Source organism: Pararge aegeria, chromosome 12 (assembly GCF_905163445.1).
Source record: "Pararge aegeria chromosome 12, ilParAegt1.1, whole genome shotgun sequence".
Lineage (NCBI taxonomy): Eukaryota > Metazoa > Arthropoda > Insecta > Lepidoptera > Nymphalidae > Pararge > Pararge aegeria.
The window spans coordinates 8,139,671-8,383,463 of record NC_053191.1 but is presented as its reverse complement, the minus strand read 5'-3'; the positions used below and the strand labels follow the sequence as shown (position 1 = coordinate 8,383,463).

Genomic DNA, 243,793 nt, shown 5'->3' with positions numbered 1-243,793 from the left:
TTGGCACCTCTGTAGAATATGTACCTTTAAACCCGCCATACTTCATAAACATTGACAAAAAATTATCCTTCCTACCCATAAACTTATAAACTTAAAAAAACGACGGGGTGTGATAACTTGTGCGTGTGCGTGTGCGTCTGCTGCTGTCCTTTTGTCTGTCTGTCTGTCTGGCCCTGTCTTCCTCGACGATAATTTTTGGCATGAAAATTTTAAAAAAGATTGCTTCTCGTTTTCACTTTCTTTCCTTTAATATTTTTTTTATTTCAAATTTGTCTCGGAGCGGTAAAAAAGGTGAATTATTGGTCATTTAGAGGGTGAGATTTTCTTAAATATGCTTTTCAAGAAAAATAAATGATAGCGAGATGTCCACACTAGACTTTAACTTAACGCAAGAGACCTTACCTTTAACCAAGGAGAAGATGGGAGAATACATTTATATGTAGAATCCCACCTATACTTTCTTCTTCAGTTCTAAAAAAAATAGATCCGCCGTATCGGTACGCTTCTAATCGTCGATGCATCGGATCGGTTATACTATTATGAATAACATTAGTTGCACATTTGCATTGGGAATACCCCAGTATCAAATAATAAACATGGTAGGATGAACATTAGCTTTATTAATAGTATTAGGTATTAGGCCGCGAATGACGTTGATACTAGGAGAGCATATAAAAGGAGCAGCACACAAGACTTTACGTTTTTGGCACCGCAAGGGAGATAGATACCAACGACCAGTGAGCATTAACGTCCGATATCTACATTCAATCCATCTGTAATCATTTTCGTTGCCATGGAAACTCTCTTACTTGAACTCTCACTCTTGCACTACCTTAAAACTGTACCTGTCCTGTCCTTGATAATAACTTAGATTTGAAAGTACTTTATTAGGTACTTAGCTTATGTACTTAGCTTAGTCGAAGAAGCGTGAAGATTTGCTTGTCGATTTTATATAATTTTGCTGATGACTTGTTATGCCAGATGATGCCGTAGTAACGGATGTTTCCAAACTCAGCAAGTTGAATTTGAATTTGTTATATTGTTATAACCATGAAAACTTTACAGTTCATACGTCATTGCAGATTATTTAAACACGTTAAGGCGTTCTTAAAAAATGTGGAATAACTTCGTTAACAATATTTATGCAGTATTTTATCATACTCTGCAATTTAAAAATAGTGCCACCAAAATCTGCATAACCCGGCCACAAGAGTAAATAAATGCAATGCTCGTAGTAACTGTAAATTTTTCATGTCTATAATTAACAAATTCAATTATTTATAATAATTATATTTATAATTAACAAATTTATTTTATCAGTCAGTTTACTTTATGAGCTTTTTTATAAACAAATACCAGTTGTCAGTTTGTTAATCACACAGGTGTAGAAAGTCCTCTACGTCCTAATAAAATCTTTGTCTATAGAGCCAAAGCTAAGATAGCAAAAAACAAAAACATTATATGAAGTCGAGGTATACAGGCCGAATCAGGGGTGGGCGTTTCTTCAGGACTGTCATTATCTGTAGTTTCACCATCAGTGCTAAATTCTCTGCCCCACAGTCCAAAGCTGTATAATTCAGCTTTCAAGTTCCTCAGTACAAAAAGATAAACGGTGTAAGAATCTAAGATTTGACGTACTTCTTCGAACAAGTAATCGGCAGGTTTAAGTGGCATGATCGATGTGTCTAAAGTAACGGGGAAATATACTGCGTTCTTCGCTGACAGATCTTCGTCTGTCTCTGGAATAGGAACGGCTGCGGTTATTTCCAAAATTTCAAAGACGGCTGTAGAATTTGGCGAATATTGCGGGAATCTGTAAACAAATAAGACTGCTATAAGTTCCTTGAACTTATATCACACCAACTACTCCTATATACCTAAATATGTATTATCCAATAAAAAATATTTCGTAGAAGTCCGAAGATAATGTTGCAAGTCAAATCAATTTAAATTTGGAGGAAAAAACTCTAAACTAGCATAAGCCTGATTTCGAATTAATTTCGAATAAAAGACAGCTTTTATTAAAAAAAAAAAAAGAATTTCTTTGTTATGCTTTAGTAATAAAACCCGACCAAGAAGGTTTGAGCTATTTAATACAATAAAGTTTGTATTAAAAAGCTTTTGGAACTTTTATATTATTTAGCTAGGTATTATCCTAGCAATTCTAATTGGTTGATGAAAATTAGTGGAATGTAAACTGTAAACAGTCGGGAGTCAACTAAAGCCACGTTCAGTTAAAATTTTAGAACAATTGAAGGCTTTTGGGACGATCGTCGGTGCTACAAGCTATACGTACCACCCATTGCTACTTCAGCTTCGCGACTCATTGAACTGACAGTAGGTAACTTTGGCTCGGATCTCCTCATTCATGATTTGATCACGTAGAGCTTCTCCTAAGTCCTAGGATTGCTCTCTCCATCGCTCGCTGAGTGTCTTTAAGCCTTCTAATAATGCCCATTTTGGCGCGAGCACGCTTTAAAGCCATTCATCATAACTAGCGACACGCAATATTCGAAGACTTTTGTCTTCCGACACTGAGGCATTATGGATGAAAATATATCAGTTTCCCGAACGCTGCGTATCCAAGCCCCCTATAAGCTAACATCTTACGTTACAGTAATGCTATGTTTGTACATAGTACAGTGATTTATTGATATATTTCGTGTCAAAATGCTTAGTCATAAAAATAAATAGTGAAATTGTGGTCTGTTTCGACCTAACTGTCCGAAAGAATATTTATAGAATACTACCTTTATTTAGTAATTTACAATAATATCATAAGGTCTTAGGTGCTATAACCTTGATAAAAGTATTAGTAAACTATGGATCTTACGAAACATTAGCATTACGTAACAATACCAAAATATACCTAAATTTGTTATCTGATATACATTCGTGCGCAAAATGCTGGAAGTCAGTCATAATAGTGATAAATTGCTAGTCATGATTTTACGTCACTTAGGCAAAAGTAATAAGAGGTTCTCAATTTGAATGTACAATACATTCAAATTGAGTGATTTTGATTAATGTATTGTGAGTGATTTTTGTCTTTTCGAAGTTATGTGCGTTTTAATTTCAGTTATTTAATATCACTTGCTTTAACGGTGAAGGAAACCATTAAAGGGAAACCTGCAAACCTGAGAGTTCTCCATAATGTCCTAAAGGGCGTGTGTAGTCTACCAATCCACACTTAGCCAGCGTGCTGTACTACATCCCTTCTAATTCTGGGAGGAGACCTTTAGTGGGCCGGTTATGGGTTGATGATGATGGTGATGATCTAAATGATTATTTTTGAGAAGGGTAGGCTGGTATACTTTAAGGGTAGTCACATACCCATATACATTAACCCCACAATATATTGGTGGGAAAATATTTCTTCAAATTTTTTTTTTTAAATAATCAACTGAGCTTTTTATCGGCTTCTAACGCCCAACTCGCCTTCAAATAATCACTTTAAGTGATAAGGCCGCCTTTGCACCCTAACACTACATACCATTTGTGTTTTCCGTACCATTTATATTGTTTCTTGGTGTTTTGTTGCAATTAAATTTTTCTATTCTGTTCTATTCTATAAGCTTAATGAGACGCAGTTATTTCGAAATCAAAGCCACACATTAATTTACATGGATTGCATTATTTACAATGAATATGTTTTATATTTATAATTCTATTCTCGCTACCTTACCTTTTACCGCAAGATTCGATAGTATCGTCGGTGCAGGCGATTACGGCGCAAAGCCTTGAGCCAACGGCCTCTATCTGGTTGTAGGTTCGGACGCCACTGAAAGCTGTAGCTCTATATCTATACTTCTAAAAAATAAAAAATATAAATATAGGTGAATTGATAACCCATGTTCTATAATACTTAGTAATATTAATACAATAAAAAACTAATTGATTCCTTGTTTGTTTGTTTGTAACTATTTTTGCCATAGCTCGAGCACCGCACAAAATTGTATCAAGATATGCAATTTTTCTTGATCTGATGTTGATAAATTGAAAATTTAAGCCAAATTGTTTATAGATCATTAGAAGATATTAATATACAAAAAGACGTTGATATATAACTAGGTTGCATCCTGGAAATGGACAGAGGATACTTTTGATCCCGAATACAATCAGTGTAATTTCTCGGGGCTTTTGAAAAAAGCAATTGTTACCTCTGCACAACCGAGTTTGGCGAAATTATGGATTTAACAGCTGGAGACGCATAGAGGATAGTTAAGGTCTACAATTTTTGAAAAAAAATAACCGTATTTTTTTTTATTCCCTTCCTATCGCTTCCCGTTCACGAGATACAGCCTGCTGGAAGACAGAACGGCAGCGAAGACTTGTCAGGGTCTGTTAGCACCCTTCAGGTACGGGGGTTAATAATCGTGGGGTAAATGATTTGCCTGTACTTAAATATTTATAGAAGGCACTTACAGTAGCCTCGAAATCAAAACAAAACAAAAAGTCAATATAAACAATCGACTTACTAGAAACTGACATTAATTAGTGCTATTTGCACATCGTCTGAGAAAAATACAGAAATCCTTGTGGGGATGGGTATATGATCTTATAACATGATACCAAAGGTCTAAAGGTTACATACAACTTTACCTAAATTAGCCTAAGTAAGCAATATACTTTTAAAAGACATTTAATCAAGCTTGGTTGGTAGTTACTAAACGATTGATCCCTAACGACAAGGCTGCTAGCAAGCAGGCCACTCCGCAATCATCTCTCACGAGACAGATCAATTCTAAACATCGTTAAAATATTTTATAGTTGATGTTGGAAAAAAGCTGCTGAGGGTCTTGCCGGCTCTTCTCGGTGGAACTTTCTAACTGGTTGTAGAGTCACTACAAACAGACTGACTTGTCGGTATAAAAGTGCTTATAAACTAGGCCTACTTGTAATAGTGTATTTTGAATTTTTAATTATAAAACCTTACTTGCTCTGCGTTGCTGTCATTAAACTTTAGATAGAAGCTGCATAGGATATCCGTGTCGGAGAGCATAAACTGATATTCAATTTTCGGTTCCAATAATCTAGTCGTATGTAATGGCAAGGACAAGTCAGTTGTGAGTTGTAGATTATCTTGGTGGTTGTTGTAAATGGGCCCCTGGACTGAAAAAAATGCCTGAAACGCAATATGTACTTATGACTTCCTGAATAATTCTACAGATCTAATGCATACAATTAAATGAAATTCTATGTAGGTGTGTTCAATAATGTTTAAACATTTCATTCTTTAGTTTGCATGTTTTTACATACCTACCTACTTAAATATCCTTTATTTATTTTGTTTGCTATATTATGTAAACAATTTTTAATTATTTTAAAGTGTCAATAATTATGTTATAAAACTAAAAACTTATTAGTTATTTTTGTGAACGTATGTTAGTTAACGGTAACGAGATAGTTGTTCACCTAATAGAACAATAGTAAGGAAAATTCGACTATATGTCATGTTTTTTATTCATATTTTATGTAGTTCTATCTAGTTAGTGTAAGTGGCCCTGCCGTACTAACAAGATTTAAAATAAATAAATAAATACTACACCACTAACGCGGGTATTGCTATTTTAATATTTTATAAAATAAACAACTGCAGCTGACAGCAATCTCTGCTAAAATATGGTATCTAAATGCTTTAAAGAAGAAAAATAACCTTTTTCCATAGGCTAAGGAAGCAGATAAGGTGGAGGTGTGTACGAATGAAACAATTATGTTTTTCAAATATGATGTGATTATGACAACATTATCACATCATATTGTCGCTCCAAGCTGCTAAAGTGATAACTGTAGCCTTAGTACAGAATTTTCTCACTCGCAATCGAGTCGTCGATTTCGAGTATGGAAATACAAGAACATCGGAGTGAAATGTATCATTCCACATCATCATCATTATGTATTTCCAAAATAGCACGGTCTTGTGCCACTTGGGCTCTTCGTGTTGCCAGTGAAAACGAAACGTGTTCGTAACTATGAGTTGCATAAGAAGCACGGTAAACATATAAGCTAAAGTATATCTGACACTGTACACTCTGGGTACTATAATTGATAGAATTTAAATCTTAAGATTAATTAAATCTACGACTTTGCGAGGGTACTAAGCTGCTGTATTTCCTGAATGATAAGATTATATTATTAAAATAAAATTTATGATTTCACCCGTCCAGGTGTCTTAGGTACTCTGGAAACAAGTAGTCGTGTAGTAGGTATGCCAGTCATCACGCTTACTAGCGACCCAGTTCTGCCAGAGTAAATTCCAGAACCTGAAGATAACAACGTTAATTAGTTATAAGCAGGTACGACCCAAAATGCTGTAAATAATCTGTTATTTGTAGTGACTGATTTTCGCGGCGTTTGCGTTAGAGACTCTTGGCCCAAGGCCTTATAACAACTACAACAAACTGTTTCGTGTGCCAGAAATTGGTCCACACCATAGAAATCTTAATAACAAGACACTAGAACTACTGTGTAGAGCCGTCGTCGTTCGGCGACAAGTGTTTTCTATACTCAAAGCACTCTAAGTATAGCTATGTTATAGTAATTGGCGTGCATTGCATATATGCAAATAAGCAGTGCATACCCTTATCTCAGGGTCTTAAAGAGCCTTCAGATAGGACCATTAAAGTTTTGTAATTAAAAGACACTAAGTAAAAAATATATGAAAGCGCCATCTAGTAATGAGCGGCCAAACTTCTAGGTCAATTGTCACTAGACAGGCGACAGCGCAACCAGCGCGCGCCAGGCGCATAGCGTACAAAATAAAATCTTCTACTTCGTATTTTAATTTTTAACCGTAAACGCTAAACATTTACCTTTTAAAACACGTAAAAATACCTATATTATTATTTAAATATCATGTTATCGATTGCAGAGTAAATCAATTATTATGAATCACTCGACATATGGCGCCCTCTACTGTTGCATAGAAATATCAAATAAAATAAGCACGCCCAAAGAAAGAATCGTTCTGCTAGATGTGTGCGTGCAAGTTAGTAGTGTGTGTCGTGTAATGTTATAATCTTGCGCTTGTACTTACAAGATTAGCCTCGGTCTTGTGTGAACAGTTGCATTCATAAATTCTTTAAGTATGGGTGTCTATAAGCACTGCTTACGGAAGTAGATAATCAATTACGTGTTTGATTTTTTTATGAATAAAATGATTTGCTTGGTTTGTTATTGTTGTTAACGGTCATTATTCTTTTTTTAGAATTAAAAAAATTATTCACAAATGTAAATACCTTTTAGTGTCTTTTAAGAAAATTAAGGAACTAATATTATCGAATTAGTCTTTCATTTTGAAAATAATCTATGAAACCAAACGCTGTCTAAATTTTGAAAAATGAATAATTTAGATTTTCCAGGAATCATTGGAAAGTGAGAGAGTTAACAATAAATATGGTTTCTATTTATTGTTTACATATCAAAATAAAATAGCGTTCGTACCTATACTTACAAAAATTTAAAGACTATTTTGACTAATTTCGATTGCAATATTATCATAAGCATATTCAATCGCCATTATTGTTTTCCTTCGAACAATGCTGTATGGCGTTGGTGATAAATAAACGGTTCAAGTGCATAAATTCAGTAACTTATAAAAGTTTGAGTAGTGATAGTTTAATGTGTTAAGGTTAGTTTATTCATTCATTTTAGCATATTCGTGCGGTCTTTGTTTGGGTTCAGTGTGCCTTGAAAAAGTACTTAGAGAAAACTTTAATTTCTATCCCTATATCGTAAAATTAGAAATCATTCGCGAAGGAAGGAGTGTACCAATGTTACAAATATCCCAAAAAAAGGTGATAAAGTAACACGTATGTTTAATAATAATAAACATTACGAAAACTTTTCTTGGCTAAGCGGCTTTGTACATACCAATCGATTACTTTGCTTTCCTTTTGTTTTATTGTCCAATATACGTAAAGTGTGGAATGATAAAGGATATTGTGATCTTAAAAATTTTCATAAAGACGCTAAAAACATGATATGTTGGAAAAATATTATCATCATCAGTGTGCTTAGAAAATGCTGCCGAATGGTGTGTCATAATTTTGTGACGTAAATCAGGGTATGTACTTTTATTCAATTAGCAGTAGATAGACGATAGTATTAAATCAATCAACAATATAACTTTCGTAAAGTAATTTGATTATAAACCGACATACCTATCTAAAAATCTAAATTTTAATTTTACTTTATGTTTGTGCTGAACACCTTGTGCATACCCTGGGTCCAAGGGCTATGCACGCCACTGGTTATAGTATACTTTAGCACTAAAGGGCTGGTGAAATTTTTTGTTTCAGCTTATTTATATTTCTATGGGCCACAGAATAACTATACAAAAATATTGCTCGTGGTTTTATAAGTATAATTACCCGTCTTTCCCATTCCAACGTCATTAGCTCCGGCTGCTAATAAATTCACGTTCATAGCAACGGCGTATGCCTGTTGAATCGATACGGCTAGGAAAAATTAAGACAGATATTTTAAATTTTAATTACTGGTAACACAAGAACAGTAGCTAAATGAGCAATTATTTAAAAAAATTAAGCTTTGTTTTCACAATAGCAAAGTCAAGTTGAGGCAGTAATCACAAACTAAATAGGCACATTAATATAAATTTATCCAATTTGCTCACCAGTCAAAAACGGCATTTCCGATGCCCACCTCACAGGGAAAATAATATTAGTAATATTGTGCTTTTGAACCATTTGGATTGCTGGTACTTGGAACAATAGATCTAAACTGGTTAAGTGGCCAAAGGTAACGCCAAAATCAGTTTCAAAGATTCCTAATTCAGGTGAAAGTGCTGGAGTACGAGTTAATTCCCCGAATAGATTAATTTTACGATATCTGAAAACATCAGAAGCTATCTTTAAATACAAACTTAACACTCATGGGCGCACCCAGGGGGTGAGCAGCGGAGGGTAGCTAAACTTCACAAAACAGACGTGGAGACCTAAAAAAAATCAAAAATACCTCTCCCCTAGACAAGAAGCTAGGTACGCCCATAATCACACTTATTTATAAGGCATTTTAAAATTAATGTTGCAGGGAATTTCACCTGTCTATAACTGCACCACTTCTATCAAATACTACATTGGTGCTGAAAATGTAAACCTTTTGTTCAGGACAGCTCTCTCCAGTGACATAGCCGCTAGTGCAATTCAACAACTCTTCCAAGTTTATGACCACATATATGTCATTCTCTATTGCTGCTGACGATATGGCCACCAAAAACTAAAATCCAAATAAATTTTATATCGGTTACTGTTACAAAATAACTTTTTTAAGTTTTTCCCTTTTTTAATTAAGTACTGTGGCGTGCATACAGGGTATGCACTAAGCGGGTAGATAATAAAAAAAGGAAAAAGCTCCAGTACAAGTTATAAGAAACTTAAGCATAGGCATTGTAGGAGTAGATACTATTGGAATCTGCAGCTCTGGAATTTTTATCACGGTGGTGTCGCCTGGATTGGGGATCTAGCTTTAGATCAGTGCTGCGTGCTTATATGCTTACAAGGGCACTTTTTTAGAGTAGGTAATAATTGAAGGATCATCTGTGTATATAATAGTTTAGACAGCCGGATGGAGCAGTGGGCAGCGACCCTGCCGTGGGTTCCACCGCCACAAGTGGAAAAAAATTTTGGTGTGTCTATCTGTATATTATAAGTATTTATGTGTATTAATAAAAAAATATTCTTTAGCTATCTTAGTACTCATAACACAAGCTACGCTTACATTGTTGCTAGATGCCGATGTGTGTATTGTCGTAGTATATTTATTTATTTAAAAAAATAGCATTTATATTCATAAAAAAAATCATCATCTTAGTACCCATAACACAAGCTACGCTTACATTGTGGCTAGATGGCGATGTGTGTATTGTTGTAGTATATTTATTTGATTTTAATTACAATTATTTACTGAAAAATTATATATTATAGCTTATTATTAAGCTTAGGTATAGCTTATTATTGAGTATGCAAAAATTTTCTCTAAGAACTGGGTTAAAAAATCATTAATGTACGCCATTTTTATAACAATAGTTTTGTTATCGAATAAAAAAGAGTCATACAAATCGATCCAGATACTTTGGAATAATCCTCCGTCTAGACAAACCTCATCATAAAGTTCAGGTTGCAGTGCTGGAATCGGGTAATCTTTTAGCAAGCCGTTGAGAGGAATTTCAACTTGGCTTGGCGATGTCAGCGCTAGCTCAGGAAAGACGATGATGTCAGCATTCTGGAATACATATCTTAAGCTGAACTGAATTTAATTTTTATCTGGTGGGAGGCTTAGAGCCACTACTACCGACAAAGACGTGCCGCTACGCGATTTAGCGTTCCGGTACGATGTCGCTTAGGAAATGAATTTGAGTATGGGCTTAATATAACTGACATACTCCCTTACAGGTCAGCCCGCTACGATCTTAGACTGCATCATCACTTGCCTTAAGGTGAAAGTGCAGTCAAAGGCTAGCTAGCTAGTAGTGGAAAAAAAAAAATATATATTTTTTTTTAAATATACTTATATAATGTCGAAAAAAGAATACGTATGCTTGTGAGATACGTTTATAAATATAAATTACCTGAAGAGCAGCATCTTGTAGTAAATGGATATAATTTTGCAAATTAACTGTTGAGTTTGCATTTACCATATATTCGACTACGGCTCCAACATAGTTTCTATCATCAGGCGTAGATTTCTGTTAAAATTATGAGCTTGTGTTAAATCAATCATAAGTTTTGTTCAGTGGAAAAATCTTTAAACATAAAAGCAAACTAACTTTGTACTTCCCTGAACTCTTCACGCTAACACGCTAAACCTACCATCGCCATTTATTTATCGTTTTTATTCCCTAACTTGTTCACTTGCGCTATCAAAAATCCATGTTCTAGCTATTATACTACATCTTCCATATAGATCATGTAATAAAACTTACCGCATATTGCCATATAATGCTGTTTTTAACTGTGTATAGATAAAGCAATTTATCTTTAATGCTGAATTATTGAGCATTTACTGCTGTATTATTACTAGCCATAAATATTTAGATAATATATTTTGAAACGCCTATTTCCTCAATTCAAGTTCTCAACTGCATATTTTATAATGCTGAATTATATAACATCTAACTTTCCAGCTAATTAAGCTTCTAAACTGCGTAGTACTCAAACGCTAGTATCGCAGAATAAAAAAAAACTTTTGATGAAAGATGCACGGTTACACAGCTAAACCGATTTTTACTTAATTACCATCGTTAGAGTTTACATCTAACGTCTCCAGGAAGCTGTATCATGTAGCCTACCTATCCAGGACGATCCTGGAGAAAAACTTATTATTCCGGGAGTATTTCAATACTTACCATCCACCATACATGGAAAACCAACATTTAATATGGGATTTAAAACATCACTAACAAACGCGCTTAAGGAAATAAGGCACACTGACTCTTAGTATCATATCCTATAATATTTTATGTTAAAATATTATAATTTTTCTTCGAAAAATATTATGTTAAAATAACATAAAATTAAATAAAAAAAATAACCTACTGCTTAAAATGCATTTTTTATTCAATAATGTAAAGCAGAGAAAAGAAAACATTACACAAACGAAAGTTATTCTTTATTCTAGAAATAAATAAATACAACACCTGTGCAGAAAATCCAAATAATATACTGAAAAATAAAAACAAACAAATAACCGTCATCACACTTGATCAAGCAAATATAAAATAAGAACGTATTGTTTTTCACTAGCATCGACAATAACTAGTAGGTACTATCTAATAATATAATATTTATATTTCTATCAATTTTATTATGGATAATTCTTTATTATTTATTGCACTTTTAGATAACAGTAAACATGTATGTGTAGCTGACTTGAAAATTTGGAATATCGTCGCAAGTTCGCCTGCCTGTCGGTATTTTAAATAGGTAGATATTGTTTGGTTAGCGTTTAGAAAATAGTAGATTTGTTTCCAAATCTAGCTTATCTACCACAGGCATCGAAAGGACCTGTAACGTTATGTTTTTAATATCCCAACGACAGTATACAGACAGTATGTACGCAGCGCATTGCTTTCTTATTTCACTGAGCTGTACAGAGCCTGCTTTCTAACTTTAGTTATTCCCATATATATACAAATTTTATAAAACTGTAGGTTGTTTGGTTAAACGCACTAATCTCAGAAACTCTTGGTTATAATTGGAAAAATGTTTTTGTGTTAGATAGATAGTTCATTATCGAGGAAAGCTCTAGGCTATATCATAACATCACACGACCAAAAGGAGCGGAGCATCAACGAAAAATGTTGCGATAACGGGAAATATTATTTCTCTTGGGAGCTTCCGATAGTTGTGATGCTGAATCGGTTAAAGTTACGCCAAAATAATGTACGACCAAACTGTTTCACTTTAAAAGTTCTCTAAAAGAGTCCACGACATGTCTATTTTATGCTTTATATCTCTTTGGAGGTTGTCAGGTCGCGGGAGAGCGATAGTTATATATTAAAGTTTTATTTTGATCAAGAGTGCATCTTCTATAGGCAAAAATATTCTAGGTAGTGCTGAATGCTAATGCTACTTCCCAAAAAATATATAATCCACGAATTCATTTATTAAAATTTGCATTTTCCGTGGATTTCATTTTAGTCCCAGTTAACAGTCCACCGCACATACAAATTGGACTAAATATCTTGAAGAGAGTTGACACATACATTTGGGTACCTTGGGTCTCAGATTCATGGAATGTGGTGCGGACGAATAAACTCCCTATTAGACTTCTGCAATACCCTGACTTTATACCCATTTATAGCCAGGTAATGCAGTAATGAGTTCCTTGTGAGACCTTCATAGCGAAACGGTGCGTGCTGTAGTTTTAAGTGGGAGGTCCTGAGTTCCATTCCCGACAGGGGAAATATTATCATATCTGATTTTTCTCTGTTCTGGTCTTACTTAACACTTTACTGACAAATAAGAGTCGATAACGCGTAGAAACCGATTAGGGCTTAACATAACTACCGAACCCGTAACAGGTTACTCTCTGCATCATCACTTACCAGCAGGTAAGATTGCAGTCAAAGGCTGACTTGTTGTGGATAAAAAAAAAAGAATTATTTGTGGTGAATGCAGATCAGAATACAGCTGTCATAGCCCTTTGTCTTCTCGCGGTTGTCGTACGAGGCGAATACGGTAAAATAAAGGAGAACGGGCAGCAGTGTCCTATGTGCTACTCTTACCATCTACTGCGATCACCAACGCAGCCTTCTTCCCAACGTAGTGAGTACGGGCAAACCTTTCCGTTGGGAGAGGCCCTTTAGTCCAACAGTTGACTGTTATAATCTATTGATGAGGATGATAATGATACCAATATACATGACTGACTTTTATGCACGTAAGAAACTCGCAGCCCGAAGACACTCGAAGATTTAGATATCGCAAAGTTAAATAAATATACAAATAAATATACTACGACAACACACACATCGCTATCTAGCCCCAAAGTAAGCGTAGCTTGTGTTATGGGTATAGCTGATGAATATTTTTATGAATATAATACACATAAATACTTATAATATACAGATAAACACCCAGACACTGAAAAACATTCATGTTCATCACACAAACATTTTTCCAGTTCCCTTGGACGCGGAAAGCAGGGTCACTACCCACTGCGCCGACCGGCTGTCCGTAAATTAGAAAACTTAAACATCGCTAAGAATGCGCTCGGAAAACGAAATAAAGAACAAAGAACTAAAAGAAAAACTCTTGTCAGTTTAAACTTTTTTTTTAAATGTATTTTCTCAGTTATAACCATTTGCTTGGTCCGTCAAGTACTTATGTATGTGGTACCAAGGAAATGGCTCGCTTAATAATAAGAGGACAGAAGTGAAAACAATGGCCTATAATCCTTAATAACTAAATGGTTTACAAGGAACACGTCCTGAATTTATCTTTTATTTAAATTTAATTTATTTTTATCAAAAATGTACTAGCATATTTTTTCGTCCAGCCAAACTGGTTAGGCAGTTTGTTGGCGAGTTTCCGTTCATACTTATACACATTATACAAAAATGGACTGAAGCTTAAATTTAATAGGGCTATAGCCTATACAGTGGCGTGCATAGAGGGTATGCACAAAGTATGCAGACTATATAAAATGAAGAAAATCCCCAGTACGAGTTATAAATACTTAAGGGTAGGTTTTTCATAACTCTAACAATGTCTATCCTTAAGTTATTAATAACTCTTATTGGAGATTTTCTTCATTTTATATCATCTGCATACCCAGTGCATACCCTCTATGCACGCCACTGAGCCTATATCTGTATCTTAATCTTTCTTCATAATATTTTAATAAATTACATTTTATTGTGCACCAAATACAAATTTATATGTAAACTTCAATAACAATAATAGAAAAGCAGAACAGATTAGCTCGTCAAAAAGCCCAAAAGGTAGCGATCCAAAAATGGGGCATATTTTTAATTTTTTTTTTTTTGGTTGCGGCTAACTCTGCTTCTGCGCCGGCCTCCCTCGCGGTCCGGCCGATATGGCTGGGTGTGAACGTACTGACGCACGTCGCTTCCCATAACAAGCATTTTCCGTTTCGCCAAGGGACGAGTGTCAGGCCATCTGGGTGCTTTCCGTGTGTGCGGCATAGACCCGGCGGCTCAAGTACGCAGGGCACGTTTACTTTAGAGATAACGCCCCTGATATTCTAATTTTAAGCCTCATGTGTATATGTAATTACACCGGCAACCGCTTCACAATATTCATTAGGCACCTATTGATCGGTTATCGGAAAAATCAAACAAGCTTTTCTTATAATCACAAGTATTTATCTCGCAACTGTAACTAGTAATATATAAAATTTACTCTTAATTTACAATCTTAAAAGAACTAGAGGACCGAAGAATAATAACATTAAATAAATTCGATGTGCAATAGATGAACCGGGTTCAGAGTCGTCCGGATTTTCGGGGACCGGTGTAGTTGTAGTTTCAGTACTATTGTTATTTGTAGCTTCCTCACCATCAGTCGTGTATTCTCTGCCCCACACCGCAAAACTGTATAACTCAGTATCAAGGTTCTCAAGATTAAAGGTGAAAGTAGTAGCGTTGAACATTGATATCTCTTCAAAAGTATAGTATTCAGGTATTAAAGGCATTAGGGCCGTGTCTAAAGTGATGGGGAAATAAACTGCCTTCTTTGCTGAAAGAGAGGCGTCTGTCTCTGGATAAGGCACCAATGCGAATATGTTTAAAGCTTGAAAGGCAGCTGTAGAGTTCTCCGAATATCGGGGGAATCTGTAAATAACAAGCCAAAGTTTTAACGCTTTTACATTTTACAGAGGAGTTCTATGACCCGCAGTGGTGAGCCCTGTGGATAAGTCGATTTAGGAATTTATAATTTCTGAATTTTCTCTGATCTGGTCTGGTGGGATGCCCCAGCCGTGGCTAGTTACTGAAAAAGAAATGCCGCGAAATGATTTCGCGTTCCGGTACGATATCTCGTATAAATGTTTCATGGGTACGGGTTCAACATAACTGGCATACCCGTAACATAACCCGCTATTATCTAAGTCTGCATAATCACTTACCAACTGGTGAGATTGCAGTCAAACGCTAACTTGTAGAGAAGTAAAAAAATCATTGAGTAACACTATTAACGACGCTTACCTTTTGCCACAAGATTCAGGAGTATCGTCAGTACAGGCAATTATAGAGCAAATTCTCAAGCCACCTGTCGTAACCCCACTATAGGTTCGCACACCACTAAACGCTCCAGCTCTGTATCTGTAAACCTTAAATAAACAAAATTAATCCTATGGCATCAGGTGTTCATTTGATAATAAATATGCATAATGGTTTAAAAGGAATTGCACTATTTGTTAGACATTTCAATTAAGTTTTGTTTAAAGTTTTGAATTCAACTGAATTGAACCCATTGTCAATCAATTGAAGCCTATAGAAAACTCTATAGAAGTTTAAATTATGGATACCTTGATGAATATAGAGAGGATACGAATTATGGACACTAAATTATTATTATACTTCACTTTATTTACAGTTTAGCTGATAACACCAAATCAATTCCGAAACATAAAAACAGTCTCAATAAAGAATAATATAAAAGTTCATGACACAAAATATGTATAATTAAGATTATTTTAAAAAACTTGTTTATAATTCATCATCGATAAGTGAACTCCTGTCCTTATGTGGGTGGTATATAGCATTTTCAATTTCAATATATTTCTGAATATCTTCTTCGGAGAAGTTTGTCAATATTGTTCCATCTCTATCGAATACTCTACCCCAAATTCCAAACGAAATAAGTGCAGTTTGGGGTGAATTTATCTTGTTTGTTATCTGTACACGTTCCTCGTTTGGCTTTATTTCATTCAAATTATCTTCATATTCCTCATTTTCTATTTGATCTTCTTTGTACGAGAAATTCGAGGGATCTAGTGGAAATAAGTTTTTTCTTATTGATATAGGAAAATATTCGACATCATTGCATTTTAGTGTACTGTTATAGTGTTTTCGATAAATCATTTTTATATCAAGCTCCTGAACTTCAACGGTATCTATATTGGACCTGTAATCATAAAATATAATAGTTAAAAATGTAGCAGGTACTTCTATTTTAGCATGATGTATCAAGAAACAGTTACGGTTTTAATTTACAAACAAAGCTGTATTTTGACTTTAAAAAGAATTAATTAACACAACTTATAATACATGTTTCCTTAAATAAGATATCTTGTGACTGTAATCCCTTAAGGTATGTATGTATTCAATACATAGGTTAACAAATCTAGTAGGTATATTGCTGATCGCTCAAGAAGAGTTTGATAATTATTTTATACTAGCTGTTGCCCGCGACTTCGTCTGCGTTTGATTTTGTTTTTAAAGTATTCAGTATCGCTAAGCCTTAAATGAGGGGTTTGCTGCTGACCGCTCATGAGTGATGTCCTCTATCTCCAACCACATTCATCAGTTCTACACAAAGTTTAGGCAAAATTAAACACATATTATAACCATAATTTGTCGGAGTTATGGTGTAAAATCGTCAAACACTTTCATCCCCTCTACCAAAAGAACCGTGCTTAATGTCGTGATAAAAATTCTCCTATATTCCTATCCATCCTATAGATCCTATATTACTTCTAACACTTTTAAGAATATGTGTACAAAGTTTCATGAGGATCGGTTAAGTAGTTTTTGCGTGAAAGCGTAACAAACAAACTTACATTGGCATTTATAATATTAGTAGGGATAGAGATGTTCAGCGAGTTTTAGATTTGCGTCGATCGATTCATTGATATGTTTAGGTATATCGTATTACTTTTGAAGAACCATTAAAAAAATATTACGAATATGAGTTAGTAAATTATATTTTAACACGAGCGAAGCTATTACAAATGCCAGTTACCTATAAACACAGCTCTTAACGTCTTCTGTTTTACAAGCAGCCACCGCACAGCCTACTGTGCCCACGTCACGTTTAGCGTAGACGTTAACACCATCGTGGATGAAAGCTCTAAAAAAAGGTGCCTGAAAAACAAAAAGTACATTACTGGTCTCGTAAAGAATAGCTTCATAACATTTAGTCCTAGGCCCTGATTCTGTACCTATGCCAAGTTAAATCGTGATTATGTTTTTTCAGTGTGATGTCATTGATAGCTATATCGATTTCTTGCCTTTCTCACTTTACAAACTATTTTACGTTGACTCTAGATTATCGATCTTTGATATTACGCAATTACTTTAGGTATATTTTATTCCTCAACATAAATCATAATTAACCTTCGTTCATTCGGTCAATTAGTACCTTTGAAAGCGACCGTCGGCTCTTGGCGAGCGTCGGCTACTTCAAAGACTCGACTGGTTGTACAACCTCAGTGATATTATTGGTGCGCGAGGTATTTTTTTTTAATTCACTGCATGTTATCCTTTGACTGCAATCTCACCTGGCCGTAAGTGCTGAGGCAGTCTAAGATTGTAGCGGCCTTAGTTGAAGTAGTGATCGTATTTTTTTACGAGCTATGTTAATTAATATTTATGTATTAATATATACATATAAAACTCTCACTTACCTCCACTCGGAGACGTACTTATTGTTTGCATATTATATAATAGGTACACTATATCTGCAATCTGCATGCACTATGTTTAAAATATTAATAAGCAGTGTTAGAAAAAAACCCAATTAAAAGTAAAAACTCTGTAATAAAATGAAGCATAAGCTACAATTTCAACAATAATTTTAATGCCATGAGGATGAGTTTTCCACGCTCGCTCGGAACCCTAATAGATTTATTAACCTACTAGCGAACGTAATAAATGCTCTTTGTTTTTTACCTATTGAGTATTCTCTTTGTGAATGCTCCCGGTTTGCATCAAACGACCAAAATCTGTTCGTCAATAAATCCGATAAAAAACAGAAGAACTTAAGTTCGTAAAGGTAAGTTTTTAATTTGATTTAAAAAATGGTAGGCTCATTGCGTCGCGTTTATAAGTACAAATGGCTTTTATAACAAAATTCATGGCCAATTTGCTTTTATTGTTTTAATATTTAGGGGATACTTTCGAATTCCACCCGGCTAAGTTTGTTGTGGGCTTCTTCTTAGACCGGGACGCGTTTGGAACCCTCGTAGCTTTAGTTTTAAGTTTACGAATGTGGTTATCGCCATCATCTCACTACCGTGTAATTCTTATGTACGCATCAAAAGTGCCACCTGTGGGCCTACTTGAATAAAGATATTTTTGACTTTGACTTTGACTTTGAATAGGTAACACGAAAATTTATTTAAGTTTCGTAGACTACTTTTAAAATTTCCTTAACAGGTATAAATATTATGCCTAAGTTTGTAACAAAATATGGGCTTAGAATTACAGGTTTTTTTGTGCAAATATTTTGAAGTCGTAAGATCGTAAATATTGTCAAAAACGACATAATTAGCGAGCCTGAAAAACTTTTACTAGGGACACCTAACGGTGTCAAAAGATGATATCCCTAAATATGGTTAGTGGAAATGTATCCCCAGCAGTAAACAATATCTTTGTACACTTTTAGCATAGGCAGGTGACAAAAAATTTATCCCCCGATGTTCTTGTCTACCTGCCAAAGCACGGCAACAGGGAAAATGAGTTTACCTCCGTTTAAAATTGCACCTATATTATTCGCGCCCTAATATTATTTGCAGACGTGCGCCCATGCTTGGATAAAAATGTGGAAAAGATAAATATTTTGCCCTTTCCCTGTGGAGTAAAAAGGTCTCGTAGCCATACCGATAACCGTAAAGCCACCAACAACGCCTAAAGCAGCCAACTTTTAAAATCATCACATATTAGATTATAAATGCGAAAGTGTGTTTGTTGATTTGACTTAGAATCAAGTACCGACACACAGAATTAAGAACATACAGAAATAATATTGGAGCATCAAAAACACTCCACTTTAGAATCGGTATACGTTGTTTTGTTATACTTTTCTTTTTTATGGACTTTTTGTTGTGCAATAAAAGTATATTCATTCCTTCATTCATTCAATGGTTTCTTGAACAAACGGTTAGTCGCTTCATACCATTTAGCAGTTGACAGTAATTTTCTAAACGTTACGTTCACTATAAAATGGGAAAAAGTTTTTGAGCTAGCAACATTCCGCGGGTTTAAAGTTCCTAATTTCTGAGTTTAAGTTATTTTTGTTCTTTTCGGAGTTCCTAATTCAATATACCAACATAGGCAGCGGATAGACTTGAACGGAATGTTTAATTTATTAAGTGGGCCGATCCCGGCGGCACTGCAATGCCGGGCCGACCCGTGACGGGAGTGGAGCGAGCCCCGAACATCCCGTCGGTATACAAAAATCAGTTTAATATACTGGTCCCACATTGTGGGAACTTTCAGATATTAAGCTGAAAAGAACAGATACTACACTTTGATCTTAGCCAAAAGGCCGAGAAGCGATAACTGATATGAATTAGTCTCAGCTAGTGATTCTAAGGCAGAAAATCTTCGAAGCGCGATGTATGTATTTGAAGAAAATAAACAGCGACATCTATCGATACATAGGAAAACTATGTAAAAGCAAATGACATCTAGCGGAACAGACTTACAACACAAGTGCATTTCAAAATTTCGACGATCATTTCAGATGGTTTTAATGCAATCATCAATAAGTAACAAAAGTAAATAAAAAAAAGAACTCAGAACTTTGTTACTAACCGATAGCTAGATAGGTATTTTTAAAGTAACTTATGCATTTGATGATGTAAGTAAGTTTAAGTATACCTGTACTTTGTATACCGTTCGCTTTTAAATATAGTACCTACCTAGCCAGAGAAGTACCTAGTAATTTTAACATTTTACGAGTAACTACATAGTTATTTTAACAAACGACTTATCGTTAAAATTTTAAGAAACTTACATAATTTTTATTTGGTGTTTACACTTAAAACCAAAGTTTTTTGTTTTTTATATTATGATTGCTTTGGGCCGAAAAGTTGCATAGGTTTTTTCCTCGCGTCAAAATGCATACTTCCTATGGGACAGAGCTCCGGTGCAATTTCTATTAAATATAACCTATTCATGCGACTCTCTTAAATATAACATTATATATGCAGTATACAGTACATATATACAGCATATACAGTACATGCGGCACTTCTAGTATACCATAAACACAAAGTGGAAATAAGGACATTATAAAAAATCTTACATTTTCTCCGTTCCTCTCACCCAACTGTACTCGGAAGTAGCATGTTACGTCCTTGTCTATTAGCATAAACTGCTGGCTTCCGGAGGTCAATAATCTGGTTGTATGAGAAGGCAGTGAAGAGTCGGTCAGAAGGTATAGACTATCTTGATCCGATGGATTGTTATAAATAGGACCTGGGGTGGAGCCTGTAACCTAAAATATAATTTTATTGTATTGTATGCTATAAGTACAATAAATCTAGTTACAACTAAAGAAGGGTGTAACATTATATAAATTTAACTATTTCGTATTTATTTATCGATACGATTTCTCCACATATTTTTACATTTAATTCCTACTCTAATACAGTGTACGGGTAAATATTCCCCTGGCACCAACTGAAGAGACACAAAAAGAAATTATTAATATTTTTGGTTTTCTACAATAAATTTATAAGCTACATGAAGTATTGCAGAAAGTTCTAATGATTTTATTTTGGTTTTCATTTGCCATTGCAGAAGGACACTGATAGAGTTTCTTGTTTATTATTTGTCACTCAATCAATAAATAAATATTTCATTATATAAGAAGCGATATTGCAGCTTTTGTAACCCACTTAATTCTTGAAACAGCATACAAAAGCTACAAATAAAGAGTACAAATAAATAAATAAATATAAAACTGTTGATTTAAATGTTAAAAATTGAAATTAAAAATTTAAAATAAATTTAAGAAATTAAAAATTGAATAATTATTTTACCTGCCCAGGTACTTTTGGCACCCTCGCAACAAGTAGTTTAGTTGTAGGAACTCCGGGCATTATGCTTACTAATGCCCCAGCCTTACCAGAATAAATACCTGAACCTGAAATAAATAAAATAATTAGGCTGGGCTGCACACATTTCAGTTCAAACCCACAGACTCGAGTATACAAAACAAAATGTACGTTTTTTTATTCACACAAGTTAGCCCTTGACTGAAATGTCACCTGGTGGTAAGTGATGATGCAGTCTAAGATGGTAGCGGGCTAACCTGTTGGTATGGTTGGTTGGTTGGTATGGTAGTTATACCCCTAATCGGTTTCTACGCGACAGCGCATAGAGGAACCGCTATGCGCTCTCGCGTACCTCGAGGAATCGCTTAGCGGCGCGTCTTTGTCGGTAACCCTGGTAACTAGCCACGGCTAGAGCCTCTCACCAGACTAAAACACGTAAAAACGCACATTGCCGGATTTGAATATAATGTTGTTTTATGTAATACTAGCTGCCCGCGACCTTGGCTGTTTTTGATTTTGTTTTTTGATGCGGCGATAAATTTAGTTGTAGATCTAAAAAAAATAAAGTATTCAGTGTCGTTAAGCCTTAAATGAGGGATTTGCTGCTGTCCGCTGAGGAGTTCTGTTCTCTATCTCCAACCACAGCTTGGGCAAAATTAAACACATATTATAACCTCTATAGTACAAAAATATTTATTTAAATCGGTTATAATTCGTCGGAGTTATTGTGCCAGATCGTCAAACACTCATCCCCTCTCCCAAATGAACCGAGCTTAATGTCCGGATAAAAAGTACCTATATTACTTCTGACACTTCCAAGAATATGTGTACAAAGTTTCATGAGGACCGGTTAAGCAGTTTTTGCGTGAAAGCGTAACAAACAAACTTACATTGACATTTAAAATATAAGGTAGGGATAGGGATAGAAGAACGGTATCGAACGTTAATAATGTCGTGGTTTTTTTCATGTACACATCTGACGTCTGATGGACAACAGCTACTCGCATGCGATGCGTGAATTGCTTATTCTGATTTTCCCTACCATACATCTTTCTTCTCTCATAAATAACGGAACATCCTTGAAGTTTCGGTCTCAATTTCCGTCCAAAAAAGATATCGTATCGCGGCCTAAGAACTTTCAAAGAAATTTTCCTAAAACGTTACATACCTGCACTTCCCACTCGAACATTGTTAGCCCCGGCGCCTAAGAAGTTCACGTTCATGGAATATGCATATGCCTCCTGAATCTGAACAGCTGGTGGAAAAAAATAATTATAAGTACATACTATGCGAATTTTCTTTAAATAACACCCACCGAGGAAACAGTCAGTATAGTTGCCTTCGCTTACCATATCTACTCGAGAGCTACACTCATATTTAAAGCTTTGACATTTGAGCATTATGGTATGTGACAAAAGTTGAAGTCTACGGGCACCAAAATATTAAAAGTCCACTTTATATCACACAACATAAAGCTCACATTCAAATGCATTAGTAATTTCAGCCGAATCGATGTTACGTCGAAGATCTTTGAGTTATCGATAGCACAGACAGCAGCGAAAATTCGAGTCTAAAAAATGAAATTTAAATTGAAATGTATTGTAGCGGTGATAGCCCAGTAGGTAGGACTTGGACTTCACTTTCGGGGGAACGAGTTCAAATCACAGCATGCACCTCTAACTTTTCATAGTTATGTGCGAGTTCTCCACAATGCTCTCAAAAGCGTGTCGAGTCAACCAATAGGCACTGAGCCAGCGTGGTGTACTACGATCTTTTTTTGAATTTGAATTTTGAATTTGAATTTGACGCGATTTCGCCTTCTTAACCTTATTTCTATCGAACATCGCCTCTAAAGCTTTTACTGCACTGAAGTCTGCTTGAGTGCTTATAAGATAGGCCTACTTGAAATCAATGGATATTTAATTTAAATTTACTCACCGGTCAAATAAGGCAATTCTGAGAACCACATAGTCGAGAAAACAATATCAGTAATATTATACATCTGAACTATTTGAATTGCTGGCACTTGGAACATCAGGTCGAAGCAGATAAAGTGGCCAAAGGTAACGCCAAAGTCCGTCTTAAAGATTCCTAACTCCGATGACAAGGCAGGATTCCGCGTGTATTCACCAAACAAATTGATTTTACGGTACCTGAAAAATATAATAAAAAATAAATACTTACATCCTATATCGAGATCAGAGTGGAGTTGACTGCTTCGATAGATAATAGTGCGTAATTTTGCAATGTATTTATAATAATTTAATCTTTGTTAAAAAAACATTACCTTGACGGTCGATTGGCGCAGTGGGCAGCGACCCTGCTATCTGGGCCAAGGCCGTGGGTTCGATTCCCACAACTGGACAATGTTTGTGTGATAAACATGTATGTATTGTCGAAGTATATTTATTTATTAGTCTTTATACGAAGAAGTGGATACATAAACAGAAGTAGGCATAAATTGGTGATCAGTCAGAATGGGGTGTCTTAGAAAAATGCAGAACACTTTTGTGGGGCTGTTTGTTTGAATAAAATAATATCGAAGGTAATATAAGATTAACCTATGCATAAGTTTTAAGGATGTATAATAATATATGAAATATATCGGGGTTACCATATTACTGATGAATCTCTTAGTGACAGTGCTTCTAAGCAAGCCGCTCCGCTTTCATCTCACACAAGATAGCAAGAAATGATCGAAAAGAGCAACTGCTGAGTTTAGACCTACTTGAAATAAATGAGCATTAGAATTTAGAATTTTAATAAATGATCATTAATAAATGACCGAAGCAAAGTATTTCTTCTTACCTATCAATAACCGTGCCATTCCTATCAAATACTACATTTGTGTTGAAGAGATAGACCTTCTGTTCCGGGCAAGTCTCCCCAGTTACGTCTCCGCTGGTGCAATTCACTATCTCTTCAACATTAACCACCACATAGATTTCGTTCAATTTCGCTGCTGATGATATAGATACTAGAATCTGTAAGTGATATAAAAAGCTGAAGAGTATGTTTGTTCGATTGTTCGTTTAATTGAACGCGATGATCTCAGGCACTACTGGTCCTGGAAAACAAATCTTTCAGTGTTGGATAGCCCATGTATCGAGGAAGGCTATAGTCTGTATTACGCTAAGAGCATTAGGAGCATAGCACCAATGAGAGCTTCCGCTACGTTCTCTATGTAAACGGTTAAATTTAAGACAAAATCATGTATGACAAAGTTGTTTCTCTTTAAAAAATCTAAAAAAAAAGTCAGGGACAGCATATCTTTTAAGGTTGACTTATGAGCGGACGAAGTCGCAAGTAATTCATCCTTCACGACCCTGACGATCAGATTACTACTGACAATGCTCCCTATCAGAACACACAATCAACCTATGCACAGCGTCTTCGCCGGCGAAGACGAGGTCCCCGACTTCTAACGTCAACCGGACGTGGGCTCGCACCACGTTCTCGGAAGCGTGCGGATTAATCACCGTCCGTAACCCTTTCACTCCAATCGTCGCCTGAGCCGAGGTTCGGCCTCATATGAGGCCTCCTCAGGCCGACGACCCCTTCGCTTCTTTGAGCCCTAGGGTTCAAACTCTTCCTGGCAGAGCCCCATTCCGAGGCTCGCCAACAAGCCCGCGTTACACTATTGAAATCATTAGGGTTAATCAGCTACACACAATCCGAAAAAAAAAAGTGTAAAGGTATATTTACACGAACACACCATGAGAAATATCTGCCGCGTGCTTATGAGGCTCTGTCTTTGATTCCCTATTGATAAGATAAGGAATTCACAGAATCTTAGAGTTAGGAAACTGTCGCTATCCAATCTCTTGCCTCCAAGAGCACGCCAAATTTACGAACTGCTGACATGTGATAAAAAGTTGTTAAACTCTAACTATTTTTGCACTTTCTAAATATATTAGGAAATGGCCTATATCCTTTAGCATAATCGGTTTTTGGTGTATTCCTGGGGGGGAAATTACCTCGTCATAGAGTTGTGGTTGTAGTGCTGGCACGGGGTAGTCCTTTAGCAAGCTGTTGATGGGGATTACGACGTGGCTGTGAACTGTTAATGTCATCTCAGGAAACACGACGATATCTGCGTTCTGAAATAATAAAAAAAGGCTTTTTTTTCCCCCATTCTACCACAGAACATTGAGACACCGTGAGCGATGACATCCTTATGTGATTGATATTCCATCAACATGCACGAAATGTTGTTTATCCACGTATAATTTGTGTACCTTTAAGGGTAGAGTGAATAGGCTTTTTCTAGGCAAGCGTGTTCCAATCTAGACCTCATCATTGCTTTCTAACGGGCATGATTGCCGTAAGCGCTGGCCTCTCGTTAATTAAAAAAAAAAGGTTAACGTAAAAGATTCGCCATCCTGCGTCTACACTGCCATGCGCCAAACAAAGAGATACATTCGACTCTATTGCTTTGTCAAGGAGACTTCATCTGACCATCCTTTCTTTTGTCTTTTACTTGTGTCTACAGTGGATTCCTTACTTAAATGTAATACAATTTGCGATTTTAAGTTTTGATATAGCATTTCTTTCTGTATTTTATTTTCTTTGCAAATTTAATTAAACTTATTAAATTATCACTGTGTCACATTATGTAAGTTTTCATGATAATTAACATCGTATTTGTGTTAGCCTTCACGTTATTTCATATGGACCGATGGTCATGATTTGAAATTTACCGTTAATTTTGTAATTAAAACTTCTATGCGAATTACCTGGTCAGCAGCGTCTTTTATCAATTGAACATAGTTTTCCAAATTGAGACTCGAGTTTGCTTGCACTTCGTATTCGACTACGGCTGCCACATAACTTGTGTCGTCAAGTGTAGATTTCTGTTAAAATACAATTTTAAGTAGTTCCTCGGTAATAGTCACGCAGTTGTTCTGAAGTTCTGAGTTATTCTGCTTATTTAAACAAAGGCTAACGAAAAGAGATAACCACTAAAATTCCAAAATAGCAAATAATATGTGTGTTTTTCTCTTGAAAACGGCCACTACTAACTAGGTATCCATAATCCACCCAGAAAACCTATAAAGATTCATGATCAAACCTAAGGTATAGGTAGACTATTAGGTTAGTAGGTAGCAACGAGACATTAGGTTTACCTACCGCTTTGGATTTTGTGGTCGCTAGTTCGGTTTAAAATTCGCCCAATCAGTACTTTTATTCCCCCGATTTGTTAATTTTTCGCAAACACTATATATATATATAATAATAATATAATTATAATATAGATAACTTGGTTAAGTAATCCTTGGAAACATTTATCCCCGGACCATTGAGTTGGAAACGTTTCATTTTCCTTACTTACGACATCATACTAAATCCGATATACCAGATTAGCAATTATTCAAATATAAAATTGTTTGGAAGAGGATATTGTAATTACATATTTTTTCACAACAAAGCAACGTGAAAAAAACACAAGAGAAATCAATATGATGTCATTGTGGCCTCTAGGGGCCACAAACATCCAAACATACAAACTTTCACAATATAGATAACATTTTAAAGTTTAATTGTTTTACTAATCGTTATGCCAAGAAGCGATAAACATTCAATAAAAGTTTATTGTTATAAAGCCAAAGAGTTGGATTGTATGCTTAAACAAGCTGATATCAGAAAGTTCCAGTGCTATTTGAATAATTGTTTAATCGATATCGAAGTGTATAATATATACCTACATATTATAATTAAATAAATAAATATATTACGACAATACACGCATCATCTAGCCGCAAAGTAAGCGCTGCTTGTGTTATGAGTACTAAGATGACTGATGAATATTTTTATGAATACATAAATACTTATAATACAGACACTGAAAACCATTCATGTTCATCAGACACACATTTCCCAGTGGTGGGAATCGAAATCACGGCCTTGGACTCAGAGAGCAGGGTTGCTATCCACTGCGCCAATTGGCTTTCAAATTTAATTCTTACTATTAACGTGAGGAAAACCGCAGAGAACATAACACTAGTATTTAATAGGTTGATTGATTATTATACTCAAATGTGTGTTTACTTGTTACCCATTTTTGGATCAACCTTATCTTGATAAAATTTGGCATAGTTTGCAACTTTGAGATGAGCATTCGAAATTTTTTAGTCCAGCTACAAGCAAAACCTATCTTGACGAAATCTTGCACCCTTGAGTATGATATAGAAACTTTTATTTGAGGAAAACAAACGGTTCCCGCGTGATTTAAAAGAAAACAGAAAAACGCGAACGAAGCCACGGGCAACAGGTAGCTATAAATAACAAACTATGTTGACGAAATCGTAAGATAAGATAACTGAAATATAGACTGAAATAAATACTAAACCTGTGCCGAAAGTCCAAATAAACACAACAATATAAACAAACTGTGACCCGCCATTGCACTAAAAACACGTATTGCTACACACTGTTCTCTACATTAACTGGCACCGCACTACAGGAATATATTTGCATTAATAATGTTTGTTTCCATTTCCTACAAGATAACGGGAGTGTGAGTCACACGGCACGGCAATCTGCAGCTTTTTATTTATAGATATCGCTTCCAAATGGCACGGTGAAACACCTCTGACAATTATCGACCTGCGCAGTAGACAGTTTTTACATTTGTATGCGAGAAAGTGTCTTGTATTAGTATGAGAATGTATTAAAGTGTAATAAACATGTAATAAAACAAGACTTAACTGTAATTCATATGTAATTTACATTTACCACCCTCTGTGCAGTTAAGCCGTCATAGCTCTTTTTATACTAGGCGCGCTTTGTTTTTAGAGACTATATATGTCCGTGCCTTGGCCCGCATGTACTATTCAAATTAAACCATCATGATAGCTATCAACCCATTAGTACCCACCTACTATAGGGTACGAATCTCCTCTCAGAATGAGAAGGGTTTAGGCCGTAATCCATGCAGGCCAAGTGCCTTTATTCGGTATTAGCCAGGTTCTGGATTCGGCAGATTCGGGCTTAGACACATTCGCTTTACGGCAGAAGTAAAATCACAGACAAGGACAAGATTTCACAAGAATTTGAAATCACATAACTCCGAAAAGTTCCGGAGATCGAACATCAACTCCCAGAAAGAAAGGGTTAAGTCGTAACATAAGGCTAGCACCACTTTTGCTTTATTTCCCTTTTTCAGGTAGTTTATCTATATTTCATTTCTATCTAATATTAAAAATGCGATAGTTGTTGCGTACAAGAAAGCGAAGAACCTCACTTTTACATAATATTTATAAGTTTTACGGTATAAAAAGTAGGTATGTATCTTGTTAATAAAATTACTTGTCTGAACATGATCCTTGAATTTTTATGAGATAAATAGAAGCTTATGTCACTTTCCGATCTATAAACTCTCTGTTTACTGTATCAGGTCAGGCCGTTGCTGTGGTCCTTCTTGATCGATTTTTTCTCTGGTCTGGTCTTGCGAGAGACTTCCGCTTGGCTAGGTACCACCCTACCGACAAAGACATGCCGCTAAGCGATATAGCGTTCCAGCACAATATCGCGTAGAAACCGATTCGGGGTATGGGTTAAACGTAACTACCATATCCCTAAAAGGTTAGCAAGTTACCATCTTAGCTTACCAGCAGGTGAGATTTAAGTCAAACGCTAACTCGTAGAGCAATTTAAAAAAATCGGGTTGGCTTAACTATTATTATCTCACATTAGTGCTAATAACCGCGAAAAAAGCGGTTATAAACACTAACATTTTCTGTCTAAAAATTTTTGGAACCTGGTACCAAAAATTTTTAGAAATAAAAAACTAAATTATTTGTGACCGGTCCCGGAATTCGAACCAATCAAACATGCTTCCTTAAGTAGCTTATAATATTATCATGTTTGCATCATTTGGCGAAGGCGTCGTCTTTTATCAGTCCTCCTTAGATAGGTAATCTTACCATTGTTTTATAGCATTTGTTATTGCGATTACTTAAACATTTGTTAGTCCTAGTGTTCTAAGAACTACTATTTGTATAATTATATTTATAAAATTAAGCATCTGATGATAAAGGACGTTATTTCAGCTTATGTATTGGTTGGTTTAAAAAAAACACTGACGTCCGTCATATAAGTATTGCCATGGAAACAAACAATACGGTAACTTGTCACTTTGGACGTTCATGGAAAAAGGGGGATCCCTTTGCTGGGGTTACAATAAAGCCAGACAACCATATTTTTTTTTTATTATATTTAAACAGCCTGCTAAAATGTTAATTATCATTATTATCTATAATTATGCTGGATATTGACTTCCTTTCTCATAGGAGAGAAAAGCATAAGCATTAACAAATTATATCATTGACACACGTTAGTGATAAAGGTGCTCTAAGGGATACAAATCTCCATTTTCCTAACTCTGGTACTACAGTATTTTTTTACAGTAAACCCCAAATACGTTTCAGATTGTTAATTTCAGATCGTGTTGATCTGATGATTTTAGCTTGAATGATGATTATGATGATGATTTTCCTTCCACTGTTCTTTTTTAAGTATTGATAAGAATAGGTTCTAGATAATATAAATCTCGGGCGTTAGTAACAAAGATCATAGCTGGAGTTCAGTTTTAGGTTTACATTTGTGAGACAATAATTTTAATTATGCCGTTCAGCTTCTATTGGAAAGCTGTCCTAAAACTTTATTTTATTGACGTGCATATTGTTCGCAAATGAATGATAATTCAATTTGATATGAAACTCAAGAACCCTTAGCTTATCCATTATAAAGATCACAATTGCTTGCTTGCACATTAAAAGTTATTCAGAACATTGTTAAAAATAGATCTGCACAAAGGAACTTGTAGTTGTTGTACCGTGTAGGTATTTTATTTATAGGTATAAGAACAGTTCAGTGATCTGAATTCCATGACAAAACTTCTGATGCTGACGTTTTCAAAATGAGGTTCGAACAAAATTGTTTGAATATTTAAAGTAAAAAATATAAATGACTTGACCATATTTCTGATTAAATGATAATGTATGTTTAGCAATGATTATCGCTGTAAACGATTAAGTTAAATGTTCGCGACCACTGTTCAACAGTTCTTACTTCTAAAGCAAAGTGGCAGTAAGATTTGCTAAATTCATCATCTATTTAACATAATAAATGTGAAAACATGTCTGTTTGTTTGTTACCTTCGCGATCATAAGCAACTGGAAGAAATAGCTCGCAGCCACGCATCGTATATAGGATGCTATGAAAAACATAAATGAAAATTTTCAAAAAATGAGAAAAATGCTTAAGAAGTCAACAACAACAACAGCAACAGCAACAGCTACCGACCATAATTTACTATCTACTCTTGGCCGCGCAATGCTCTTGCTGAAAACATAATGAGGAAAGCTGCATGCGATTACGAGTTTTCCATAATGTTCTCAAAAGGTATTCTCTACAAATCCGCACTTTTTTATCGTGGCGTGGTGTATCTATTACGGCCTATGCCCTTCTCCTCCTAAGCAGATACCCGAACCCTGAAGCGGATCGGTCATGGGTTGATTACACAGGAAATAAAACCTTATAATAAGAAGACTTAAGCATTCTCCTCTCACGAGCTTTCTGTGATACAACGTCCCATTGCAAAGATGCGACGTACCATTGCAAAAATGCGATCCCCCAATCAGAACAGCAGTCCTGCAGTTCTGATTGGTGGTGTTTTTTAATGCGATAGATCACCCGAGAAGATCCGTCTGCACAAAAGAGGAGGCCTGTGCCCTGTAGTTCGAAATTATGATGATGATCATCATTAATTAACTCATAATATCATCATATTGATGGTCTGGTGATAGGAATAGTATTGTGATACAAATAAATACAAAGATAGATTTTCTGACGTTCTGACATGCTTAACAACTGTTATCTCAACATGATTCATATATTATCTTTATAATATACTTATGTATTATCTTTCTTAATAAATATATTAAACTCAATAATATTTGCATCAAACGCAGATGGTTAACTTATTTAAAACTAAAACATTCTTAATGCAAATCCATTTCACAATAGTTCATTACATAAACAATTTGATAGTCTTATAACTATCTTATTAAAAATATACTTAACAACAACAAAAGTACGTTAATTTTATGAATAACAGAAGAGTCTTTATCATCAAGAGGCGGTGTAGCTTCTTCTCCGTCAGTAGTATATTCTCTACCCCAAATACCAAAGGCGTATAGCTCGGAAGTAACATTCTTTAAATCCAATACATAGGCATTCGTGCCGTTAGCTAAAACGGTTACTTCGTACATCTGGTTTTTGGGTTGAAGAGGCATGATGGCAATATCCAATGATACAGGGAAGTACACGGTACTGTCAGCATTGTTTTCATCATCTCTTACTGGTGAAGGTACTCTGGCAATTACGGTTAGCTCTTCGAAAAGCCCAGTAGAATTCAATGAAAATTTTGGCAACCTGTAAATGTTTGGATATTTATTTAGGTACTCCATTTATTCTTATTATGGTAACAATATATTAATTATTTTAATATATTGTTACTAGGCGTAGGAAATCTACCAATCTGCACTGTGAGAGTGCGGTGGACTACCGCCAAAACCCTGTTCATTCTGCGAGGAGATTCGTCAAGTGCGTTGAAATCAAGTTAAAATAAATAAAGACAAATTTTATATTTGTTTCTTATGTTCAAAAGATACTGTACACTGCAAAGTCATGAAATAATTTGTTTAAATGTCGACCTGCATAGTCCCTAGTATTGGTGAACAACTGATGTAAAAGGTCTCCCGAGGAGGGTTTTTAAAATTTTTCTTTTGTAGACCACAGGTAGGACGCGTCGGCCGTGTTTAGTTACCCTACCGCGACATAGAAGCGGTATAGATAGCGGCGCAAGCAGAAGTTAGAGTAAATGTACTTTATATCCCGGAAAAATGCATAGTTGTTATTGGACAGAGTTACAGCTTGATTCTGCTAGAGGAACAAAAAAAATCAGTAGCCACTGTGTTCGTCGATCGATCGATTCTTGTGGGGAGATATGGTTCGGTATGTTTGGTTACTGTGTATGTATATTCGGTACGTTTCTTAATTTTCTGTCTCTTTTCCGAACTTTAGGATTAAAAGATTACGATTAATAATAAACGCTCGCGCCAACGAAGTTATTAAATAACCGACTTATTTACTTAAATTTTATCTTTGCGATAATCCCTCACTAATATTAGCTACAATTTAAACAACGATACAAGATAACGATCCTTGCTATGCCAGCGGATATAACAATCGTTACAGCCCGCTAATCTATATTGGAGCAGCGTTAAGGGTCTAAGCCCTAAATCCTTATTTGTAAGAGAGAAGTAGGTCTATTCCTTTCTATGGTATATAACGGGTGCTTTTCTACAAGATCTTTGTGATTTATCTAAGCATTAAGCGAGGACAAAGCTTGACATGAATGCACAAGTTTATTGACCGTATCAACGAATGCTAAGTTTAGCATTCGTTGATACATTCGGTGATACGATCACATTGTGTTCTGGGGCACATCGATCTACAGATTAAAGAACAAATAAAAGGTGGTACAAAACCGAAGCAAAACGAGCAAAGTAGAGCAACACGCTGTGGTTTATAAAATTACCTGTAAATTAGCTCTTACAAGCCCTGAAACACCTCAAAACAGATTCGGCGGTAGAACAATAACTATGATATGTAAAACTAGGATGTCTACCCCCACAGTCCAATGAGTGCCTCAACACCTCATGAGGATGGACCATTGCAATGTATCGACAAAAAAAGCTTATACAACAAATTTGCTTATAAGTACTTAGTCTTGTGACCCGACATCTACAAAATCTACCTTTGTCCGACCTCCCTAGCGCAGTGGTGAGCCTATGTGGTCTTGTAAATGTTCATAATATAGTACTTAGTAGTGTAATGGCTAGAAATCGATTGGGGGTATGAACCCCTAATAGATTTCTAGCCATTACACTACTAAGTGCTAGGCGGCGTAATATCATACTCATGTATGATAAAACGCCGCTTTATTGTTAGGCCGCTATCATCTTAGACTGCATCATAAATCACCAAGAGGTGAGATTGCAGGCAACGCGTAACCTATAGTGATATGTAAAAAAAACTTCTACTTAGATTACCTTTTACCGCAAGTGTGGATTGCCTCCCCTGTGCAAGCGAGCACGGAACAAACCTTGGCCCCGCCGGTGGCTACGCCGTCGAAAGTGCGCACACCACTGAACGCAAGGGCCCTGTACCTATAGTTCTGTAACAAGAATTCAAGAAGGCTGGTCCATATTTATATAGATTAACCTTAGCATACCATATCGACCATAGAAATCTTATTAACAAGGCAATAGAAATGCTCGCACTTAAGGTATAGATAACACTTGTCGCCGAACACATATATAAATTCATGAATAGCGGAGCAAAATTAAGCCATAATGCAGGGATTTGTTTAAAGTTGCAATTTAATCGCTCTTTTGTCTTGTTATTAACATTTCTTTGACATTGACTCAAAACTGAAATTAAACCATGAGGATGTTATTTAGCGGTGATAGCCTAGTCGGTAAGGCTTCTGTATCACTTTCAGTACGACAGAGAACTCTTAATTTTCGTAGATATGTGTGTTTTCAGCAATTCAATAGTAACTTGCTGCAACGGTGGAGGAAAACGTCGTGCGGACACTTGCATGCCAAGGAATTGCATAATGTTCTCGAGCGTGAGTAAAGTCCAGCAGCTGCAAAGTGCTGGACTTCGGCCTTAACCCTTCTCATTCTGAGAGGAGATCCGTGTCCAGTAGTAGACCCTAAATGCATTGATGAAAATAACAATAATAATATTAATGTTTATTCCCAAAATATCTGAAGTCTAAACAATATAGAAAAAGCTTTCTTATCTTATAGGATGGGGCATCCAGGACACCTTAATGAATTATTTTACTACAAGCTGACATTACTGTTTATTCGTGGTCGTGGGCCTGCAGTGGCGCCGGCAGCTGGCCCGATATTTAGTAAATTGTCTGACGGTTGATACAAGATTATAACTGTCATCTCCATTTAAAAATTGCTATTAGTTCACATCCAGCAGAATTTAATATTTAGAATTTAATTTAATACTTACACGCTGCGGCGTTAAAGCATACGTAGTACATAATGTTTCAAGAAAATGAAGTGGTAGAAAGGTAAAAATTCCCGGAAAATTAAAAGTATAATTCCTGGAAAATAATTTAATATTACTTTATTGATGGTAAAAGTTCAATGACAATGACATACAATTCTTAATTTTTAATAATATGACTGACAAAACAATGATAGTTCACTTCTTACCAAATTTTACCTTACATATTACAAAACTCATCAGTGATACAGTGTGCTCGATTTCTTACGTCACCCGAACGTGGGCTCAATCCAAGGCCACGGGGACGTACGGTATAATCACCGTCCGATCAGTCTACCAAACTCCGATGACCGCCTAAGCCGAGGTCCAAATCTTGCAGGAGACGCCCCTAGGTAGACGTCACCCCAATATTCCTCGAGCCCTGGGCTCAAACCCTTGTATCAGGCGGCGCTTCGCGCTCACCCGACGCGACCCACCGGTGACGCTGTTAAAATCCATAAGATTCACAGCTTCTAACATGTCGAATCCATACAGTGTGCTATTTAACCCTAATACTTCTCTGTATCTGAAAGAGTGGTTTGAGATCTGACGTCAACCTAATCTTAAAATCCAGCCATATTTTCCATAAAACTTCCTTCTATTCTAAATCCTTTTCTGTTAAACTGTACGGCTGTGGAACTCCTTGCCTCTCCAAATTAGGCGTGCTAAAACTGCATTTAAGCGACTAGTGCTCTCCTTAAGCTTTAATTTGTCGCACCTCTATTCCACTTCTTCGCTTCTGTCTTTTTTAAACTTTTCCTTATCTTTTTTCCTTGGCATCTGTTAGCTTTTACCTGTCTTTTTCTTTAATTTATCCTCTTTGTTTTGCGTGTTTATATTTATAATAATGTATTTATATAATTACGTATATATATATATGTTTATTAACGATATTACTGTAACACCCATAACCCAATGGTCATTTAGCATGTCCTCTGCAGTTTGGTTTCCTGTTAGAGATCTCTTCTTACAACTTAATTGAATTTGTTGTGTTATGTCGTTGTTGTGTGAGTTTCTCAGTAAAGTATTCTTTCTTTTTTTTATTCTTAAAGTATAATAAGCGGCCATTGCCTACTAGTTACAGCTTCGGCTCCCTATCTGGGGATTTGACTTGGATCCTCGGCACGCACCTCTAACTTTCCAGCGTTTTTTTTAGTTAAAATATGTTACACTATCATTCTTTAACGGCGAAGGGAAACATCTTGAGGAAACCAGCATGCCGGAGAGTTCTAACGTTCTCAAAAGCGTGTAGGTGAAATCTACCAATCCGCATTTGGCCAGTGTGGTAGACTCCGGCCTTAATCCTTTGCATTCTGAGAAGAGACCTGTGGCCGTAGTGGGCCGGTCATGGGTTGATTAAATGACGAAATTATACGTTTACTATTTTTACTTTGTTAATCAATATGTATAGTTCTTAGTTCCAAAACTTGAAAATAAATATATATTATATATAATATATTAGCAATAAGTAAAGAAATGAATATTGAGTGAAACAAAAGCAATATACATCAATCTTTGTCAATTTTGTGTACTCCAAATAAAGAATTTTGTATTTCTGCGTGTATCTCATCGTTGTCGTTGATTACGTCTCTATCCCCTTTTCCATCTTTTCTATAAATTCTGCCCCAAATTCCAACAGAAAGTAGTTCAGTTTGCGGTAAATTCATTTTATACCGCACATATTGTTTATCTGTTTGTGTAATTTCATTATCAATCAATGTATAAAAAATGCGCTTTTCATCATTTTTAAACGTATAATTTTTAGGATTCAAAGGAAATTTGTTGCTTGTAAACGAAACCGGGTAATATACGATATCGTCGCATTTTAAAGTACTGTTATAATGGTAGTGATATGACGTCATTTCGATTTTCAGCTCCTCAATTTCTACATTCTCTCCAGTTTTGTTGAACCTGGGAAATATATTTAAATCATTTGATATATGAAGTAAACAATTAAAAACAAATATCATTTGATTATAGGCGGTCAATGTGCATTTTTGATGTTTGTGGGTGGTTCGGTAAAATTGAATAAGATAAGAAATCCTACTAAGAACATAAATGCGAAAGTTTGTAAGGATGAATATATGTTACTCTTTCATCCAAAAACTATGAATTTTGATAAAACTTTGCAGAAATGAAGTATAAACTTCATTTGAATATCACATAGGCATACCTACATATCCTTACTATAAATGTTTGTCCTCTCAACTAACTCTGTGTTAAAAGTAAAAAGTGGGCGGAGAGTAACATAGGCTACTTATTATACGGAAAACCAACGGTTCCCACGGGATTTATTAACGCGGAATAAGACCGCACGCAACAGTTGGTAAGAAATCCTCTAATACAAAACAAAGTCCCTCTCCGCGTCTGTCTGTCTGTCTGGGCGAGAAAAACTGAAAAACTACCGAACTGATTTTCATACAGTTTTTACTAATGGACAGAGTAAATCATAAAGGAAGGTTTTCGTATATTATTCATTATGGTTTTCATTTTCTGTAAATTGACTGATGATAATTAAAGATGTCGTATAAAATCATACCGGCTGGGAGCTTTATTGGCGTGCGCCACGAAAATTATTAACGATACAAAAAATAATGTCCTACATATTTAAAGTAATCATCATTTCTGACAAAAAAGTTCGCAAGGCTATATATCTATCTAACTATTACAGTTATGTCACAATAGCCGCTTTTTGTTCAAATTCTTCAATCTGAACACTGCTATAATCGAAAGATGTTGACATTCCTGTCATGTCATATAATATTAATCATTATCTAAATAATTAGTTTTATAAATAAAGTTGATAATCTCCTTCTACAAGACATCGGCGAAGTACCTTGTGACCAGTTTGCACAGACAAAAGCCATAAACAAGAATTGAATTGAAGTTTGATGATCTCAAAGGATCAAAGAATCATCTTACCTGTAATAACAGCTTCTCATTTCTGCATTCTGGCATGAAACTAAACTGCAACCTGCAGTGCCAAGATATCGTTTCGCATAAACATTAAAACCATCATGAACAAAGGTGCCTGAAATGTAAAAGTTTTAAATTAAAGGACATAAATATTATTGTTTCCTTCAAACAATTGGTGAATAATCCGCTTAATAATATGAATAAACAATATTAAGAGAATAAGATCAATAAACAATATTTATTAGCTTACCTTTTAAAGCGAAACATCATGCAATATCAGAATACATACCTTGGTTCATGCACAACAATACGGTTAATATGTTATCATGAAAATCATGCAAATTTAGTTTTTTGCCTTGTCGAAGGAATTTCGTATACACTTTCTTAATTTTATTATGTTAAAATGTTATTTAAATTATTTTATAAGATCAAATGTTTAAAATTCCATGCCAGCTACGTGTATAGTAACATGCATAGCAAAGAATGATAATACAAATAAAATAAAAATTATAGTGTAGATGGGTCATAGATACCTAATAAATAAATAAAATTGCGTAAATTTGCTTTAATTTCATTGCACGCTTGTGCATTTAAATAAAAGTGCGTAAATCAATTTAAGTCAATGCTCTACCCAAACCATAGACGAGGGATTTAAAAATCATCGATAATTTAATTAAATCAATTTCCACGCTATTCATGCGGATGATTTCAAGACATTTGCAATTTATTTTATTTCATACTATGTTTTAGGAATCCGGCCCTCAATAAATATTAATTGCGATATTTTATGTCAATCATCCGAACGTAATAAAGTACCTATGTAGGTATGATAAAGCATAAAATAATTTTATTCATGTATCGCAAGTTAATAAATAATACAAATAGAACGCGTGATATATTTTTTTGTAAATATACCCACTTATTTTATGTTAAAATCCATAGTATTAAGAACATACAGAACCCTCATTCGGCTATTATTGCATGCGTGAATATAGGCTTAAAACAGTGAAAACGTCCGCACACGTCTCACTTCACACCGCGGAATGTCTCACAAAGTTTTTGCATTTTCCTCATTTTATGGTAAACGTATATAAATGTTTATATCAATAGACTTAAAACAATCTCTGTCAACTTCTATATGGAATGAAGTGACTAACCACTTGTTCGAGAAACACCACTAAAGTGGAGTGGTTTTGATGTACACGACTCATATTGTATAACTGTATGTTTTTAAAAGCATCATAAACTGTGTGTTGGTTTCTTTATGATCTTCATTCTGTGGTTAAAATTAAATTACGAAACAAAATATTTATATATTTTAGATAAATTTTTGTTAAATATTGTTTAGCGAAAGATTAGTACTCGGAAAATTCTGCATGATGTTTTTTCATTATATAATGCAGAATTGACTGAATAATTTCCTGAAATTGTGTATTAAACCCCACCGTTTGCAGTCTACTTCTGTCATAACAATACTCCTTTTCAATTATGAAGGAAGAAAAGCTACCGAACGAGCAAAAGTATAGAAAATATAAATTAAGTTTCGTGGTGAAGGAAAACAAAAGCGGTCCCAATGCCTGATACGTACCGTATCTCCATTACGTTCACTTAACCGTACTCGAAAGTGACAATTTACATCTTTATCCTCGAGTGTAAATTCTTCGAAGCCTGATTTCAACAATCTGCTAACATGAGAAAGCAAAGAGGGATCAGTTTTTAGCAGTAGGTTATCTTGATCTGCAGGATCATCATAAATAGGACCCGGATATGTTCCCTGCACCTGCAAATACGTATTAAAAATATTCACCTTATTGAATTAGAATAATAACAAACTGCGATAATAAGACCTTTATGGCGTAAGGTCTTAATATCACTTACCCTACAAATAAATATAAATAAATAAATGAAACCTTTATTAACCGCAACACTTTTTTTGGAAACAATAACATAGTAATGAGGAAACAAATTAAATTTAAATAAATATACTACGATAATACACATATGGCGATATGATCATACGAGTATGTGCATTGTCTTAGTAGATGGCGATCTAGCCCCAAAGTAAGCGTAGCTTGTGTTATGGGTACTCAGATCACTGATGAATATTTTTGTGAATAATATACATAAATACTTATAAAATACAGACAAACACCCAGACACTGAAAAACATTCATGTTCATCACACAAACATTTTTCAGTTGTGTGAATCGAACCCACGGCTTTGTACACTGAAAGCAGGGTCGCTGCCCACTGCGCCAATCGGCTGTCAAATATAAAGTAAACAAAATAAAAGTCTACCTGTCCAGGCTCTTTTGGTACTTCAGCGACCAGCAACTTCGTTGTTGGCACACCAGTCATCAGGCTTATTAAAGCACCGGCTTTTCCTGAGAATATGCCTGAACCTATTGAAAATACAATCGTGATTATAATCTATACATATAACTACATAAGAAAATGTCTTGTTTTTTGTTTTGTTTGCCTAATATAAGGCTATTTAAAAAAAAAGATAAAACCCCAAAGGAACAGTTTTGTAGAAAATACGTAAACTACTACTTCTAATTTTGTATCTATTTAGGTGGTACGAAGTTCACCGAGTGGCGAATTTTAAGATTCAGCGACCTGGGACAGTAAGATAGCCCCAAAAAGTTATATCCAACAGTTTGTTGATTTGAATGGAAAGTAATTAGGAAACTAAACATGCATACTATAAAGAAAGAAACTGAATCATTTATTCAATACGTACTACAAGTGCATGCGGCTTCGTCCACTATACTATTCGCATTAAATGTACCCCTATTTCCTCACTTGTGTTGTAAACGCAAGCGTTTAAACGTGAAGAAGTTATATATATAATAGAATCTCGCTTTAACTCTATACCAAAGGAACTAAGCCTTTTCCGGGGTAAAAAGTACCATTCACTCTAACCTTACCTACCGCCCCGGGCGATCGCCCATTTGTCCCTAGGATAAATACGGCCATGGGGTCACCTAGTGATAATATAAACTTACATTAATATAAGCGTTCAGAAACTAACCTGTACTTCCTACTCTAACATTGTTAGCTCCAGCAGCAAGGAAATTCACATTCATTGTGTGAGCATACGCCTGTTGAATCTCCACAGCTGCATAAATATCAAAGTTTAAGTTGTTAAAAATGTTTTAATATTTTCTTTTTTATCTACCAATAACTGACGACTTAAAATTCTTATTCTTGGAGAATTTGAATACTAAAAAAATATACAAATAAATAGGAATTAACTATGTAGCGAACAAAAACTTTTAAAAAAGGTTCAGTAAGAAGCAGTTTACAAGCACAGACAAAAATACTTTAATTTTATTTACTTATTTGTTAAATACACATAAGTCACTTACTCATTTAACAAATAAGTAAGTGATAGCTTAAAGAATAACCTACCAGTTAGATACGGCATTTCAGAGAACCACATAGTTGGGAATATGACGTCAGTGATGTTGTTCTTCTGGACTATCTGAATAGCTGGAACTTGAAACATTAAGTCGAAGCAGATAAAATGGCCAAAGGTAACCCCAAAGTCCGTAGTAAACACTCCCAGATCTGGAGCCAAAGCTGCAGTTCGAGATAACTCTCCGAAAAGATTGATTTTACGATACCTGAAAGTAAAGCATATAAAAGTAAAGCAGCAAAAAGAGAGTCGTTTTCGGAACTGATGGCATGTTAGTTAATGGCATGCTGCAACGGCATTCTAGAGACTCGAAGGAATGCTAAAGAAAAGAGAACGCCTTTAAAAATGTATTTTCAAAGCGTATCAATAAAAACTCAAAATTGTCACTTAGTAATAAATCTACCTGTTAATAACTGCTCCGTTTCTGTCGAAAACGACATTGGTATTAAAACGGTATTGTTTTTGCTCCGGGCATTTTTCACCAGATAATTCCCCATTACTGCAGTTCATCAACTCTTGCACATTAATTACAACGTAGATTTGATTCTGTTTTGCGGCTGCCGAAATTGAGACCAGAATCTGCAACAAAAAAGTCCTTAGTTACGTTTTTAATTTCATTATTATAACTTAATTGGCAATTCCGACGGATTCTGATCATGTTATTAGTGGCCAATGTTTAGACAGTAAGAGATTCCGAAAAAGGTAAACTACTGTCCGTTTCCCGGATGCAAGCGGTCACAGTTCCCAATATTTGTCAAGACCATTGCAGTAGTTGAACAGGACATAAGGTCACGAACAGAAAAACAGACACTTTCGCATGTATAATATCAACTGGTTTCTATTTATCAACTTTTTAACTTTACACACTTTTTACACCAGTGAGACGTTACACCGCAGTTGATTGCCGCGTCTGGGGAAGGGGACAGAAGGGCTGGCTCATATTTGCAGGTTTCCTCACGATGTTTTCCTTCACAGTTGAAGCAAGTGATATTTTAATTGCTTAAAACGCAATATACTTACATAACTTAGAGAAGTTAAGAGGTGCTTACTGGGATTCGAACTCGACCACCCGAAAGTGAAGTCGAAGTTCTCCCCACTGGCCAATCACCGCTTCGTCTCCCCACTGGGCTCTGAGCACTACTGGAAATTGTAACATTACCAATAAAAGAATTAAGCTGTGATAAGCACCTCGTCGTATAATGTTGGATATGAAGCTGGGACGGGGTATTCTTTCAGTAACCCATAGATCGGTACGACAACACTTTGCCCTCTAGTTAAGGTCATCTCCGGGAACACAACAATGTCGGCGTTCTGAAATTGAAAAAATATTTATACTTACTGACTTAAGACTATTTAAGACTGATGTTATTTTTTGAATTTAAGAATGTATTAAGACTATTTCCCGCTTATAAATAAAAGTGGCGTCACGTCAGAATAGTAGCAGTGTTTTTCCAAACTTCAACGTATTTATAAAAGGCATATGAAAAACGGATATTGTATAATCTCTCTGGTATTTCCTCTGGGCTAGCACGGGCATGATACATAAATGATATCCCCCGGTTATATCCCTTGACAAGGGATATAATGAACGTGACTACCTGCTTAATCACGACAGCATTGAATAGGAGAAGTTAACCGCCGTTTATTATTACACATATAGGTATTATTTGGATATTATTTCCACTTATTCGCCAGTGCTCTGGAAGTTAATAAAGCTATGGGAGAAGATAAATTTTTATCCTTTCCCCGGGGATATTCTTCTATTCCCCGTCCCCTGCCCATGCTAGCCGTGCTGAAAGTCCTGGGAGGTTTGTATAGCTGGACCATGACAGAAGCTTATGAACGGAATACAATTTATTGCATTCATTAGTTTCCTCAAATTTTAAAACACCAACTCTGAATAAGCTTTATCAAAAGCCTTACTTTGTACGAACAGGAACTAAGCCAGCAAACGCGCAGTAAAGCAGCCTGAGGGCGCGTTTGGAACCCTCGTAGCTTTACTTTTAAGTTGACAAACTTAGTTAACGCCATCAACTCACTTCTATATCATATTTTACATGTAATGTACGCATCAAAAGTGCCATCTTTGTGGCTATTTTAATAAAGAAATATTTGATTTGACTTTGAATTTGATGGGTCTATGTTCTAGGACCTATGTGTTATAACTAAGGAAATTTAAAGAGCGCGTAGATTTTATTCGTGCAAATTCAACGAAATCAAAAAGAGACGAGCAATGAGCTTAGGATGGCTAAGACATCGTCGACTCTCACTCACTGGTGACGCCATGGTTTCAAATTATGCAAATTATTTTGTTGCACTACAAACTAGCATTTAATTGCAAATCTCATCTGCTGGTAAATAAAGATGCAGTGATAGTAGCGGGCTAAACTGTACAGCATGCAGCAGTTATATTAAACTACTGAATCGATTGACGTCTCGCCTTTGTCGGTAGCGTTGTAACTAGCTACGGTCGAAGCTTCCGACCAGAAGAACCGGCTTACGTGGCTTAAGCTAAGAACTTAAGCTTAAGTGGTCTAAATGGATGCACTGCTAGTCCGCTGCAAACTTGACAGTAAACTAGATCGTGTGTGACCATCTTAATGAGTTCGTTTGCCAATAAGATCATTTCCGACACTTTGGACACACATGAGGGCAGTGGCGTGCATAGAGGGTATGAACAGGGTATGAACAGGGTATGCAGATGATATAAAATGAAGAAAATCTTGAGTACGAGTTATAAATAAAAGCTTAATTGTAGGCTTTTTATAACTCTTACAATGCCTACACTTAAGTTTTTTTTATAACTTTCAACTGGAGGTTTTTTTTTTAAATTCATCTGTCCGCTTAGTACATACCCTGTGCATACCCTGTATGCACGCCAACGCATGAAGGACCCGTCGGATGTATAGTAAGAATAATCATGTACACATATCTTATTGAAACTTGATGAAATAAAATTATTGATTCAATTAAAGCCCGGGATTTCCCGCTTGGAGCTTGTAGGTTTTGACCTCATTATCACTCAGTATAATAGGTATTATGTCCGCAATAACTTTGTTCTCATTTTGATGATTCATAGATACCTGGTTTCCAGCATCTTCTATTAGTTGCAAATAGGTTTGCAGGTTTGTTGCTGCATCAGATTGTACTTGGTACTCGACAACTGCCGCGACGTAGCTATGATCTGCCGGTGTCGACTTCTTTTAAATGACATAAATTACTTCGTGAAAAATTGTATGCAGCAAAATCAGTTATTTGGGTACGTGTAATAACTAAGACTGTTACTGTTACACTGTATTATAATAAGATGAATGTCTAGGTTACAGGTTTATTACAAACCATATTTGGATTCATTTCATACAACATCTCTTCAGGCTTCGGCCCAATAGTTTAAACCTCAGGGTGATATATTGCTATATTCTACCTGACTGGTTCCGACTTGGTATATTCTGCGATTAACCAATTTCACAAATAATTTTCATGCAAAAAATAATAAGAAGGGAATGCGTTTAATATAACCCTTTATTCATTATTTAACCCTTGCAAACACATTGGCAAGCAAAAGGAATGCACTAAGGTCCATTTGTAACCATTTGTAGGCAATATTTAGATGTAGGTCTAACTTCACCAGTAAACTCTAACCAATTGCCCTCGATTGGAGGACAATACAATATTACTTGTCCTATTAAACAATACTTTTTTTACTATTAGATACCTAACTTTATTTCAAAATTATTAAAAATAAATAAAAAGAAAAGTACCTAGGTACCTATAATCATTTGTTTTATTTACTTTAACTCACTCGTTTTTCATCAATATTATAAAAAAACTTTTTTGATAAAAAGATTGCTCTTATTAAAGTAGGTACGCAGTACGAAGAAATTAACTTATTGAATAGTTTGTTTATTAATAGGACAATTAAGAAAAGTAGAGTACAAATTGATACTAAACCTGTGCAGAAAATCCTAATAGACACAAAAACATAAATATATTTATAAACGGCATAATGTATTTTTGTGAAAAACAACGCGTATTGCCTGCTGCTATCACCGGCACATACTGCCAATAACAGATGAAAACATCTTTATATAATACTATGAGAAAGATAGACTGCTTACATTGTCATATAATTGCGATTAGGTACTATCAAATACAGAATAAAGAACACACAGAAACCCTGTACACGACTAATATGAAGCATCAAAAGTCATATAGGTTAGCCACTTCATAAGTTGGTACCATTTAGCAGTTGACAGTAATTATTTTACCGCTAATATCAATGTTCTAAACTTTTACCATAAAATGGGAGAAATTTAAAAATAAATAAATAAATATACTACGACAATACACACAAACCATCTATCCCCAAAGTAAGCGTAGCTTGTATTATGGGTACCTACTAAGATGACTGATGAATATTTTTATGAATAATATACATAAAATACAGATAAACACCCAGACACCAAAGAATATTCATGTTCATCACACAAACATTTTCCAGTTGTGGGAATCGAACCCATGGCCTTAGACTCAGAAAGCAGGGTCGCTGCAAACTGCGCCAATCGGCCGTCAAGTTTGTAAGCTAGCAACATTCCGCGAGTGTGAAGTGAGACTTGCCCGGAGTGTTTTCGCTGTTTTTTGACACAATGCACTGCATACAATAATGGATGGGATCCTGTTAGTTCTTCGTTCTGTGCTATCAAAAATGTTCCCGTCATCTTTCTCATTAAGATTTGATTTTTGGATAAAAAAAAAAAGTCCGTAGGTCCCTAGTCCCTAACTTCTATCTTAGATACTAATTCTTGACTAATACCAAAGAAGAAGAATTATTTTTTCACGCTTAATTCTGGAACTAAGTAAGTAGGTACCTGTCGTATTTTTGCAAGTCTTTTTTTGCATTTGATAGCATGATTCTCGATGATACCCTTAGGATAATTCCCCTTAACTTTCTAGCATCAGACATTTTCTTTTCTTTCTTTAAAATATTATTAGCACCCACGTAAAATACATGAACTCGTAAGTACTAGGTATGAATCAATAGTTGGTATTAACGTTTCACAATCTTCGTCTTCTACAATTCTTGTTTCAAAAATTCAAAAAAAATCAACAATTCAAAATTAATTTATGTCAAGTAGTCCTAATATAAGCACTTTTGAAACGTCAAGTCGGTCTATTTGTAGTGACTCTACCACCGGTTCTGAAGGCAGATTCTACCGAGAAGAAGCCGGCAGGAAACTCAGCAGTTGCTCTTTTCCAACATCACCTATTTACATTTTAACATTCATATTTCTATCTTGTGACAAATGAAAGCGGAGCCGAACGCTTTCAAGCAAACTTGTCATTAAGAAATTCATCAATACCTACTCAATCCCTCAAATAACTTCTGTACCTTTCGCAGACGATATGCAGATGACACTAATTTAAGACCATTTTGAATATTTCAATATTTCATGAATGTTTTTCAGTGTCTGGGTTTTTATATGTATATTGTAAGTATTTGTGTATATTATTCATTAAAATATTCGTTAGTCTCATCTTAGTACTCATAACACAAACTACGCTTACTTTGGGGCTAGATGGCGATGTGTATTGTCGTAGTACATTTATTTATTTATTATTTATTTATTTCCATCGTTTGTCACTCAAGATGTGTACGAACGAAAATTGCACACATCTGGTGTTTCAAAAAATTATTGTGTAAGACGAATCTTATAGTGATTGGTTTTCGAAATATCAACCCTTAAATTTGGTAACGTCATCAGTACTTTAATGATTAAAACTTAAATTGAACATAAAAGACAATACGCCTTTCATTCTTTCAATATTTATCTAAATAATCTTCAGGCGATCGAGAAATCATTGCTAAAAGAATTAAATCTACCAATCTTGTTAGCTTAGGGACACGAGGTTACTAAATAATAATTATCTATGTTGGCACACATAACAACTATCATCTCACCTGATATTGATAAGACGTCAGATTACCTACATCATTAAAATCATTGCAATTTCTACGATTTTATCAAATAATCCTAACTTTTGTTCCGCGACATTTTTGCAAATAAATCCTAAATGCACTATGAACCAAAACAAAATGTAGTATCGATAAACTCGTTAAAAAATTGTCTTCAACCTCATATATTCCAGGAACGAAATAGATTTAGAATATTTATTTATTAGGATTAGAATTTCCTTAACACCGACCTTTGGAATATCGTATTACTGTATTAGATACGATAACGATGTAATAGGTACTTTTAAAATTCGATAGAAGACCTTTTTATCATCAACAAAGATTGTAGTATACTTACTATATAACTTATCTTAAATCTTAATCTGCTTTTTCCTAAAAACACATATAAAACGAACTTGTTACGCTGTTCTAGATCCGAATATAATACACGAGTTAAATAAATGAAAATATCAATGCTCTTAATTATCTTAGTCCTACTTTGTATTTTGAAAATGCCCCTAGAAACTCCGTAGTAAGTTAATCTTCTCCAAAATTCCCATTTTACAATTTATTAATATATTCAGTAGGTAGGTATTGTGTGTTAAATAATTTAAAGAAAAGATTTACACTATTATTTAATAGTGTAAATCTTTTCTTTAAATTTACACTATTATTTAATAGTGTAAATCTTTTCTTTAAATTATTTAAACATCCTCTGGTAGATAGGTTGCTAGCTAGGTTACCTTAAACTATCAAAAAATGTACTGTACTCTGTTTTAAAAATACAAACATAGTTTCGTTGAGTCCCTGACTTATAAAATTAAAGGGACTGTAACTTATTGTCTTAACTAAAAATAATATCACAAACTATCTAATTAGTAAGTTTTTTAGATAATGAAATTGTCAGTATGATTTTCGAGCCCCATTAGAAAATATATTATAGTCGTAAAAATGTAATAGGCCCGTTTTGACATTTGTGCAAGACCATAGAATGTAACTTGGAACGAAACTGAAAGAAACAAAAAAATAAAAATCAATTACATACAGTGTTTTAAAAAATACGTAAATTTTTTTGGGAAGTTAAATAATACGAAATAATATATCGCGAGTATTCTTTTTGCGCTTACTTCATAGTAGCATGCAATTTATAATTGTTGCGAAACGTTCCGAAAACAGTTACGTTCTCAGTCTTTTTTTTTTGTATACTAGAGCTGTAACCATTTTTTTACTGAATATCGAAATGATATATTGTGTAGTTATTTTTACTGCAACGAATGAGCTTGGTTCTCAAAATGGGTTCTAAATAATGAGTCTGAGTTGATGTATCTGACCAAGCGGCACATGACTGAAGCGTCCCCGCGCGCACTGCGCAGTTTTTCGTTCCTCATCTTGTAAAGTTGACTGTGCGCTCGTTTAAGTAAACAATATTGATATATATTGTTTACTTTTACGTTAACTATGGCTCTTCTATTTTGGACATTAATTTAAACATAGTGATTTGACTCGATTTTTGTGTTTGTTTTTATATAGTACTAACTCTGTTTCAACATGTTGAAAAGTGGACGTATAATCAACAGCCAGTTACGCGTATTGGTTGTGAAGTTAAAGGAATACTTTGAACGAACGAACACTTTACAATACATAATAATATCAATCCAGTACTGATACAAACTTGAATTGATTTATCGTGAGTATCGAGTACAGAGTCTTATGGTTCCATAACTAGTTACGTCGCGATGACAAATGTCAAAACGGGCCTATTATATTTTTACGACTATAGTTTATTAACTATCGTTCTACCAACCGTAAAAAAGCCTATCGAAACTTCACGACTTAGTATGTACAACTGCAAAACTGCTCTATATTAAATTCAGGCGCAAATACAACAAAAACTGCACGGCTACTGAAGTTCAGCGCGTAAGATGTTGATGAACACACCTTTGTCACTACGAGGCCGTTGCTGGATATATCGTCGAGCTCAGGCTACAAGAGAATTTCCTCACAGGTATCAGCTTGACCGACCAAAACTCCACATGCGAGGAAATAGACCTCCAAACCAACCAAACCCTCGCATTCAAGCCGAGAAGACCCTTCAGAAGTCTAGTGGTCGCCTTTTGTTTGCCACTGTTCCGTACGGAAACGGTGGCGCCACGTGACCACTATAGCGAAGTTTTACGAATGCCACCGAAGCGCCATCATGAAAAACAAGGATTTGAGTCGTGAGGGTCGTGAGGTTAAATACTTTTTGCGGAACGGACGTCTGGCAGGCAAGAAATATGCTTGTCAGGCGAAAAAGAGTGACGGAGCATTATTATTAGCCAAGCCATATGCTTGCCGCCTGCTTGATGTCCTCAACCCAGCGCTTTCTTTATTTACCCCTTTTTCTTTAACTTCCAATTCAAGTTTAACATATTATGTTAGTGTGAAACAAATATTTCCCGCGCTGTAGACCAACATACGCTTAAATTCAGACCTACATTTTTCAATAGGCTCGCGCTTTCATTTGATGGTAGACGGTAGTAGTGGCACAAAGGACGTTGTTGCCCATTCCGTTACATTCCCTTAGTCGACACCCGCGGGAAGAGAACGGGTGATGACAATTATTGTATTCTAATCTTCTGCCACCACACGACAAGACACACAACATGGCGGCATGTCAAACCTAACTTTTACATAACGTTTTGGATAGGCTTCTGCTGACTGGTCGCTGCTGCTCTGGTCTCGTCTGCTGAGGTCGAGGAGGTTCCGGACTTCCGGTTTACAAGTGCAAACCACTTGGAAAAAAGAAAAGGCGATTGTACTAGAATTGTTGATCCTGAATTATTATTGCGTATGGAATCCTTAAGAATATGGGGACAGATTTCAATAAAACTTCATTAACCATCAAAATATTATATAATTATTTCACTCGTTGTTCGTAGCTGAGTGCCTAGAATGTTGTATGTGGCTCCTTAGACCTTGGCTGTTCAGTTTATCTCTGCGGAGAGCTTGGGAACGCACTCGTCTGCTCAATACTAATGAACTCGTACGACTAGATCGACGACCATCAGCAAGGCCTGAAATACAAATTGATGATGTCAACGTTTACCCTAGTCACAATATTTATAGTTAGTTTTCATCACTTGTGTATTTGTATACAGATTTTTCATCATTTGAGTATTTGAGTCATCATCATCATCAACAACACATATTTGTAATGAGTAGGATTTAGGCCGTGGTCTAGCCAAGTGCGGATCGGTGGAACACACGCGCCCTGGAGAACATTATGGTGAATTCTCAGGAGTCTCAGGCATGCCATTTCTTCACGATGTTTTCCTTGTTTGTTACAGCAAGTGATATTTAATTGGCTTAATTGAAAACGCATTTAGCTCCGAAAACTTAAAGAGCGTGCCAAGGTTCTAATTCGGTCGCCGGGGACACTGAAGGCGAAACTGAGGGGAGCCGAAGCCTTACCCACTAGGCTATCACCACTTGATTATTGAATATACCAACCCTTTTATATTACACCAAGTACGGAAAAATAAAATAAAATATAAAGCAACACAATATATACAATTTGACCTCACAATGCATACCTCAGGACTTATGAAGACAAAAACAAAAATGGCGAACATTAAGCTCAGATTCCATACTAAAATATTCAAATCCTCTTATTTTCTAAATTGACCATAAAAGAGTCTTGGTTCATTTCTAAGACCAAAAACTTTTGAGGGAAAACGGGGAATTTGGTAAGCACCCATATTAATATCTAGTCTTTTGTCATTTAAACAAGAATATGTTAGCAATTTTTACTGGGCGCATAAATGCGGCTAGAGCATTATTGGTACTTACGAGTACTTATATCGTTAATGCGCTCTGATAATATTAATAAAATAAAAACATGCTTTACCTCCATAGCGTATTTTTGATACATCCTTAGCATATGTAATGCCCTAGAATAAACGTACTTTACAAATAATTTTGTAGGAATAGCAGGGATTGTGTCAATGAGAGATAAGTATTTTGCGTTTTAAATATGTTTGTCAATTTGGTTATGTAAGTGCATAATAGGAATTGGTAAATCCGGGAAAGACGAAAAAAAGCGCCAAAGGATTGCGTATGACCTTGGCGCAAAATGAAAGGTTTGTTAAATATATTCGATGAATATGATCTGTTCTGCATCTAACTGGTGTAGATTTCAATCATATGTAAATTATTGATAGTATGATCAATCATTTTTCAACACTTCCAATTTTCCCTTTATCTTACGATCGACGATTACGGGTAACTATGCGATCAACAATAGTTTGAATGAAATAACGCACCCTTAAGCCTGGCCATGTCAGTCCCAGAGTCAAATGCTTCGGCAATTTCTAACTTTCCGACAGCATCTTGACTAGCCTTCAGCATCTCTTTATACAGTGCAATCTGTTCTCCTCCCATGCGTGCATCGTCTAAAGTCTCCATCATTCGTGGCTTTTCTTCGGTTGACATGACCATCTGCAATAATTTTCAATATCAAATTATTAATTAGGTATTCTCCACCGTGGCACCAGCCCGGAGTTAAGGAATTGGCGTTGGCCACAATGTCTGCCCTTGTGCCTCGGAGTTCCCGGAGACCACTTTAAGCCATTGGTCCAGTTCCCCTGTTCAGTATATTTTTTATAGTCGCATGCCATTTCCATAGAAAGTTTGTTATGAGTATATTCCATCCTATACTTGTACTTCGTCATCAAATTAGGCGTTTCGTGCGAAGACGACCTTGGTCTTACTTACCATAAAATCTGAATAAACCAGAACTATATTTTAATGGTAATAAAGTTTTTAATTTTTAAAGATAAACGTCCATAATACACTGCTTTATGCGATGGTGTAGTAAGCAGCCTGGTAGGAAAATTACTGGAACGGACTTAAGTGAGAATAATGGACGTAGATATTTCGTTTAAACACATACCAAGAGGATTACAAAAGATCAAAGTTAAATTTTAAGTTGAAAACACATGTATTAAAACGCCAAGTACACCACATTGGAAACGTTAGTGTTATGTTATACGAATGTACCTCTATCACTGTTAATATTAAAACATACGCAACAATCGACCACAAGGCCATTGCTCCGAATAATTAAAGCACATTCGAACACTGTGCGATGCACGTAATATGTCTTGACATCTACTCTTGAGTCCAGGGCTGTGATCAATTTAAAAGATTTCTTTGTAATGCTTTTTCTTTGTATTGTTTGCAAAACAATGGTCTACACAATTGGAGAGACAAAACAAACAGCATTCTTTTCAAAGAATTAGCATGCAGTCAGTGCTGTAACTAAAACGGAGAAGTTACCATATTAGTACCAAGTTTTTTAAAGAGTCATGTTGAACTGGCAGTTGCTTTTAGACGATAGTTTTGTTAAAAGCAATCATAATCATCGTCATAATCCCACCACTCCTGGCATGTTGTAGAAAGATCTAAACACCACGGTCCTATGCCGCGTAGATCCAGCGGCTCCCTGCGACTCGTTTGTTTTATCTGTCCACTTTGTTAGAGATCTACCAACGCTGCGTTATCCGGTGCAAGGTCGAGATTGCGAGGAAGAATGGCAGGGTAATATTGAAACATTTTACAAGGTTGTAGTTGTAGAAGCTGGAACTGAGGGCATATAGAATGCTTGTTACAGCACTGCGTACAGATCTAGACTATTATACCTAATGATTTCTTGTGACATTAATACAAACCTGAAAACGGCTACTTACAGGCGACCGTTGCATGTCTTGTGGACGCTTTGCCATTTCACCTGTACTAATAATTTTACACTTACGAATGATATCATCAATTTGACGTCACCAAACTTTCAACGTGCCAGTGCTGGCCAAATATTTCTCTTAGGAGAAGGATTTAAAGCTTAGACTATCCAACGCAGGGTTTTTAAAATTATCTGAATGTTAGTAGAAACCATAACCGTGACAGTTGGCTTAACGTAGTGGCTGAAGTACGTGAGAGAACGATGCCACTTATAACATCTACACAAAAAACCAATAGGTAAATTTGACCCGTCCTAGTTATTGAACCTCGAACCCGAACGTGATCCGCAGTAGAAATCTTCATTGTGTTGATCTAAATAACATTATTATGATGCACGCCTCAATGGATGATGCAAACTACACGGTCGTCATCTAGACGACTAAAATAGTGCTTCCTGTGTTGAACTCTGCTCGTGGGATCTGAAATTTTCTCATGTAAAAGTGTAATAAGGCCCGTACCAACTTTTGCTTCATTGCTGTTATCTAAGATATTTTAAATAATACCGGACCCGGCCCGGTAGTGGTCCGTTAATAGGTTGTAGATGATAATGATGATTACCTAATATCATGATGGTATTATATAATCCCAACTGATATCTTCCGCTGTATAGGTAGGTTCACAGTGGAGGACATGAGTTGGGATCATGCAATCTCGGTAAATGAATTTAAACATAGCAGCTGCAACTCTGCAGAAAATTAGAAATGAGGTTCCTGAATAGATCGTAAGTAATACAACATAAATCATAAATCATATTTATTGTTGTGGTTGTTAAGGGAGTTGAAAGGCAAAAAAACTCAGATCTGAGCCATAAAACTGTATCGAAAAGAATACCTGCAAATCGTATAAGCGTTTTTAGTGCGTCCATGGCCAGATACATTTGTGATAGCATAAATAAAAGTTTAAAAATAAAACCAGCCGAGACCTAATAGGTGTTTTTTAAAATCGTTTTCGGAATTTTTTGCCACATAGGTATTAACTTAACTACACTTCACAGTCCATATTCCATGTCATGCCATTTCTCCATATTTTATTCTACATGGATGTAAAGTGTCAATATCAACCCATTACCTGCCCACCACATAGCACGGATCTCCTCCCACAATGGGTTCAGGCAGTAGTCCGCTGGACTGGTCCATTGAGGATTGAATTCTCATTCATGCATGCCCCACGATGTTTTTCCTTCACCGTTCGAGCAAGTCCTATTCAAATTACTTAGATGTCGTTAGATGATGGTAGAGAGTCGTCGATTTGTCTTAATTGTTTCAAAAAAAAGTTTGTGACAGTGACTGAGTCCTGGGTCATCACAAAAGATTATATGAAGGACACAAAACAATAATTGATACTTTAGAACGGCGAGCGAAAAGTCGAATTGTAGGAACCAACCCACTTCTCCGTACACCTATCACAGAAAAGTTGGTAGGGACGCGGTTTACTATACTCAATTACTTTCAACAGCTTCTGAGCCACAAGTATGACGTAACATTTGCGTCCAATTTACTTGCATTAGAAACGTGTTTGCCCTGAAGCTTGCATTTTACATGCAAGTTTTCGCCGAAGCTTTTATTTTGAGGATGCACAGATTGTCAGTTGTCATTTGCTTACAAGTTTAAACTACTTATCCAACCTGGGGTTGCCTTAACAAGATCACTATTAGTAATAAGGCCGCCTTTGCACTCTAGCACTAAGTACTATTACTGTTCTCTTGTGTATTTCCCTTCAGTGTTTTGTAGCAATAGTTTTTTTCTTTTATATTCTGAAGCTTACAATATGCAGATTTAATTTTCTGCATTTGGAAAAAAGATTGAACAAAACTACCGTATTTTGCATTGACAGTTACTTTGGTAACTTTATTTCACTGTCAATCAATTTAAATAGGATTTAATGAGTGTTTATCGAAAACTAAAGTTCTCTTTTTATCATTTTTTTGTTCTTAAGTTTTCAGGTAGATTAACAGGACAATTAAAATATTTATAATCAAAAATATCTCTGTGTATAGCAAAATAATTTTATGGGATTTTAGTTTTATTGGTTCATATTGACAAATAAGTGTAAAAAATGCATGTACATGCAGTATATAGAAACTTACAGTTAGTCTTAATGTATCAACCTACCATCAAGAAGCTGGCAGCCTTACCCAATTCTTTGGCTCTATAATCCCAGGTTATAGACGTGGCCAATTAATAGGTATAAAGAAAAAAAGTGCAATGCCTGAAAAAGCCAGTTTCATGATTTTTTTCGTTATCTGTCACAGTTATATTGTGAAGCAAAGTTACTCGACTGTACTTACTTCGGGGTGAATAGCACTGAAGCTTCTCTCCAATTTCCAGTGAAATAAGACCCGATTATTCCACTTATATTTGTACCGCTCAGTAATGGTAACAAAACAGATAACGATGACCTGCAGTAGAACAAATATTTCATATTTATCACGGGTCAAGTGGTTGGCTGACGAGCACGCACAAAACTGGCTAGAACTGGTTATATTTCAATAATATTAATCGTTATTGGCAAACATGTGATTGTTTTGAAAACAACATATGATATATTAGCATTCACTTTTCTCAATGACTTTAGCAAAATGGTTGACGTTAATCGTAGGTATATCTTTTATAAAGCTGAACAGTTTGTTTACTTGGACGCAATGATTACAGGAGCTACTACTGGTCCGATTTGAAATATTCTTTAAGCGTTGGATAACCCATTTATCGAGGAAGTATATAACATCTTATCATGTAATATATATCATCACGCTTAGAGCAATAGGAGCAAAGTACCAATGACGAATGTTTTAAATTTTTTTTTTTACTTTTGAGATCCTCCGCTGTGCGCGTTGCGTAAACGGTTAGTTTCGATAAAATCATGTATGACAAAGTTGTTGCTCTAAAAAAGTTCTAAAAAAATGTCCTCGACCGCATAGATGATAGATCTATATTTTAAGGTTGTTAACTTATACGCGGACGAAGTCGCGATGGACCGCTAGTTACTTATAAATGTATTTAAGATTAATTTATTACGAGCTCGATACCCTTATTCGGAACTGAATTCTGGATATATTACTATCGAGATCTTTACGGACTTCTGTGCTTTATTCGCTTAATTTATTCTCGAAAAAGAATTCTTAGTACTTACATTTCATCATCATCATCATCATCCGCAGCCTATTGACGTCCCACCGCTGGGCACAGACCTCGTCTCTCACAGGAGAGACGGTTATAGAGCATAGGGTCTATGCTGCACCACGCTGGCGGGATCGACTCCGAGGCACGGGAGCTGAAACAGCAAACTGCCTAACTTTCATTTAACTTACTACTAGTTTAATTGTGGTAGGGAATTAGGTAGGCGGGATAGAAGAATTAATTACACGAGCTGAGAAAGAGAAGTAAGAACTCGTTGAAATCTATTTTCTTTTTTTTATGCTACTACAAGTTACCCCATGATTGCAATCTCTCAATTGGAAGTGGGCAGTTATTTTAAATCCATACCCCTAATCAGTTTGGTGCAGCATCATACCGGAGCGCTAAATAGCTTAGAAGCACACCTTTGTCGGTAGGATGGTGGACGGTGGTAGATAACTACGGTCGAAGCCACCTGACCAGAAAGAATTATAAATCCTGAATATTCGGACACACCTGAGACTCGAACACCTGAACAACTTCGTTGTCACACGTTGGAACTACAACACTTCAAAGCAGTGGCTTGCATACAGGGTATGCACATGGTATGCACAAAGCTGGCAGATGATAAAAAAGAAAAAAAAAATCCAGTACGAGTTATAAAACATTTAACGATAGGCATTGTAAGAGTTATAAAAAGCCTACCCTTAAGTTCTCATAACTCGTACTCGAGATTTTCTTCATTTTATATAATCTGCATACCTTGTACATACCCTCTTTGCACGCCACTGCTTTAAACATAGTATATGTTAGTAAAAGTAGATCTAGGTTTCCGCGCTAAATTTTTCTGCATCGTTATAGCAGGTGATGTTTGTTTGCTTAAAACACACAAAATTCCGAATAAATAAGAGGTGCGTGCCGGAGATCGAGGAAGAAATCTTAACCAATCGGTCTTATATTCTGCTTCGTATTACACATATTCGTTAATAAATGCCGTACGTACAGTTTATGGCTTATCTTCCTTTCCTCGATGCTTTGCTCTTATTTTGTTGAATAATTTGTCTCGATTTTGCTATTTATAAAAATCTTTATAGACTTTTAAAATTATCACTTTCCATCATAGTTCTTTCAAAGCAACACCCAATGATTTACAAAAATTCTTGATATAAGATCAGAAGTGTGTACACAATCAGGACAATTAATTACACATTTAAAACGTATAACCGAATTACGAAATACTGTTGATGTGTCCTTAAGGAATCACAAATCATGTATAAATATTAAATCAAAAGAAGCACATTTATTTTTCCATTTTAAAACATTCGTGTTTACGTAACGTTAGTGTTTACCTGTTTACCGATTCGGTTTCACAGATAAATCTCAGAGACGGTAAATAACCTCTTGAGCCTCTGAAGTATTATTTTGGTTTTCATTTACACGTTGTATATTAATCTAGAAAAAAAAATGTCATGTAATGTATAGAAAAATGCAATTACATTAATATTATCACAATTTTCTTATAACTATTAATGACAACAGTATTATGTGAGCAGCCAAACTCATTATCTGCACGTAATACCTGCCTACCTCGTACGACTAAACATTACACTATGTTTTATTAAGCAAAACCCGTTTAAAATTACTTACCGCCGACAAATCGACAGGTAATTAGCCTTTCTTGCATGTCTCCATCCGCTCGTTTCGACATGTAACCGCTTTTAACCAGTTACTGAATACTGGTCGGTCATTATCAGCTAATATTTACTTCGCACAGCTGAACTCTGTGCGATAGGGTGGAAAAAATACGAATGGTCCATATTATGCTGCCTATAATACATACATATACGAATTATGCGTATATCCTAATTTAAGAGAATAAAAATAAAATTGTGTGATACTGGTTTGAACCAGTATCTTTTGCTCCTTGAGGCTATTGATCAAATAAAGAATCCACGTTTCGCCAGATATAAAAAACTATTTTTAGTATGTGTGTGTAAATTAAGAAGAATTAAGTGGAACAATTTATGTTCTATTCCGTGTTATTTGAATGTAGTTACAACAGCTGTCTTATTTCAATTTGTATTTTGAAGGTTCTTAGTATTTTTACAAACATTTTGTTTTAATAGTAGTCTTAAGATTATAGTAGGATATGTACCTACCTTCCAAATACATAATTATGATCTAAAAAAAATTGGTCGTGAATTTCTGTTACTTCCTGGGTATTCCATGCATCTTCTGTGTTTTGGATTGAGTCCTATATGTTTTGTAACATCGCGTAAAACCATATCGCGTATACTAGCGCCTTTATTAATAGTCATAACGTAACGTCGGAAAATAAAAAATTCTGCTAACAGCGAACCATGCCAGAGCGTGAAAAAACACTGCCGTACTATTTCGGCGTCATGTGAATTTCTAGCTTACGCAATATATTAATAAGCCACAGAGTTAATTCCGGAATCTCCTGAGATTCAGGTCTGTAACTTTTACTTATTCATGATGACCAATATCAACCATATTATTATTTTTTATCTTAAGGCAAACTTTTACGGTAATTTTTGAGGTAGTTTTTGTAAATCTAGTTATTTACCATAAAAGTTTTAAGATAAAATTTAAAAATTAATAATTTTGATAACTTTTACAAATAAGCAAAGAAATGTAGGTATTAGGTGCTGACATGTTATCAGACGTCATAATTATGCAGTTTTGGCGGGTTGTGTTGATCAATGTATTGTTTTATTTAATCAGGGTGAAAGATAACCAGTGCCAAGGTTGAGGTGAAGAAGAAACTTCTCTATATAGGAACAAGCGGCGAGTCGCTAAGTTAGTTGGCTGGCGTATCGTCGCTTGACCAGGCGGTTTAGCGATATCGAATCGTATAGTCTTACATTAGTTAGAAAGTTTCTTGATTACTATCATGCCACCAGTAGCAGTGCCTGATGAGGTATTTATTATTTTATTTTTTAGCAATTTCTCTCATATCAAAGCCCTCAACTTTTTTTTCGTTATTAATTAGTACTACTATTAATTACACTACAGTTTTAAATATTTAATTTGGAGCGGGTTACAATCATAATTAAATAACCCTTCTTACGGTAAACAAATTATTTTGTAATGTTTTCGTAAATTATACAAAAATAAATCTAGTATGTGTGTTTCTTAATCGATTGTAGATATCGTGTGTGGGTGAATTGTGACAGAAATTAATTAAAAAATGCATAACTTAACTAACGATAAAAATATTTAAGGCTCCAAAGAAAAAGCTTCGTGTGGCGATAATAGGACAGAGCACGTTTGGAGCGGAAGTGTTTAAGCTTCTGCAGAGAGATGGACACGAAGTGGTTGGAGTTTTCACAGTCCTGGATAAAGGAAACAGAGAGGACCCTCTGGGTTCGTACTTTTTATAATTTTTATTCTAAGTGTACTTTAAATAAGAATAAGTGTAATACCAGCAAGATATTTAAGTGTTTGTCGTCACCGTTGTGAAAGTTCTAAGCTTAGGTACATTGTTGGTACGTTATACATAAACTAATAACTTTTATAAATGCTAATTTGTGTTTGTTTGTTAGTTACCTATGTTCGGCAAAACCAATACACCGGTTTCGGCGAATTTTTCATAGTTGACTTGAATCCTGGAGAAATAAAATATACCTACAACATGCGATAATGATTCCATACTTTTATCCCGCGAAAGCTTTCGGTTCTCGCAGAATTTTAGTAAAACAGCATACAACAGATATAGCTATAAAGCTACATAAGTAATCTATAAATATGAGAATCGTTTGGAGTGGTTATGTAAAATATCATCATCAAAATATCATATGCCAATGTTTAACTTTCTTTTCGATATATTAATTAATTAAGCTGTTTTCTACAATCATTGATGCCGAATGTCGAAACATTGGTCATTTCGTCTATTAAGGGCATGGTATTAACGTTAAATGTATCTAATGTTTTTGAAATACTTTTCCATTTATACTTATAAGGTCGTTATTCCATTTTAATTTTTATCATAAATAGCCTTTAACCTGCCTCAAGAATTAAGTTATCAAATACAAAAAGATCTTTGCAATCTAATAAAAAAACATCAAAGCATAGCCCGTTCAAAAAATAAAAAGACAAACTTTTCAGCTTTATTATTATCTATTAGAATTACCTATACACGCTTCTAACATAAAAACAGTAAATAATTATATATTAAATTATTTGTAGCTACAATTGCGGCACAGAACGGAAAACCAGTGTTCAAATACAAAACATGGAGAATTAAAGGAAAAGTTATCCCGGAGGTGCTAGAGGACTATAAATCGGTAGGTGCTGCTTTTTAGGAATTCACCTTAAAAATATATATTTACTTATTATCTATCTAATTTTATACATAATATATTAGACATTATGTCATCTAATGCTACTATATAATATCATATACCCTCTGACCTTTAATATACTAGGCTATAATAGAGGTCAGTGCATATACCATAGTGTTAATAAAAAAAAAATTTTTAGTTCTTTGCTCCCTCTTGACTTTTCACTAAAGGTTGAGTTCTGTCATAAAGATTCTGGGCATAGTAATCGTTCCGTTTTTGGCTTTTGTTTTGGATAGAGGTATACATTTTATACCTTAATGAACTGCACCAATTTTATTCTAATTTTTCGATTTGCAAACTGCGGAGATTTCGAGGACTTTTTTTATATATTTGTTATAATTCAAAAATTGTGCCGGTTTAATACAATCGAATGAATAAATCTATATATAGGGAAGTACAAATGAAGTTCTTTCATATGATGGCCCACATGACCTTGAATTTTTGAAATGGCTTAGAAGCAGAGTTCTTAATGGCTTCTTGATCTCAGCTTCATTATAAATTTATTTCTTCCAAATTTGATTGGGCAGTCTGATGAAGCTGCCTTTTTCTACCTACTCATATGATAAATTACAGTTTTAGCACGTCTGTCTACCATGCACAAGTTATCAAATTTGGAGCAGTGTTCCTATTTCACTTTTGACCTTTTATATCTTATCCTTCCCAGTAGTAAGTAGTTTAAGTTACACAAATACAAATATGTACCTACCTACTAAATAGGTACAAAAATTGTTAATAAACAACTAAAATACTTTTGCTTTCATTAAAAAAAAAACTAAATTTTCTCCAAAATATTTACAGTTGTTATCATAATGAGGTTGGTGTTTTGATTCAGCTTTAGATCTATTCGATGGCGTAAATACGTCTGCTCAAAGAATTCTTGGACATCTTTATCTTTTACTACTTATTACCTACATGACAACCACACGTATTGGAGATTTTGCTTCATTTCATATCATCTGCATACCCTGTGCATACCCTCTAAGTACGCCACTGACTGTCACTTTATTCTGCAGATTTGATTATTTTTATTTTTAAGGCAATTTGATAAATTCGATGTACTTAATACCTAACATTCACATAACTTTTTTTTCGAGAAAGCTTCCACATGATGTTTCTTATGATTGTAGGTAAACGCAGACATCAATGTGTTGCCCTTTTGCACACAGTTCATTCCAATGGAGGTGATCCTGTACCCAAAGTATCAGAGTATTTGTTATCATCCTAGCATTTTACCGAGGCATAGAGGGGCATCGTCTATTAACTGGTAGGTAACATTTTCGATCGTTATTTATATCTAATAACGTTCTAAGTCTTAAAGCTGATCCATATCTAATTATTGTTACATAAGCACAACCTAGAATTAATACTACAGTGGAGAATCGTGAGTTTTTAACCACCCATCAATGAATAGACAGACATATAACTCAATCTATAAGAGGTGGATGTACTGGCCAGAGCATAGTCGAGTTTCGAGAAGGATTCGGCAGCTTGGCTATCTTTCCAAAAAAAATCCAAGTGGTCTCCTTCATACAAAACGCATAATTTTGCAGAAATAGTTGTTAATTCATCGCAAATTATGTATTTAAATGACAGCGCACCATCAACTAGCAACTGTAAGAAAAGTTACTGAATATGGCGGCTGGTCCCCTTCCACATAGCCACTGTTTATCTACTCTACATTACGTAAAATTACATTAACATCCCTATAATCCAAACCCCAAGATTCAGAACCAAAACCAAACTGAAGCACCGTAGCAATTCTTACGTTACTCGAATATAACTCTTCATAAAGTCCAAATGCGAATCGGATAAGACTGCTATTACTGCTAAAAACATATTTTTCATGCTGCCATATATCAATATATAAAAAACAAGACGCTAAAACTGTTGCACCTGATCAAAAATATAACCAAACCTTTACTTTTAGTAGTAGTAGGTATTCTGTAGTTCTGTGCTTATATTTTAGGGCTGGAAGGCTTAGTAATAGTTGGGCTCGTCACCTTTTAGGTATGGAACTCTAAAAAGATATTTTCCCATCAGTAGAACAACGACTATTATTTAATCGTCAACTCCCTCATTAAATACCTCATCAATTACACATAACGTATGATATTAACTGTGACCGACAACGATTCTACGTGCTCTCCACGGCTGGGCTAAATCCTGGGCTGGTTTAGGATATTCGAACTCGACAAAAAACAGAAAACCAAATACAAATCGTGATCTCTAGTTAAACATAATAGCAACAACATCAACGAGGAAGTTCCGGTACATTATACAGGCCTATTTAACAATGAAATATTGTACAGGACACTAATAGAAGGCGACACAACGTGCGGCCTGACAATATTCTGGGCTGACGACGGCTTAGACACCGGGCCAATTTTGCTGCAGAGAAGCTTCCCATGTACCATCGATGACACCGTAGATAGCTTGTACAACAAATATCTTTATCCAGAAGGTCAGTAGAGCATAATCTTCTCAGTTTCACTGACAATTAATAATTAAATTATCTGTAATATCTTCACATATTAAAGTTTGAACCTTGAAATAACATAAATATGATTGGTCGAAGTATGTAACCAAGTTTATTTTATATTAATCTAAAACTAAGAAAAAGAATAACGTAAATTGCCTAGGCCTTGTTCAACAATATAAAAAATATTTTATCTAAATAGATGTGTTCTGTGATAAACACAAGAAATCGAAATTATTAATCCTCTTATATTTCCTTAATACATTATTGGGGCAGGTTTTCAAATATTGGCAATGAACGTTCTCATTAGTTTCTGAATATAAAATTATTATACGTACTTTTATCAGTTACATCTTTCATTATAGAACGTATTAGTTTCACGGTCCAAAACTTCTGCCTAAAACTAATATAATAATTTATAATATTGCTACTAAACTATAATGATTACTATCCTTAGGCATTAAATCGTTAGCGGAATCAGTTAATTTAGTAGCAAATGGAACAGCACCAAGAATAGCTCAAACTGAAGAAGGCGCTACTTATGATCCAGCTTTGTTCAAGGCCGAAACTCATCAAGTAAGATTTAGAGTTTTATATAATACAAATTACATAAAACGATAGCGGTAAAGTTTTCAAACTGGAATACCTTATGTCATGCAATCGCTAAAATGTATGCATTTAAAAGAACCTTATTAACCTACATCTATAGAATATTTAATCAATTTGTTTAGCTCAAACTAAACAAAACTATGTTAAACGTGTTCGAAGACTCGAATTATTTAAACAAATATTTTTAAGACGGCTAAGTTTGAGAAGGAAATTATAAAGTTGACGTTAACTAGACAAGTATCGCTAATCACATGTGTCTCTCAATTAGCACTATCATATTTTATTATACATTCACTCTTGTGTTCTAGAATTCTAGATTGAACGCAATAAGGTCATTACATAATGCAATACAAATGATTATTCTAGATTGACTGGTCAAAGGGCGGCATGGCATTACACAATTTCATCCGAGGTCTTGACTCCTCACCTGGAGCCACCACGTTTATAAAGCCACAAACGAAAGATGGAGTGTATGAAAACAATGACTCAACAATTGAAGTTAAATTCTTCGGGTCTTCACTTTGGGAAGCTGAATATGAAGCAGAAGGTGACAAACTGATTTTGCCTGGCTTGAATAAACCTGCCGTAATACATGAAGCTGGTTTGTTAATAACTGCTAATGATGGAGTTAGGGTAAGCACTATTTTTGGATAGAACATTTATTTATTTATTAATTAAACAGTTTATTTGTACACCACTACACAATTAGGAGAATAAAGGACGTATAGAGCGAAACACAAAGACTGGACTAGAATACTAAAGGCGGCCTTATTACTTTGAAGCGATCTCTACCAGGCAACCTTAGGATTAGGACAAAAAAGCGAGAGCAAATAGGTGGTGTAAAATTATTATAAACCTACATTCAAAGAACTACATAGGAATACAATACACGAAAAAAAAAATCTATAATACATATAAAAATAATAAACTAATATATATTATGATAAGCTAATATATATTAATAAATAGATGGAAAAAAAAAGATAATAAGATGTAACTGCGTTTTTAGAAATAACAAGCGATTTTGCCTGTCTTATGTTCGTACGGAGAGCATTCCACAATTCGATAGCCTGCACTCTGAAGGATAGCTTATAAAACTTCTTCTTGTGGAATGGCATGCTCAGTGTCAGCATAAGACCATCTAAATGACGACCTTAAGTCAGACGGCGTTCCGAAGTTGAACTTTTCCTTCAAGTAAGAAGGTGTTTTGGTCATTGAACATTGTTGTGCGTTATAAAAATGCTATTAGTATTTGTAACTAGTATAAATAAAATTTCTGTTACAGCTTAACATTCAACGGTTAAAAGTTAATGGAAAGATGATCAACGCACAAAACTTTTTTAAAACAAATGAAAACAAAGTTTGCCTGGATTTGAGCGCAGAAGAAAAGAGATTTGTTGAAAGCGTTCGCGATGTTTGGAAAGCAATATTAAGAGTAGATATAGAAAGTGATACAGATTTTTTCAGTTCAGGAGCGGGCTCCATGGACGTTGTTAGATTAGTTGAAGAAATAAAAGACTTAGCAAATATAGAACTACAGAATGAGGATATTTATATGAATACAACCTTTGAAGAATTCTACACAATAGCTATTCTTAAAGCAAGAGGTGCTGTCGGCACTAAAGAAGTTGTATACGAAGGTGTAGAATTAGAAGTAAATAAAATGAAAGTTAAATTTCCAACTCAACTGTTTATCAATGGTGAATTTATTAATTCGGATAGTGGGAAAACGTTAACGTTAATAAATCCTACCGATGAATCTGTGATATGTAAAGTTCAGAGTGCTTCAAAATCTGATGTAGACAGGGCAGTGAAAGCTGCTCAAAAGGCTTTCGAGGTTGGAGAATGGTCCAAGATTAGTGCTAGAGAAAGAGGAAACCTTTTATTTAAGTATGTCTTTGAATAATTCCTTTCTTTATTATTTAATCCACAATATGATTGTAACTGTTTCTTTATTTAATGTTTAATTAAATAAAGAAAACAGTAAAAAAATAGCACGTAACTAAAAAGCGAATGGATTTTTATTAAGTTATAATTTTTCAGGTTAGCAGATCTAATGGAACAACATAAAGAAGAACTGGCAACAATAGAAAGTATTGACTCGGGAGCAGTTTACACGTTAGCCTTGAAAACCCACGTTGGAATGTCCATCGAAACGTGGAGATATTTTGCGGGATGGTGCGATAAGATCCAGGGTGCCACGATACCAATAAATCATGCTAGACCTAACAGAAATCTGACTTTAACGAAGAAAGAACCAATTGGAGTGTGTGCATTGATAACACCATGGAATTATCCTCTTATGATGCTTTCTTGGAAGATGGCTGCCTGCTTAGCTGCTGGGAACACAGTCGTTATGAAACCAGCTGCTGTAAGTGATTCTGTCCATTTATATCTATTATAATTTTACTATTAACATATCATAATATGGTTACGTGTTAGATGACTTTATTGAATACTGATAACCTTCCATTAACCCATACTAGGAGATTAATCTGTAATCTGCATAGTTTTCTAACATCTTTGCATTTAATTCATATAATCTAATTATCTTTGCATGAGATTCATAGAGCTTATATTTTTATAATTTTTATTAGTGTTTAGTGTAGATCGAAACTGCAACGTTTCCTACTAGATGACGCTACAGTCGCTATAAGACTGATGTGAAAGGCATATACTAATTTCAGCATCGACGGTAGGAGAGCCGTAGCTTAATTGGTGAAAGCGCTCAGGCCGCGATTGCCCGAGAGCTCAAATTCAATTGCCGCGGTTCAAATCCTGTCGGTTCCGAAAATTTTTATAGGCATTTTAAATTTATAAAATTAATAGAGCTTAGAAGGAAAAATCCTGCAATTCCGTAATCAATTTGCTAATGGAGACGTGTTTAACAATTCAACGCGTATGTTTTTTATATAAAATTTACGATATATTTTTTCATTTAAAATTTACGCACATAATATGAAGGAAGGTTCCACATTAAAATTTTTACTTTTTTTCAGGTATGTCCATTAACAGCCCTCAAATTCTCAGAATTGTGTGTACGTGCTGGTATTCCTCCGGGCGTAATCAACATTCTACCAGGAAGTGGAACGGTGTGTGGACAAGCATTAGCCGATCACCCGCTTGTCAGGAAACTGGGCTTCACGGGCAGTACAGAAATTGGTAATACATACAGCGATATTGAGTCTCCAAATTGAAAAATAAAGGAGACAAAAACTTTACATAAAACTAATACCAAACTCCCTTTGTTTTTAGGACAAACTATAATGAAATCGTGTGCAGTATCAAACATGAAGAAAGTCTCACTGGAATTAGGTGGGAAATCTCCGTTGGTAATCTTTGAGGACTGTGATCTTGAAAAAGCTGTTCGAAACGTAAGCAACAATGCAGTTGCCAATTGCTATAGCTATAGAATTTAATAACGAATAAACAAACAAGTGACAACATTTAAATGGCTTTTAGGGTATGGCGTCAGTATTCTTCAACAAAGGGGAGAATTGCATAGCTGCCGGTCGACTTTTCGTCGAGGAGAGGATACACGATGAATTCATTAGGCGTGTTGTGGAAGAGACCAAGAAAATAACCATAGGCGATCCTCTGCACAGAGGAACAGCTCATGGACCGCAAAACCATAAAGCGCATATGGACAAACTTCTAGAGGTAAATTATTTAACATCATCATCATCATCATATCAACCTATTACCGGCCCACTACAGGGCCCGAGTCCTTTCATAATGGGAAGGGGATAAGGCCGTAGTCAACCATGTTGGTCCAGCGGATTGGTGGACTTCACACACCTTTGAGAACATTATGGAGAACTCTCAGGAGCAAAATTCCTCACGATGTTTTCCTTCACCGTTGAGACAAGTGATATTTTAATTGCTTAAAACGCACATAACTTAGAAAAGTTAAAGGTGACTGGTGAGTGCTGGGATTCAAAGTCAGCCTCCCGAAAGGGAAGTCGAAGTCCTACCCACTGGGCAATCACCGCTTCCCAATTTTGAGGTCTTTTTTATCAGCCTTATGCCTAGATAAAGGGATAATTTTTCAGTGTTTGAATTGTTACAGTTTTGCGAACGCGGTATAAAGGAAGGTGCCAGGCTAGTCTTTGGTGGTAAACGCGTAGATAGACCAGGATTCTTCTTCCAACCTACCATCTTCACCGACGTCACTGATGAAATGTTTCTTGCAAAAGAGGAATCTTTTGGACCTATTATGATTATTAGCAAATTCAGTAGCAAGTAAGTAATCTTAAAATACTATTATAATTTCAACAAAATATTTTTTTTAAATATGCTTGCTTTTACAGTATTTTTATTGATTCTGGCGTTAAATTTATTTCGGAATAACTTTATGAAGTTACTTTATTATCTTAGCAGACCAATTTAATAAAATAGTATAATTTATTAATCGGATTCATTTCATTTTATCATTTTATCTGGTGCCTATAAAGTCGTCGTCCACCCTACCGACAAATACATGCCAAGCAATTAAGAGTTCCGGTACGATAAGGAGTAAGGAATAAAACTGCCATACCCCATCTTAGATTCTTTCATCCAATACCATCAGGCATCAGGTGAGATTGCAGTCAAGGGCTAACTTGTAGTGGAATAATAAAATCTTGTGTTGTATTCAATAATTGTATCTCTTGTTTGGCAAGTAGCTTCATCAACATCGATTATTTTTATTAAAGACAATTAAAGTACGTATGTTATATGTATGTCGGTCAATCTTTTTTGTTCTCTTTTCCAGAAACTTGGACGAAGTCATCCGACGAGCAAACAATACAGAGTATGGCTTAGCTAGCGGCGTCTTTACACGCGACATTTCCCGCGCTCTTCAATTTGCTGAACGCATCGATGCGGGCACTGTTTTCGTCAACACTTACAACAAGACAGATGTAGCTGCACCTTTTGGAGGCTTTAAGCAATCTGGATTCGGAAAAGATTTAGGTAATCCTTAAGTTTTTCAATTAACGCCCGTATTATTTCAATGTACCAAATCTCAAAACCTTTTTACATGGCAGATTTAATTTAGTAGTGCTATCCTTCTCTTACTCTTCCCTACAGGTAAGTATAGCCAATATATCCTAACCCAGGACTACCAAACCTTTGCCCTGCGGCGCCCTGGGGCACCGTAAAAGTAAAGAGGTGCTCCGCAAGGCGCTCTCTCTGTACTTCAAAAGAAAAAATACTTTTTGTGCAGCGCTAAATCTGTTTGAATTCTTTCTCCGTCTTGTTTTTCCATTATAACCTTTTTTTCTTTGTTACAGGGCAAGAAGCACTCAATGAATATCTTAAAACAAAATGTGTGACTATAGAATATTGAAATGTATATTAATAGATTAGATTTATAGCCTAGATTAATTACTGTTAGTTTTATGTGACAGGTAGGTGCTAATTATTGTGATATAAGTCTCTACACTTAACTAAAATTAGAGGGCTGCAAGTAGTTATTTCCTTTTCACAATGTTTTCCATGTAAAAGGATAACACTATCTCATACCTTCCCATTTAGTTTAGTATAGAATTGATATAGGTTATGTAAGACTATATTTCAGAATAAATTTGGCATTATAAACAAGGGTAGGTTAAATTGTGTATGAAATTTGTACCTACCATTAAATATGTACCTACTAGGATTATGTTTTTTTAAATGTAAATATTTAAATAAGTAAGTCAATAATTTAGTTCGTAACCTTGCTTATTACCTACTAATATAACTATGATTTTGAATACAAGCTCAAGCTTTTTATTTTGGTTTTATTTCATCGAAAAACTCAACTTAAGTCAACTAAAACTCATTTATTTCCCTTACATAAGACATATGAGACATAAGAAGTCAGTATAATAGACACATTGAAAATAATAAATTATCATAAATCTTGTCGATTTTTTTAATCTCTTACTTATTGACTTTCTACTTAATAATCATTATGAATATTTTCTGATTGATGAGTATAATTTCCAAAAAAAATTACACTAAAGCTAGGGTCAAAGTTATCAAATTCTAAAATCGCCAAATTTACTTAGCTTAATTAACACACTGCACGCAATCTCCCCCTTAAAAACGTTAAAAACGTTTATATTACGTTTATAAACGTTTATATACGTTGATAAACATAAGATAAACGTTTTATACGAAAAGTAAAGAAAAATATGAAATAATACGATATTTTTCTTATTTCACCGTTTTGCGGAATAATACAGACTCACGTCTGTAGGCATACGGCATATTGTTATCTTTGAAGACTATCTACCTACCTTCAATTCAATTCAATTCTTGTTTATGGCTTTTGTCTGTGCCAACTGGGCACAAGGTACTTCGCCAATGTCTTGTAGATGAAGAAGGCACGAAGGAGATTGATCGGTGAAACTAATGAAAAGTTAATTTTGAATTTGTACCAAGAAATAGTTGTTATTAGCTAGTTAGCTCTTTAACCTAAGGCAGCACAGACAACACATACATATATATCTACCACGGATATTTTTTGTACATTACACTTTAATTTTATTACTTACTATATATTTACATAAAAATCTACAATAAGGACTAAAAACAAACATTAAAAAACATTTAACACTCAAAGGACGGGGGACTTTGGGAGGAAGAACGTCATAGAGGGGATAGGTAAGTTTGGGACAGTTAAAAATAATATGAGTTATAGTGCCCTCATCCAAGCCACACTCACAGATGGAGTTGTCCCTTATCCGGAGTTTGGCCAGATGTACAGGTGTGCTAGCATGACCAAGACGCAATCGGGAAATTGTGGATGAAGTCCAGCGATTTGTACTCCGAGAGTGACAAAACCAGGGTTGTCTTGGTATGTTTTGTTGGATGGTAGCGTAAAACTTACCCTTAACCAATTTGGAATCATTCCAAAAAATTTTCCAGGCTGTTTCCATATATGTTTTGGCAAGAGTACATAGGTCATGCGATGAATTTTTAAAATGATCTAGAGAACCTGACTCAACAGCTGTTTTGGCACAAGAGTCAGCAGTCTCGTTTCCTGGAATACCTGAGTGGCTTGGAATCCAAACCAGTAAGATGAATAGTCCTTTTTGATTGCAAGAGAGCAGAGCCTTCCGGATTTTTAAGATAATGGGAAATCGTGATTTGCTGCGAAAGGGGTTTTCTTTAATAGACATTAAACAGCTTAAAGAGTCAGTCAGAATAACCGTCTGTTGTACGTTATGGGACAGTGCAAACAGGATTGCTTCCAAAAGAGCAATGGCCTCTCCGGTAAACACAGAAGACTCGGGAGGGCATTTAAATTTTAAAACAATTCTGTAAACAGGAACCCAACATGCAGCACCAACACAACCTTCTGGAGACAGCTTTGAAGCATCAGTATATATAATAAGATGATTTGACCAATTTTGACTAATATGCTTTTGTAGTTTGATATTGGTATCTGGGGATCCTTTACTCAGACCTAGATCTGTGATGATGGAAGGGTTGTATATTAATGCTTTAAATGGGGTTGAATATAGTGGGTTGATTGTGAAAGATGTCAGGGGATTAGGAAGGCTGGTATACTTTAGGAAACTATCTAGCAAGTAGGAAGACGAGTTACGGGAGCAAGGTGCGTGTGATAGTTGGCTTAGTCGGTGCCAAAGAGGATGGGATGACAGCTGTAACATCTTGCTGATAAAGCGGTCACATAGATATTGTCGACGGATGGATAGAGGAGGGTCAACGCATTCTACCTGCAAAGCATTAGTGGGGGAGGATTTCATTGCACCTAGAATAATTCTAAGGCATCTATACTGAATTTTATTTAACTTTTCAGCAGCTGATTTATTAAAAGGCTCTAAAACAAACATACAGTAATCCATGTGGCTACGTACTAAGGCATTATATAATAATTTTAAAGTATAGGGGTGAGCACCCCACCAAACTCCCGCTATTGCTCGTAGTACATTGATGCCTTTTTCACATTTTTTGATAATGTGTTCAGAATGAGCAATTCCATTCAGTCGTGTGTCTAAATAAACACCTAAAAATTTAGCTTTAACTGCAAGGTTGATTGCTTGACCTTCAAATGAGATGTTGAGGTTCGGGAGGTATCTCTTCCTTGTAAATACCACTGCCTGACATTTGCCCACTGATAGGGACAAGCCATGGTCAGACAGCCACTGGCCTAGATAATACAAAGCAGAATTGATACGACAGGATACTTCCTCTATACTGCCTGAGCTGTGATAGAGGACAATATCATCAGCATATTGTAAAATGGTACAAAAACTAGAAACAGACAATTCGAGGTCGTGGGTATATATGCTATAGAGCAGAGGACTGAGAACAGAGCCTTGAGGGAGGCCTTTCCAGATTAATCTGGGGGGAAGAGAATTATTCTGATGCTTTACCAGAACATATCTGCAAAACAGCAGATTACATATGAAATGAACCATCCTCGAGGGAACACTCAGCTTAAGTAGTTTCTGCCTGAGCACCGGAAGTAGGACATTATCATATGCAGAAGCAATATCAAGAAAAGCACCCACAAGGTACTCTCCTTTTGTAAAGGCTAATCTAATATCTGTTGTTAATACACTGAGACTGTCTGTTGTACTCATACCCTTCCGAAACCCAAATTGGGAGGAGGGGAGAATATTTCTACTTTCCATTAACCATTCCAGTCGGTTTTTAAGGAGATGTTCTGTAACTTTAGCTAAAGTAGATGACAAAGCTATGGGTCTATATGAATTTGAATTAAGGGGATTTTTATAAGGTTTAAGGATAGGAATAACAATTTGAGATTTCCAGGAGTTTGGGATAGAACCAGTTTCCAAACATTTATTGATTATTTTAAGGTAATAAATTTTAGCTTTGTCATTTAAGTTAGCCAGGAAAGAATATGGAACGCCATCTTCCCCTGGAGCTGTATCTTTTAGACCATTGAGAGCAATTTGAAGCTCAGAAAAGGAAAAGGGGGCATCCATTTCATCCGTAGCTGGAGCTGGCGTAGTAGTTAGAAATGAGTCCACATAGGGAACATAAGGTGGAGCTAATTTGTCTGCAAAGTTGTTAAGCCAGTCAGAAGGATTATTTGAGGAAGGATCAACGTGGCTCAGGGAGCGACGGAATCTCCTCATATTTTCCCACACAATGGTGGAGGGTGAACGAGGGCTAAGCGATTCACAGAACTGCGTCCAACTTGCTCTTTTCTTTTTGAAGACTAATCTTTTAATTTTAGCATCTAGTTTTTGGTAACTATTAAAGTTATCCTGAGTCATGCAGGCTGAGTATAATTCTTCTGCAGCAGATCTTTTACCAAATAAATCGCTGCATTCATCATCCCACCAAGGAGAGGAAAGCAGCGGATTTTTCACAGGGTGTTTTTTTGGAATATGGGAATCGGCCGAAGATATAAGAGATTTTAAAAAGAGATCATAGCATACCAGAATGTTTCCATCACTTTCCAAATCGGGCAGAGTGTCTACAATGCAATCAACGGATAGGGCATAATCTTCCCAATTTGCTTTTTTAAGTTTATACTTTAAAAGGGGATCATAGTTAGGGGTAGGTAAGGATTTATTATTTAATGTAACAATTATAGGAAAATGATCACTGCCACAGGTTGACTGTAGCACGTTCCAAGTCAGGCGCGATGCTAGGTTAGCCGAACATAGGGTGAGATCAACCGTTGATTTCGGGTTCTGATTGGGGTATACCCTTCGAGTAGGAGAACCGTCATTGAGGATGCAAAGACTGACATCATCAAGTAAATCAATCAGCAATGGAGAAAACCCGTCACTAGCATGGCACCCCCACATCGTGTGGTGGGTGTTAAAATCACCCATGGCTATGATAGGGCTGGGAAGGGACGACAAGATTGCTTGTAATTCGGGAATAATAGAAGATGAGGGATGAGGAATATACAGAGATACAAAAGATATGTCTAGGGTACGGACAGCAACAGCATTGATCTGTTGACTGTGGGAAGGAAGAGCGATTTGGGTGTAGGGGAGGGAGTGCCGTAGAAATACAGCACTGCCTGCATACCCATCACTCCTGTCATCCCTCAAACAGGAGAAGCCCGGCACCCGTAATCGTGAACCAGGCCTCAACCATGTCTCCGAGATGGCAAGAATGGTGGGATTATGAAGGTTAATCAGAGAGATTAACTCATGTTTCTTGGGACGTAAACTTTTACAGTTCCACTGTAGCAGGGTTATTGGGCCCATTTTGTAGTAGTTTAAAAAGTTGGCTTAAGTTTTTGGCAACGTTGGGCGGTAAGGGAATTTCACTACATGGAGCGACAATACTAAGTAGAAATTCGGAGATAAACTCAAGCATTTTACCTTGGGAGGGAGGGTTCTCAACATTGTTGTTGAGAGCGCATCCATTAGGAAGGGATGAGGAGTAATCACCGACAATAGTCTGAACAGCTTTTTTATCGTAGCCCTTTGCTAGAGGAGCTCGGGGACGAGGAGAGCGGAAAACTGTTTGCCGGTAGGAGGTTTTGGTGGAAGTTACATTAGTAGGAGTAAACATTTCTTTTGTTATCTCAGCATAGGACCTGCGGACAGGAGGAAACTGAGATGATGCTTCAATGTAAGATTTATTATTCTGAGACATGACCATTTTAATAGATTGCTGCCTGGAGAATTCTGGGCAGTCTTTATCAGTAGCAAAATGACTACCAGAGCAGTGTAAACATGTAGATAATTCCTTGATGACCAAACATGAGTCACCTGTATGGGGCTGAGCACATCTGTAGCATCTGGGCTTAGATCTGCAGATTGTTTTAATGTGGCCAAAACGGCAGCAGTTCTGGCACTGTATTGTTGGAAGTTTATATGTTTCAACTGGCAGTGAGGTGTGGTATGAATATACCTTAGCAGGAAGCATTTGCCCCCTGAAGGTTAGGACAACAGATTGGGTAGGCACCCAAGTGATGACACCCTCTGTGACAGATTTTCTATTCAGTCGCCTTGATTTCAGAACCTCACCACAGCCAGGCGGGAGCTCTAGCGAATCAACAAGCTCGTCCATCGACCAGTCCACGGGAACTCCTTTCACCAGCCCCATTCTGGTTATGTTGTATGTGGGAATTATAGCTCTATATTTGCATAACTTCAAAACTGGACTAACCAGAAAGTTGTTGGCAGCTTGGGCAGAAGTAAACTCTACAGTAATTTTGTTGCGGCCTATATTTTTGACGCCGTCGTGGATAATTGAACCAATTTTGTGTTTGTGCAAGAATTGACCGAAATTTATAGCCCGTAATGACGCTCCAGAGGATGGGTCCTCCACTTCCCGTGAGACTTGGACGATAAAAGGCCCATTATCATCGTCAGAGTATGACTTGGCGCCTTCGGTGAAGGAAGGATGTATGTAAAGGCTTTGAACGGATGGGTTTACCTGAGTAGGATTAGTTATAGTTTTTTTGGCCGCATATACGTTGGTATCCTCTCCTTGTCGTTTGCGAGACGAGGCTGATGCCCCCGGGTCGGGCGGCTCAGGAGGTGTATCTAGATCCATTTTACTGGAAACACTATAACTACAGACACATAATAAATATTTAACCAACACCAAATACGGTTAGATTTATACGAATATCACCAATGACAACTATTTCTGCTGCTGTGTAAATTCACATAAAACACCGAAATTACACCGGAATCTCACTAACACGTGTGCACAAATTGACAGGCCAAGTTACAGTTCAATATAAACAACACCAAATCCTTTTCAAGACGAGTTTACAATAAAATCAAAGAAAAATTTGAAAAAACCGCGTCCGCCATGTACGAAGTTTCCCGCCGAACCCCCTATCTACCTACCTTACTTCTCTGTTGTGATTACTGACAAATGTCAACTGTCAAATTGACTTTGATACTTACTTATTGTCAAGAATTGTCGATCGAAAAATCAAAATACCAAAATCATTTCGCCTTAGGAACTGCAAATAGCTTAAAAAAAAAATGAGTAAAGTTCCTTTGAGAGATATTTCGCCTATTATGCAGGCCTTTAGAAAGTTCCTTCTTGGCGTAAGTATTGACCCTAGGTTTTGTTTTCGTTATGTAACAGTCAACACACTGGAGTACCACAATTCGCACTCAAATTTCGTTTAATTTTTGTAGAGAGAACATACGACTGCCTTGAGATCTCAGCATCTTATATCCGCTAGGACTCAGCCCCCTCCGCAAATTCCCGATGGACCGTCCCACAGGTATGTTTCACTAGTTCTCCATATTAGTTATTGTTACAACTTGGTTGTATAGTGACATAGTTTTCTTAGCTACTGGTTGAGGATGCGCCGGTGTAGGAGCGAAACGTGCGTAAAGAGTACATTGCCAAAGGTCTCTTTGGTGTGGGATATAAATATTGACGGAGTTAAGAATTAAGTAAAGAATAAAGTTACTCCTGCTGTTCGCAGAGTATAGCAAATTAAGCTTGATTTTCATTGAAGATAAAGATGTTAATTCACGCAGAATAGATTTTATAGCACTTTATTTCATCAAATTACTACTACTTCATCAAATTAGTACTATTTCATCAAATTAGTACTTAATACAGCCTCAGCTTCCACTGTACAGTCAGTTAGTCATTAGTATACTTGCCCCCATGCATAATCTTATATTGGCCACACAAGATACTTTATTCATAGATTTTAGTATGCCCCATAGAATAAATTTTAATCCTTGACAGGTGAACCAATCTGTACAAAATTATGCATTGATACATGGATAAATATTTTTATCCTTGGAATACTGACTATTCTGGCTGAACTGGCTATAAAAATCTATTATGTAGTTCAATGTAGTAACAGATGATATCTTAGTGGTTTCAGTTTTCACAGCCTGTAAGCAAGGTCTGTTTGTTCTAAAAGTTAATACTTTTAGAGGGTACACTGTATCAACGCAACACCAACTTTATTTAATTAACACATTGGAATGTTAGTTTAATCCCATAAATCCCAAGTAATTCATGTTCCAATGTATTTTATGTCATTATATTCATTGCATCATCATCTGACATGATAATATATGATTAATCACACCATCAAATGGCACTTGCCAGACTGGTTAGATATTGTGAATATGATAGAAAAATGTTTAAGAGGGTGATGATAATGTTAAATTTTATTTTCTAGGCATGCCCACAACTACTACTACACTCGTGATGCTCGGAGGGAAGTCACACCACCTCTAATTGTGACTCAAAAATTGCTTGCTGACAGTAGTGCTGATAAAGGGTAATAAACATACCTTATATTATTATTATAACATATTTTATTAAAGGGGACCACATGCATATTAAACAGCACAGAGCTATAGAGATTTTAACCTGATTTGATTCCAATATCCAGCATATGTTGGCTCAGACAGTATAGATGATTCAACTATGGTGTCTAGGCCTACATTATTTTTTTTCATTTTTCAGACATAATGTTGGGTTTCTATAAAGAACCAAAAATTTATACATAAAATACTTAAATACCTCATTGTTTGTACTCATATAAATATACTTATGGAAAATATTCTTTTCAGAACACCAAAAGCTGCAATTAACGTTAGGCCTACTCCAGGAAAACTGTACCACTGGGATAAGCATTATGAATAAATAATATTTAGATCAAATTAAAATTTTGTTGTAATTAATTTTGTTGTAAAAATATAGATATTGCCTACACTTATTTTGTTATTTGTTATAGTCCATCTCTTTTAATAACACTGGTGTAAATCCCTACTTTTTATTAATTAAATGGTTACTCTTCATTTGCACACCACGCAGAAAAAAAAAGAACAAACACATGAAGAATGAAGCAGGATACAAAAGGCGCCCTTATCGCTAAGTAGCGATCTGTGCCAGGCAACCTTAGGATTAGGAAAACTAAAAATAAAAACGAATACGTGGGGTACACTATTTAGACATACATACAAATAACTACATACTAATACATACACCAGAAAACACAAGTACAACAATACTATTGATAAATAAAAAAATAAATATACAAATACATATTTTAACGAATCATAAATACTTAAATATGAGTTAGAGTAGATAAATAAATAATAATAGTAGTCTTTATTGAACGAGATAATGAGCCTTAACAGCATTTTTTAAATATGCCCATAGCTAATATGCTGTTAATAGTATACCTAGTTTTTCTTTTTGAGTGGCGATAACAGAACAGTGAAATGAATAAACATTTTCTATTTTATACCTTATTATCTAAACAATTAACATTTTCTACAGTGGATCTAAAAGTAATCAGATTTTGTTCCACTGTAGAAAATGTTAATTGTTTAGATAATCACCAAAATTATGTATCTCTATTTGAGGTCAACTAACACACGGCCTTAAAACGCCAAACGTAAACGTAGTGTCTGTACAATTGTGGGTTAAAGTATGGGGTAGTGTAGTAGTAGTCATGAAATCATAATTTATAACATATCATGAATTCATGACAACATGACGATGTGAGCTCCCATAATAGTGACGTCAAAAGACAAAATTGGTATCTTCGTTTTTCAAAATTGTTCATTGTCCCAATCCAATTTGTATTCAAGTCGCCGGTATAAAACTAATTGCTAACAATTAATATAGTTTGTATTGCAGTACGAGAATAAAAAAATTGAACAATCTATGTCCTAATTTTAATCCAGGAAAATCTTAGTTAGATAGTAAAAACGGGTTAAGTATTTTTCAAATATTTAATTTACACCAATAACACAAAAGTTAACACTTACAAAATACTAACAATGTAACATCTGTGGCTATGTAAGGCTCACGATTACCATGCTTACTTACTTACAATGTAGTTGATTTCACAGTTACTGTATTCACGATCAACATTTAGTCTTATTATTTATAATAAATAAACCATACAAAAACCATTAATTCTATTGAGAAAATAAATATGGATCATCCTCATCATAATAGCAATTCAATGTTATTAAATTCTAATTCCAATGCCTATACCTGTTTACTCTCTTAAATTCGTAAATTATGCTTTACCAGTATCTATGCTATATTTTGAGATTACGTATATTATGAAATTTCATAATGGTATTGATAACAATACAATAACGTCTGCTTTCTTTAACATGCCTTATTTCTATACATATTAAACAATATTATTATAACATGAATAGTGAATTACAAATCCAAAGCTTTATTTGAAAATAATAAATTTAAGCTGCACAAGCTGCACAATAAAGTTAGTTTTACCTATTTTAAATATTACATGGTGGGCATATTATATCTTTTTTACTACATAGTATTATTTTATACAGGGTGAAAACAATATGTTGTCCACCAATTAAATTAAATTTCTTAAATATTTACTATTGTTATCTTCACCAGACCTTGTACCAAAACTTACTATAAAAAAATTACCTGCGGTCATTCAGTATTTGCACGTTGGGTTAGGTATTTAATCACTGGAATCAGTAGTCTCAGGGGTCCGAATATGCATCATTGAGAAGGTACCAAAGCTGAAAGCTCTATTCCTAGCCGGTCTTCTAGAACGATACCTAAACCTGTGTCATTTATCCCCGTCAACCTGCTTTCTAAACTGCATAGCGTCGCCATAGGCCTTCTTGACTGCCTTCCTATCAGTGGGTTTTCTTGACTCCACAAGCTTTGCTTGATCCACAGATTTATCCAAGCCCAGTGGTTCTAATTTATTTGGTGGAAGCCATTGCCATGTACGCTTCACGTCGAAAAATAGTACTAGGTACAGAACGGGTTCGTGAGAGTAGTTTTTCTTGAGATTAAGAACATCTTGCGGTGGTACAGGCAGAGGTACTCCGTTGTAAATATAGCCTTTTGGCATCTTTGGATCGATAATTAGGGCTGGGTACCAGGGATAGCCCCTGTGGGATTAAAAGCAACTTTATACATAATGTTACAAACTAGAATATTTTAACAATGCTTTGTCTAATTTAGAAAGATAATGTTGACAGCTCACAAGTTGAGATGAGTTATTGTACTATCGTTAATTAACCTATTCGATTGTAGATTATTTTCATAGAACTTTTTATAGATGGTTATATAATGGCAATTCTGTATGGTATGATTGTAATACCAAACAAATAATTTCTTTTTTATTTATATGATTATTTCATTCATGAATTTTATATCATACACGACGGGGAATAATGTATGTAATGATTTCCAATTTTAAAACTAAAATGATTTATTAGATTAAGCTCTAATCGCTATCTAATATGAGAGACATCTGTGCCTAACATTGGAATACTTATATCATTATTGTTGATACTTTGACAAATCGAATTTCACCTATTTAAGTGACATGCCATGGAGCTGTGATAGCTTTCGGGGGGCAGAGTTTGAATCCCAGCACGCACCCTTAACTTTAGTAAAATATGTGCGTTTTAAACAATTAAAATATCACTTGCTTCAACAGTGAAAGAAAACATTGTGAGGAAACCTGTTTGCCTGAGGGTTCTCCATAATGTTCTCAAAGGTGTGTGGAGTCCACCAGTCTGCACTAGGCCTGCGTGGTGGACTACGGCCTTAGTCCCTTCTCACTATGGGAGGAGATCCGTGTAGTGAGTTGATATGATGAACAGTTGACAGGCCACCTTCCCAACCCGGTAATAGATATATGAGTAAGTGAATATAATCTGCTAAGGGTTTAAATCTACAGTAGAAAGTACGCACAACTATGGAATTTGTAGAATATTTACACTTTGTATGAGGTGCTTTTACCTGCACTTGGCCCATACAAGTTGCAATGGGTCCAGTTGAATATCCGGTTGCGTGGATTTTACCGGGGTTTTTGACGTAGACGACCTTGTACCGCGACTCTAAAACCAATAAAGAATACATTTAATAAAATGATTATACTATAAAAATCCAATAATATGTCATTTGAACATTATGCAAAACACGTGATATTAAAATCAAAACATGTAGCCAAAACTACCTTCGATCAATTGTCACTTGACTGATTGTGGATTCAAATGAGATGTAAAGTTTAACGATAATAACAAATTTTATTGAAATCATAAATATCAGTATCGTAAAGAATTTAGATCCTGTTATATTTACTACGATTTTACTTTTTAAGAGTAAAATAGTGACTCCACAATACATTAAGCAGAAATGAGTAATCTAACGCCGGTTAAAAATAATTAGAAACACCTATGGAATACAAGCTTTGTTGTTTTGTATTTAAATTTAAATACAACAAAAAAAAAAGACTCGCGTACGTTGTTATAGATTAGTTATATAGTGGTAGAACCGTTCTGACCTTGACTGGTGTGGTAGGAGGTTCAGCGTCGGACACGTCGGCTCGAGTGGCGCGCCGCCCGCGTCTACGTGGCTCGGGACCACTGCCGCCTTCTACCGTCGAGTCCATTGTTTCGTTATAACTAGACCTAGGTTAGAGAAAGGACAAGTAATGAAACTCATAAATACCATGAAAATCAAGCTTAATTTGCTATCTATGCTCCGCGAAAAGCAGGTGAATCTGTATGGTGTAATTTATAATTACATACAATTACAGAACATGATTGTTTTTCAGTGTCTGGGTGTTTATCTGTATATTATAAGTATTTATATGTATTATATTCATTAAAATCTTTAACACCTATCTTAGTACCCATAACACCAGCTACGCTACTACACTACTACAGATTCACCTGCTTTTCGCGGAGTATAGATAGCAAATTAAGCTTGATTTTCATAGTATTTATGAAAATCAACATAAATAACATGAAAATCAAGCAGTAAACATTTTAACATCGTCAACTATATCATCAGCACGGCTAGCATTGGCAGGAGACAATTATATCCCCGGGGAAAGGATAAAAATTTATCTTCTCTTACAGCTTTATCAAATCTCAGAGCACTGGAGCACAAGTCGAAATAATATCCAAATAATATATGTGTAATAATAATAAACGAAGGTAAACTAATCCTTGTTCCAGTGATTTAGCTGGTCGGCAGGGATAATTATATCCCTTGTCACTGACTAAAAAAATATTATATATAGGGATGGGATATAATTTTTGTCCCCTACCCATGCTGGCCCTGCTGTTAAGAATGCAGTGAAGGGCTAATTTGTAGTGGAATAAAAATAATAATAAAAACCAACCCATCACTAGAGCTCAATGAGCACGAGTGCTCGGATGCATTCTCTTCATCATAGTGCGTGCACGACGAGCAAGACTGCGACCACACTGAGCTGCTACTTGACGACCTAGGAAATTAAAAATAAACTATAGAATCAAAATCAGATAAATTCCAACATTCTTGATTCATGTATGATCTCAGGCACTTATGCAGCGTGTGTACATATATGTTTCCATTACTTTGAGGTGTTAGTTATTTTGTTCACTTAAAGCTAAAGGTTCCAAACGCACTCTGTCGCTTGCAATCGAAGAGTGCAAAATAAATCGCGAAAGTAGTATATAAGGCCTAGTCACTAGTTTTAGTGTCGCAAATCCTGTAATTCAGATTTTTGTTTACGAACATTTATTTATTTATATATTAATTTTTTTGCTCATTAAAAAAAACGGTTTACAAAAAGCGGATTTAATGCTGAAGCATTTTCTACCAGCTCACCTTCAGACGTGCGAGAAAAGCGAGTGCCCAAAAACTTAAGGAAGTAAAATATATATATATATTAAAAAAAAAAAAACGTTCTGTCAAAAGCTGTTCGTTCTGTAAACAACTGTAGATAAATTTGAGCTTTAATGCAATGTGAAAAGATTTATTAGAGTTTAAAGGTCCATTTATACTCGATTATACTCGATGATACTCGAAAACGACTCCTCGATTGCGAATGAGCATATCTTGTGCTAAGGCTAATGGTCTAAGAAGATCCCAGATAATCCTACACCAGTCACAATATAAAATTGTCATAATTGTTTGAAAATAGGCGTACAGACAAATGTAAGATGTGTAACAAAAATCCTAAATAAATATTATTTCGAAGAACTGTAAAAAGCTACCACAGAGTGCTTAATGTGACATTTTGTCGCTACTATTTCCCAGTATTATAAGTAGATGGCGCTGTGTTAATTCCATATAAAACGTAGTTAGCTTTCGACGCGTTCGAATGTGTAGACGTAGTTAGAAAGTGTCACACTAAGCAGTCAGAGTAGCAGATAAGTTTTGTTTTGTATGCGTTTTTTAAAGATTGGACAAGTATAACAACTGAATGTAATCAAACGGAATATATAAATCGACAGCGGGCAGGTGGTGGGGATGATATTTCTTTTGTGCATGGTGGTTACCTGGAAAGTGCTAGATCGCTGTCAGATCCTACTTCTCCAGGCGGTCCTCGGTATTGCAGGAATGACGCACCACTCGGCACCCCCGCCCCGCTGCCTTCTGCCCCTTCGGCACCTCTCATGCCCCTTTGAAAAAGAAAACATATATTAACCGAAGAAAGGGATACAAGAACATGAATTATGCCCTTTTTCACTAAACCTAAGGAAAATTTATGAAAGCTTAAATCGGATGGGTGATGCGTTCACATTAACGTTTCACCAAGTCTTAGATGATGACTAATGTCGTTAGGCGCCATCTAAAGCCATACCATGTTTAGACAACTCGTAAACTGACACTTGACAGATTAAAATAAATATGAATCCGGTATTTTTTTTTAATAATTTTAAATCCATAAGAAAAATGAAAAATTATTAGGTACAGGCATTAGGTACATTTAGGATTCTTTTACATGGGCGGTAAATCGCCAACGGTAGAGGCCACTGTAGCCTTCGCCTGCCGACGGCTGCAGTCACCTTTGCCGTTGGAATGTGCCGCCCGTGTAAAATTATGGAAAAGTTTGTGAGCTAGCAACATTACGAGGGTGTGAAGTGAGAAGTGCGCGGGGCATTTTCACTGTTTTTCACTACATAAAATAATGGCTGAATGAGGTACGTTCTGTACGTACTTAAATCTGCGGTTGAACTCATACCTGAATAGGTCAGGCGACGAGGCAGATTTGTCCTTGTGCTGTTTCCGAGGTCTACCACGACCTTTCTTTCGAGGTGACGCTTCAATTTGGGTGGTGGTACGTCCCAAGCTGGCTGATAAGGTAGGCAACGTTGCTATAACATTGATTGTACACAATTTTAATAAGATAAGTAATCACTGATCAGCAGAGGTAGTCATATTTTGGGCTAGATTTAGCTAGGCTTACTAGGCAGTCGACTAACTAAAAATGGTCATAAATTAGTATCATCTGCATATCGTCTGCGAAAGGTTTAGAAGTCATTTGTGGGATTGTGTATACGCTTTTATAATATGATTCCTAAGGTAATTTTGGACCTACCAATGCATAAGTATAAATAATGTGTTAAAACACATTAATTACAGCAGGGTTATTATACAATTGATGAATTTCTTAATGACAAGGTTGCTTGGACGCATCCGGCTCCGCTTTCATCTCTCACAAGATAGAAAAATGAATTTTAAAATGTGAAATGTAAATTGTTGATTTTGGAAAAGAGCAACTGCTGAGTTTCTTGCCGAATCTGCCTTCCGAACCGGTGGTAGAGTCACTACACACAGACAGACTTGACGTTTCAAAAGTGCTTATATTAGGCCTACATGAAATAAATGAATTTTGATTTTTTGATTTAATAAAATGAACACAAAGCTAGATTTGCTATAATCCGTGAAAAGCAGTAGTGAAAAGTGTATGGTGTAATTTATAGCTTCTTCAATCTTTTTACTCCACACAAAACAGATCTTCCGCTCTCTACGCACTAATATTAAATGATTTACAACTTTATTCAAGTCAAAATTTCTTTTAGAATGCTCCGGTGTCGGAGCGGTACAGAGCACATTGCAGAAGACCTTTTTGTTGTAGAGTAAGTAGAGTGAGTAGTAATGATTGAATAAATTATAAATTAAACCATATATACAATATCTGTATTGTATATATGGTCTCCTGCTTTTTGCGAACTATAGCAAATTAAGCTTAACTTTTACTGTACGTTATGGAGTTCCGCAAAGTAACGCCCGCTTTTCTGTCCGTTGCATGCACTATATAAATGTGGATAAGGAACATTGGCTTAGCAAAGTTTCATTGCCAGGGCAGTTTAAATATGAAATACATAAGGTTATAGACAAAAACGAACTCTATCGCGATATATAACGGGGCTCTGTGTTTCAATATAACAAATCAAATAATGTATTTATCATAAAAATAAATTATCTCTTAAAACTAGCTGGATAGACTTAATTTTTTTTGGTAAAAAGAGATTATATAAAAAGATATGCAACTACATTTTTCTTATACAATCTTCGTAAACAATCTTTCAATACATTTTTAGTGTAAGAATCGTTTTGAAAATATTTCAGATTATTTCTAATAGATGGCGTTCGTGGTATAAAGGAACTGCATATGAAGGCATGACATCTTAAAGTTTAAAAAATCTTACCATCGGCGCCGAAACTCTTTGAAGGTGTTGCCAGCGTAGAAGGGCTTACTAACAAAGTAGGTTTTCTAAGACCACCCAAAAGTCCTAAACCTATGAGAACATTGGTATTATTTTAAAACAGAACAGTGATAGCTAAATTTCTTATATATAGCGATATTTGATTTAAAACATAACAACGTCAACTCAAAGAAAAGGCAAACTGAGAGATAAACTAAACTCAAGATACTAATACTATAAATGAGAAAGTGTGTCTGTTTGTTTGTTACGTATGTTCAGCTCAACCATTAAACCAATCTTGAAGACTATTCTACGACATCATACATACAAGGTAGAAGCAGTGATAGCCCAGTCGGTCCAGTCGGCCCAGTCGGTTTCCGGAGGCCGAGTTCGAATCCCAGCACGCAACTCTTCACGCAACTTTTCTAAGCTATGTGTGTTTCAAGTAATTAAAACGGTGAAGGAAAACATCGGGCGGATGCAGGTTTCCTTTCGATTTGAAGCAAGCCGTTGAAGCAAGTGTTATTTTAATTGCTTATAACACACATAACTTGGAAAAGTTAAAGGTGCGTGCTGGGATTTGTGCGTGAAGTCGAAGTCCTACCCACTGAGCTATCACCGCCTTTATGTATTTAAATAAATTTAATTAACAGAATACAATACCTGTAGACTCGGTTTGTTTCGACGGTGATCTCTCTGGCGTTGCCAGCTTTTGAGTACGTTCTACACTTTTCCGCGCAGTTGTCGCTGGTGCTTCCGAGTCTGTTGTAGGCGTTTCTGAGAATTGATTGTATATTAATAATGAGGCAAGTTATCTACAGCCTCAACAGATCGAGATGTTATTGACGACTAAAGTAAACGTGTTCGTTTCTTCAGTTCTTCAACATTAGAATAAATAACAAAATGAATGCATGTATGACGGAGATTGTTAGATTATAAAACAATTTCAATAATACGCGTCGAAATCAGAATGTTATAAAAAGAAGCATTGTAATATTGTTAATAATTAAATTAAAAATTGAAAAATGTTGATGTTGAAAAAATGCAACTGAGTTTTTTGCGGACACTGCAAGAAAGACAGATTCTCGGTAGCCTTCTGAACCTCTTTAGATTTTATATGGCTAGTCACTACTATGATACTAAATGGACTAAAAGTGTTCATTAAGTAGGCCTACTTGGAAAAAATTATCTCCATCAAATGCTCCAATTTATATAATATATAAACCGAATGACATCCGCTGCTAAATATAGGTGTTTCGTGTGGAGTTTCTAAATCCACGGTCCTGGGCCGCTTGTTTCCAGCAGTTCTTAGATATTCGTTCGATGTCGCCTGTCCACCTCGATGGGAGACGGGACGACCGACGATGCGTTATCCGATTTTTGGTCGCCTTCGGGACCCTAACGTCCACCGAATATCCGAGCTATGTGCCCCGCCATATCAGCTTCGCAGCTCGCTGGCCTATGTCACTAACTGGTTCTGCATCGGAGCTTGTCATTTTTAAATTGATCTTATGATCCTCCTTATATCCTTGCTCTCCATCCCATCGCCACTTAGGCGTTGTGACAATTAAAATAATACATAATAATAAATATACCACGACGATCACAACGCTATCTAGACCCAAAGTAAGCGTAGCTTGTGTTATGGGTACTAAGATGACTGATAATTATTTTATGAATATTACACCTAGATACTTATAGCATACAGATAAACACCCCGACACTGAAAAAAAACATTGATGTTTATTGACAAATTTACCGATTTCTCTTGGTTCCCGTGGTAGTCTGGACCCAGATTGTGCAGCGCGACCTCGGCCCCTACGCCCTCTCCGACCTCGACCTCTGCCGCGACCTCTCCACCAATTTCTGTTCACTTTGCTTTTTGAAACAACTGGGGAATCGTCAAGCTGCAAATAATTGCGTACTGTCAATTTGATCATTTAAATTTTCGTGACTGTTTGCGCTTATACATTTTCATTTATGTAATACTATGAAATATGAAAAAAAAACATTGCACTTCATGTAATTTATGCGGTTTCATAACTTAGAAATACTTTAATCTATATATATAAAAGAGGATGTTTGTATATATGTCATCGATAAACTCAGAAACTATTTGACCGATCATTATGAAAATTGGTATGCTTATGTATTTTTTCACGGAGAAGGTTTATATGCTATGCCCATTTATGTAACTCCCCACCAGGCGGCGCTGTCAAGTATTGACTTCCGCCCCGTTCAACCGATTGTCATAAAAATTGGTATGACCATGTATTTTTCCACGGAGAAAACGAACATGCTATGTCCATTGATGTAACTCCCCACCAGGCGGCGCTGTCAAGTATCGACTTCCGCCCCGTTCAACCGATTGTCATAAAAATTGGTATGACCATGTATTTTTCCACGGAGAAAACGAACATGCTATGTCCATTGATGTAACTCCCCACCAGGCGGCGCTGTCAAGTATCGACTTCCGCCCCGTTCAACCGATTGTCATAAAAATTGGTATGACCATGTATTTTTCCTCGGAGAAAACGAACATGCTATGTCCATTGATGTAACTCCCCACCAGGCGGCGCTGTCAAGTATCGACTTCCGCCCCGTTCAACCGATTGTCATAAAAATTGGTATGACCATGTATTTTTCCACGGAGAATGTAAATATGATATATATAGATTCTTGGAAGTGTTAGAAGTAATATAGGATACTTTTTATCCCGTCATTAAGCTCGGTTCCTTTGGGAGAGGGGATGAGTGTTTGACGATTTAACATCATAACTCCGACAAATTAGAACCGATTTAAATAATTATTTTTGTACTATACAGGTATATGTGTTTAATTGTGTGCCCAAACTGTGGTTGGAGATAGACGACAGAACTCCTCAGCGGACAGCAGCAATTTAATGCCACATCAAAAAACAAACGCAGACGAAGTCGCGGGCAACAGCTAGTATAGTATATTTTAATTGGGCCATTCAAAGGGTTGTTGCTGCCAGTATCTTAGGCACTATGCCTCGCTGCGTTGGCTTCGAAGACGTTTAAGATTTTATTTCGTTTTATTTTGGTACATAGGCTATTTTAGGTTATTCTTGTTTATTTATAGAACAAAATAATAATATTTCTTTTAATTGACTCTTTCACTTTTAACAAATTATGATTGAAGCTTCTGTGTTTTAGAAAAATTACAATCTCTGCGACCGACATGCATTCCTTGCTCGCGATTTTATGTTTTGAGGTTGACTTCATAAATAATACTTCTTTTAATCAAATCTTTCACAAAATATAGACTCACATTTAAAGATTTTTTTTTACTAATTAGTTAACAAATTTTGTTTTGTATGGTTAGCTAAACAAAAATTATAATTTTTGCGAACGACGCATTCTCTGCAGCATGTTTTAGATTCGGTTTATGGTGGCCATCCTGTTCCATCCAGTGAGGAAGTTTCTAGCTAGTTTAATTTTTTTACTTGTGGGGAAAAAAATCTTAAACACTTAAGTAACATAAGTGTAATTACTAGTAAAAAAAAAATATTTGAAAAACAAAACAAGAGAAAGGTAGTACAAGAAATTGCAAGCTTATTTTGTAATCTATACCTGCAGCATGTACTAGAAACTTCGTCACACGCTACTGAGAAGAAGCTAAGCTAGTAGTCAATTATTTGTCCTATCCTGTATCACTTTGCTCTCTGACGGTTTCATCTCGCTTTTAAATCAATGCAGAAAGAATCATTTATCATAAAGTTAGAATATTCATACAGAGTCAAACGAAGTCTTCCAGACCAATTGAGAAAAGGACCTTAGCAAGTTCAGGACCGAGCTCATTAGTAAGTTACTTACATAGCGTCGAAACACAGTAGCAGCATTACCACGAGATCGAAGACATAGTCAAAGTCAAAAATATCTCTATTCAAGTAGGCCCATAGGTGTCACTCTTAATGCGTACATTACATGAGAATTACACGATAGTGAAATGATGGCGATAACCACATTCGTAAACTTAAAACTAAAGCTACGAGGGTTCTAAGAAGAACCCCACAACAAACTTAGCATACTATGGCCTTATTAAGATTAATAGTTAAATATCACTTAAAAAAACTGTTAAATTTACCGTATTATTGTCATCATCTGTATGCAGATCTCTGCGTACGCTTGTGTGACGTCTTTCACTGCGGGCCAATGACACGCCTCGTTCGCTACGTGTATCTAAAACAAAGTATGTAACCATAGTAAATTGTAACCTTCAGAGTGATGTTGAACTTCTGTCGACCCATGTGGAAAACCCCTTTAACTAAACCTTGGTAGAATAAGATTCGTTGTTTATTATCAACTAGTACACTGATATACTAATACATAAGATGTTTATAAAAAGAGATAAGAAAAGTTAAATTTATAAAATAGATAAGAAAAGACTTAATAATATACAAATGAGTAAGTGAAGTTAAGACCATCACGTTAAATATGCGGTGGGTCTCCGGAGGGTGCTATGTCGCAGGATGAGCCGGTGCTTTTGTTAAGAATAAACGTTTTGATTATCCTTATCATTTTTTATTATGAGCTGTGATAACTGATAACACTGAAATCTCTGGAGTAGCGGCGGTCACGATGATGACACAGTTCCGTTATCGATAGGTATTGTTATGTTTCGGCAGAGAGCAATTTTGGGAATTCATAGTTAATCAATTTAAATTAAGGCTATGGTCTGTTTTACTGCCGACAAAGCCATAAACTTTGCAGTATGGGGTATATGTCACATACAATTTTGCTACTTCTTCTCCTATAAAAATAGAGAAAATAAAAAAAATACACTATCGCAAAAGTTTGATTGACATTACTCCTTATTAATATTATAAACTTCACAACCTAACTAAGCAATCAATAAACTTCATTTTCGGAATAGAGTTCAAAGGCTGGAGAATAAGATAGAGTTCTTTTCATCCCAGGAAAAACGGTTCCCACGGGATTTGCAAATAACCATAATAAACAGCTAGTTCTATGATATAAATATTTACCCGCAGTCCGATCGCTATCGCTGCTGGAACGTCGTACGCTGCGCCTTCGCCTCGTACTTGGCTCGCGTTCCCGAGGCCGTTCTGCCTCGTCCGCCTCGCCCTCGCCCGCTATGGCCCGCATTCCCACCTCGATTACATCGCGACGGGCTTGACGGAATATTGGTGTGCACTGCTCTCGCATTTTTACACCCGCCCTAATATTCAAAAAAATTCAATATAAATTTACCACCGGTTCGGAAGGTAGATTCTACCGAGAAGAAGCCGGCAAGAAAGTCAGATAAAAAGCAATATGAATATAACATATATATATTTCACGTGGCCCTATTATCTTTGAAGGGTTTATTTGTATAGATATACTGTGGCGTTATGGAACTTTTACGGCACCATTTGCCATTCCTAGGAACATTTTATTTTAATATCATAATTTATAAAGGACATGATCAGTTTTTCTATGGACTTTTTGCCTTGGGGTCAAAATCAAATTCCAGCAATATTTGTTTTATTTTTATATTTATTATACTTTTAAGCTTGCAGAAAAAATGTTTCAGGTACCTGAAGGCCCAGAGAAAAAGGAAAGTTTAATTAAGAAAGACTGGTTTCAGATACAAGGATCTAAAAGTAGTTATTTTATTTGCAAAGAAATCAACATACAAAGACATAAATAAAATAAACGTAAACGCAATAAACGATAAAGTGGAACAATGATGGCATAAAAATAAAGCGGAATCAAAAAATATATTTTATTTTTTTTACCAATTTAACCTCTCGAAAAAAGAATAAGTTTTAGTTTTTAAATCATGCAATTAAAGCTACAATCTTGCGCATTTTCGGAAGACGGGAATTGGTCATTGCCTTTATAAATACCTAATATAATATTATACAGAATTATATCTTACTTGTAAAACACGGTGTCCTTATTATTGTAAGTAAGACAGTTGTCGATCATGAGTTGAAAATCAGCTTCCACATCGTCTATTGTTTTGTACAGGCCTCTGTCCAGTTTCTTTGACATTGTGCTGAGGTCCATCGGGTTTTTCACTATTGTACTGTAGTCTGGCACCTAATAAAAAAAGGGTAAATTTTAAAATAATATAATATAACTGGTTTGATGTCTAGTATCGGGGATAACTCCCGTCATTTATATACGGATTTGGATTTTTTTTTTTTGAAATGGTTCCATTAAAATCACATAATTATATTTACCTACTAATATGAATGAATAAACGAATAGGTGGATTTTTCAGGTTGCTTCTTTAATAGTTTTAAATGACAATGTCAGATGGTGATACCAAAAAAAAACAACCGGCTAAGTTTGTTTTGGGCTTCTTCTTAGACCAGCTTTAGTTTAAAGTTGACGAACTTAGTTATCGCCATCAACTCACTTCTATGTCATAATGTACGCATCAAAAGTGCCATCAATGTGCCTATTTGAATAAAGAAATATTTAACTTTGACTTTGAATACACTTTTATTGCACACCACATAAAAATACAGAAAAAAATTAAAATAACTAGTTTATACGATGTATACAATTTGGCGACCTTATCGCTACATAGCGATCTCTTCCAGGTAACCAATGCCGTAAAACGCGAACAAGACGAGAGGTAGCTGCATATATTATAGCGTATTTCTTCGCGACTGGATGCTAGTTCTAGAATTTATTAACTTTTTAGTTGGTATAACATATATATCTGTAGTATAATTAACAAACCTCAAGTGGATCTACTGGTTCCGTGAAAACATCGCTTTGGTCTGAGTGGCGCAAAAGCCTTATTAATTTGTGTAAAGCGGCACGTTCGGGCCTCAGCGAGTGCAACACACTACGTTCCCATACGCGTGTGTACTCCGCTTTTAGTCGTTCCCTCTTGCGCACCAACTCGCAAAGCAACCTGTGTGTACAATACTGATTTATTGCAAATATTTGGTAGAGGTAGCTTATTGGATAGTAGCAGGAGGTACTTTGCCGAATTCCCTGATATACAGTGTGGCGGTCTAGACATTATTAGCCTTAACTAGATGACGCCACAAAGATCCTGCATCGCGCTAACGAAGTATTCACAAAAATTTGTTGATATACCAAAGATGAATAGCTGGACCTCCGTCTCCGAGCACGATCACCCGCTTGTAGGAAGATCTTTCTATTGTTACCATACATACAATGAACATTAAGCTTAATTTTCTATATTCCGCGTAAAGCAGGAAAATCTTTACGGTGTAGGTAATTTATGATTTCTTGATCTTCCACAGTGTACTCTTTATGCAATACTCCACACACCACACAGAGCTTCCACAGTGTACTATCTACAAAAGCTTCACTCCGACATCGAACAAACCTCAGATGTTGACTTTACAATGAACAGTATTTAGCAACTTTTAATCAGAAGTTCAGATACTGATTCTCCTGCTTTTCGCAGAATACATCAAACTAAGCTAAATGTTCATCAATACATGCACTTTTATAAATCCTTTTAGAATTTGAAAATGGTCATTTACCTAGCTCTTTCCAAGTCCTGTCTTATCCTCTGCCAGTACTTAAGTTGATTACATAGCTCCCGTATATTAACTGTACCGTCTTGGATACCTCTGCTACCTGTAAAACCAGTTTCTTATAAGTTATCAAACAAATTAACATGATTCTTGACTACCGAACAATGTACATTCGTATAACAACAATATGCCAGTCCGATATGATAACTATCGACCCATTACCGACCCACTACAGTGCACGGGCACGTCTCAGAATGAGAAGGGTTTAGGCCTTAGTCCACCCAATGGCCAAGTTGGCAATTGTGGACTACACACGCCTTGGACATCATGACGAACTCACAAGCATGCAAATTTTCTCACGACGTTCTCCTCCACCGCGAAAGCAAGTGATATTTAGTTTTTTAAATATAGTTCAACGGGTACATACCACGATAATATATCTCGTACCTACGCAGTCCCGTCGTGACCACGATGCATGCAACTGGGTCGAAATATCGACAAATCCAAAAATATTATCGAGGTATGTACCCGTTGAACTATATTTAAGAAATGTTGATTAACGACGAAAATCTTAGTTTAAAATATTTGATATTTAGTTGCTTTAATTTGAAACGCTCAAAACTTAAACGTTAGAGTTCTACCTCGGTCCCCATCAAACGGGAAATTGAAGTCCTGATCATTATAGACTAACACCGATTTTACGGCTTCTACATATTCTTTGCTTTGTCATATTGTACAACTATAACAATGTGTAGATACATTTAATATTGTTATAGTTGTACAATATGACAAAGCAAAGAATATGTAGAAGCCAAATAAACGCCGGTAAAATCGGTGATAGTTTCTCTAGTGAAAAAGTGGACGAAAAATTTTCGTCCACTAATCCGCACTGAGCCATTGATGGCGGAAACCAGTGCCCTTTAGTGGGTCGGTAATCGTATACTGATATATAAAGCTGAAGAGTTTGTTTGTTTATTTACTTGAAAGCGTTGATCTCAAGAATTACTGCTCCAATTTTAAAAATTATTTCATTGTTGCATAGCCCTTTTATCAAGGGGTGCTATCACGTTAAAACTAGTAGGAGCATAGCACCAATGAAGAAAGTTTTAGAGTCGGGGGCTTTTATCCTTTCGAGAGTTTTCGTTGCGTGAACTGCGTAAACGGTTAAAGTTCCGATAACACCGTGTTTGACAAAATTGTTTCCCTTTAAAAGTTCTAAAAAAAAGTCCGCATTAGCTTATGTCTATCTTTTAGGGTTTACTAATACGCGGACGAAGTCGCGAGGAACCGCTAGTGGGTTGATACGATTGCCACATTATCGTTGCGTACACACACTTATATTGAAAATTTAACGAGAAATAGTATTGTTTTTCCCCATAAACACAATACCTTGCAATTTTTGACCCGACCCGGTAAACTTACCCTCGTGGACATACTACCAAGAAGGCAGTCAAACGAGTGTGGAAGTCGTAATTTATAGTTCTCTTACCATGATGACTAGTAAGGCTCTGCAGCCTCCGTAATAGAGGAACACCATTCCTGCTGTGTCGCTTAAGCGTCCAGTAAGCGAGTAAGCGTTTCATGAGCTGCGCTCGCGCCGCTGGGGGCCCGTGAGCGAGCTGAGCGATTTCCGCAACACGCTCGGCTGGTAACGTGGGCACTAGTACTACTGGGGCCCAAGTTCGTTTTAACGCTAGAACTCGACGCGCCTATAAACAATATTTAAGCGAAATTAGGATATTTCGCCACGCCCTGTCTACAACGTAGGACTTGAAGTTTGCCATTTTTTTTAATATTATTACTTTCAATATTCAATGACACTAATTTCTAAATTTGTAAGCCTTATTAAAACGTTTAATACTTTAAAACACTCTCCTTTAACATTGCGGATTTGTAGATAGGACGTGGCAATTTTTAAGGCACTTTTTTACTACATGTACTTTTATCATTGTTTTAAATGGGTTTTTTTCCTCAAATTTAAAATTTTCCTCGTTTTAATTATTCGTAAATTACAGTACTGTTTACTTACAATGTATGTTCTTACCTGCTTAATTTTTTCTCGACCTTTTTGCCTTATCGCTGATAGATCGGTTGGTTTGGTATCTCCTTCGGATTCTAACGCTCTTCTTTCCTTAAAAGTATAAAAACAAAAGCTAATTTACACAAAAGTATATTTATATGTCAAAAAGTAAAAATATACCAAATAAATTCAATTATTTTTGTTTGTTGATTGGTTTAACAATTTTGGTCATAACAATATAAGGAAGAAACAATCCGCTCTAAGTGGCATAAAAACTGACTGACATAAAAGCTGACTTTTTTCTAAAATGTAAAACAGAAAGAATTTCAAAAATACGTTTATAATCAAACAAAGAATCAATAATAATAATCCAAAAAATAGACACGACCTTCACTTAGCGTAACGGTGACGCTAGATGTGAGAAAGTTGGCAAAATGTTCTCACTCACTCTTCCTCATACAAACTTAAAGTATTAATTAAACAAATATAAAATATTAATAATTATGGAATCATTTTAAAACCATTTTTAATAGAAAGCTCTCTTTTGTTTACTATTCTATTTGCTGTGACCAATACTTTTTTTTACAAAATCCGACATATAAAGAAAGCTAATAGATGGCCGATTACCGATTGATCTGCTTTCTGAGTCCAAGACTGTGTGGGTTCGATTCGAACAACTGGATCACTTTCAATGTATTTATTTGTAAATCCCTACTAAGATTATAAATGTCAATATGAGTTTGTTAGTTACGCTTTCACGCAAAAACTACTTAACCGATCCTCATGAAACTTTGCACACATATTCTTGGAAGTGTTAGAAGTAATAAAGGATACTTTTTATCCCGACATTAAGCTTGGTTCCTTTGGGAGAGGGGATTAGTGTTTGACGATTTTACACCATAACTCCGACAAATTATAGCCGATTTAAATAATTATTTTTGTACTAAAGATATATTTGTAAATAGGTGTTTAATTTTGCCCAAACTGTGGTTGGAGTTAGAGGACAGAACTCCTCAGCGGACAGCAGCAATCCCCTCATTTAAGGCTTAGCGATACTGAATACTTTCATCTTTAATTTTTTTTAGATCTATAACTAAATTTAATGCCACATCAAAAAACAAAAACAACACAGACGAAGTCGCGGGCAACAGCTAGTTGAAAAGATTTATGTATTTTATTCATAAAAATATACACATCACTCGTCTTAGTACCCATAACAAGCTACGCTTACTTTGGGGGTAGATGGAAATGTGTGTGTTGCGTTGCTGTAGTATATTTATTTATTTTATTAAATTACTATATTACAATAAGATGTCATATAAATAATATAAAATTACCTGCAAGATATGTGCAGGCGTGTGTGCGTCACAGTATGCCATTTTGGCGACCTGTACTGGCTGACTGGGGTCACGCCCTGAACCAGCCGCTTCCATTTTCATATACAGACTGAAAAGTAAACGTCAATTAATGGATTTTGCAAACTGCCTTGTTGGTTAACCATTTTAACTACGTGTCGGAAGTTACGATTTCTCTGTGGAAGCGAGTATTATCGGAAGTTAAATTTTTCTGTTAAGAAATTATCTATACTATAAGGAATAGGCGTTTATTCATTCGAAACCGCAAAACCTTTTCTTTTCTATGGTAATGACAATCTTATTTAGATGTAAAGAACTACATAGATTTATTTCTTTACATATTTAATACTTAAAGAATGACATAATCATAACCAAGAAAAGATGATGATGTAAGAGATCTCTATCAATAACTCTAGGCAGTTAGAGTGATAGAGAGGGAAGGAGAATAGGTACAGCAATAGAAAACAATTGGACTTTAATAGAATTTAAGAATTTAAAAGAACATAGACTAAAATCAAGTTCTTTCAAAATCAAGTATTCTTTATTAACGTAGGCCTATGACAGGCACTTATGATGCGTTCATACATATATATATGTTTACATAATTGTGAGCTGTAAAAACACAATTATGTACAATTATGTATGTTTACATAGTTGTGAGGTGATAACTTCGTTCGCCAACTAAAACCTAAAGCTACGACGGGTTCCAAAAGCGCCCTGGTCTAAGCACACAACAAACTTAATCTGGTATTTTTTTTGTTATCACCATCTCGCAGTCAAATAATACTATGTACCTCACTGTGGAACACTCAAAGAGCCAGAGTTACTTACCCGGCCTGCTGCGCGCAAGTGACATGGAAGGCGGAGTAGCAATTGCTGCGGTGGCACTGAATACACGCGCCCGCACCCCGCTGCTTGCAAACCATACATTGCAACTTCCACCGCGCAGCTGGGATCATCTCGATTGAATCTGATGACAACATAATCCTTATCATCTTGTATGGCAAGATTAGCCAATGCTGTTTACGGCCGCAAATATGGCAGTTGAACCCTTCAGCGCAATCTGAAGAACATATGGTATGCCTTCGTATCCTTTTATTACTAATACAACATATACTAATAAAATAGATTGGTGTGATTTTTGCATAGAGATGTTTATTTATACAAAAAGTACAGGTTTAATTTGGTGAAAATGTGTTGATGATTCACATCAGTTATCTTAGTACCCATTACACTAGCTACGCTTACTCTGGGACTAGAGTAAGATGGAGATGTGTGTATTGTCGTAGTAAATTAACAAAAAAAAAAATTAAAATACGAATAAGTATTTTTATTTTAAGTCATCTAATTTTAGTGCACAATCAAGTAACACTAAATAATTAGTAGTGTACACTACAAATATAAAGCAAGATACGCTTTACCGCTTACGCAGTTTCAGTGTGACGTCACTATGTCATATTAAATTAAAAGTGGCCAAAAACAGCGTCAGACATTCGGCACGCGCCTCGCGATAGTTGAAGCGCGTGCGAGCGGACTGTAATCACAAGGGATCATATCCAATCTCATCACCCGCTGTTCAGTCGAGTCAGTTAAGACCCTTCTGATGGCAACTTGACCAAATCTTGACTCGGTATTAGTACTTCTGAGGAGAACACAACGATAGCGCGACAGAAAGTACAAGTGGCGCCATCTAGTAAAAATTTCGGTACTACGAATAAAGAATTATTGTTATTCTACTTGTATAATGTCTTCCCCAAGAATTCATAGACTAGTGCAGATTTAAAAAAAAACTCTTTTAGCGTCTAAACCTTTATGTTACTTGGCCATACAGTATGGATAAAGGAATACAAAATATTGACTAAGAGAATAAAGTAGGTACTTACCTATTGGTTCCAAAAACACTGTGTTTGCAAAACGCACTTCAGGTATCCAAAGAGCGCAAACTACGTGCGCCCATGTACTTTGGTCTGTTTGTTTAAATGCACCTGTAATAACCAAACCTTTAAATAACGAATACATCAAGATAGTGAAATTTTTACATAATATATCTTATCCAAACCATATTTATATTAATAAATTTTTGCTATACTTTTACAGCAATCATTGTTTATACATTTATGGTCATAAAAATAATATTGTTCATAAATAAACAAATCTTACTACAAATTCATTTCAAACCAAAAAACAAAATAATATTACCTCCGGTATTAGGACACAAGACACAGTTTACAAGACGCGAGGGTGACTGTAAACATCGCCTGCACAACCACTGCCCTTCTGGTATATAGGGCACCTACAAAATATGTGCAATAGTATATAAAATCTTTCTATGTACAATAAAAGGTTATGCCTACAAAATGACTGAAAAGCCAATAGCAAATAGAGTAATATGTAAGTAAACATTTAAAAAGAAGGTTGTCAATAAGAATTAAATATACATGACCAAATCAACTACTAAAAAGAGATTTCTAATGAGTATATTACTTATTTCAACATAATTTTGTAAAAACTCTCCAAGAAACTCTATGATGGTATGAAACACACACATTATGTTATTTAAACTGCAGTAACTGTTTATATTAGTATTTTAAATGGGCAATCAAGGAAGACCAACTACTATAGGTGAAGTTGGAGAAAACATATTTCTATAATAGAAATAACAAGAGTTGAAGAAATTTATCTAAAATCCAGAAAAATAGAAACAAAACACATCAGTTTTTTTTTCTTGTGGTAGTGTGCAATAGCCCCAGAATAATGCATACCCCATAACAATCCTGATGAACAGCCAAGTTACACATGTCACAGAACAAAATCACATTGGTATTTTGACATTCTCCATCCATGCAAATACAGCATACTGCATCCTCATCCACAGTAGCTGCTGTCTGCTGACCATTTTGAGATGCCTGCAAAGTAATTAAAAATACATAGTCAAAGAAAAGTTCATTTAATGTCTGAAAAGTGTCACATAGAATGTTACTGCTATCTATGTAGTCAAATATCCACATCCAACAACAACAATAGCCCAATTCTGTTGTACAAAAATCTATAAACTAAACTGAACTGACAGGTCTCAGGAATTGTATACTTACAGAAACACAATTGGCAACAGAATTGGCAACAATGTACAATCTGACTTTTGCAATTTGGTTAATACACAATGTTCAAATATTTCATAAATTTCTATGAGATGTATGTCACTAATTTCACATTTCATTCCTCTTTTATTGCCCCAGGAAAACAGTTTTATAGTACATATTAATTTAAAACTACTCTTCAGTTAAGTTAGATTTATCATTCTTAGTAGATTTATTTATGATACAAACCCAGCTTACAAATTATATAAGCCAAAAGAAGTTACTAAAAAAGAAAAGCAGGGCAAAAGAAGTAGTTAAGTTTTACCGTATAAGTAAAACTTGGGAACTCAAATTTTATATTAAGTATTCATTACTTGAAAATATGATTCTTTCTCCAATCTATCCATCAAGAGTTCTAAAGTGTCAACAGAGACTGGGGGCAAGGCTTGTTTTGTCCTATTTTTGTTAACAATAGCCAGCCATGCTGTGTCTTCCTCATCCACATCATATTCCACCTCCCCATCAAGTTCTTCAGCTGACTTTTCTATGAAACGGATGTAAGCATTTGGCCGGGGTGGGGCATCGCATACCCTTTCATTATAGTCCTCAATAATCTGGAATAAAGAAAAATTAAGAACATAAAGTAAACATTTCTATGTTGTTATTATTATAACTTGTTATTTGTACAGGATAGCAAGGTGAGTATATACGCAAAACCAGAAGGAAAGAGTAAAATACAACAAAAGGTACAGGCAAGAAAGAAAAATTAAGACCATAAAGTAGACATTTCTATGTTGTTATTATTATAACTTGTTATTTGTACATGATATCAAGGTGAGGATTTACACAAAAGGTTATACACAAAACCAGAAGGAAAGAGTAAAATACAAAAGGTTCAGGCAAACTCAGAATTAGGTACAAAATGTTATTAAAAAATATACATATATTATTAGTATTAAACAAACTTGAGTTTTTGGAAGTTTGAGAATTTGTTTTGAGTAAAATTACTGTAAGGGATTAAAAGTTTAAAATAACTATTTTAAACTTTTTAATTTAGAGAGGTAAGGAACAATATCTACACATATCTGGTGGAGGGATTCACATGCAACTACAACATTTATTTATGATATATAACATTTGTGTGTTCTTTCAGATTTAATTTTAAGTCAAATCAACAACAATATTTGTGTGAAAAAAATAGAACTATTGCTACTTACTCGAAACGTAGCCTCAGGTAATTTAACATGGGGCTCAGGTTGAGGATCAATGAAAGGCAGGGGTTTTTCCAACTCAGCATTCTTCTTTTCCCACTCTTCCAAAGAAATAATAGGCACTGGCTGATCAATAGGAATTCTGCTTATTTTGCCATCGATTTCAAACTGCACTACTTTCTGTGCTTCCGCGAAAGTCAAGGCTTCTTTTGGAGGACTCTGAAGCGCAATATCTCCAGTCGGGACCGCAGCTCTAATAGTTCTGCCTTTCTTGCGGTTGTTTGCGACCGCAGGAGTCGCCGGCGTCGGGTTATCATGATCGTAGTTTACTAGATGGTACTGCAAACCGCACAAGCTTTTGTAAACTTTATCACATTTATCTAACGGACACTGATAAGGGGGGGGTCTGTTTTGACGTAGCTTCTTGCAAAACTCTAGAACATCGAAGTCTAAACCCATTTTTTTGACGGCTCAATAGGCCATCGTAGATGATTTTTTTAGTGTGTAAAGACTTTAATTCGTTTTAAATACTTAATGGAAGCAATACACTTAACACGACGATGAATTAGGTTCCACCGATAATACAAGTTTTCTCTAAAAGTGAAAGGAAAGCGAGTTTATTTGAGTGATTTGTATTCGATCGAAAAAGCGCAAAGAACGCAGTTTTTAAACACTGGTGAACACCACAGACTTAAACACGACCGACACAGATCATTCCATAATAGTCGGAGACTCAGAAAACACAGAACATTACAGACTAGTAAAACAAAGAGAATATAATCACTTACAAACCACAGAACTCATAAAGGCTGATTTACACCTAATAAATACTTAAATCGTCAAACTTCAAATTTTAAAGTGTAAATTAAAAATGAATTCATTAAAAAGGTTCAATTTAAAACAAAGAAGCTAACTAAACAGTTTCAAGAAATTCAACTGATTATTTTAAGTATATCTAGTGTTTACTCTCCCACTCTTTATAAACTTTCTTCAACATCTATAGCCTATTAATGTCCCAGAACTGGGTACTGACTGAAGCTTTTATATGATGCATTCACTTTCCATAATGACACTAATTTCAAAATTCATTCCTTTCATTCATTCCACTGAAAATGGAATTACAAAAGGAAAGCAGAGCAAATTCAGTAGTTAGATTTTTAAGTATCTATATCTAGTTTTAAGCCTTCTGCGCTCCCATGTGAACTATCATCACCATCAACAGTAATTTATGTTCCACAGATGAGTTTAGGTCTTAGGGTTTTAATTAATGAATTTTCGAGGTATGTGGGTGGATAATATTACCAATTCCTTAGCTCTAACGGAGATCTGAGAATTATAAGCTCGTTACACTGAGAATATTTTAAACAAAGAGCCAAAGCAATTTAAATTTACCTCGTGATCGATAATCGAACATAATATAATATGCTTCATACCATCGATGCATTTTGCCTTGGGCTACTAAATAGCATACCAATCTAATTCATACATCGCATAGGTACTAAGAAATAGTCATTCAAATTTTTGTATAGATTTGCAAAATTTTTAAAAATATGTAAATCGGAATTAACGTATTCAAGACAAGATAAAATATTACGTTTAGAAATTCAAATTTCCAGCAATCCTATCATTTAAGATATACAAATATCTGAATTAACTTATCCTTTAGTGGTGTGTACAATGTATTTTAATATAATGTTGAACTTATGGTAAATACACTGGTAAATTCTCTAGAATATTCTTGAACTCTCCTCCTTTATTATTTACGATTCAACTCAAGTGACAGATTTTCTAAAGTTCTGTGGCTCTTCTCTGTCTATTATTTGATATTTCTAGAAATGTCATTTTCATGTTTATTGTTGACTTGTCGATCTTGATTTTCAATTTGATATAGTAAAATTTCATTTGCGATTCAATTGCGATTACTGTCCGAGTGTTGAAATTCTGAAAAACAAACAGTTATATATAAAAAAATGGATATTTACGGGTATACGGCATTCCCGTACAACCAGTCAGACGAACTGTCGAAACAAATGTTTGCGCAGCAAGCATTTGCTAACCCCGGCCCGTATCGAGAAATACCAGAAGGCCATAACATGCCGGCTCCTACAGGGACTCCGTGGAATGTAACGAGCCTGCCATGGAGCATGCAATCACCACCAAATCTTGTACAGTTTACTGCACAGACACCCACGGAAATGAAAGTGTCTGCAGTAGTCCATTGTAAGAGAAAGAGTTTAGATGTTGAACCAGTAATGTAAGTACCATCTACTGTACGTTGAAGGTCTCTGTAAGTCTAAAAAGACCCAGGTTTATCGTTCGATTTCATCATCATCCATCGTCATCATAAACTCATTACAGACCTACTGTAGTGGCCAAGCTGGTCAAGTGCGGATTGGTAGCCCTTTCACACACCTTTGAGAACATTATGGAAACCCTTAAGCCGTCACCGCTTTGCTCAATTTAGAAATTTAAAATTTCTAAATTGACTCGGGACTGGCCTACATTATTTCAGAAGTAGTGCTGTGTGAACAAGTATTATATCTTTCTGGTGCAATGCTGCACTGAAAACTTTTGCTGCAGTGTTCTAATAGGTTAGGTAAGTGTATATGCATAATACATGATATTACATACAACTGTTGGTTCTAGGCAAAGCATGGAGACAGGCCAAGATACAGAAAAATAACTAAGATAATATATGACATATCTAAATTCCTCTTACTATTACGGGAAGCTTCTATTTTTCCCTATTAGTTCAATTGATTGCAGTGTTGTTAGCCCCCCTATGAGGTGGACAGATGACATCAAACAAGTCGCTGGGAGCCGCTGGAAACAAGCGGTCCAGGACCGTGGATTTTGGAACTCTCTAGAAAAGATCTATGTCCAGCAGTGGACTTCAATCGGTTGAAGTAATGATGATGATGATGATGTACTGTCATATTACTTAATGTTAGTTAATGTTATTAACTTATATGTGTATGAAACACTGCTTGCTTATTTCAAATACATGTTGCAAGATCTGCAATTTCTTTCTGATGTTTCCAATTAAAGATTGAAGATCAATCTATTATATTAAAAAAAAAAATTACACACAAGTCAATGAAGCCAAACTTTTACAGTCCTCCAAAACAGTTGATTACTGAAGAGAAAATGGCTGCACATCTTAGCAGCCTCCATATATCTGCAAACTACACACAACACTCTCTGTCTTCTGAGGATGTCATGGAAGTTGGAATAGACACAAGTGCACTCTGTGAAAAGCTTAAAGGTCACACTATTGTCCTGTCCGAAGATGTTAAGAAAGTACAAGAGGAATCTCTCTTGCCCACTGCTCTAATTGAAAGGTAGTAAATTCAATAAAGTATTTAGTTTTATTGCTTGTATGTGTATCAACTGGGTACAATATAGTCAGCCAAGGTTGTGTGGTATGGAGGCAGAGGGTGTAGGGAACCACCAGATAATTAATTGCCACTAAAAAAATGTTTTCCCCAATTCTATTTGCTATTTTTTAGCTATTATATCACACTCTTTGCCATATTTGTGTCCTTTGATAGTTTGTTACGGATGGATTGAAGTATTGGCACTGATTGCTTTTATAAATTGGTCAATGTTTAACATGTTACAAACAATTTGTTAAGAAAGTTATTTGTTACAGATTACAAAAACCTCAGATGTCTTTAGTAGTGTGGAAGCCCAGAGATAATGTGCTTGATAAAATAAAAGAAGAAAACGATCAACTGAACTCTGATGAGGAGACACCTAAGAAAAGAAATGGAGTCCTTGTACCCGAGCAGTCTAGGATGGAGATGGAAATGTGATACTGTATTGAATAGATTGAATATGATTTAACTTTTTTTCATAAAATGTATAAGCTTTAAACTTAAGGTTATACTGACGCCAATTCTGCTGACCATAAATGTCTTAACTGAACGTTTAAAAGTAGTTACATATTTTTGCTGTTAAAGTGAAACTTATTACATCGCCTCAAACTTTTTCGGCTGTGTGTTTGAATGTCGCGTGTCGGTCGGCCGCGGAGTAGGGGTAAAGTGACAGGTGCTCGTTAGAGTAGCCGAGATCAATATGGTGGCGCCTATAGTTCGCGTCAGCTGACTGTGTACTGTATAGACTATCACTCATTAGTGCATTAGTGCCAGTGCTCCATAAAATATTGGTTACATTTAAAGTCTACTTTTAACATTTTTATTATAGGGATAATTGATGAATCAAGCAGATTGCTCACCTGATAGTAAGTGGAAAACTCGCCTATAAACAGGGCAACGCTTCCCAGGGCATGCAAAGAACCCATCCTAAAAAGTATTTCCTCTTTGTAGATAATATAGCGCTACTAAATTCAATCTGCCTGTTGAATATTTTGAATTTAGTTTAGTTTGGAGATTTGTGGTCAACAAAATTAGCCCAATTGTAGAGACGATAGCAATAACTTGATAAATATTTACGAGTAACAGAAATGTTGACTATGTCAAAACCTAACCAATAATTATAGTTCTGTCAACGTCTGCCTTCTATGGATTCCATTTGTTGTATGGAATAGTGACAGTAAAACCAACTAAAAGGTTAGCTTAATTTCAACCAATTTTTAAGAAGGTATTTGGCTATGTTACTTAAAATTACTGTTGAATCTAATTCCATTATTCAATTTTAATTTTAATTTTTAAGAAAGTACACATTGTACATCCTTAAAAATTAAAATTGAATTAAATGAAAACTATGATATTCAGATTAAGCATGATATTGTCCATTATTCATTAACCTTACTGATATTGTTAAAGACGTTAATTATATCCCCTGACAGGGGATACAATAATCAACCTGCTAAAGCACGGGAACATGGAATAGGAGAAGTTTACCCCCGTTTATTATTGAACATATATTATTTGGATATTATTTCCACTGGTCGCCAATGCTGTAAGAGTTGATAAAGCTGTAGGAGAAGATAAGTTGTTATCTCTTCCACTGCGAGATAATTGGCGCAGGTGGCGCGGAATTAAAAACTGACTTTGTTATATAAGTCCAGCTTTGCATTGGGATAGCTTGCATGCATAAGACTAAGAATAGGATACTTTGTAGCCCGGAAAATAATCCCACATCCATATACAACAAATAAAAATGGTTCCTTGAATGCGGGCTTAATGACAAGTTTTATAAAATGACTCTGATGTACTGAATGATGAGTTTAGCGGAATCTTTCTAAGTTTATCTTAATCGAAGCTAAACTAGGTAATTTTTCTTTGCACTGGGAGAATTCTAATTTAAAAATATTGCTATCGACTTTACAAATGTGTGATTTGGTAAAAACTAATAACTAAGGATTATTTACAAATTTTTTTTATTGTTACAAATTTAAAATTTATGTTGGTATTAGGATTCTTTAGAAATAAGTGATTTTTCCGTGATAATTAAAGTGTGACGTAAAACTCAAAAAAAATTGAACTGGATGTTTCGGGAAAAAATTGATAATTAAGTTAATGTTTTTCCATCTCAATGTAAATTTTGTAAATGTAAGTGTGCGTGCAAGTCGTTCGGCAATTGCGTGTATTGTACCGGAGGCCGAACCCACTGAGATATATATACGAGACATTGTAATTTGGTTCATTAAATATCTATTTTAAAAAAGTAACTACTTTCTGTATGAGGTTTGGTTTCCAGTCTTTCAGATAAAAAAACGCTTGGTATTAAAATTTGTGGTTATTAAAAACTCCCAAATTTCACGAGGTCCGGTGCGTATTCAATTCGAACCAATATTTTGCGCAATTTAAAGATGTATGTCACTCCATAATATTGGATGTCGATTTTTGGCTATCACTTTGTTTATTTACAATATTTTTAAATCGTATTATAAGTATGTTTTGACGTTTTATAAATAAATAATTTATTACTCTCTTTTCTATATAACCTGACCAACATCGGAAATTTAATTGCAATAGCGTGCGTGTTATGACTTCAGTTTGTAAGCGGCATATAGGTAAATGGCATGTAGAATAATAGCTTGCATTCTTCGCAGTTCGAGCTTTTATTATATTTGTTTCTTAGACTTATTTGTATGACTTGCGCGTAGGTAGTTGTAGTAAGAAGTCAAGCAAAAAAATTAGATAATAATTGATGTAGTTTATATGTTGAATGTTCTTGTATTGCGGCCAGACGGCCTTTAACGATTTTAAAAATGGATATTCTTAGTACCCACCTTAACTAATTAATATTTCATTCGTGAATAAATATTATAATTTTATGTAATTTTACATAGAATAAAAGAATGCGTTTTCGCAAACATACCCATTGTTGATTTTTTTATTTCTAACCTGCCCCAATTATTTATTTATAAATATTATTACTAATAGTAAATTAAACCATTAAATCAGTATTATTTTAATATTGTTTACGTTTTGTTTTAGAATTATAATCCTTATTTTAAGGATGTCAGGGTATATTAAATAAACTTCTATCTATACTTATAATAAAACTGTAACTGGAAGATTTCTGTACATTTTATATATTTTGAAAATTTTGACCGGGATCCCCCGGTTTATAATCGACACTGAGTCCAAAACAGATTCTTATGTAATTTTTGTGTCTGTCTGTCTGTCTGTCCGGGCATCACGTGAAAACTACTGAACGGATTTAAATAGAATTTGGTATAGTGGTAGCTGATATACCGGGTCAACATATTGGATACTTTTTATCCCGATAAACAATAAGTTTCCTCCGGGAAATGGGATGAAATTTTTTATCAATTTTACTTCATAGCTCCGTTAAATTTCGAACAATTTTTGAAGTTGCGCGGGTCAGCTAGTTTTGGAATAAAACTGCTTTAACTAATCATTCAAGCGATATAGGATGGTAATAAGCCCCTTGAAGTTAGCTAGAAGTCGCAGAAGTTCACGCTTGTGCTTAATTTTCTCCATTGATTGCCTAAAAAGGATATGCGCGGCTTCACGCGTTACTTGGTCCGGCCAAGATTATGCGTCCTGCGAGCGATTAATTACAAGACTTGCTTGAACGGATACTTGGCACTCGGATAAACAAAATATTAAACCGTTTAGTAATAGATAAAAGATTGTTATAATATTTGAAGTAAAATAACAGGGTTAGTTCAAGTTTAGAGAGTGTTTAATTTAAATTTAATTTACTATTAGTAATACTAGCTTCACTTCGTGGCACGTTATTGAAGATGGATTTTAATGAGATTTTTTATTTATTTTTGTAAAACTAGAACCGTAATAAGAAAACAAAACATTTTTATTAAAAATCATATTTATTTCGTTTCGGAATATCTGCATCATCGTTCAGTGAGGGCCCAAGAAATTATATAGGTAGATAGTTTTAATCCAGCGGGGACAAATTTTGAAAAAACCTGCGTTTCAAAATTTGACCCTTGCGTTTTTACAAAATTGTCTTTAAACATTAGGGAAGAGTCCTGACATTTTAGTATAATCAATTAAATCCAAAATCTTTAGATGGCAGATTGGCTTTAGTACCTAGTGCTATCCTTATCTACAGCCTCTACAGGCAAGGGTCCCTGTTGATAGATAAGGGTAGCACGACTTAGTTCAATCTAACATGTTTAGATTTTTTAATTATATTAACGTCGGGTGTAAGTAGTCACACGCGGTGATGGCTGTTTTTACTATACCTACTTATCTTACTTACGCAGCTACTTTTGCAGTGCCTGATTAAGCGCGGGGCTCGTAAATTCAAAAAAAAAAATTAAGCAAATTCTTTAAAATGGGCCTTGATCTCCTACAGGTACTTAAGTATAAAGTGGTAAAAATACATTTCAATACTCAATACGTATCTTAAATACCATAAGTATTTGCTATCTATAGGTTACAATTTCGTACGTAATTAATATTGTTATACATTACTATAGGCGTTGCCTGTGTGCGTGTATGTCAGTCAGTCAGGCAGAGAATGAGCGGTATTAAATATTCGGGGCCCCCTTTCGCGCGGGGCCCTTAGGAATTGCTACTTTTGCTACGTGGTTAATCTGGCACTGCACTTGGGTGTTAATGCCTGTTTTCACTAAACCTAGGCATAACCTAAATCGAATGCCTACTGATTTAAGCGATCTCTATTGTAAAAAAAAAGTTTCACCAACTCTTACGTGATAACTATTTGTGAACGGTTGATGTATGTAGGAATCCCCCAGATTAGGCGTTATTTATTTAGGAATTGCCTTGTTCATCGTTAGTGAAAACGGGCATAAGTTTCAGCCCGGCCATCATAGCGTACCGCTACTTTAGTTACATCAATGCGTAAGTAGTAAGTAGTAAGCTGCAAACTAACTAGCCAGATTAAGTACCTACTCTAAGAATTAACTATCGTATTTATATTTATTTCGTCATAATCGGTCAACTTATTCAGGTGTTCAGTGAGATAAAAAAATACAGTAAAATTTTAAAAAACATTATAGTCTGGACAACATTACTGTAAGAAAATCAAGTAGTCAATATTTAACTAACTAATGTTTAACTAAATACCTATTTATTAAATCGAAGCTTAGCGCATAATTTTCAATCAGTCGATTTAAAACATCACAACAATAATGTCTTTGAGACTTAACTTTTAATCGATATTAAATCTAACTATCATAAATAAATAAGGTACATATTATTAATTTCTTATAATTTTTCCGCACTTACATAAACTGTGCCGTATTTTTTATTTCTACGTAGTCTAAAGTTATTTATTTCGATGTTAGTCTTCAAAAGTTTTCAATCCATCGATGAGCATCCGATACAATTCATATTCACGATATAATTGAATAAACTCTCGTGAATTTTAGCTTAATAAAATATTATATTTATTATATATAATTAATTTAATTAAAATTTGTAGTTTTTAAATAAAAAGAGTTTTGGTAAGATATGCGTGGATTTTAATGATTTGAAAAACAAAAATCAAAAGTACGCCTATTTTCTTGAACACTTACTTAAATAAGTATTTAATTTCAATTGAGACTCAATTTTATTGAATTTTTTCTCCAAGTATGTAACATCTTAATACTTTTAAATTGTTTTGAGTTGCTAGATTGAAATTATATTGCTATTTGTAAGTATTTTTTGTGTTCCTAAATTCTAGTTTATGGAGAGTGTCTATGGGTACATGTTAACTTTGACAGTCGCCGTATCCAGATCCCGTTTCATGTTTTCTAACTGCTTGATGTCTTGAACGGACGTTTCGCATTTCTGCACCACCAGAGAGTGATAGAAGTGAATTGCGAACGCCACAAATACTATTAATACTGAAAAAAAAGTAAAATAATATTTTTTTAAAGTATATACCAAAGTTTCATATATGACATAACAAAAAGAGTTAGGCTACTAAAATCGAAATGGGCTGGTCACGTTTGTAAAATGGATAACTCAAGGTGTGCTAAACGACTAACTGAATGGATACCTAGAGACAGTAAAAGAAAAAAAGGTCGTCAAAAGAAAAGGTGGAGAGATGTTTTTACGCATCTTTGGAAAAACTTGAGGTAGGCCTTCGCCGATGAGGCGACTTCTACCCTAAATTAGAGCTACCAATAAGACATTAAAAGACATAACAAAATTACCTTTATATAATTTTCATCAAATGAATTCAAATTTGTAATAATGATTAGTAAAAATGTTATAAAATAATTATGTAATGATTGGTAGTAGAGTAAAGGCTTTTAATTTGATTTTATTTTATTTTAACTTATATGCCTACCAAAGTTTAACAATCTCTAAATAAAAAAAAAATTTAACGCTACTTGTAAGGGTCAGTTCAGACGGACCGGAGGAATTAAGAAGTTTTTTTTTAAATTGCTTTTGGTTTTTACAAAGCATGCTGCTCCCTTAGTCGCCTCGTATGAACCCCGCGGGAAGGGAAGGAGTTGTGACAACTGTTTTCTGACTCGCCGCCGCCGCGCGGCTTATTTTCATCATCATAATGTTAAACCGTGGACGCCTACTGCTGGACATAGGTCGTTTGTAGGGATTTCCTAAAACCAAGGCCTTGTGCTGTTTAGGTCCAGCGGCTCCATTGTTGGATGTCGTCTATCCACTACGTTGTGGGTTTACCAACGTTTATCGACAGGAGGTCACCATTCCAGCACCTTGGGACCATAACGACCATCGGTTTTTTGAAAAGTAGCCATGTTGCCCCGCCTTTAGCCACTTCTGCTACGCTACTGGTTCGCTATGCACCGTAATCTGATACCAATACATAAAGCTGAAGAGTTTGTTTTTTCGGTTGTTTACTTAAACGCGATGATCTCAGGAACTACTGGTCCGATTTTGAAAATTCGTTCAGTGTTTTAGCCTATATCCTTCCTTGATAAATGGGTATATATATATATATATATATATATATGGGTGGATAGCCCATTTATATATCATATTTAGATATATAGGCTAAATAACATCAAACTAAGACCAATAGGAGCATAGCACAATTTTTTTTTCCTTTCGAGTTGTATGATAAAGTTGTTCCCTTTAAAAGTTTTACAAATAATTCCGCAACAATATATGTCTATCTTTTAAGGTTCGCTTATACGCGGACGAAGTCGCGAGGGACTGCTAGTATAATAATAATAAAATACATTATTAATACCTGGTATAACAATAACGGTTGCAGCAGTGGCTGCAGCAAATGAGTAGTCCCAGAACTTCACCCAGCATAGGATGGCTATCTCTACCAGAAATAAGAACAGACCTGAAAACAAAAACAGTAATAAGTATTTTAAAAATAAAAATAATAGTAATTTTAATATTTAAAAAATCGTTTAATCTCCAGAGGTTTTTCATCTACGCGGGAGATATTATAGTGTGCAAGTGTGCCCGCAAGCACAGACGCAGTCTCTATTCCCTCACTGTCGTAGTCCGATGGGACGGCAACAGCTCCGACACGACCGGAAAGATATCAGGCGCGGACAGCCTAACGCGCTCTCCGAGGCACGGGATAAATCGTGGCCAGCTACTAAGGATTTCTTGAAAAACACAGTAGGTTGGTTCTATTCACTGGTCCGACACGGGAAACCCATTTGAACTTGTTCCAACGAAGCAGTTACAGTTGGACGTGCACAGGAATTTTATCCGCCCCGCCAACTGTCCGTCAGCGGGCTTATTCCACTAAAAGGGACCCAAAACAAATAATTCGAAAAGATGGCATTATGAAGGTCCATCTAAAAAAATAAGTATATGTTGTTTTTTCCGTGAAGCTTTCAGTTGCAAATCAAACAATACTATATGTAGGTACTCTAGAAACACCAAAAATAAATAAACATACTCTCGCCTCTAGACCCCAAAGTAAGCATTGCTTGTGTTATGGGTGCCTACTAAGATGACTGATATATATTTTAATAAATAATATACATAAATGCTTATAATACTAGTCTTTAGTTGCAAAAATTAATAAATAAATATACAATAAATACCCAAACTCTGAAAAACATTAATGTTCCTCACACAAACATTTTCTAGTTGTGTGGAACGAACCCACAGCCTTGGACTCAGAAAAGAGGGTCGCTGCCCACTGCGCAAATTGGCCGTCAACCAATAAAACCAACTCACCTAAAACAGTACTAAACGCCCAAGCCAATTCTATGAAGCCTCTCATTCTTTCATGCGGCGAGTCCCTCAAAGCCTGCGCAGGCCACCCGGGTGTGTCCATCTTACTAACAGCGTCTATATTTGGCAGCAGGTACGTGGATATCATAAGGGCGAATATATGCACTGCCACTAATACTGTTGTGCACACTGCAAACATCACGAACAACCATTCGGGGACGTTCGTAGGCTCGTTTATTTGCAGTTCTACCATCGCCACCATTGCGAAACCTGGAAAGTGTTAAAAAAGTAATTAGTAGAGCTTTTTGTCAAAGCGCTCGTTGTACTACTGCCGTGCTTATTTCTGCAGTCAAATAGCATAACCGTTTTCCGGTCTGAAGGGTTTAGTTGCCGGTGTAATTGCAGGCATATGATGCTATATGGCGATGCTATAATATAATGATACTATGGCGTTGCATACCCGAAATGTAGCTCTGTGTATGCGTGTATTTTGTCTCCGCCAATTACCATCTTCAGTATCAGAATAGCTGATTCGTTACTGGGTTTTAATCCTTAAATAAGTACCTAGTTCTTATTAAGATTGAAATGTAGAGAAAATAATTTTAATAATAACGACGAACCGATAACATAATGCGTCCGGGCACAAATCATGTTTCTACTTTGATCCGTTGCTGCGTGCGTTGCTGAAAGATGGAAAGAGCAACGAACACACATTTTACAAATTCATTAATTGAAAGTGCAGTCATTAGGTATAATTAATACCCAGTGATAAAATGGCTGTCCTCACCTGATAACAGTTCGGAGGTGGTTGCCGTAGCTTTGAGCTTGGCTCTGGACATGTGCAGGCGTCTCCACGAAAGGCCGTCAGGTGACGTAGGGCCCGGTACTTCTTCATTCCAGCCGGAAACCGGCATTGCTAGAGCTACTTCGCTAACACTCTGAAATTAAACGAATTAAGTAAGTTGTTATTACAAAGACTGATCCCTCATTAACGAAAAAAGCAAAGCGAAAACTCGAGCGAATGAATTCGAATACATAATGACAGATCAGTTTTAACAACCAACTCGCAACCCAGTCATTTCTCTGCTACAACTTTTTGTTTTATTGTACATAGCATGCCAGTTCTGGATTACGATGATGATAAAATGTAAGATGGTAACGGGCTGTCCTTTTAGGGGTATGACAGTTATATTTAAGTCCATACTACTACTTAAAGAGTTTCTGCGTGACATCGTACCATAACGCTAAGCGTGTTTCTAAGGACGGGAACCAGAAACTAACTAGCCCGCCAAACCAGACCAGATTAAATTCAGAAATTATAAATTTCTTAAACGCCCCTGCCTGGCTCACCAATGCACCATGAGCAAAGCAAAAAAAATTTAATAATGAGACTTTTTTGAGGTTTTCCACTCCCCATTGCTCACGCAGTCTTCATATTACGCCAATGTCAACAAAATAATAGAATGGTGCAAATAGTTTTGTACACAAACCTCTAAACTAAATTAATTTGACGAGACTAAACTTTACAATGAATAGTAATATCTATAAAAGGATAGCACTACAGACCTGTTAATTTGATTTTGTTAAGAGATTTGTGTGTCTACACGGTACAGCAGATTACATCATTGTTCCAATAAAGTAATAAAAACACTAGTAACACTCATAAACGTTAATTACCCTAATGGACTGGTTACATTGGCAAGGACTCTGGAGGTATCCCGGACTCAGAAGCACCGTAGTCGGGGTAGACTTGTTGGACAGCATTCCGTTGGGTGTGACACTGCCGTTAGGACTGCAACCGCCTTTAGGGCATTCGTAATCCAAGCTGTGCGGTGGTGTGACTGAAATTGTTGGACTATCTGTCACCGTCACCTTGACCCTGTAAATTAAAATACCTTTGCTTTAAAGTACTGAAGATAAAAGAAAAGTTTGCAGTCACGGGACTCCCGGTTGATAATTAAAGTTTATATTAGGATTTATGGTTTACAAACTGCACCCGCAAAGGAAATGTGCAGAGTACCTTACTCACAGAAGTAAACTGCCCTTCCGCTATAGCGCGTAATTTGTTTTTTTTTGTAATATCTATGCGGATAAAGTTGTAGCAATGTCTATGCTATACGGTTACCTACCTGATGTCTTTTTTATTAGAAAAGTGTAGTGCATGAGTTTTTTTTTTAATTTCGTTAATCCCAATTGAACGTTATTGAAACAAAACGCAACGGACAACAGCACTCACGTAATACACCTACATTAAATAATTTAAACATGTACTAATAGGGCATTGACCGCTAGCCATATATATCCTAATATACTTGAAAATACATAAATAGGAGAAACTTAAACAAATAATTCAACTTTTATAATACAGACATAATTTTACACTTCCGGGGTTGTAAAACTTTTAGGTCTTGCACTGACACGTTTATCTAAGTGACTTACTTTTCAAGGCGAGATCTTATTGTTAAATGTTGTCTAGGTTATCTTCAACGACTGTAATGGGCTTACTGAGACGTGATTGTGCAAAGCAAATACTTACTTGAATTATTTAAAGTGAGTAAGTATGTTATACTTTACATAGCGTTTATCATGTCAGTTAGAGAGACTTATGTATATTTGCACAGTTTGTACTATTTATTTATTCAGCGTATTTACTATTTATCTACCTAGAAGCGAAAGTAAGATGACATTTGTCACTTTATTTTGGTAAAGGTAGGAACTGCGATGTCGAAAACAATTTATTACCTACGTACCTACCCTACTTTAGCTTAGTCAACTTTAAAATGTATTTAGTAGCCACCTAATGTAATTTTTATTAATTTATATTCAGTAAAAAATATTGATGATAATGATGATGATGATGATGATGATGATGATGATGATGATGACTTATTTAGTCACTAGCTGTTTTGGTTTTGTTTGGTGTTGTTTGGTTTACAAATCCCGTGGGAACCGTTCGGTTCCCTGGTATAAAAAGTAGCCTTTGTTACTCTCCGTCCGTTCAACTAACTCGTTGCTTAGTTAGGGCGTAAAGGCAGGACAAACAAACAAACAAACAAATAAATAAATAAAGAAACAAACACCCTCACATTTATAATATTGGTAAGGATACCGCAATACTCCACCGGCTAACTCCAAATAGGAATTGAATATAATCTACGAAATAGATAACTGCTCACTTTGATTGGCTCCCGCTGTCATAGCTAGGCGGTTTCCCCAAGCACTGGTACGAATCGCACAAGCCCAAACTCTTGGGCCTGTACTCTTTTATCCTGTAAGGCCTGGGTCTCTCGTAGATATGGTCGCTCGTGTTGAACCGTTGTAGAGATCGTGGTCTGGCTTTGCCACAGGGAGGTGTTTGCGTGCATTGGTCGATCCGACTCGCCTCTTCCACGCTTGTTACGAAGCTGGCTTCAGATATCTGTAACAAATGATAAGTAAGTTAATTGATTTCAATAGGCAATCGTTTCCGTATCTATTTTCTAATTCAGGGATTTCTGGATTGTCTACAGACACAATTATGTATAGTCAAGTAATGATAAGGCAGAGTAGGAACTTTTTATGACAGAACTGATCCGGGGAAATTAGAAAGTACTAAATTCATGCTATGCTGCATTGTTGTAAAGACGATTTGCGAGGTGGGCAGCGACCCTGTTTTCTGAGCCATGGGTTTAATTGCCACAACTGGAAAATTTTTGTTTCATAAACATGCAGTGTCTGTGTGTTTGTCTGTTTATTAGTATTCATGTATGTCATTCATAAAAATATTCATCAGTTATCTTACCACCCATAACACAAGCCTAGCTACGCTTACTTTGGTGCTAGATAGCGATGTTTGTAATGACGTACCTAGTATATTTATTTACGTTGTCTTCCAGTCTAAGGGGCGTGGAGCCTGGGGGCCGGTTATTACACACAACAACGCCTCAGATTAATGGACACGGGGCGACACTTTTTAGGATATTTTTCTTGCCTTCCTCGCGAGGTGTTGCTCTGTTTATTAAAGGCGATGGTTATTAACTTATCGTCATGTGGGCCGATTGCTAGGTTAAAAAAAAGGAAATAGGTAGGTAACTTACAGTTAGATATCTATAATATGTTATTTCGAAATGTAGACAAAGAGTTTCAAGCACAAAACATTCAACTCATTTTTTGTTTGTCGTTTCCGCAATGTTAGATTTTTAATGATGTCATATCATAGCCTACTTATGAGTTATTGCACCCGAAATATTAAACCGGCAGGGTAAAATATTTGACAGGTTGGTTCAAAAATTGAAAAATGATCTCAAATAAAATATATTTCAATTAAAATAAAAGCACTTTTGAAACGCTAAGTATCGTTTCATCAATATTATTGTCGACCTTCTTGCAGTGGTAAGCGCTGTAGCTCTAGTGGAAGACTTTGGCTCTGGCTTATTACCACCCTACAGACAAAGACTATTTAGCAAACCAAGTGACTTAGAGGCTACTTTGTAGTGGAAATAAAGAGAATCTATTTATTTAGAAATACTTATGTATTAAAGTAAGTACGATGTTACTGTTTATGTACGAAGTTAATAACTAAAAAAGTAAAGGGATTGCGGGAAGTCCCTCGGTAACGTGGCCGTGGCAGTTACTGTAAAAAACAATTGAAGTTCGTAAAAAACGGAAAACATGAGAGATGATGTCAGATAATGAGGTACAGAAAATGTATGCAGTATAATAATAAATTGATTAGGCGTTGATAAGATAGTTACTCATATACGGTGCTCATATATTAACTATTATGGAATGTACTTTAAAATTGCCCAATATAGTTCTGGGAACGGAAAAGGGACAAAATAGCGGGACACAGCTAATTATTTTCTGCTTGAAAATCGGTTCAGGTGATTTAATTTATAATCCTACAGGTACGGTTAAGGGGTGCTTTTCCAGGATAAATATGTTATACTTAATGTTCTGGTAAACACGAACTATCTCTGTGCCAATATTAACTAAGAACAAAACGAATATCATAATATCACCTCTACCTATCAAAACTAAAAACTGTTATTAGATACGTATACGTACAAGGAGGTATTTTACAATGCCATAGAATTTAGAAAATATACAGTGGCGTGCGTAGAGGGTATGCACAGGGTTTGCAGATGATATAAAATGAAGAAAATCTCCAATACGAGCTATAAATACTTAAGTGTAGAATTTTAATAACTCTGACAATGCCTATCCTTATGATTTTTATGACTCGTACTGAAGGTTTTCTTCATTTTATATGATGTGCATACTCTGTGCATACCCTCTATGCACGCCACTAAACATATATATATATATATATATATATGTTAATGTATATGTATGTTCTTAATTCTGTGTTTGATGCTAGGTCTGAACTTTGAACAGAAGTCCTTAGTAAGTACAATATTTACTCGATCGCGATTTAGTATCTTGTAAGCAAATTAGAGCCGTTTTACTCCATACTTAATAAGTATACGATACTCGAAAACAACATCTCGATTGCGGGCGAACAAATCTTGTACTAAGGCTATTGAATAAAAAATTATACGATATATAAGGCCGTTGGTCACCAATGTCAGTAGCGAAGTAATCGTTAGCAATCAGCGAAATGACTGTCTTCCATGTTACGCTCTTGTCATGCATCGCTGGGCTGCTGTTGGTCTTTGTTATTATCGTTTAAAGGCAAGGCCATATTGCGGAGTCCAACTTGCCTCCATATCGGCGATCAAGTTTGCGTCAGGCGTGTGACCAATTATCTGAAGCGCGCGATCGATCAGGGATAGCCTCTGTAAATCAGGCCTTACGGCCTGTTCCACTACCTTCTGACAAGTGTCAGATGGCCTGACCGTAAGTTGTGTCACTTTCTTACTTTATGTCATGTGACAAAGACAAAATATATGAATAAGCGATCCGCCACTTATTCAGAGGGGAAACAGGCCTTGTAGAAGATTTGCTCATCAATCATTATGCTTACGTAGGAAAATTAACCTAATCACCAGTTTCGGATGATTCTATACTAAAGAATTTTATTTCTGACACGTTCGACCAAAAGCAATTGATGCTTTAAACGATGGAGAAGTTCCATTTTACGCTGTGGTTTACCTTTCGCTTTAGTATATTAAAAAACCATAATGAACCATTTTCATAACCATTTTCGGTTTAAAACTTTGTTATTGATATATTACGTATATTATCTACGATTTTATCTAGGGATTTTTCCAGATATAACACCGCTGATCATTTGAAGCGATGATAGCCCAGTGGATACGAAAACGACTTCCCTTTCCGGGGACCGAATTCGAATCCCAGCACGCACCTCTAACATATCCAAGATATGTGTATTTTAAGTAATGAAAGTATCACTTGGTTCAACGGTGAAGAAAAAGACGGCGGGAAAACCTGCAAGCATGAGTGTTCTACATAATGTTCTCAAAGGGTGCGGGATCCACCAATCCGCACTGGGCCAGCGTGGTGAAGTACGGCCTTAACCCCTTCTCATTGTGGGACCGTGCCCTTAAGTGGGCCGGTAATAGGTTGCAGTGGTCTTATGATATTATGAGGTCCCAGGATCGAGCCCTGCATAGTTCAATATGGAAGTTATAATTTCTGAATTAGTTCTCGTGTGCTGTGGCTAGTAACCACTCTACCGACAGACTTGCGATTTAGCGTTCTGATACTATGCCGTGTAGAAACCGATTAGGGAATGGGTTTAATATAACTGAGCGTACATCCGTACCTACTCCTAGTAGGCTAGCCCGGCAAACAAACCTCTTGATGAAGTCGAATATGGTAACCGCTATATCAGCATAAGGTTGACCGCGTTCCGTACCCGAAACGCGGTTGTAGCTCGAACCGTCTGATATTGTAAAAATAATATTTTGTACAATAAGCCCTATTAATTCGAAATAGTACTTGGTTGGTTGCAAATAATTTGAGAAAAAAAATTTTTTGAAGGATAAATTTTGTTCGAGATTAACGCACAGACCTTGAAGACACTTTGCATTTGCTGTCCCCATCATCGTGAAACAAACTTTAAGAAAGTGACTCAAGTCCGTCAGTGAAATTTCTCGTAAGTACTCATATCAAGTATATTGTTTTAGTTAATAACTTAATTTTAAAGCAAAACAAAAAACACTATCCGGACCCTAACCTTATGCAATAAACTTACGATGAAATCGATAGTTATGCCTCTGATTGGAGTTGAAAATTCCACTGTTAATCAAATATAAATAAATATATAGTATATTACGACAACGCACATCGCCATCTAGCCCCAAAATAAGCGTAGCTTGTGTTATGGGTACTAAGATGACTGATGAATATTTTTATGAATAATATACAATATACATAAATACTTAGAGTATACATATAAACACCCAGACACACGACACACATATGTTTGTGTAATGAGCATGAAAAACATTCATGCTCATCACACATTTTCCAATATTTTCCAGTTGTGGGAATCGAACCCACGGCCTTGAACTCAGAAAGCAGCGTGGACTACCATATAAACTTTGTGAACAACAACAAAGACCCGTTATGTATTTCGAAGAGTAAAATTAAATTTGATATTATTTCTTGAAAACCCGTTGCACACCGATGCTTTATATGATGGGGCAATTTTCTCACCATTTAAATTTAGGCAGGTGGTATAGCGTAGGTAAGCGTTTGGTGACAAATTGTAGCAATCATAATGCTCGAGTCTGTGTAGTTTTGTGGATTTAAAAACTCAATGTTGGTTTAACTGCGGAAGTTTATTATTATGTCCACAGATTAGGTACGTAGAACAAAAAAACTAACAGTTTTTAAAAATATGCTTTAAATATTATTCCATACACTGGGGTAAGGGTTTCAGAATTTGTAAAACTGATCATGCTGCTACCACACCTTTATGATAAGACTCTCCGGGATTTTTCATCAACTTATGTTGTCATAATAAGTAAAAAAGAAAGATGAAACAGTCTAAAAAAGGCGCAGGTAGGTACTAAGCACTCGACAGAGAAGTTAATATGAATGAAAGATAAGATACTTATTTTAGATACTCTTTTTCATACCTTTTATATCAAACTACAGTTTGATTTGACGTTTAAATCATAAAACTGTGATTAAGTATTGATAAGTTAAGTATATGGAAGTTTATCAGTGAGCATATTGGGAAGGTGTGGTTTCAATGATTAGGTTTGGTAGATTTTTATTAATTTACTGTTCAAGATATTTTATTTAAGTAGATCCCATTAGGTATTTATCTATCAGTAGATATAACTACTACAACTATTTAATTAAATGCACAACTACTTAATTAATAAAGACTAAGGGAAGTAGATGGCTATATAAAGTTCAAAGACACAATACTTTAATTTGGTATCCTCTCATGAAATTAGCTGAAATAGGGTGTTCTCGGAAATCTTGGTTAGGTTGTATTTCATCCATTCGGATTAAAGTTGGAGCAGGATAGTCAATGAAGAAAATGTGAAGTGTGTGAAAATGTGTGTGAAAATGTGAAAAAGAAAATGTCTAGTAAACTTTTATAAAAACTTAAGGGTAGGCTTTTTATAACTCTTACAAAGCCTATCCTTACGTTTTTTATAACGCGTACTGAAGATTTTTTTCATATTATATCATCTGATAGTATATCATCATATTATATCTTCTATTATTTATATTTAACTATATGTTTATGTGGTGTACAATAAAAGTGTATTAATAAATTCATTCATTCATTCATTCATCTGCATACCCTGTACATACCCTCTATGCACGCCACTGACTACAGAGCATAGGTCTCCTGTCAGCATGAAAAGGGTTAAACTACGCAAGTACGTTTCCTTCGCCGTTAAAGTGAAGCGCTGTGATATTAATATGTAGGTCCGCGTGGTACAGTATTTAAAATGTCTATTTGATGGAAGTTTTGATGATGCCTTGAGAAATAAGTATATGCTACCTAACACGAGTTGCATTCAATAAAAGGCAACTCCTGTAATTTCAGTAACCTACTCTTGTGTTATGTTATTATCAGATGGCATAATTGCTTACGCAAGAGTTTTGCTCTGACCATTGATTACGTGGCTACCTGTGTCATTATCATGGAACTATTATGTTCGTTTTTACCTGTAAACTTAGTTACTTATAGAAGTCTAGGGTTACTATTCCAAAGAAATATTTTTAATTTAGTTTAATTTATTTGTTTATTTATACATAGTGAGATTAAGAAGAAGCTGTGATAGTCCAGTGGGCAGGCACTCGACTACAATTTCGGGGGGCCGAGTTCGAATCCCAGGAAGCACCTCTATGTTTTCTAAGTTATTTGCGTTTTAAGTAGTTAAAATATCACTTGCTTCAACGGTGAAGTAAAACGTCGTGAAAAAACCTGCTTGCCTGAGAGTTCTACATAATGTTCTCTAATGTGTGGAGTCCGCCAATCCGCACTGGGCCAGCGTGGTGGACTAAGCCCTTAGGCCGGGCACGGGCCTCCTCCAACAATGAAAAGGGGGGCCTTCTCATTACCATATACCCTTTTAGGGTATGGTAGAAGTAATAACTCACAGAAAAGTTCATAATTAATATTCATTCATACAAATTCATTCATACATACGAGTATGATGTAAAATGCGATTTCAAGCCGTTAGGTAGGGTTGTCAATTTTTTTATAGTTACTTTCTATGTTAATTAACTGAAATATACATTATCGAAATACAATAATCTCGTAGTCGAGTTTTGGGGATAGGTACGTTAAATGGAATAGGGGGTATCCCTTTCGAAGTAGGAGTTTGTATGGTACTGATGTTTTTTAAAAGCTTTAGGTGAACTGCAGTCTTAACAATCCGCCTATACTTGTGACGAAAGAAAGATCTCTTTGCGCCTCTTAAGTCTTACTTAGCTAACGACAAGATTTGGCAGTGTCGTCGGGTGCAGGTAATAAGGAAGGAACAAGTACAGAAAGTTTTAAAAAATAGTTTTGTTTGGTTTCTAGATTGTTTGACTTTTAACTTTAAACTGCGACGTTTGATACTTTAGGATTTAGGCGGTTCCAATATAACCACGTCGGCCATTAGGGAACTGGTACTTATGACGCCTCGACCTCTTTTAGATTAACGCAGTTCGAACCTTATCGCTTAAGTTACTGTATAGAAGATCTGTTATGATACCACCACTCTGGTATGATACCAGATTGCTGAATAGGGCTCGCATAAGCAGGAGACAATTTTCTCCGCCTTCTTTTTTTTGTGCATAACTAAAGACTAACGGAAATAATATCCAAAAGATATACATGTAATAATAAATGGGTGTGAACCTTACCTATTCAATGTTGCCGTGCTTTAAAAAAATAAATACTTGTAAATATACTACAACAATGCACACATCCCCATCTAGCCAAAGTGTCGCTTGTGTTAAGATGCATGATGAATATTTTTATGACAACGACATAAATACAGATGAATATCCCAGACATTGAGAAACATTTATGTTCATCACACAAACATTTTCCAGTTATAGGAATCGAATCCACAGCCTTGGACTCAGAAAGCAGGGTCGCTGCCCAGTGTTCCAATCGGCTGTCAAATCGGCTGCTTTGGTCTCTCTACGTAAGTTAAGGGTTAACTTGTAGTTTTGTCTGGCTTCGGCCGTAGCTAGTGGCTATTATCCTACAGACAAAGACGTGCCGCTAAGCGATTAAGCATTCCAGTACGATGTCGCTCAAAACCGATAACCTAGGGTTTAATATAACTGCCATACTCCCTAACAGGTTAGCCCGCTACCATTCTAGTCTTACCACCAGGTGAGATTGCAGTCAAGGGCTAACTTGAAGTGGAATAAAAATGTCAGTAACTTACTGAATAGGGTAGTCAGTAAGTTACTGAATTTTTATTCTCAGATTGCTCAATCTATGACTAAATCGTCTCCTATAGTACATAATCTTTAAATCAAGAGTTCTAAGCAATTTCTCATTATGTTCTCTCTACTTTAGGCTGCAGCCAACATATTATGTGATACCAGTCAAACTATGTGTATGTACCTATTTGAATACATGCATCAGGTAAGATCGCGTGCAAGCGTTAAATAGAATAATAAAATATGAATTATGAAAAGAAGAGTATCAATAATAATTATTATTATGGTGATAGGTAAGGATAATATCTATGATAAAATCATGAATTTATGTTCCCGTATCTAATCCATTTATAGCAACGTAGGTTGCGGTTACCAAGGTACAATAAAATAAGAAGGAAAATTAATCGAAAAAAACCTTGGAAAATATATAAAATCCCACACACCTGTTTCATTATCACTTAAAAAAAAATAACTTCACTTAAAAGTTGAAACTCATCTTAAGCCACGCACTAAGTAAACTTATCAGTAAATATTCGATCCGATATTTTTTCGAACCGTTTAGTTTAACCCAACGAGACTCGTATTCAAATACGCGAATCGTATGCACATAAAAAAATATTCACGTGTACACGAGAAATGTTGGTCACATCATCTCACTAGTGGATACACATAGACGAGTTACTACCACAAAAGGAAAACTAACACTGAGACGAAAACATTGCGCGCTATGATTTTGTTTGCGGCTTTAAGTAAGAAATATAATGATAGACTGTGTGAAAACATCTGCTAAAGATCGCTGTCATTAAAAAATCCGGCCAAATGCGAGTTTAGACTCGCGCATCTTTGGTTCCGTGCTTATGTCGGAAACTTATTATTCATTATAAACATGATCATCATCATCATCCCATCTCCCACAATCTGAAGAGGTTAAGGCTGTAGTCCACCACGCTGGCCCAGTGTTGATCGGTGGATTCCTCACACCTTTGAGAACTCTTCAGCTCTTTCGCATAAAATCAGTCTGGCTGTTCGGCTCGGAAATGCATCCAATATTTGTATGTGTATTTTTTTTTTATATACAACGACAATCGCCATATAGTCCCCTAAGTAAGCGTAGCTTGTTTGATGGGTACTAAGATAACTGTTAAATAATTTTATGAATAATATACAATTTACATAAACCCTTATAATACACATATAAACACCCAGACACTGAAACACATTCATGTTCATCACAAACATTTTCCAGTTGTGGGAATCGAACCCACGGCCTTGGATTCAGAAAGCAGGGTCGCTGCCCACTGCGTCATTCGGCCGTCCAACGCATTTAAATTTATTTGATAAATCTTAGTCTTCTTTTACACTTTAAAAAGTCGTACCTAATTGTTTAATAAAAAATAGTAATTAAGAAGTAGTTGAGAAGGTACATTGTTCCACATTCTATAGCGCCGCTTTAATGCCAGTTTAAATAGTCGGGAAAATCCTTTTGGGATTTCAATATTGCAAGATTAGTAATAAAAGAAACCACGGTGCCAGGAAGGCACTTGATATTCTAAAGGTGTCCAACAATACTGCTGTCAACTGGCGTATGGTAAACGCAAAACGGAATTTCCAAAAATACCCTTTTTTCTTGCTTATGTAAAAACCTATAATATTTATTTTTCAGGGGTTATGTTGCATAACAAAAGTACGCTAGTACTTGCATGGCTTTTATTAGCTTGTATCACGTTGTTAAATCTACCGTTTTTTACTATAAAATAGGTTTACCGCAACTTGTGCTTTCAATTTCTGATTAAATGATAATAATATAATCACAAAATTTTATTCATAAAGTTTCATTTTACTACCTTTTCCCCAAAATATCACCTTACGGATAGCCGTAAGGTAATATTTTGAGAAAAAAGGCCCTATATGGCTTTACGGATTATTTTAAGAAAATTCCTGATAAGAACCTTAGAATTTAAATCGATGATTAAAACAACATCTTATAAATTAGCTTATTAAAAAAAAGCATTTTTATTTACTTTCAAAAACTGGTATTCTGTATCTGGCATCTGAAAGTTAAATATTCTATCAAGAGACTTAACTGTTTGTAGATTATGTTTTATTAAACTGAACGTCAGTAATTTTTTTACGGATTTAGGACAGACTGCCAGACAAACGTTTAACAAACATTTTTAAAACGTGCGTTAAGCTGAACATTCGAATAAACATAAGATTTTGTTAAAAGGCCAGGTCCGAAAGGGACGGTGAAGTCCTAACGAAGTTTTTCCCAATCGTAATAACTCATTAGTTATTAACATCATTATCATGCTTGCTGTAATTGGAAATCATACTTAGAACATACTCGTTTAAGTTTACTCGTTGATTCAAAAGCTTTTAGCATGCTCGCTTCTAATTGTCTCACAAAAAGATCGATAGGTGGGTGGATAGCCAGAATTACTTATTAGTTTATTAGTTCACAAGTTACAAGGTTATAGCCAGTAAATAAGAAGCTTGATAAATGTTTGATGATACCTTGGGAAGAAGGTATTAAGGTAGGTACATGTGATCGGGGGATCATTTGTGCTTTCTTATGGGACTGGGGACCCCAAAAAACTCCCTATATTCTATTTAATTTTGCCTGTTATCTGAACGTTATGGCCGCTAACTATATGCCTCATAAGAAGGCTCACTCAGCGGGCGATGGACAGAGCTATGCTTGGAGTATCGCTACTTGATCGAATCCGGAATGAGGAGATCCGTACAAGAACCGACATAGCTTAAAGAATCGCGAACCTAAAGTGGCAATGGACGGGCCACATACTCGTAGCTTGAAGAACCGATCGACGTTGGGTCTCAAGGTGCTGGAATGGCGACCTCGCACAGGTAAACGCAGAATTGTTAGACCCCAAACGAGATGGACGGATGACCCAAGTGGCACAACTCCCTACAAAAGACCTATGCCCAACAGTGGACTTCCATTGGTAGACATGATAATGATGATGTACGTACCTGTTGATGTGATTTTTTAATTATATACCAAAAAGTATTGTTGATTCTACCGGGGATCTCAGAGTGGCAGTTAGCTTAGTGAGAGAAATTTATTTGGTTTTTCAAAAGGGGCAACCATCATTATTTAGTTGCCGACGGTATATTTTTTTATAAACATTTTTTTGAAATTGTTTTCGTTTGTTTGTCCATTCTTCACGGCCTAACTGAGCCACCAATCAACTGGATTTTTGGCATAGAGTTAGTTGAAACGACTGAGTTATGAGGGAGAAAATGATTTTTTCACGTTTCATATATTACAACGTGTAACAGAATTATAAAATAATATTGAAGGATATAAAATTATATTTCATTTCAAAAGTATCATCCTGTAAAAATATTAAATCAAAAGAAACATATTTTTTTCATACAAACGAATTCAAAACAACGTGTTTACTTATGACAACCCTATTGAAGATAAAAGACTGACACGCGCATAGTACCTACGCTACGCGACCCGAGTGTAATAAAGTGACAGGAGTCACATTATTTTAATTTTGCATGTTATGTTAGGGCTGTATCTGATTTCTTTCAGTAAAAACTATGGCCACTATATAGAGGGGTTTACTGAAAAATTATATATTAGAGTTTTAGTTTCAAAGATAAGTCTCAGAGACAATACATAGCGTACATCTAAAGCCTGTGAAGTATTATAAAAAATAGTCCCTACGATTTAAAAGAAAATAAAAACGTATTTTCCACTTGACCTTACTTTAAAATTTAATATGGGGATGAAGAATTTAGTATAAGTTTACTCTTGATAAGTGGGTTAGAACCTTAAGTCGTTACTGAGGACTACTGCCTTGTCACAGGGACGAATGGACCGAAAAAAAAACAGTCAGACCGAACGTTAATAATAATGCGAGTAAATTTTTCCAATAAAATTTTCGCACGGTTGATTAATGCTCAGAACTTTAATACATGCAATTATGTTATTCTAAGAAGTATGGTTACCACGACTTCCAGTCGTAGCGTTATAACAACTCACGATCCCAAGTTTTAAATTTACATTACAGTGATTTCAATAATTTACTTGGTACTGATTTTATTGGTTACGTTATTTTGAATAAGGATAAATAACAGAATTTTTATCATCATGATTGTTATCAGCCGGGACCAAATCACAATGCCGGGCACAGGGGATTTACATCCATCGCCTAGAAAAGTATTACTTATCTTAAAATGAGTTTATATTTGACATACTTACTTTGACAAAATTAGAATTTTTATTCTGTAACAATAAAAAAACTGATCTTCTCCCCTTTCATAGGAGAGAAGGAATATCTTAGATATTGGAACAGCGTAAAGGGGTTTATGATCTGTCCGGCTTTTTTTGGGGTGTAAATTGACCCATATTATTATTATTATTCTGAATTCACAACTATTAAAATCATTCGCGTGTAATATCGATTGAGCGGCGATTATTTATGTAGCTGCTTTATTTATTTATGACCGAGCAACCTTCATGGGAGTGCGCTTTTTCCGTATGTCTGTGGGTCTGCCAAAACGTCTAAATATTATTATAGATATTGAACCACAGCAGTTCAAGGGCGAAAACGAAATTTCGAAGTTAATAAAGAAAGGCCTCATCCAAGCAAATATACCTTGATGTTAAAATGATTACCCTACGGGTATAGAGACCTCACAGAAGTCTTTAACATATTATGACATACCTAATTACAAGTATATGTAGGTATTTGTAGTGTGGTCAATAATTGCGTTATTAATTACGACCACACGTGCAGCATGTTGCAGTTTATTGTTCACTAACTCCATCGATTACAGTTAGCATGACAATACTTTATTTCATAAAAATGTTGGTACTATCACAACCTTCATTTTTATTCTCAGGTGTCGTGGATAATATAACGTACCGATCTTCAGTCAAAGTACATTGTATTTATAAATAAAAAAATACTTGTTCATACTCATACAAAAAATGAAACAGACAGGCTGACAACAAAATTATTATAGAACTCACAGTTTTCAATTGTGTCGTCTAAATAAATGCCAAAATTCCGTGGGCTGTAGAATCTAAAATATAGGCTCTTAAGATCATATTTAAATAAGTTAGATACATAAGTATAATATGTACCTATGTTACAAGACTTAATAAATGAATGGTATTTTATCCTGTTCCTCATATTGTGGTTTAGATCAATATTTCAGCTTGCAGCGTATAAGACAATTTTATCACTTGTAATATGTTGAGATCACAATTCATTTCAACAAACTCGTAAAAGCAATTTTCCTAGCGGTTTTGCATCATTTACTTATTTACAATTATTGGCCAAGAGATTGAAAAGGCACGTAGATGATTTTTCAAGTAAAAAACTGTTGTTTACATAATTCCTTCACAGTAAACTGTATTGCAATCCGATTTGTTCTACACATGTAGGTAAGTAGATAGCAGGTACTTGCTACGTATCTAAATCTAAGACTAGGTAACGTAGTATGTAGATATGTATATCACTTAACTTACATAAACACAGCTAGCCTCGATCAAAGTTTCATGAAATTATGACTTTGCATTCTATAAATAATATAAACCACTTTAATAATCTAGATTCCACGTGTTATAATTTTCTTCCAAAACTGCAGTACAGTTCGAAGGAATTACCGCGCTCGACTAACGTTTTTCAACACTACCTTGATATAGCTTGCCTCCTCTTAAAAATACCGGAAGATAACTTTATATTTTAACCTTTGTACAACTTATTTATGATGTCGTTTTTTTCCATGTATGTATTTGGAAAATAGTCCAAATACATACATGGAAAAAAACGACATCATAAATAAGTTGTACAAAGGTTAAAATATAAAGTCGGTAAATAGTCTTGATATGCTTTTAAAAAGCTACAAAATTGCGAATCATATAAACCATTATATTTTCTGAACTTTAAAGTAATATAGTGATTATTATAGTCGTATATTTTTTGTATGCATATTTTAATTAAACGGTTTCTCAAAATGTTTTACGTTTACTTCAAAATATCGTTAGGCACTTTAGTTTTAAGTTGTCACAAACGAAATGTTTTGCGCTGCTCTAGTGCTTGCAGCCTGATTTTATATATGCTTTAAAAGATTTTTTTTTTAGTTCCTTAAATCCTTGGTAGTTTATAAGAGTACCTACATGATGATGAATATAATTAATTTGCATGTCTCATGTTCGGAAAATTGGCGCGCTTTATCGAAACTGTTGCGGAAAACACCTCTTTAGTTTACCACAGGTGGTAATGTATTAAAAAAGGGAAGTCAGAACAGCCAATCGTCTCATAATTTACTAATATATTTTGATGTGTTTGTTTTTCCATTTGTACCTTGGACAGGCAAAGACCATTGATCATACAGCTTAAATAATTCTTTTTTGAATTTAAATAAACGATAATTTATTTATTTAACAGGCCCGCGACTTAATCTGCGTACAATTTCTACATTATAATTATTATTCATAAATTATAATTGTAATTCAATTACATATTTTTTCCATACAAACTTTTATCCACTTTTAAGGGTTTTTATAAAATAAAATGATCTTAAAAGGTTGTCTGTATCAGTTTATTAAAATGATGGTTATATTTTAAACTAACCACCGTATCGTTAAAGTAGTAGAAGTCAGTAGTAGAAGTCTCGACAATATCCAAATTTTAGCCAAAACAACCAGACTTAGGTACTTTAAACCAAAATTCTAACATCGATTTAAGTTAGGCATTTGTTAGTACAGTGTATACTTTATGTGCCTTTAGTAGTCATCTGTTTTTTAAGGTAAGTATTCATGCAGTTACAATGCATAAGCTAGACACTCCTAAAGAAATGCAACAGAAGCTTATTTTTATTAGCTTAGTATTTCTGCATTTACTATAGGTACCTAGTCCTCGCTCGTCAATATGAAAAACATACTAACAGAGTGTAACATATGGTGACTAATGTAATAAACAGACAGCAACATAAGTTTTCTATTTTTATCCCCGACAAAGAGGAGACTGCACATGAGTGTTACTATTACATACGGACTCTTCCTACTTGTTTATGTCTAATACCTAGTACCTACAAGTAAACAATTTTTTTGTTATAGTTATCATTGGTGGACAAAACAGGTGGCCTACTGGATCGTAAGTGAAATACTATTGCCTATAATAAATATTAAATATGGGCTTTGCTTGAAATAAATAAATTATTATTATTATTATAAACAGAGCAACACTTCGCAGGGCATGCAAGAAGCACGTCCTGCAACATGCCGCCCTGTGTCCGTCAACTAGAGGCGTAGGTGTAGCCTCATGTGCCTGTAATTACACCCGCAACCACGCCCTTCAGACTAGAACACAGCATTGCAACAATGCTGTTTAGCGGCAGACATAACTGTACGGCGGCGATTACTTCGCCGGACGAGCTCTGTCACAAAAACCTCTATTACTACTTATTTCTGTAATATTTGTCTGTAAAGGTCGTTAGCGTGTCTTACTACGAATTCTTAGGTTTGGTTACGGATACCTTGGTTGGGCTTATATTAATTCACCATATCAACAATAAACTACAATAAACCCATTGACATCTCTTAAAAAGTTTAAGTATTAAACGTAAGTTTATAGAAAAGTCATATTATAGTATAAAGGACTACGTAGTCGATAAAAAAGCTTGGGTGTGAATTATTGCTCTAACCAGGTTGCTCTTCTAATAATTTTAAATGACATTGTAAGATGGTGATAACAAAAAAAACACCCGGCTAAGATTGTTGTGGGCTTAGACCAGGACGCGTTTGGAACTCTCGTAGCTTTAGTTTTAAGTTTACGAATATGATTATCGCCATCATCTCACTACCGTGTAGTTCTTATGTACGCATCAAAAGTGCCGACTATGGGCCTACTTGAATAAAGATATTTTTGACTTTGACTTTGAGTTTTGAGAACTCATTACGAGTCTCCTCCCACAATGAGAAGGGTTCAGGCCTCAGTCCACCACGCTGGCCAAGTGCGGTAGACTTCACACGCCTTGAGAACATTATGGAGTCTGGAGAACTCTTTGAAATGCAGGTGTTTTCCTGCACCGTTGAAGCAGGTGATATTTTAAATGCTTGAAACCCACATAACTTATTCATTGTTCGTTGACACGCATTCGGACTGATGAGTCCGTTTCATCTTGGTGTTATGTTACGGCCGGGTACCTCAGGGTAGCGTGTTATCTATCTCCTTTACTATTTGCCATATTCATTAATTCTGTCACTCAAAATACTTTTGGGTACAAGTAAAGGTAAAGGTAAAGAGTATAAATAAATAACTTAGAAAAGTTACAGGTATGTGCAACATTTAGGAATTAAAGCAGTATAATTATATATGCCATAGGTATATAATATAACTTATATTTATAATAACAATAGTTAAACCCGCCAACTCGAATTGTACCAGTGTGGTGGGTTTATGGACTTAATCCCTCCGTCCTATAACAGAGGGCCATTTTAAAGACAACCGCTGGGCCGATATTGATACAGTGATTTTGAATTGTACAGACATTCTTCTTTATACGTATATTTAATCATAAAGAGAAGTACCATTTCATACCGACTGCAGACTCGGCAGTTGGGATCGTAGATTCGGTAAGGTCGCCTTTTGTATTCTAATTCTGTCTTTGTAATTCTATTGTTCTTTTTTTTTCCTAACTGCTTAGTGGTAGAACAAATAAAGAGCTAAATAATAATAATAATAATAAACGGAAATGGAAGACTGCCCATTTATAAATTAATGTTATTATAGTTAAAGACACCAAAATTCACAGTTAGGTTATTAATTTTAACACAAATTTAAAATAAAAAAAAAGTTATATCCAGGCCTTATTAGTAAATAAAGGGTCGAACGAAATTGTTTGACTTAAATTTTATAAGGTAAATAGGATCTAGGGTGTAAGCTTTCAGAAGTGGGATGTAACCGGTTGCGGAATTTTGTAATAATCACAAAAACGAGGCCGGAAAAGTAGGCAAGTGCTTGACGAATAAGTCTCAACCGCAGGTGAGGGCTTCTGTACACTTACAACTCCATACATATTTGACAGATTTACGTTACTAAAAGTCAGGTTTGTTACTTAAAAGTAGATAGACTCAGATATTGCAAGAGTTAAAAATAGAATAGAATAGAATAGAAAAACTTTATTGAAACACAACACAATAGGAAAAACACAAGGAAAAGAGTAATAGTACTTAGTGCTAGGGTGCAAAGGCGGCCTTATCACTAAAAGTGATCTTTTAAAGGGAACCTGACCGTGCGAAGCCGATAAAAAGTGGAAAGTGGATGGTGCATAAAGTATGATACAAATAATAAAATAAATTTACATGAACATACATACTACATTTACATAATAACTACCAAATCTCCGATATAAATTTATAAATACTATAATAATAGATATTTATGATATATATTTAGGTACTTTAATGCTTAAGTTAGATGGCATTGTCTCAGTGAACATATAGTTTTCTGTTTATTCTGGTTTGACCTACATGGCTATTACCTACGTAAGGCCCTTCCGGATAGTACCTAATCATTAGGTCAACCACTTATGTGCGTGAGATGAATTTTTTCCTTGAAACCTAATATCGTTAATACTTGGTATAGATATAATTTTATCTTGTAGTATGCATACTTTCTCATGGGCCTGGCTTACCTTTCGCCCGCCTTTTTATTTTTATTTCTAAAATAGCGACAGATACTAAACAAAATTTAATGTAATTCGTATGGAACTATCGTTAACTTCCTCCTTTAAATCAAAGTTGAATCATCGAATCAGTCCATAAAACTTGAAGTCCGCAGTCAGTCAGCAGTGCAGTTCAGCAGCAGTAATTTATTTTATATTATATCGATAATATGGTTTTAGCAAGCAGAATCTCCATTTTAAACGTCGAAAAATAATATGAAACTTACCATATAAATTTTCCACGTACACTTGTTTAACAGTTCTAATATTTTCTTCTTGACAAAAAAACGTAAGTAAACAGTTAGAAGTAAATAGAAACGGTAAAGCTTATTAAAACTAACCACTCTTATTTAGTTTTTGGGATTATCGACGTGTAAAATAACCATATTATTCAAGGTCCACGAATCGGAAATGGTGGAGTCACTTTGGAGCAAACAATAAAAACTTCCAAACTTTAATCCAAAGAAGTATGATGTATGATCAGCGAAGGAAAAAAACAATATCGTTTGCTGTAGTGTTTGTATTGTTAGAATAAACTAAAGCACAGTCTTACTTCCTGCAATTCACGCACCTATATTGGATACATTCCAATAATTGTAAAATGTAAAGACGATACTATTTCTGAACCTGTTAGTATACAAGTATCACGTGCATGGAATTGTTATTATAAGTAGGTACTTAACCTTTTAAATCAAATCGTTATCACGTCATACAAACTTTTCATTATGGCCGTAAACTATTTTACCCATGCTGTAAAACGATGACGGACCTAAATCGAAATCCCTTTTTAACTTAGTGTTGTGTGTGTATCTGTGTTTCAGTGTGACTGTACCTAAACATGTTGAATAGATGTACGAGGAATTTTGTTTTCATACATGTGACTATAATCTCAAATTTAGGTAATGTCAGTTTTCAGAAGTTACCTCAAAAAATTGACTTGCACGCCTTCGAGAAAAATATTTATTTATTTTTAACATGTACTACAAGATTTATTACATAATTTATGGATAAATATAATACAAATGAATAAAATATGACATAAAACATTATAAAAGACAGGATATTAATATAGTGTACTATAGTGATACTCTGCAAATATTGAAGTTAAGGTCATTCAACATTCTCAGAATCTCAACAATTCACGGAACAATGCTGTCCACCCGTCATGGAATAGATACCTAGATATGCAATGCTCAATGCATTGCTGTCCAAGAGCGCGTTAAATGACGACAATGAACGTGGTATTGGTGCCATTATTCGTGAAACAGTATTACAGGAAAAGACCACTAATAATTTGTTTTTTCTTGGACGAACGTTAAGCAAGTACGTCTTTTGGGGCACGTATACAACACAGTTGGTTATGAAGATCTGGAGCGACGTCTCCTAGTAAGATTTGGCACATTATTTTTAGTTGGTCGCAAGTACGTCTGACCTCCAAGGAGTTGAACCCTAAGCAACCTAAAAGAAATTTGTTTGGGTAGGTACATAAAGGGGTAAAAAAGCACCGCCTGAAGAAGTATCTCAGTATACAAGAATATCGTAGGGGTGCCAGATGCAACTTCTTTGACTCTCAGACTCCAACTTTGGTAATAGGGTTAATTTTTTGTCAAAAGTTAGATACGCCCCTGGTCTCTAACATTTTGTACTCTGGGGATAGGAATGCTATACATTACGGACAACTCTCAGGCATTCGTCACGATGTTTTCCTGATACTTCATTGCTTGGAACGCTTATAGCTCCTGAAAGTTAATAGGTGAATGCCGTTAGTTGAACTCGGTCCCTGCGAAAGTCGAGGCCGATATTTTAACCAGTAGCCAATCACGCGAAGATTCACATTTACATGTTTATGTGTGTGTGTGTGTATGAACCTATTGCGTATGTTTGTGAATTATGGTTTTCATTATTTAGGACCATAACCTTTTTTCTACTGCCATAGTAGTCCGTGATCTCATTTGACCTTTAACGTAAACACAGACAATGATCTCATTAGAGATTGTAAGAAATTAAATAATGAAAATATATATAGACAAAAAAAAATTGTTTTATGTTACTAAGTACTGATATTTTTTCTAAAAGTATTTGTAGTTTATCGAACACATGACTGTGAAGTACTTCAATTTTCAAAATTACTTTTTCTGAATCGATAATGATAAAACAGAGACTGATCTCATACTTTTCAGAAACCAATTAAACATAATATACTTACATTATCAGGTATTTCCAACATTTTTGTACTAGTTTATAACCACGATCATCAATCAACGATTCATCATCGTTTTATCTGAAAGAAAAAAAACACTTCATTATATAATATATAACACATCAACTTAGCAAAAAATCCAAAAAACTAATATCCAAAAACTTATAACAAATGGTTATGGCTCGATATTATCTAATAGAAAAAAAAACCATAATATGTAGGTTCCTATGTAGGTTCCTGTTTTTTTTACAAAAGAATTCTTATTTTAAGATTTATAGTGGAATTTTAGCTGTTTTTTAACCACGGTTTTATTAATTTATTAAAATTTTAAGGTCATTTAAAGATTTACAGATCTAAAATTTAAATAATGCGCTGCGTTCATCATATGAATTAATATGCGTCCACTCCTGGACATATGTATATTTTTTTTTAGGGAGTTCTAAATATTATATTTTTTGTTTTCATTATAGGCATAATGCATCCGGACAGATATATAAACACATAGGATGAGGGGAGTTGTGTGTGGATACAAGATTTAGATTAAAAACCTCAGATGCCAGTTCTGATTTCCAGTGGTTGTATATCTGTGAAAATTAGCCATCTGTGTTATTTACTGTCACTGTCACATTTAAATAAATGTCAATGTCACAGACAAAGGTCAATGTCAAATGCTATTTGTCAATGTCTAAAGCCACTGTACTGTCAAAACTTGAGTGTATATATTTTTAATGTTTTTGATATAGACTGAAATTCTAATGTTATTTTAAACTACATCTTAAATATTGTGTCTGTAAATAGTACATCACTCATGTAAGTATACCTTATATTATTCGTATTTTTTTCATTCAGTAGGTAGTTATTGTTCCGGATTGCTTTCGAAGTTCTCTCCAATATACCTACATTTTAATAACATAATATTATGGACAAATATATTAAAATATATGATTTAATATTGACCAAATTTGATAAAAGATGTCAACAGCTTCATTCAACAAATGTATACATCTTGTGCATATAAAACTTTTAAACATGTTTGAAAAGTCTAGATAATATCAATGGTAAAGTTAGAAAGCAGTAATAATCAACAGAAGGATACTTTAGCCACCAACAAAATCAACAATCTGAGTGGGCTATTTGTGAAGTAATACTGAAATTTACTTGGGGTATTGCTAACTGTGAATGAATGAATACACTTTTATTTTACACCACAAAATTTAAAAAAAAAAAGCAAGGTAGAACATACAATTGGGCTTTTGCAACATAGCTACGTGTTGTTATAAGTATGTTCTAAACCTCAACAGGCTATGAGGAAAGCTATGCTTTGAGATCTCTCAGGTCTGTGTAGTAACCTCGCTGTAATAAATTGTGTTTTATTGTATTGTTTAAATTTGGGTCAAAAACTACAGGAATCTAATTATTATTGCACATACACAATTCAGTCACTTATGCCATCCATTAAGTACTCACTCACTACTTATGTTAAAATAAGTAGGTAAGGTCACTAATTTATGTAAAAATAAGTAGGTAAGTTAGCTTTGCGTCAAAGATCTCACTTTGTAAAAAAAACTACTATTTAGTTTAATATCGAATTGATTAATATCAAGTATTTGCTTTAGATTTAAAGCAACCCTGCATTAAAAAAAAATTGTAGGGCTCATTGCAACTTGCTTTATGACTTATTCCCTCCTAATGGTCCGAACAATGTGCCTCGCCCATTGCAACTTTGTCTCTCTCAATAGGTACTAATTTGCACTTTCCATTGTCCCCTGAGCTACTAAGCCTTATAATGATTCAAACATTGCTAAAGCATGCAATGTTTGAAAAGTTTGGTCTCCTTTTGTGAATTATAAATACTAATTTACAGTGTGCGATTTTAAGATTGTAACAAGGCAGATTATCTGGTGAATTCTAACCACCGTATGTTTAGTTATGTTTTTTTGGGGTTAGGATACCTACTCGTTTTGAAAACATCATTTATAGCTTGAATAACCATAGATAATACTGTTAAATTTTATAAAAACTTTATGAGCATGGAACCTAAATACTTTATGTTCTAGTCATAAACACTACTTAAGATCCTGAATATTGCAAAGTGATGTACCAACAATATAAAAATAAATAAATATACTACGACAATACACACATCGCCATCTAACTTGAAAGTAAACGTAGCTTGTGTTATGGGTGCTAAAATGACTGACATAATATATTTTTTTATGAATAATATACATAAACACTTATAATATACATATAAACAACTAGACACTGAAAAACATTCCTGTTCATCACGCAAACATTTTCCAGACGTGGGAATAGAACCCACGGCCTTGGACTCAGAGAGCAGGGTCGCTGCCCACTGCGCCAGTCGGCCGTCCAAATATAATATCTACTATACATAAAATTATGATGTTCTTCACAGCGTTTTTGACTATATTTCTGAGTCTGGTTACTTCTAACAAACAGTTTATTCTTAATAATTTATAAAAAAATTGAGACGGAATATAAAACGCTGTATACCTAATAGGGATTATCGTACTCAATGTTTGTTCATCTTCTCAATTGTTTTGTTTCATTTTATTTATGCAACTAAAAATTGCAAAGAAGAGTCGAAATGGAAGGTGCACGGTGCATTTTAGGTCGAGTTTGAAATCGAATTCGGACATTTCATGCTAAGTTAAAACAACCTATAGTTTTCTAGTAATTTGCTAACAGCTTACTGTTATGAAATACGAAGGTCCGACGACGTCCGTCGAAAGTGGCCCTGCACTACTTTCTATAGCTGTGAATTGAGTCTTGTACCAGATGCCTCCTTTACTGTATGCCGAAGCTTCCGTGTGTGATGCCATCTGTAGAAAATCGTTCTTGGACGCGTTTAGAATTTTCGTGTTTATCTACTTAAATTATGTATTTACTAAATTTATTTCAAAAAGTTATTTTAATATTATTGGTTCGTCCCATGGATGACCTCGAGTTGTAAGACAAAAACCGTGCACTTAAAACAGGAAGTTATCGAAACAAGTTAATCATATTCCAGTGGCTGTGATTTAGAAACTCTAGAGAACTTCGCACAAAATTTCTGTAAGTAATATAGGCTCCTTTAAAACGCGGGAAAGATTAGGTAGGTAAATAGAGGCAAAACGGGAAATCAGAAAATAGAAATGCTTGGAAAAATTCACTCAGTAGGTAGGTACCTCGTTAACTTACATAAAATAAATTATTCAATTTCTTATTTAAGTAATATTTACTGAGTAATAATTGTATCCTATACAACTATTTTGAATGTGAAAGTTTTTTCTTTTACGCTACAATAACAAAACAGATTTGGCTGTTATTTGGAATGGCGATATACCTACCCTGAATTTTAGTACCTACATTTTATACCGCAAAATTATAATGTTCCTACAGAAATAGTTAAAAGTACCTTTAACCAAATTTCAAACAAACGAAATCGCGAATAAAACCTAGTAAATAATAAACTAATCAATAGTGTACTTGATATGCAGTCCCATACAAAATTCTGCAGAAAAACTCTACTTTTGGTTTTACTCTCTCATTAGATTAACACTCAACAGATAAACGAAATCAAAACCGTTTAAAAACATTTTCCCTTACATCAATTAAATGACGACAGAGTAAAGACACTTTTTAACTAATCAGTATACACCATTAATTAATAAACGTTTTTATACATATAGTTTGTTTGTTTTTGCTAAAAATATAATATTTCGTTACATTTATAGCTTTTTCTGGCGTTTGTATTAAGCGCGAACACATTGGCTTTTTTACTAGCACACGTATAATCAAAGTAAATCGACACTTCACCATCAGCCTCTTTATTTTGACGAGACTAAATTGCTTATCAGCCATATACCATAATCGAATCGCAACCCGTGTAATACTTATTATTGTGTAGTTCCGGTGGCCATCCGGAGTCTTCATCACCAGCTTCACTTTACCAAATGGTATTTTCCGAAAGAAAATCCAAAGTTACACTAAAAGATACTCAAATCGTTGTAGGTGTGCCAATAATATTTGCAGACAGTGGCGTGCACATCATACACGCACAAAAGCACTGCATACCCTAAAATTGATATATAACCCGTATAGGAGGAGAATTTTAACCGTTATATTCAATTTTCCTGCAGTATGCATACCCTGGTAAGGAACCCAATGCACGCCACTGTTTGCAGAGTTCTCTCAATTTCTCCAGAATCCGTGTCGAGAATGGATATTGACCGAATGAAAATGGGACCACTTGAAAAGTATACAGTTTCGCAAAAAAGAAAATAAATTTCAAAATCTGTTAATAAATAACAAAGTTCTGTAGTAACAAACAAAGCTTATAAGTTGTCTAGCTATAATAAATCCACTTTTTGATTGAATATAACAAAGCTTTAAGTTGTACAGCTTTAATAAAGTCACTTGTTGATAGATCATAACAGAGCTTAAGTTGTCCAGCTATAATTAAGTCACTTGTTGTGAGCTAGTGGCATGCCTACACTAATAATCGATATTCATTTCATTTGAATAATTCTATGATAATAATCGTGTATCATCGTAATATTATTATGGATTTGTTTATACTTACATGTTTTGATAATTTCAATATACCGTTTTAATTGACACTATATTAAGGTGTTATCTTGTTTCGAACCTCATTATAGAAAATGAAACCGTTATACCGTCAGTCTATTCGTCACCATCATTTTTATAGGAACTTGAGGAATTGTGTAATAAGAAAGTCATTGGTCTTGGCTCTTCTTGCACAGTAATTCCAAAGTTCTAGTTCATAAAAATATACGTACATATAGCGTATATTTTTGTTTAGCGTACATTTACTAATTACTGAATATATAAAAATCTGGGTACTTCCCGTTGTCATAAAAAAAAACGTAAAACATAAACGCACTGTATTAAAACCCTCGAACAGATGAACAGACGATACGCAGAGTGCCACTGGTTGGCACAAAACCGTAGAATATAGAGATATTTAAACTTATTAATCATTAATGCTCATTGAAGGCATATTTTTTACACGCTTTATATTAGCTTCACTTGTATGTTTGTTTGTAACCGACTGCTTTGGGCGCGATTTTGACCCACTTTAAACGGTCAGATTTCTTTCAAACTTTGTAGACATATCGAGGACCGATGACAATACACTAATCTGAAAAGCTTATTCCAATTTTCACTATAAAAAATAAGATTTTTTACTAATTACTACAGCGCCATCTAGACCCAAATGTAAAAAAAACCTATGGCGTTACTTTTTAATAGCCTGTTTTAAATAATAATTAGAACTTGCATTTCGAGAGACGGCCGAATAAAATAAAATATATTTTATCTCTTTAATGGTGGATGGGTTACCGATTAATTTTGCTCTAATAAAAATAATAGATCTAGAGAAAAACTAAAAAAAAATCGCTATTATGAATAAACTAAAAGAAAGAAATTAGTTTAGTTTTTTATACCAAGCGTGTTTTTTTAGTTTGTTTGAACTATTTAATTATTTGTTTTTAACTCAAATTATAAAAGACTTACTGCTCTTACAGTGAATTAATATAAAATAAAGAAAATCTCCAGTACAAGTTATAAAACCTTTAGGGTAGGCTTTTTATTATTCAGCTTACAATGTGCCTTATGTTTTTTAATCCGTATTAGAGATTTTATTGATTGAATTTTATATCATCTGCCCGCGTAGTGCACAAATAAAAGGCAAAAATTTACAGTTGACAGTGCGTATACGATATATTCTGCTAAGCCCGAATATAACAATTTTAGATTTTGGTTGTTTACCTTCAGGAAAAGTGACTGACAAACCAAACGAGTGATAATCGAAGAAATGATTATCATCCATTTGGATATAAAAAGCGGGCAACAAGAATATCTGTGGCACCAGAGGAGCTAATGCGTTTCCGGTTGTCTTCTTTGTTTGCATAGGTACTATAATTGACTGTACTAGAGTGAGATAACTATTATCACCAATATTTTAAACAAGAATCACTATAATATGCAGTGAATCATTATTTATAACATCAATCATATATTATTATGCATAATGCAGGTGTTATATTTTATTAATAAAGACATTGTAGCACGTACTATAAGCAATGCACGAAAAAAAATCGTTCGCTGACTCTTACTTATTCTGTGATGTTACGAGAAATCGGTATAGATAGGATATTTGGATATTTATATAAAATTTCATTGCTATGAGCGACTTCTTTTAATTATATTTTTCAATTGCAAATAAAAAAATATAAGGATGCGAGTACATTCAACATCATTATCATCATTTTTAACCCTACTACAGGGTACAAGGTTCTAGACTCAGGTAAGCTGGTTTCCTCACGATGTTTTACTTTACCTGTGATATTTATTGCTTAAACCGCTCATAACTTAAAAATTGCGTTCTGGGTTTCGATCTCGGCCCGTAAGTAAATCCGAAATCCTTATCTCTAAGCTATTACCGCTTGCATAGTGTATTGTATTTTAAGAATCCGCTGACATAAATTCATAGCCGCAAGTTATCTTCATAGGTAAAAAAGCATCCGAATATGCGGCATTTTTTCTTACATGTCTTATTGTGTAAACAATCTTACAATTACTTTTTAGTTTGAAAATATTAAAAAATTATGAAAGCATACATGTAATGAATATCTCTTTCTTTTTAATAGTGTTTAATTATTGCAACATTTGCTTAATATTCTACATAGTTATATATAGTATATTTGTTGATTCCAATTCTTGTTATCTATTCTGTTATGTTTTGGTGAACAATAAAGTGTATTTTCATTTCAATTTCATTTTAAATGTTTTTCTTCTATTTTAAAAATATACCCCAAAAAGTAATGAAAAGATTGTTTATAAAATAAGACAGGTTAGAAATCGTTATTGTATAGCGTTAATCTACGTAACAGTTATACGAATATTACGCTTGTATGTTTCAGTCATGTTATTACAAGTTAGATGTCTCAATTCCAAGACACAGTGATAAATATGTAAAGATATCACACCGGCCGGCCCTAAGCTGCATAATCGGATTATGTCGAAAATCATTGTGAAGTTCAAGTTACTAATTTATCATCAACGTAACACGTACACGTTCCTATGTACCTTCCTATTTATTAAAAGAATACACCGTTTTTTTATGTATATTTGTAGATTTATTTAATTCTTCGACTTTGGCGTGTACGAATGGCAGACTTATGCACTTACTTTACATAATAAGATATAAAAGTCATAATCTACCTAATTAGTTGAAACCTTTTTAGCTAACTGAATACTTATGCTCAGTGCTCACTAAATTGTATTTTTAGTTTATTGGCTCAATATAAAAAAATGGAAAATAACGTTATCAAAAGTCTAGTTTTGATTTTTTTCAAAGCGAAAGAAGCTCTAGCTTGTAGGGTAGCAATTTCAGTAGTTTGGGACCTCAGCGTCCACTAGTTCTTCGTGCTAAATGCGCTGCCCATTGCTACTTCAGCTTCGCGACTCGTTGAAGTATGTTATACATTAAATTACGTTGTATTATATACTAACTTCTCCGATTATTTAATGAGTTCAAAGAGAGGGTACCTACAAAGTCTAGTAGAAGGCGTTAGGAAGGAAGTGTCTTACCTGCGTAAAAACAATGTAACTTTTCGGAATTAAGTCATGTAACATTAAGTACATATATCGAGCATCTACTAGTCATGTGTTTTTAACAAAATTCCTTTTTAATGGTTCATTAAAAGTGGCATTATTTTTAATTTAATATGGTGGACAGTGGACTTTTAGAGACTGCGGACGAAACATAATTTTTTAGAATTGTTCCAGTCTGTCCCCCTACCCTGTAGGTAGTGCTGTACAGTCTGTCCCCCTACCCTGTAGGTAGTGCTGTACAGTCTGTCTCCTCAGGGGGACAGAGTAGGGGGACGTAGTCGGGGGAGTAAATAAAAGCCTATTGTTTATTTTAATTGGCATACAAAGTATGCAACTACATGATAGTATACAAAAGATATAAAAATAAAAGGGTTAAATAAAATGGAAGAATAGGAAATGCTTGTTTTTAAATATATTTTTTACCAATTTCATTATTTTAGAGTTTAAACTGTCGTGTTTAAAGTGCATTTGGGAAATTTTACGTGAGCCGTTAATTACATATTAATATTTTATTTTAACTCAACTGCCTTTGTCTTTATGTTTATATAAAAAAAAAAAATATATCTCAGTTCTGACTGGCCAAAATTATACTGAATCTGTGATCGATGTGGGAATCCAGATTGAAAAAAGCAGAGTTAATGAATAAATGGACGGAAAAAAGAGAAGGATTAAGTTAACATAGTTTTATGATGTTTTGAGTTTTTTTTTAATGAGTTATACTGTAAGATAAGAATAAAATGATATATTGTGCTTTTATTATTGCTTCTGTACTAAACAATTATTTTTTAGTATGTCCAGAAGCTATGTTCCTACCCAAGAACAAATAGAAGTATTAGTCGACTTCATAGAAAAGAGACGTTGGCTCGCCACCGGTCATGCCAGGACTACCCACGCGAGGCAACGCACACGAACTGCCTGGCAAGACATTGCCCAAAAGCTAAACAGAGTGGAGTGTGGCTGTCGGAAAACGTGGCAACAGTGGGCTAAGGTCTTTTATATTATATACCGTTCTAGTTGCGACTCCGTTCGCGTTTGTTTTAGTTTTCCGAATGCAAGCTTTCTTTATGCAAAAATTCGCAACGATCGGCTAAGCTGCACCCACTTAAAGTTTTTCGTGGCGAAAAGAATCATATAACATTATCTTCAGTATGGAAGCAAGGCTGGAAAAAGGGAAAAGGTTTATGAACCTGATTGCGTACCACAGTATTTGTAATATTAAATAATTAATATCTTTTATTTCTGCAACTTTTTTTTCCTAATGTACTTTTAGAGAAAAAAACTGAATAATTTCAAATAAATACGCAGTGAAAATCATAACATCACCTGTGTTTACACTGCTCAAATGCGGTCACGGATTACTATGAAAACCGAAAGGTTAGGTTATGTTCTTAATTATATTAAAAACATAATTCGCACACATCATATTTTTCATACACCATCCGCACCCACATACACGATTAAATTTGATTTTTTTGCATAACGATTAGTTTATAATTAGATTGTCTTTTTTATCAGTTACTTTTAAATGGAAAGTGATAAAAAAAAATTATCCGTTATTATTGATATTTTAATGGGTCCCTTGGTTTCCTAACCCTTTTCCTTGTCTTGTATCTATAATAATAATAAATAAATATACTACGACAATACACACATCGCCATCTAGCCCCAAACTAAGCGTAGCTTGTGTTATGGGTACTAAGATGACTGATGAATATTTTTATGAATTATATATACATAAATACTTAGAAAATACATATAAACACCCAGACACTGAAAAACACTTAATGCTCATCACACAAAAATTTTCCAGTTGTGGGAATCGAACCCACGGCCTTGGACTCAGAAAGCAGGGTCGCTGCCCACTGCGCCAGTCGGCCGTCATCTGTGGCAGTTTCCTCAAGATCATTGCTGTAATTGAGCCGAACCTAGATAACAGACAAGAAAATAAATAAACAAACCAACCAACAGACTCTAGTGTCGATAAATGAATGAATACTGAAATAAAATAGTAAATGACTTGTTCTAAAAATACTTTTGTTCGTTTTATTGTTTTTTTAATCAAGTTACATTGAGAAATTAATCGGCTGCGGAGTGTTTCCAATTCGTATTAATAAATTGATATAAGATAAGAAATGCTAAGGAATTGAGTAATTATTGCTACTTCGTCTAAATAATATTATATATTTGCTTCTAACAACGTGTACTTTACGTTATTGGTTATCCTTCAGTATTGGAAAGACAAAAAGGGAGCTATAAAAAGAAAAGTGATTCAAATGCGGACCAACAATAAAACACAGACCGGCGATGATGGAACCGAAGAAGTGATCACTCTTTCCACAACAGAAAAACGTATGGTGGCCTTGATAGGCGGAAAAGTTTATGCAAACTGTAATAAAGCAGAAGAAAACGATCCATTTAATGTATGTTGTATTGCTTGTTTTGGCTTTATATTAGATAGTTGGTTAAGAATTGTGTAGTTAAGCTGTTTTATCTTCTAGCTAGGTCGCGGATATGTTCGAAAGCCTTCCCGAGGCCCAGCCACCGGGCGACTAGTGTCCGTTTCATAGATCACGGTCGTATTCCGTAGATTATGGTATTGTGGACTGCGATCCCAACGCGACGATCGCGTCAACTTCGACACGACAGTCGCGGTCGTATGACATATTAGTCACGGATGGCATTTTTAAGTAAAGATTCTAATCTATGTAAAGTGAAAAGATTATGTCGGACTACTGCCGACAAAAACCCGTAGGCCCATCTTCCTGCTTAAAAGCGATCTTGAGAACTCCCCTCGCATTTACGACAGAATAAATGATAGCCTTGTTACATAGCATAGTTATTATCTCATCACTGTTTCGCCGATTTTGGATTCCTTACAGAAAAAGACTACCACTTCCGGAAAGTTGTATTGGTTTGGCTTTAACTACGGCCTGAAAGAATACGCATTCCTTCGATTGCAACGAGCCTTTTAAGTGCATCCCACCTGAGGCGTTCAGGCAGATTAAACTGCATCGTATTTTGGCGAAGCTGCTCTAAATACTTTTTACATCGGTTTATTCTCTATTAGTCCCAACTGAAACCTACATTGCAGAAAACCCCGAAAGCAAGAAGCTCTCAACTGTCGGTAGTGCTTTATTAAACTTAAAATAAATATTTTTTGAAACTTATAAATAATTCTCTTATTTAACTTATTGCCAATTTCCTTGATCGGCTCTAATTTATTTTCAGAATAAATTGGTGAATACAAGTATATTTATAGATATTTATCGCTAAATAATAAATTGTCTTCTTATTCTGAAGCACAAATGAAAATTTTGGGTGTGTTTGCAGAATTTCAACCTTGGGGAAGATCGCGAAGAGACGAAACCTTTTGATATTGCCTTTTTAAATGTAAGTTAAAATGTAAGTTCTTATAATTTAAACGTTGCGTGCTAGAATAGCAAGTTACCTATTAAGATACCTAGTTATTGCGGTTTTTCGCAGGACCCAACACCCGGAGCGTCTGATAGAACGGATTATGAGCTTATACGTAACAGTGAAGAATTGGTGAGACTCTTATGATAAACGTAGTACTTTTGTAAAGTCATAATATCTTTATTCTGCGCCATTATAATAATTATGGTTTTTTTTTTTGATATACAGATGGACGAAAAACCATCTATACGAAAAAATTCTACAAGGAAGGAAGCCAGTGATACACCTAGTAATGTATTTTTTCCAATAATAACTACACTTACAATTTATTATATATATAACTAAAATGTAATGCGCTAGGAGGTATAGGTACTAACGTTTTAAAAATAAAGGGAAATGGAAGTGATTCGTATAAAAAGAGTCCTCTAAAGTTATTGACTTAACAATTAGCACTTGCTGAGAGCAAATGCCATGATATACAATGAGCATTGTATATCATTGAATTCCGCAAAGAAAAGCCTATGTTAGACTAAAGCACTGCATCGATCTAAGCGAGATTTGGCGCATATATAGCTTTCATCCGAGACATATAGAGGATACTTTTTAACCCGGAACAGCACAGGTAATCTGGTGATAAAAAAACCTTTTTTACCTATGCACCGCTGCACAACTAAACCGATCTTAGCAAGTGATAACTTAAATCCTAAAGACACGACAAAGACTTCGGGAACTTTTTATCCCGGGAAAACAACCAGTTCCCATTAATAAAATCGAAAATAATGCGGACGGAGTCGCGGGCAACAGCTAGTCTACTAATCTAAACTATTAATATAAAGAGGAAAGATTTTTTAGAAACTACTGAACTGATTTTAATATTTCTTTCATAAAGCTAAGTTAAGCTATATATTATTTCAACAATAACTAATAATATTTCAGCCTGAAATAGTAATATTTGCTAACCAGGTTTCTTTATCCGCGTGCGCTGACTAAATGATACGAAAATCAATAAATCTTTAGTCGGCACTATACCTATGCCTTATGAAGTACCAACATAAATCATTTGGTAAAATTTCAAAAAAAAAGTCTCTCTTCACTTATTCGCTTTGAGCATAGAATATTTATCCTTACAAAAAAAACATTTTGCTAAAAAGATAATTTTATGTACTTAAACCTTGCTATTTACATGATAATACCTTGAAATAACGGGACATACATCTATAAGTTACGAACCTTAGGTAACGCGGGTAAAACCGCTGGGAGCATACATCAGTCGATAGATATTATAGAAGTTCTTTAAACATTTATTTTATGCCTGCAGCACCTCGGCGACGTCGGTTGATGACTCCGTCACCCCACAGACAGTGCCAGATGGTGGATTTCACCGAACGGATCATCGCCATTGAAGAAAGGCGGGCTGAGACGGAACGGATCATAGCTCAGTCACAGCAAGAACTAGTGGGAGTGCTACGACAGATGAGTGAAGCGTGGACTATACAGAGTGCGGCAATAAAAGAATTAGTTTCGAGATTAAGTAATAAATAATATTTATAAGATTTATAATATAAATAGTGAAATTTTCATGAATGATTTTGTTTTTAAAGATGCTCTTTCGCCGGTAATAAGTACCCATTTATTATAGTCTGTGTTACGAAGTTTGTGCCATACACAGCGTACTTCTCTATGAGTATCGCGAAATTCGGAATCCGACTGTCACATAACTCGCGTTCGGGATATTGGGGTAAACAGAGTGCCAAGTGTGAGATTTTCGCGCTTGAGATCTCGGGCTACACAGTGAGAGATTTTATTCCAGCCCTATATTTCTATGTTAGTCGCGCCGGGCCGGCTGGTCCAGACGATGGTAAACTGAATTTTCTTTATGATAGAGTTTACTTTTGTTGGGACAAGTTATTACCATAGAGAAAAATAATAACTATTCCATTCATACCAACATTAAAATTATACCTACTTTTGCTGAATTGTTAGTTAACTACGATATATACGAGAGAGCGCCATATACTTACAATACTGGGAAATCTTCGGCGGTGAGCTCTGTGGTTTTAAGTTGAACGTCCCGGGTTCGATTCCCAGCACGGGCAATTTTAAAAGTTATAATTTCTAAATTTTCTCCGATCTAGTCCGGTGAGGCTTCGGCCGTGCCTAGTTACCACCCTGCCGACAAAGATATGCTGCTAAGCGATTTAGCGTTCCAACTTGCGGTAGGATGTCGCGTAAAATCCGATTAGAGGCATGGGATTTATATAGCTGCCATTAACACCGATTAAGATTGCAGTCAAGATGTAACTTGTAGAGAAATAAAAGTATAAAAAAATCGTTCTGTCACTAGGTGGCGCTGTTTCGATACATATAAACATAAACGTAGACGTAGCAATCTTACAATTGGCGCACAGAGCTCGGTAAGTTTTACAACCCCTTAGAGCCAACCACACGAACTCTATATAATAATGAAACCCAATGCGAGCTGTGAAATGTCCGCAACTTACAGCACGCATCGTGAAATTTATTCGACTCGCTTGAATATATAGAAATTTCTTGGTCAGACGTAGCGCACTAGTAGTAGAGCTCTCTGTGACAGTGTTCGTCCGGAGAAGTTCTATAGCCATGCTTATTTCTGCCGCTAAGCAGCATTGTTGCAATGCTGTTTTACGGCTTCAAGTGCGTGGTTGCCGGTGGTACATGATTCTTAACACCTACGTCTCATATTGATGAACACTTGGCGGCATCTTGCAGGACGTGCTCATTGCGTGCCATATGAAGTGTTGCACTGATAATGTAAAAAAAAATGTATAGCCGGATCAAAAAAAAAGAAAAATAGATGCCTAAGGTCTTTGTCGCTGTAGTTTTTCCGAGTGACGAAAATATCTAGTAATGCAGGCTCATGTAGTAATTCCAAATGGTTACCTCATTGTATTTCTCTTTACAGTAACAATACTATTATGATTTATGACACAATACTATTAAAGGTAGGCCCACTCAATAGTTTCCGAGTACTTAGGTACGAGGTATTAGTTATTTTTTGCCACTTATACGTTCACTATTCTTATTGTTGTTTTTAATTCTGAGAATACTTCGTTATCATGTTTTTTTTTAAATTTTCGCTCTCTTGTTATCCGAGCGTTGATGTTTAGTACAGTATTGTTATTAATTATTTATTTATTTTACATCTTGTTAGTACGGCAGGGCCACCTTTTTTTTTTTTTTTTTAACGCTGGGAAATGCGTTTATGCATCCCCTCCGGAAACAACGCATCCGAAGCTGCACTGTTTCCGGAGGGGTATGTGGGACTCACCGGCATAAAGCAGCCAGAATACCCACTAAACCCAGCGATGTTCCTACTCGTCGCCTGGTGACTGGGACACGGGAACACTTGCGCAATCGTCCGCATCCTAGCCAGCGGCGTCCGCCGAGGCAGACCCTCCACAGGGGGACCTTTTCAAGGTTTCCAAACTCCGTCAGAGGCGTACCAGGAACATTCGGTGCGCCTCCCGACTCGAGGACGTTTCTCGTCGGGCGACCGATACCTCAAATCAGTAGCCCGAGGCTCCTCGTTAGGGTGGCAGGTGGCGTTCGTGAGCACGTCGCCTGCGACCCGCTCTTCGGCGACGGAGAGGATCCGCGACTGCGTCCTCCTCCCGCCGCCGTTCCGCTGCCTCCTGCGTCATGACCTCCTCACAGAAGGAGGCGACGGCGTTCCAGGACCTCTCGCCGCTCATCATGGCGCGAACAACGGTGGGCAGCGAGAGATCGGGACCCACTATGGCCACGAGTGCGGATCGTTGAATCGACCACTGAACGCAACGGCAGGGCCACCTGCACTAACTAGATAGAACTAAAAAGCATTATAAGAGACATGATATTAATATAGTGTACTATAGTGATCTTATGTGTAGAATTTTTTTTTTAATTATTACTCATAGGCCAGCGCTTAGCGGTACGTATTAGAAACGTGGATTAAAAACTTTTCGTGCGTGTTGATGGTATATCAACCACATAAGGATGCCACCGCTCACGGTGTCTCGCTGTTCCGTGGTAGAATGAAGTAAAGGTCATTCAATATTCTCAGAGTATCTCAACAATTCATGGAACAATGCTGTCCACCCGAAATGGAATAGGTAGATCCCATTGTTATATTTTTGAACGCCCTCTACTAAGCGCAAACTCACGTTATTTAATGCTCTGTGACAGCCGAAAACCACTCGTAGGTTCAAATACATTTTTTTTAAAAAGCAGGCAGCTACCTACTTTATAATAAAGTATATTTCAGAAAGGCCAGTAGTAGTCACTTAAAAAGGACTAACCCTTACTTAAGCTTACTTCAAATACCTATATAAATTTTGAATTTTATACTAAACATTATATTATGAGAAAAAAATTACAAAATAATAGTCATCTGTAATGTTTATATTATGTCTACAGAAGCCCTTATACTATTGGTAGAGTTGATAACTATATTTATTATGAGTTGCAATCTTAACGGTTGTTGGAAGAAACTTTTTTTTTGTTACACTATAAGTTAGCACTTGGCTGCAATCTCACCTGGTGGGAAGATAATGTAGTCTAAGATGGTAGCGGGCTAACCTGTTAAGGGAGTATGGTAGTCATACCCCTAACCGGTTTCTACGCAACATCGCAGTGGAACACTAAATCGCTTAGCGGCACGTCTTTGTCAGTAGGGTGGTGACTAACCACGGCCAAAGCCTCCCACCAGACAATAACTATTTTAGACGTAACAATTCCTTGGTTCACTGCATCTTCAACTGCCTAGGAATTATAGTACGTATTTACTAATTATCTAGCAACCGCTCGGCATTCGGTATAATTAGTAAAATCTTATCATAATAAAATAAATTTTAATGTCTTTGTCGGTCTTTAGAAACAAAATTTTATTTTTGTTGCACATCTCGTTAGTTTGAGCCTGATAGACACAAAGGTCAATAAAGTTAGTAAGTAGGTATAACCTGTATCTAATAAAATAATATTTACCTGTAGTTAAAAAGCCTACCTGCAATAATACTATTGCACAGTGTGATTTTTTTGCTGGCCATCCTATTTTTATTTGTTTAATCGAAAAAGCATATAATTACAAAACGAAAAGCAAGCTACGCGTGGCAATTTTGTTTTTAATGATTTTTTTAAAACTTTGAAAGAATTTTACATAAATCTTTTAGTAAAAATACGCAATTTTTTATACGAAATCTTACAACACAAACATTTTGTCAAGCCAAGTCTCGTAGTGGGCCAGTAACGGGCTGATATAGTGATAGATGCTACATCTATCACTATATCATCCATACTTCTTTTGTCAGTAGAAACCTACGTTCCTACTGACAAAATAAGTACAACCTGTATTAGTAAATAATTAGCTACTAGAAATTAGTTTTGCTTGCAAAATTTATAACTCTTATTACATAAGTTAACAATACCTAGAGATTTGTTGTGGTTGCTATATTTAAATGCGTTACGAATTTAGCTATTGTAATGTACCTACTAACTACCTATGAAAATTGAAAGGAAGTCTGAATAGGTATTCTTAATACAAAAATACCTTGATATATTCTTCTTTCGACCTAGAATGTTTTTGTTTTTGCATCTGTGACAAATTTCCCCTTGACACAAAATCTCACTATAGTCGGAAAAATGTAATAGGCCCGTTTTGACATTTGTGCAAGACCATAGAATGTAACTTGGAACGAAACTGAAAGAAACAAAAAAATAAAAATCAATTAGATACAGTGTTTTAAAAAATACGTAAATTTTTTTGGGACGTTAAATAATATGAAAGAATATATCGCGAGTATTCTTTTTGCGCTTACTTCATAGTAGCATGCAATTTATAATTGTTGCGAAACGTTCCGAAAACAGTTACGTTCTCAGTCTTTTTTTTTTATACTAGAGCTGTAACCATTTTTTTACTGAATATCGAAATTAAATATTGTGTAGTTATCTTTACTGCAAAGAATGAGCTTGGTTCTAAAAATGGGTTCTAAATAATGAGTCTGAGATAATGTATCTGACCAAGCGGCACATGACTGAAGCGTCCCCGCGCGCACTGCGCAGTTTTTCGTTCCTCATCTTGTAAAGTTGACTGTGCGCTCGTTTAAGTTTGATATAATATATTGTTTACTATTACGTTAACTATGGCTCTTCTATTTTGGACATTAATTTAAACATAGTGATTTGACTCGATTTTTGTGTTTGTTGTTATATAGTACTAACTCTGTTTCAACATGTTGAAAAGTGGACGTATAATCAACAGCCAGTCACGCGTATTGGTTGTGAAGTTAAAGGAATACTTTGAACGAACGAACACTTTACAATACATAATAATATCAATCAAGTACTGATACAAACTTGAATTGATTTATCGTGAGTATCGAGTACAGAGTCTTATGGTTCCATAACTAGTTACGTCGCAATGACAAATGTCAAAACGGGCCTATTACATTTTTACGACTATAGTCACTAACACAATCTTATGCGATTGCCTAAGCAAACTGCAGTATTTTCGTTTCAGGATAGTTCTTAGTTCCTTCTGAATACTGGGAAACAGTGTCATTAGATGGCGCTCGTTCGATTTCATACAAATCGTACTTACTATAACTTTCATCAAATAAGTAGACGTAGGTTAGAAAAAAAGTTTACACCGAGAAAGACAAACCTGATACTAATGTTATAAATGCAGAAGTGTGTCTGTTTGTCCTTTCTTTACGACCTAAATAACAAATCGACTTGATTTTTGTTATAAAGTAAGTTGAAAGGACGGAAAGTAATATAGGCTTTTTTTAATCCCATTTAAAGAAACGGTTCGGACGGGTTTTTAAAAAACCGATTAATAAAAATCTTACTACCTTGCGGTTGGCCTAACATTTAGCGATTTCAACTGGAAGAATCATGAGGTTCGATGTTCGAATAACGTAAATTTTTAGGTTTGATTAATTTTTATAACATGATGACGGCCGAGTGGCGCAGTGGGCAGCGACCCTGCTTTCTGAGTGCAAGGTCGTGCGTTCGATTCCCACAACTGGAAAAATGTTTGTGTGATGAACATGAATGTTTTTAAGTGTCTGGGAGTTTATCTGTATATTATAAGTATTTATGTGTATTATATTCATAAAAAATATTCATCAGCTATCTTAGTACCCATAAAACAAGCTATGCTTACTTTGGGGCTAGATGGCGATGTGTGTATTGTCGTAGTATATTTATCACATGAATTTACCTACACCAAATGTGGTTGAGAAATAAAGCCCACCAACGACCACGCTGTAAACCCGCCAAAAAGTTTACAACCTTGGGCGTCTAGCAAAGCCAACAGGAGGGATACGTGGTGGTTTAATGTCGGGGGCTTTAAAGGGATGGTACTACATAAACTCCTCATAAAGCTTTTGCACAAGGCGAAAAAAGAGGGAAAGACCGCAGACGACATTAAGAGATCGTTGGACACAAGCGGCACGACAACGTAGCATGTGAAAATTCCTAAAACGTGTCCTTCTTTGGACGTCCATCGGACTATGGTAAAATCATCTGGCCAAGTGCGTCAATTTACGGTTAACTTAGTGATCAGTATTATAGAATAACTATTCTATACTACAGTTAGCTTTATACGGAATACGGAATCAAAAGAAAAAACCAAGATTGAATTACAATTGTATGGGATAGCTGAATAACTTGCGGAATCCTTTGGAAGTTGAGGCCAGGAAATCTAAAGAGCGGGTTGGAATAGATACAAGAGGGTCATTAATTGATATTTATGAGACTTTAATACGAGAATCGATAACTGAGAAACTTTGAAGACCGTCTTGATTGAAAGTAATTGTCTCGGAACTAGAAAGTAGAAACTTAATTGGTAATAAGAGTAGGTACTCTGTGTACTATAACATAAAATGGAAAAAAAACATTTTTTTTATTTTTGTCATGCCTATAAATAAAGAACTGCGCATTTCACTGTAATTTTGTTTGTTTAGCGATAAGGCCGCCTATTGAACGGTCGCCGTGCAATATTGTCATTTTAGTTGTTTACCCCCGACGCAAAAGCGATGGGGTGTTTTAAGTTTAACGCTTCTGTGTATGCGTGAGTGTGCGTTCATGTGATTGATTAATTGAATTCTTTATTGCATACACAAAAACAAAATAGAAAAAGAAAAACTTAAAAACTTGTTTGAGCATGGGCAGGAGACAATTATCTCCCCGGGGAAAGGATATAAATTTAAGTTCTCCCACAGCTTTTTTTAAGCTCTCTGAGCACTGGCGCACAAGTGGAAATAATATCCAAATAATATATGGGTATTAAAAAACGGGGGTAAACTTCTCCTATTCCATATTCCAGTGATTTACCAAGTGGGCACGTTAATTATGTCAGGGGATATAATCGGAGGATACTTACTTTTTGTGTGGATACTTTTTGTTTCCTGTCTGTGCTAGCCCTGCTGGGGTACGGCAGTTATAATAAACACATACCCCTAACAGGTTTCTACGAATTTCATTTCACTCCGAGTTTCTCATAACATTGAGTAAATTTTATTTCGGCATAGTTTATTAATAGAACGATAAGTTATGTTTGTTCAGAAGTCAGTGCCCGCTTGTATTTTGTTCACCTCTTGATACATTGAATTGACTAACGTATACCGTTTCCAAGGTAGATAAGACACTCAAGCGAAAAGATCACGCCGCCGGCAAAGCTGCGACAGAGCTAGTAAAGAATATAAAAACCGTCTAACTGCGAGTTTGACTTGCACACGAAGGGTTCCGTTCCGAGCTGCTAAAAAAATAGTATTTATATATTTACGACCAAGCAACACCAAAAAAAAAACTAATTTCTAGTATGCCCTCATAAATTAAATCTTTTTATTTTTATTATTTTTTGATAACGCGGCAATATAATGAATATACTTAAATTAACTTTTAAATCAGTCTCCGTCAGCTAAGTTAATCCTTTGTATAAGGAACCTTAAAAACATGGCGACTATTTGCAAGCAACACAGACACAGTAAATATAAAACCTAAAGTATTTGCCACAGAGCAGTAGGTAAGGTAAATGATACCAGGATTCCCATTGTAATCATTTTTTCTACATTTTTTTATTAAACATTTTTTATTCTAGTTTTTGCAGCTGTGTAATGAGTTCTAAGAAACATCAAATACTTACTCATCACTTCTTAACAAACGGCACAATCTTCATGTATTTTTTGTGCTTACATGTTTCTTTCAAGTAAAGCTTAATCAAGATAAATATTACATACCTACCTACTCATACTCCTTCGTACCTATTTATTCAATAATTTTTGAACCTTCTCTCGGTAGAACTTTGAAAAATTAAATAAAATCAATATTAAGTAGCTGTACCATTTTGTGGTGACAGTCGAATCTAGCCGAATCACTCATTAAAAATTTGTGAACGGCAAATGCAAAGCTTTGAAAAAGGATCGGCATTCAGATGGTATCAAGGAAGATACGCGTACCATATTGAAAATCGCAATAGACCGATCTGAACCTGGTGGTGTGGTCTCGTTGGGTGTTGATAAGGTGTGTCTTGTAGGTACGAATATTGAATTATTAATCTAATGAAGAATTCATTGTACGATGTTCTTTATGATTAGCGTTTTATATAAGTAAGTGGTAGTAAAGCTTTTTGGGACATAGCTCGTCCGGGGTAGTAATTCTTATTTCTGCCGCAAAGCAGTACTTATTGTTGTCGCCAACTAGCTGTGTTTTATTTAAGTTTCAAGGGTGGTGGTTGCCGCACTTATTGGAACATAAAGCTAAAACAGTGGCCGGCCGGGGCACCTTGTTTCGTCTGCCCTCACACACGTCGGAGTGCTTTGGTAGTCTCAGCAGCTATGACCTACGTCTCAGATTGATGGCTACAGCGGGACATGTCCATCACATACCCTGCGATAGATTAAACAAGTGATTTGGTGGCAACTCTTAACATTGGCTACAGTTAAAATTGGGGTAAATTGAGATACAGAATCGGAATGCTGAGATAGTGTTAGTCGGACGATCAGTGCGCGCGCGACCTGCACTGTTCAATCCGACCTGTTGACCTAACCTGTTGCAATACCTTACACCTTCCACATGACGATAATCTGGTGAAAGCTGAAAAGGAAAGCGTATCAAAATACTTGAACCTTGCTCACGAGATCACCGCCATGTGTAGTGTTGAGTCGACCGTTATAGTTTCGATAGCCGTTTCAGTCAATGGTTTTCTCGCGAAACACTTCGGCCAACCTCTTAAGCTATCGCTTGGTTGTTGGATCAAGGGTCAGATACAGAAGGTAGGAGACGAGAGGAGGTTCATCACTCTGGAGCCCTGATCAAAAGCCCCCCAAGCCATAGAGTGAACTTTTTTGAAATATTGAATAGTGTTTTTTTTGTGGAAACATACAGTACTATAATATTTTGTACGTTCGACAATTATTCAATAAACGCTGATACAGATATATAATACTTATACCTAATTGTTTACCATATTAGTTTATCTGTATAATTTAACACTGTTGTGAATTAAATGAAAAGGAAATAAATAAATAATAGAAATGATGACATTCCTCATTCACCCAGACGAACCCTAGCTTCAAAGTATTAGTAGGTGACCTTATGCAGTATGTACGCACGGAAGTGCATGTTATGGAGGACCAATTACCACACCACAAGGTTACATTACTGATTTTATAAAGGTAGATGAGTGTTTATGAAGTGCTATTTTAATAAATCTTCCGACATACTGTGCTTAATGATTGTGGTTGCTGTAGGCTGTAGCATGTAGTTACCTAGTGCAGATTACTTAATCGTGTCACGTGAAAAGTGCATCTTTCCTGTTCAGTATTGTTTTATTTATACAAGGTAATTTCGAATCGGGGTTGGAGGACACCCCCTCTAAAAATTTTGTCTAAAATGCGATGAGTTTAATTTAAAATAGTAACTTATACTTCAGTTTTCATAAAATAAAATCTTGAAAAAAATGTCTTTCCTAATTAATAGTGAGGACATGAGATATATTTTACTCTTGTAAAGGTGGGTGTGAATTATTGTTATACTAGCTGTTGCCCGCGACTTCGTCTGCGTTTGATTTTGTTTTTAAAGTATTCAGTATCGCTAAGCTTTAAATGAGTATAGTAGTATATATATATAACATGTGACTGCCAATTAATTATAGACAAATAATTTGAAATAAAATAAAATTGCGACTATAATTAAAGATCTAAGCTATCCTATCTCTTAAGTTGGACCAGACTGCTCACGGTGTACCAATTTAATCTTAAATCGGTTAAGTAGTTTAGGAGTCCATCGCGGACAAACATCGTGACAGGAGATTTATATATATTAAGATTATCATCTATAGAACCTTGGTTCTTTTTTATTGTTGCGTAGCGGTCTGTGATCCCAAAATGTACCTTAAATATAAACAGCTAATATTAGGGCTGTCACAACAATACAAGGTAAACAGTTTTAAATTTAAATACTATCATTCCTCGAAGCGGTGTTAGAACGGGGTACGACTTCCAGTCAGGGGGCCTAGTTCGAATCTTAGCATACACCTCGTAACTTTTTAAGTTGTATGCAGGGTTTACAAGCAATTAAAATATCACTTGCTTCAACGATGAAGGAAAACATCGTGAGGAAACCTGTATGCCTGAAAGTTCGCCCATAATTTTCTCAAAGGTGTGTGGAGTCCCGTGCCCTGTAATAGGTTGATATAATGACGATGATGATGATCATTCATAGTTCCCCATTTCACGTGTACTCATGTACAATACGAAAGTTGCTAAGCATAGATATATTAAGGTGATTGTTGCTACGTGATAGAATGTTAAATCAAAAGAAAAACACTTACGAATGCATTGGTAATATTAAAAGATTTTTGGGATTAAAAGTATTTTGTGCGTTATTATTAGAGAGGCGAACTAATAATCAGCATCACCTCCATCATGTGAGAGAACATAGACCAACCACGCTGCACTAATGCAGGTTGATCAGGTTCTATTCTTAACCAGCTACCGAAAAACGACGGGGTGTTATAATTTTGTGCGTGTGTGTGTGTGAGTGTATCTGTGACATCGTATTTTACTAACGGATGAACAGATATTATATAGTTTTTTTTATTTTCAAAACGTAATAAATACCCTTTCAATAAAAAAAAACAAAATCAAATAAATCGGGAGTGTACTTACCTATGTGTGATAAAAAATCGTTTGAGATGGCCGCCGCCACTTATGGGCAGCTTACATACTTTTTCACAACTCGCCTTATATGTGTATCAATTGAAAGGGCTTGACTAGTAGAATAATGTACACTATACTGGATGTCGAAGTTTTTTCAATTGTTATAGTAATCATTTACGAACCAAACACATAGGCCACGTGATGGTAAGTAGAAAACCATCGCTTATTAACAGAACAACACATCGCAAGGGAATGGAACACGTCCTGCGATGATACACCATGTGTCCATCAACTAAGTGGCAGTCGCGTGCATTGAGGGTATGCACAGGGTATGAAGAAGATATAAAATCATGATAGGAAAATCTCCAGTAGGAGTTACAAGATCTTAAGGGTAGGCTTTTTATAACTCTTACAAAGCCTATCCTTAAGTTTTTTCTAACTCGTACTAGAGAATTTTTATTTTAAATACTCTGCCCGCTTAGTACATAACCTGTATGCACGCCAAAGGTTTGTAGTGACTCTACCACCGACTCGGAAGGCAGATTCTAGCGAGAAGAAAAAGACAAGAGCGAGCTAGCTTCGGAGATTCAAAGTCAATGGCTTGTCAATGGCTATTGCAAAATTGTTTATTAAGTCGACACGTAAAGACAACTCTTGAATACCACTACAGTAACCGAACAAACATTTCCACTACTAAGATCGAAACCTATTTTTACTATAGTGTAATTATCTTATTTTCTGGTAGCTTCTCAAGATGCTGTAATTAGAAACACAGTAATTGGAATTAAAAGAGTTTTTTGTTTGTGGCATAATTACAAAAATCATTACACTGGTTTTACCAGTGGGTAGTTAAAGGATAATGCACATATTCAGTAGCGTCCTACGGATCTAAAAGGCTAGTTAAAGAAGATGGTATTAGGATAACACCAATGAAAAGTCTTAGACATACTAGATTTAAAGCGTGTATAGCCTAGTGGTTAGGAATTCGGCATGACTTTCGGGAGGTCGGAGATCTAACCTGAACCGACATGAACCTAACCTAATCTAACTTTTCGAAGTTATTTGTATTATGAGCAATTAAATATCGCATTATTGTGATATATCTTAGACTTTTAATAGCTGAAATCTCAAGAACATAATATCCGTTTTTTTTAAATCTTCGCGTGTTGTTCTATTTATTGACGAAGGTGGTCTATTTAATGTTAGAGCTGCTGAAATATAGATGCATTATGTATATGCAAGCAATTAACATGAACGCACTGGAAATAAGCAGATTACCATGTTTTAGCCGCATAATATTGTATGCATGTAGAGACATCGCGCATTGGCCCCAATTGGTAACAAGTAGCGACCATGTATAATGATGGATTCAATTACAGATAGGTGAGTAGGTGCCACGAAAAAGGTGCGCTATCGGCTGTCTGAGCGCGAAGTGGATATTTAATCAATAATTCGATTTAATAACCGTCCTTGGCGCAGTTTTGACCGCTATGGCCTTAAAATAATTGAAAAGTCCCCCGGTTTTGATCTTTGGCAAAGACTGTTCAAGAATTTGGAGCTTATGACCTTGTGAATTTTCTCTTCTCGAAAAATGTGAAAGAGGATAAAAAAGGAATGACAGGGGCCTTACTACCATGGCATAAAGCAGTGTTATTAGCAGTGGTATTAAGCAGTGTTATTAGTGGTAGTAGCAGTGTTATATTGTTGCCACTTGCCGCTCTTATTTTCGAATTGCAGTCTAAAAAGTCGAATTAAGGAATGTCATATAAAACAGTTCTTTTCCAATAATATTTTTTTTATATCCTTTACAAGTAGTATTTAGTAAAACTCAAAGTATAATAAAGCTATAAGCAAGACGTATTAGGTCATTTATATTTAATACGTTTTTTCTTGGCGGGGTTGAAGTTACCCCTTGAGACTTTTGTGCATGTACCTACTATGCCCACTGCTGGACAGCAGTGGACGTCAATTGGTTGAGATGATGATGATGATGATGACCTACTATGCCCAATTTAACTACTATTCAATTCATAAAAACTGTATCGGTGACACTCGTGACTTGCTTCAGTCCGGCCAATATAGATCTCGAATAGGTACGTTACACATGTACGTAGTTTTAATAATTAACGACCAATCGCCTCTGTTAGTGGTCCTTTTGCGTGAAATAAGTTTTATTTAATCGTTAGTCGCGTAGAAACTGGATTGGTTTCTTACTAGCTTTTCTCAAGGGCTCTAACGTCGCTAATTGATAGTAGATAAAAATAAAGAATGTATGTATTCCCATGTAGGTAAATATTTTTTTATGTTTCTACGATACTGTATCTATTACCGAGATAAAGTTAACCGTACAAAGTTAATCATTACCATCCTATTATCAGCCCAACATGCTGGCTCAGTGGAGGACTTCCACGTCTTATAGAACATTCTGATTTCCGGATAACTCTAAGGTGTGCAGTTTTCCTGAAAATGTTTTTAGACACCGTTATAGCAGGTGATACCTATTTAATAGCTTTAAACACACATACGAGTAGCTCCGAAAAGTAAGGAGGTGCGTGCCTTAATTTAGACATTTTTTCTCATAGACAAAACGTAACAAAGCATAAACGTTAGTTATGAATTTATCCTAAAAGGTTTCCTGTCTATTGATCTTTAGTTAGAAAAGTATAGGGCACGTGAAGTTGTAATTAATTTTTTGCGCAATCGATAGGTTTTTTAAAAGCGCGATTATACGACATCGTAGAGGTCCCAAAGGTAATAATCTGTACAATTTGATTGATACTAACCTGCCCACCTACTCAGCAATACAGATTTACGTTAAATTCAATTACGATACTGTATGCAATTTTTTTTTTTTATATTTCCGGATAAAAATAAGAAAAATTGTTGTAGGTTAAGTTAAGGACTAAAAATATACCGCGTCCGCATTGACAGTTATTTATGGAAAAAATACGGTCAATCTCTCTTTCCCTATGGTAGAAACCGGTGTGCACATTGCAAACGTATAAAAAAAATTATTGAACGTTGGAATTTAATTCATCGATATTCAGACTTTTGTACTAACTTGTCAAACATTATTTGCGCGCTTTCAAGGTTTTGATGGCAACCAGAGATTGAAAATAGAATGAGACATACTTCGGCCTAACGATCAGAATTTAGGTGCCTACTGACAATGGCCCCTGTCAAGTCACACAAACCACCTCTGCACAGCGTCTTCACCGGCAAAGGCGAAGTTCCCGATTTCTGACGTCATCAACCGCGGGCTCACGCCATCACACAACGGCCTCGAAGCGTGTGGACCAATAAACGTCCGAAACCCCGTGGTTTCGGACGTTTATTGGTCTTACATGAGGCGCCCTTAACGCCTAGGATCCCTTGCTTCTTTGATCCCAAGGGCTCGCACTAATTCCTGGCACAGCCTAATTCCTCACACCAGTAAACGCAGCATAGACCCCCGACTAGTTGGACAAGACTCCGCATGCAAGGAACATGTAATACAAAGTGTCGCCATGTGTCTATCAACTGAAGGCGAAGGTGTTAAGCCTCATGAGCCTGTAATTACACCGGCAACCACTCCCTTCTGACCAGAACACCAAAATGTTAGTTTCTTTTAATATTTGTATGATAACAAATATTCGTAAAGTATCTTTGTGTCGGAAGATTTATGGAATTCTGATTCGTCAGTGTAGTTCGCACGTGGCCTCATTTTTTTACGACGTTAACAAAACATCAGCGTGACGTCAATGATGGGGATTCTTAAAGAATTTCTTGTTTTGTGTGATTGAGTGTAAAAACACATACCTAACTAGATAAATAGTGTTCTTATATTGACAGCCGATTGGCGCAGTAGGCAGCGACTCTGCTTTCTGAATCCAAGGCTGAGGGTTATTTTTTCACAACTGGAAAAAGTTTGTGTGATAAACATACAAACTAATTCAAAACATCCTAAGTGGTTATTTATGACAACCCTATTGAAGATAAAAGAGCGTCACGCGAATAGTGCCTACCCACGCTACGGTAGTGACAGAAGTCACTTGAATTTAATTTTGCATGTAATGTTAGGGCTGCATCTGACTTCTTTCAGTAAAAACTATGGCAGTGGTTTACTCAAAAACTATTAGGTTTTCGGTTTCACAGATACGTCTCAGAGACAGTACATAAAGTACCTCTAAAGCGTGTGAGATATTATTTTGGTTTTCATTTACACGTATATTTTTTACAATAACCTTTATATCTGAAATAGGAAATCAGGCGATTAAAGAATGCTCGTAAAACTGTGACTTGGCTGTTACCCGCGTTATTCGTTCGCTTTCCTTTTACAAATCCCGTTGATGATAAAAAGTAGCCTATAGTACTCTCCACCCTGGCAACTAACTCTTTGGTAAATATCAAGTTGATTGGTGACTTAATTAGGACGCAATAGAAGGACAAATAAACACACTTTTGCATTTATAACACATTAAGTGAGGATTTTACACGGACTCAGTCGATCAATACTTCTTTTATACAACAGTGAACTAAAACCATAAACGTTCAAAGCCAAGTTTACTAAACATTAATAACATTTCAAGACCCGAGTTCTCGACCTTCTTAAAGCAAATGTATAGAACCTTAAAACAACATTCGCACTTACTCACCATTTATTAGTGATTTTTTCACCAAACAATTACGTCGAGTTGGTCTCGTAGTTAATATGCTCTTCATATTCTCCAGGTTCTGGGTTCGATTCCTAGCTAATTCCTAACTTGATTACTTCTAAATTCGGGCATTGGGCCTCGGAGAACTTTAGCTGTTACTCCCGCTTTTAAGATCATTAATACGTCAAAATAATCGTTCAGACTCGCCTCGTACATTAGTAAAAATATGACACTGGCCACCGAAACAGTTATTCCTTAGACCGGCTTAGGTTATATATTAATTGATTTAAGTGCCGTTAGATTCATCTTTTTGAGTAGCTGATGATACAAAAATATGGTAGAAAAAAAAATATTTATAAAAAATCCGCCTGTGCGGAACTCTATTCTTACCAGCGATTTTCCGTTCGCTGATAGTTACATAATTATAAGCTTCATAGGATTTTGTGCAGAAAACTTGAACTTGTAAGAATAAAAATATTTAGGTGAACGGTCTTTAGGTTTAAAAATCTTTAGCTATGTAACAGGCACTTACTAATGCAGATAGCTAGAGTCCTAATTTGCCTATGACACTGCGAGCGTTTTTGCAGGTTTTTTTTTACATAATTTCTAATTAATATTAATGAAATCCAATGCACACATCTTTATATTATGATTCCAATATGTGTTTTATAAAAAGAAAATATAAATTATATGTATATATATACAAGGAACATTTAAGGGATATAACTTATAACCTACCTCCTATTAGTCTGTAATATCTGCAGTGATTAAAAAAAAAACCGAGGATCCATAACGCGTTATGTCGGTAATCTATCGAAATATAAACTGTCTATGAGCTGCTATTATATGCTTTATATGTAGTTCATACATTACATTTTGTTACCTGAAACTTATAAGCCTTGCCTAATTGCAATCAACAGATGACTCTGAAAACAAATTAATTACTTTCTTTGGTGCATAATCAATAACTACAGTTACAAAGCATTTAACTGATTATCGCAGATTATAGTAAATTATTAATCATTAAAATATTTATAATCCGTAGTCTTCCGCAAAGCAACGCCTGCATTCTATTGAATAACAATTGCATAAACAGATTCTATGAATGTGCAAGAAGTTTTATAACGAAGCCAAGTTCAACAAACATTTACACCTTGGCCTTGGCTAACCGCCACGCAAGAGAATTATCTCTCAAGCTGATGATAATTGATTAAATTATACGTGATTGCTGTAAATATGCCATAGTCGACTTAAAATGCAGTCGCAATTTGAAGTTCTGAACATGCAAAGAACTGTAAAACAAAATATCCTACAATTTTTTTTAAATACACTAGATTTTCTACTAGATGGCGCTTACAGTCGTTTGGACTGATAAAATATATTTCAACATCTGCTGTCAGGAGGGCCCCGATAAACAGAGAGATGCATGTATAAATGGTTCATGGTTCTGAAATTTAAAATTGTATGTCTAATAAAATTATATTTGCTCTTAGTGTATGTAATTCACTTTGTTTAAATGAAATAAAAAATATTCAATTGTTGACTGGCTGATGACTTAAAGTTTAAAATTTACTGGCGTGTCGGGAGCATGAAAGTTAGAACACGAGTTCCTTTTATTATCTATGGCCGATGATATAAAATCCTCTATGGAAACCAGTCGCAAAACTAAGTTTCCAAAACGACAGTTCACAGAACTAGAGAACAAACATAATAGTAATAATAGTCGGTCAACAGAACTGGACAACACAAGATAGATATTTTTGTAACGAAAAGAAATACTTTTATTGCACACCAGAAAAAGTACATAAAAAAGAAAAGTATAACCAAACAACGTATTACAATTTGGCGGCCTTATCGCTTTATAGCGTTTCCTTCCAGGCAATGACGAATAAAAACACATACATGGTGCTTATATAAATATACGAGTACCAGTAGAAAAATACCATCAATTGAATTAATATATATAATATTATATACAATAAATATCACTACTTACTAAGTATATTATACCAACTAAAAAGCTAATACATTTTTGTATTTATCTAGTCGTAAAAAATATTCAACCACTAAGTATTACTAAATGTGATAGAAAATGTGGATGTACCCCGATATACTGAATACATCTGCGTAACCTTTTCGAGGGAACAGGCGTGATGTTATGTTGTGTTATTGCGTAAATAATACATATTCCTGCGATAGCAGCAATCAAGTTTGATTTTCTGTCATTTTTTGAAGAGTTCCTTTGTCTCCCTCCGAAACTCTTCATCAGTACTACATAAAAGCCTCCTTTTTGGAAGAAGTCGATAGAACATTTGCATTGGTCGACAGGCGATGTCAAATTCCGTATAGGGAGAGAAGTCTCGTCTGTTTTTTAAGTAACCTGCAGTCTACCGGCAAAGGCCGCTGAATGATTTCGCGTTCAAAGCCGTAGTAGAAAGCGATTAGGGTTTAATAAACTGCTTGCATACCGTAAAAGATCTGCATCTCTACTGACACGGTCGCTTACGTTTACTTTTTTATCATATCGGTAAACATAAACTTAAAAACAATCTAAACTCAAACCCTTACTTCAGTACTTTCAAAGTAAAATACTTGTGGCATTAATTTCACTAGCGGTCCCTCGCGACTTCGTTCGCGTATAATTCAACCTTAAAAGATAGACAAATACTACCGCGGACTTTTTTTAGTACTTTTAAAAGGGAACAACTTTGTCATGTTTTTTTCAAAACTTTAACCGCTACGCAGCTCACGCAGCGGAAGCTCTCAAAGGAGAAAACAAAACTCCAATTTTGAAACATTCTTCATTGATGCTGTGCTCCTATTGGTTTTCGCGTGATGATATATAACCTATAGCCTTCGAGAATATACCATTTAAAACAATAAACGAACCTCCTTCTTTGTGAGGCATATCTATCAGCTGAGAACGGTTGAACCGATTGGCTAATTCGGTATTTATTCAAATGTTCGCATCATAGGCTGATTCAAGTATTGGGATACGAGAAAGAGGAAAAGTTGTCAGAAAAAGTCGCCTGAAAAATAAAAGGAACATGCTTTGGCTTTGTCTATGGAAACGTTACTTAAATTTATTAATATTCAGAATTCATTTCTTTCATGTAGGGCTAAAATGAAACGTCAAGTTATCTGTTTGTATTTTCTCTACCACCGGTTTGGAAGGCGGATACGCAACGGTAACAATAAGGCAAAAAATTCAGCTGGCGCTCTTTTTCAACATCATCATTTTTATAATAATTGTTCTGTCCTGTGAGAGATATGTTACAGTATTCTTATACTGTACAGTACCTACTCACGATTCGACAATGATTATGCGTATTTGAATTCGGATAGGACAATAATTATGTCGGGTTACAAAAAAGAGATGTGTTGGTCGGTACTTAGTAACCATGTGTAGTTAGTGTTTCAGTAGCTAATGATACATAGAGATAATTGTACGGGTATTGGGGTTCCCAACATTTTTTTAAATGGACGTTTTCCATCATCACTCATGAAATTTTAAAATACCTAAATATATATATATATATATATATATTAATAAAAATTAAGCTTAATTTGCTATACTCCGCGAAAAGCACGAGAATCTGCATGGTGTAATTTATAATTTCTTCAAACCTTATACTCCGCATCAAACAGATCTTCGAGATTCAGAGATTCTTGTGCTTTTCGCGAAGTATGGCAAATTAAGCTTAATTTTCAAAATATATCATAGATTTCCGCAAAGTGCTTCTATCCAATACCTACATAGATTCAAAATTGCTTGTCCGATGGGATCCGTAAATCATGCTATCGCCAGAATTTTATTTGATGATAATAATGCTGCGTGATACTGAGTGATATGTAAATAAGTATTTAGAAAGTGTTGATTAATAGCTTATTAAATTACTTCACATTGCAGTGTTTATCACTTCCTTAGATACTGGAATAGTGGTCAACCGCAAACCTGTTATGAATAAAACACTAACTCTAATATAACATACAGTTCAGCATTGAATCGCGATAAAAGTAACGAAACGTAACGGTAACGTAATAAATCTTACCAATATTATCTCAGTGGAATGATTAGGATGCGTTCCCGATCCATGGGTGGCCAAGTTCGATAAACAGTTACACTTGCACACCTTGGCCTTTCATTGAAACGGGTCCACTTTAAAACAATGCCGTATCGAACACCACACTCTATTTCGATTTCCTTTTTGTAAACATTCGCATGAAACTCGACGGGCGCTGTTCGCTATCAAACGCGTTTATTTTTCCGGATTTGTGACGTACGGAACGGAACGCGTGCTGCCGTATCGAGGCGGCTCAACGCAATAACTTAGTTGTTAATGTTAACACACAAGACGTTCTCGTCAAAAGAAATAGTTTTTGATACGACGAACGTGCATAGCTCGCGGCTGCGAGTTGTTGCCTAGGTACCTCGTAAGCAAAATGTCTTCAGTTCGATTTCTCGTTGTTATTTTTGTTGATTGACTATACAGTTGCTTTTAAACGTTCTAGTCGGATTTGGCAGTAAGTTTAGTATGTTTTATTGTAAGAGGATATGCAAAACGCGTGCATATGATATAAAATGGAAATAAATCTCCAAATAAATCTCCAGTACGAGTTATCAAAACTTAAGGGTAGGCTTTTTATAACTGGAGGCTTTATATAAACTGCCCGCTTAGTGCATACCCTGTGTAATTGCATATACTGTATGCACGCCACTGGATAGGTACTTATTTAATTATTTAATTATTCTGTCAAGGAGTTGTCAGGCTGGAGTTAGTAATGGTCCACCCACGTGCCTTTAAGAGCACGATAAACCATTGATCCCTGTAATTATCACTAACATCAAACATGTGATAATAATCTTCCGCCAGTCCTCATTCGAACAGCTTAAGGTGGTGTGTGCCAGTTGTAGAACATCAATTAAGTAGTTGATTTACCGTGTTGGTTATTTTATTGATCGATCGATCATCATCATCATCATATCAACCCATTACATGGCACGGGTCTCCTCGCACAATGAGAAGTGGTTAAGGCCGTAGTCCACCGCGCTGGTCAGGTGCGGATTGGTGGACATCTATCATGGTAACAATAAATTCTGTGTTGCGAGTCGTCTCTACATTTCTTTACAATAGGTACTTGAACAAACATAATATTTATTATTTAAACGTCTGTTAGGCATCGTTTTATCTTAATATGACGCAAACAACATTGCATTACGTATTAAATTGTATTAATCAATATGTTACCATCCACCCTTACCTACAATTTAACAAAAATAGCACGTATGAATTCATTATGAATTATTATACAAATGACAACATATTTTGTTTTGAAACCTCCTTAACACGGCGCCTGTGACGCTGGGTTACATTAGACCCAAGGCGAATTAAAACAGACGTTTTTTTACGCTGGCAGCTATTTGAGTAGCTTTAGATACACGTTTCCTTTTCCAGAATTATGAATCCGTCTACTAAATATTAAAAAAGGGGAAATTTGTTTGTTTGTTTGTCCTTACTGCTCACCCTAACTAAGCGACCAATAGACTCGATTTTATATATGGCATAAAGTTAGTTGAAAGAATGGAGAGTAACATAGGCTACCTGTTATCTTAGGAAAACAAACGGTTCCCACGGGATTCGTAAAAACCGCAATATATGCGGACAAAGAACACAGGCAACAGCTAGTATTAGTATATTAACGATACTAGCTGGTGCTCACGTATTTCGTCCGCGTTTAACGGGTTTTTACAAATCCCCTGGAAAGGAGCGGGCTCCTTTTCATCGCCTATGTTACTCTCCGTTCTATCAACGAAGTCTGTGCCAAAAATCAACTTGATTGCTTGCTTAGTAAGGGCGTGAAGGAAAGAAAAAAACAAACAAACACGCTTTTGCATTTATAAAATTAATATGCAAAGCGCAATAGAGCAATTTCAATTGCCAAATAATCTCAAAGTTTTACATGTTTTATTGAGAAAGCCAATAAAAGTTTGTTCAAAATACACTTACTGAAATGTCGTCAAATGTTTTAATTTAGTAAACATTTGTCAATTAAATCCGGGTCATAATGACCCGGAGTCATCGTTCACGTCACTAGCGCTATGTTGATGTGGATATGAAACATGAATGTAAATGTGGCTATTTACAGGTTTAAGATTTAAATATACCTGGGTTTAATTAATTCTATTTAATTGTGTCTGTTATTTGTTTGTTTTCGCACTTATATTTTGATTTATACATAGGATATATTTTGAAGCATATTTTTGCATTTAAATTTTTTCAATCGCTGTTTACTTAACTAGTCCCGACCAATATTATAATCGCAAAAGTGATTGTTTTTTTGTCATTCCTTCACGCTTTACAAAGTAATCTATTAAGCTATTGAAAATATTTGGTTGTGACGTAATAATTTTCAAATTTGTTTACGTATATCTATATCTATACTTACTTATAATAAAACTGTAACTGGAAGATTTCTGTACATTTAATATATTTTAAAAATTTTGATCGGTGGATGCTTCATAATCGATACTTAGTCCAAAACTGATTTTTATAAATTTTTGTCTGTCTGTCTGTCTGTCTGTCCGGGCATCACGTGAAATCTACTGGACGGATTTAAATAAAATTTGGTATAGTGTTAGCTGATATCCCGGGTCAACATATAGGATACTTTTTATACCGATAAAACTGTTTATCAATTAAGAATTAAGAAACTTACTGAAGTTTCTTCCGGGAAATGAGATGAAAATTTTTATCAATTTTACTTCATATCTCCGTTAAAATTGAACCGATTTTGATATTTTTTTTTTATTTGACAGTGTGTACTACCAAGCGTGTATTGTCTAATTCTAATGAAGATCCGGTGAATATTGTCGGAGATCAAGGACATAACTCTTTACAGATAACAGCAAGTCGCAATGCATATGCGACAAATATTGAATGCATGCGTACCATCCCACTAATATTATAAATGCGAAAATTTGTGAGAATAAATGTATGGATGGATGGATGTTACAGATTTATGGATAGATGGATGGATGTTTGTTACGCTTTAACGCCACGACGAATGAACCGATTTGGCTAAAATATGGTAGAGATACCTACAATATTGCCAGGAATAACTCATATGCTTCTTTTTATCCCGGAAAAGCAAACAACTTCTAAAGGATAACATTTTTTTCCGCATTTATAATATGATTCCTAAGGTAATTTTGGACCTACCAATGCATAAGTTTAAAGAATGTGTTAAAACACATTTATTACAGCGAGGTTATTATACAATTGATGAATTTCTTAATGACAAGGTTGCTTGGAAGCATCCGGCTCCGCTTTCATCTCTCACAAGATAGAAAAATGAATTTTGAAATGTAAAATGTAAATTGTTAATGTTGGAAAAGAGCAACTGCTGAGTTTCTTGCCGGCTTCTTCTCGGTACAATCTGCCTTCCGAACCGGTGGTAGAGTCACTACACACAGACAGACTTGACGTTTCAAAAGTGCTTATATCAGGCCTACTTGAAATAAATGAATTTTTGAATTTTTTTTTTTTGCATTTGTCTTTCAAAATCCGCGCAACGGAGTTTTAGATTGACGTGGTTTTTTGGATAGGCATAGTTGAAATATTATAAAGCTTTTCAATTTTGTTTGGTTGAACGCGCTAATCTCAGAAAATGCCTATACAAAATCACGCTACGACCAATGGCTTCATTAATGAGAAATGTTGCAATAACTGCAAAAAATATCCTTTTCGAGAGATTCTGATGCGTGCGATGCGTGAACGGTAAACGTTACGCCAAACGACGGAAGTATGAAGCAAATACATCGGAATTGTTGTTTCTTTAAAGTTCTATAAAACAGTCTACGACAATATACGACTATTTTTTTAAGTCGACTCAGACGCGAACGAAGTCGCGCGGGTCCGCTAGTATTATATAATTCACGAGGGTTCCAAAGGTCCGTTCTTAGCCTTCTTCTTTTGCTCACATTCTGAAAAAAAAACAAAGAACAAAGAAAGACGGAAGAACTTTTTAGTGAGGACAGTTTATTCCCAAGCTTTTTATAATTTATGACTTTTCTATAAGTTTAAATTTTTTATTGAACCAAAAATAAATATTTAGGATATCATGAGGTAGTTTATTCTAAAAACAACTCAATATCCAGGGCCTAATATCCCTTTCAGTTTTCGAGGCTGTTTCTCATTTAACGCATGACGTATCTATTGAGTATTGATGTATTAACGAGAACATGTCTTATCTCATTAATACACCTATAGATTTATACTTATCTACCTATGTTGTTTGTATTGCCAGTTTCCGCGGTTTCTTTTTTATGTAAGTGGGCGATTGGAAAGTGATTGACGTTCCATAGAAACCAACGCCATAAGTCATGGTAAGAAAACAGAAGTACCGTTAGAACGTTGTGACTTGATTGCGATGCATAGAGTTCTTAGATTTTTATGGAAAGTTTATTAACATATTAAAAACTGTTTCACCCGTAAGACTTTACAAAGTTTCGTATGTAACACTTAACCAACATTTCACCTGAAAACGTACACGTCTTGTCAGGTGGTCACAGGGTACAGGCCATGCTTTGTATTGTCACTTTGGGTATTGTCTTCTGGTGACACGCGTCACGTATTGACCACCAGTACCAGAAGATTTATTCTGGAACGCTTGGATGAGTTGTCGTAGATACATTTGCATCATTTCTGGGCATACAAAATAATAATTTGACGCATTGAGCGTAGTGTCTGGCATCGCAGGACTTGGAGTCGGGTCTGAGAAGTGAGAACTATGGAGGAGGATATTACAATTATTTTCAACCATAAGTAGGTACCTAAGGTAGTTTTTCATAAGCCCACAAAATTGTTTAATCAGTCAACATGACATACTTTAAATACGCCACATCTGTCATCTGCGTTTATTTCATCATCATAAATTTATGTGCATAAGATGTTAAGTAATGTTTGTGTAAAACACCATGCGTTTGGGGTAAGAGATCCATAGTAACATATGTAAGAGTTAGTGTTGTGCTAATCTAAGTACCCTATATGGGTCCATAATATCTGTTACCTAGCATTTTTCTCAAAACTGCAAGACGGAGTTTGAGGCTGCGATCTGGTAAGTGGTATGAGATGTTTGTTTTTCGCTTTACCTAAATTATCATCTCGATTCTCACCTTTATAGCTATATGACTGCAGGGTTAGCTACAATCGTAGGATTTGGACAATTTTCCACGATTTTCATTAATATTTTCTTTAATATTTTTCATATTTTTATTAATTCGAAATAAAGTAAATCTAATAATAATAGGTAGATAATTAGAATATAAAAAGATAACATCGCCTGGTTGGTACGCAATCCAGGGCCAATATTTAGATTTTTCTGTTACTTATAGACAATGGAAACACTTAAGCGTTATGCCATCAATTAGGATCAAGGTGATCAGTAAACATCTACGTGTAATCACGATAACAAAGAAGTCTTAAAAATCACAACTAACGTAGATGTATTCCTACTTAGTTATAGGTATATTTGTTTAAACATAACAGCCGGTATACCCATTCAATCAAATAGATTCTTCATAAAGTATAATTTTCCTCAGCCGAATAAAATGATTGTCAAATCGCAGGCGACTCTATGGCACTGGTTATATGGCCTATAATAAATAATTATTGTTACTTAATAAAAAAATAAAAAAGGTGTCATTAATTTTTTCTGCATATTAGTTACGTTTTAATTTGTTCTTTAAATAATAATATTAACTTACCTGTTCAGTAGAGTTTTTCTTTATCAATATATTCTATTAATTTTTAACTCATAAAAAAAATGGATTAGGATATATATGGATTATATAACACTATGTTTAATCATACTTTACACTAAAAAGTAATGAAAGCTTGCTTGGATAAAACTCAAAAGAAGTAAGAAAAATAGCGGATATATCATGAAGCAATTCTTTTTTTGTATATATAAACACTTTCAGTTAATGGCAAAATAACTGAATCTAAGGGATTTGAAGACGCATCTCTCTTTCTATCCCGACTGAAATCCTTGTAGCTAATCAAGCCACTGTCCTCAAGCTCATGAATAGCATACCTGAAGATCGCAATGGTTTCTGCTTAGCTTACAACGTCCATTTTGGGTTAAATCTTAAAGGAATTAAAGGTATCTTAACGAGAGTACAATAAACTCAGTTAATAACAATAAATGCGATAAATCGATAATCACAATCTGATAATCACAAGTTTCGCAACCGAACCACAGATGTTATGCGGGTTCGAATTCCGCTTGTGTATTTCAAATAAATATGTATTAAGGCCAGCACTTATATGTACGGATGGGGCACGTCACCATACTAAATGGTACGACACTGATCGTCACAATATGTTGGCACTGATATGTGCGGAAAGGCCTTAATACATAATTATATGTAATTATATGTAAATTACAGAACTGGCGGAATTTTAGGCCTGCATATCTTAGACTATTGCTATCTGTGTATTTATCTAAACAAAAATTATCAAAAGGAAATATTTGTTTATTTGTTTGTGTAAGTTGAACTTTGAAAGTACTAAACCGATTGTAATAAATCATCAACCATTAGGAAGCTATTCTATCCAGAGGTAACATAGGCTATATTTTATTTTAGTCGTTCGATTTTAACCCTAAATAATAGTATTTGTAAAGCTCCTTGCCGTTCACAGTGTGAACGCTGTGGCCTTATAAGAAGGGAGGTACCGATTTCGACGATATTAGGGAAATTATAAAAATAGTTCTATCCTTTGCTACAGTAACACTGAGAAAAGGATAACACTATTTATAGATCTGCCTACAGTACAATTAGCACTTCAGTGTGATTTTAAAACGCAAGAATACTTGAAATAGAGTTGCGTAAAACCCCATTGCTAGTTAGTGTTATGCTAGTCTAAAGGTTGAATGTAGTTAATGATTGTAAAAACATCTTGAGGATCAATACTAATATGTCTCTTGGAATATAAATACATATGCATGATGTTATAGCTAAGTTTTTATATCCTCGTTATCTATCTATATAAATTACAAATAAATAAAAATGTTTGTGACTTCTGTTTTTTTCATTGTAATAATTGACAGAGCAGTAAATGGAAAACCATCGCCCACAAGCAGAGCTACATTTTGCAGGTTATGCAAGGAACACGCTCTGTGTCCATCAACCTGTGACGTTGGAGTTAAGCCTCAAGTACCTTATTACATTGGCAACCAAGCCCACCAGGCCGGAACACAGAAATGGTACAGAATGAAGCATAGCGGTAGTAGACCCTTCCCCGGATGAGATTTGTCACAAATAAGCTCCACTATTTTATGATCAAACGAACTCAACAGTAAATGAAAGTTAGATCGTTACCAAGTAAGCGAGCTTCATTCGACGCGATTTGGGGTTTTACTTCGTATTATAACGTCAGTTCACACAAATTTTTAATCTTATCTGTTGTGCCTGTTAATTTATCCGAGCTAATGTTCAGAACAGCTGAACTTAGAGGACTTAGCATTGAACTAGTTACTTAATATAGACCGGCCAGCAGTACTAAAGATCGCGTCTTTACCGATTAGCATACAAGAGAATTGAAATAAAAAACGCATGTAGATAATAGTATTTTTACTTTGTTCCACAATTGTTAAACTTAACTTTCTTCTCTTCAGGAAATATGTCTCATGAAACAGACTGTATAAGCAGATTTTTCGACACCGAAGATAATATATCTATGAGTCCAGGGAGACTGTCATTATCGCCATTCAAAACATTAGAAAGTTCCCAGGACATGAGTCAAATGTCTGTAGGATCTGAATCTGATCTGAGCTTATCAAAACTTACAATTGAAGAACCAGATCCTATTCAAGTGCCACCATTTTACAACTTGACTCCACGGCCAATGCCTCAGTCGCCCCATTACGTAATCGAGGAAGAATTTTCTGGCAATCCCTGGGCGATGTTAGTGGCGACAATTTTTTTGACGAAAACTTCAGGCAAAACAGCAAGACCCTATATGAAATCTTTCTTCGAAGAATACCCAACTCCTTACAACGTGTTGAGTGAGACGCCTACAACTTTGGAAAGATTCTTTGAAAGTCTAGGGTTGAGGAAGCGAGGCCAAATGATATGGAAACTGAGTTATCAGTTCGTTTCTGCTAAATGGCGAAGGGCAAGTGATCTCTGCGGCATCGGGAAATACGGTGAAGACGCTTATAGGATTTTCTGCTTAGGACATACGGATGTAGACCCTGAGGACAGGTACCTAAAGTTGTATCTAGACTGGCTAAACGGACACACCGAGTTCATGAAAGACAATGGCGTGACGGATAGCGAATACGTAATCGAAGATCCGGTTTTGAAGTATTATAGAATTACGTTGCGAAATAATGTTTAATATCAAAAAAGCTCTTCGCCCTGTAAAAAATATCATACCTATAAAATACATCGTAAGATTAGGTCTCTCTGACTTTCTGATGTGATCAAGTCGTCAGTTCTCTTCATTGTTGATATCCTGGTCAAATCCTAGCTTTGACACGTTCTTTATTGTTCCAGTATGACTTCTGTTTATGACCATATTCGCTACTTATGTTCAATGAAAAATATTATTTATTACATATGAATATGTTTTTGTAGGTGTTTGAATTCAGAATTGTACTCAGAAAATCATTTTACGGTTTGTGCATGTCTAAAGTGTGCTTATAATTAAGATAAAAATTGTGATAACATTGTTTTTCCGGTGTAACTGAGGAAGTGTAAAATTAATCTAAGTTATTTTTGTTTATTAATACAGTTTTAAAACTGTTAAGTTGAATCTGATTTAAGTGCCATACTATAATCTCTAGTGTGCCCCGACACACCAAACACCCGAAATTAACACCGGTGATGCGACTCGATGCTACCACACGCCACCCGCCTTCGTAAAAGATTTGTACGTTCCGCATCGGAGTTCGGTTTTGACTGTCGATACTCAGTGACGTCGAGTAAAACTTATTTACCTTGTTTTAAAGCTCAAATTCGTCTACACTTCTACAGCAAGTGAAAAACAGTAATACATAGTTAGTGACTCTGAAACAGGCGGCATTAGCCATTAGGTCCATTTTGCTTTGACGTTGCAGTGTTTCGATACTCGAAGAGCAGCCGGTGCGGCGCGGTAGCTGCCGATGCTGTTATCTATTACAGACAGCGACGCTGGTATCAACACGAAGACCTAACTGACGCCACTTGCTTTATTATTTTATGAATTATTTGCACGATCCTTAGCCATAGTGTTAGTTTACTTAAGCTATAAAGACTGGCGTCGTTCATAATACTTGTTAAATTTGCACGGTAGACGTATCCTGTCGTATGAATGCTTAAATAAAGGCACTAGCATCGAATTGTTCAGTATACACGGTACATGTGGCCTGTCGTGTGAATGTTAGGTAGGTAGGTAGGTTAGATGTCTCACTAGTTTTTACTTTTTTAATTATTGAAAAAAGCTTAACGCCGATTTACCTAACAAAAAAAATCCTGAAGTTACATACCTATTCGATTTTTAAATTATTGTATACGTAACGTAACATACTTAGTGCTAGGCGGGGCAGAGCCCCGGGGCCCTTAAACATAAAACGAAGATTCCAAAAAGTTGTTAAGTTTTTCGAAACGTTCGAAGTAATTTTGCAACCTTAAAGTATTTTATCATCATTACCCTATTAGCCATCACTCATCAGACCCACAGCTGGGCATAGGGCTTGACCTGCTCTCCGAGGTACGGAAGTGTACACCGCCGTGATGGCAATTTCCTAACTCCGGGTTGTAGCTGAGAAGTTTTACAGTAAAACCTTGTAATAATAAGTAAACATTGTTTCGAAGTTTTCGATTATAATAGGGTCCCAAAACCAAATAATTTGTTTAAACTGAAAAAATATTTGTAATGATTTCATAATGTTAAATCATAGAGTATATACATGAAGCTCCTGCTTAGAAATAATAGCAAATCGGTCTCACTTGGTAAACACTAATAAAAAGTAAGAAAAACATTAATTATATACTGCGCGGATATAGAATAACTTATTATAATTATGTGTTTAAATATATTTCATCGACTGGATGTAAAGTGTCTATCGCTCAAGAAGTTACTATTATTAAAAATATTCATCTTCAAAGGTGCTTTAAGTGATGATGGTGTAAACAACTTATATTATAAACGCGAAAGTTACTTGTTTGTCGAACGTGGTTTGAAGAACGAGCAATAGCTAGTAATAGTAATTATAAAGAAAAGTACTGTTTATTATTTTTTGAATTAAATTAAATGTTCTTACAATAATGGTTTGTTTTATTTTGTTAAATAATTAATTCATTTATACAGAATTGTGATATAATGATATTTTTTTATTTAAATAGAACTCAAAACTCAAAAATGATTCTTTATAAATTGCAGAAGATACCTTCCTAAACTAGACAAGTATACAAAGATAATAAATATGTCTTCTGTGTTTACACATTTTAACCTTATAAAAATAATACGGTGCTAAGTACAATAATTAGAGACGCGATAAAGTAATAAGAGCCAGTCTCCACCTTGAGTTATACTACAATATAAATATTATCACAGTCATCAATATCGTGTCTAAGAGAAGGATATAGAGTTTCGATTCACCAGACTGCTGAAATGCAGGTTTGGTCTAAGTTCAATAATTTAACAGGTGTATAATAATATGAAGCTAGTTGAAAATAGGTTACTAAGCCGGTGTGGAATAAGAGGATTCAATGAACATAACGAAAAACTTTTGCTCTAGAACTTTTCCATAGATCAAGAGAAAAACTGTGCAACGTTATTAAAAATCTACGTTAAAAATACACATTTTTAACAACTTGGGGTAACAATGGAGTCCGAGATTACCATAGCAATAGACAACATTTATGGTAATGATTAAAAATAGTGCTATCCTTTTCCACGCGATATATTGTGAAAGAACACTGTTATTTGTATAGGTACCTGCCAATTAAGTTAAGTTTTAAGATTAGTGTTCCACAGAATTATATATAATACAAATAAATATACTACGACAATATACACCTCGCCATCTAGCCCCAAAGTAAGCATAGCTTGTGTTATGGGTACTAAGATGACTGATGAATAATCATATGAATAATATACATAAATACTTATAATTGGCACCATTCATACAATAATCCACACATCAATAACCCGCACACAGTTTTTTTAGGTTATTTGAAAACTACATGTTATTTTTCATAATTAATCTGTTTGTTTAGGTATGGTTCAAATCTCAGATATCCAAAGGCATTGATTTGATATGTTAAGTTGTACTCTATTTTTCATAGATCTTAGAGTACAAAGTTCTATTTTACCTTAGTGAGCTTGTTACTAAAATGTTTCTTGTGACCTGTCACTTATTATATATATATTAGAAGTTTATTCGCATTAATTTGTTTAAGATTCAGTAAAGATTTACTAAATTGTTAAAATTATATAAACCAGACTTAAAGCGAATTTCTGATTTGCTGGTACAGCCGCTGATACATTTTTGCGTCATGTTGGCTACTTGATAATCAGATATTTCATTTCCGATTTTTTAAATATCCCGCTTCGATCTCGCCATTGCTCTCTGAAATAAACCAATAGCGGGCGACACATGGTACCAACCTTCAGTAAGTTGCTGGAGTGATACCTTGCCGCAGTATTGGCAGCAGTGTCGACTGTTGCAAATGGTGGATTGCGTTACTTTTTCTCGTGCTCCGTGTAAAATATTTACGTAAAATAGTGCAAATCTTGTGGCGCAGTGTTTCTGACTTATAGAAACATGTCGGAAACACTGCCGAATAACAAAAAACAAGTTCCAAGGCAACTGGTGAGTATTTATTGTTAGAATTTTACATATTTAGACCCGGGTGACGCCATGGTGGCTTTATCTGGGATCACGTAAACATGAAATGGTGCATCGCTGCATCGTGTATCGATTTATGTAAGTTACGGGAGTGTTTTCGAAGTTTATTTTTTATATGGTTTATTGAATATCATGGTTATAAGGGAGGGTCATCGGACTTGATTTTTTGTAATCACACCGTGAGCGAGTTTAAAACGCGGCCGTATGTATGCGCGCATGCGAGAAGGTGTCAAAATCTATAATAATTCCGAAGATCTCATTGCGATTTAGCATCGTTAACAATGAGCGGCACGCAAATCGCACACGGCTGCAACGTCGTCCTCTGAGCATAGTTGGTGGGTATCTGCTAGTAGGACCCTCCCGCGGAGAGGTAACCTGGGGCGTGCGCGGTACGGAATATTGCGAACTGACGATCGCGTTGCCGAGAGCCGACTTGTGCGACCACACGTCAAGCCGCTCGTAATCTAGTTTATTACTCAAATAATCTTCTGTCGAACAATTACACGCCGTCGAAGAGACGATCGTCCAAAACATTGTTATATATTGATTACAATGAATATAAATTATACATGTGCCCCATACGACGAGCTCTTTGTTGAATTGAAGGCAAACAACAAGTAGCTCGAAAGTTTTATTGTTATGAGATCTGATTCCAAACAGCTTTAGTCTTTATGTTACAGTATTCCTTGCAGTTATTCTGCTGGCCTTGAATATCGTATTAAAAATGTAACCAACTTGCTACCTATAATAGGTAAATGAAATACCTAAGAAACATCAGCTGTTTTTATATATAATTCAAGTTATAGTCACTCAGCAAAAAGGAATTGTTACTTTACCATTTCCTTAAAAAAATATGTTATGATTGATGCACTTATGATTGATGGGTCAAATAATAAACGATGTGGTGGGTACCAAAAATCAGATGTACAAATGAGCTCACGGTATATTTTCTATTTTTGTAACCTTTCTTTAGAATTTAAAGAACTTTATAATAATTTACATTAACAATGTTTAAATGGATAAAAAAAATAGAAATTTACATCCATTTTCATTATGTAAGTATGTTTTTATACTTTCATATACAATTATAAAAACTACAATTATCTGCAATGCCAATAGATTTGGGCTTTGATCCGCCAAGGAGCTGAAATGCAGTTTGGTCAAAATTCAAAATCATTTTTTACCATTAACAGCTTTAAGTAACAAAGGCAGTTTAAATTCATAGTAGCTTTTTAGAGAAATAGCTGTATGAAAAGTCATAAAAAGATTTACAGTGACAACCATAACATCAGCTGTAACATTTAAGGTCAAATGGGGTCACAGATTACTATGGCAACAGCAAGGTTGTGGTTCTAGATATTATTAAAACAATATATGTGTACATTATTACACATACAAACACTCCAGAAAATATTTCAAGACATTACAATTCATTAGGGTTTACAAAACTTTTTAATTATGAAACTTTTGCAGTATCTTTATTATCTAATTAAGATGGAAAGTTAAAATGGCAAGAGTACAGAGCTAAAACCTTATTTCAGGTTAGAAAACTATCAAGTCAGTTATTTTTATACCTTCATACTCAGCTTTTTTAAACCTTAACATGGAAATGTTATGGCTTTGACAGAAAACGTTCATGCTATATGAAATAAGTGTTCAGTCATGAAATTCTCACTCTCGACCTGAAATAAGAAAATTAGCCTGGCCCACAGCCAGGTCTTTGGAGAGGATGTTAGTTCCGACTACAATCACAAATATGTAGTTTAGGCTAAAAGCTTGTTAGGATACAAGCAGCGAGGAAAGTCAAAACTCCTCATTCCTTATCTATGAGAGATGACAGACCAGCATTGTGATATTATTAGATTGTTATAGTGTGATTTTTGGTACCTAATAGAGCTTTTTGTGACAGATCTCGCCCGGGAAAGTACTACACTGTTCGGTGTAAGCGCGTGATTGCCGGTGTAGTTACAGACATATGAGGCTTCATATCTACGCCTCAGGTTGATGGACACAGGGCAACAGTTGGCAGGATGTTATCCTTGCATGCCCTGCAAAGTGTTACTCTGTTTATAGGCGATGGTTGTCTTTATTACCATCAGATGGACCATCTGCTTGGTCCTTCATTTATTACTATAAAAAAAAGATTGAAGATGTTGCAGCAGGATGTCCTTCGCAATGCAGTGCGTTGCGTTTCGGCTTGCAACATACAGTGCATCCGAAACCGAACGCACGAAATATCAGGGTTTTGATAGAAAATAAAAATAGATTCGAAAGGTAGGTAATAAAGAGAAGCAAAATTTTTAATTATTTTTAACTGGATAGAGCGTCGTATTGGAAGTATTCACGTGCCAATCAGTACCTACACGGTCGGTTTTTTCACGCGATAGTAATATTGTTTCTGTAGGCGGTTATTGTTTCTACTTAACAGATTATCATAAACGTGATACTGAACGAGATATCGGCAAGGAAACGATTGCCAGGTCAATGAAATTATATGAACTTCTACGTTTAACGGAATTAAGTAATCTGCCTAAAATTTTAATTCCAAGTTATTAAAATAGGGCAATTTTTGATTTCAAAGAGCGCGAAGTCAAGTTAACCCAATATTTACACGAAACTTTAACAGGAATCTCTTGCTACTAAGCTAGTCAATTTATGAAGGCTATAATAAACCTTAAGAACGAACGAATGCTTATAAAGCGAAGTTTTATAAGCATTCCTTCACTGTCAAAGCTACTGAATTGTGGAAAGCACTCCCATTGAACATAGGACAGTCGAAGTCACTGGGTCATATTTATTACAAAAATGCTGTTAAGGCTCATTATCTCGCTTAGTAAAGACGACTATTATTATTTATTTATTTATTTATTTATATTTATCAATAGTATTGTTGTATTTGTGTAATCTGGTTTATATATTAGTACCTATGTAGATATTTGTATGTATGTACTAAATAGTGTACCCCACCTATTCGTTTTTCTTTTTAGTTTTCCTAATTCTAAGGTTGCCTGGCAGAGATAGCTACTTAGCGATAAGGCCGCCTTTTATATCCTGCTTCATTCTTCATGTGTTTGTTCTTTTTTTTTTCTCGTTTTTCTGAGTGGTGTTCAAATAAATAGTATAAATAAAATAAATAAATAAGTATACGCCACACAACACACGTCTTTCAAAATACACTCTGATACCGTAACTTCCTCAGAACGAGAGTGATACAATAAAATTGCAAAGTCTCAACTATCCCATTAAACGTCTCCTTTTCTACACATTGTTCTGTTTACCTTATTAAGAAACTGGTGGTGGTTTTAAGTTTAGGAAGGTCGTTGTATTTGTTCTAGCCGCATGCGTGAGTATTAATGATTAAGCGAAGAGCGGCGTTAATGGGACAATTTTTATTTTATGTAAAGTGGATGGCGACACTAAAACCTACCTTTTTCAATAAATCAAAATCAATATAGATTTTTTTATCTGTACGTTAAACTATATCGACCATTTTGCACTTCGAAGTTCGGACAACCCTAATCGACGCGCCCTCTTATAGCATTAGCTGGTACCCGTGACTTCGTTCGCGTTTGTTTTTGTTTATAAGCATTCTGTAGGAATTTAATTAAGGTGTATTACTACTGATATACATTTTTAAGCTGATAAAAACATCGGGTGTAGTTAGTAAAAATATTTATTTCAAGACCTAATGGCGTTTAAATTAATGTAAGTATAATATTTCCAGCGTGAACGCAAACAACGTAAGCTCTACTCTGACGAGTGGGCTCTTGGCGATGATGAAGCAGAAGGCGGTAGGGGGTTCTCCCTCGCTGACAAGCTGGAGAGTCCCCGTTTTGAGCACACCGGTTCAGTTCTGGAGATGCATGGAACTGACCTAACTGTCGCCTCCCTCCAGAAGAATGGCTTCACAACTCCATTGCTGTTTAAAGAGAAAACTGGATTGGGATTACGGTAAGTTATAGTTTTGACATGTATTCAGATCGTATGTTTATGCTTGCTTGTTGACGAAGTTCAAGCATTTTTGTTCGTTGGCTGAACCCATTTTAATGTTTTTTCCTTTAGGGTAGGATTCAAGGACTTATAGGATGATACTATTGAAAAGCGAATAGAACTTACTTACTTATTAAAACATATAACACTTTATAACTCTTCAATGACGCGTAGATTTTAATATTTTTTTGTTCTAGAAAATAAAAATTTAACGTTACTTATTACTTACAAAGGAAAGATAAATAAAAGATTTAGATACAATTTAATATATGCTCCACGTAGAAGGTATATATATGTTAAATCATTTAATTCCATTTTGTATAACAGAACGTAGTTTCCTCTAAATGTGTATTACGCATTATATACATAAAAGTAGGTACTTATAGATTTTGCTTTTAGATACTTTGGGTTGTATAACGAAAGACACTTCGGGCGCGGCGACAGTATTTTGTTCGTACCCACAACACAAGCTTTTACGTTTTCTTATTTGCCGTATTTGTTTATCTGTTAGGTACTGTTTTTCTCAAAAACAATAGTGTAACTTATTTGTTAAAAAATATCTAAATTGGATAAACGAAGTCTGCCATTGTATGGAGTTTCATTTTGATTTTTTGTCGTTAGGTCCATATAAAATGACATATTTAACTCTAACGTTAATGTCATGTTAGATTACACGAAAACTTTCATTCAGATTAGTTGACCAGCAAAGAGTTTTATAACGGAAATGGCCTCAGGAGGCCTCATGCTTAATTTTTTATATATTTCTGGGCCAGAAATGTCTTGTGAATAGTTAGTGAATAACATACAATTGGGTGCAAAAATCAAGGATTTTGTATAATAATAAGTATAAAGTTTTTTTTTCCAAATTGCTAGTGTTGCTTACTACTATCATTGAACTATCAATTGTATTTTGGTCAAAAATTAGTTTATTACTTAGACTTTGATCAATGTTCCAGGACTTTCCCTGTTTCCCGGCCAGATGGTCTACCCTACTTATGATCCCATTAGTGTTTTCTCGTTTATACACTGCATAGTGCACTGATAAGGTATCGGTTTTTGTTGACCAATTTGGGTATATTGAATTTGGGCCGAATTTCACTAATAATAAAGATAAAATTAAGATAATTGTTTTGTGTTTCGCATTACTGACCTAGCTGTTGGTCTTTCATCCGCGTTTGTTTTTGTGTTTCAAATCTTTCGGCGATCGTCGTTCTCGCGGGCTAAAAGTATCCTGCCAGTCTCTAGGATGCAATCTATATCTCTGCAAAACATCGTCATAAACGTTTTACCTGTTAAGTCGTCTACAAAGGCAATTTTTGTTTAGTTCCACGGCGTCATTTGCGGTAAAAAAAGAACCCTGTTTCTCGGCTGACGGATCCTTTTCTGGAATAGAACTAATCCAATGTCTTGACTGCAGGACGCAAGCATTTATTCAGTGCCGAACACAGAGTTCAGCGGTTGTGCCGAACAATCAAACATGTGTATACATAAAATTAGTTTATAATGATTACACCCAGTGAATTATACGCAGACGTAATCAATCATGGAAGTCCATCGCTGGACATAGGTCTCTTGTTGGTAATCTGTGGACAGTTCACTCAAGGCCAACGTACACTAGAGAATATTTTATCATCACCCAAAGTAAATTTATACTTAACCAGTTGTAACAAGTTACAGATTTCAATGTTTAGATATCGAACTCGAGGTATCAATGTTGAAATCTTGGGTCGTTCTCTACACTTTGAAACTGAATATTGTTACTACTTGTTACGTATGAATTTGCGTTGCGTATAGATATATGTGCTTCATCGTCATATGCCTGCGACTCGCTTGTTGTCCTCTATCTACCTAATGGGGGATCAACCAACGATGCGTTTTCATGTGTAGTACCTATCCAATTCAGCACCTTCATGCAATGTCTATTGGCCACCCAAGCTACATGTGCCTTCAAGACTAGCTTGGTGTCCTCTATCCGCGTAGTAGGAGATCAACCAACGATGCGTTTTCAGGTGTACCGAATCCGACACTGTGGAATCCACAATGCCCATTGATCTTGCACTTCGATCGTACGTATCTTGCACGTTGGTCGTAGTGTCCGATCCTCTGACCTACAGCTTGACCTACAACTTTGAGGTTGTCCTACAGAAGCCCGATTGAACAAATTGGCAACTCGTCGTCTTAATACGAAACGCATATAAATTGATAGTGAAAGTTGCTCCCCACATATTTTCTATGAGGATAACATAGCAGGGTGGTAACCATTTATCAACTGTTGGAATAGTTAGGTCCTACAGGTCTTCTCGTTTGACCTCTCTATTGATAATTATGAACAAAGCTCTCTTTATCGAACGCTAATTGATTCTCAGCTTTTTTATCGGACCCATAGTTAGCGATCATGCGTCGAAGCCGAAAGGTATAGGTAGGCTTAGTTTTTAATAAACCTCCTACACTTGGATTTAAAAATAAAACTTTCTAAAGTAATTATGTTGAGCTGTTCATCACCTCTTATTATATTTCCATATTGCTTGTATGATATCTGCATTATGTACATCTATACATATTATGTATAAGTACATACCACCTATTATAAATATATTTACCTATGTTAAATATAATAAATAAAGTTAAACCAACTTAATAAAATACTTAGAATATACAAAGCAGACTTTGTTATTATATAATAAATCAATCAAAAATACTTTATTGTACAAAAAAAACAAAGGTACAAGTGATTTCAATTTTTAAATAAATAAATAATCATACTACGACAATACACACATCGCCATCTAGCCCTAGTAAGCGTAGCTTGTGTTATGGGTACTAAGATGACTGATGAATAATATACATAAATACTTATAATATACAGATAAACACCCAGACACTTAAAAACACTTATGCTCAGCACACAAACATTTTCCAGTTGTAGGAATCGAACCCACGGCCTTGGACTCAGAAAGTAGGGTCGCTGCCCCACTGCGCCAGTCGGCCGTCATTTGTGTCACAATCACTTATAATTTGCTAATATGTTTATTAAACTATTGGATTTGTTGAGATTTACGGTTTTCTGTTGAGGAGTCTTCTCCAAAAATAACTAGAAACATCCTGCTAAAATTAGACTCCTGGACAGAAATCATCCTACGGCGAAATCCATACTATATTATTTACTACCTGTTGTCCTCGACTTCACTCGCATTTATTTTGGCTTTTTAAACATCCGACAGGAACCCATTTTTTTACCGCGATAAAATATCCGTCTCTAGGCTATAGAAAATAACACACCAAGTTAAGTTAAGCAGTCAAGCATAGGTAACAAATGTTATTTATTCTATTTACTAAATATAATAATTTTTTTTTTTAAATCTTGTGGGTAACTTTAACTAGCAGCTGTTCCGGGATAAACGGTATCCTATATCCATTTTCAGGATGCAAGAGAAATGTTTGCCAAATTTCATCACGAAGGATTCTACGGATGAGCCGAACTAGAGTAACAAACAAACAAACAGGGACACTTTCGTATTTATAATAGGTATACCATAGTATGGATAAGTGTAAATTCCAGAAAAATCGGTACAGTGGTTCAGCCGAAAAGATGAGCCAACAAACAAACTGTCATTTACTCTTCTACAGTATTAGAATGAATTTATTAAAACTCGCTCGGGACTTTCAGGCAAAACTCTATTGTGACTAAAAATAAAACCAGATCGAGCGAGCCAATGATGTAATAAATGTTATCGTTGAGACAATACAGTACACGTTTGCGCCTCGCTTTTGTTGGGTATCCTACGACTCCAATGTCATATTCGTCATATTATGACACCGTCATATATGACACTTGGAGCGACGTGCAATACCTACGTTACCTACCTAGTGATGTTGTATCGATAACTATAATCTAAATATATTATTATATTTCTGTCTATAGTAAATATTTCAAATACAAGTTTCCTGAGATTTAGCTTTCTTTAATAAATGTACTTTAAACTTCAGACTATTGTCAAATACAAATTTCAAATTCTAAATTTCTTTATTCACGTAGGCCTATGAAGCGTTCATACATATTTGTTTACATAATTGTAAGGGGATCGTGATAACTTCGTTCGCCAACGTAAATCTAAAACTACGAGGGTTCCAAACGCACCCTGGTCCAAGAAGAGCCCACAATAAACTTATCCGGGTATTTTTTTTATAACCATCTCACAGTAAATAATAATTAATCTATGAAGTTAGAGCAATTCACACCCAAACTATTTTATCGTTTAAGTAATCCTTAACATTATAATAGTATTTTTAAACTTTATTTTTGTCTGCGGCTTCGCCCACGTTTCTTTAGTAATTTAGGATACCATAAGGACTTTAACAGAACCCTGTTACTAACTCTGCTGTCCATCTATGAAGCCTTAAGAAGTAGGGTACATACAGAATTTTCACAAATAATAAAAATAAAATAACGTTAAAAAATAAAGAGGGTCGCCAAACAGGAAAGGTGTTGTTGGCTCGATTTAAATATAATTCCAATATTATGTAGACTAGCAATTAGCCAGAATAAATTTGTAATCCTGAGGGAACTATATTTATTTAAATCTGGGACCATTAGTATCTCTTGTCAGCCAGAATGCAAGCTATCTCGTCCGAACTTTGGCATGATTGGTTAAGCCACTAAACTGTAGAAAGGTATCAAATATAATCAAACAAACAGACTCCTTTTATTATTTACAATATTAAATAAGGATTCTATACTTATTTCTATTATTCTCGCTAATATGTAAATACCACATTAATATTAATCTTAATAAATAGATAGCTACTTTAGTGGCTGGATTTGTCTACATATTTTTCTAATCATGGTTAAGCAGGAAATGTGCTGTGCTTAATGCTTATGTCTACCGCCATTATAGAACTTAAAGCCATCTACAAACGTGCCTACTCTTAAAAAACTCTACAACCGAGCTTCACCTTACATGATGAAGCTATTACAGGTTTTTACAGAAATATTTATATGACGAATAAAAGTTATACGTATACAAAGTAGAAATGAAAACCGAAATAATAATTTACAGGTTTTAGTGGTACATTATGACATTAGTCTCTGAGACTTGTGTGAAATCGAATACCTAATAATTTTGAGTATGCGCGTGTCGGTGTTTTATCTTCAATAGGGTTGTCATCATTAAACACTTAGAATGTTTTGAATTAGTTTGTGTTTAAAAATGAACATGGTTCTTTTTATTTAATATTTTTACAGCGTGATTCCTCATGAAATATACTTCTGTATCCTTCAATATTATTTCGCAATACACGTTGTATATGCGAAATTTGATAGTCTTAATAATTAGAATTATTGACTTTAAGGACGGCGTTCTTGATTCGCTAAGATATTTAAATCATGAACATTAATGGTTTGTAACGCTAACCTGTAGGTCTGAGCGTATTTGCGATTATAGCAATTGTTTTTTAATTTTTTATTGGTCAACTTAAGAGTAAAATTTTTGTAGAATAGTATTCAAGATAACTCAACTCTATCTATATTATAATTTTTATATAGAAAAGTTCAAGTTTCAGACTAAGCCAAATGTCAGAAAGTACATAGTTGTGTCCAAGTTTTATGCTAACACTTGAATAATGTATGAAGAGCTGTTCAGTTAGTAACCTACCTGAACATTATCTGGTGGTACAAGTCAGCTTGTCTGTAGATAGCTTTATGCTTACGCATGAATCATTTTCAATCGCTTGAGAGCTTATTCGTTTAAATGCAAGAATGATATTCCGTTTAAATCATAACGAGAAAAATGTAGAACGGTTTCAAAACAAATAAATTTCTTTGAAATTAGGAATGGACATGGTGTAGTTAGCATGAACATTTTATTTTCAAAAGTTCCCGAAGGAATAACGTATACTTATTTATTGCTATAATTATTTTTTCATTACAATCTTATTTTTTAATTATCTCAGGACTCAATTCTGAATCCAAGCACACGAACAAAGTCGTGGGGAGAAACTAGTTTTCTGTTTTGTGGTGGTGTTTTTATGAAATGTGTTTCGTGTTTTGTATGTTTGATATCATATGTCCACGGATATTAAAAATCATCAATGTTGATTGATTTTATGAATAACACACCCACACTCCACCACCCAACCCCCACGCACGCTCTACTTTAAAGCTTATAAGAATCATTTTACTCCGATGTTTAAGTATTTCAATGCTCGAAAAGGACTCGTCGATTGCGAGCGACTAAATCTTGTACTAAGGCTACAGCCATTGCACGTCGGCCCTTTCCCTCCGTCACAAGGTAACCTTGTATAAAACGTGCATACGTCCCATTATGACATACGCCAGCGTCGTATTCGCCCATCGCCCTCACAGCTCCTACAGGAGCTTTCAAGTCCTGCAGAACAAATTTATGCGTATGACCACGGACAGTCCGTGGTACATGCGCAACGTAGATCTCCACCGAGACCTCGATCTTCCCACCATAGCCCAGTACATGAAAACATTATCAAAGACCTACTTTGAAAATGCAGTCCGACACCCCAACCCCCTAGTGGTCGAGGCGTCCACTTATACCCCCGTCCCCGACGTCGAACCAAAGCGGCGACGTCCGAAGCATGTCCTTGACGACCCTGACGACAAAATAACTACCGACAACGTGTCCCAACAACACACACACACGCAACATTCACAGCGTCTTCGCCGGCGAAGACGAGGGCCCCGATTTCTGACGTCATCCGGACGTGGATCCTTACCACGGTCACGGGGGCGTTCGGACTAAACAATGATTAGTCCAAAAGTCCACCAACAGTCAGATTAACGTCGAACCGAGCCGAGGTCCGAGTCCTCGCAGGAGGCACCCTCGGGTCGACGTCTCCCATACTCCCCCCGATGTCGTCGAGCCCTGGGGCTCTTCTCATGGCGAGCTTTCGCGCTCGCCCCACTCCCCCGGTGACGCCGTAGCAACCCCTTAGGTGGTTATCGGCAAGTGTCCTTCCGAAAAAGCAAAAAAAAAAGCAACGTCGGCCCTTACTCCTGTATTCCTGAGAATATTTTAGTACCTTTCCAATGTTACGTAATTTATCGACTCCCGATTGTCTTCGTCATCTGAAGTCTCTATTGGTAAGGAAAGACGTATTATTTTGTAATAATAATATTCCTTAACATATCCATAGACCATACTTCAGAAAACTTTAAAATCAGTAATTTTTTTATTTTGGATCTTTAAGACTTTTTATACCTATTTATAAAACTATTTTTTTTTAATACCAAGAATTGGCGTTCTTTTACAAATCCCGTGGAAACCGTTTGTTTTACTGGAATAATAAGTTGCCTATGTTAATCTCCGTCATTTCAACTAACTCTATATTAAAAATCAAGTCGATTGGTTGCTTAGTTAGGGCGTAAAGTAAGCACAAACAAACAAACATACTATCGTATTTATGAATATGAGTAGTGATTAAACGATACCCGATAAGAAAGGTCTAATTGAAAGTGATTTGCTTATATGGTTTTTCTTGGTTAAAACTCTTAACTTAGATTTCGGTCATAAGTTTGCATGCGAATTCGAATCTAATTTAGAACTTGTAACAAACTTTAGTGACGTCACATGATTATTATTGCCATCATCTTTTTAGTTTACACCAAAGAGAATAATTTAACTCTGTCGGTAGGTACAGTAGTAGTCCAGAAGAGATTTAGATTAACGTACTCTCCTTTCGAGGTATTTATGTCTTATCCTATGCCAAACTAAACAAAACACCTGCTTTAACATAATAAAGTTGTTATTTAAAACAAAAACCTAAAAATGAAAGGTCCGGAATCACGCTTTTCACAGCTGAATAGGTTTGGCTTTTATGTGCGCTTTCTTTATTTTTGTGGAAGTTACAGCAAAAAAACAACATTTTAAATCGGCTGCGGGTGAGCTAAAATAATCATTTATTTGCGGAAACCGTCCGCCATATTGTATCATTCGAATAACGAAAGGCAACGGAAACGTTTGGATGACATTTTGAAGGTATAGATCTTAAAACGAGGCTTGTAGCAGCGCAGTGTACAAAACTGATCTGAGTGGAGCCTCAGGTGTTGTACCTTTGCAAACCGCCATGTTGCGAGTTAAAAAATCTCCATGTCTGCATCTGATAGGTATGTGTATCAGATTCAGACATGGAGACGAATTTTTACAATAATAAAGTTAGGTTTTAAAAGTTTAATAAAAGTGCAGTAATAAATTTGTGCAGTAGTACCTTTAGTTTAAAATAAATATTATAACTGTTTTTAATTCTCGTCAACTTAATTTAACTTAATATGATGTCTAACAATGTAAATGTAATAAAAATTGTTGGGTCATCTATATCTATATATCTATTATTGCTGATCGTAGACTACCGCAAGAGACGTGTGTAGACTTCATCGTTTGGTCGCTAAGAGCCTGCGTGTGATCGGAGGTCTGTAACGGAAAAATACCAAAAAGGTGGAATTTCTGGTGCCCATTAAAATCTTAATATTTATGCGTATATTGGTAATGTTGTACAAAATCATTAAGGAAAAAGTCTATAAATTCGCCTGGAACTCTTATAAATAAGTGCGGCGGTAAATCGTAAAAAATGGGTAAACAGGTGCCATTTGTAGCTAGTAATTGTTATTTTTCCAATATGGGCGGGATTGCTGAGCATAACTGATGGTGATGGCAGTCAGTCAACTCGACTAAGTAGGTTAGGTTGCGTTTGTGCCTCTTGCGGTCGTTGCGGCAGTGTGTGATAACGTAACACTGATAAGCGCGATCTTATCAACACGATTGAACATTGTAAATCCCTTGTGTACGTTTGAGCGACCAATTCACTTGTGTATTTGTGCCTATAGGCTTACAAATCAGGTCGCTTAATTTTAGAGTTAAATATAAAGATGCGTTTGTGACTCCGGTATTGTCAAGTACTGGGTACATTTTTCAAAATTGAATCAATACTCGTCTTATTTTACACATTGGGCCTTACTTATAAATGTTGTATAGCTTGTGATTAGTTATACAATTTTTCCTCTACCCGTTATCAATAATTTTACATTCCTAAGAAGACAAACCTTTCCGTTATAATGCAACCGATCTACAATGTTTATTGATCAAGGGGATATTGTACAACGCGTTAACAACAGAATAGGAAAACAATCACAACACAAAAACAATTTGCCGGCCTTATCGCAACATTTCACCAGATGCAGTCTTAAGTTTACGGGTTATGGTAGTATGGTAGTTAAAAAAAATCCTGTGGAAACTCTTAATTTTCCTGTATGAAAGTATTCTTTATGGTCATAGGACTACAGCAGTGCTAATTAGATAGAGATTATTATGTCTACCCATTTTCTCGAGTTATGAAAACAGGACGAGAATATGGTGATCGAAACAGCGACAGAACCAAACATAAGTAACAAACAAATAAATAAACAAGCACACTTTGAGTGTTGTAATAAAATAATATACACAGTTACAAAATAAATTACACAGATATTTATCGTCGAACATCGTCTGCCCCTATCAATCTGATCTACATATTTATAAGGAATATTCATAATAGCTAAAGTTTACTATACCAGTGATTGAACACAACTTCGGTATTTAGAAATTTGGAAGCGGCTTATAAATTTAAGTATCAATTCGAATATTTTTTTGGCGGCAAAAATGACCGCAATTGATCGAATTGATATCGCCGCCGCACCGCGCCGCTTACTCTAGATATAGGATGATTCCTATACACCAAACTATAAATATTTTTTTTAAATTTATTATACTATGAATAATAGATATTGGAAAAATAATATAAGTCACTGTGGTACGACTATATAATAAAAAGTCACCGTCTATTTGAAGCCTCAATACGTGAATACATTTTGTGTCGCGCGTCGGTATCGGACTTCTAGTTAACGAGTATTTAATCAAAGCTGCTGCGCAAAGTGTCTGCCTCCCTCGCTCTACGAAAGGTATGTACTTGATGAACTGTGCAGTGAAATGGGCGGCGCAGGGCAAGGCAGTCGGGCGTTTGGTAGAGCCATGCGTCATTTGCGAAAATGTTATTTAAACCTGTCTCGTACAAGAATATTTTTATACAGGGTTAATTTACAAATTTGGGTTTAATCCGATGGCTGAGGAGATCTGAAGGCTTACAAATGTCGCTTAAAGCAATATTATTTTAATATTGATGACGTTTTGTTTCAGAATTATAATCCTTTTTTTAAGATACAAAGGTGTAAAGGCAGGTTAAACAAGGGTAGTTTCGACAAAGTATCGATTAGAAACTGTCCCAAAATAAATTTATTTATGAAAACTCAAGGCCACTTGCTCGATGCATTCGACGCTGTTCGTAACTTATTTATGGTATAGGTACTCAGCTTGTGTTATAAATTTTGTAATGATACCCACTTATTTTGTAATTGAGTGTGGGAACAAAATTAAAAACATGGAAATTGGTTCATATTTCGTAGATAGTTTATTGTTTATACTATATTGTATAACACAGTTAAACAGTGCGTAAAGCCGATTCTAAACCTTATCTAAAGAAATTGCTAAGGTTCTACAAGTTACCATTTATAAAGTAACTAGTAGGCGACCGCTTGGCTCGGCTTTTTTTTTTTTAGAGAGTAGTTTTTATAGAGAAGATACTTATTCGACTAACCTTGAAAAGCAAAACTTTAACTGAACACATTTCCTGCAGCCCGTTTCGAGATACGATAGATGTAGAAACAATTACATAATTTATGTAAGAAAATCATGAATGCACATTTTATCTCATTTTATTTTTTTTAATTTAAAATAACACTTACGCAGGGCTTGTAAGGAACGTGCAATATAAAGATACAGTTAAAAAGTGAAACATTGACTAAATACGATACTTGACCTCAGTGGTATAAGCAGTTTTCGAGTTACGCAAAATAAGCAAAGCCATGGCAAAAAGTTAGGTACGCATCATCCAGACGGATGCAAGCTATTTAGCCAGATAAATTAACTTAGTACCTTAGAAAACCAAGTTAATCCACGCGGACGAAGTTGTTTAGCATCTCCTAGTTACATATTCATATAGCGTAGTAGTATTAGAGCTTTTAGTAACAGAGCTCGTTCGGGGAAGTCCTAACACCATGATTATTTCTGCCGCTAAGCTGCATTGTTGCAATGCTGGGTTCCTGTCGGAAGGGCGTGGTTTCCCGTGTTATTTGTTACAGGCGCATGAGGCTTAACACCTACGCGTCAGGTAGATAGAACAGGGCGGCACTTTACAGGGCACGTTCCTGGCATGCCTTGCGAAGTGTTTTCTGTTTATAGGCGATGGATTTCCACTTATTAGATGGACCATTCGACAGCATCTACAATGAAAATCATTATTCAGCTGTATAATTCAATTGAAATAAAGCTATGGGAGTGTCTGATAACTAATAAAAAGCCAAGAACGAACGCTTCAAAAATAGATACATCCTATATTTTTTACCGTCCTTCTGGTGCGGTCAGATAAAAATAATAAAATGTGCGTCCTAAATATTGGTCCGTTCACATTACAGGTAGTTGAATTCGCCTCTTCAAAATTATTAATTATCATGTAAAGGGCGGATAGAAATACGTGGGAGCAGGCATGTGTGTCTTTCGTATAAGTACTACCTACTAATAATAATTTTATTGATAGGGAAGATACTCGGAGAGGTAAATTGTGATTAAACGGGCGCGGCATGAATATCGCCCACGCTGAGCCACTGACTCGTAAAGTTGTTGTGATCGAGTCTTATCGCAGTGGAGTCGATATTTGTCGACGCGTCATCGCAGGCAAACAGGCACTCGAAGTGTGAGGCTTTAGACGACCGCGCAACGCGATGTGCGCAACTCGACCGCGCTGCCAACACAACTGACTGAAACCGGAAGAACGAAAACACGCTTATAATATTTTGCCAACATAACAGCTGCTACAGAGCTTGAGGGCGCTCGTTTATTTTGTTTGCTACACTTGTTTTTATGAGCTTTTATTTGACTTCTTTGTATGCCTGTCCTTACTTGAACTTCGCTTTCCATATTACAATCACTTGATGATATCCGATTCACCTTGAACTTGGTATATGCTTGTAAATTTGATGACAAAGTTGTAATATTATACCATGTAGCTAATCGACGATAGATTTTGGGGGGGTCGTTATAGGTCTCGATGAGTAATTGGTTAAAGGTTGGGGAACAGGGTCTGATATTATCATCAAGCAACTCGTAGTGTCTAATTAAAATTTTATGTATTTCAAGTAGGCTTTTGGAACTTCAAGTCTGTCTATGTATAGTGACTAAGTTCAGATTCTACAAAGAAGAAGTCGGTCTGTAACGATAATTTTCTACAATTGTATTCCTTCTATAATTATTAGATACTAATTAAATAATATTACACTTATTAAATTGAAATCTTCGTTTAATAACTTCGATGTTATATTGTCTAAACTTAAACCTCAAAAACTTAATATTAAAGGCATATACAGATACAGGAATAGATTTGTTAACACAAGCAAGAATTTAGTTATACATACACGTGCCCAACTAGAGTTATTATTGCTTCACAACATGAATGAAAAAGAAATAAGGACGATAAAATTAACCTTATGAAATCATCATCCTACGCAGAGCATCTCGGTGTTTTTTCCGATTTCCCAGCTCTATTTATGTTTTCGACGCCTACACTTGCAGTATTCATGGAATGAAATTTCATTTCAATAAAATGCATCCCCTACAATATTAACAAGACTTAAATAAAATCCTAAATAAAATCAGTGTTCTTAAAAAATAAAGGACCATGTTTTTGGCAATGTAAATTTGGGGCTTCTGTAGTGGGTTAGAAGTATTCTAGATTTTAAAAACCGCAGGACCACATAATAGAATGTAACTGAGTGCCTAGAGTGAGATTATCCACCTAAGTTTACTTATTCGATCGAGTGAGATTTAACTATGATTTGATAGGGTATCGAACCATCCATCCATCTGCACGGCTAGCATAGGCAGGAGACAATTAAATCCCTCCGGGAAAAGGATAAAAATGTATCTTCTCCCACAGCTTTATAAACTCTCAGAGCACTGGCGCACTAGTAATATCCAAATAATATATGTGTAATATTAAACGGGGGTAAACCTCTCCTATTCCCTGCTTTAGCAGGATGACACGTTAATTATATCCCCTGTCAGGGGATATAATTTGTGTCTCTTGCCTGAGCTAGCCCTGCTGGTGACATAAGGTTTAACAGTAATTTCAATACAGTTTTTGTGTTATGTAAACGAAAATTATTTCTTATTGCATAGTATGTAATGCCAATCTTTATATAAATGGACAAATTTTCTTTTGGTGGTTACAAGATTTATCATACATAACCGTAAGTAGTAAGTAGTGAGTATTTCTAATTTATTTTTATTATTGTCTATTTAGAGAAAGGGTATGCCATTTGTACTTTAAATAAGCGCATTTCACTTGTTATCCAGTTATTTTTAAAGACCTTTCTAAGGCTACTTTACACGCTTGTCACTTATTTCAATAACATAAATGAGGACTTAGCGTTGCCATACGTCCGGATGTAGCCGGACATAGTTAGGCTTGATTTTGATCGCGTATCCGGCCAAATAAACGTGGACGAGCGCAGGTTAGTCCACAGTGAAATAAAAGCTTGATTTTACAATCGTATTTCTGAGAAAAAAAATCTTCAATAATTTTGGGTGCCCGGCCTTTTTAAACAAATGGCCCGCCAAACTGGCTGGGCAACCCTACACGGTGTTATAACCCTACATGGTATTATATTTCGCCTTAGTTTGGTGGATCATAAATCGTCTAAATTTAGTGCCGATAGACTCCAATTAAAATGGCTGTGACATACGAATAGGATGAAATCATTTCCGGTTTTTTCATTTGGCTAGGTAACCCAAAAGGTTCACTCCATATCGAGATTTGGGATAATATAAAAAATTATAAAGTCTTTTTGAAGTAGTGTTGTTACCGGCACATGCAGTGGCGTGCACAGATGCACAGGGTATGCAGATGATATAAAATGAAGAAAATCCCCACTACAAGTTATAAATACTTAAGAGTAGGCTTTTTGGCTAGGTAACCCAAAAGGTTCACTCCATATCGAGATTTGAGATAATATAAGAATTTATAAAGTCTTCTTGAAGTAGTGGTGTTACAGGCGTTTATGGTGTGTGCGTTGAAGTTTACATTGTCATTTCGCAATAACCGTACACAGATGGGCTGCGAAACGAGTAGGAAATCGGCAAACCGGAATTGAATCGATTGATGTCGATACAATTTACTTCGGAAACAAGTGCATATCGCATCTGTTGGTGCAATTTCTTTTGTATGTAAATATAGGTTATAGGCATTTAGTTTTTCAAAATGTTCCTTGTACAAATAATGTTATGCACAGTGCTTTAAACGGGCACGGCGATACATCCGAAAATATGACTACGGCGCGTTCTATTAAGGGTTTTATAGCCGTATTATAAAAAACATCATATGTTGTCATTTCGCAATAACCGTATACAGATGAGCTACAATAACGAGTAGGAAATAGTCAGACTGGATTTGAATCGATTTGTGTCGATACATTTTACTTGAAGAGCCAGTGCACAAGGTATCTTTTGTTGGATGCTGTTTTGTATGTCATCATCATTATCATCATCTCAACCAATTGACGTCCACTGCTGGACATAGGTCTTTTGTAGGGAGTTCCACAATGCACGGTCCTTGGCCGCTTGCCTCCAACGGCTCCCAGCTACTCGCCTGATGTCATCTGTCCACCTCGTTGGGGGCCGACCTACGCTGCATTTACCGGTGCGGGGTCGCCATTCCAGCACCTTAAGACCCCAACGTCCATCGGTTCTCCGAGCTATGTGCCCCGCCCATTACCACTTCAGCTTCACGACTCGCTGAGCTATGTCGGTAACTCTAGTTCTTCTACGGATCTCCTCATTTCTGATTTGATCACGTAGAGATACTCCTAACATAGCTCTCTCCATCGCCCGCTGAGTGAATCTGACCCTTCTTATGAGGCCCATAGTTAGCGACCATGTCTTTGATCCGTAAGTCATCACAGGCAACACGCACTGTTCGAAGACTTTAGTATTCAGGCATTGGGGGATTTTGGACGAGAAGATGTTACGAAGTTTCCCGAACGCTGCCCATCCGAGTTGGATTCGGCGGTTTACCTTTTTCTCGTTTTGTAAATATAGGTAATTGCCATTTTTTTTTAATATAATAATATTTGATGGACAAAGCAGATGGTTCACGTGATGATGAGTGAAAAACCATTGCGTAATAACAGCAACAATTCGCAGGGCATGGAAGGGGCGCGTTCAGCACCGTGCCGTCTTGTGTCCATCAAACTGAACAATAAAATATCTGGCATAAATCAAATAATAGGTATCCAACGTATTTACCCATTTTATAAAATTACTGCAACAACTGAGTTGTAAATGTAAATGTGGAAATGTCCAAAAATAAAACCATTCCCCCTTTTGTTCTGTAGGCTATCTTCGAAGTTCGGAGAGCTATTGAGTACGGGTCACGAGGTCCCAGAAGAAATTCCCGAGTAGGCAGGCGTAGAATGTTGGAATAATGTGGAGGATTTCTCCATTTGATATCATCCACCTTGTTAATGCTTACTCTGGTCGAAGACCCGGTGAATGCCACTGGCGGTAGCAAATTCTTCCATCGTATATAGCTTGACTATGCCATAGCCACTGTACAGCTTTAATATAGTTTCGACCTTTTCGTGCGTTAAGCATCGTGCAGTAGCCCAGCAAAAACTTTGAAATAACAATTGCACATCTAAATATGCAGGTGCAAACGCAATGTGTTCAAAGACCGGTTAATGAGTAGTGGATGGCAACTGGTGTATAGTTTATTATCTATGGCGCAAGCAATTATTAGTAATTCCCATTATAACACTACATGTCACATTAAACTGTCCGAACATTCGTCTTTTGAGCATCACTACAGTTTTTTCTTAACTCCGCTACATAAAATAGAGAACATCTACTATTAAGGGTACATACCGTTTATTATTAACCTCCGATCGGATGCTGAAGCAAATTTTCGACTAATAAATTATCGTCCCTTTGGTAAAATACAGTTTTAAGAAGGTAGAATAAAATATATAATATTTCTTTGAGAAAATAACATAGTCAAATCTTATTTTTTGAATTTGTGTTTTATTGGAAGCATTTTTTTCATTTGAGCTAAAGTATTTCTTTTTAAATAAAAAAGAGTTCACGGAGAACTGATGGACGTTGGGGTCCGAATGTGCTGGCAACACCGCACCGGTAAACGCAGCGTTGGTCGACCCCAACCAGGCGGACAGACGACATTAAACGAGTCGCGGGGAGCGGCGAGACGCTGAAAACAAGCGTCCCTGAATCGTAGAATTTGGAACGCTCTTCAAAAGACCTATGTCCAGCTGTGGACGTCAATCAGTTGTTGATGATGTGTAAAATATGCTGAAATGAGTTCTGGGATAAAATGGTTTCGACCTTGAACTCATGGAAAAAAGCATAAATGCGTAAACAGATTGAAAGAAAATGTTTACCGATACCTAATAGCTAGCGGTCTCCCCGACTCTGAAACCTGATTAGCATTCGTAATATAAGTAGTAGGTACATTTCTGTAAACTATTCTATGCAAAATTGCGACATTTATGCAGTACTTAAAGTTGTATGTTGCGTCGTAATTTATTACGGACATGGAAACTAAATGAATTGCGGAAAAACGGAAATGTAATGAAACAATCTTTTTGACGTGTTCTCCCTCCGACGGCACGAGGGCGACTGAATTCTGAGATCAGGAAATATAGGAACGATATTGTACTGAAATTGAACGGCGAAAGCTTATAATGGAGGAAAATTCCAATATCATATTGTAATTATGTCTCTTTTATGTACGTTAAATACCATCTTATTTAACTGTCGGTGCAAATTTTTGTTTTTAAATAATGTAGGATATTTTAATTCAATTAACATCATATCTATGCGTCAAGCGTTTTTGTTTGTCTTTCTTACACACCTATAGCATTAGTGCGAAAGTAGGAATATTTAATTTAATATAAATTTAAATATTAATATTTAAATATTTAAAATTCGGACTAAGCTGAGGCATATGTAGTATAATGATTATTAAACAATTAGCCACTCCACTACGGCTCCACGGGACTTACAAAGCTGAAAGTGCGGATGGGTAGACTTCACACGCCTTTAAGAATATTATGGAGAACTCTTAGGCGTGCACGTTTCCATGTTTTCCTTCAAGGTTAAAGCAAGGGTATTTTAGTTGCTTAAAACGCACATTGCTCTTAAAAGTTATAGGAAACTGACGGGGATCGAAGAGTCTGTAGTCTTAGCAACTATCAGCGCTTCAGATCAAGAATATTATTTTAATAAGTACTTGGAAATATATACTACAATAGCTGATGCTAAAAAAACCGTAAAAATTAATTATGGTTAATTATGGTTTTTTATCAAATCCCCTTGGAATCCTTTGTTTTACTGGAATAAAAAGTAACCTATGTTACTCGTTCGTGCGTTCTTTGAACTAGCTCTATGCCAAAAATCTAATTTAGGATGTGAAGTAAGGACAAACAAACAAACACACTGGAATATATAATATTAGCAAGGATATAACTTGACCTTTTGCGTTATATGTCTCGTGTTTTAAATAGTTTAGGTTAGGTTAGCGTACTCGACGCGGGCGTCTCTACAGGGGTGTTGTTAGGTAACTGATTATTGTTTCCTTTGTTCGCAGGGTGCCGACTAGCAACTTCACAGTGAACGATGTGCGCATGTGCGTCGGATCAAGGCGGCTTCTCGACGTCATGGACGTAAATACGCAGAAAAACATCGAGATGACAATGAAGGTAACTTGGCTTCAGTTTCTTTTATGTATAAAGTTACTTCGCAATGGGGTACAATTACATAAGAAAATTTGTTTTTCGTACCTGCAGCTTTTAACGATACCTACGATTTTATTTATAAATTATTTAAGACCAGCGTCTGCTTGCAACATTGTCGTCATATAATTTCTAATTAAACGATAGATATTTATTAAAATTATTAAAACATGAAACAACGAAGTACCTCAAAACCCTTTTTATCCAGAAATCCGGGTATTTTTAAGTTCCAGATATAAGTTACACATATCAAATGTTAATATTCTACGTACTGTGAAACAGTACAAGAATGGCAATATAAAGATTAGCCTGTCCGGACAAGTTAAGAGCTTATTTTAAAACATAATTATTGTTTTTAATATAAGCAATCTTACTAAAAATTATTGGAGTTTAGTAAGACGTAGTTATTTCTCTATCGGCGACAACATTATAAAAAGTTAGCAAAAGCTCATAGGTTAGAACAGGAATATTTATGTTCTAAGTTCTATTAGATATCCAAAAATTAATAGCGACCAACATTAATTGTGCTCTGAGTTACTGACTCAGTACAAAGAGGACAAACAGAGTAACTTTTTAAGGGAATAATGCAAATAAATAGAATTATCTTTAATCAATTAATTCTTTATTATCCAATCGCTACCACGCACGCGTTCTTTCAAAGTTGTGTACGTGGGTTATAATATATTACTACTACTACTACTAGGTATATCTACGTTCCAACTAGCATACCCCGATAAAGTTGCATTTACTGATTAAGTCTATTTTTTAGGACTGGCAGCGCTACTATGACGATCCAAACAAGGAGAGACTGTTGAATGTCATTTCGCTAGAGTTCTCCCACACGCGGCTCGAGAACTATGTACAAGCTCCGCGTATCGTGCGACTTATTGACTGGGTCGACACTGTGTGGCCACGACATTTGAAGGATCAACAGGTATGTACCAGAAATGATTCTAGCAAGCATACTGTTGAATGTAATCTAGCTAGAGGTTTCTCAACGTTCCAGAAGAAAAACTTGCAAACCGCGTATCGTGTTACTCATTAACTGGTTATAGTTATTAATTGACGGAACGAGTAGATGGATCACCTGATCGTCATCGCATCAACCCATTACCGTACCACTACAGAGCACGGGTATCCTCCAACAGTGTGAAGAGATTACTTGACCTTCGCCCATAAACCGAGCAACACATCGAACGTCATGCAAAGGACTCGTCCTGAAAAATGTCGACTTGTGTCTATCAAGTAATTGCACCGGCAACTTCGCGCTTCAGACCGGAACACAGCAATGCTGGTTGGCGTTAGTACTTCCCCGGACGAGCTCTGTCAAAAAAAAAGCTCTAAAACTCATGAAGCTAGAGTGCTTCTTGTAAACCCATCAAAGAATGATCTTTGAACCTCATTGCACGCAGCATGTAAGGATACATGTGCCATAAGAACTAAGTGCATTATGCGTCTTAGTCTGCCACTTTCATGACTGCTTTGCGATTGAGTTGTTTACTTAGGTGGTTACTAATCTTCAAATTCAAATTCAATTCCGTGCTACAATCTGCCATACTATGGCATGCAAATTATAAAAACACCTTATATAAAATTATTTTTCCATTTTATACAAAATGTCAGAAACACATTGCTATAAACCTTTAGTTTTAGATATTCGTCTACTGAATAAAACTGACGAAGCATGAAGTCATTCAATAATTTAATCTTAAATTAAAAAAAAAATTTCTTCTACAATAAGATGTCTGAAATACTATGTCTTTGTCGTTATGGCAAATCAACTAATCAATATACTTTAAATTACAAACAAAGCACCGTTTTTTTTCAGACTGAATCCACAAATGCGTTAGACGACATGATGTATCCGAAGGTGCAGAAATATTGTCTCATGTCAGTCAAGGGTTGCTACACCGATTTTCATATCGATTTTGGCGGTACCTCAGTTTGGTATCACATTCTAAGAGGTAAGTTCTGAGATAACTATGTACACCATCTTCTCGTCCTATTTCTATAAGGCAAGGATAAATGAAGGATCTCTAGACCAATTAAATCTATAATTAAATCGAGTTTATATTTTATTTTCAGGAGCAAAAGTATTCTGGCTGATTCCGCCTACAGAAGATAATCTACAACTCTATGAGAAATGGGTGCTATCCGGAAAACAATCTGACGTTTTTTTCGGAGACACTGTCGAAACGTGTATAAGGGTGCATGTAAGTATTTGTAGAGTATAATATATGAAATTTAAATCTTTTGTATTTTGGGCTTAGCTTTTTAGGTTCTTTCAATATGTCTTTTCACTCCTGACTCTTTCTTTGAGAGGTTTCGTAGATATAGTCTTTTCATTTTGATCTCGCTTTTTGTATGACACTGGTATCCTGTTCACAGGGCAGGTTCTTGTATATTTCAAAGTTTGCTCTCATGTAGTTTTTAAAAATATTTATTGTTGATTTAATAAGGAGATTTTGTTGCTTTACAGTTACAAGCTGGCCATACATTCTTCATCCCCACTGGATGGATTCACGCTGTTTATACTCCGAGTGATTCTTTGGTCTTCGGTGGCAATTTCCTGCATCAGTTCGGGATAGAAAAGCAGTTGAAAATTGCCCAAGTTGAGGATGTCACTAAGGTAAATAATTAATTTGTTTTATCTAACAATATGTATCCATCAAAGGAAAGCTCTCGTTTGAAAGCATTCCTCTTCGGACTAGCCGTATGGAGGTTCCATAAACTATTGGATAGAAGCAGGCGTTACTTTGCGGAAGTCCATGATATATGATGAAAATTAAGCTTAATTTGTTATACTCCGCGAAAAGCAGAAGAAATTATAAATAACACCATACGGATTCTTCTGCATTTCGCGGAGTAAATTAAGCTTAATTTTTATAATGGTTCGATAAACATATTCAATGAGCGCAATGTCGCGACTGCGTCAGTGATAGTTATTTCTGGTTTTAGGAAATGTGGACGAAGTCATCTTTATGGAATATTAGTGAATATTAAAGTAAGTTCAATAATACGTACGTGTTTGTTCAGGTCTAAAATTTCGAATTTCAGTCAAATCAGTTTAGTCATTGTAGCGTGGAGGAGTAACAAACATCCATACATCCAACCCTCACATTTGTAATATTAGTAAAATTGTAAAGCATTATAAAAAATTAAGTTCTTTTTTTTAAATTCTAGGTGCCTCAGAAGTTCCGCTACCCATTCTTCACCGAGATGCTGTGGTACGTCCTTGACCGGTACGTGACCGCGCTGTTGGGACGTTCGCACCTAGCGCCTGAAGGCCAGCCTCCCCCTCCGCCCGCACCAAAGGATCATATCCATCTTACCCAGAACGAACTGCATGGCTTGAAGGTTGGTTTAAACCGAACGCATTACATTTCTTACTGCTTTCCATCAAAGGTTGAGGTAGTCAAAAAAGCCTTATAAAAAAATTAAAAATGGCTTTTTAGTGTTTAATGAACCTGTGCTATATGCTAACCGATTTAAGATCTCCGATATGTGTGCTTGCGAACCTATGGCAATGGTAATTTCAATAATACGTGTGATCTTGCTCTTTTTTTCTGTTGCCATAGTAAGCCGTTAGCCCATTTGATCTTCAATATAGACACAGCCGATGTTACGGTTCCCCCTGCGTTTTTTTTATAAAAAAACTAATCCAACTTAACTTAAAAAATAATTTATATCAGCAAGTGAAAAGTAACAGCACACATCTTCCTAAAAGCTAAAGCATTATTTGTACGTTTGCAGGCCATAGTCGTGTATTTACATCAGTTGCCAGCCGCTCGGAAATCTGTACCAGAGCTTCTGACGGATCCCATCGCGCTTGTTCGCGATGTACGGACGCTGGTGGAACAGCATCGGCACGACATACAACAACAGGCTGTCACTGGTATACCGGTTCTGAAAGGTAAATTCCATTTTATAGCATGGGCATGTTTGTCAAACCCCACCAGACACCACGCGATTATATTGCCGTTCGCAGGCTGCACAGCTGTACCCCAGTACACGCTCGTAGCGTGCAAATCTTGTATTAGATTAAGGAGAATTAGAATCGAGGAGTCGTTTTCCAGTATCGAAATACTTTAACATCAGGGTAAAATGGATCTCCTTTATGTTAAGTTAAAGCTTGAATCTGCCTACAATAGGTAGGGCTTCTGGTAGAACGTTTATGAAAAAAATACGAAGTACAGAAAATTTGCAATTCTAAAACGAGCGAGTGAGGCCTATTTTAATGTGGCGGTAAAGATTTTTATATTGGAAAACGACTCCTCCATTGCAGGCGATATAATCTTGTGCTTAGGCCACAGGGTGCAAATGTGAAGATTTTATTCTTTCATCATTCACTGCAATTTAGCCCTTCATTGAAATCTCACTGAAGTGATTCATCATATTAACCCAATTACCGGCTGTAGTCCACCACGCTTGCCCAGTGCGGATTGGTGGACTCTACACGCTTTTAAGAACATTATAGAGAACTTTTGGGTATGCAGTTTTCCTCACGATGTTTTCCTTTACTGTTGAAGCAAGTGATATTTTAATTGTATAGAACGCACATAACTTAGAAAAGTTAGTGGTGCATGCTGGAATTCGAACTCGGAAAATGAAGACGAAGTACTAAACACTACGCTTTCACCGCTCCTGATGTAGATCGTAAGTGACTATGCAGTCTTAAATGGTAGCGGGCTAAACTGTAACAGGGTATGACAGTTAAAACCCTTATCGGTAGGTCTTTACGATCATTCCAGTAAACGCGGCCGGAGAAAATTCAGAAATTGTGAATCCCAAAATGATTCATAAGGGGATCGAGAATGAAAAATCATCGTATCCGTGAGATTCCCAATCATTTGTCATTCTCATCATTCGAGCCACGGAGGCCGCAAAGGAGGTAGTATATGTAAAAGTGACGCTAACCTTAATTTTTATGTATGTATAATGCGATTATTTTGTAATTTGCAGGGCCAGATGATGTGGTAACAGGCGAGCGTCGTCAGTCGAGCGGACGCGGCGGTCGCGGGGGGCATCGCGGCCAACCCGCTCGTCCGCGGCCAGATCATGCCAATAACGCACCCAGGCGGAGGCGGACCAGGTAATTATAGCTGCTTTAAGGTTGAACTCAGTGCCTCGTGTGAAATGTCTACGTATTCGATCGCGTGAATGTTAAGTACGATTTGTATGGATAAAGAGCGCCATCTAGTGATCTCTTTGCTAGTATTGAAACTAGATGCTGGGCCTCTTTTGATCCCATACAAATAATCTTAGTTAATAATAGAGATCAGTGGGCTACTGGCTACTGATATATTGTTTGTGATTCTGATGAAGCGATCCCGTTGATGGTTGAACGAGCCCTGGCCACAGGCCTCGTTCGTCTCTTATAGGTGAGACTGTTTTAGAGCATAGACCCACCGCGCTGCTCCAATGCGGGTTAGTGGGCTTTTACGACTAACCACAAATAAGTGATAATAACCGGGATCGACGGCTTTACGTGCTCTCCGAGGCACGGGGGCTGACACCACCAACTTACTAACACCGGACGAAAATCTTTAATAGAAAATACACAATACCTTATATAATTAATTAGACTCGACCCGGAATATCAAGGCAGGGCCTCGTGATCCGCAGTTGAACATTACTATAACTAGACTAAATATGTTATCTTTGGGAATTATTTTCTTACCTTGCGAAGTCTTTCGAAATCTCATACTTAAAAGTAGAGAAATGAGCATAGAGAAGAAGATAAGAAATGCTTCAATCGATCACCCCCACTGCGAACGCGGCAATGCTAACCTCCTACCGTACTCCTCGTGTAAGATTAGAGACATTTGTAATATTTTAGTCTTGATCATTCCTTAGTTAAGTTTTACGGAGAATGGATGATGAAATGAATGATGGAGATGGTCAATGAAATGGATTAAATACAATTTCCATAAATTTTTTACAGATGCAAGAAATGCGAGGCGTGCCAACGCACAGATTGCGGTGATTGCGTGTTTTGTCACGACATGGTCAAGTTTGGTGGGCTCGGTCGCGCCAAACAGACTTGTATTATGCGACAATGCTTACAGGTCAGTTTAGGATCAGAGTATCATTTGCTGTAAATTATAATATTAGCTTAGTTCTAGCATTATTAACTGGAACTGAGCGGGAACTAAGCTATTGAAATGTAGAAGAAAATAGCGACTTTCTAAGCTTTATGTCTGTTAAATAAACAGTCGATTGGCGCAGAGGGTAGTGACCCTGCTTTCTGAGTCCAAGGCTGTGGTTTCGATACCCACAACTGGAAAATGTTTGAGTGGTTGACATGAATGTTTTTTAGGGTGCGGGTGTTTACCTGTATGTTATAAGTATTTATGTATATAATTCATTAATATTCATCAGTTATTTTATACCCATAATACAAGCTACGCTTACTTTGGGACTAATTCTCGCTTTCACTAAACCTAGGCATCGCCTAAATCGCATGCCTAATGATGCAGGCGATGTCTATAGAAAAAAAACGTTTCACCAACTCTTAGGTGGTAACTATTTGTGAACGGTTGATTTATGTAGGAATCTCCTGAGATTAGGCGTTTCTCATTTGGGCATTGCCTTGTTAATAGTGAATACGAGCACAAGTGTCGTGTGTGTTGTGTGTGTGTATTATGCGTATTATATTTATTTAAAGCAACAAGGCCTTTATTAATTTTTTTTTTTTTTTTAATTGATTTTAGTTGTTAGATTAGACAATATTCGCTAGCGCAGAAACTTTTATAAGTGATACTGTAACTAAGTAAGTCCCTTAACTATTAGTAGCAAAACTTTTTGTGACAGCTGGAGAGGAAATACTACCGCCATGCTTATTTCTGCGGCTAAACAGCAATCCTGTATTTCGCAGAATTGCTGTGTAACGGTCTGATGATTGTAGTTTCCGGTGTAATTATAGCCATATGAGGCTGCCTCAGGTTGATGCACACAGGGCGGCACTTTAAAGGACTTGTTCCTTGACCTGCGGAGTGTTGCTCTGTTTATAGGCGATGCTTTTCAACTTACCATCAGATTATAGATCGGTCTGCTCGGTCCGTCAATTAAATATATGTAAAACAAAAATAATCAATGTTTTTTAATTCCATAGCCCATGTTGCCGGTGACAGCTTCGTGCGCAGTGTGCCACCTGGACGGCTGGATGCAGACACCCGTCGCGCCGCAGGCTAAGGGTAACTCGGGTAAACTATTGATATACTAAGATTGGAACATCGTACTTAAATTCGAAGTCCATCTATATATATTGAAAAACAGGATGTGTCAATCTTAAATCAAGGAAGTAGAGAGATTATTAAAACTTGATATTATCCTTGGGTAGCAATTTCAAACAGACTTAATTGAAATATAAATATTCTAAATAGGCCAAAAATTCTGAATATCATATCAAGCTGGATTAATTTCCTGAACAAACCGTTTAAAAATATAAAATGCTATTCATAAAAATCATAAGACTGGATGTTTATTGATTAAAAGCAGGAGGTGAAACTCAAATTAGAAAACCCAGGATGATATAGTTAAATTAAATCAATCAATAAATGGATATATAACCCAATGCTGTGGACGCCTTTCCACAAGGGTGTTCCAAATACGTGACTGTATCTCAGCTACAAACCTTGCCGTTTATATGGAATAACAAATGTTATTATCTGTTATCTGTTATCTGTAGATCTGTTATTATATATAAAGTTTTCGCGTTTTATAGCGGCCGCCGGCTCGTAAGTACTGCACACCCGCACTGTTTATTGGTGCGTCGCAATTCGGAGGATTCAGACGACTAATACTTAAATATTTAGTTTTTTCGTTGTTTCATAATTGTTATGTATGTAAATAGAATTGAATAAATTAATAATAATCATTATTCCTATAGGACGAAACGGCCCGTCATCGCTCCGCGAGTGTTCAGTGTGCTATAGCATCGTGCATCCCGCTTGTGTACCTCCTGGAGGGCAAATCAATGAAGATCTTCCGAACTCTTGGGAGTGCCCCACTTGTACCACAATGGGTCTCAATCATGATTACAAGGTAAGACACTAACAATTCTTCTTCGGATTCCTCTCCGATAGCTGGTTCAGCTTTGTGTCACATTGCTGAACAGAGGAGTTTTAAGTCAAAGTCAAAGTCAAAAATATCTTTATTCAAGTAGGCCCATAGGTGTCACTTTTGATGCGTACATTACATGAGAATTACACGGTAGTGAGATGATGGCGATAACCATATTCGCTACGTGGGTTACTTATATAAAGCTACGTGGGTTCCAATCGCGTCCTGGTCTAAGAAGAAGCCCACAACAAACCTAGCCGGGTGTTTTTTTTTGTTATAACCATCTCACATTGTCATTTAAAATTATTCGAAAAGCAACCCGGTTAGAGGAATAATTCACACCCAAGCTTTTTTTATCGATTACATAGTCCTTTATACTATAATAGGACTTTTCTATAGCTTACAAACTTTAATACAAACGAAAATTTTAGGAGTTTCCGAATTCCAAGGTCATGTGCTGCTTGTGTCCAGCGACTCCCAGCAACCCTTTATGATGCCTATCCATCTAGAAATGGATTAACCAACGCTAAGTTTTTCCGATGCCGTGATTCCACTCCAGCAGCTTGTGACCCCAACGTCTATCGGTTCTCCGAGTTATGTGTCCCGCCAACTACCGCTCTATTCCTCGTGTGTATTATTCGCGAGACGAATAAGTTCAAGAATACTCGAGTGATTCCAGTTCACTTACAGATATTATTTATTTATATACAAATAAGTTTTTTGGCAATGTTTTCCATAATATCAGCTGCAGGGCTTATAAACTACGAATTTTCTCACCTCTCACCAATTTTTAAACCATTAATTGCAATATTCAACAGCATTCGTTTATTTGTCTTAATCGAAAATGACTTAAAAAGTGTATAAATATTTTACTATTTCAGCCACGTCACTTCAGAGCCCGTCAAAAGTCGTCTGATTTGCGCCGCATTAGTGTTGGTTCTGATGTTAGTCAGCTCAGTCAACACCACAGCACTCAGGTACTTGTACTTACTGTACATTACCCTAACTAATATTATCAGCATATTCGATCCATTAACGGCCGACTTAGGGGCACGGTTCTCATTTCTTAACGAAGGATTAAGTCGTAGTCTACCATTCTGGTCCAGTGGTAGAATTGTTACATCTTATAATAATAATAAAAAAAAAATAATTTCATTTATCAATCTCTGAGAACATTAACTGAGTTAAATAAACGAAACCCTTAGTGCCAAATTTAAAAAAATAGGTATACTTACAGTAGCTTCGCAATATATTTATATTATAATCTTTATTAAATAAAACATTAGTCATTATAAACTAAAGTCGATATAAACTATCTACTTACTAGAAACTGATTTTATTTTATCAATATTGGTTGCTATACGATTGACCAATTCCTTAATGACAAGGCTGTTTGGAAGCAGGCCACACCGCTCTCACAAGATAGATTTTTTTAAAAAGTTAAACTATAAAATGATGTTGGAAAAGAGCAATCCGCCGGCTCTTTTCAGTAGAATCTGCCTTAATCGGTGGTAGAGTCACTACTAACAGACTGACTTAACGTTTCAAGAGTGCTTATAAACTAGGCACACTCGTAATAAATGAATTTTGAATTTGGTTTGAAATTTGGAGATCTCTCTGGCATGTAGGTTACCTAACGATGTTTTCCTTCACCGTTAAAGAACGTGAAAAATGTGCACAGCTCCGAAAGTTATGTGAAAGTTAAGTATCCAGCTTTTTATACCTATATCAAAAGCTCGAAATCAACAGACTCATGTGTCTATCTTATCGGCTGTGAAAATAAATCTCTTCTAAATGCGAAAAGCGCATCAAGGCTATCGAGGCTTTTTAATTTTAACCTTCTAATAATATAAATAAAATTTTCTCCAAGTGAAGGTAAAAACAATATTAAAAATTATAAAACTTCTGACAACTGTTAATTATTTTGCAGAACAAGATATCAGTGCCACTGCCTTCAACAACAATAAAGACTGAAGTTGGATCAGATAATGAGAGCAAATCTGATGCTACCCATATTAAAACTGAAGATGGTAAGATGTTATAAAATAATTCGGCCAATGGATTGATAAACGATTCGTGACCAATGGATTCTGGTAACCTTACTTTGTGTGGTTGGCATCCATGGTCCGTACCAACATATTTTGATCATACGTAAAATACTTTTAGAAATAAAACGTGAAGAAGAGACCACAAGTGCCACAGGAGGAGATGACAACAAAGGCGACTGGGAACCCGCCAACAAGAAACGTCGCGCAAGTGATGAAGATGAGGCGCCTAAAAAACAAGCCCTTAGAGCACATCTTGCCTTGCAGCTTACACATCACTCTGCAAAGGTAATTTTGAGGAATATCTTAGTTTTTTGCTATTGACATTCTGAAATATCTAAGACAGCTGATCTAACCGGCTATAGCTGGTTCGGCGTGGCGACTCACAGTGATCGTGCAGTCGAGCTAACCTTTCCGTAGTATTTTTGAATAAAGAATTTTTCACATACGCGTGTAACTTCTTTATAAAAACTGAAATATACGTTATTTAAAAATAATTTCTGCAAATCAAGTAATATGGGTGGTGTCCCTCTCTTTCATACTAGCTTTGTCTATTCATTTTATATAATTCCAACAATGTTATTTTGATCGCGTCCTACACCCAGCCTAACATGGTGAACTTTAAATTCGAAATTCGAATTCTCCAAAGATCGCATCATAAGTACTGAAAAATGCGTTGCGTGCCACTCGTGCCTTATTTCAATCAATGTATGTATAGTTCATTTTCTCTTATCTGTCTTCTAATGAACACAATCTTTTTATTGCTTTCTAATGTAAAGTATGTTTTTAATAATGCAAAAAATTTCTTTAAAACACTTATTTTAAATTTGATTTTATATTACTAAAACAAACGTAACACTAAAAAGTATTGAATCGATTCTATCCATTAAAAGACACGTAAGGTAAATGAACTATATATGACGTCATTCGGTGTTCACGTCCTTCTAGAATAGACCAAAGAGGACTTCATTCCAGGTGCTCAAGAAGCCACTGTATCCAGTACGACCGGCTCCGCTGTCGCTGTCGTCAACTACTGGCTCCCCGTGGTTGGACCGCGACGCAATGTTGTGCGTGTTCGCTAAGCTCACACCGCACGAGTTAGCAACTTGCGCTCTCGTCTGCAAGGCCTGGGCTGAATACTCGGTAAGACAATATCCTATTATTTGATTTTACAGGTTGCCTGAGAGCTCGCGATGGAAGCTACTTACTTACGGACTGACGAAGGCATTTTTATCTTTGTGCCTATCTGTCAGGATCGAGTTGCTTTTTCCTTCCTATTCATACCTAGATGACACTATTATCTATTTTATCTTATTTTGTAGACTATCTTTTTAATACTTTTTAGTATAAAGCATGTTTTAAAATCATTTTGTTTAACAAATCCACCTTTTATGTTTTTTGCTTGTATTTATTCTAATGCACTTGGATTATTTAAGTTTTAAAACATCCTTAACACTAAAGCGGAATGAAAAGATTGCTTTCATAATAAGACAAGTATATATAAGAAAAAAGTTTATAATAATAGAATGTGATGTTTTTCTATGGTCTCCACAGATGGATCCGTCGATATGGCGTAGTATGTCGTTCGTGCAAGTGCGAGTGTCAGCAGCCCAACTGGCCGGAATCGCTCGACGGCAACCGCTCAGTCTTGGTCTTGAGTGGTGCCACTTAGCAAGGCGGCAGCTTGCGTGGTATGTAACAGAATAGTTTTTGATGTGGTCGCTTAACTGTTTTAAATATATTTTCATAATATTGTCTGTACTCAAAATAAATTGGCTTGAACATGCTAATCTCTAGAAGATGGGACGCGCTCTTATTTTATCTAGAATATGCAAATAGTTGGCATATTGCTAACTATGCACACTTTTGATGCTTATAATACATAAAACTTGTATATTGAAGATGATGGCGATAACTATATTCAAAAACTTAGAACAAATGCTGCGAGTTTTCCAAACGCGTCCCAGTCTAAAAGTAGCCCGCAGCAAACAAAGTCCGTAGTCTTGTTTTAAAGATACCCAGTTCGTAAGAATCGGCATCTATCATGACCTAGATTTAAAAAGTATGTAGGTTTATTTAATTTCTGTATGTAGGTTTATTTAAATTTCTGACAACGGCGTCCGAAGAATCACCTGTGGGCTACATAGTACATTTAAATATATTTAAGTTTATTGTATCCAAACACTCAAATAAACAATTTTCACACCATATTTATATAAGCATCCATATAAATACATTACATTCACACAAACTCACTTTTAACACTTACACCTCACAAAGTAACCGGGCGAAATTAGTTCACGCGCATACTCGGGTGAAACCCGTAGTATGCGTAGGGAAACAGGTCCCGGCCGGGTGCGGCGACCAGCGTCTGCGCCGCATTGCAGTTGTGACCCGCGATCTTTCGCACGCGCAGCGTCTTAGCACTCGCAAAAACAAATTCTGTCGTGAATATTTATGCCTAGGTGTTATTTGTCTAATGTATATTAACTATTGTTGTATTGTGCCCTCAATAAATTAAAGACTTATTTAAATTGTGAGTACGAACATTATTTTTATGCCCGTACCTAACCACCGACCAATATATTAAAAACATTATTTTTTTCTACTTGCAGGCTACTAGCACGCCTTCCAGCACTCCGATCTCTATCCCTGGCAGGGTCACCAGCAGAAGCAGCCTTGGCCCTTCGTTCAAGTTCATGTCCACCACTCACAGCCCTTGATCTCTCATTTGCGAGGTGTCTGGACGATGCCAAACTTCGCGGTATCTTGGCACCTCCGGAGAATTCTAGACCTGGTGGAGGAGCCAGGTCAGGAATGGAACCGTCACGGCTGGCAGCATTGGCGGTTCTGCGGCTGCCGGGGACTGATATCACTGATGTCGCTATGCTGTATATTGTACAGGTTTGTGTTGGTATTTTTTTGTCAAAAGACAAACTATAAGTTAAAACCGGTAGAATTAACATAGCGTGACGCTCAAAGAAATAGAACCAGAAAATGGTAGACATTATTAATAATTACCTCGTGACATTAGAATATAGGTAATAGATTAGAATAGCGCGGTATCATAGTGAATAATAGTGATCATTTAATACAACGTGTAAAAAAAAAATTAGTACTTACACTTCACTTCACATGCTTCTTTGGGGGTACATTATTAACTCTTCACATGCTTCTTTGGGGGTACATTATTAACTGACTTTAAGACTTATCTGTGAAACCGAAACTCTAAAAGTCCTCCTGCTACTTTATTAGGTACGCGTCGCGTAGCGTAGTAACTATGCGGGTGTCGGTCTTTTATCTTCAATACGTAAACACTTAGAATGTTTTAAATTAGTCTTTATGAAATTAGTTTGTATTGTTCTATTAATATTTTTACAGGGTGATTCCTTATGAAATATAATTCAACAGTATTTCGTAATTAAGTTTCGTGTTATAAATATATATTTTTTTGGTTTAGGCTCTACCAAAGTTATGCGAGCTGGACGCGTCATCATGCGCGCGCCTTACGGATGCGGGCGCGGCACAACTGGCTCATCACGGCTTGCAAAGGCTATCACTAGCCGGCTGCAGGCTCCTTACAGAGGCCGCGTTGGACCACTTGGCCAGGTGTCCAAATCTCGTCAGGTATGTAGTATTTGACAAATGAACAAGTGAGTTGCACGAAACTGGAACTGGAAGCAAGCAGCACCAGACAGTGGAATTTAGAACTATACAAAAGACCTTTGTCGAGCAGAGCCTAGACAAGATGTCAACCAATAGAGGCTAGGATTATGATTATGAAGTTACTCTAATTATATATACATATATAAATAAATAATAATATTTACTCTAAAAACGAAAATTACAACCAACAATAAGAAAAAAGACTACAATTTAAAAATAGGTTTATTTTTTGAGATTATTTTTATCATTTCAAACAGTTACTTGTTACTAGTTAGTCGGAAGATTGTCTTTGGACAGTACACAATATCAAAACATAAAATAAAAGGAGTTGAATTGAGATTTTAAAAAGCCGTTATATAACCTTCCTATTAATATTATAACACCTTACACTAAAAAAAATAAACTCTTTAACAATTTGATTTAGCCAGGTTTAAGTCTCGCTTTGAGACATTACCTAGTGAATGTACAAATATCAGATTGTTTAAGACTTCTTAAAACTTTATTAGCGCAGCCAAGTTATGGCTAACTTTAGACTGGCTAACTTAGATATTGTAGATTTAGTTTTTAATTGAATACTCTACCTTACAATTTTCCTTACAGATTAGATCTAAGGCACGTGCCCTTGGTGTCAACGCAAGCAGTGATCAAATTCGCAGCGAAGTCCAAACACAATCTCCATGTTAAGGATGTAAAGTTGGTCGAGCTACGGAATACCTGATGCGAACCTCAGCCCGATGAGGCACCTGAAGAGACACAAGATACGCAAGAGATCCAAGAAACAATAGAGGAAGTTAACACAGAAGAGGATAAGTGAACAGTGATATAGATTAGTGATGTTGGTGGCATAGCAAAGTGATCCTTATGTACTTGTACTGTGAAGACAAATTTAGTGTGAATGAACTTCAGTGATCTTTATCATAAGATAAATTGAAAGATGAACCTTATCTTATTGGCTGAGCCCTTTTGAACAATGGCATTGAAATCGTTACCATATGTAAAATGGACTCTTCATAAAACTGTCAAAAGTCATTTTTTCCATCTAACTTGATACTGACTGCTCTGATTTTACGAACCTTCTACTCCTACACATTATTCCATGTTTGAAAATATGTCAAATTTTCACCTACAGCAATCATGTTTTACTGTGTAAGAGTAAAGGGCTCTATGAGGAATACACACTACTTTGACAATCGTAACAGCAGTTTTTGTTATATGGAAAAAGGACTGGAATATGCGATATAGGGTCTTGATGATTGTAAGAATCATTAATGGTGACGATTGAAATGTTATATAGAAAAGAGCCAGCGTTAGTACTTTAAGTTGAATATTTAGCGCCCTTCTGCACTATTGTATTGTGTTACGGGCAAACTTATTGAGTGTGCAAAGTTGATAAATCATTACAAACTTCAGCTCATTTCACCTTATTAGTCAAGTGAATGACTGGTGGGTATTCTATTAATATTATTTTGAAAATAAATTAAATATTTTCAAAGTAATATAATATTAAAGTAATATTTATATTATTTTGAAACTTTTATTGTATAAGACAGTATAAGGTTAACATGTACGTGTTTTGTTTACACCACAGGAGCCGGGACGGATGTTGTTAGGGTCCTTGTAGGCTGCAGACATAGACTAGTCCACCTATGTAGGTGGTATTTCGCGTGAGAAATTCATTGCTGAAAATCAGCTACGAATTTTCGTCCCCTAGTTGTCTTCTGTCCTGGCTTGTGTGTGCTTTAATATTCACTTTGTTCACTTGTGCAGTTTGCCATGCAATATTTTTTATTACATTGACCACATTTGCCAAAAATAAAAATAAATGATGTAACATTATTTTATTATACCTACCAAATATGTATTGTGATCAGACATTTCGCACAACATATCAAATCGAAATTACATACTATCAATATGAGTATAGTGTGAAATGCAACGTAGTGTACTAAAAACAAAGACTTATTCCTAGTAAGTGATACATTTGTAATATTAATATTTTTAGACAGGTCCACGAGCTCATTATTCTGTCATGTAAATAGTAACATAGTATTTTAACTACTGCTATCTTCAATTAATTATCATTTTATAATCTTAAAGAGACTACATATTGTACTCGTGGCAGTTCTGCCGGCTATTTGTGTGCGGTATTAAGAACGCGAGTTTAGAACGCCTTGCGAAGTTTGTAGGATGGCATTTACCAGATTGGCTCGATTATAAGGCAAATAAACAAAATATAATATATTAAGTTTGGAGACTATTTTGTAGTATGTAGTCCCCCTAAGATTTAGGTATTTTTTTTATATTATCCTCCTAATCTAAATTGGTTTTCGCTTAGTTGAAAAACTAAATCATGATGACCATTTTCAGTAATTTTAATCTAAAGACGAAAAGCGTACCGACGATATTCTGACGTTCCGAAACGCTGGCAAATAACAAATGTGATGCGGGAGGCGGCTTGGATTGCATCAGTGTATTTCGTGCCACGTCGCGCGAACAAGATCATGACTAAGAGCCCCGGATGGGTTCGAAACTAGTCTGGCAATCTCCGACGAAAATTCACATGAGTTGAGTTCAGCCGTCTATTAAACAATTAAAACTTTAGAAACGTTTTACGATAAAACCTAGAAAACATTTTCTTTTTATTTTTCATACGACACAATTGCGATGATTTAAAATATCAACCAAGAGTTTTAGGGCTACTACATTTTCTGTAGTACTTGTCCCCTGAGAAATCACGCCTACTGAGTGCGTATACACTCAACGTAAACACGCAACATACAGAATTCAAATACCATTCGATTATAGTGTTCCAGGCGCTAGGTATTATCTATAAACCTGTACGAATGTACGTAGTGTCGAGATGTACACATTGCACACGCACCAAGAGATCGCAGATTTTATTCGTCGTAGGTTTACCTACCTTTTACGCAACGCAGAAGTACAGAAGTCTATTAAACGTCCAACTATAGCTTACGTCAATACGAACTTGCATTTTTAGTACATACGTACCAATAAAACAAAGCCTTTATTCGTCGTGGATTTTGCCTTGGTCGGAATGGACGCAACGTACAAATGCGGAAAACTGCATATTTAATAATTCTGGGGCAAGATATGTCATGCGTGCGAACGCACCGCGTACCTCAATACGAACGTGCGAACTTACGTAGCGTGTTCATACGCACCTCGTGGGTTTTCTAATTTTTATTATTATTATTTAATCTATTTGTGTAATGTCTTCACCTTAGTGCCAATACTTGAAACTTCCGGATATGGAGCACACTTTTCATTGCACAACAGAAATATATTATGTCTTATTGAAAGTTAAAAATTATAATTTTATTGCATGCTGTTGTTGCATTGCTATAATATATATTATATTGTTATTATTTATGTGTCTCATTGAGGCATCATTTTATGTTTACCAAAAGTACCACATACATAAATATCAACTAAAAAGAGATTTAATGCAAACAAAGTTTGATGTTATTGCGTATGAGAGTAAAGTTCCCTTAAACCAAAGTTTGGACTTTACATGTATCGTCCATTTCATCTAGACCTGGAGCCCAAGACAACATTAAAATTGAGTATTTATTACTTGGATTGGAGCAGTGCGCGCATTTTTCTGACATATTTCTCTGTAAAAATACTTTCGGTAAACGAGATACAGCCGTACCTAGTGTGGGTGCCAACGGAAGTTGAATTGTCAAATTGTTTAATGTTTATAAGAGTTTTTATTTTTCGTACGTTTGTAATTGATCACAGACAAAAACTTATTGTAAAAGCAATCTTGGGGCGCCCCAAGAATGCACTCGTTCAGCGGATTCAAAACGCTTTTTCTATCACACGCAAACAACGTATGAGTTTGTTTACAAAAATTATCTTCATTCGTTGGCTTTTGTTTAGAAATAGTTGTTGTAAAATTCTTCTTTTATTTCAAATAGATCCTGTTTCATAGTTTGATAAAAATGTTAAACTGATTTCATTAATAGCCTACCCATTGGTTTATAAATAAAGAAAAAATCTGTAAAAGCAACATCTAATTTGTTTGTAAAATATGTACTTTAAATGTGGATATGAGCTAGAGTTGGAGTTTAAGGGGCAAAATTCATTATCTCCATCGAAGGCCAGTATATACCTGGAACTCTGCAATCGGATCTATCATAGTAACGTTTAATTTAAACGCTGACTTTAATATAACTTGTAAATATAACAATATTTATTACTTCCTAACCGACACAAAGCTTTTTATCTTAGTTTCATGACAACATCCAATTTCTTGTATTCTTGTTTAGTTATAGTCGCTTCTTAGGTTAAGCCAATTGTTAATTATTAAATAGCTGTAATAATCAAAGATCCAGATTGAATCTTTGGTAATAATAACCAAAATATGTGGTTTTATTTCAAAATCTTTTGAGGCTACGTCATACAATTTTTACCGAAGTCGTCAATCTCTCACAAATACCCATTTTTAGTGTTGTATGTGTACTCGTGTCCCTTACATGAAATGTGTTTACCTAAAATAAAAGAGTTAATTCGGTCAAAAGATTGTCAAAAAGATTGACTTAACAAAGAGAAAAAAAAATGAGAAAAAGATTGGAACTCCTATAAGTTGCTTTAGTTTAGGATTTAAGTTACAACTGAATTATCACATGTATTTACGTCGCCTAATACGCTCGCTTTCGATTTTCGTTTTCGAGTATCTAGACATTATAATGTCAATTATTAGTACACCTAAGTTGCTTTTTATCAAAATCCTATTTTCTGTACAAAAGTCCGCTAGCAGCGCAAGGTCAGGAATTACGCTATAAGTCGAGTTGAATTAGATAAATGTTATTCTGTTTCGATACTTAAAGCGACTTTTAGCTTGCGAGGATGCGATTTTCATACTAAGGGTCTACAGTATCTATTCTCTTTTACAAATCATCCCCGAAGAGGTTCTATTGAGAATAATTTAATAATATTAATAGTTGTTTTCCACGAGGGGACAATAGAATACGTCGATAAAATCTAGTGCCTAGTGTGAAATTTTCTACCTACGTCCCTTTACTCAGTCGCATGATAGTTAACTAAGATTTGTACGGAATCGACAGAGAGCCATCTAGTTACAATACTGGTAAAAATTATTATAACTAGATGGACGGAGATTGATGGATGGAACGTAGGTACAAAATCTCACAACAGGCACGCTGTAAGGAAACCGACTCTGGTCACAGTATGCGAGGTCGGAGGGCCGCCTATAGTATTAGATTAGTGAATTAGGTACTATTGACATCCGACATAGTATTAATACGCAAAGATGTATACTTGACAAAATTATTCACAAACACATTCACGAAAATCTTTCATTGAAGATAAATTAATAATATCAATTGTAATGATAAACTTTATTGTAAATAAATTTTAAAATAAAAAAAATTAAATACGCATACATTCTGCAATGTGTATGTTTTTGTGAGTTTGTAAATAACATGAAGTATTACTTATAACAACTGGTAAATCTTTAAAAACTAAGTTCAGATAATCGAGCGATGTTGCATTTTGTACATATGCATATTTGATACAGGATAAAGCATTCTTTGAGGGATAAGTTGATCGAACGCTTCCGCAAGAATCGTACGAACATTATTTTACATACTGATAACGTGTTTATCCAAATGGTTTGAAAAGGGGATCACTGCATGAATCCAATATTGTAACATTTACGATGAAACTTTGCATCGCGCGATTGTCTGACACCTAGCTGAAATATAGCTATAAGCATGGTGTGCCTCTGTGTATAGAAATATAAAGAAACGTTAAAAAAATATATTAAATAAAATAAATAATATTGTTAGTCACATCAAAATTTATCATCCAAGAGTTTTGTGAGTGATGATTCTATTAAAAAAAAATTTACTTATCAGAAAATGTAACATAGATGATATTAATTATAGTTTTATAAGGATTGCCTTATGAGCTTGTCAAACGAACAGCGAAACGGATGCGAACTGGGTCGACTGTTGATTTGTAGATATGTCTTTTAAAGACGAACTGTTTATGCCTTAAAATGGAAAAAAAAGGAGTTTTGCCACTCTAGTCTTCTTTTTTTTATAAATGTAACGGATTTAATTTAGATTTTTTTTACTATGCCACCATTTTTTTTTCGGGGAATATGTTTATTATAGATTGGCATTTTTTTATTGACCTTTTCTTGTTCGGTTCGCTGTAAATTTGAATAGGGCATTAGCGATGGTATAAAAGACTTGAGAGAGACTTTGTTTTGTATTGGCTAGGCTCGCATGCTGGCAACACTGGTAGGAATGGTGATATTACAGCTAAGTCTAGCTCTACGATTAACGATGTTATGTGAAATTGATGGTTTTATGAGTCGTAACATTGTATCATTGGTTACCATAAGCACTTATAGTATTTGAAATAAATATTTACATTGAAAATGTTCTGCCTTTTTTATTTGTATAACTCAGACCTACTACCTCAATTTCCTTAAAATATTGCTTTGAACTTTTATTCGTATTTGATAAAGAATGCCAACCGCTGGTAGTGTGGTTAAAGGTCACGAGGTCCCGTGTTCTATTTCCGAGTCGAGTCCGAGCGGACTGGGCTGGGTAAATGTCCAGAAGTCCCCCGATGCTCAATAATATAGCATACTAGCTATTGCCCGCGACTTCGTCTGCGTTTGATTTTGTTTTTTTGATGTGGCATTCAATTTAGTTGTAGTTCTTAAAAAAATTAAAGTATTCTTTCTTTTCTTCTTCTTCTTAGCTTAGGAGTTATGTCCTTTATCGCCAACCACATTCATCAGATCTACACAAAGTTTGGGCAAAATTAAATATATTATAACCTCTTTAGTACAAAAATAATTATTTAAATCTGTTATAATTTGTCGGGAGTTATCGTGTAAAATCTTCAAACACTTTCTTCCCCTCTCCCAAAGGAACCGAGCTTAATGTCGGGATAAGAAGTATCCTATATTACTTCTAACACTTCCAAGAATATGCGTACAAAGTTTCGTGAGGATCTGTTAAGTAGTTTTTGAAAGCGTAACAAACAAACTTATATTGACATTTATAATATTAGTAGGGATAGGGATGAATATTAGTTATCTGATCTCAACGTGTTAGCAGTACTAGAGCTTTTTGTGACGGAGCTTGTTAGGGGAAGCTCTACCGCCATGCTTATGCCTGCCGCTAAGCAGCAATGCTATGTTCCAGTCTTTAGGGCGTGATTGCCGGTGTAATTACAGGCGCATGAGGCTTAACCCTAAGTCAAAATTTTCAGAACGGAACACTCTCTCCTTACACGTTTTTGATGCTACGTGTCGTTTGTGTCGCGTTGGTGCCACGACGGAACTCATATTCCATAATTACACGAAGTTTTAGAGTATCTATTATGACGAAAAATGTACAAATGTACTGTAAATACAACGCTAATCAAAAAACAAAAGACTGAGTTTGTAAAAATAATGTCATGGTTTTAAAACAAAATTAATTTGAATTTAGAAAACCGAGCCATCACAATTTTTTTTTCATTTGAAATGAACAGTAGGTACTGAAGAACGGCAAATTCAAAGACCTATCATATGGTTGGACACAGGCAGGCGGCGTGTTGCAGAACGTCAAACCATCAGGTAGGTTATCTGCTTGGTCTGTCAATTATTACTATAAAAAAAAAAGTGCGTTTGAGCAGCATGGTGGGGTAACGCTAAAAGTCCCATTTGTTCTATGGAATTTGAGACGTCATCAGACCGAATGAGACAATTTTATCTTGTTCCATAGAACAATTGAGATTTTTCTTTAAGTAGTAATATGATGATATGAATAATCCTTAACCGACCAACAACCCGCTTGGGAACTACATGGTGGGTCGACGCTCTAAATCGCCTATGAAGGCGACCTGTGCCCAGCCGTGGGGAGTCCCACACTAACTGACGTCCACTAGTTTACCCCTAGTTTACTTAATCCGTTTTCTATATTCAATTTATCTGTAATCTGTTGATAAGTTACTTAGCAAAGTTATCATTTGTTAAAAAATGTGTATAATTTTTTGGCAATAACAACGTTGATAAGTAATAAATCTATGGGTAGAATACGGATAGATTTTAGACGTTCGATAAGCAAATTTTAAAGTTTAAATTATTAGTAATTTTATTTACTGTACTCAAATATAATAAGTCTCTTAAAACAAGTACAATACTAGTAGAGTTATACGTATGCATACTAATGTAATAAATACAAACGTTCGTATGTTCGTTAGTTACGGCTCAATCACAGCATCGTACTTGGTGATATTTATTATGTTGATGATATTTATCTAAATTTCGCATTGGAATCCAAGAAAGATACCATAAATAAATAAAAATAAATATACTACGACAGTACTCATCTCCATTTAGCCCCACAGTAGAGTGTTATGTTAGTTTTATATCAGCTTGTGTTATGTTTTATTATTTACTCTAGAAAGTTCAAAATACGGTTATTCTCAAGTGCTCTGTTAGATCGCATTTTCATAGTTTCAAGTTTTGTACATATATCTTAATATATATAAATCTCCTGTCACGATGTTTGTCCGCGATGGACTCCTAAACTACTGAACCGATTTTAAATTAAATTGGCACACCGTGAGCAGTCTGGTCCAACTTAAGAGATAGGATAGCTTAGATCTTTAAGTAAAGTCACAATTTTATTTTATTGCAAATTATTTGTCTATAATTAATTGACAGTCACATGTTATTTGTATATACAACTATACTCATTTAAGGCTTAGCGATACTGAATACTTTAAAAACAAAATCAAACGCAGACGAAGTCGCGGGCAACAGCTAGTATTTATTAGATATCAAATGCCATCGTATGTTCATATTTTCGCGCTTTTTCGATCGTATCTCGAAACTTATTTTTTTAGTTAACATCACTTTAGCTTTAGGACGGCACGGGACACTCCCAACAGAAGGCTGTTAAGGCCACACCTTTGAGAATATTATGGATAACTCTCAGGTTTCCTTAGAATGTTTCCCTTCACCGTTAATGTGATATTTTAATCGCTTAAATTTCCTAAATTAATAAAGCACATAAAACTTCTTAAGTGTGTGCCGAGTTCGAACTCTGTACCCCTAAAAGGGAGGCTGAAGCTCTATATAAATCTTTAAGATGTCTCTCAATAAGTTCAAAGTTTATATAAATCGTAAGCTTACAGAAAAATCCTATTATAATATTAAGAATTACTTAAACGATAAAAAAGCTTGGGTGTGAATTGCTCTAGCTTTATAGCTAAACTTATTCTAAAGGTTTCATTTACTGTGAGATGGTGATAAAAAAAAAAAAATTACCCAGCCAAGTTTGTTGTGGGCTCTTCTTAGACCAGGGCGCGTTTGGGACCCTCGTAGCTTTAGATTTAAGTTGGCGAACGAAGTTATCACCATCCCCTTACAATTATGGAAACAAATATGTATGAACGCTTCATAAGTGCTTGTGATAGGCCTACATGAATAAATAAATTTTGAATTTGAATTTCATTTTAATATACGTACCTACTAAGACAGTTTATCTCTAGAAGTATAACTACATAAAACAACGTAGTACCTAAATAGGTAGGTATTTCTATTATAACACGCACTCTCCCCTCATAAGAAACGAGAGGCGTTGAGATTAGTCGAGAATCCAATTACATTTTCCAAATACCCATTTTTCCTCGCTGCGGGTTCAAAGCTCACAGAAAATTATTTTCTTCGCTCCTTAAGAAATGAAAAATAAACGTGTCTCGGAAAAAATGGAGGCTATAAGAGGAAGGGAGGTAGCATATTAGTACAAAACCGTGTGGGAGAGGGATAGGAAATAAGACGGTTCGTAGATCACAGTCCCGCCTCGAGGGGATTTGTCAAATGAGTCAAATACCTAGTGTGAGTTTTTTTCTTTAGGGCAATTTCTGACTTCAATTGCAAATGAAGCGTAGGCAAAGTAAGCTACACGAGATGAGGGGCTTAAAAACACTTGAAGTGTTTGTTTGATTCGAGTTTGTTTAATTGACTAATTATTTGCAGGTATCTACCTACCAACCTACTTCATCAGAATCATCATCTCAATTGTGTGACGCTTAGTTTTGTAGTGTCTTCCTCACGCTACGGGTTGTGCCGCGTGTATCCCTGCACGAACGGCTTCTTCAACTTCATTCACCATTCAAGCATCTTGGGACTCCAAAGTCAATCGATCTTCAAAGATGAGTCCAGCCCACTGTAATATCGTTTCGCAACTCAGTCTCTTAATTTCTCAACAAATGAGTGTTCCGCTGAGTGTCTTTGAATCTGTACTTCGAGCTTTCTTCTATGTTAGCGACCATGTTTTGCTGCGCGATGCTACCATAGATCTTCAATAGCACTGTTAAGAATCTTTAGTTTTCAAGCACTACGATTACTGGTGGCTTGGATTTGGCTCGACTTAAAATCGGTTCTTTGCACTTCAGGTACTAAGGTTACGGTTAATTAGTATCGTATATAATGTTATGAAAGTCCTTACTCTGTTTTACCGCATTCAAAGTCAGTGTATTATGAAGCCGTGATTAACGTGATGAAGATCAAACTAACTTCTACTAGATAGGTAGTTATTTTTCACAGCGGGTGTGTTATTTTTGAGGAAAAATAGCTGCCTCATGCAAAAATATGATAATGATATTATAGAGTCAATATTAGGTGTAAAACACATTTACCCTAATCAGTATAAAAAATAATAACGTCACACGTATACACTTTAGAAAAACATAAATCGTTGCCCCAAACTTAATTACGTAATTTACCTAAAATGCTCGCCACCCTATTGCGTAAACAGGTGGCGAGTGGCTTCAATAACACATTTCTCTGTAAAGTGGGGAAAATAGTAGCTAATAAAATCTATTGATTTCACAGTCACTAGTTAACGGTATAAGGGCGTTGTAAAATTCTATTTGTTGTATGGTCGTATTGTAGTTGGTTAATCATTTACCTAACTGCCTGTCACGACAGCTTTGACGACCTCGCTGGCGCAGTGTTGAGTGCACGTGCTGTGATCTTACAAGCGGGGATTCGATCCCCGGCAGGAGCAATTGCAGGCAAAGGGATTTTTTTTGAATTTTCTCTGTTCTGGTCTGGTGGGCTTGCTACCGAGATAGACGAGCTACCAAGCAATTTAGCGTTCCCGGTACGATGACAATGGAAACCGATTATTTTTTCGAACATAATTATTATTTTTAGTATTTGGAGAACCTAACCTAATAACTACCTACGAGTACTTACTACTTTTTGAGGTTTTCCGTAGTTGTTAATTATGGCTAAGGAACCACAAATCACATAAATCGGATTAGAAACGGTAGAACATCGGAGCATAACCTAAACTGCCAAAAAAAGAAACCATATTTATATTTACACGTTAATATAAAATAATTACTACAGATCTTTGGTGAAATAATTATTAACATATCTTACTTAAGAGCACGTCCTGCAAAAAATAAACAAACTTACCGTTATTCTTTTCGTTTAATAATAATATTTTCAATGGTCTGAAGAGTAAGTAATAATTTGTTACCTACGCTCGTATTAAAAATGCAACAACTGCATAAAGATTCGTTCGTCTTTTATTGGCCCGCGCCACTTCAAGGTATGTAAAACATTTATTTTACTATGTAATGGCATTCCAACTCTGTTTTGTGATAATAATTGTAAATTTCCGTCACTCCATTCTAGTACGAGCAGTGAGGGTAGATATCGATCGGATTCGAACTTGGAACCGCCGCACGCGATCTTGCCTTCAACCACTGATTCTCGCGTCCCCGTTGACAAGTGACGTATGTCTAGCAGCTGACTCGGGTACTGTTTTGAACAAAATAGTTTACTGTTTTAGGAACGAAGGAGGTCTCTATAGAAATCGTCATGTAAAAAAAGCGTTATTCTCCATGTGAGTGGTTCAGATATTACTACTATGCTTAATAACTTCATGTCTAATAAGTTGTAAGTAGAGAGGAATAGAATTTCGTTCCTAACAAGGTTTGGCCGACCACTAACGTTTTTTTTCTCGTCATCATTTGCAATGGCAGCTATATTTAACACCCTACATAACCCTGTCCGGTTTGTAGAGGTCATCGTTCAGGAACGTTTAATTTCTTGGCGTCAACGCTTTCTCGGTAGGTTGATAACTCGCCAAGGCCAGAGCCAACTTGGTAGTCAGCCAGTCAATTCAGTAAATGAAAGGTATTCAACTTTGTCTTGTTCTTGCCCTTATGGGACGGCACAACAAAACTTCTTTAAACTTGCTGTTTGTGTTTTGGCCTAAGTTTTTCGACCGACCCCCAGTTTGACGTAAAACCTCCTCGACAATTTAAATATTTGAACTTTGTGAAGCCGACCAATATTTATGAGCATGAGCACTAAGATAAGAAAGAGAGTTTTTCTACTTTTTAGTACAGCCACTGACGTCGATTAATTTGACTAGGCAGGCTGTTGTCACTGGCTGTTGTGCTCTCAACTTGATATACGACATTTTGGCGCTGTAAGTTGTGAAGCTGTAATACTATTGTTCAAGGAACTAATTTGAATTAAAAAAACACTGTAATATTAGTTCCAGATTATACCGTATGTCAAATGCTAGGCTTCAAATGGGAACAAGATTTCATCTCTCAATTGTATAAGGACATTAAATTATTAAGGATTAAACCAGTGGTATTAAACAAGGTCAGTGTGTTTATAGTTATTGAATTATGGTGGAAAGGTCGAGGTCACTGTGGAGATCTAAAATGGGGACAAGATTTCAGCTCTAAAAACATCTGGACTACCAGTGGTAAAAAGGGTCACTGAGTTTATGGGGTAGTAGGGTACCAACTGACAACTGAGTTATGTTGGAAGGTCGAAGTCTCTGTGGAGATCTAGAACGGGGGCAAAGTTTCAGCTCTCATTTGTAAAAGGACATGTAGTAAAGTGGTAATATTAGAGGTCAGTGAGTTTAGCACTCGATAGTCCGCTAAGCCTGCGGTATACGTGAGCGACGTGCACGCAAGGCGGTCGCGTCCTCCACCACGAGCACGCATCAACTGTTACTTTAAGAAAATACAGCGCCTTGTTACACTCCGGTGAACTTACACGAAAATCAATGTTAGGTATAGGTCGCAAAAAGAACATTAACCTTACAATTTTTCTTATTCCAGCTTAGAATAACTAAATTTTTTATTAAGAGATTTGAAAATCTTATTTTTGGGTCGTAATAAAAGGCTTACTTTAATATAAAGTCAGCACGGGGCTTACTACCTTCGTTTTAAAGTAATATTATTGTCACTATCCCCTAAAATAAGAATTATAATTCCATAAAACCTACCAGTAAAATGTGCTTTCAGTTGCACGCTTAAGGTTATCTCGTGAAAGCGACCAAAAGAGTTAATAGTGCAGTCCCATCTACAACATACGGGAGTTGTATGTATAGAAATTGTAGTATATATATTATCAAAGAAGGTAGGTTACTAAATTGGAACGAGCTGTGGGATATAATCGGGTGTTAGTCGGCGTGCGGCGAGTATTCCCTCAAGTTATTACGGGCAGTGGACCGCGTAACGAACCCCTGTTAATAATACATCGTTGTTATCACAAGTGCGACACCCGCGCTCGTTGAACTACGTCTATGAAAATCACTAGATTACGGTTTTTCACGAAGGATCCAAAACAACTCCTTAGGGGAAATGAGATTAAATAAACACAGTTTTAATCAAAGCTCGCGTTATAGTAAGTTTTGTTGGGCCTATAAACATGGGAGTGCCTCGTGGGACATATTCTAAGTAGGCTACATCAGGTAGTTTCTACCTTCCTAAACGATCGCCTGAAAGTTAACTACGGTTTGTATGGAATCGAAAGAGCGCCATCTAGTCACAATACTGGGAAACAGTAAAATCTTACACTAGGCACTTGGACTGTCAAATTATCATTAATGTCATATATTTTTTCAGTGTTTAGTTTCTCAAACATGTAATTTTTAAATTTGTTATCCTTCCTACTTAAGATAAGAAATGTACACTCCGGAGAGAACACATAAATAAATTTGATTTTAAATACAATATGACATAAGGACAAACAATTGAATCTCCAACACGATCGTCAATTGTTAACGCTACAAACTGGTTATGATTTATAAAGTCCCTATGGGATTAACGCAGGAATACGGGAATCACGCGACTTCAAAATGATAGCAATTGCTGTAGGAAATAGGAATAGGTAAAGCTGCACTAAAGTAAAGTTTTTGACTGGTGTGTTTTTAATTTTACTTTTACCTACCTACTTATTATCAGTTTTCATAGACAAAAGATAAATATGAACTTTGAAATACTTTGATAGACCTTCCCTCAATAAATTATTTAGGTTATGTAAGAGAGCCCAGGTATTTTTCATAATTTAGAAGTTCATACGGCTCTGAGGAAAAGTTAATGAAAACAGCTGGGCCAGCGTGATCGACTACGGCCTAAACCCTGCTCATTGTGAGAGTGACCCGTACCCTGTAGTTGACCGGTAAATAGTAATTGTTTGTTATGCTGACGATGGCTCTGAAAAAAAGTAAGTAGAAAGTATGAATGGACCGACCGATAGACGGACGGACGGAAGCCAGTCTTCTCTTTGACTAGTAGTCGTAGGAGGAAATAAAAAAGTCAATCCTGAGCACAGTAGGTGTATATCCGCTTCTGAACCCTGGACCACAAATCGATTAGTTGGTAATTGAACCCAGCCAGATGTTGGTCAATATCACAGGATAATATCTTGTATTTTATTTTTATTACCCCATCACACTTCCCCGTAGGTATCGGGCATCGGGACACAATCAAACTTGAATCTGGGGACATCTGTACACATAAATTGTCCCCGATCGTTGTAATCGTATGTACATAATGAAATGAGTGCAATATGCGTCCACGGTCTCAAGAGACCGCGAGATTCAACACCGCCAACTGAGATGTGGTGGTGTTGGATACGGCATTTTAATTTTTTATTTTTAATAATTGACGACCAAGTCCTCACCCATCCCTTTTTCTCAGTTCAATATCGTCATATTGAACTTGTTGAACTTGACTTTTTGCGAGTACTCACTTGGCAAGTCGCGAAATAAACGATTGCTGGAGAGTCGCCGAGTGGGCAGCGACCCTGCTTTCTGAGGCTGTGAGTTCGATTACCAATACTGGAAAATGTTTGTGCGATGAGGATGAATATTTGGTTTTAGTCTGGGTGTTTATCTGTGCCTGTATATTATAAGTATTTTTGTGTATTATTTATAAAAATATTTACCAGTCATCTTAGTAGGTACCGATAACACAAGCTACGCTTGCTTTGGGGCTGGATGGCGATGTGATCGTCATTTATCGTGACCCATTTATAGGAATAATGATTTCTACACTTTTTTGAAAGCGCCGTCTCAAGTGTTCATTTTTAACCCCCGACTCAAAATAGAATGGGTTTTATAGGTATAATATGTCTTTGTGTTTGTTTGTCTTATCGTATTTCCAGAAAAAAAAAACATTTCTTTTTTGAAGGTCGTTTGTGTTCTTAATTATGTTTGATCGGTCCAAGATGGCCGCTGCCACAAACTGGCGGTATACATTAATTTCCACAACTCCTTCAATCAACTCCATATTGGTATCAAAAAAGGGCTTGACTAGTGTGTGTGGATTCGAAATGTTAGTAGCTGTGAACCTTACGGGTTTCAACAGCGTCACCGGTGGGTCGGGGCGAGCGCGTAGCGTCGCCTGATAAAGGGTTTTGAGCCCCAGGGCTCGAGGAATATCGGGGTGACGTCTACCTAGGGGCGTCTCCTGCGAGACTCGGACCTCGGCTTAGGCGGACGTCGGAATTTGGAGGACTGATCGGACGGTGATTAGTCCGTACGTCCCCGTGGCCGTGGATTGTGTCCACGTCCGGGTGACGTAAGAAATCGGGGAGGCTTGACTAGTAGAATGACGTACACTATATTGAAAGTACGGGGTTTTAAGATATTAAATTTATTTATTATAAACTCAATTTATCGTACATCCCAGTTAGTTCTTCTCCAGGTTTCTAGGGACTAGGGAGTTTGCCCCGGGCATGATAGAGCGTTGATTTATTTGTCCCTGGACGCAACGCGGCGCAAGCACAAGTGTGTTGACTGACAGCCTCCCATTGTTTACTGTTCATTTATTTTTTACGCCACGTTTGTAATGGCGACCGGTTGAACCGTGGTCGGTTTTTTTACTCATTCATTATGTAAATTATTGCGTAAATTAGTAAAATGTTATCAACGAGTTTTTAGGGTTCCGTAAAACCTACAGGAGGTTTCATGTGTTCGCCTGCGTGCTTATTATGTGGTAAAGTTTACATTTTACGCCAATTTATCTATTAGGTAATATAGAAGTTTTACTGCCTTTACCTACAACGAAAGCAACCAAAGAATCCCGCACTTGCAAGTTTTCTGAAGTTATTTTCATATCGTTGTATCTAAGATTTAATATAACGTGTAAAAAAACGGTGAAGGAAAACATCGTGAGGAAACCTGTATGCCTGAAGTTCTCCATAAAGGCGTTTGAAGTATTATATCAACGGCACTTAGCTAAAGTTCCTTCACTTTGGTAATTCTTATGCCTGTATTTACTAAACCTAGGAAACGCCGTAGTCGGATGTATATTAATTACATTCATCATTCATCGAAACCCAATAATTAAAAAAAATTGAAAAATAAAGTGTCGTCGATAGTTACGACAACGATTTGGCGGATAGTAAAGTTTAAGGAACTCAACTTGACAGATGAAAAAAAAACACATGCACACAACAACACATGCGAAAATGAAAGACATGATAATACAAACACAAAATACCAAACCTTGTGGCAAGAACCATAGACAAGTAATATAAGCAAATCGATTGGTGTAAGATTAAATGTATGCCTTGGAAACTTAAGCATTCATTTACCTTTCACGAATAGGATTAGGCGCTACTTACTTAGGCATTGCCTTGTCCGACGTTAGTGAAAATGGGCATAAGAGACCTGCTTGACGTAACGCTAAGCGATGTAGCGTTCCGGTATGACGTCGCGTAGAAACCGATTAGGTATATGGGTTAAATATACCATATATACTGCCAAACTCCCTAACAGGTTAGCCCGCTACCAACTTAGACTACATCATCACTTACCACCAGGTGAGATTGCAGTCAAGGGCTTATTTGTAGTGCAAAAAAAAGGTACCCTGTATTGTTCCGATAATCGGTTGAGAATATTGATAGGGTGTTTTTTATGCCTGCTTACTGCTAAAGGTATAAAATAACAATATCGTTTTGTTGAACCTCTTGGTTTTTACGCCCAACTGGGCTCCCACCTCCTCAGAGACATTTACAAATAACAAAAAAACCACCACGTTGTGATAGAGCGGGTTGGAGAGGTTAAGCGATTATTATCACAATATGTTACTAATTAAATACTAAACACCACTAACGCCGATCTAATTTTATTTTTATTACGACAATTATAACTGTGCCAAACGTGTGACAACTAAAAGTGACAAAAAAAAACATAACAGCCACTACACCAACGAGGCAGTTACAAGGTGTCGCAGAGTATCCAAACATGACTCACCCGTGTCCCGCGGGATATGCAAATAGAAGCGCTAGTATTTCGCATTTATAATTCAAATCTAACCTAGCTTAGCGAATTTCCTCCCTAGAGCCGTGCTTCTAGTTGGCGTTTCGCTGGCCAACCCTCTCTTTGTGCGCACGACGTGAATGCACCGCCTAATCTATACCACGTGGCTGCCACGCGTACTTCTCCTGCACACGACAGCCAGTGAACACCAGCCTTATAATAAAATGTTTTTTTTTTACCCCACAACATTCCGTTTACGACTGTATTTTAAAGCAGCGGTAAAGCGAAATTTGCACTGTCAAATTCTGCCGCTTAAAATCAAAACTGCAGTGAAACTTGACAAAAAGCGTGTCCTTTATCTTAACTGATTGGATAATCTGTGCTCAAACGTTATAGTATATCGTATCGGAAACAGAAATGTAAGCCCCAACGTCCTGATTAAGTTTTCTGTTGTGGGGCGTTTTTGGTTGTCGGAAATTATGGTGATTTGACGTGTGTATTGAATTTCCTTTGTCGTCGGTGGATTTTTGTCGAATCTGTCGAAAACGCACGGCACACTAATTATTGGCTTTCTTTCGGATGGGAGGGACAGGGGATAAAAGATTTGTATAATGCAGTTATTGGTTATTTATGGATTAACTTTATTGTGTTCTGGCGAAAATCCCTAATAAAACAGCGTACTTAGTGGCTGCCAGTGACGTATACTTCATATATGCGCAATAGCACAGCCTTTCCTTTTTTTTGGCGTGGTGGAAAAGTGTTATTGCTACCTCCGACCCTTGGACATGACGGAGGTTATGTGGGACTCCCCCCTCTAAAGAGGTTACATTTTTTATAGATCTTATATGTCAGGAGGTTTTTCACGCCCAAAAACAGTGAAAACGCTCCGCGCACGTCGGACTTTACACTCGCGGAATGTTGCTAGCTAGCAAACTATTTCCCATTTTATGGTGAACGTTTAAAAATTAGATGTAAAATAATTACTGTCAACTGCTAAATGGTACGAAGTGACTAAGCGCTTGTTCGAGAAACACTACTAAAGTGGAGTGGTTTTTGATGCTTCAATATTAGTCGTGTACGCGGATTCTGTATGTTCTTAATTCTGTTTTCAGGCATGCAGGTTTCCACACAACGTTTTCCATCACCATCATTATTTTACCTCTAATGTTCTAAACGTTTACCATAAAATGGTAAATAGTTTGCTAGCTACATTCCGCGAGTGTGAAGTGATACTAAATTGCAGATAACTTATAATTTCGAAAAGTAAGCGGTGTTTGCTAGGATCCAGGAAAGGTTGAAGCCATTAGGATATCACCGCTTCGTTAATATGATTATACCTATATGGTCTGGTGGTTGGCATGTTGATCACGGGGACTTGAGTTCGAATCCCGGGTCAAGCAAAACTGCATGGTTATTACAATCTAAATATTAGCCTAGAGTTACAATAAATTGTTTTGTCCACCCCTTTCCTTACCTAAAATAATACACCAGCAGCAATTCAGGTAATCATTAACCTGCGATAATAATGGTTTAAGCCCGCAAACCCGCATTGGCGCAGCGTGGTGGAAATAAGTTCTACATCCCTCTTGACGACGCTGGTGCTCACTGGGGCTTAAATGAAATATTACCTAATATTGAACGAGATATTGACCCTTCGCGAATCGCGATAGGTACTAAACTGTAAATTTTCATTTCCCTCCGAGCGGGACCGGGACGGCAGTATTTACTGAAGATTTGAATAGCAAATTCTGATATGATAGCGCAAATATTTACACGACGAGAGTACTTTCGTATTCCACTCAACAGTAATCTACGCATTACGAATAAATCGTTCCGATAGGTTATATTTTAAATTTAATTGGAAACATTTTACAGTATAACTAGGTATATTCGGGTACGAGTATTTTTTTCATACACAACATTATGGAGAATTCTCAGGCATGCAGGTTAATGTTTTCTTTACCGTTGAAGCAAGTGATGTTTTAATTACATAACTTAGAAAAGTTGCGAAACTGCGCCCTGGGATTCGAACTCGGCCCCCCGAAAGTGAAGTCAAGTCTGCTAGGCTATCACCGCTTTAAATAATATATGTATATTATTATGACGGCATCTTTTAAAGAATTATCAAAAAGGGTTATCGAGTCTACCGGTGATCAAAGAATTAATTTGGCCATCCAAAGTGGCAATTCTGCCAGCATCTTAGGAACTGTGCCTCGCTGCGATGGTTTCGAAGACGTTTTAGATTTTATTTAGTTTTTACATAGTTTATTTTAGGTTATATTCATTAAAGAAATATGTAAATAAATAATAAATAAATAAATATACTACGACAACACACACATCGCCATCTAGCCCCAAAGTAAGCGTAGCTTGTGTTATGGGTACTAAGACGACTGATGAATATTTTTATGAATAATATACATAAATACTTAGGATATACATAAATAATAAACACAATAAATAAACTATATTTATTCTGAAAGAATTTAAAACAAAATTTGAAATTTTGCTTTTGAAATGATTAATAATTAACTAAGTTTTGTTACGTTTTAATAAAAAAAATATAATATAAATAAAGTATGTAGCAAATTTTTCCCCAATTTAAAATTGCTCTTCACATAATTTTTGAAGCATTTGGCACTACAGAGTACAAAACGCTGCAGGGGTCAACATATTGGTACCGGGAACAAGTAACAGCGTGATGTATTGTGTAGCAGAGGATGCGCCCAGCTGTTAGCCGTGTACCTACTGTATGTAATATCTCTTAACTGGAGTGTTAGCGAGTAATTCCATTTCGTCGAGTATCCATCAATTTGTTACAAGTATGTATTGATGTTTTAACGTTTTATATCATAATACCTTTTGATACACTGACTCCTTTATGACTGATGTGAATAGTCCGCAAGACTAAGTTCTAATTCAGCGATATTGGATATTAGCAGAAAATTAAGCGTAATTTGCTATACTCCGCGAAAAGCATTGTCATTTATAATTTCGTCTCTATACTCCACAACAAACAGATCTTCTGCAATGTACCTACTACATTGTATTCCGAATAATTGTTAAAAAACAACAATTATGAATTGTAAAGTTAAGATCCAGCGTTCATCCAATTCAGCGTTCCATTCAGAAGGTTGCCGGTGTAGTTTCAGGCACATGAAGCTTAACACCTACGTCATCAGGTTTATGGAAACAAGAAGGCACTTTGTAGGACGTGTTATTTGCATGCCCTGCAAAGTATTGCTTTGTTTATCCACTCACCATCAAGTAGGCCTCTGCTTAGTTCGGGCGTCTTCTATAGTAATAACTTCCAACCATTTTTAATAAGGCTTATTAATGAATTGCAGGTATCTCTTAAGATTAAGGTGTCAAAATCTATCAGTCGTCTTCCATTAAACAGATAAGTGTTTTAAAATTATAATTTTTTTTTTGTTTTCTACAAGTTTATCTACCCGTGACTGCAATCTCCTGTTACCTCCAGTGAAGTGAAGATAATATTCTATCTATATCTAGCCATTATCGTTTTCTATACAGCATTGAACTGGAAATATTGATCGCTTGCACTTCTTTTTCGGTAGGGTGGTAACTAGCCACGACAGAAGCCTCTCACCAGCCCCTATTTGCCAGTCCTGGGAATTGAACCCGTGACCTCCCTTATAAGACCACAGTACTCACCACTGCACAAGGAGGCCTGCGTAGGTAGGTAAAGTACTAGGAGGTAATAAATATCATAGATCATTAAATTAATGAAGTATAAAGGGATAAAGCTATTTAATAAGCTGGACGTGTTCTTCTCACTAATCTTTTTACCACACATTCCGTGCGTCGGGCTATCATTACGATTACCGAGGATTACCGCCGACCGGCTATTACAATAAATAGCATAATTATTGTACAAAACGCGGGACGAGGCCCTTGAACGGGGCACTGTGCATTCTACGCCTAGTTAGAACACGATGAGCAAAGATTAATAAATTGTAGTAGAAATATCAAATCCAAATTGATAAAACTTATAGAACTAGTAAGTAGATATAAGAGTTACGTAGTAATAAAATTAAACGACAAAAGTGTCTTATCTGTCTCAGAACATATCTATGAATTCGTTCTAATGCAAATCCTCATCATCATCATCAACCCATTACCTACTGGCCCACAACATGGGTCTCCTCTCAGAATTAAAAGGGTTTTGGCCGTAATCTACCACGCTGGCCAAATGCGGATTGGTAGTTTTCACACGCCCTTGAGAACTCTGTCAAAAACTCTCAGGCATGCAGGTTTCCTCATGACGTTTTCCTTCGCCGTTTAAAGCAAGTGATATTTAAATTGCTTAAATTAAAAACGCGTATAACTCTGAAAAGTTAGTGGTGCGGCCGTGGCTCGAACTCGGTCTACTCGAAGGAAAGCAGAAGCCCACCCGGTTATTACCGCTTCACCAGGCGATCATCGCTTTACTAGGCTATCACCGCTTCTAATCAATTCTAATACCAAACAATTTTCAGTAAGAAAATGAAGAAGTGTACTTTAAATATAAGGAGGGGCTCCTTGAGGCTTGCAGCCGTAAAAAAATAATTTAAAACCTGCTCTGCGACCTGTGAAATTTAGTTTGGTGTTTTTTTTTATAATTAATTTAAAATTAAAGTAAGATAAATAATTAACTTTATTGTTTAAGTTTCGAGCCTTCCTAGTTTTCGTTTAAGGTTAACGAATATAGTTATTACCATCATCTCACAATTATGGGATAATTTATTAAAGAATTTTTGAATGTAAACCTCTCAGAGACAATAAAAGCGTGGGTATGTATTGAAGAGTTACATTTTGTTCACTGTTACATCTAAAAATGAACCGAGTGTACAAAACAAATCAGCAATAAGGGGAGGTGTGTCGGCGTCCCGCGGCGCGCGTCTGTTGCCGTGTTGCCAACAACAGAAAAATTATAATTCCTACTATTGTGCTGGTAACCCCGATGACAGGTCGCCGTTGGACACATGTTTGAGGCATTTTGGGGCAATTCCTTCGCGTAATGGGTGGTGTTTTAATGTTCTCTTTAGATTTATGGGCAGGGAATCACCCTCGTTTCTGTTTTAACGATATTAACACGAAATTACCTATAATACTGCTTGTTAACATTACCAAGAAGGTTTGTTTAAATATGTCAGAAGTAAGTAGTTTTAGTATTTTTTACCAAAGATAGCTTAATCCAAAAGTTATTATATATATTCGCATTTATCGATGAGTAAAGTAAGTAATTTTCTTCTTTACTCATCGACAAAAAGCCATTAACCCAAAGATTAAGAAGAAGTTCTTCATCTTTGGGTTAATAGCTTTTTGTCATGCCTGCACGACACAGTTTACTCCGCCAATGTCGGGTGGGTAGCTTGAAGAAAACACAAAGGATTGTCGTGAGACTATTTTAGATTCGCAAAACAGTAGCAGGGTTGCGTTTTAGTAAGGTTATTATCAAAAAACACAATATACCTTATAGTTAAGTACGTATACCTTTAACCTTAGTCATAAATAAAGTACAACACTTTACATCAATAATTGATCTAATATGTTTAAGTATTGATCTAATAAATTGGCACCATTTAATCATCGGTTAAAATCAAGATACACTGAACATAAAGATCTTAAAAAAAATGCGAATATCCTGAGAATGTTGCAAAGCACTAGGTATATCGAATTTTAGGGAGGTTGTTGCAATCATCCAACTTTTTACCATCATTACAACAATACCTACGCTGGGCGTAGGTTCAGTCGAATTTAAACCTACGATAACTGTTGGGTTAGGTTACCAGGACATTGGGAGTCCAAGTTCACCTTTTTCAACATCATCAGACTGTTAATGCTTGGATAAGCATCCTCTTTAATGGGAGAGAGGATTAAGAGCTTGGATCCTCCACGCTGCTACTTGACGTTGTTGGTTGGAGGACTTTAACCAATATTATCTGAATGCCAATGCCCAGAACCGATGCCTAAGCGTAGTATGCGAGGAACGGGGTGGAATCACTAATTATAAACTTCAGACCGATACAGGTTTTTTTCACCGAATACACAATTATTTGGCCCTATAAGGGAATCGAATTCAGGACTTCTTGATCGGTAGCTGAATCATGTTAACTACTAGACCAACGAGATGACGTTACTTATATCATGTGTCTGATTTTATAATAACAAGAAGTATAGTAATAATAATAGTTCAGGTATTTCTTTAAAATTTCAGAAAAATATCGTGGAACAAATCATATTCCTTACGCGTTGTACAGATGCAAAGTTGTGTAAAACATCCAAATCTATCCATGGATTACCTTTAGAGTTCTGCGAAGTTGAATTTTATATATGTATAGATAAATAATAGTATAACGTATTTATATGTATGGAGGACTTCCTGTGCTCATCAACCTTTCTTCGTTAAAGGAGAAACTAGTCAATGCGCCATCAGCGGCGATCATTAATCAACAACCATTGATTATTTTTTTATCTGTTGATTGACGCATAGACAGAGGTTGTAATAAGGCTTTGGAACTACGATCTTGAAGTTATCATTAGAATCGTTTGTGTTTGGGGTTTAAGGCCTTCGTTTTCTTTTATCTGCCAGCCCCTGATTTTGTCCGCTTGGAGTTCCAAGTTTCTGGCGGTTCCCTTATCAGGATATTTTTTTTATTTTATCTACCAGTCTGTTTAGTTGGAAATCCATAATTTAATGTATGTATGCATGTAAAAGGGATGTTGGCAGACCAAGCAAACGGTGGGCTGATGACATCAAACGAGCTGCAGGGAACGATTGGATGACGCAAGCCAAGGAAAGAGAAAAATGGAAAAGGTTGGGGGAGGCCTTTACCCGAGAAGGGGCTCATATTTCGGGGCTAATAAAAATTACTGACTAACCAAACTAACAATGTAGATTTAAGGATATAATTGTGTACTAACTTAATAACAACATTTGTAAATAATGTAAGAGATGTGAAAATAAAAAGGCTTTTTATTTATTTTATTTATGCATGTAAACATTTACAAATCCAAACTTTTTACTTTATATTTCTCTGAGGTACTTACTTACACATTGGGGAATAACACTACGACCTTAAGCACCGTAAATACTCCTTTCTTTGTAATGACTAAGTTTTTGCGGAGCTTGCGTTTGAGACTCTGGGCCCATGGTCTTCGGACACGAAAAATTTTATTAACATCGTGTCCCAAACATTGGTCTTGACGTCTGGTACCTAAGAGCTGGCGCTTATTTAGCCCAACAGTCTAGCAATTCAAAGCCAGCATTTTGGGTACCATACCCATAAGTGAACAGTTAGACGGCTTATATTTTTTGTAGATGTTAGTTTGTAATTATTATAATGTGTTTTCTAATTGGAATTATATGTAGGTCTACTTGAAATAAATTTTATTCTTACGAGTATACTTACACATTCATTTAATAAAAAAAAAAGAAATCCTTGCGAATTTAATCAATAGGTATGTTTATCGGTCAGAAAGGGATTAGCCAAAATAAATGGTTTATTCACATGGATTTACGGTAGATACGTCATAAAGTCAATTCTATTTAAAAATCTCCCCTGCAAAGCGTCGCATTACAGCTTATCTATCGATGTTGCAGGCGCCCAGACCCTTCGAGCGTTATCGTGATACTGCCAGATTTTATAACAATAACACCTCCCTTTCCCGACCTTATCTATCAACCAATCACGAGGGGCGCAAAATGCGTTCGAATTTCGAACCTCATAACTGTAAATTTTATTTAGCTCGAATACGGGTGCGTGCTGAAATTTAATATCAACTAACTTTCTAAATTTTGATACGCATAGTTCATTACAGATTTTCAAAATATAGGGGTCGTGGGAAGTGCCCTTTATGAAGTTACGGATAGGATTTTAAGAGAACGATGCATGTTCGGTGGCATTTGTTTCATACCAAGCACTGCTTACGCTAATTTTTTTTTTATAAAACTCGTTAAAATTCGCTCCGGTACGATTCAAAGGTATTGTAGTGAATTAAAAAAATTAAGAATCGTCATGGCAAACGGCTGTGCTAGCGAGCTTAGCGATGGATACGGAATCTATTCTATTTCTGACGGCCGAATGGCGCAGTGGGCAGCGATCCTGCTTTCTTTAATTCCAAGGCCGTAGGTTCGATTCCTACAACTGGAAAATGTTTGTGTGATGAACATGAATGTTTTCCTGTATCTAAGTTTTATTTACATGATAAGTATTAAAGTGTATTCATAAAAATATTAATCAGTCATCTTAGTACCCTAAACACAAGCTACGCTTACTTTGGGGCTAGATGGCGACGTGTATTGTCGTAGTATAGTATATTAGAACAACGCAGTGAATTAAATTCAACAATGCCCATTGAAGCAGCAATATGATACATATCAGAGTAACAATTAGTCGCAATCACTGATGCTCACTTGTAAGATGCTACCGGGCCGCATAGTCCATAGACCGTTGACGCTAACTGGCGATTTGTGATTATGATCCGTCATCAATGACAAAGAATCCACTACTTGAATTGACAAATTATAATATATAAATAAATAAATATACTACGACAATACACACATCGCCAACTAACCCCAAAATAAGCGTAGCTTGTGTATAGGTACTAATATGAATGATGAATATTTTTGTGAATAATATACATATATACTTATAATATGTACATATAAACATCCAGACATTGAAAATCATTTATGTTCATCACAAATACATTACCAGTTGTGGGAATCGAACCCAAGGCCTTGGACTCAGAAAGCAGGGTCGCTGCCCACTGCGCCGATCGGCTGCAAATACGTTAGACGTACGGAGTACCCTGGAAGTAATATTTCCGTGTTTTTAGCAATTCAAATTTTAGTTCCTTGAACATTCGTATTAGGTACAGTTACACGTCTAACAGCACCAGAATGGTGTCATTCAATCAGAGAAAAAAACGTAGGGACAGTTCAGTGATTACAATCAGTAAATAGGTCAGTAAGTATATGAAATTTTATGCAACTCTTCACTTCTTCGCTTACATGGAAACATCGCAAAACATCGCAACATCGCAGCGCCTGCGAGATCATCTCAATATCACATGTCGTTACAAAACAGGGCAGTAAAGTTAATTCAACAACAATGCACCAGTTGTAATCCGCAATATAAAACATATCACAGTAACAGTTGGTCGGAACCCTCAGGGGTGTGCTCACTCGGAAGATGCTCGCGGGCCGCATAGACGCCGTATGGCGTTCCGATTATGGTTATCAACGATTAATTTTGGTTGTAACAACCCCTGCGTGCAGTTCATGTGCGTATGGGATGTGACGTGGATTTGTTACTTTTTTCACCCGCCTTAGAAGAATAGACAATAAAGAAGAAATTTATTTACCTCTCGAAAGGAACATAAAAAATTAAAGGATCTGTATACTTTGTTTATCAAACACATCAATAAAAAAAATATCGCGTGCCTCATTGAGGTAGCTTTAGCTTGACGGCCGATTGGCGCAGTTTGCAGCGACCCTGCTTTCTGAGTTCAAGGCCGTGGGTTCGATTCCCACAACTAGAAAATGTTTGTGTGATGAGCATGAATGTTTTTCAGTGTCTGGGTGTTTATATGTATATTATAAGTATTTATGTATATTATTAATAAAAAATATTCATCAGTCATCTTAGTACCCATAACACAAGCTACGCTTAAAATGGGGCTAGATGGCGATGTGTGTATTGTCGTAGTATATTTATTTATTTATTATTTATTGTGATACATTTGAGGCTGAAGAGTGAAGTTGTACTTAAATTTTGAATTATTATCATATTCACTGCCTCGTTAGTCTAGCGACTGTGTAGTGGGCCGGTTACATTTTAAGTAGATTATCTTTTACGTAAAATGCGTGAGAGAGAAGAGGACGAATAATGACTATAGTATAATCAAGACCAAACTATATCCATCATCGGAGTGGGCTGGGAAAGGATTGGTAGGTAACGAATCATTTCCCAGCCCACTCCGATCACGAAGGGTCAGGCTGTCGTCAACCACGCTGGCCAACTGCGGATCGGACGTCATACGTTTTTTGGGATCGTTGTGGGGAGGCTCTCAGGCATGCAGGGTTCCTCGCGATTTCCCTACACCATTAAAGAAAGTAATATTGAAATTGCCTAAATTAAATACGCACATAACATCGAAAAACTAGAGATGCGTGCGAGAAGCCGACCCCTCGAAAGAAAATCCATAGCTCTACTCACTAGGCTCTCACCGCTATTTAAGCTATTATTCATACTCCATGATAATATACTATATGGCAAATTAACTCCTTTTATCTGTTACCTTTTTACGACTAAGCTGAGTTCGATAAAAATAAACAAGGAGATAGATTGCTTCGAGATAAATATAAGATACTTTTTCTCCCGGAAAATCAAAGACATTCCTAAAGGATATTTGTCTAACGTAAAGTCATGCCCTAAAACGATTGCATTACTCAATATATATGCAATTTATGTTCTTATTTTGCTGTACGTTAACGTAACTTACTTACAAGTTACTCTTATTTATTATTTTAATTGATTTTGATTGAAATCATTATCACCATAATGATTTGCGAAGTGTCTAGGTTATCTCAAATAAAATAAGTAACATACGCTTCATAAGTCAGTCTTGTAAATAAATGTTAGCGATTTAGCATGGAAGCATAAAATGGGTCCAATAAAGTTTGGCGAACCTTAACACAATTATAATTATTATGTTCTATATATTATACTATTTACAAAGTACGTAAGTACAAAGTATCTATTTTGTAGTTAAGGCTAGGTATATACAAAATTAACATGTGATCCTTCTGTAATAACCACGAATACCGTTGCTCTTAGTTCTATTTTAACATCTAAAACCCAAAACATGCTTTAAAAAAAATACAACAATCTATTACGAGCACGAATTTGGCTTCTAAATTGTACCCATTTAGTTAAGGGTTAAGAAGCCATACATTGTCACAATGGGGTGTCTTTTTAACGCTGACTATTTTGATGGGCCGGTCTTTTTGCCCCCAAATGAAGGGTTGCTGCCCTCATAATTTTAACCCGTTTTTTATTTCATTGTGACGTGTAAATCGGAAACTTTATATTGATGTCAAAAGGTTTGGATTGAAGAAGACAAGTAAAAGTAAACTTAGATTGTTTCAAATTGATTTATATATATTCTTACATATATAGATAAAACCCTCCAGTCAGTCAGTTAGTCACCTTTAACTGACTGGACTAACTGACTGTGACTAACTGATCTAGTGATCTAACTGATCTCGTGATCTATCAACCCACAGCTCTAACCACTTGACGAATCGGGCTGAAGTTTTACACACAGATAGTTATTACAACATAGGCATCCGCTAAGAAAGGATTTCTGAAAATTCCAACCCTAATAGGGTAAAAGGGGGTATTAAAGTTTGCATAAAATCCTTCATTTAACAATTTATTTTTCAAGTTACATCCATGAAACTGATTTTAGATTTTCGATTAAAAATAAAGAAATACATGTTTAAAAATTCCACCCGCAAAGACATAAAACAGAGGATGAAAATTTATATGATGGTATCAGAAGTTAATGTCAATTAAACTTGGTTTATCTATACAGGCAAAGGTGACAGACTGCCTGGCCGCCTGACTGACCACCCTGTCCACTTGCCTGCTCGCCTGCCTGCCCGCCAGCCTGCCTGCCTGCCTGCCTGCCCGCCTGTCTACCCGCCTGTCTACCTGCCTGGCTGCCCGCATGCCTGCCCGCCTGTCTACCCGCTTGGCTGCCCGCATGCCTGCACACCAGCCTACTCCCCTGCCTGCCCGCCTGCCTGTCTTTTATTACTTTAATGGGAATAACCTGTGCTTTACTTTATTTATTTCTTTCATTATTTTTATTTATCTATGTAATTTGCCGTATCGTCACTCCGGTCTCAGCTGAAAATCAGCGGTATGCATGTACCTAAAATGCATGGCAAATGCTGAGCTGTACACCCTTTCTTATTGGTCTTACACACGGACATGGTTATTATGTTGTTACTATATTATTATAAGATGTACTGTTTGTAACACTTAACATGAAAGAAAGAAAGATTCATTCACTTCATGATGAATGAATCTTTCTTTCTTTCTTTGTATTAGTGCAATCTAATGTGTTCTGCTAATAAAGAGTCCCATAAAATAAGTAGATAAAAACAATGTAAATAGTGAATTGTATTTCATATGCATCCGTCATCCAACTATTATTCATCACGCTCGCCCTGGACCCTACCCTAATGTTGCCCTAATCTCGGCAAATCTAATCATTCATCGTGCGCATCTGTGTTGCCACCAAACGGGCGTTTATAAAGTCGCCGGTGAGGCCCAACACCAGTTGGTACCGCCTGGCAAATACTTAAGAGACACACGGGTCTTTGTTGCGGACGGTCTTGCTGCGTTTTAAAGTCCGCTAAGTTTAGCTAGTAAAGCCATTAGTTTATTTACATTGGTATTTCGAATGATACCTAATTAAATTATTAGTAATATTTCAAACTCATACGCACATAAGTGATGATGCTATCTAAAATGATAGCAGGCTAACTTTTAGGCTCCGTATCGGTTTCTAGCAATCTTTTACAAAAAAGCTGAAATTATAAATTCCTAAATTGCCCTGGCCGCCGGCCGGGATCAAATCCGGGACCTTCC

The 243,793-nt window shown here is 35.8% G+C and overlaps 12 protein-coding genes and 1 non-coding gene across 20 annotated transcripts; 6 read left to right on the top strand and 7 right to left on the bottom strand.

Moving 5' to 3' along the window:
- Positions 1 to 1,419: 1,419 nt before the first annotated feature.
- LOC120627909 (vanin-like protein 1) lies at positions 1,420 to 11,299 on the bottom strand. Its single transcript, XM_039896033.1, has 9 exons — positions 11,279 to 11,299; positions 10,589 to 10,705; positions 10,120 to 10,242; positions 9,062 to 9,237; positions 8,636 to 8,850; positions 8,373 to 8,459; positions 6,160 to 6,263; positions 3,686 to 3,810; positions 1,420 to 1,813 (listed from the first exon to the last, which is right to left on the bottom strand). Exons 1-9 carry the CDS (start codon positions 11,297 to 11,299, stop codon positions 1,420 to 1,422), a joined length of 1,362 nt encoding a protein of 453 aa, XP_039751967.1.
- A 3,520-nt stretch (positions 11,300 to 14,819) lies between these two features.
- On the bottom strand, positions 14,820 to 28,008 carry LOC120628190 (vanin-like protein 1). 2 transcript variants are annotated; one of them, XM_039896438.1, is made up of 10 exons: positions 27,839 to 28,000; positions 26,226 to 26,342; positions 25,467 to 25,589; positions 24,298 to 24,473; positions 23,428 to 23,642; positions 22,658 to 22,744; positions 21,475 to 21,578; positions 20,736 to 20,927; positions 15,689 to 15,813; positions 14,820 to 15,316 (listed from the first exon to the last, which is right to left on the bottom strand). In XM_039896438.1, the coding sequence occupies exons 1-10, from the start codon at positions 27,890 to 27,892 to the stop codon at positions 14,893 to 14,895; spliced, it is 1,617 nt and encodes a 538-aa protein (XP_039752372.1). In that variant the 5' UTR covers positions 27,893 to 28,000; the 3' UTR covers positions 14,820 to 14,892. The 2 variants fall into 2 exon arrangements, with proteins under 2 accessions (XP_039752372.1, XP_039752373.1); XM_039896439.1 differs by lacking the exons at positions 14,820 to 15,316; positions 15,689 to 15,813 and adding exons at positions 15,826 to 16,610; positions 17,448 to 17,569 and having other exon boundaries at positions 27,839 to 28,008.
- On the bottom strand, positions 19,793 to 19,985 carry LOC120628497. Its single transcript, XR_005658968.1, has one exon. It is a non-coding gene; the product is annotated as a U2 spliceosomal RNA (small nuclear RNA).
- A 5,596-nt stretch (positions 28,009 to 33,604) lies between the features above and the next one.
- On the bottom strand, positions 33,605 to 45,041 carry LOC120628322 (vanin-like protein 2). The gene is made up of 9 exons (XM_039896638.1): positions 44,915 to 45,041; positions 44,047 to 44,163; positions 42,152 to 42,274; positions 41,367 to 41,542; positions 40,957 to 41,171; positions 40,577 to 40,663; positions 39,841 to 39,944; positions 39,131 to 39,322; positions 33,605 to 33,733 (listed from the first exon to the last, which is right to left on the bottom strand). Exons 1-9 carry the CDS (start codon positions 44,966 to 44,968, stop codon positions 33,605 to 33,607), a joined length of 1,197 nt encoding a protein of 398 aa, XP_039752572.1. The 5' UTR covers positions 44,969 to 45,041.
- A 4,751-nt stretch (positions 45,042 to 49,792) lies between these two features.
- On the bottom strand, positions 49,793 to 57,181 carry LOC120627990. 2 transcript variants are annotated; one of them, XM_039896149.1, is made up of 3 exons: positions 56,811 to 57,181; positions 51,221 to 51,395; positions 49,793 to 49,972 (listed from the first exon to the last, which is right to left on the bottom strand). In XM_039896149.1, the coding sequence occupies exons 2-3, from the start codon at positions 51,393 to 51,395 to the stop codon at positions 49,821 to 49,823; spliced, it is 327 nt and encodes a 108-aa protein (XP_039752083.1). In that variant the 5' UTR covers positions 56,811 to 57,181; the 3' UTR covers positions 49,793 to 49,820. The 2 variants fall into 2 exon arrangements, with proteins under 2 accessions (XP_039752083.1, XP_039752082.1); XM_039896148.1 differs by lacking the exon at positions 56,811 to 57,181 and adding an exon at positions 51,957 to 53,754.
- A 1,011-nt stretch (positions 57,182 to 58,192) lies between these two features.
- Positions 58,193 to 69,007, top strand: LOC120627989 (cytosolic 10-formyltetrahydrofolate dehydrogenase). Its single transcript, XM_039896147.1, has 16 exons — positions 58,193 to 58,279; positions 58,553 to 58,748; positions 59,053 to 59,194; positions 60,017 to 60,114; positions 61,299 to 61,435; positions 62,481 to 62,632; positions 63,105 to 63,223; positions 63,623 to 63,889; positions 64,542 to 65,146; positions 65,300 to 65,627; positions 66,256 to 66,418; positions 66,512 to 66,630; positions 66,719 to 66,916; positions 67,326 to 67,498; positions 68,010 to 68,209; positions 68,530 to 69,007. The coding sequence occupies exons 2-16, from the start codon at positions 58,722 to 58,724 to the stop codon at positions 68,583 to 68,585; spliced, it is 2,784 nt and encodes a 927-aa protein (XP_039752081.1). The 5' UTR covers positions 58,193 to 58,279; positions 58,553 to 58,721; the 3' UTR covers positions 68,586 to 69,007.
- Positions 69,008 to 75,094: 6,087 nt separating this feature from the next.
- LOC120628210 (NADH dehydrogenase [ubiquinone] 1 alpha subcomplex subunit 7-like) lies at positions 75,095 to 76,900 on the top strand. The gene is made up of 4 exons (XM_039896463.1): positions 75,095 to 75,255; positions 75,349 to 75,437; positions 76,362 to 76,463; positions 76,759 to 76,900. The coding sequence occupies exons 1-4, from the start codon at positions 75,190 to 75,192 to the stop codon at positions 76,829 to 76,831; spliced, it is 330 nt and encodes a 109-aa protein (XP_039752397.1). The 5' UTR covers positions 75,095 to 75,189; the 3' UTR covers positions 76,832 to 76,900.
- Positions 76,901 to 77,914: 1,014 nt separating this feature from the next.
- On the bottom strand, positions 77,915 to 100,490 carry LOC120628110 (bromodomain-containing protein 1). The gene is made up of 23 exons (XM_039896334.1): positions 99,804 to 100,490; positions 98,961 to 99,200; positions 98,272 to 98,415; positions 97,709 to 97,802; positions 97,393 to 97,494; positions 96,341 to 96,479; positions 95,492 to 95,600; positions 94,179 to 94,265; positions 93,624 to 93,843; positions 92,141 to 92,237; positions 91,359 to 91,536; positions 90,544 to 90,707; positions 89,648 to 89,841; positions 88,747 to 88,841; positions 86,399 to 86,546; positions 85,303 to 85,416; positions 84,643 to 84,732; positions 83,172 to 83,304; positions 82,486 to 82,608; positions 81,342 to 81,446; positions 80,496 to 80,622; positions 79,952 to 80,049; positions 77,915 to 79,092 (listed from the first exon to the last, which is right to left on the bottom strand). Exons 1-23 carry the CDS (start codon positions 100,254 to 100,256, stop codon positions 78,762 to 78,764), a joined length of 3,585 nt encoding a protein of 1,194 aa, XP_039752268.1. The 5' UTR covers positions 100,257 to 100,490; the 3' UTR covers positions 77,915 to 78,761.
- A 1,131-nt stretch (positions 100,491 to 101,621) lies between these two features.
- LOC120628209 lies at positions 101,622 to 106,088 on the top strand. The gene is made up of 3 exons (XM_039896462.1): positions 101,622 to 102,051; positions 102,914 to 103,138; positions 103,450 to 106,088. The coding sequence occupies exons 1-3, from the start codon at positions 101,768 to 101,770 to the stop codon at positions 103,610 to 103,612; spliced, it is 672 nt and encodes a 223-aa protein (XP_039752396.1). The 5' UTR covers positions 101,622 to 101,767; the 3' UTR covers positions 103,613 to 106,088.
- Positions 106,089 to 107,051: 963 nt separating this feature from the next.
- LOC120627865 (calcium release-activated calcium channel protein 1-like) lies at positions 107,052 to 166,265 on the bottom strand. Of its 3 annotated transcripts, XM_039895979.1 has the most exons (8): positions 166,002 to 166,265; positions 134,085 to 134,159; positions 114,520 to 114,761; positions 113,021 to 113,222; positions 112,131 to 112,281; positions 111,347 to 111,613; positions 110,388 to 110,489; positions 107,052 to 109,053 (listed from the first exon to the last, which is right to left on the bottom strand). In XM_039895979.1, exons 2-8 carry the CDS (start codon positions 134,103 to 134,105, stop codon positions 108,905 to 108,907), a joined length of 1,134 nt encoding a protein of 377 aa, XP_039751913.1. In that variant the 5' UTR covers positions 134,106 to 134,159; positions 166,002 to 166,265; the 3' UTR covers positions 107,052 to 108,904. The 3 variants fall into 3 exon arrangements, with proteins under 3 accessions (XP_039751913.1, XP_039751915.1, XP_039751914.1); XM_039895981.1 differs by lacking the exons at positions 134,085 to 134,159; positions 166,002 to 166,265 and adding an exon at positions 132,106 to 132,405; XM_039895980.1 differs by lacking the exons at positions 134,085 to 134,159; positions 166,002 to 166,265 and adding an exon at positions 122,611 to 122,852.
- Positions 134,758 to 146,690, top strand: LOC120627866. 2 transcript variants are annotated; one of them, XM_039895982.1, is made up of 7 exons: positions 134,758 to 134,888; positions 142,512 to 142,710; positions 143,951 to 144,142; positions 145,053 to 145,112; positions 145,206 to 145,268; positions 145,365 to 145,425; positions 146,455 to 146,690. In XM_039895982.1, the coding sequence occupies exons 2-7, from the start codon at positions 142,513 to 142,515 to the stop codon at positions 146,676 to 146,678; spliced, it is 798 nt and encodes a 265-aa protein (XP_039751916.1). In that variant the 5' UTR covers positions 134,758 to 134,888; position 142,512; the 3' UTR covers positions 146,679 to 146,690. The 2 variants fall into 2 exon arrangements, with proteins under 2 accessions (XP_039751916.1, XP_039751917.1); XM_039895983.1 differs by lacking the exon at positions 134,758 to 134,888 and adding an exon at positions 139,905 to 140,018.
- Positions 166,266 to 173,633: 7,368 nt separating the features above from the next.
- Positions 173,634 to 174,353, top strand: LOC120628323 (methyl-CpG-binding domain protein 4-like). The gene has a single exon (XM_039896639.1). It carries the CDS (start codon positions 173,634 to 173,636, stop codon positions 174,351 to 174,353), a length of 720 nt encoding a protein of 239 aa, XP_039752573.1.
- A 3,309-nt stretch (positions 174,354 to 177,662) lies between these two features.
- Positions 177,663 to 219,963, top strand: LOC120627839 (jmjC domain-containing histone demethylation protein 1). 3 transcript variants are annotated; one of them, XM_039895922.1, is made up of 21 exons: positions 177,663 to 177,813; positions 181,574 to 181,800; positions 199,606 to 199,717; positions 200,520 to 200,684; positions 201,579 to 201,714; positions 201,836 to 201,963; positions 202,230 to 202,379; positions 202,934 to 203,107; positions 203,504 to 203,663; positions 204,713 to 204,842; positions 205,695 to 205,818; positions 206,865 to 206,946; positions 207,642 to 207,796; positions 208,696 to 208,791; positions 209,745 to 209,844; positions 209,981 to 210,147; positions 210,808 to 211,002; positions 211,414 to 211,550; positions 212,475 to 212,763; positions 213,320 to 213,486; positions 214,126 to 219,963. In XM_039895922.1, exons 1-21 carry the CDS (start codon positions 177,766 to 177,768, stop codon positions 214,241 to 214,243), a joined length of 3,060 nt encoding a protein of 1,019 aa, XP_039751856.1. In that variant the 5' UTR covers positions 177,663 to 177,765; the 3' UTR covers positions 214,244 to 219,963. The 3 variants fall into 3 exon arrangements, with proteins under 3 accessions (XP_039751856.1, XP_039751857.1, XP_039751855.1); XM_039895923.1 differs by having other exon boundaries at positions 206,865 to 206,955; positions 210,835 to 211,002; XM_039895921.1 differs by having other exon boundaries at positions 206,865 to 206,955.
- Positions 219,964 to 243,793: the final 23,830 nt, after the last annotated feature.

Excerpts from the sequence above, each read along its gene's own strand:
- LOC120628209 (XM_039896462.1), top strand. The coding sequence starts at position 101,768 with ATGGATATTTACGGGTATACGGCATTCCCGTACAACCAGTCAGACGAA. Across the intron at positions 102,052-102,913 it reads TTAGATGTTGAACCAGTAAT|TCCTCCAAAACAGTTGATTA; the intron begins GTAAGTACCATC and ends AAACTTTTACAG. Across the intron at positions 103,139-103,449 it reads CCCACTGCTCTAATTGAAAG|ATTACAAAAACCTCAGATGT; the intron begins GTAGTAAATTCA and ends TATTTGTTACAG.
- LOC120627990 (XM_039896148.1), bottom strand. The coding sequence starts at position 52,007 with ATGGCCTTGTGGTCGATTGTTGCGTATGTTTTAATATTAACAGTGATA. Across the intron at positions 51,396-51,956 it reads TAATATTAACAGTGATAGAG|ATGGTCATGTCAACCGAAGA; the intron begins GTACATTCGTAT and ends AAATTATTGCAG. Across the intron at positions 49,973-51,220 it reads TGACATGGCCAGGCTTAAGG|GCCTTGCTGATGGTCGTCGA; the intron begins GTGCGTTATTTC and ends TTTGTATTTCAG.
- LOC120628210 (XM_039896463.1), top strand. The coding sequence starts at position 75,190 with ATGAGTAAAGTTCCTTTGAGAGATATTTCGCCTATTATGCAGGCCTTT. Across the intron at positions 75,256-75,348 it reads TTAGAAAGTTCCTTCTTGGC|AGAGAACATACGACTGCCTT; the intron begins GTAAGTATTGAC and ends TAATTTTTGTAG. Across the intron at positions 76,464-76,758 it reads GACAGTAGTGCTGATAAAGG|AACACCAAAAGCTGCAATTA; the intron begins GTAATAAACATA and ends TATTCTTTTCAG.
- LOC120628190 (XM_039896438.1), bottom strand. The coding sequence starts at position 27,892 with ATGGCGGGTCACAGTTTGTTTATATTGTTGTGTTTATTTGGACTTTCG. Across the intron at positions 24,474-25,466 it reads AACCACAACTCTATGACGAG|ATTCTAGTATCTATATCATC; the intron begins GTAATTTCCCCC and ends TATCACTTACAG. Across the intron at positions 20,928-21,474 it reads TGCCAAAAGTACCTGGGCAG|GTTACAGGCTCCACCCCAGG; the intron begins GTAAAATAATTA and ends ATTATATTTTAG.
- LOC120627909 (XM_039896033.1), bottom strand. The coding sequence starts at position 11,299 with ATGATACAGCTTCCTGGAGAC. Across the intron at positions 9,238-10,119 it reads AACCTGAACTTTATGATGAG|TTTTTGGTGGCCATATCGTC; the intron begins GTTTGTCTAGAC and ends TTTGGATTTTAG. Across the intron at positions 3,811-6,159 it reads TACCTAAGACACCTGGACGG|AAGTATAGATATAGAGCTAC; the intron begins GTGAAATCATAA and ends TTTATTTTTTAG.
- LOC120628323 (XM_039896639.1), top strand. The coding sequence starts at position 173,634 with ATGTCTCATGAAACAGACTGTATAAGCAGATTTTTCGACACCGAAGAT.
- LOC120627839 (XM_039895921.1), top strand. The coding sequence starts at position 177,766 with ATGTCGGAAACACTGCCGAATAACAAAAAACAAGTTCCAAGGCAACTG. Across the intron at positions 207,797-208,695 it reads GTCTCAATCATGATTACAAG|CCACGTCACTTCAGAGCCCG; the intron begins GTAAGACACTAA and ends TTACTATTTCAG. Across the intron at positions 213,487-214,125 it reads AGGTGTCCAAATCTCGTCAG|ATTAGATCTAAGGCACGTGC; the intron begins GTATGTAGTATT and ends TTTTCCTTACAG.
- LOC120627866 (XM_039895982.1), top strand. The coding sequence starts at position 142,513 with ATGTCCAGAAGCTATGTTCCTACCCAAGAACAAATAGAAGTATTAGTC. Across the intron at positions 145,113-145,205 it reads TTGATATTGCCTTTTTAAAT|GACCCAACACCCGGAGCGTC; the intron begins GTAAGTTAAAAT and ends GGTTTTTCGCAG. Across the intron at positions 145,426-146,454 it reads GGAAGCCAGTGATACACCTA|CACCTCGGCGACGTCGGTTG; the intron begins GTAATGTATTTT and ends TTATGCCTGCAG.
- LOC120628110 (XM_039896334.1), bottom strand. The coding sequence starts at position 100,256 with ATGGGTTTAGACTTCGATGTTCTAGAGTTTTGCAAGAAGCTACGTCAA. Across the intron at positions 97,803-98,271 it reads TTCATCAGGATTGTTATGGG|GTGCCCTATATACCAGAAGG; the intron begins GTATGCATTATT and ends CATATTTTGTAG. Across the intron at positions 88,842-89,647 it reads CGATAGCGATCGGACTGCGG|ATACACGTAGCGAACGAGGC; the intron begins GTAAATATTTAT and ends ACTTTGTTTTAG.
- LOC120628322 (XM_039896638.1), bottom strand. The coding sequence starts at position 44,968 with ATGCCGTTTATAAATATATTTATGTTTTTGTGTCTATTAGGATTTTCT. Across the intron at positions 44,164-44,914 it reads TATTAGGATTTTCTGCACAG|AAGTCGACACCGGCAGATCA; the intron begins GTTTAGTATCAA and ends GTCATTTAAAAG. Across the intron at positions 40,664-40,956 it reads TGAAATGCCGTATCTAACTG|CTGTGGAGATTCAACAGGCG; the intron begins GTAGGTTATTCT and ends ATATTTATGCAG.
- LOC120627989 (XM_039896147.1), top strand. The coding sequence starts at position 58,722 with ATGCCACCAGTAGCAGTGCCTGATGAG. Across the intron at positions 63,890-64,541 it reads CTGCTAATGATGGAGTTAGG|CTTAACATTCAACGGTTAAA; the intron begins GTAAGCACTATT and ends TTTCTGTTACAG. Across the intron at positions 68,210-68,529 it reads TGGATTCGGAAAAGATTTAG|GGCAAGAAGCACTCAATGAA; the intron begins GTAATCCTTAAG and ends TCTTTGTTACAG.
- LOC120627865 (XM_039895979.1), bottom strand. The coding sequence starts at position 134,105 with ATGTTGGAAATACCTGATAAT. Across the intron at positions 112,282-113,020 it reads AATGTAACCAGTCCATTAGG|AGTGTTAGCGAAGTAGCTCT; the intron begins GTAATTAACGTT and ends GTTTAATTTCAG. Across the intron at positions 111,614-112,130 it reads CACCTCCGAACTGTTATCAG|GTTTCGCAATGGTGGCGATG; the intron begins GTGAGGACAGCC and ends AACACTTTCCAG.